Source organism: Aythya ferina (assembly GCF_964211825.1).
Source record: "Aythya ferina genome assembly, chromosome: 3".
NCBI lineage: Eukaryota > Metazoa > Chordata > Aves > Anseriformes > Anatidae > Aythya > Aythya ferina.
The window spans coordinates 58355000-58643357 of record NC_140298.1 but is presented as its reverse complement, the minus strand read 5'-3'; the positions used below and the strand labels follow the sequence as shown (position 1 = coordinate 58643357).

At 39.4% G+C, this 288358-nt stretch overlaps 1 protein-coding gene, 1 long non-coding RNA gene and 1 pseudogene across 3 annotated transcripts; 1 reads left to right on the top strand and 2 right to left on the bottom strand.

Moving 5' to 3' along the window:
* The first annotated feature begins 48857 nt into the window (after positions 1–48857).
* Positions 48858–51633, top strand: LOC311434403. Its single transcript, XR_014691453.1, has 4 exons — positions 48858–49026; positions 49395–49478; positions 49589–49655; positions 50374–51633. It is a non-coding gene; the product is annotated as an uncharacterized lncRNA (long non-coding RNA).
* A 79046-nt stretch (positions 51634–130679) lies between these two features.
* Positions 130680–253679, bottom strand: BCKDHB (branched chain keto acid dehydrogenase E1 subunit beta). The gene is made up of 11 exons (XM_084514529.1): positions 253473–253679; positions 250977–251054; positions 249386–249454; positions 232854–232987; positions 232038–232193; positions 227580–227688; positions 219433–219530; positions 215715–215825; positions 184389–184475; positions 136260–136412; positions 130680–131035 (listed from the first exon to the last, which is right to left on the bottom strand). The coding sequence occupies exons 1-10, from the start codon at positions 253627–253629 to the stop codon at positions 136272–136274; spliced, it is 1140 nt and encodes a 379-aa protein (XP_084370655.1). The 5' UTR covers positions 253630–253679; the 3' UTR covers positions 130680–131035; positions 136260–136271.
* Positions 253680–269295: 15616 nt separating this feature from the next.
* Positions 269296–285332, bottom strand: LOC311434194 (nuclear receptor subfamily 0 group B member 2-like; annotated as a pseudogene). Its single transcript, XR_014698891.1, has 4 exons — positions 285113–285332; positions 276974–277136; positions 273925–275086; positions 269296–270187 (listed from the first exon to the last, which is right to left on the bottom strand). The product of XR_014698891.1 is annotated as a nuclear receptor subfamily 0 group B member 2-like (transcript).
* Between the last annotated feature and the right edge of the window lie 3026 nt (positions 285333–288358).

The following is a 288358-nucleotide window of genomic DNA, read 5'->3' as shown; positions in this document are numbered from 1 at the left end:
GCCAGTCACTAGTGGGGTACTACAGGGTTCCATGTTAGGGCCAGTTCTCTTCAGTGTTTTTATAAATGATCTGGGTGCAGGACTCAAATGCATACTAAGCTTGCAGATAATACTAAATTAAGAGGAGCTGTTGACTCCCTCGTTTGTAGAGTGGCCTTGCAGGTAGACCTAGGGGGCTGGGCAATCATCAATGATATGAAATTTAACAAGAGCAATAGCCTAATTGTGCACTTAGTGTGATGCACCTAATGCGCACCTAGTGTGCACCTAATTGGGGATACACATATCAATTAGGGAATGAGAGGCTGGAGAGAAGACACATTGAAAGGGATCTGGGGGTTCTGGTCAATAGCAAAATTAATATGAGCCACCAGTGTGTCCTGACAGACAAAAGGGCCAACTGTACCCTGGGATGCATCAAGTATGTCATTGCTAGCTGGTCAGGGGAAGAGATTGTCCCACTCTGCTCTATGCTGGTGCGGACTCACCTCAAGTACTGTGTGCAGTTTGGCATGCCACAGTATAAGAAGGACATGAAACTATTAGAGTCCAAAAGAGTGCTATAGAGATAGTGAAGGGTCTATATGGAAAGACATATAAGAGCAGCTAAGGTCCCTTGGTTTATTCAGTCCCAAGAAGAGGAGGCTGAGGGGAGGCCTCATGGTGGCCTGCAGCTTCGTCTCAAGGGGAGCAAAGGGGCAGGCGCTGAGCTCTGCTCTCTGGGGACAGCAACAGGACCCTAGGGAACACCATGAAACAGCTGGGACAGGGGAGGGTCAGGCTGGGGGTTAGGGAAAGGGTCTGCACCCAGAGGGTGGTTGGGCACTGGGACAGGCTCCCCAGGGCAGTAGTCACAGCACCAAGCCTGATGGAGTTCAAGAAGCACTTGGACAATGCTCTCAGACACATGCTCTGATTTTCGGGTGGTCCTGTATGAAGCCAGGACTTGGACTTGATGATCCTTGTGGGTCCCTTCCAACTGAGGATATTCTATGATTATATGGTAATTTTTTGTCCACCTTAACCATGCTATTACTAACTCAAAATCTGCAGAGCTTCACAGATTTATGTCTGCTGAGGATTGAGCAGATTGTTTTGTTTGAGCATCCTGACAGATGGCCTAAAATCTTTTTAATAAATACACTACTTCCATTTCTGCCCAGAACTAATTTATTTTTCTCATGAACTAAATCTGATTTTCTGATTTAGCTGATGCTTGCTCATAGGCTTAACTTTATTTCACAAACATTCATACAAATATTTTTATGAATGTTCTTCAAAAGCAGAAATATTTATATCAAAGAATGGCCAAAGTGGAAATTTCCTTAGAAGCTTTTCAGCCAACCACAAGTACCATTATTGTACACAAATTTCAGCTCCCTCTGCACTCAGCTGGAGCCATTCCATGGACTTTAGGGGAATTAAACTGGATTATATCAGTCTAGCTCCAATGGTCACTGTAAAACCCCAGGAGATCATGCATGTTTTTCTTTGGGGTTTTTCTCTAAGCTTTACCTCCTTGGTTTCTACGCTTTCACATCCCATGTATATTCATTCAGTGACAGCATGGAGAAGGTAGCAGCTCACCTGCAGGCAGCTGTTGCTCCCTTGAGTTAGATACTTGCATATCCAGAAATTAAAATCTGAATTTGCTCAGTTTTAGCCACTCTGACAGAGTTGGCTCCTTCCTCCTATTCCTGAAGGATCTAAGGTGAGGATCTCCAGGAGAGCTCTGCAGCATCATCTTCCTGGGAGCCAGCAGCAGTGCTGTCACAGCACCCTCCCAGTGCTTTCTTTACACAGTGTCTCCAGGCTTCCCGTAGGTGCTCTCCTGCCTGCCATTTCTCAGGATCCCAGTCATGGATAATGACTCCAAAGTGTTTTTCCTGTTCCATGCTATGGCTCCTTACTGACATCACAGACAAATGCAGGTGTCTGAAACATGGGTCCTGTAGGTGATACCATGCATGCCCCCAGGTGCAAAGCTGTAGCTATGAACCTCTGACACAGGCAATAAACAACATTTTACTATAAGTGCATGTCCCTTCCCTTGTGTGGGTGACAACAAAGAAGCTGGCCTGAACCCAGATTCTTCTTGTAAGAATGCCTTTTTTTTTTTTGAAAGATTGAATTCTCACCTTTAAACTGTGATCTGTGGTAGCTCTTGTCTTGTTCAATAAAGCAGGAGCTTCATCCCATCCAGCTGAATGATGTACACTGACATGTTTTTAACATCCATCTGCTCCCCATTAAATATTAAGAAAGGTGTAAAACTGGAAGGAACAAATGAAGACAACAAGGCACTGTGCTTCTGGGACTTACTATGTCTGCTTAATTGAGCAAAGTATGCAAAATGACATAGTTTTACTGTCACAACTTAATTATTTACACTTATTTAGACAGGCTAACTGTATTAAAATATGTCTGTTTTGAAATAAATCTTCATTTCTTTTCTTTAGTAGGCCTTAATTCAGTTTAATGCTATGTGTTAATTTAAAATTGCTTTAATGTAATAGAAAACAAGTTGAGATGACAAATAAAGGGCTAACATACAGATATGATTCATTTACACACAAATCAGTTAATCTTTTTTAATGGAACTCCTTTAAATAATGCCATTTTTTATCAGCTGTAATTCTGTTCTTTATATTCCTGTTGTTAAGGAACCAGCATTTTCCCAATGACGCACCAACGCTGGCAGGAAGCACATCCTAAGTGTATTTTGTGACTCATTTCAATTTGCTCTTTAGTGCATTCACAGTTTGCTCATTAACATCAGCATTGGTGGCTAATGGATACTCAGTAGGAAGTCATTTTTTTCATGAATCTTTCATGGAGCAGCAGAAACGAAGGTAAGGAAAGAGTTCACCGGTGACAAAGCAGCTCATGGCAGACAGCAGAGCAGCAGCGTGTGTGATGGTGGCCACAGCCCATGCCGAACAACCCCACTCCCCACCCCTCGCATGAACACAGCTCGTGTGCACCTGCATCAAAGAAGGGGAATGATCTCCGTGCTACAAGAAAATGATGTCTTTATACGGTGATCCTTGCTATTGCTCCATAATTGAGGTTTCTGAATATGACAGTTGCTGTAAGCCTGAATACAGGGCAGACTTGGCTGAGTGATCTTGTTGTATTTTGCCTGGTTCATTTTTTTTCTTAAATTTCATCTTTTTTCCCCTCTTTTCTAAAGATGACAGCAGAAGAGATACCACTTATTGTGATTTCCATTCAAACAGAAACCACTATCCATTTTTCACAGACAGAACCAGGAAAAAATAATAATTCCCTTCTCCTATACACCAAAAAAATAAAATCTGTAATTGTTGTTCATTTTTTGTTAGAAATTCAAGTTATGTGGATTAGCCGAGCTGGTTATAGTGTTCAGGTGTGAAAGTGTCAGGTTTCTGACAGGTGCAGTCCCTTGAAAAGCCCACGAAAAGCAGACTTCTTCTTTCCACGTTTGTTTTTGGTTGAAGTCTCACAGACTCGAGAGTGGCAGCCAGAACCTTCTTGCATGAACTGGACTGATGCTGTGTGCACTCTATCTCTGTGGCTTCTCTATCTCAGAACACACCATCAGAACACTCCATCATTCCAGTAACACAAATATATGTCTGTGGATTCAGGCTGATGCAGAGCATGCAATACATGTAAATCACACACACACACACACACAAGTCATAAGAGAAAGACACTCCAGAATGAGTGGAAGATTTTAAAGACAAGCTCAAGAAACCCTTGAAGTGCCCTCTGTGCACACCTGGAACCATACGTAACTGGTTCAGCAAAATTGCAAACATTCTCAAAAAAAAAAAAAAAAAAAGATGTTTATATTAATGTTACCCTGACTTATTTTGTCATACCAGTGATAATAACAATGTCAGTATACTCTTCAAGGTGCACAGCAGCTTTATTATGTTTTCATAAGATTTTCCTAGGCTCAAGTTGGTTCTTCAGCTTTACATCTATAACGTCACCACACTGAGGGAAAAGGAGTGCATTACATTAGGTAACAGGAGTAAAAAGAAAGACAGAAAAAAAAAAAAAAAAGGAAGAAGGCAGAGAATAGGAATACTCCACAGTCTGATAAGCATGTATTATACTGGTTTGAAACCACTTGCCAGGTCACTTAAAAACAAAAAGCAGATGCTGAAACAAATGGGAAGACATGCTCACGTGCCACTGATAAAGTCAAAATAATCCATATCCTGTTTGATTCATTCCTTACACACACACATACATGAAAAGATACTTTTGACCATATGTGTAGTGTAAATAACCTGGCACAGAGAAAGAAACACAGGAAAAATAGGGACACAAGCTCAAAGAATATTTACATAAACTAGCATCATGACCTGATAAAATTTACCCTGAAGTACTTAAGGTTTAAAGAACAAAATTAAGTAATTATTAAACTGTTGGGTATTATGATAAGGTCATGTATCACAAATGGCATCCCAAAAACTGGATAGGAATAAATGCAGTATCTTCTCTTACAGGGAAAAGGAGAATGTAGGGAAGTAAGTGTGGTCAGTTCAACTCTGTAAGGAGGGACATAGTAGAAGCTCTTTGAAAGCCCAAAGGGAGTGACAAAGCAAAGAAATAGCCACCACTGTTTAACAGGAACAAGTTGAACCAACCTTATTCTACTTTGACAGGATAAAGCCAGGATGCCAACTAGGATAAGTTATATCTCAACTGCAATAAAGTGTGGATGTGACATATAAATAGTACAGGTAATGTCAGCTAAATAAAATCACTATAAAGGAGGGTAGAGCTTGTCATAAGTCAAGCTCAAAAAACATCTGTCAGTAATGTGTTGTAAAATTGGCAGGACAGATCAAGTAGTGTCCTAGAGGAGGCTATTATAAATCCACTATTAAGTGATCTTTTCAGTTTGATGCTGGAACAGAAGTTGTTTATGCAATTAATACAAAATGTGCAGACCAAAGCAACCTGTGAGGGCCTGCATGTATTTCCGCAGACAAGACTGGAATTCAAAGTGCTCCTCACCATCTGGACAAAGCACATGTCTTCTGTGGGATGGACGATAAAAGTCAGTGCAAGAAACCTGAGGATGAAGGTTGAATGCCTGTGTACAAAGGAAGGGATAATGGCTACAAGGGAGACTTAGGTTAGATGTTACAGAAGCAGGACAGAGAAAGAAGAAAGCAAACATTTTATTTCAAGGGTAGAAAGCAACTGGAACTAGATTATGTTCAAGGGTTGAAAAAATCCCTTGCCTTTTTTGACTTGTAAGAAAATGTTAGACAAATACCTGTTGGGGGGTGATCTAAGTGGATCTGGTTCTACCCTAAGCTGGCAAGTCAGGCACTGCCTCCAGAAGTGCTATATTAGCAGCCCCCAGGCTGCAGGTGTCAGGTATTCCTTGTTCAGCCAGGACACTTCACTGCTCACTTTCACCTCTTGTCTTTTCCGGATTGTCTGCCCTGTGGGACAACTTGGCATAAGAGTGGACAGTTTAGAAACTGAGAAGCACATTCACATATTGTTCCCTTTTGCCAAATCGTAACACAGGAAAAAAAAAAAAAAAAAAAAAAAAAAACCTCAGTGCATAAATACAGCTTTTGCACAACATCACCCATGTTTTTCCCCATTTTTGCTTCAGTTCCACAGGTTATGTTACAACACATTTTCCACTGCTTTTGTTTCCCCCTCAGCTTGCTTTACTATGTTCAGCTTTGTATACACGTGACTGGGTAACACATGTCTAAAGTAGAAGCAGGGGATCGATCTGTGAGGCATCGGAAAAAGTCCTTCTGGGGCCAAGGATTTCTCCTAAAAGTTAGGGAATAAAAGGGGGAATAATGAATTTGGGGAAGATATCCCCAAAACTGTGACTTCAGGGGTTAAAAGAGGCCAATTAAAGTCCCAGGCATTGTGGAGAAGCAGCCTGAGCAGTTACATACGTTATTGTTCTCACTTCCCCTGTCACTAGCACTCTCATTCCCTCTGTGTCTCCCTCTAATCAACATTAGCTCACAGAAAACAAACAAGAAAAAGATAGATCATTGTTGAAATAAACCATGCAAAATGGAGATTTCAAAGTGGAAAGCATTCTGGATGCAGTGTCTGCCACCTTAGTTTATATATCTGTAGCACTATCGACTTTCCAACAGCCCTCTGGCTTGGCTTCTGTGTCAAATGCAGTCATGACAAAACTAGGTGTCTGCCAGTAAATTCTTGGATTTGGACTGAAGAAACAAAGGTGTCATAGAAATATTTTTGAAGGTTGGGCACTGGATTTGTATGTGGACCAAACAGTTGGACCCAGCCACATGAAGGTACCATTTTTTGTAGTTTCAGTTCATCCCTATTTCAATTTACATTTGTCAGGAAACAAAGTATGATTTTATTATACAGATTTTCATTAAGGACATATATTCACGTATTTTAAAAGTGCATAACACTTATTTGGTTCATTTTGTTTGTTTTCTACTATCAGTGAAATTATCTTTGGCAATGGAGAAGGAAATTTTATGTGTGTGAATTGCAATACAATTTGCATACAACTTTCTAGGTTTTTCAGTAGGCAGTGGAGAAATAAAAAGGCAAGCTGTGTAACTCAGCAGGCTGGAGAACTAGGCAGAGGGGAATCTCATGAAGTTCAACAAGGGAATATGTGAAGTCATATCTGGAGAGGAATAACCCCAGGCACAAGTGCACACAGGTTGGAAAGCAGCTCTGTAGAGCAGGACTTTGGAAATTCAGTGTGAGCACAAGACAACTCTTTACTCTGCAATATACATCACCAAATCCCACATGTCCCAAGGATTTCCAAAAACCCTGCTCCTATCTTGTTTCAAAGAAAAGAGACTGATATACTTGGGCCACACCCGGAGAGCCAGACCATGCTTTTTTTTCCAGGTGACAGCTAACTGTAAATCCAAGCTGCATTTCCAGAACATGGGTCAGAATAGATTTCAGGTACATGTGAATACGGATGGTCTGGAAAGAAAGACTGACCTCTTACTAGACAGCAGTATCAACAGCAACAGAGCATTCTATAGCTATTGAAAAACAGAAAAAAAAAAAAAAAAGGCTTGGAATGGGAACCTATTATTTGTTTGACAACTCAGTCTGCTTCTTTATCAGCCTCTGCAGGAATTGCTACACTCACCCTAATAGCTGCAACAGATCCATGTGTAATCATTACAAGCAAACTGCTTCTTCATGTGACTCAGTCAATCCTCAACACAGTTGATGTGCCATCTGTTGTTACAAAACCATCATCATCCTTATACAGTAGCTGATGCTAATCACAGGAAAATGACACTGGGAAAATTCTGGGTTAATTTTACACAAGAACAGCTTAGAATGGTATACTGAGCCCTCTTCACACTACCAGAGTCCCATTACCTCATTTTGGCAACTCCATACACACGTGAGGAATGATAAAATAAAAATAAAAATAAAAATAAAAATAAAAATAAAAATAAAAAACATTGAAATTTGACAGTAAGATGCAGGAATTGTTGTTAAAATCCTGAACTTCTAGTTTTCTCTTCAAAAGGTTCATCTTAAATCCATTTTAAATGAATATTTTGAATTATAATTGATTTTAAAAAAAGAGTTAATTTGACATTTACTATTTTTTTATATATATATATATTTTTTTTGGCTAGCAATGATAACATAATGAAGTGCTCAATACCTGTGGATATCAACTTGTAAATACTTCCTTATTAATCTGCTTTGGTGAAATGTCATTTCTGGAAGTATTGCCTACCTTGCATTCAGAGTAAAATTGTCCACTGCAGGTGCAAAAAAAAGCAGTGTTTTTCTTTTTTCCTCTGGTCTGACACATCTCTTTCATCATTCATTTCCTTATTAATTAATCACACAATAACATGTTCTTGTGGCACTGCTTTGAATCAGGCTTAGAATGGACAGGTGCTGTTTAAATATTCCCTGCCCACACATCATGACTGTCAATAAGTGATGATCCTTATCTTCTGCATCCCTCTGTTTTTACAGCTCAGACCAAAATCTGGAGTATAAATCATCAATCATACTTATGTGTATCACAGAATATTTTTAAAGTAGGGATTAACAGAGATTAGGGTGTCTGTTTTTTAGGCTGTCAGTCAAAGATTGCCATTAAACTTCTTCCTCTGCCATGTGTTTTTCACAGGACCTTGGAAATGTCACATTGGCATGAGCTGTCAGAAACAGTTTGATGCTTAGCACCCACACAGCTAATCCTCTTCAGGGCACTTTGGGGCTATGGACAAATAAACATTTCTAGAATGCAGATAATACCATCCTAAAGAAGACATCTAGAATGGATTGTGGTGGTTTAATGCCAGTGGGCTTCTAAACTGCACCATGCTGCTCTCTTACTCCCCCTCCTCAAAATGACAAGGAGAGAAAATATGATGAAAAAAGCTCAAAGGTTGAGATAAGAACAGGGAGACAACTCACCAGTTACTGGCATGGTCAAAACAGGCATGGTATAATAAAGATTAATTTATTTTCTACTAATAACAGGTTAGGGCAGTGAGAAAATATAAACAAACAAAAAACACCTTCTCCCCATCCACCCTCTTCCACCTCCTCCCCCCAGGCAGTGCAGGGGAATGGGGGCTGCAGGCAGTCCCCAACGCTTTGTCCTCACCACTCCCTCATGGTCATTCCCTGCCCCTGCTCCACGTGGGGTCCCTGCCACGGGATGCCATCCTTCCCGAACTGAGACTGTGGGGGCTGCCCACAGGCAGCAGCTCCTCAAGCACTGCTCCCACACGGCTCCGTCCCACGGGGTCCATCCCCCAGGAGCAAACTGCTCCAGCACAGGTCCCCCACGGGTGGGCGGCAGCTCCCCCCAGACCCCCTGCTCCTGCAGGGGCTCCTCTCCACAGGCTGCAGCTCCGGACCGGGGCCTGCTCCTGCAGGGGCTCTCCATGGGCTGCAGCCTCCTCCAGGCCACATCCACCTGCTCCACTGGGGGCTTCTCCACAGGCTGCAGCATGGAGATCTGCCCCATGTGGGACCCATGGGCTGCAGGGGGACAGTCTGCTCCAGCAGGGGCCTCTCCACAGGCCACAGGGGAACTGCTGCTGCATGCCTGGAGCACCTCCTGCTCTCATTCTGCACTGACCCTGGGGTCTGCAGGGCTGCTTCTCACTCCTCTCTCCCAGCTGCTGTCACACAGCAGGTTTTTTTATCCCTTCCTTCAATCTGCTCTCCTAGAGGCTCACCCAGCATCTCTCCCCAGCTCAGCTCCAGCCAGCAGCAGGTCCTTATGGAGCCAGCTGGAGCTGGCTCTGTTCTGACATGGGGCAGCTGCTGGGTACTTCTCACAGAAGCCACCACTGCAGCCTTCTGCTACCAAAACCTTGTCATAGAAGTCTGATACACAGACTGTCAAATTCCACCCTCAAAATGCCTACTTAGCTCTATTGTCTATTTCTCAGTGAAGGGGTTAGCTGCATTCCTCAGTGAAGGGGTTAGCTGCAGAGGTGATATCTTACAGGAGTTGGGTGGATTGACCCATTGTTGGGGGGATTTTCCTAACCTGTCACCATGTCTGCCTTCCTGTTTCTGATTTCTGAGCGTAGGCAGAGCAGACCTGAGATTCAGCAGAGCAGACTCAAACCAAGCTATTTGTAATGTCCGCAAACAAGGGGGCAATGCATTATTTTGTTTTCTGTTCTCTTTGTAATTGAACTCCTCATTCACAAAACTCCCATTAATTTCGTCTGCATCATTGCTTAAGGAAGAATTTCAATGGCAACCTTTTCTGCTATTGAAGAACCTTAATCCTAAACCTTCTCAAGCAAATGGAAAAAAAAAAAAAAAAAAACACTAACATAAACAAGCTTTGGATCAGTCCCTGTTTTGTGTATTTGTTACCTGAAATGGATATCAGAAAAATATTTCATGGAAGAATACTTTAACATCATGAAATTCATGAAAGACAGCAGAAGACCACAAGGATATATTTAGAAGAAATCTTGATAAAAGTACAGAACAGGTTAAGAAAAAGAAAAAGGAAAAGAAAAAGAAAAAGGAAAAGGAAAAGGAAAAGGAAAAGAAAAAGAAAAAGAAAAAGAAAAAGAAAAAGAAAAAGAAAAAGAAAAAGAAAAAGAAAAAGAAAAAGAAAAAGAAAAAGAAAAAGAAAAAGAAAAAGAAAAAGAAAAAGAAAGAAAGAAGGGAAAAGGAAAAGAAAAAGAAAAAAAAAAAAAGAAAAAATGAAAAGAAAAAAGGGAAAAAAAAAAAAAAGAGAAAAAGGAAAAAGTAAACAGCATGGAAGTAAGCAAATCTGTTCTGCAAAAGACAATGAGAATTTTGCCACAGATTTGAAGCTTATTTGTGTTTCACTGTTTCTGAAATCAAAGTGATATAAGAATTCCCTGTCTGCTTTCTATAATCATAACTTTAAAATTATGGAGAGGTTTTGGCAGGTTCAAGAACCCTTTACAAGATGTACGTGAACTGCACTCTCATTTCACTTTGATAATGGTCTGTTGTCTTATCCCAGAATGTGTAACAGAATAGGTCTGTTAAAGATGAATGTGTTTAATTTAAGCTCTTATGCCCTCATTTTCTATTTAGCTCTGATTGGGAGCTCTGTGACTTTCATATTTCAAGACCAGATCTAACCTTCTAGTATGCATAAAATTAAACCCATGATTCTTCTATTTTGTACCTTGCAAAGTCATAGAAATATTGCCCACATGTAAAGCTTACTTTCAGACACACACACATACACACACACACACACACACACACACAGACAAAAAGGTTTCTTGGACCTTGCAATTAAAGTCAGCTATCTGTGAGACTGATAAGGTCAGCTGAGCTGTCCCATTGCATGTAGCAGAGGCAGACTATAAAATTCAGTGACTGAAACCTTGCTAGTATGTCAGCAGCACAGCCTCCCTCTTCCAACACCTGCAGCACACTGCAGTCTCAACTGAAATAGGGACAGCCCTTTAAAAGCACAGGAATCTACTGCCAGCCTGCTACACAGATGCGTCAAATTATAAACATTTACTGTTCAACTCTGATATTTATTATGTTGACTGAAGAGGTGGACTAGCTTACGGAAATGATAAATAAAAAGTGAGGTAGACTTGTCTTCTGTGGAATTTTTTCCAGTTTAGTCAAATGGAGCTTCCTGACTCTTCTTGGCATCTGTCAGAAAATTACAAGCCAGGGTAAATTGGGACTCTGTTTTAGCACTTCATTGTGATGCATCATTTAAAAGGTATGACAGCTTTGCAGTTTTCCAGTAATACCAGGAAAAAATGGGGGAAGGTTATACTTAGGCTTAGTAAACAGGATTTTGGTTGACCATTTGTTCTTGAAACCAAAACAGGAAAAAAAAAAAAAAAAAAAAGAAGAAAGAAAAAAAAAAAAAAAAGGAATTTTGCAATTTTGCACAGTACTCCAATTTAAGAAGTTATTTAGTTGTTTAATTTCTACAGATGACTTTTAGGTGGTTCAACCCACAGTGTGTGAGTGGAGGGAGGAAACAGAGAAAAAGAAATGATTTACCATTGTGTGAGACACATATCACTGAAGAAAAACACAAAATGTAGGAAAAATGCAAGCACTTATGTACAGAGACACAAGTTCTCAGTAAAGCCTGTTACAGTAATGGTGCTCATGAAAGCAATTCTCACTCATGAGAGTTCGATACCATTTGAGAGGCAGGCAATAGTAACAGCCAAGCTATTCAAGTACACTTTTAATAAAGAAACTGAAAGGCAAAGCAGAAACCCTTCCCTCCACTCATGAGAGGACCTAGGGTGCTACTGAAAGGTAGTAGAGTTATCACCTTGCTTAGCCAGCACCACACCTCTATTACATGATGAGCACACATCCTGCAGGAGATGTGTCCTCAGTGTCATCTACCCACCTAGGCCCATCTCACAGTGAGAAACACAAGCCCACAAATGCTGGGTTAAGAAAACTTCAAGAGGCAGATTCTGTCAAGGATAAGCAGGGCAGGTGGAGCAGACTTGGAATGTATGTCTGAGACTTGCATGAAATGGCCTGGTTGACTGTATTTGTCACCGAGGTTAAAGTTTGCCACTGTTTCAGTGAACATCGCTGCACAATACATAATCTTACTAACAGGTCTACAGCATATATAGAACTCATGGAATCCTTGTTTCACAAAATCTTTTAATCCCACATTTGGGCAAATGGAAGATTATATTGCTTACATAGACCAATATTTCATTATAGCATAGAAAAACAGATTGCTAGATATAAACAGACTAATTACATGTGTAATCCTTATCAAGTCTGAGAAATAATCCCAGTGTTCATAGTTCTACTTACTGAATGATCAGTGTATACTTTCATTCTGACATTTACCCCACTCCATTATACCAGGAAAATTTGTTAAACCGTTAGACCATTCCTTCAAATAATTATATTTTTTAAGTAGAAGAACATAAACAATAAAGGTCATTTGAATCCCACTTCACTGCTGCATTGAATTTGAATTTCTTGTCTTCTTACTCAAGTTCCCACACAAATCCTTCCTTTTCTGTTTATCTAGCTCTGCTTCTTGTCATGATGCAGATATCTCTAATAAAATAAATGTCATGCTTGATATCCTGCTGTCTGCTTTCTAAAGCCATTGTTCTCCATCAACACACTCAGCAGATAATGTGCTTTTACTTTTGCCAAGACAATGTTCCTTCCTCATTATTATCCCTTCTTGAGATTCACTTCCATCATGAAGACTATGAGAAATGACTATTTTCACATATGCAAGCACCTTTAAAGAACGGAACTAAATACTAGAATCTTTATATATGATGCTAGAATCCTTATATTGCTGAATCAACATGAGCCGGCAAAGTGCGCTTGTATCCCAGAAAGCCAAACGTATCTTGGTCTGCATCAAAAGCATGACCATCAGGTCAAGGGAGGTGATTCTCCCCTTCTACTCTGTTCTTGTGAGACCACACCTGGAGTCCTGTGTTCAGCTCTGAGGTCCCCAATATAAAAAGGACATGGATCTATTAGAACCAGTCCAGAGGAGGACCATGAAGATGATCAAGGAGTTGGATCACCCTTCCTATGAAGACAGGCTGATAGAGGTGGGGTTTTTCAGCCTGGAGAAGACTCCATGGAGACATTACAGAGGCCTTCCAGTACCTAAAGGGGGCCTACAGGAAAGCTGGGGTGGGACACTTTGTCAGGGACAAAGATAGGACAGGGAGTAATGGCTTTAAACTAAAAGAGGGGATGTTTAGATAAGATATTCAGAAGAAATTCTTCACTATGAGGGTGATGAAGCACTGGAATAGGTTGCCCAGAGAAGCCATGGATGCAGCCTCTCTGGAAGTGTTAAGGCCAGGTTGGATGGGGCTTTGAGCAACCTGATCTGCTAGGTGTCCCTGCCCATGGCAGGGGGATTGGAATTAGATGATCTTTAAGGTCCCTTTCAACCAAAATCATTCTATGATTCTATGATATGTTTTAAAACCCTAGTATATAGAAAGAATTACCTAGAAAAAATATAAAATTAATTTAGAAACTGTAAAATTCTCTGCTGATCACTGAGCAATAAAGTACATTTCTAAGGTAGATGAGGTCTCCATACAAATTTTCAAACCTCTCTAGACCCATCTGAAAAATCTGGATATTGAATGAGGACGTCAGGAGATACTGCCTATACTTCTGCAATACCATTTTCATCTGTCCTCTCTTTGATCCAAATGCTTACCATTCATCTAACAGATGAAAAAGATTACTCATTACATGAGTAATCCATCAACAAAATCTACAGATCTGCATCTGTGATCCTATTCTCTTTCAAGTCCACTAGTGTCTTCCAGAAGATTTCAGTAAATAATGGATTCAGGCTGCAAAGTGGGACTACACCAATTAGAAATGTGCATATTTTGATTTGTTTATGAAGCAACAAAGCACATAGTGCATCTATAACATTTCTTATGGGCTAAAGCTTATTTATGAGATTAAAATCTATAGTGAACTGATGGGTTACTATAACTTGGTAAGCTTGAGCATGAATTTTTAAAATTGAATGCCAAAAGTTACTGTATGGGTGTTGCTTTCATACACATTGACCCTACAGCACCTACTGACTTTAGCAGTATTTTCAGGGCAGAACAGTTTTCAGATTAAACTGTGTGAGTTAGCATCCAGTGATACATAATTTCCTGTGTTGTTGTCAATAAGAATATAAATAAGGCATATTGTGAGTAAAAACAAGTATCTGTCTGTTCAACTACCCAGTGACCAAGTAACAAGTTTTTTGTTAAATATTGAGTTGGTCAAACATTGATGCTGTACTTGTTATGATGATCCTCTCACAAAACTGAAGTCTCAATGAGACAAGTGTTTTTATGTTGTCCATGCAGGGAATTATCACACTTGCCTTTCCCCAGTGAACCACAATGCCCAATTTACAGACTCTGCTTTACAACTGATTCATCATATTTAGGTCTTGGTTGTTCATTTTTTCTCCTGAGAATTGTGGAGAAGAAATATAGCTAATCTAAGGGCTTTCACGAAATACTTTATAAAGCTAATAATGCTGAACTGAATAAAAAATAGAAGGCAAGGATGCCAAAATATATTCTAAATATAATACAGTGGATTTAAAGGATATTTTGTTACATTAAAATGTGTCAATGTTATCTATAGGACAATATGTAAGTCTCTAGTTATCCTTTTTTTTTTTCTTTTTTAATCTAAATTTTCTGCATTGTATTTATTGTGCTGGTGAGAAGAATGTTAATACTTATTTAAAATGTTAATAATTATTAAAGCATTGAGCAGCCAGTAATTCCAAAAATGTAGATGGCATGCTATAGCATACATGGGGATTTAAGGCTTCCAGTAGGATTAGGCACTGAAAGGAAAAGTCAATGGAAACTAAACATCTTAATTCCCAAGAGCATGCCTACAGCATTGCAATGCTGTGTTAAACATCCCAAATGTATTTCCACGTGTGATGTTTTCACAAGACGTGGGTTATCAAGCATGATGGGCTCTACTGTTTTCACGCAACTATTCTGCAACCTGTTTTGCTTGTTGCTTCTCCAGTACTAACTCGTAAATTTCTGTATGATCAAAGCAGGCATACCCTAAAACATATACCTGTGCCTAACTCAAATCAGTGGTTTAATGCCATTACTCTCCAACATATTCGATATAAATTTGCTGCCTCTCATCCTCATTAGGAAATGCTCAAGTGACATAGCGGTGAAGAACTCTCCATGACACAAATAAGACAACAAGGCTGAGGTTTGTAAGACAAGACTGAGAAAAATATACATTTAGGAATTTCTCTCCTTGTATTTTACTCTATTGAAAACTTAGGGCAGATCATCCTTTTCCTTCTCTGTGGCTCCTTTATAACAGATATAGAAAGGTATTGCTGAAAGATATCTTTTGAATAACATTAAAAGAAAGTTTTCTTGAGTATCCAGATTTCTGACTAATGTTAATTTCTATTTCCTTTGTGTTCAGTTTAATATTTTGATGAACACTGCACTTTTAAAGATAACTGCAGTGTCCTCAAACAATGATAAATATCTGGGGAATATATTGATAAGTCTAATTCCAAATTATTTGTGGTTGCTGAGTTCAGGAAAGCAGACTAGCAACATTCATCTGAGCATGTACTAAGCACTGTTTTACTTAAACCTACAGAATAGGAGAGTAGCAACATTATTCTTTGTTAGGAAAAAAACAGAAGGTCCACACTGTACTTCAAAAATACCTCTATTCACTTTCTATTCTAAATTCATACTCTTCCTCACTCAATTTTTTTGGATAATTCACTTAGCTTACTGAATATAAGATCTGTAAGCAAGAGAATGCAGCAAAATTAAAACTTTAAAATGCCAAAATTAAAATTATTTTAATTGAAAACTTTTGAAAAGATTTTGTATATAACTGTGCCTGGCTACACAACATTTCTAAAGCATTCAGATGGAACAGAGAAAAAAAAATGGTATTTATTCACAGCAATGAGGGAAATAGAATCACACAGAATCACAGAATTTCTAGGTTGGAAGAGACCTCAAGGTCATCGAGTCCAACCTCTGACCTAACGCTAGCAGTCCCCACTAAACCATATCCCTAAGCTCTACATCTAAATGTCTTTTGAAGACTTCCAGGGATGGTGACTCCACCACTTCCCTGGGCAGCCTGTTCCAATGCCTCACAACCCTTTCAGTGAAGAAGTTCTTCCTAACATCCAACCTAAAACTCCCCTGGCTCAACTTAAGCCCATTCCCCCTCGTCCTGTCACCAGGCACGTGGGAGAACAGACCAACCCCCACCTCGCTACAGCCTCCCTTGAGGTACCTACAGAGAGCGATAAGGTCGCCCCTGAGCCTCCTCTTCTCCAGGCTGAACAAGCCCAGCTCCCTCAGCCGCTCCTCGTAGGACTTGTTCTCCAGGCCCCTCACCAGCTTCTCTGTTTGTGAAGAGAAGGTCTAGTGGGGCACCACCCCTGGTAGGTTCACTAACCAGCTGCGTCAGGAAGCTATCTTCCACGTTCTCCAGAAACCTCCTAGACTGCTTTCTCAGGGCTGTGTTGTGCTTCCAGGATATGTCAGGGAAGTTGAAGTCCCCCACGAGTACAAGAGCTGACGATTTTGCAACTTCTGTCAGCTGCCTGTAGAGTTCCTCATTCGTCTCCTCATCCTGGTTCAGCGGTCTATAGCAGACCCCGACCAGGACACTAGCCTTGTTGTCCCTGCCGATCCTAACCCAAAGGGACTCAACCTTGTCATTCCCAGCCTCGAGTTCTACAACCTCAAAAGACTCTCTAATATAGAGAGCCACACCACCACCCCTTCTGTGCTGCCTGTCCCTTCTAAAGAGCTTATAGCCAGGCATTGCAGCACTCCAGTCATGAGACTGGTCCCACCACGTCTCCGTGATGGCAACGAAGTCGTAGCCTGCCTGCCGCACGATGGCTTCCAGCTCCTCCTGTTTGTTACCCATGCTGCGTGCATTGGTGTAGATGCACTTCAGCTGGGCCATTGCCTTATCCTTCGGCCTTGCCATCGTTCCCCCTGGCACAGCCCCAACAATCCTAGCTTCAGCCCCATCCCCCTTTCTACCTAGTTTAAAGCCCTCTCAATGAGCCCTGCCGGCTCCTGGCCCAGGATCCTTTTTCCCCTAAAAGATAGGGACCCGTCTGCGGCCATCAGGCCAGGTGCTGAGTAAAGTGCCCCATGATCAAAAAACCCAAGATTTCTGCATTGGCACCAGCCCCGGAGCCACGTGTTTAACAGGTGGGCTTTCCGTGTCCTCTCTGAACCCCTCCCTGCCACCGTAGGGATGGACGAAAACACCACCTGCACTCCCGCTCCATCCACTAACCGACCCAGTCCCCTAAAGTCTCTTTTGATAGCCTTCAGGCTTCTCTCTTCGATGTTATCACTGCCCGCCTGGACTATCAAAAGAGGGTAATAGTCAGAGGGGCGTACCAGGTTGGGAAGCTTCCTGGCAACGTCCCTGACCCTGGCCCCAGGGAGACAGCAGACTTCCCTACGGGTAGGGTCAGGCCGAAAAATAGGGCCCTCTGTTCCCCTAAGAATCGAGTCTCCAACAACAATAACCCTCCTGTCTTTCTTGGTGGAGGCAGTCCTGAGGCGTGGAGTTGACCTCCTCGCCCTAGGCATCCTCCTGGGAACACTTGCTACCTCTTCCTCACGCACCGGTCTCTCGAGCTCCAGGGCCTCAAACCTGTTGTGTAAGGGCACCTGGGAATGCGGGGCCGGAAGGGGAGGGCATTGCCTGCGATGTCGAGCAGGGACCTGTTTCCATTCCTCCTCAACTCCCAGATCCCCTCCCTCTGCCCGACGGTGACAGGGCAGGAGGTCCACTCCCATTTGGTGTGTCTCACCCTGGTACCCCTCCTTGAGGCCCTGCAGGGAGTAGCTCCACCAGTCTATCTCCCGCTCACACTCCCTGATATCCCTCAACCTCTCCACCTCCTCCTTGAGCTCCGCCACCATGCGGACCAGGTCATGCACCTGCTCCACACCTCACGCATGCCGTATCTCTGCCTCCCGCCGATGGCAGCAACAGGCTCAGACACTCCTTGCATCCGGTGACCTGAACTGCTGCATTTTTTAACGGGTAGTCGGTCTGCGTGTGTACCGACTTCCTGGAGAGCGCACCATGCCTGGTGGAGACCATTATCACCTAGCTAACGGCTGTCATTAAGGAGGTGTTCGTATTAGCCCTGCCTGGCCCGATCCCCCGCTCCGCTGCAGAATGCGTCTGCCCCGGAGCCGATCATCGGGTCCACCCCCCCTGCCAAAGCAGGTTCCTCAGAGGGCAGGCAGCACAGCCCCAGCCAGACCCCAGCACGCTCGCACAGCTGCCTGGCACGGCCCCGCAGCCCTGCCCAAACACCTGGGCACCTTTTCCACCGCCCGGCCTGGGCCTGGGCTCCGCATCACCTGCTGCCACCCCCCGCGGGTGGGGATGGGGATGGGGATGCAGCGCCCATGGCACAGTGGGCAGGGGGTGCCCCATGTCACAAAGGGGCGGGGACAGCCTTGGCCCCAGAACGCTGGCCCCAGCGGCCATGCAGCCCTGCCATGGCTGCCCGTGCTGACGGGGAGGCTGCTCAGCTGCCTGCTCCTGCTTCAGCCTCAGCTCTGGACACAAACTCCACCAGAGGAACTCAGCTCCTCTCTCCTCTCTCTTCAGGCCCTCACCTCAAATGGCTCTCAGCGCCCTACAGCACACGGACCCAACTAAACCGTGGCATGCTCCTGGCCGCTCCTTGCCAGCACTGGGCCAGACAATTCTCCACGCCCTACAGGACAGGTGAGATCGCCCCAACCCACACCCACCAGGCTCCAACAGCAAGCAGGAAGGTGACAGAATCGGGCCAGGACGGGAGTCAACCGTTGCATCAGGATGATGGGGCACGGACAGCCTTGGTGAGTCGCTAGAGACTCTTGGGCACAGAGGCAGGGGCTGCCCGTGGTCACAGGGGGATGCTGCCCCCTTTGGTGCTTCTTCTCTTTCAGCTGGAATCACACAGCAGTGCGACCAGACTACAACACAATCCTGGTCTCTCTCTCCTTAAGAACTCAGCTGGAAAATGTGTCAACGCTCTACAGGACAGATAAGCTAACCCCAACCTATTCCCCACCATGGTCTCAGCACCTGTGGAGTTGGTAAAACATGGGTAATTCTTGGCCAGCATAGAGCAGCTGGATGGACGGCACTGTTGTGAGGCTGAGAGAGTCTTAGGCTGGGAGGCAGGGGCCCCCATTGTTCCCCCGGCACAGCTCCAACAAGCCTTGAACGAACGAACGGCTGTGCGAACGGCTGTGTGGTGCTTAGCTGCCGGCTGGGGGAAACCACGACGACAGCAATGTAGTCATGTAACCAAATTAAAGCCAAAACTTTCAGCCCGGCCCTTGACCTGAATAGGGAGTGAGGATCCAGATCCTGGCATTTATACGTGATAGTTTATATGCAGCCAAAGTAAATACTGCAGTCGGAGGTCATGGTGCTAGATTTTAAAAAGTCCTGCATAAAGAAGAGATCTCAGAAAAGCAAATTTAAACAACATTATTGTCAAGTAAAGTCTTTCTGATTGCTATATTCTTTATCTGTTGTGACTAGACAGATGAAAATCTATGACACCAATTTTGCCTTTTAGGTCATTTCCTTTTTTCTTTTATTTATTTCTTTTATTTATATTTATTTTTCTTATTTTAACAGGCTCTGTACTACTTTTCCTCACAGAATGACTAGCAGAAATATGACCCTTACATGCCTTTTGTATTTAATTCATTAGGTCAACTCTAACCACTAAGCTCCTTGTCAGGTTCTTTCTGTTAGCAATAAGGAGCAATTGAACCTTAAACATTGAAACGAGGTTGATGAGCCTATTCCACAAGGTCTCATGACTCCACACATGTGAAGTGAAATCTGCCAGGTGGGGATCATTTGACCTTTGCTATATAGGAAGCATGAGGACTTATGGGAAGAATTGCCACTCTAGGGGAGTTTGAGGTTCAGGTTACTGAAAGTGCTTTTCCATGCACTGTCCTGATGAAATTGACTTGGTGTTCTGAAGTAGGCTGTTTTTTCTTTGTGTTTTCTACCATCTCTGTGAAATTGTTCTGAAGATGCTATAAGATATTACCATGGGTGGTGAAAAATCAGAACAGGAAAAAACTGGTGGTGTTACTTCCCTGTGAAATTGTTGGGCAGCTGGTCAAATTCAGAAGCTGGCAGGTGAGTGTTTGATTTGGGTTGGAAAGGTTAAGGACCCAGTCCCGGTCCCCAGTCGCATCCAAAACAAGCTGCTCCAATACCTTTCGATGGAAAGAGCTGAGGCTTACTTGTAGTATCCTGGATCTTTCTTCCTGCACTTCTTCAAGGCAGGGGTGATATTGGCTATCCTCCTGTTGTATTGTCCTTATTCTCCTTATGTGGAGAGTTATAGTAGACCCCCACCACCGTGTTTCCCATAGCAGCCCACCTTTTAATTTTTACTAACAATCTCTCCACCTGTCCATCGCCCTCCCCCAGCTGGGTCTGGGTAGAGTCTAATTGCTCCCTCACATAAAGGGCAATCCCACCCCCTTGCTTCCCCAGCCTGTCTTTCCTAAAGAGGACTCAGCCCTCAGTGACGGCATTCCAGTCATGTGAGCTGTCCCACTACGTCTCAATTCTGATTGCTATATTCTCTTTTATTTATTTATTTTAACAGGTCTTATAGACAAGTCTTTCTAGCCCCACCACGTCATCCTCTTCTCCTCTTTCCAAAACAAACACAAAGCAAAACATGGAAAGTCACAGTTTTTTGACAATATTGAATGTTTTTAGAACAGCTGATAGAAAACCCATAATTTTTTCTTCTGGTTCTTTGTCACCTTCAAGATGAAGAGAAACATTACCACGAGCAGAGCTAGATGCACGTTTTTTTTTTCCAAAACTAGCTGAGTCTAGACAGAAATTACTTCTGGGGTCTATTTACTCAGTTTCCTTGCTGCCACTGCAGAGAAGTTTAATAAAGCTCTGAATATAGGGAGACCAGAGAAGCAAAAGTGAATGCACCTCAGCAAAGACTTGAAGCTAAACATGGAACAAAAGTGGCCTTACTGTTCATTAAAAAGCATATCTTTAATCAGTCTCAGTCCATGGTCCTCTGATGCCCCTCTAGATGTTCTGTACGTGCTCCTGTGTGCTTTATTTTATGTGCTTTGCTATTTTGAAATTCTGCGTGTCATATCTCTGTCCCAACACCTGCCATCTTAGTTTTACCGAGACACAAATTAAGCATGTGGAGCAGCATTCAACTCTTGTAATGCTCAACATCTACACGACAGACAGCTGCACTGAAAACGGTCACCCTCTGCTCCCCTGACAGCCATTGGGCACAAGTGACAGTGGAGATTAACTACAATGAGAAGCCCAGCTACAGATGTCTACATTGCCAACATTTACATTTGTCCAGAGAAATCCTATCCCCAGGGTCTGACTTAAAAAGCCTCCTTTGATTCTGTTCTTGTTCTTCTTCATTTCCAACCCCATTTCTGTCCCCCTAGCTGTCAACAGAGGCTGTCTTCTCCAGCTACCTGCCCTGTACTCTCATACCTTCACAGAATCACAGAATTTCTAGGTTGGAAGAGACCTCAAGATCATCGAGTCCAACCTCTGACCTAACGCTAGCAGTCCCCACTAAACCATATTCCTAAGCTCTACATCTAAACGTCTTTTGAAGACTTCCAGGGATGGTGACTCCACCATTACCTGGGCAGCCTGTTCCAATGTCTAACAACCCTTTCGGTAAAGAAGTTCTTCCTAAGATCCAACCTAAAACTCCCCTGGCTCAACTTAAGCCCATTCCCCCTCGTCCTGTCACCAGGCACGTGGGAGAACAGACCAACCCCCACCTCGCTACAGCCTCCCTTGAGGTACCTATAGAGAGCGATAAGGTCGCCCCTGAGCCTCCTCTTCTCCAGGCTGAACAAGCCCAGCTCCCTCAGCCGCTCCTCGTAGGACTTGTTCTCCAGGCTCCTCACCAGCTTCGTCGCCCTTCTCTGCACCCGCTCAAGCACCTCGATGTCCTTCTTGTAGCGAGGGGCCCAAAACTGAACACAGTACTCGAGGTGCGGCCTCACCAGAGCTGAGTACAGGGGGACGATCACCTCCCTAGCCCTGCTGGCCAAACTGTTCCTGATACAAGCCAGGATGCCGTTGGTCTTCTTGGCCACCTGAGCACACTGCTGGCTCATATGCAGCCGACTATCCACCATCACTCCCAGGTCCTTCTCTGCCTGGCAGCTCTCCAACCATTCCTCTCCCAGTCTGTAGCTCTGCTTGGGGTTATTGCGCCCCAGGTGCAGGACCCGGCACTTGGCCTTGTTAAACTTCATGCAGTTGACCTCAGCCCATCGGTGCAGCCTATCCAGATCCTCCTGCAGAGCTTTCCTACCCTCCAGCAGATCGACACACGCACCTAACTTGGTGTCATCTGCAAACTTACTGAGGGTGCACTCGATGCCCTCGTCCAGATCATCGATGAAGATATTAAAGAGGACCGGCCCCAGCACCGAGCCCTGGGGGACGCCACTAGTGACTGGCCTCCAACTGGACTTGGCTCCATTCACCACGACTCTTTGGGCCCGGCTATCCAGCCAGTTTCTAACCCAACGAAGCGTGCGCCACTCCAAGCCTAGGGCAGCCAGTTTCTTGAGGAGAATGCTGTGGAAACGGTGTCAAAAGCCTTGCTGAAGTCAAGGTAGACCACATCCACAGCCTTTCCCTCATCCACCCAGCGCGTCACTTTGTCATAGAAGGAGACCAGGTTCGTCAAGCAGGACCTGCCTTTCATAAACCCATGCTGACTGGGCCTGATCGCCTGCTTGCCCTGCAAGTGCTGCGTGATGTCTCTCAGGAGGATCTGCTCCATGAGCTTCCCTGGCACTGAGGTCAAACTGACAGGCCTGTAGTTCCCCGGGTCTGCCCTCCAGCCCTTCTTGTAGATGGGCGTCACATTTGCTAGCCGCCAGTCAACTGGGACCTCCCCCGATAGCCAGGACTGCTGATAAATGATGGAAAGTGGCTTGGCCAGCTCCTCTGCCAGTTCCCTCAGTACCCTTGGGTGGATCCCATCCGGCCCCATTGACTTGTGCACATCTAAGTGCCGTAGCAGGTCACCAACCAGTTCTTCATGGATAATGAGGGCCACATCCTGCTCCCCATCCCCTTCCACCAGCTCAGGGTACTGAGTATCCAGAGAACAACCGGTATTGCCGCTAAAGACTGAGGCAAAGAAGGCATTGAGCACCTCCGCCTTTTCCTCATCTCTTGTAACTAAGTTTCCCCCCGCATCCAGTAAAGGATGGAGATTCTCCTTAGTCCTCCTTTTTGTGTTGATGTATTTATAGAAACGTTTTTTGTTATCTTTAACGGCAGTAGCCAGATTGAGCTCCAGATGAGCTTTGGCCTTCCTAATTTTGTCCCTGCACAGCCTCGCTACATCCTTAAAGTCCTCCCTAGTGGCCTGCCCACTTTTCCAAAGCTTATAAACCCTCTTTTTTCTCCTAAGATCAAGCCACAATTCTCTGTTCAGCCAGGCTGGTCTTCTTCCCCGCCAGCTCGTCTTTGGGCACGTGGGGACAGACCGTTCCTGCGTCATTAAGATTTCCCTCTTGAAGAGCGCCCAGCCTTCCTGGACCCCTCTGCCCTTCAGAACCACCTCCCAAGGGACTCCACCAACTAGTGTCCTCAGCAGCTCAAAGTCAGCCCTCCAAAAGTCCAATACAGCGGTTTTACTGGTCCCCTTCCTGGCCTCGCCAAGAATAGTGAACTCCACCATTTCGTGGCAGAGTGTGAAGTGCCTCAGTTCTCCCTGTGCAACTCAACAAAAAATCACAGCTCCTACTACAATTACCTTGAAGAGAGGAGCAGAAAATGATACAGGGTTCATAAAAAAAAAAAAAAAAAAAAAAAAAAAAAAAAAAAAAAAAAAACCTGCCAGAGTACAACAGGTTTATTGTTCTTAATTTTACTAGGCCTATAAAATATTTAATTGTTTGAAATTAATATATATACATATATACTATATTTTTTCAGCTAACATAAAAATGAGAGAAATTGTGTTTGGCTAGGACAATCAGTATTCGGATATAGATCTTTTGTTATTTTTGTCCACATTCAAAGCTGGCTCAATCTGCCAGAGACTTGCTACTGTTTGGCATTTTTTTTGCAGTTCATCTGGAAAGAAATTGTGGTCTCAGTCTGGATCCTGGTGGGCAATTGTCCCCACCATAGGAACCATAGCCACAGTTAGAATTAACTGAGTTAGTTTCAGACAGTTTCTGAGGGCCCATAGCACTCTGAACAGACACTGAAATTAAAGTCTCCTTGTGCTTGTTATGATAGTCCCTCCATACCTCTTCTGTATATTTGGACAAGGTAGATCAAATTACTAATTCTCACTAAGGACATCATCATCATCATCAAATAGTAGGGGGTATGCTGGTGGGATAATAAAAAAGTTTAATTGCAGATAACATTATTTTCTAAATATGCTGGAGTCTGTCTTTTTCCACCTACTATAGGCAATGAACAGAATAATACACTAGAAGTATTTTATTTAATTATTTGTCTATTTTAATTCAGTGCTGCTGTATGCAGTCAGACAATCACAGAACCACAGTGGTTTGGGTTGGAAAAGAACATCATCCACCCTGATCCTCTTGCCACAGACAGGGACGCCTTCTAATAGATCAGGTTGATAAAAGCTGCATCCAACCTGGCCTTAAACACTTCCAGAGGTGGGGCATCCACAACCTGTTCTGGTATCTAACCACTCTCATATTAAGTTCTTCTTAATATATAATATAAATCTCCCCTGTTTTAGTTTAAAACCATTAGCCCTTGTCCTGTCACTGCATTCCCTGAAAAAAAGTCTCTCCAAAATTGCCCAGGAGTGTCAGTATTAATTTTTGGTTTTGTTTTTTGTCATTATGAGCACCTGGAAGATTGTTCTTTTGCCAGTCTGTCTGCCACATCTTTTACGACAGCCAATCCAAAATTTCTTTTGTGTTATTCTGGTTTCATAGCTTTGAAAGAAGGAACACCTCCATTAATTCAATGGGAACTCTCCTGGAAAAGCCAGCAGGATCTGTTCTTGTGTGTCCATAGTTCAATTAGACATTCCAAGATTATGTAAAAATTCTTCCTTATCTGAAGTTATAAGATCAAACGTATAAAAATTACGGTGTTCCTGAAATACCACTTTTTCTCAGGAACACCAAACAAAGGGTCTGTGAAATGAAAAATAACTATCTTAAACTGTCTGAGCATGGGCCTGTTGTCATGTCCTTAAAGGAACAATTGATAAAGAACATGTAGAATAAAAAATAAATAAATAAATAAATAAAAAATTAAGGCACATATTAGAACTATGGTAGCCAAAAGTTACATATATATATATGCTGTTTCCCAATCTATTTGCAAAAGTGAAAAATTTGGCACAGTCATACAAATTCTCTCTAGTTTATGTTTAGTCAGTAATTGTAATAACAATTCTGACAACATCGAAGAGAACCTGGGATCTACACTTTAATAATCAGAACAAATCCCAGAACAGGGTACAAAACACCTGTCTACCAATTTATACATCCCCACCTTAGCCTGAAGCGCTATGCTCCCTTCACAGTTGGTACTGTGTTTCTGCTTTAGGATGACTTACACTGTTCCCTACACTAAATGATCAAATTGACTCCCTTATAATAAAGAGATACAGAGCTTTCAGTGCACTGGGAGAAGAATTTGGCAACTGGGAGGGATAAAACCTCATAATTTACAGGAAAATATATTAGGAGTCACATAAAAGGTGAATGAAAAAAAAGTATGAGTATACATGTATGTTAGCTGAACATTTAGGTCTCCGTCCTTTTTTCCTTCATTAGCTATTAACAGATCACTTTAATTCATGTTTATCACTTATTCCTTGAACATTGATTCCTGCTTCCTGCTTTCTTTAATACCAAATGTAACAAATTTAGACAGTAAGTGTTCTTTTTTTAGTGTGTCACATGTCTCTAGCTCTTTCCAAACTAAATCATATAAAAGTATGCATTTCTGGAGGTGGGCAAATGCTGACTAGCTCACATAATCAAGCCATGTTATTTTTTCTCTTGCTGTTATCATGTTTCCTCCAAATGTAATTAAAAATGAATATAAGCATGTAATCCTAGCAGACTGTTTCCTCAAACAGAACTGCAGACAGTTTGAGGGAAGAGCATTCAGATTAATTAATAAAGCAAATGCTTTTAGCTTCTCATAGGATGTTTTCATTTCATTATAAATGGCTTGCCTGTCAAGTCAAGAAATACTATATTTTCCCTCCACCATAAAGGATTTGGTACAAATTGCTCACAAGTGCATTGGTGGGAATAAAATCCACCATATCTGAACAAGGAATATATATTATTTAACATACAAAAGACATGAGGTGGTATTAGCTTGTAATACGAATAATAATTATATTTACTGTTATTATGAAAACAATTCATTTTCCTTTGCAACAAAGCATGAATTTTATAGACTGGTAGCTTGGAAAGCACAATGGTAGTGTGTCTGGTTGGATTCATTCAATCTAGTTTGGATGGGCTGAAGTTATATACATAAAAATACAGCTCTTTTTCATTGGGATTCTGGGCCTAAAGTTTGGTTAAATAGACCAATTTCTTCCCAAGCCTAAAAAAGCCAAGTAGTCCAAGGTTCTTGGGAAGATCCTGGACAAAATCAGCTGTAGAATAGGCAGTATTATAATTTTGACTCCATGGATAAGTTATTTACATGATAACTGCAGGGCAGAATCACATAGCTCCCACATAAATATTTCCTACTTTGCAAGTAGCTCAGAAACATTTCTAGCTGAGGGCAACATGCAGTCTTTGATTAGACCACCCAACAAAAGAAGAGAAAGGCATATTTACTAAGTTTGGGTGTTGATCTAAATAGTAACAGTGGTCATCAGTCATTGGCTGAGAAAGAACAGTGATCTACAGTCATTGTGATATAAGGGGGATTTAAGAAAATATTTAAATCAGATAAAAAATATGCACTTTTTTGATTGAGAGCTCTTCCCAAATATAGGAAACAGACAGTTACAACACATCTGGCCATTGTAGCTTTGACAACAAGGAATGGGCTAAACCAAAGCAACTCAGGTGCATTGGTTAAATATCTTCCCTTCTTCCTGTGCTACTGTCAACAATATCAGGGCAAAATGCAGTAAAACTATTGAAAACCTACTATGAAAAGCACATCCTAAACCTGTGAAATGTTCTGTCTTTAGCTGCCTTAATATTGCCTCAGCTTAGTATATCTAGCACAGCCACTGATGTATTCCCCAAATGCAAAACGTTACGATGGACAAGTATATTTAGGAAATAAATATGCAGTAAAGTAACATTTTTTTCCTCCTTTCAATGTAGCTCCTATAGAGGGCTTGAAAATACACACACAAAATAAAAGAAAATCTGACCAGACTTCTTCATCCCCATTGCCTGATGGCACATTCACATTGGGTCACCCATAGGTACCGGCAGGCAGAAAAAATATCTGAAAGATTGACTAGCTGGAAAGAGTGATGCAGTCTAGAAATTCTGGTGCTTCCAAAAAGTCCACGTTTTGTTACATTTTTTTCAGATTTTTTTTTCTTGTTTCTAAGTATTTTTATTCCCCTTGACCTTTTAATGAGAGAAGACAGTGGTTAAACCCACAGCTTAATCAAATCTTCATAGTTCCAAAACGCCTTTTGGTCTTGCAACATGAGAAGATGTTAGCTGATATTCTTTGGAAACTCCCAGGAGTTTCTCATATTTTTCTGATCTTTTATGGGAATGACTCCAAAAATATTTCATCTGGTCTTTTTATTTATTGATTATTCTGCCTAGTACAATATTGCTCTGTTTCCTCTAATCCATTAATTTTTAAAATCTTAGTTCTGAGGGATGTTCTGGACAATGGATTAAACCCAAATTTTAATTACTTTTTAAACATAAATATTTTACTTCATTCACTAAGTTAAAAAAAATGGTTTCTATTTTGTATCATCTTTTCCCTTAAAATGTGAGGCAAAATGAACTTTAAAGTTTATTGACACCCATAAATTGTCTCATTTCTTCATTAAAAATCATGCACAATGACCTGGTAGTACTGTTTCTCCATTCATAGCTCAGCAACAGCCTAAGCTCTAAAGGGTCTTCTGGGTCAGATGGTCTAGTCAGGCTCTCAAGGTACATCTAAATCATGCAAGTGTTAAATACTCCCAGCTCTAAAGTCCATGACGTATAGATATTAGATATGACATACAGATATTAGACTTATAGATGGTATCATATTAGATACTGACTTTAGTTCAGGACAAGATCTGAGTGGATCCTCTTGCTTTGGTGCACTCTGGATTCCATCAGAAGGCTAGACTCATAGTGAGGAGGGCAGCAGAGTACGCTGACAAACCCCAACATCTGGATGCAACATTGCTAGGCTCCTTTTTGTTTCACAAAAGCTTACAAAAATGTTGGAGATGTAGTTGTACTCTAATTGCCACATGAAGTACTGAAATTTAAGTATTTTCCTCTACTTATTTTTAGTTAGGAACACCATTTAAGACCAATTTCAGATAAAATAAAATAAAATAAAATAAAATAAAATAAAATAAAATAAAATAAAATAAAATTAAATTAAATTAAATTAAATTAAAAAAAATAAAAAATAAAATAAAATAATAAAATAAAAAAAAAAAAATGAAAGCTTTCAAAAGAAATCCAAACAGTCCTTCAGCATTGCTGAGGAACAATTAACTATTTTATGAAATATCCTGTCTCATTTTCCTTTATGAAAGGCCTGTAAAAACAGTGCATCCTTATCCATGATAGCCTGGCAACTGTGGTTACATTCTCCCACATTTACCTCATTAACAATCAGTAGCAGTTTACAACGCTGTTATTTACAACGAATATTTCCAACAGGACGTGAAGGAAACCACAAGATCTGACAGACTTCTGTGTCTTCATGCTTTTTACTGGAGCTGGCTGAGCAAACTGGAGGGTTTTGGAGTGTCCAATAAAGTTTATAAATAGCTCCCCAAAATCCTAGCTGCTGCAGATATTTGAAAAAAAAAAAAAAAAAAAAAAAAAAAAAAAAAAAGTAGACCAAATTAGGTTGGAAGAAAACTTATCAAATAAAATCAATAGGATTTTTCAATTTAAAAATCTAAACCATCACTGATTCCTTGAGTTGAAAAAGGTAACCAGCTTTGATTTCAGCATCATTGACCCAAAGATCAAACAAGTAGTTCCAGTGTTTGATACCAGTTTATTCTGCTTCAGATGAACCAAGGTGTATCACAACACCACAAGTAAAGCAAACACATAATTCAGGTACTTCCATGCTCTTATGCATTCTGACCTTTCCTACCCCCAACACCACCATTGAAGTAATTTTGCTCAAGATCTTTTGTTTGTTTGTTTGTTTGTTTTTGTTTTGTTTTGGTTTGCTTTGTTTTCTTTGAGTGAATAATTAGCACATTTATTTGGGGAAATGCATTTTTGAGTGTAGGGCATGGAGGAATAGCAGTTGTAGTTGTGAGCACAGCATGTCAGCTGGAATATTTCCCAAGAAAAAGAGCAGCCCACATAAATAAGACACCAAGCAAGCACATCAGCTCCAGCCTGAATCACTGTTCACTGAGTTCTGGAAGGAGGGGAGTTGTTAGGTTTGGTCGGTTTGGTTTTCCAGAAACTAAGCACAACGGGCTAAATTCAATCCTTCATTCAATACAATACAAGCTGATATGTTCTGCAGCTGAGTTTCCTTAAGCTTCATTTAGTGTTTTTGTTTCTCTTTTTTTTTCCCCAAAAAACAGAAAAGTATAGCTTTGGAACTTATCCCAGCAGTTAGACTGCGGTATGGTATGGAAAGGGCACCATTTTTGCTCAGTGTGTTTTTCAATAATAAAAGCATCAACAGGATAAATCTAACTCTGCTATTATGTCTCTATTTAAAGAGAAAACTTAGGTAACCAGGACTATAGGAATAGAAAGGAGAGGTGGAATCAGTGAGATAAGTCCATAGTAAAAAGCAAAGCAGTATCTCATGAAAGGTGGGATGATATCCCTATTTATTTGCTTTAGAGTTCTTGCAGAACTATCTGTTGCTAACAAAGGAGAAAATCACTGGAAATTTGAACTAAATACTTCATTTTTATCTGTGCCTGCACTAACTCACAACTAAAATATCTTGAGTAGTGAAACTAGAGCAAAACTGACTTCATGTGTTTTGTCAATTTAATATCAGATTTATTTTTTAAGTCAATTTAATAACAGAAATTTAAAAAATAAATGTGATTAAGTGAATAGAAAATGAGAACCTCCCTAAAAGTTCAAGCTAAGACTTCAGATCCTTTCTAACAATTTGTGTAGTTCTGTTTATGAGAGGGAAAGGTATGCCAGAGTTTTGAACCAAAAACTCCTGGTTTCAAGGTGTGGTAAAGCTCACTTTAGTGAAAGACAAAACCTACCTTTATATTCCTTTCATTTTGAATATATATTGCTCCAGGGAGGTTTGCAGTGGCAGGGAAAAACTGAGAGGCCTTGCAGACCACTCACAGTGGTAGTTTTCTGTCATCTGCTGATCTCTGATCAAATAGGTGCGAGGATGGAGAGGCTGGAGATGCTCTGGTGACCCTCTTCCCCCCTCCCCCCAGGGACAGATATGCCTCTAATCCCTTTGAGTGGCAATGGTGAAGCCCTGAAGAGGACTGGAGTGGCTGGAGCCAGAAGGCTCTGGGGGACCCCAAAACATGTCATTGAGGGACCCATCACAGCTTCTGTCCTCACCCACCTCCCTCTAGTGGGGACATGAGCTGACCAATGGGTGGGGGCTGGAGCTGCTTCTCACATTTTCCTTTTCATACCCATATGGGCCTCCAGTGAAACCCAACTGTGGTGATTTACCACCATAGTAAATAGCAAAGTCCAAATTAATACCTCATAAAGAAAGGCAGCATTGTTTTTTAATGAAGGAAGCATTTTGGCTACATCACTGGTAGTTTTAACAGCTAGGTTTATTCTTCTAAAAGTGCTCAGTGGAGTATCAATTCATCCATTTCCCTTCAGTTTTCAACAACAAGCCAAGCTTGTTGGGAGAAGCAATATCTTCTGATGGAAAGAATATATAAAAACTCAGCTGGTCTTCTGGGAGATATTATCCCTGAAGGCCTTGTTTCCCTCATACCTGTTGGTATTCCCATTTACAGATCCCAATCATACTACAACTCTTTGTGTTAGGCATTTCTGTGCTTCCTCACTTCCAATTCTGGTGCAGGGGAGAAGGGCATTAGTCATTACAGGTTAAAATCTTTACATATTTAAATGTACCATTTCTTGCTTTTGATTATGACTGAGGCATAATTAAAAATCACAATAAAAATGGTAAGAGCAAGAAGTGTTTCTTCATTTTTTGCAAAGAATTCTTGCAGTAGTCTTTTCCACACAGAAGCCACTTACCTATTTGAGCACTAAAGGAGAGGAGAGATAGAAATAGTCAAAACTGAATGAAGGAAAATGAAATGAGTGGTCTGACAGTACCACCTTATTTTTTAATGTCTTTAAAATCTTTAATTACCTTTGTCATTTGGTGCCTATCAGTGTAAAGTGGAAGAGTTACATTCCCACAGAACAGACTTTCTTAACCCAGCCCTCTGTACGTGTGCATACAGATGTGTTCCTCTCCCTTACACTTGCCTTTTATTGCAGATTATGCACATGTATTAGATAGATGTTGACTGAATGCTGAAACAATCTTCTAGTCCTTGAGTTATATATTTATCAAGGATTGTGGAGCCTGAACTGGAATTAGAAGTAATTACTAAGTCACAGACTGAGTGAATTCACAAGACAAATTGTTGCTGACAATCCCATGATTCAGACAATATTTTATAATTATTGATTTAAGATAGCTTTTAACTTGTTTTTAAAAGATAATGGTTTGAGTATGAAATAAATGGAATTATATTATATTTATTAAGTCCAGAAGTCTCTTGATTAAAATGTCATTTCTTCTTTTGTCTATGGCCAATAAAACACTCTCTTTATTCAATTGCTGGTGGTAAGCATCAGTGAGTATAAAGGAAAACAGTTGTGGCTTTCTGTTTCATTTTCCAAGTCCTGGGCTCACATGAGATTAATGTAGGCTACAGACCAGTGTGTTTTGCACTCATGCTTGTTCTTTAAACATTTTCCTCCACACCGCAAGGCCATTCTGGGCTTTTGAAGCAGCCTGTTCAACAGCCAGCATGATACATCTTCCTCTGCCTGACCTTCACGTAAGAGGAAACAGGGACAGTTTGAGGAAATGAAAAAGACAGTTTACAGGCATATTTGGCTTTATTTGTACATTATGACACTGGAAGTGGATAATTGTGGAGTAGACACTATTTTTTTTGAGGCCATTTCAACTCCCTAAAAAATGCTACTCTATTTGGTTCTATTCCAGTAGAGTTCTTTTCTAACCAGTTGTGATATACAGAGAGAGAGAAAAAAAATAGTCTTTTTATCATCTGAGATTAGTTTTTTGTTGCTGTTGTTTGTTTTGTTTTTTGACTGGGATTTGGAAAACACAAATTGCATCCTATCTGGAGAGGGTTAGCACTTTAGGCCCAAAGCTCAGGGGTAGCTTTCTTCATTTGCAATAAACAGGGGAAAGCTTGAGATGTAATGTCAGAAGTGAACAGAATAAAATCATAGTAGGAAGGATAATGGTTTGTTTTGTTTTCAGAAGGTGCAGAAGGTGATGCCAGAATTCTTTGCCTGCTGCAAAGAATTCTTAACTCATGAAATAAACTGAGTTCTGACATGAGTGAATGTAGCACACACTGGAGTCAATAGGATGTCTGCCATTTATACCAGAACTTCACTGATGACTTATGGTTGTTATCATTTACATTTTTCCCCTGTAGTAGATTGAAATAGGACAAAAAGAAAGGAAAAATGTGGGAAAATGTGAGGAAAATCATGAGAAAAACACAAAATTATATATATTTTTTAAAAAAATTAGACAAATACAACAAAAATTTTTTGAACCTGAGAATTCAGGATAAAGCTGAAATGATCTAACTATTTTGATTTTTAAAATGCACATTTCCCAAACAATTTCAGACAGGAATCTATGGACTCTACCTGTTTACTTCTTAATTACTACTAATAAATCATCTTTCCATTTGCTAAAGCCCATTCAGTTTACACTGGACTCCTACAGTGTACAAGAATTTCCTGAATATCATGATCAGCTCTTATTCCCTTTTTATGCAAGACTACACTCAGCTTGGCTGTAGTTCTTTATCACATAATGGTCAAATTAAAAAGTAAAAAAACAAGCAGAAAAAATGTAAAACTTTATTTGCAGATCTATCCTTTACCAGAGAAACACAGGAGTTTGGTTATTTTCATTTTATTTCCATTACCAACTAATTTGCAATTTGTTTATTCCTTTGAGAAATTCTGAGTACAAATATTATGCAAATCAAATTTGGTTTTGGATATACTTTTGTATGTTTGCCAGCAAATGGGAGTAGGGAATTCCTTAACCTTGAGCACTTCTTGCCACAGGAATTCTCATCTGTTTATGGTTTTGAAGTCCATTCTAAAATCTAATTAAAAAAAAAAAAAAAAGTACTCTACTAATATTAAACTCCAAGAAAACTTTTAAAACAGAGAAAAAAAATAATTATATAGTACATGTTCATACTGAGACCACTATTTCACATCTTGGGAAGGCCTTCCTGTCAGCAGGGTGTACATGTTTCACGTGTAGAAACAACACTTATGAACCACAAAAAGAAAAAAAAAAGAAAAACAACAACAACAACAAAAAGTACAGAGAAGGTAAGAGTAGTTTTCTAGCCCCTATGAACTCATGGCAGAGCACAGGGGTCACCCAAACATCTCCATCTTTTCTCCCACCTCCCACTCCTCTTTGTCTGTCATGAGGCCAAAATTAGCTCCAGCTACCTTCAGTTCCCTTGCATAGTTCATCTATAATACTCCTCCAGGGATCAGGATGCTCTATAGTAAAGAATAAATGAATAAATAAATACTCAAAAAGCAAGTCTACAAAAACTAACTTGGCTGGATCCTGTAAGTATGGCAAAATCTGCATGTAATGTTCATAGAGGTAAATCAAACACAATAGGCGCATAATTTGGCTCTGGTTTTTATGTCTGAATATAAGTCGAAAATCTTGTTTCTTTTGTTTTGCAGGTACATGATACTTCCGTTTGTCATGGCATACTGACACTGTTGCAGATTTAGACCCCAGCTGACTTTATCTGAACTGGAGATTTGAACACTCCACCCCTGCTAGTTTAGTCTGTTTTGCTCCACAAGTGCAAATATTCATGCAAATATGGCATGAAAGTTTTCAGAAAAGAAAAACAAATCTGATAATGGCTGATTCCAGAGGCTGATCCTTGCTCTTGCTTACTCATAGACTTTTAAGTTCTGTTTCTTTACCAACTAAAAGACGGTGCATTGCTAGAGTTTCAGTAAAAGTAGATACAACTACATAACATATAGTCCATCTCACAATGTATTATTTTTTTGACTACTCCCAGAGAGAAGGAAGAATAGTTAGTGAAGAAGCAAAGTTATTTTTTCTTTCAGGATAGAAATAAAAATATCTTTCCACTGTCACCAAGCTTATAAAAAATATTTTGCAAAAGAAAGCTTAGCCAAAATAACATACAAGAGAAGGTTTTACAATGATGGTATCTAATTAACTCCTAACCATAAAAAGAGTGCAAAAGTCTCCCACAGTCCATCGTGTTCCAGTAGGAACCCATTCTGGTCCAGAAATGCACTCATGACAATTTCATTCACTGAAAGGTTAAGAGGTACTTGGTTTTGTGACTCTTGGTTACTGATAAACTTGAGGTTCCAAGCATGTGTTACTTAGTTTTTTAAAACCACTGTGTTCAGCCAAGCTCTATGCTCTCCACCCAGGGTGGATCTCCCTGGGTGCAGTTGAGAGCATGCTATATAATACAGGATAATGCTATATTATTACAATCCTTGCTATATACAGCCAGACAAATCAAATTAGAAATGTATTTATCCATACCACATTTTCTAGTAAGCCATGTAACCAATTCCTTATATGTTTAAGGTTTGAAGGGAAAGAGTGGGAGAACTTGGTGTACAGCAGACTACCACTTTGCACCACATATTGAGCCAAATTTTCAGGGGGCTCAAATCTCCTGAAGACTGATTTTTTCCACCTTTCCAGACCATTGCAGGTATGTCTGGATGCCAGATGGGTTCATAGAGATGAAACATAGGCATCCATCTGGGGGAGATTTTCTCATAGTTTTGCCAGAACACAAAATAGTAAAACATCCAGATTCAACAACATTTGTAACTGACTGTTCCTCCCAAATATTCTCTAGAGCTGTAGAGACTACTAAAGCTGGAAAAAAAAATAATAAAAAATAAAATAAAATAAAATAAAATAAAATAAAATAAAATAAAATAAAATAAAATAAAATAAAATAAAATAAAATAAATAAAATAAAAATGTCTTAAGCTTCATTGTGCAAGATGCTAGACATACCCAAGAAAGAAATTTGACTATAACATTGACTATAACATGCCTGGGAGGAAAAACGACAGAGAAGAATGAGCCTGCACAGCACTCTGGCTGTTTTATGTTCCTAAAATGCATACAGTCTCAGGGAACGTAGATTTTAAGCACATGTTCCATTCTTGATGAAAGGATTTTTCTGATACTAAACAGTAACTGTGCTTCTGGACAGATAGTTATTGAAGCTCATATTCATAACTTTTAACATCTACAAACAGAATCTCACAGTCCTGGTCTGGAGCTTCGCTAGTCTCAGCTGTTAAGTTATGGATCTTGATTCCAATATTAATATTACTTATTTACTTGGGTCAGATGTCTAAGTTGTGAATGTCCCAAGTTCTCTGTGAAACACTGTAAACACTCCCCCTTACAGAGACTCCTAAGAGTAAGTGGTGTTTGTCCCTAGTTGCATGCAATAGAGTATTTGGTTCTCAGTTTGCTTGCTCTGGTCATTTCCAGGGTGGGTGACTTGAGGGGCATGTTGTTTTTTTTTGTTTGTTTGTTTGTTTGTTTGTTACTTTATATTATTTTTAATTACATTATTTTATTTTGTTTCATACATCCTGGGAAGTCAGTGTGACGCTACCCTCTAGTTTTGCCAAATTTCCTGTCTGTTTTGCTGTCTCTTCTGTTCCACAGTTTTATATGTCAGCAGTTTATACGTCCACTGTTCATATATTTACAAGCCAGCCTTACGGGTTACGTGGTAGTCCTTCTGCTCAAAACCTTAGATACAGAACATGTTCTTTCTCACCTTTTGTCTGTCTTAGCAATAATGAACTTCAAATGGGTCTGTCCAGTTAATGAAGCATAGCCTCCTTTTCCTGAAAATTAAGTTGTCAGAGCCACCACAGGCACTGCTTTACAGATGTTTCTTCATTTGACCTCTTTAAAATACTTCTTTACACTTCTCTTATACGTGATATCAGCTAGTCCCTGAACTATTAGCTATATTTCTATGCTCTATATTTCTATGTTCTTTCCTAGATTTCTATGTTCTATGTCTGTTCTTGTGACCAGTCCCCAGGAATGTCTCCTGAACTGAGTGAACTCATGAAAATATCTGTGAAAACTTCTCCTCTTTCTGTATCCATTTCCTTGAGATCTTGGAAATATTTTCTCTGGACAGAATGCCATGTCAAATTTACAATCTTACAATGTTCATAAGTATTTTTGCTTTTGCCCACACAATTTTGAAACCCTCATCCCAGAAAAAACACAGGCAGGAAAATATTTAGTACTCTTCCCTGCAAAGTCAGGTGCTAAATTATTTTTGCTGTGACTTTTTTTTCATTAAAATCTCTGTTTCTCTAAAGTAGCATATTTTAAAACTGCATATATTATTTAACAGCTGAGTTACTTAAAATTAATCTAAATATATCAAAGACTGTTCAGTTTGCACTTGTCATTTTTCACCTTCTGTTTCTTAGTAATCTCCTCATTCATGTGTGCAAAACTCTTTATACCTTTAAATCATATCACTGTTTACATTTGATCCCCAATAATAGGATGTTGTGATTTTTCTGTTACCATTTTTCTATTAAAAAGTATGCAGAAGAAAATAACACCTATTGGTTCAAGTGAAAGCAAAAATTTCCTGATTATTCCATCAAGTTAAAAATTACTTTCATCGTTAAGGACTAAAAGAAACAAAGCAATTATAATCCAATATGATCTCTCATCTGAAAAAGAACAAAGAAACTAGATCAACTATTTCTACAAAGACCCTAATTACCCCTTCAAATCCATCATTTTTCAAGATATTATTTTTCATTATTTAATCACCTTCACTTCCAAGTTTACCTTCAGTCTCTAGCCTAAGGAGCATGATATGCCTTCTGCAATGGAATTAAATAATCTATTTTCAGAAAATACTTCCCTTTGTAGCTTTTTCTAAATTGTGATCATATTATCTCTCACGGTATTTTAGAAAAAAAAAAAAAAAAAAAAAAAAAAAAAAAAAAAAAACAGCTTCTTCAGAGCTTTAATATTCAAGCATCTTTTTCAAACTCAGGATAACTCAAGGTCTATACTCTATGCCTTGCTTAATGTCTCTATATCTTCTGTGAAGGGCAGACAATAGAACAACACATAACAGGTAAGTGGTAAGTGTGTACTATCATTTTGGTTCAGTCCATTTCATTGTGGAGCACTCATTGGTTGGTTCTGAACACATTTTAGTTCATTTCTGCCCTACAGTCTACAGAGAACCACAAATTTCTGTCCTCAGGGAATTTAGAATAAAGAAAAAGACATGTTTTTCATATGTCACCGTATTTAGTGAAATTGCAGACTTCACTACATTTTGCTTCTTCTGTTCAAGACTGTCCTCCAGCAAAACCCCAGTGGGACATGTAGCATAGCATTTACTAAAACATCACACTGGACTGCTGTGCAACAAAAATTCACTCCCAGCTGTACACTAGCAAAGCAAAAGCCATTTGGGCTGTGAAGATGTCTTTTCTTTAATTTGCCTCAAATTCTAAGGTGGGGGGAGAATAACAGTTCTGCAGATCTGGAAGTGACAACATGAGGCACAACAGAAATTATCGTTCTGGCCATTGTGAGGGAAACGAGCCCACAACCATCATCCTTCTCCCTGAAAGGCATCCTGTAAACAACACTAAGGAGATAAAGGCCTGAGGCAGATTTTTATAAAGCTGTATTTGCATATATAGCCCAGTAGGTCACCCTTGTATGGGTTAAATAGTATGTCACCACTGTCAAAACAGCACCAGATACCCAAGGAACACACAGTGTCACTGCACATTCACCGAAACAACAGCTTGTAGGGCTGTATCTTATCTCCTGCCTCTGCTCTCTGCAATTCCCTTGTATTCCCTTGAGACACAGCTCTCAGTATGCTCACAGCAAGCTGTAAAGATGTTTCACAAAAACACCACTGTTGTGGTACACAGAAGTCATTTTCCTCTATTTTCCAGCTGTTCTGCACACCAGCAGAATTGTCCTCCTCCTGTGAGCTCCTGCAGGGGTTATCAGATCATAAGCATGCCACCATGATGCTGTATCGTAATATTTGAGGCATTTCCAGTAGTAGGTGTGCTCTGAGCTACCATCTGGGAATATAGTCCTCCATCAGTGAGGTTAGCCCAGGTGCCTTCACATCAAACTCAGCCTTGGGATTCAGTCAAGCAACACCAGAGAATATTACCTTCTTCATACATCACCATCCAGTGATATGCTTGGTAACTCAGCCCCCAGACATACCCCTGAGGAACGGCAAATATCTTTGTACCCACCAGTCAGCCACGTGGCTGCAGAAGATGCTGGAGGCAGTTCTGGACTGCCGGCCCTGCAGCCATTTACCTGGGAAAGGAGCTGAGATGCTATTGTGAGGGCAGCTCCACAGGGCGTTTCAGAGCAGGGAGCACAGAGCTCTTACTGCTATGGTCACAAGACTGCTGCCACCATCCATCTGCCACCCAGTGCTGCAGCTCTCACCTTCTCTCTGAGACATCTGCCTCAGCGTGCTTTGCCACTGCCAAAATACATATTGTTCAGAGGAGCCCACGAGATGCAAACCTCTAACGAAACAAAAGCCACCTTTGTGATTCCTTGTTGAACAGCCTTTAATTCATTTGATGTGTTGCTAAGCTTTTGGGAAGAATATCATTTGTGGTTGAATTAAACCTCTTACAGGAGCAACTTGTTAGGGACAAGTGCTTGACTGTGACTGAATACAGTTTAAGTGTTAACACCCATAAGCTTAACTGCATAACCGCTTCACACTTTACATACCCTTTCCACTCTTGTAAAGTTCTCTCAAGTATCCTAAACTTTAAGCTGAGATGCTTTACGTCAAAACTGGAATAGACAGAGACCACAAATCTTCCCAGCAGCAAAACAATCACCCAAGTTAATAAAGGAAAATTATGAGCTTATATTTTAAGCACATTTTATCTGCTACTTTTTCAATCACCTCATAAAACTTTTATCTCAAAAAAAAATCAGAAATTAATTATCCATGCTGTGACTCTTTATATTTTGTTTTTATTGCTTTATTCTGTAACTGCCTTTCTATAAGTCTGTCAAGGGTAAATTTAAAGTTGTCCATTCTCTGTTTATATGGTGATATCATATATCTACCTTACATAAGGACATATTATTAACTTTTTTTCCTAATTTTTCAAAACTCCCACAATATCCTATGGTAAGTTAATGGAGAGCTTCCATCTCTGTTCTTCCATAAATTTTAAAAGTAATTTGTCTACTCCTAGACACAGATATAAAATATTTTATATATTTAACTTATCTACATATTCATATTCAGCTCTTTTTCATGTCTCTGGAGTTGTCCATGTTATTTTGTCACTTGGTGATCCACAGCTTTTTAATCCTTTACCTCAACATATTGACTTCCTGGCTCTAATTCCAATTTGATTTATACCAAAGTCAAAGCAGTCTAAGTACATTAGCCCCTTTGGTTTTGTCCCTATCTGAACATATATGCACTAGAGGAAAAATTCTCTTTCGTATTCATGTTTGCTTTCACCCAGACCATCTTACTTTTACAGATAAAAACAATTTTTATCACTGTTAATAATGCAAATCCAATATACTTAGGAAAGAGCAATTGGTATGTTATTCTGCCTCATATATTATTGAAAAAATTGTCAGTCAAAGTTCTCATTACAGGTTATTTATCATCACCAGTGCAGATAATAAGAAGTAGCTCATATGTTTTCATCCCATTTCCTAAATGGGCTTTGCAGTTCTGGTAGCTGGAAAAATATTAAATTTTAATTTGTGAATTCAGCACAAGTTAGAAACTTGATTCTTGACAGCTTTGTACAGCTCAAAATGGATGTAAAGTTGGCATCATGATGGTTTATTGGTGTTCTGCATTCTCTTCGCATGCAGATCACAAGTTATATAAGGGCAGAGTATATCTGAAATACAAACAGAATATATTTGTGTGTATATATATATGTAAGTATATTTATGTATAGGTGTCTTACTTGATTTGTGATACCTGTCAGTACAAGGCCAGTTGAAATAGATATTTTTCCCTAAATTTTCATATCATCTGAGAATCAATCTAGGTCTTCTATGGTAATATATAAACATCTGTGTTACAATGTTTTAAAATTTTAGCAATTTTATCAACAGGAAAAATTCAAACAATTTCTCTCCTTCTGACCCTTCTCCCTAGCTTTTTAATTCTTCCCCTTTGTGAAAGCCTAGAACTTCTTTAGACTACACTTATATTCTACTGAGCAACAGTTTAAGCAAATATACAGCTGTCAAATACTTTCTTGATCTTGTCAAAATTAGCATTTTATGAGGTTGCAAGACAGATGTGTTTCTTGTAATTTTCTTTGAAAAATTTAAAAAAAACACAGTGTTTTTTTAGGACAAGCTAAGAGGCTGATTTCCCATGCTAGCAAATGGCTTTACATTTATACTTTTGTTAAGCTAGTGTGAAGTGAATGTAAAATGTCACCATTAAATAAAAAAAAAAAAAAAAAAAAAAAAAAAAAAGCTTTTGTGCAAGGTTATTGATGAAAAAAAAAAAAAATCAAAAATATATAAGACATTGGCAGCTGTTTCTATCACTCCATCAGCTGGAAGTATTGTGTAAATTCATTGTCTTCCCTCCAAAAAGTATATATATTTTAATCTGTTCAAATAAAGCAGCTGTAAGTCCATAACCTGTCTGTACAAAACAGAAAAACAGAGAACTATTTCTATTTATTTACTGAAGAACATGTTGGTGCCATGTGTGATTCGAAGTTGTATATCCTTGTGAACTGGGAGAAAGAGATTTGCAGGTGAATAATACCTTTCTCCTCGTCTTTATCTTTTTCTTCTTAATTGTAAAGAAGACAACTAAAGAATTTAAAGTCTTCAGCCTTGTCCAGGTAAGTCTTGTTCAAGCTATTACAGAGATGCTTTCAGTTAAGTCCTTTGAATAAAAGTTTCATGACATTACTTGAAGTGGCTTGTATATAATTCTTACATGACTTATAGCAAGCTTATTCCTCTGCCCCGGGTGTATCTTCTGGAGAGAATCATAGAATCATAGAATATCCTGAGTTGGAAGGGACCCTTAAGGATCATCAAGTCCAACTCTTGACACCGCACAGGTCTACCCAAAAGTTCAGACCATGTGACTAAGTGCACAGTCCAATCTCTTCTTAAATTCAGATAGGCTCGGTGCAGTGACCACTTCCCTGGGGAGCCTGTTCCAGTGTGCAACCACCCTCTCTGTGAAGAACCCCCTCCTGATGCCAAGCCTAAATTTCCCCTGCCTCAGCTTAACCCCGTTCCCGCGGGTCCTGTCACTGGTGTTAATGGAGAAAAGGTCTCCTGCCTCTCGACACCCCCTTACGAGGAAATAAATTATCGAGGAAATAAATTAACGAGGAAATATCCCCCTTACGAGAGATAAATTTTTGCCCAAAATCTGTGGTCAGTCACCTAAACTCAAAGAATATTTAAAAACAGTTCATGAGGCTACAAAATGGCATATTCAAGGGGGCCAGTCTGATTCTACCATGTTTGTCTTGCACCCTTCTTCATTAACGTCATTAATGCCACTGGATCTTACTGCTAACAATAGTGACTAATAATAATATTAATAACTCTAGTCAGTTCTTCAAGGAAACGTCCAAATTGAGTTACAAAGACTAAAGAATCACTGTATACCTTGCTTTTTCTACATTTCACTAGCTACTGAGTATTGGCCATTGTCAGAAAGAGGACTCTAAATTTGCTAGAGCTCTTTTGTTCTGAGTTTTAACCGGACATTCAAACTCATTATTACTCCCAGTGTCCTGAGTAACACATCATCTTACTACAGAATCTAGCAAACCACCATCTCCACCACACACTGCCACTTTATTTGACCCCACTTCTTTTGAAATGAAGTCTGAGGATACTCTCCCAGTTCACAGGAACAGACATCAGAAGAGAAGTGGCTTCTGCTGGTACCTCTGCTTGTGATCTAATCTAAGTCTTTTCTAATCTAACTTTCTGACTGAACTTCATTTTAGTATAAAAGATTACTTGTTCTACATGTCTGAACGGTGCAGTGACTGAAGAGCCAGTGAAGGAAGCTACGTGTTGGTTAGTCAAAGGCTATTGGCACAAGGCAGGAGGGTGGATGATTGCATTGCTCCTAATTTAACATATATTGTTGCTGAATTGGAAAAGGATAAGCATGTTCCTGTCTCCAGACAAAGATGCAGCCCACAAGCAGACATTAGGAGTGCCAGAGAATGTGCTTAGAAACTAGAGGTTGAATGCTACTTGATACATGGACAGAAAAAAAATAAAATAAAATAAAAAAATAAATGATATTTCAACTCGAACCTCTTTGGGAGAGCATGATGGATGTTTCTGGCTCCCTTTAGCCCTGTGGGGGGATGTCACTCAGCAAGCCCCAGCAGCTGCCTGCCACAAGCTGCCAAGAGGTCCCTGCAAAGTGTTTCAGGACATGGAACAGGCATGGTGTGTATGAGGCTTGGAGACAACATGTGCATAGTGCTGGGTTTCCCGCTGCTCCTGTACAGACTGTTCTGGTGCTATTGCGATGTCTCATAGCTCCAGGTTAATTCAGTCCAATGACAGGCAGCCTTATCACCACCTCACTCATACAGCAGCTTTTTCCCATTTTTTTGGAGCCTGAACTATTACCAGAATTCAGTTGTGCCTGGAGTTATATAAACAGATAAGAAAAAATGACATCAGAAGGTTTTACCAATAATCAGAGGAGAAAGATAGATATCTCTAGAGGATCATTCATTTCATCTTAAAACAGGGAGAATTAGTCACCCTGTGAAATGTTGTTTTCATTCACCTTGCCATTGGACACTGTGCTGAAGTTCTGCCATCTACAGGAGGCCATGATCCACTTCCAGCTACAAGTGGAATAAAATAAACTATAATAACAGGGTTTGATTTTAGAGTGATATGCAAACAACTTACATGGCCTCTGTTTCCAGATTTTTTCCTACACTGTTCTTCTACCTAAAAAGCAACCTCTGCAGTTCTTTCTTTAGCTCCCTCCAGCAGTTAAAATGCAACCTGTCCTCCAGAAAATTATCCTTCAATTTAAATCTACACTGCAGTTTTACCATATGTTCTGAGATATGAAGTAGTCAGCTTCACTTCATTCCATATGAATCAAAAATACTATAGCCTAATAATCTGTTTTACATTAATTGCTATTAATCACTAAGTTACAAATTGTGCAAAGCAGTTGTTTAATGTCTGTATTAGGTTATTTAAATGGATGTTGCAGCACTGTGCATAGTCTGTAGTTTGCTATGACTTTACAAATACATGCAAAGTTCTTACTCTTGTGAAAACAACTGCTTTAGAAGCCACTGTCTTTAAATGCATGTGAAACTACTTCAGGATTTTGCTGCTCATATTCTGTAACATCTATTTGTCAGGTTGTTTAGCTTGAGGGTTTACAGGAATCTGTAGATGAGGTAACTTCACAAAACAAAACTCAAAATCTAGTTTACTGTAGCAAACTTTATTCTGTAACTGAGGCAGGGTGAGCCATTGAAGCAGTGCTATGGAGGATATTCAGCAGTCTACAACATCAGAGGATGTTGTTTCATGTCTTTAGAAAATATTAAACAACATACATGTGTCAGAAAAGTATTTGTTATATTTATTACATCTTAGATTTAGGAAATTTGCATCTTCTCTCTCTCTTTTTTTTTTTTTTTTTTTTTTTTTGGTTATTATCAGGTGAACTGAGCTGTACAGGGCTGGCTGAATTAAAGCTGAACCAAAACAAACAATAAAAGTTGATAAGTGTCCATAAAGGTTATTTCAATGGAAAATTTTCATCCATTTTAAAATACTGAGATCCCTTTCATAGTTGAATAGCACTCTGAAATGTAACCAATCACACTGTCGAATGGGGGGCTGTTATTTGAGGAAGAGGCAGAGAAAAGGAGAACATTTCTTTTGCTGTGTTTGGCATTTCATAGTCCAGGCCATGTTTTCATTTAGGGTTGGATATTTTTTTCTTCACAAAGGTAAGATCAGAGAAAACAGAAGCTCCAAAACAAGACTTCTTGGGGTCAAGGTTCAGAAACAGCCATTTTTATGGTAACTTACTTGTCCTCTTTTCTTTTTTATTAAATACCACTACTTTGGGTAAAAAAGAGTGCAGATGAGTGACCTCACTGTTATCTGCCAAGACAGCTTGCAGGGGACCAAATTAATCTCTGCTACAGAAATCCTCTAACATGAAAGCACATTTTCTTTGCAATACAATGTGACAAAGTGATATGATTCAGTAAGTCTTCATGAGCAAGAGGTGAGTCCCATAGTCTTTCCTGATTATGGAGATATAAGGTCAAGGAAGAAATCTTACAGAAGTCCCAAGAGCTCATACAAAGTTGAACAAAATACATGACTGAAAACAACTTGTTCAAAGGCACCACAAAGGATGCAGACACTTTTTCAGTAACCTAATTCTGAAACGTATTTCTTAACTCATTCTTTGACCTAAGTGATGGTTTTATTTGAGTAAATGCTTCCAGTCCTATGTTTAATAAGTTAGGAGTACTAGCCAAAACCTGATCTTACTTGGATATAACTGAAAGATCAAATCGAAAAATAGCATTAAAACGTGGACACCTAAAGCTGGACAGCCTACAAGGCATGGATGACCTGGGTGTCATGGGCACTTCTCTCCTCTAGCTCTGTAAGAGAGCAGGGTCTGACACCTCCAGTAGTTGGATGGTCTGAGACACTCATCACCCAAAACTGTCTCTGCTTGGTCTGGTACCTACAGATACTTTGTGTATAGCCTTCCTCTTGCCAGCTCTACCTAGATAGCTTTTTCACTTGTCACGTGGCTAGTTTTTTAGGCAACTTCTGCCCAACAATTCTCACAGGAACAGGTTTTGAAGTTCAATCTTTTACATTGTTAAACTTCCAGGGACAAATGGATGAGCCAGAAAATTATAAAAAAAAAAAAAAAAAAAAAAAGTATATGGAGATCCAGACTGTTTTGTAAGCGACCCTATGTGGTTAAGTATATCACATGCATGTACCTATGCTGAAAGGAAATTTCTACTTTAAAGAAAATGTTTCAGGAATGCTCTGTTTAGGAGAAGAATTCAGTAAGACTACTTTATTGTAACTCTCCCAACCAGCCCAGTAGACCTGCTTACCATTGCAAACACTATTTCTTTGACATTGAAAGTTATTTTCCTCTTTTATTTTCAGTACAAAAGAGCAGTTCTGTGGTTTTCCTGAAATATATGAATGAGTTGAGTCATCTATGATTCTGATAAAGAATGAAGGTAATATGTGAAGAAGCAGCATACTGAGTAGATATTCATGCTAGCTATGAATGATGCATGAAGGTTCTCCTGTTCTAACTGAAACCAGGACATAGAAGAAAAATGTGAAGCTGCTGTCAAGTCTCTACTTAATACTAGAGTAAGTTCAAGCATTTTTCTAAAGGCCTCTTTATCTTTTCTTTCATTATTAACAGTTAAGATATTTATTCACCCCCTCAAAAAAAAAAAAAAAAAAAAAAACATGTCATTATGGATAAAGCATAATATTTTTATTTCTCTTCAGTGATCTCAGAAAAAGAAATATTCCAAACCAAAATAAAAAATAATTATTTTTATTTTCATCAGAAACTGGTTAGTATCTCAAAATCACTGTTATGTATGGGTCATCAGTGAAGTAATTTCCAACACTACAAATAGTTTATCTCTCTGATAACATAAAACTCACACCCTAATAAGAAAGTAATACAAGATCCAAACACTCCCAATTTCTGTATTTCTTCATTTAATATCTAAAACCATTTTAAGAGAATCCTAGATGTCAAAGCAAATAAACACTGGTCTCTTACTTTGGGCCTCTTCCACTAGCCATGTTGATTAATTTAAAAATCAACCAAAAAAATGTCTGCAGCTGGCACTTTTGCAGTAGCAAGGATGATTTACAAATGTAACCAGACTTCCTGCTTCCAGACATAAAGCAGTCACCAACATGTTTCCTTACACACACAACATGAGGATTAATATCCAGACAAAATAAATAGGCCAGACTAGGATGTTTCACCCCCTGCAATGAGAGGTGATAGAAAACAGGGCTAGAACAACCATGTGAGATGTTCTACTTCTAGGACAGACTGCCCTTGCTCCTAGTCATCCTTAACAAGCTCTTTTCCTTATGCAAAATTGTGTATTCTGCTGGTAAGTAGCAGATTCATCAATATTCATGCTAAACATTTACTGTGTTTATGATACAGGAGAAGCCCCCTGGAAACTGCCTTTTTTAGAACTAAACCCCTGTTCTGAACATGGCTTATAAACATGAACTTATAAACATAAACTTATAGGAACTTTCTATCAAATAAATCTTTCATTAAATAAATATATGATAGAGATATATTTTTCCAAAATCAATAGGAAATGTCTTGCTAAAGCCATTCCAATTTTGAAATGAAGTTTCAAGCAACAGAAGTGAGGAGAAAACCCTGCTGTAAGCTTTGCTCTTTTCTTTCAACAGGACTAGAAAGCCCTGCAGGACTGCTCAGGTTCCCTTGCAGCACAAAGTGACAAAGCCTCATGAGTTATGTCACACAATGCTTAATCTTCTGCCAGGTCACTAAATTATCATGCCTCTCATGAAAAGGATGTTAGCACAATTCCAGGCAATCCCAGAAGTATCCAGAGTATAGTAGATGTTATCAGGTCAGAAATATTCTCCCTCTCAGTTCCCTGACCCAAAAAAACACGGAGCAGTCACTTTCTGCCAGAAATAAATCTTAATGCCCTCCTGGGTTCAGCCTCTCCTGTAAATCAAGGTCAAGCTGTCTAGAGCAGCTTCTGCTAGAGCAGCCCCGCACCATGCTGTAAGGCAGTCTTCAGTGGGAGGCAATGGCAGTAGGAGTGAGTTAGGGCTCTAGTTGGAGGGAGAACCCTGTAAGCATCACATTAACATTTATATCAAAGACCTGTGGGCAAGACAGACTCCATCTGAAATAATAGGCTTTTTGCAGTGATTGCTCCTCATCACTTAGGAACACATCAATCCTGCGCATTAATCCCACCTTCTGCTACCGTAGGCTGTCATGTCGTATATTGCTTCATGGGCTCTGTTCTGCAAGAAATAGTTAATGTCTACTTCTCCTACCAGCAGGCTTTTCCAGAGCCTCACTGTGATAGTGAGAAAATTGTTTCTGGCTTCCAGTTTCAATTTATTCATGTCCAGTTTATAACCATTTCCTTCTGAGCCAATATTGTCCTTTAGCTTAACTAGCTTTTTTCCCTTCCTGATGTTTATCCTCCTGATATATTTACACAGGACTGACGTATTCCCTGTTAGCCTTTGCTGAACAAGGTAAGCTCTGGCAGTTCCACTCATGGGATTAGCTGGATCACTTCTCCTGCTGCCCAGCACTCAGCTTTCTTAAATACATCTATTTGCTGTTCTGTATTTGCTTTTCTTCAGGCATGTCACACCACCCTTGTCTTGACAGTTATTGCAATCTGGGTACTAGGTGATCCCCATCTGATTATATCTTCTTCCAGTTCTTCCAAAACACAGTTTTTCTGTGCTACTGATTGATTGATTTGGGAATCTGTGCATGGTACAGAACGTATGAGCCCAGATGCTCATGTCATTATATCTGTTAACCCCAGGAAAAGCAGAAATCCAGAGTCTGGATGAATTTAATTGCCCTGAAGTTCTCTTTGTCCTTCTAATCTGACCACAGCCTGTAATATCTGAATCACTCTCCTCTGTGTGAATAATAAAAAATAAAAACAAAATAAAAATAAATAAATAAAAATGAGTTTCTTAGTCAAGAAATGTAGTGACATTATGAATTTAAGAATGGGGATCCTCACCCTCCTTTATGCCTATATCCTACAAGGATGCTTCAAATACAGCTTGTCCTACTGAAACATGAAGACACCTGTACTTACTGGGATTCTGGCTGAACCAAGCCAGAACTATTCAACAAATATAACAATTTTCAGTTAAATGAAAACCCAAGTCATGCTATACTTGCAAGCTGCTACTTGAGGGTCTTTGAAGCTCAACATATCAATCAGAAAATCCTGAGCTGCCAGGACCAACAGGTGACTCGGGATGTTAATTACTGCTGCCCAGGTGGATGAGCTGATTAATATTCTTACAAGTGGGATGAAGGACCCTTCCCTGTGCTCCTCTGCAGCTGCTTGGCTAATGCTGCAGTTTCCTCCTGCTGGCCAGCATTCACTGGCATGGGCTATGCCCACAGAAGCCCAGGAGGCAGATTTGTGACTCTGCTTCTCCCACTCCCAGCTACCGTCCATGAGGCATGCCAGAGCTGCAGCACTGGAAAAGGTGCAGCGTTCCACTTGCTTATTCTGGCTGGTTTGGGAAAATGATGGTAGTAAGGAGCTACTGCTTTCCAGGAGGCCCCTGGGAGAGACTAATCCAGCCCTCTACATCCAGACTTCCCACGTTTCCCACGGAAGAATTGGTTGGCAGTCAGGGCAACTACTGTGCAGGGGGACCAGGCTCTGCCTGGATAACTCGCTGTTCAGATCCTCTGCTACAAATTGTCCAAAGGAAAGGCAATGCAATGTTAACATCCTGTCTGGAAGAATAAAAATAGAGGATAAAATGTCTGTTTTGGATGAGAAATGTTTCACAAAGCGTTTGTCTGCTACTCACAATGCTTTGCCACCATACCATTATTAAATCCACAGCCAAAGCATGTCAGTATCAGAAGTAGGAGCCAGAGGACTGCCAAACTGAGGCACTCGGTCCTTTCCTGACCACTGTGGTTTCAGGTACCTCAGTCCTTTCATTAGCTGTTTAATTGTCCTGCAAAGGTCTTGAGTCAATATTTTTATTTCCTGACTCTACCTGCCAGTGGTGAACAATCTGCTCCCCTTTTCAGAGCATCTGACTAAATTTAACAGGCAGGACAAGGAGGACACGCCTATGCTTGCTGGACTGGAAAAATTGTAAGTATATTTAACAATTTAAAGTATGCATGCAGACTTTGAAAACAGCTACTTTGTTCTGAATAGGACTACTGTTCTGCTGACTTTTTTTTTTCTATGTTGTGGAAATAAAAGGGTTCAGATTATATTGGAAATATGTAAAAAAAAAAAAAAAAAAAAAAAAAAAAGAATGTTATAGCTCCATAAATAGATTGAAGTATCAAAATGAATATTTGGAGGGTCTCATATTTTATATTTTCTGATGTGGGAAATCAAATTGGTTCTTCGTTGCTGAGCAATGACAACTGGAAATGAATGATTTATTCTTACTTCTATCTTTCACCCTTTTCTGCATAACCTACACAAAGTTGATGTGAACTAGCAATTCATCTGAAAAATCCTGAGTGACTTCAAAAGGCCCATCAGCTCTGCTGAGCTTTCTCAGGAGAACACAAATCAGTTCCTCAAAACTTCATAATACAAAAAAATACAGTATAGCAGCAGAACCGTATTGTAACTAGCACATACTCCATGTGATGTCAGGTAATCATCCTTGTCTTTCTGACAAAATTTTTGAAAATGTAAGATAATAATCTGGTTTGTAACAGCAAACTTCAGGTATAGAGTTTGCCCTGTTGGATGCAAAATTGTACTAAACTTTTCCTTATAACTCCCTGTCTTAAGTATTAATGCACTTTTTTTTTTTTTTTTTTTTTTGGTCATTTGGCATTGTTATTAGTGAAGAAAGGGAAAGAAGAGGCTTGTAAGCATTGCTCTACTGCACTGATTCAACACTTGCATCAACAAAATTGATCCATTGTTCTTTTTTGGTGGAAACCAAGGCTTTTAGAAAGCAGTGTTGAAGAAAACAGCTGGATTTATACTCAAAGGAAAAAGAAAAGATGATTTACTGTATCTTTGTTTTGGAGGGTTTAGAGGAATTCAGTGGGCAGGCTCTGTGGTTCCATAGGGACAAGCCAGTCCTGCCAGTTCTGAATTAAACCCAACAAAAATGGGAGCTGCACATATTAGTGAGACAGCCATCATATAAAAATATGGATCGGATGGGTTTCCCTTGTTGTACATCCAATTTTAACAATCCAAGCTTTTTATTATTGTTATTTTAAAAATCCCAGCTGCACTGTGTTTTCAGGAAAAGAGGAACAGAAACAGCAGCAGCAGGTATGGCTGGGGCCTTTGCCTTTTAAATCTTGCCTATGGTATGTCGGCACCTCCACACTGTGCAGCCACTGACATTAATATCTGCTGAAGCTGCTGGAATCTCCCTTTTATAATCCAAGGAAGCCAGAGAGGATGCTGTTGACCTACAGATATGATAGTAGTGGACAAAGTCTGGACCTTGGATGTTTGAACATGTAAGTGGGCTCTCAGGAACAGAGCCCTGCATTCGATCAGTGGCACACACTACAAATGTCTATGAACAGTGCTTGTCTGACTGCTGTTTTTCGCCGAGCCAAGCAAAACACTATTGGTGAACTACAAAACAGATGAACATGCTCCTATTTTTTGGCACGTGAAAGGAAACCTGCTTTACCCAGCCACATCTGTTTCTTTGATTTAACTCCATGCTCATTCCTGTTAGCTTTGGATGACTGATTTGGCAAATACACTGCAGCCTGCTTCACTGAAAAAAAAAAGGGCTTCCTGGGGAAATAAACCCCTGTATGAGACTTTGATGTGAATATATTTAACAAATTATTTGATTAACCCCTCCTCCTCACCAGTGACTGCATTCTGGGGTGGAGCACAAACCTTACATTAAGGAATCTGGTTCTTCACAAATAAATTGAAGAGGAGATCTTTCCAGTCACCCTAGATGCTCTCACAGCAGGATCATGATTGTTCACAAGATGCTTGCAGAGAAGTAGCAAATATATCCTGCTGGTTTGTAATGTAATTCCAGTGCAAGAGGTAAGACTCAAATGTAGCACAATTCATTAATCTCTAAACCGTGCAATTGCACAAGCTGCAGGAGAATTATAACTTGTGGAGAGAGCACTCAAAAAAAGTGAAAAGAGAGAAGCAGAGAGAAAATTAGAGTTTCAGAACACAGAGGCTACTAACTTAGAGCAGAAAACCAAAACTAAAAGTAGAACTGGACACAGCATGCGCATACCACACACACTTTTTAAAGATAGTTTGAGGAGATCATAAGAGATGCTCATAAAATCTGCATTTGTCCTGTGCTCACAAGCTGGAACTAGTCAAACAATCAGCTACCAGCTAAAGATATGCAGCACTGCTCATATCACTTTGATGCTAAATGAACCCTGGATAGAGACCATCTAATGCACAAATTGCTGGGTGTGTCTGAAGTCACAACAACAGACATTTGAAAAATCACTTTAAGAACACCCAGCATCAAGCTGGGATCTGGGGAGAGGATTTTTCCATGATTAAAAAAAGTGACTACAATTACTCTGTCAGCAAATATTTAGCCCAATGTTTTCCCTGAGAGCCAGCGGCCAGACCCCACAGCACTGCACTTGTACACCAGAACTGAGCTGAACTGTGGGAAAATAAAGCATGCCAAGAAGGGGCAGGCAGTTATCTTGAATTCACACTGATCTGGGTTGACAAGAGAACCGTCCCTTCTGTACACGGCCCGTAAACACCCATGGGAATGCAGTTTTGGTGACAGAAACAGAGAATCCCGCAAATGTGACTATAAATATGATGTGGGTCAGGGAACTCATTTAAACATACTTTATGGCTTGAGGTGTCATCCAGACAGAAAGCACAAACAAGCTGCAAATAGCAGGCCCCTGAGCCTGAAGACGTGCGAATGAGCAAAGTCTTCAAAACAGGGTTTAAGCATAATTTCAATTACATGCAGGCCTCGAACTAGAGATCTGAATGAGGGTAAATTCTACAATTTCCTCAAAAACTAATGCCCAAAGGCCAATCTCTGGGTAACAGTCTATGCCTGATGCAAACTCCTTTAGATGGATGATAGATAGATAGACAGATAAAAAGAGTGGCCAACAAGTAAACACTGGAGATGACAGTATCTATAATGTGAGCTTGAAACATCATTTCATTGGGCTCACATTTCATTGGGCTCACATTTACTCCTTAGTCATCCTTTGTGTTTATTCCCTGAATACATTCTTCTGTCTACAACCACCCCCTGCAGCCAAAATGCATCAGGATGGACCTTCAGCACTGCACAGTCCTTCAGACATCATCATTCCTTGAACCCATTCCCTGCCTGTCTGCCACCAAGGGCATGACACTGTCATCCCCCTGCTCCTTTGTCTTATTTGAGTCTGGTGACTTTCTACTCCCTTTCTTCTTTAGAAAGTGCCTTCTCTCACTGGCAACCTCACCCTCTTTTCTGCTTTCCATTACATTTGAATACCCTTCCTTTTACTCATCTGACAAATGCTCCCTCTGCCTTCAGGTTCCTCTCTAAAGTCTTTGAAGGCTCCCTGTTTTCAGCTACTTGGTGGTGCTTAGCAGGAGTATAGTTGGAGTATGAGCTTACTGGGATAGTGGCTTCCCTTATCTGTGTAGTTTATAGGCATCATGTTAAACTGCAGGGCAAATAAATACTGTTGGAAAATGGGTCTGATAGAAAAACTTACCTTTCTTTTTTCTTAAGCCAACAGGTACTCTGAGTCTTCCGTATGCTGATACTCCTCTATTTTTCCCCTTTTTAAACTGAGTGTATTCATGAAAATTTCATGAAAATAAAGGAAATTAAAATAATAATATAGCAAAATTTTACTTAAAAATATTAATTTTCAGGTCACCATTAGATCCAGCATCCATTCCGTATGATCTCATCTTCATTGTCTAACTACTTATACAGCAAATGTGCTGATTTTTCAAGCTAATATTAGAATTGTATTTTTCCAAGTACCCACCCACTGATACTCTCCACCTTGACTTAATGAGATCACTTTTCTTTCCCCTACTATAATTTGTAATAAAATATTGACAACCAGACCCCAGGTCTCTACCTTTGTTGAGGGATTTGGAAAGGTGTCAGTATAGATATTCTGGGATTTTTTTTATTTTGTTTTTCATTAATGAACCGATGCTGTCAGCATCTTCTATGACGTTGTACCATCTAAATTAAAAAAAAAATAAAAATAAAAATAAAAATAAAAATAAAAGACACACAAAGCCTGGTTTCTCTGAAGACAGCAAAAAGCAGAGGAGGCAATCACTATTTCCATCTACAGTTCTTCCTCCAACATGCATATTGGTCTGAGTGTTTTCTCTTTCTCTCACACAGATGCCTGGTTTTCTGTTTGCTTCTCTTTTTCTCCCTGTTCCCTGTCTGCTTCTGCTCTTAACATACATGCACGTACACAGGTTCTCCTTTCCCCAGACAGGAGAATCCTAGTGTGGCTTTGTATTACTTTCCCTACAAATGCTGTCTGACCCTATCTAATTAGTCTTGGATGACCCCTGCTCTTCTGAAAGACTCTCTTCTCATTTCAGCTAAGGGAAGCTCTGAACATTTGTTTCTTTTTTCATCTATCCTGAAGGACAGGGGGCTCCTTCTCTGTCCCACTGTCAGGCAGTGCTGCATCCTTGCCCCTGGTTTCCTGCAGCCATTCTCCACCTTCCAGGCACCCAAGAGCCAAACTTACTAGGTCCAGGGACAGCCCTCTGCCATAAGCCCAGGTCCTTATGTCTGCTCTGCACCAGACCAACAAAAACAGCTACCTATTTTCCAGGCAGACAGAGAGAAATAAGGAGTTTTGTAGCAAAAAACACTGTCCATCAGTGGTGATTTGGGCATCATGGAAGCAGACGAGTCAGTGCACTGGGCTGGGTCTCCCACCAGCTCACAGCCGATCTCACCATCCCCAGCAGGAAAAAAGACTGGGTAGCAAGTTTGGCCTCTACCACTGAGCTGGCTTCAAATTTATTTTTCTCAAAATCTAGAAGCTTGTCTTCATCCTTCGGTCTTTTACTGCCCCTTCCACTTTTCACAGTTTCGAACTTTTCTCATAAACACATTATTTAATTGCTTCATGTTCACAGGGATTTCTCTGTTCCTCAAATGCAGTTTTGTATCTCCCCTCCTCAGACTTTTCAGAAGTCTCTGAATTTTTCTCTGCTGAGAAAAATTAATCAGCAATCCCAGTTTTTTTCTTTGACACTATCTACCAGTTTCAGTGTTTACAGTTAGTCAATGTATTTGGGCCACCACTAATTTTCTTCTAATGTGAGTGTGCTGTTTGCGAGCTGTTTATATATAACTTCTAAACATTTTTCAACTTCTATATCTTTTTCCATTTTACTCACTGTTTTCATTTAACTTAGTTTAAGTCAATCTATTCGTTTCTCTATTTTTAATTTCTTTTTAAATTCAGAGTATTTTCTTTGTTCAGTTTGTTTGCAGAAATATACTGCTATAAGTTTCCCTCAAAGGCAGGGACAGGGAGGGGAAGCTGTGCAAGCAATACCAGTTGCTCTTTTGAAGATGACATCTAGGCTAGAATAGTACTGGTCTCCTTCAAAATCTCATCTTTAGGGGTAGTTTTTGTGATATTTCTGTTCAAGATTAAGTCTTTATCATAGTGGCCAATTATTGACTAAATTCCAATTGTTCAGAGTCGAGGCAAGATTTTACTTCTAAATCTTTGCAATACTATTTGAAGTATTAAAAATACCATAAGGAAAGTCAACAATATTAAGTTAAGCTAAGTGTAAAACAAAACCTAGGTTTTACTGGTCTCTTTTCTCACAGAAAAGGAGAACCGATGTACAAGGGGACACGACTCACATGTTGCAGCAAATCCCCTGCATGTCTAGGAACTGAATCTAGACCTCTGAGTCCTTTTCCAGTTCCTTGAAAACAAACTTCCATGATTCATGTATGGAAAAATGTTCCTAGTGTTCATTTCTAACTTACACAACTGAAGTGGCAATAATGACCTCATTTAACTTTGCCATCACCAGTATTCAAGTTGTAAAGACTGTTTTTATTAAAAAGAATATGCCTCTGAGCAATCGCCCAGGTGCTTTCACTGGGAAAGCTTACTGTGTAGCTTTATCCAGTAAATCATTTCTGTGTCCTTGTCTACCAGGTCAGAAACTACCAACAGAAACACCAGCCAATGGCATGGTGTGGAAGCTCCTCTGTGCCTCTCGAGCTTTCTCCTTGCTGGCCAGTGCTCACTTTTATCTCTGTTTATGTGGCTCAGGGGACATGGGACTGGCTAAAGACTGTCTCACGAGGCTGAGCTCTGTGTTTTCTGAGCTGGCAATGAGTCAAGCATGAAGCTGGCTGACAACCCATGCTGTCCTCATGTATGCAGCCATGGATCATTACACAGCAATGAAGTAGAGTATCTTGTTCAAAACCTGTCCTGTTTTATCCGAATCCCTGCTGACTCTGCTGGCCCTGAGCCACACTGGTGTTTACTGACCTTTTGGAGCAGCAATGTTCACTGGAGGAACAAAAATAGCTTATTTCCAAGCCTGTGTGCAGACACAGAAGCTGTGGGGTGCACAGTGGCCTTCAGACCCATTGTCAGACCATCAGGATGGTCTGGGACAGCCAGCCAGCACTGTCCCTGCTGCAGCAGCTGCTTGGCTTTTAGCACCCTGAACATCTGTGTGCTGATAACGCGCCGGCTGGTCCCACGCTGCAACGTGCAAAGTCTGCGTGACTTCCAGGCAACAGCACTTCCAGGCTGTGCCTGTGCTAAAAAGCAGAGATGATCCCACAGTGCTCCCTGCAGACCTGGCCCAAAAAGAGCCGGGGGCAATATACAGGATCCCACTACACCTGCATTCTGGGACGTGCATATGGGTAGACAGAAAGAAGGAGCTCACAGTGCCAGACTGTTCCCGGGGTGCCTGGGTGGATGTGGAAATCATCCCTGCTACGTGAAGCAGCTCTGTGATACAACACAGCCTACAAGCTTCTTCCTTAGCTGCCCATGGATATAGGCTGGTGCTGCAATAAGGGTGACATAAAACACACTCTGGGTCATCACAGTGACCACTAGTTTGAAAAATGTAGATGCCAGTTAACCAAAGTCCCATGGCAAAGGGTATCGGGATCTCTCCAATGAGGAACCCTGAAGTTCTTCTTTTTTCTTCTTTTTTTCATTCAGTCTGTGGGTTAGGAAGGTTTTGCTGTGCCCCCAAATGGAAGATGGCTTTGGCTACACCAAGGGTGTTCCTCAAGCTGGCTTAGATGAGACATGTAAAAGTAGAGGGACCCCAACTCAGTCAATATATTAAGACCACTGTTAATTATCTTTCAATGTGGTGTGTCTTTTATAAATTCATTTTTTAAAGTGAGCATTTTTCAAGTAATAGCAAGATTTCTACCTGTCTGTGGCATGCCTGCACAGGGGCTTGCCGATGGTCTCTTCAGAGACACAGCTAGATTTAACTAAAACAAAACAAAGTAATCCCTGCACTTTGATGTGAGAACACAACTATTTCCTTCAGCAATTTGTGATCGTCCTTCTATCTCAGAGAAGGAGCTGCAGTATCTGAGCCACGTTTGCTGATTTGTGCTGAAAGGCTGGGCTAACGGGGGATTAGCAGGAAGACAGTTCCAGGATGGATTATCTCTGTGCATAATGGTAAAGAAATGTCACTTATTGCAACACGTACTGACACCAGGCCTGGAAGGCTGCCTCTGGCAGCAGTTCTTCGGGTGAGCACTGTGGTGTCCTTCCAGGCGTGTGAAAATACATGAGGTTTTGTCCCAGGCATCAGATGTCTTGTCTGATGCTCTGGTGTCCTTTCAGCCCCAGAAAAAACTCCCATACTGTCATTATTTCCTCTTGAAAACCCACAGCATGAGGAGGCTTCAATTCCCACCTCATAAGATTTGGTTAGCTCACAGTACTCCCACTCTAGGACACTTCTCACAAGCATTGAACTGATACTGTCAGACAGAAGAGCAAGACAGATAGCAAGAATGACCAAGATAAATCTAATTGTTTGAGACATCTGAGACGTGTGTTGTTTAATTTGTCCATACCATAGAACATGACAAAATAAATTAGTAGCAGAGGAAAATATCGCATAGTGCCATTACGGAGTGAAGATTTTTGTGTTTAGTCAAAGCTCTGCCTAAGAAGCTATTTGAGTGTCAGGGAATATCCATTTCATCTATGCACTTAATTCCCCATATTCTGCATACCAGGAATTCAAATGTCTTCATTCAAATTCTTTTAACACTTTCAGCATTGTAACTGTTCCTGTTTGTTTTTCTCATTTTTTAAAGAACACAGAACTTGCTAGAAATGCATCGCTGAGACTTATTTTGTTTTTCCTCCTTGAGGATATAAGTTGTATTAATGTCTCCATAATAACCAGAATAAAGTCAAGACTCAAGAACCCAAGATTTGTACTCCTTTGTCAGTTAAATATCCCACTAGAAAAAATGAGAAAATAAAGAAAGTAAACAACAGTACGACCACAAAATCCTATTATTTATTCCTACATCAAGCAACCTATATACAGTAGGAGAAATTCCTGTTTTGATTCAAAAAATGAGCTTTGCATATTTGGTGACCAAATGTTATGAAGTAAGTTATATGTTGTTCAGCTGGTTGTAAGCAAGTGAATGAGTGAATGAGAAGCGGTTAGAGGAGGAACTGACTGTTACGCAACCTGTTTTCATTGTAGTTGTGTCATATGGAGTGTTTCTCTCACCTCAGTCTGTGAATGAACAAGAAGGTTTTGTAATATTTGTGCATTAGGTTCATTAGAGGCATCTACACTCATGTCCCACCAGAGAATGCCCTTGTAGAAGCCATCCTGCTTTGACTGTTACAGACACCTGAAGTCTGGAGGAACTACATTTTGGCCTCTTAAGTGAAAGAACTTTATTTTTGCTCCCCAAGTGACAGCACAGAAAGTGTTATCCATGACTGTGCTCCTTCCCTCACATCACAGGCTGTGCTGCCTCATTCACCTTGTGTACCTGACTGAGAAATGTAAATGACAAGATCTTTATGTGCTCAGAGAAAAATGATCTGAGCTGTAAGAGACATGAACAGGATGTCAAATAGCACTCATTTCCAGCAATGACATATCTGTTGGAAACACTAAGCATCTGTGTTGTACTAATTCCTCTGACAGTAACTTATCGAGGTAGCTGAGAAAGAGCGAGAGCAAGAAAACATGAGACAAGTACACAGAAGTATTTTAAGTTGGACTTGTAGGATATATGTAATTGCCCTTTGAGAGAAACCACTTGACAGTATGTAAAGAGAAGAACTTTACAATTGTGGAGCAGGTGTGTGCAAGGCTGCTTTCTGTAGCACACGTGCTCCCCAAATCTCAGTCAGACCCAAAGGCATTTCATGAAGTGACTCCATGCCTGTAAACAAAACTGTGCATTGAAATTGCAGAAGGTGTTCTGAAAGCTGGGGCAAAAGGGACAAGGGATATAAACGCATCTCATGTGCTTCCTATGTTGATCTTTCTCAGGAAAGCATTTAGGAACTGCTCAAAAGGCACACAGTGAGCTCTGTAGAGGCTGTAGCTTAAGGGGAGATGATTGCTCTAAAAGTAGCCAGTGCCCATGACTCTGCACAAGGAAGTCTTAATTCTACCCATCCATGAGAAGTCTCCACACAGATGCAGGCCTAGACAAAGCACTCCAAGCTCATTGCCCATCACATAGTTGTCCTGTGCAAGCTAGGAATTTTAATCCTTCATAAAAACAGTCTCCTTGGATTCCACAAATGATATAAAAATATTTCTGCAGATGAGAAAAAAAAAGAGAGGTAAGCTTTGAAGAAGTCAGGCATGAAAAAGATCCACCTATTGCAGCAATTTGCTGCAGTAAGAGATATTGAAAGTTGGTCACTTCTTTAAAAAGCACCTATACCCAGCAAATCCATGGCAGATTTTGCTATTCAGTGTAAGCATGTGGAGATGGTAAGACCTCCCTGAGGAAGAAAATAATTTCTCTTAAAACACTGACATAGCACATAGGCCAGACATTTCTATTAATATTAGTCAAAAGGACAAAGAGAGATTTAGAAACCCAGTCTGTGATAGTAGAAGCAAAGGAAAAAAAAAGAAAAAAAAAAAAAAAAAAAAAAGGCAGGACAAAAAAAAAGGGAAGAAAAAGAAAAAAAGAAACACTGAAAAAACGGTTCCATTGAGATCCTGGGCTTCAGGCCATACCCAGCGCAGCTGCAGCAACGAAACCAAGATACCACAGAAACAGAAAAGACAGTCTACTTCTCCAGAAACAGGGAGAGGAAAAACAAGTCCCTAGGAAGCTGGGGAAGCAGCAGGGGAAACATCTTGAAGCAGAGAGCTGCTTTGATCCTGAAGATAAATCAACATTGCCAAAATGGATGAGCCATTTGGACCAATTCCCTGCTGTTTAAGGATTTGTCCTTGAAGTGATGAGTGCATGTGAAAACCCACATATGCACCGAGGAAGGGAAGGCAGATGACATCAGGCCTGAATCCAGATTAGAAAAATGTGCATGAAAGAGCAAGGGAAAAAAAAAAAAAGAAGAAAAAAAAAAAAAACCTTACATTGCACCATAGGAAAGTTTGGTGTTTCCTTCCATCCCTCCGACAGACGTTTTTTTTGGCCCCAGATGATGAACACCACATGTTATGGACCATCTGCCTCTCTATGTGCCCAGGCTGTCTTAGATCTGTCTATCAGGAAGGCTGAAAACAATTGGTAGCACTGGTGCTCCACACAGGACTGGTGCTCCACAGTGCTTCGGCTGGCACCAGCTACCCAGCTGTCTGGGCTGACAAAGGCTCTCTTTGTCTCATCTGCTTCTCTATCTCTATAACATGGACCACAGTGGTCATTTCCTAGGTATTCAGGACAGCTGGGCAAAACAAGCCTTAGGGGAAAAATAAATAAATAAATAAATAAATAAATAAATGAATGAATGAATAAATAAATAAATAAATAATAAGACCTCCAAGCCATGTAAATGCTCTCAAAAGACCAAGTTTCTTCAGAATATTTGTCCTCAGAGATTAATGTTTGTATTTCACCTTAGTTTTGCTTCTCTACAAAGGGCCATCTTCACCCAAACAGGAATTTAAAAAATTGTACAAAAAGATGTACAAAACCGTTAATTTACAATGTCAGACCCTGACATTTTCCAGCACCTGATGGATGCTACTGTAACGATCACATTAATTTCTAAAATTGACATCCTAATGGTTCACATAGGCTTTTTTAAAATATTTCACCCCTTTCAAATGATCCATTGAAAATTATTTTCAAGACAAGATACTTCATTTTTATGCTGATGCCATCACCATACAACATACATAACAGGTTTTTACACAGTTGTTTTTTGTTTTGTTTTGTTTCTAATATAAAAACACACCTTAGAATAGCTGATTTTGCAGCTCATGTTGGATTGTTTGGTGCTTCCAATTATTAAAAACAAACTGTGAGAGCAACACTGCATGTGTTTTAGATAGGTAGAAGTTAGGGGAAAAAATGCTGAGAATGTAGACTGTATGCATCCAAATCTCCCTACATTCAGGAAAATAAAAATACATCTAAGTGAAAATGTTATCACCTCTTTGTCATCATTTCATTACCAAAGTCAATGGGTAGTGATATCGGAGTACATGCAACATGATGTTTTGAATGTTGCAGTACTGTTAAATAAACATAGGGATAATATTCATTTTCAGGGATAATAATAATGTTTTCAGCAACTCAAACAAGTTCATTTTTCTAAAGCTCGAACACACCCAACTACCAAAAATCCACACCAGCAAGGATAAGTGTGTTCATAGGGGTATTTTGTAGCCTTTATCTGAAGCATCCCCTCTCTGGTTGGTTTGATTGAAGTCCTTTTAACTGGAATTTAAGTTAGAGAGAAATGCTAGGGAGTTACCAGCCAGTCCTTCCTGTCCCACATTTCAGATAAAAAGTGTAGAGCATGTGTGGATCCAAGAGCTCTCTGCAGCCACTGAACATTAAGAGGAGGCTTGAGCATGCCCCACCTGACTCCATGGACTGCTACACCTCTGCCAGACCAAGCATAGATGACAGCTGCTTCAGGCCCATAGGTTCTCTGCAAAACCTGGACACACAAAAATATGCTTTGATTGCTTACTAAACATAATGCTTTACTTTTTTAAAAAGAGTGGCCTCTTGATTGGTTTGCATTTCAGTGTTTATACCTCACCGGTTCCCATAGGAAATCTGCCATAAGAATTTGAAACTGAAGCAGACTTGATTGTATACTGCTGAAGATTACAGAAATGTGGGTTGAAACTGATATAAATAAAGAAAGATGTCACTTTTTTCATTTTTTTTCTCTAAAGCTTTGTGTCTATATAAATTAAAACATGGAAAATGGTTTAAAGATGTGTCTATTTAATGCTAACATAATTAATATTCTGTAAAACTCATCTGTCTTTATAGAGCATGACCTTTAATGTTATGTTTTCATTATCTTAATCACCGTGAAGACAGGCTGCCTAGAAAGTGAAGAGTGGCCATGGCAAAAAAAATATCTTAATGAGATCTTGAAGATCTGCACAGTAGAGTAAATTAGAGAAGTTTCATGTATGATTTCATTATATACATCTCAATAATGGCAGCAAAGAAATATGGCTTATTTTGCATATGACATTTTTCAATTATCCCGGAACACTGTGCAACCAGATATCCATGCTTTTATAAAAACATATATAAAGCAAGAACTCAAACTTACCCACTGTGGATTCTGCTGTGGTGACCTACTGCATAGATTTACATTGGCAATGCCATAGAAATCATGCACATTGAAATAATTAATTTGAGTCTAATTTTTCTCCCTGGATTTTGCCATCTGATTACCATTTTTTCTTTATCTTTTTACAGGCTCTTTGAAGGTGGTATAAATTGCATCTAGCTCTGATTAATGGGGGGAAAATGCTAGAAAATAAAACCTTCACTCCAGCTGGAATGTAAATGAAGTATTTCAAAATAGCGCAGTTTTTAATAGAAACAAAATGAATTAACTTAACCTAGAATCTTACATATGCAGACAAAAAATCGGTTACCTAAATAATCTCAGTTTGTCTCTGCTACGGTCCTTGATAGAAGGCAATGGCTATATCAAATACAGTTTGTTGTGCTGCCAAGATAATAATCTTGTTTTTCAAAGATACATGTAAAATAGATAGCACCAGCAGTGTGTCAGTACTGTGCAATCTGAAGGCTCAAGCTGGCAGCAATTACTGCCAAGTGTATACCACGTGAGGGCAATTTTCAAATCCGTAAATGGAAATCAGATGCCTGGCCATTGCTGGCTGCCTGGAGGGGCTGGGTGCTGAACAGCCCCTTACCCTAATGAAAAACCCTTTGCTCCCCCACTTTTGGCTAGCTGAATCCCCATTTAGAATCACACCAACTGCAGCAGAGGTTGGATTCCTGACATAAGCACAGTCATTAATGTGACTATTTGGGGTGCCAGAGCAAGAGAAACAGGTGTAGCATATGGAAGTTGAGTCACCATCAAAAAGTTTAGGAATCATTCTTCTAATCATTTTGGGTTGGTACTAAATAATTTGGGAGCAAGGAAAATCTTGTCTCTAAGGTCAATCCCTCTTTGCAGAATGAGTAAGGCTAGGAGAGAAGATGCTTTCCGGGCCATATTATAAACAAATATCAGGTAACTGCTGAATAATCCTAGAACATGAAACTGGTAATTAGCTCCCAAAATCTCTCTTTCAACAAAAGAGAAACTTGTCCAGAACAAGTTGAAAATGTGTAAGTTGCTTCTGCAAAGCAAAGAATGAGCGGGGAGAGAAGGAATACAGGGAGCATGCCCACCTCTTCCCTGTGCACACCAGGAGAACAAAAGCTGTGCCAAGTTTGACTTTTCTCAAAGGTGCCTGAAGTCAAAGTTGGGTGGTAAATATGAGAAAACTCACATTTCAGAATCCCATTTCCCACATAAGGAAGTGTCTTGCATCTGTTCATCTGGTATCTCTCACTAGGACTGAAGAGCAGGAAGGACCTTTGTTTTCATTTCTGAGGTCGATCCCACTCCAACAAAATGAGGCAATGTCCAAGTAAGAGTAACCTACCTATCAAAACATTTTATCGAGTTGTAGAGTCCCCCACTTTAGCTGGGCTGATTTTTTTTTTTCATGATAGCTTATTTGTCATGAGAAACCCTCATGTGTGAGACCCCTGTCCTTTATCATTTCAACACATCCACCTACATGTTATTACACTGAGGACACGGACTTCTCTTTGACCATCCTAGAAATGCAAGAGTGGGAAGTGCACATGTTTGCACACATGATCAGGGTATGAGAGGCAGTATAATAAGCACAATTACCTTATCTCGTGCCTTCCTCCATGCTCTGCAAAAGCCTTTACTTCGAGCGCACATAGGAGGGTACGATGGAACCGGACACACCTGAAGAGAAACAGATGGCAGAATGAGGATACTGCACACTCCTGCCCATGTAGCTGGTAGAACAGGGCTTAAGGGTATGATTCCCAGGACATAGGCATGTCTTTGCACATCAAAGCTCAAGTTCAGTACATTGCACAGAAAACAGAAATTAAATTTAGCTTTGGATGTCAAAGAATTGCTGTTGTAATGAGCCAGATTAATTTCTGGCATGAACAGACACAATTGTCATTGATTTTGATGATTTATGAGAGCAATTTATCCTCAGTGTAACACCACTGACTTTGCTGCAGTTACATCACAGCTTAATTTAGCCTGATATTTTTATCAAAGGAAGGAACAGAATTAAAAGACCACGTGTCTCAGTTCAGGCATTTGTTTTCTACTTTCACATTTTACATGGAATGCACTTCTTTAAGCTATATATCCCTCCAGCTGTCTGTTCTCCTATACTGTGATAGCATTCTCCTTTCATTTTTCTTTGCCAACCGTTTGCATCAGAGCTTATTGAAAATATTGTAACCTGTGATGTGTTAGCTGTCTTACAAGATTACAGATGACTACTGCCTTGCACTGCTTCTCTTCTCCCTGTATCTCTTACATACTGACTAGGTTGTTTTCTGGACAGCAAACACCAGATAATCTATATAAAATGTTTTTTATTCTTTCCTCAACCTCACACTGCTCTTTTTCTTTTAATGACTTTATAGATATTGTCCTGAACAAGTGCAGGGTAAAGATCTTCATGTAAATTGTTGACAACTCTAAAATACATAGACTCCACACATGCTATGCAATTTGTAATAAAATCTCTCTTCTTTTCTTCTTTCACACACACTTCATTCTTGGGCCATTTGTAAAATTATCATTACAGTGAAGAACAAACACAATACTCAAAATGGATGCCATGTACAAGGACACAAGTATCTATTCCCTCTGTAAACCAGATTCTTGGAAAATGCACAGTTGCCAAATCCAACAGCTTGAACTATTTTATCCTGTCTGCTTAATTCATATTCTGGGCATACAATGGCATGAGTGTTTAACAAAAACTGATATTCTGTTTCATTGCAATCTCTCGCACCAGGGGTATGGGTACCCCTGGGAAACTCTGGTTTCTCCCTGGTTGGGCACAGATTCACTGAAGAAACCAAGCTATCAAAAGTACTTGCATGTAATATAGCTGGACTGCTATAGACCAACAGACAAGTGAAGGCCTCTTAAAATCTCTCTGAAACCCACCCCTTAAGCTTGCAGGAGCAATTTGAAAAACTGTTAAGATGCAACTACGTATCAAGGTATCTCCAGAGAAGTCTGTGATGAGGTTGCCACAGACCCTGGACCATAGCACACAGCCCTGAGGAGAAGAAAAAAGAAGGAGGCTCCAAGGCAATCAAAGGCATCCTCCTGGCATCAGAAATCAACCTGCAACCCCACCAGCTCCTCACCAGCTCGTCTATCCCCACACCTGAGCACATTGACGCTGAAGGGAATTAGCTACAGCACACAGAAGGAAGTTTTTGCTGTAGAAAAATAGAGACAGCATTTAATTGGTAGGTTTACATGTGTGCTCTGCTGTTTCTATTCTCTGTGCACATTCAATTCCTGTCAGAGATGTCCTATCACAGTAATTAGCTGAGGTTATTAGTTGATGATATGTTGATATTTTCATACACAAACAACGTAATGTGCCTTCTTAAGTTTTCCTCCAAGCTGGGTGATGAGACCTTGCACAAAGAGGCTGAGGCCCTCTCCGACGGGAGGCCTTTGAGGTGCATGGCCTGATCCTTTTTGTCTGCTTGCTCGTTGCCTCTTTGCTCCTTCAGCTCCACAGCAGAGGATTTTCAGGCACTTCTAATTATATTTGCATGTAGCAACCTTCTGCTGAGCTACTGTTCAAAACAACAGCCATAACGAATAAACAAACAAACTCAGGGCTGCCAGTTCAGGCAGCCAGCATGCTCACTCTGAGGATATCTGCCCTTCCCTAGCACCAAGATCACCAACTGTCTGCAGTGGCCTTTCAATTCACAGTAGTCTTTGAACATTAGGCTAACATGTCCATGGACCCCCAAAACCAAAAGTCCTCAGAGACTTTTTTTAACTTTTTGTCTTATTTTACTTTATTATTATAATTTTTATTTTTTTCTTCCATTTTCTTTATTGGGCTTTCCACAGCCCTGGAAAAATGTCTGCAATATCTTTCATAAACATCATCATTTATTAATGTACTGCAAGCCTGAAACAGCCCAGTTGTTTGGGTGCTTGGTAACGTCTGAGGTTAGCTCATTTATAAAGAGGAGCAACATTGGAAAGTGTTTCTCTTCAGAGAACCATGATGATGAAAAGTTTTTTAGAGCTCATCCAAAATTCTGTCTCACACCGGACCTTTAATATAGTTTATTTTGGATGAATTTACAGTATGTTTTTTATTCTCCTTAATAACCACCAGTATATTTGTATGCATTATATTAATGCAGAGGTGTTGTTTTTTTTTTGATGTTATGTGAGAGGTGGAGAAACTGCACCTGGGAAATTTGGCTGGTGTATCTATAGAAGTGTAACAATAGTGTGACAGCTTAACCAAGTGGGTATTGGTATTTAACTTGCTTTTCTTTACATTTAGCAGTTTCAAATATAATTTGAATATTCATAAGATAGCAAACCAGTGACTCATTAAAAAGACATATCATCTATAGAGTGAAACACTGCAGAAATAATCCAGCAAGTCTGCAGGTTGAGCAGATCAAATACAGCAGAGGCCAGAAGGGAAGGACCCACAAAACTTTTTTCTTTTCTAAACGTGTGTGCATAAGGGAAGGGTTAGGATCATCATGTAATATTCAGGAGTTACACGGGAAATACATTTCCCATAGCAACAGCTGTTTTAGACATTAGAGACAGATTAAAGAGAATTTATTTCATCTATCTTTTGTTTTAAATGAATGGTTATCTGCCAAACCAGCAGGTCAAAACAGGCACTTTTGTGAAGACAAACATCTCTTCACAAAAATTATATTATTTTTGTGGTTTTGTTTTTCTTATCTGATGATGGGCAATCATGTGCCATACTGCAAGTTTCTGTGTGATTACTAATTCACCATTTCAGTTCTACATGGTTAGCCAAAAAGGCCGTTAAGTAAGTAAAAAGGAATGCAAAAATATTAATAAATTCAAGATGCTAAACTCTGATTTGTACCTAATTTTGTTAATACATGCAGTCCAAATTAAAATGTAACATCAGACTTTCTGGATTTGTTGGCTTTAAAAGATCCAATAAAAAACAAGTTTGTATTATAAAATATTATAACCCAGTTTTGTTCTTAGCCCTAGCTCTGTTAAAAGAAAACTAGAGGCAAGTAATAATCTCTAGAAACGAGTCATTATCAGAGATTATTATTTTTAAATAGCATCCAAAATTTGTCAGGAAAAAAGAGGAAAGGTTTGACTTCTCTCTTTGTACAAAGAGATTAGGCTCAAATCCTCAAAAGCTTAGATACTTAAGTCCTTCAAAGGGTCCAGACTCATCTCATTTTACTAAAGGATCCTAAGTTAGGAGTCAACACAGATTCCCTTTGAAAGTTCTTTGGAAGAAATGAGGAATACCAGACAATGGCCCAGCTTTCTTAAAGACTAAATAAACTTCTGAAGGTGTATGCCTCTTGCTATTGGGGTGCTGGGAGGGGGATGCTCTTTCCAAAAGAAACTTGGGAAAACAAAATTTAAGCTTCTTACTTGATGGTCAGTGGCTCTCCAGGAGTTTGGTGCTTGTGTGAAGCAGGACGTTTGCTGCATGGGATGCGCTGGGTGTCACTGATAAACAAGGGGAGGGGCAGAGAGAAAATGGGAAAAAAATATGTCAAAGGACGATGTACTCATGAATTTTTATATAGGCTTGTCCTGATGGTACTTGCAAATTTATTAACTGATTTATTTTACTTATGTTAATGAGATCACGTACTGCAGGCAGCATGGAAGAAGCATTTGTTTTCAAAGTAACTTAAATATAGAGCAGATGGTGGCCTAGTGATCAGGGCCTGGATTTGTTCTCAGTTCCAGGTTTGCAGTCACAATCTATTTATTAGACTCTAAATCAGATTATATCATAGTTGAGCCAAAATTCACAAAAATCTACATGGAAAAGCTTACATTTGATAGCTGAGAGTCAGGGTGTTGATTAATATAATTTTCAATAGAAGGGACTTAAATGTCCTGGCTACTTGGGCTCTGGTATATCTGATTTATATCTGTGGAAAAATAAGTCAGTTATGGGGCCCTATGGAGACAGATCAAAGACCTTGATTGCCCACCAGCAAAGGCTTCTACTGGGATGTGGGAGACTCAGGTTTAGGTCCCCATTTCAAATATTTCACGGCCTACCTCTCCACAAGAAGAGTTTGAAAGCACCAACCTTTCAGAAAAGGTAGCAGCAGGATATTTGAGATATCTGCTTGTATTGCAGGATAGAAAATTTTCCAGATCTGTACCTAAATCAGGAGGGGACAAGGTCTGAAACTGCATCATTCATATCTCAGGGGACTTCCCTAACCACTGAGTTCCTGGACTCTCATTCTGGCACATTTGCTACTTGGTCCTATGGAAGCATAGGGGGATCTGCAGGACAGAAATGTTCCACAAAAGAGCAGCAAAGCCTGCTGTAGAGAAATCACATGTACAAACATTACAGTGTATGGCAGGTCCTTATCTCAGACATCTTGCACAGTTTTTTTGTGCTTACAGCTTTTAAGCAAACTCTCTTCAGCTCTTTTGGTGCCCATCAGTCCCTCTGATGGTGGCCATGGATGAAGCTGACATTTGCTGTCTTATCAGACATGCCTGAGTCACCCTTCTCTCTTACATTTGGTTTTGGTGATGTAGGTCATACACACTGATATCTTCAGAGCACCAAAGGAATGGCACAACTTCAGTCAGGTACACCTCATCTGAGGAAAGCATCTGGCACTGCATGCCTCTTGCTGTTAGCATGCAAAGTCCTCTCTCACTTACCCACCATCTTACTAAAAGCTGAGCTCAGGACCAGAGGCAGGCCTAGCCTGAGGCACATGGGAAGCCTAAAAGAGAATTAAACTCCTTTGGAAAGATCCTCTGTACAGCACATCCTGATGAATAGGCCAGGACTTCCTGACTGGTTATTTTTCAGTGGCACAGGGGTATGTCATGTGTTCGCACCAGTCCAGGGAGGGCATTTATGTATTCCCCACTAAAAGGGCTGAATTCCTCAGGCAGAGGAAGCTTCTCAGTCTGTCTGCCTGGCTTGCCAAACCTCTCCTCTCTAGGGAGAGTTTTGTTACAAAGAGGGTTTCCCCCTTCTTTCTCAGAGCACTTTCAGTCATTTAAATGTGAGCTCTCTCTTTGGATCTTATTATTGCTAAAAATGCGTACCTTTCTTGGAGCTAACATGGCCATTGTTAAAAACAAAAACAAAACATCTGCATGTGTGGGAAAGTAGGAGCTAGCACAAATAGTCATGACTGCAAATGGACACCGCTTTGCTTTCCAAATGAATATGACCCCAGATGGTAGGACATGACTGTATGCTGGCAGTCGCTGAAATACTAAAATAAAGCCCCACTTCAAATATATTTGCCTCTAGAAATAGAAAAGTATCCTCTATATTTATGTTATATTAGTGGTTGGTTTTGGAAGTTTTGCCAGAAGTCATGCAGAAAAAAAAAAAAAAAAAAAAAAAAAAAAAAGAGTTTTGCATGAATCACCCATGTTATGGTCTTTATAAACCTACATCATTACCAAAGTATGTCCCAAATTGCTGCATGAATACCATACTTGAAACACTGGTGGGAAAAGGAGGGTATGAAGTTATGTCACAGTACAACTGGTACTAATATGATGGCAAAACAATATCATTCTGTTAGTCTACGAAATTTCTGCGGTGATACTCTAACTTTAACACATATGACTTTGATACAAAAACAGATGTGATAATACTCTATTTTACATACGATGCAATGCCTCCATCAATCTGTGGCAATGTAACCTCAAACCGTAAGAGTAAAATAAGGCTGAACTTATAACTTTCTTAATACTTATTATACAGCATTGCAAAGGCAATACTCACTATAGATCTGATTGGGGGAACCTCTTAAAAGAAGCCACTGACACAGAGATTCTTCTGATGGCATCTTTAAATGAAGAAGGATAATATATTGAAGACAGTTGTCTTTCAACAGCTATCTCATGAAATGGGTTTTGCATGAGCTCTTAGTTATAAAAAAAGAGGTTTATGAGCACTTGCTGGTGGACTTATTAAATTGTCACCCCCAAAAAGAAGATAAGCATACCCGTTCCTTCTTCTGCTTTGTCTGTTTGTTTTGGTTGTTTGGTATTAACCTTAAGAAAGTGAGGACAATCAAGCACAGGTACAGATAGTCCAGTGAAGTTGTGCAGTCTCAGTGGAGTTTCAAAACCTGAACAACCTGGTCTGATCTCATAGCTGCCATTCTTTTGAGATGGAGGTGGACTTCCTGAGGCCTCTTTGCACCTGAATTATGCTATGATCCTAAGTTCATATCAATACAATTTTATATCTGAGATAATCTACACTAGAGTCTCATAATTCATCATTGTATTTCCACTGTAACAATATTTCAACCATGCAAAAGTCTGTGGATCACAGACTCTGAATCCCAAGGAGAACTGTAATGTCCTCACAGCTGCTGGAATGGCAACATGGTGGGACACAGGCAGTCAAGGGGATTTGTGGAAGAGGATAACTTCTTGGCTCAGGTGTAGGATGGCCAGCTACTGTTGGATATACTATTCACTAAAAAGGAAGAGTTAGTTGGGTATGTGGCAATCAATGGCAATGTTGGCTGCAGTGACCATGAAACAGTAGAGCTGGAGATCCAGAGATGAGTAAGGAAGGAGGTAGCAGAGTACAGGAGAGAAGACCTCAGATTATTCAGGGAACTGGTAGGTGGCAACACCAGAGCTCTGAAGAGTGAAGGAGCTCAGGGAAGCTCACAGGTCTTTAAAGAGGGGTTCATCACAATACTCAGAAAACCAAGCAGAGTTATCAGGACACTTATTTGCTTGAGCAGAAAAGCCATGACAGAGCTCCAGTGGGGAAAAAAAAAAAAAAAAAAAAAAAAAAAGTGGAAGCAGGGCCAGACCATAAAGGAGGAATTTAGAAACATTGCCAGGAAATGCAGAGATGGTGTCGCAAAAACTAAAGGTCAGCTTAAATGAAGACATTCCAGGGATATCAAGGGCACCAAGAAGAGCTTCTAAGACTAAACTATCAGTAAAAGGCTGAGAAATTAATATATGGGACTGTCAATAAATGGGACAGTGATTTAGTGATAGCAGACAGACTGATACATTCCATGCCTGTCTTTACCAACAAGTTCTTCCAGGCCCCTACAGTAAACAAAAGGGTTCAAAGAAGACAGAGTAGCAAATAGAAGTGGATGAAAACTGAGTCAGAGATTACAGGTAAAATCTTGACCCAAAGAAAAACTTGGCCCTTGCCAAATGGAGGAGCAAAACCTGACTGCCAGCATGGATTTACAAGTGGTAAATCATACCTGACAACATATCCTTATCTGATAAATTGCATGGGTTTCTAGATGAGTGGAGGGTAGTGGCTGCCATTTACTGTGCTTTAACAAGGCTTTCAACTTTGCCTTCCACAAGTTAAGTAAGAGCTATTTAAGTTAACCCAGGTTAAAACATTAAGGTATGGATGGGTGGAAAAACAAATGAATAAAAGATCAGTTGGATAACTGGGCTCACAGGTTAGTGGGTAATGGGTTGTACCCTACCTGCAGGTCAATGACAATGGAACACCAAAGGGGTCTATACTTGAACCTTTCCCGTTTAACACCCCTATGTTACTTCCTCCTGTTACCTGGAGGAGGTAACAGATCATGCTCATCAAGTTTGCATTTCACACTGAACTGGGAGAACCAGTCGATATGCACACCTGCCATCCAGAGGGAGCAGGACAGGCTGGAGGGATGGACCAATTTATGAAATTCATTGAAGAATAGCTAGACTCACTGAAAGAGGATAGCTGTGCTCCACGCTGCAGCTGCAGAGCTTCTGAATTTCAATGCTGGCTCCTTCCCTCCTCATTAGGGGAAATACCTCTGTATTGAGCCTTTCCACATGCATGCAATGAGAACCAAGGTCAGATCCCCACACCCAACCTGTGTGTGAATGCTGCTGAAAACCTGCCATTGAGTTCTTACTGCACAACTTCATTACAATTCACTCCTTAAACATTGCTTAGTCTTTCCACACACAAGTGGGTCTGATCCAAAACTCATTGACTTTGCAGCAAATCTTTCAGCAGAATGCAACAGACTTTGGATGAAGACCTCTGCAAGTTACTCTTCTCCTTCGTGCCAATATATTAATATTTTATGTTATATATGTTTCATGACTTGCCCTATTTATGGTCTTGCATTTGTTGGTGGTGGTGGCTTTTGGGTTTTGTTTTTGTGTTTCTGTTTTCTCTTGTTTTTAACTTCGATCATTTTATCTGAATGTCTATAATCAACTCAGTTGTTTCAGCCTTGACCCTTTTATCATTGCCCTTCAGAACTTTGTAGCTGACCCTGCTTTGATCAGGAATTTTGAGTAGAGACCTCCTGAAGTCCCTTCATACCTGCATCTTCATATACTCCTGTGAACTGCTTTTCTCTGGTAGCACTGGGGATGAGGAATTTCATTTTTAGGCTGTTTTAAGGAAGAAATCAAATGCAGCTGCAACACTAACTGGCCTCCTTTTCTCCCACCTTCATCTTTCTCCACACTCTGCTAAGTCCATTAAGCTTCTTTATGAAATTTTCAGCTGATTGACTATTTATGGAAGCTTTCATGACATAATTGTAGCAAATACCTTGAAAGCAAACAAACAGGCAAATAGACAAAGAGTTTGGCTCTACTACTAAGAACTAGACCATGTCTTTGTTCCAAGACCCAAGACCCATGCCTGGAGGGGTACTCAACTGTGCTGTGCTCAGCAGTAGCAAAAATAAAAATAAAAAAGAGTTATCCTCTTGAAAGATTCACATTCAGCATGCTGCTACTGTGGGAGAAAGAGGAAGAGAGGGGAAATGGAAACAGAAGCACATGAAAATTGTTACTGTCCTATGCCAGCATCCACTGATGTTGTACATGTACACACACCCTTAGATTCCCAGCCAATTCCTTTTACAATTTTTGTTTTTTTGCATGCTTTGAGGAGGCTGGGGGGGGGGGAGGGGAGGTGAGGGGGAGCATCACATATGGATGAATTAAATTTATCTTGTTCCTGAGCCAAGATATTGTACTAGGAATTTCAGTCTTCAGTGATCTAGCCAAAGAGAGCCTAGCAGCTTTCTTAAGCATCCTTAGTCACACACATTCTTCATACCAGGAGCTAAAAATATTAAACTCGCTGGCACAGCAAACTGACAGAACAGCTAAACCTTTGGTCTGCTAAATACATTAACATGGGGAAAACCTACCCTACAGATATTGTCAGTATATTTGAGCACTTCTAGCAGAGTCTAGAGAAGGAAATTTAACACAAGAAAGATGCAAAAAATATTTTGAGTTCCTCAAATATAAAAGATGCTTTACTAACCAAAATAAGGAGCAAGAAGGAGAAGAGTGGAGAAATTTGACAAGACTCCTCATAAAAAATCTCTGAGACGTAAATAACCGTGTGGTAGGAATCTCACAGTTAGGAACTCACAGGAAATACCCATGGTCAGATTTCCAAGGGTACTAAGATGTCTGTGAGCCAGGCCTGAGGCTCTATGGAAAAAATAAATAAAAAATAATACTAATAATAATAAAAAAAAATGAATAGGGACAAAAAGGACTTAAGGAGACCTATGACCTGACTTACCATGTTAGATGTCCATGCTAAAAGTATCAAACCACAAAAGAATTGCGCAGCATCTTCCAGTTCTGGTAAATATATATTTATCTGTTTCTTTGATACCAGAATATGTTGGGCATTTCAAGTCACATCCTGTGTATCTCCAGAATTGCCTCAGGCCTGGCAATAGCAAGCAAATCTTCAGGTTGAGGCAATGCAAGGCAGCTTCACAAACCAATATTGCTCCTGCCCGCCTCATGTCTGGCAGCAGACCTCATCTGGCAGCAGCCCCAGAGCTCACCAACACATAAGGGGGAGGAGGAAGGCTATGTTTTTAATCTTTAATCTTGGAGCTGGGAGATAATCTGGATCTAACACCTAAACCACATCTCAATCCTTCATGAGCATGTGGATTACAGAGCCAGAGGGTATGCTACCAAGACAGAGAAGAGAAGGGAGATGGCAGGAGGTGCTACTATTCCTGTCAGTTGAATCTGTTTGACTTTTCATCCTGAGTGTAGGAGAGAAATTTCCTGACATCTTGGATAAGGTGCCCAAGGCAGGGGCAGAATATAAAAATCATATAATCTCTTCAGAGATACTCACTGTATCCCCACCCCAGCCAGCACTACAAATGGTCTTGGAATACAGAGGAGACTCCAAATTCTCCTGGAGTGGGAGTTGCAGACAAAGCCAGCATACCTAGCTGAGACTGTATGAATCCCAGCAGCTGAAAAGATTTGCCTAAATCCACTTGGCAAATCCAGCCTGAGGAACAACTCTGACCCCAGAAACTTTTCACAATGCTGTTATTTTCACCTAACATAATGAGGAAACCACTGAAGATAAACAAAATTATCTATTGAAAGAGAAGGTTTTAGACTTCTCAATAAAGTATGTGGGTAAAACCTGTTTTTGCTGCAAATAAGGACAAAATTCCAATCTCAGTATTATTTTAAAAAGCAAAGCTGATATTGGTTACACTGCAGGTCAGACAGATGTTCTATCCAAGGAGCCAAATCATTACTATTATAGTTGTGTTTTGTTTTATTGCAGAGCCTCAGAACTACAGTGACAGGCCCCACTGTAACGGATGACATACAAAAACAGAGCTAAAGTCCTTCCTGAGAGAAACCCACTGGCTTCAGTGTGATTATTCACACCACAAAGAGGCAGCTAATTTGCCCTAATGAATAAACCACCTATATATTTTTACAAAAATACACATGCACACACCAAACAGTAAAAAAAAATAAAAATAAATAAATAATAATAATAATAAAAAAAAAAACAGGCAAACTTAGGTCCACCATGAAAATGAGCATATACATCTGAATAAACAGCAATTTGTCTTTCTTTCTTGGAAACAAAGGGATCCATTTTTTCTTTTTTTTTTTTCTTTTTTTTTGTTGTTGTCGTTGGTGGTGGTGGTGGTGGTAATTTCCAAAGAGACAGAATGGTCCCATACCTAGAATGGCAAATTTAAGCAGCATAAAAGTTGATTTTAAAATTATTTTAATTCAATGTTGCCATTTCTTACTTCCAAATATGATTGAATAGTAAATAAAAACCTGCTAGTAAGTCCTAGAATGTGACTGTGATTACAGCAAAGTATTTTAATCTGTAGGCAAGTTCTATTAACCATACCCCCTAACTTATTTTGCTCATGGACATGATCAGCCTTTACCAAGAAGCTAGCCAAAACATGCCACAGAATTGGAGATGTCCTAGAAGTTGCATGAGAAAACTACTTTCTTGCCTTCTTTCAATCTTAAATAAATAGCAGGGTACTGTGTGTGCTGAAAGGAAATCGTTTATGTTGGACTAAAACAGAGAAGGAAAAAAATATGCAAAGGCCAGAATAAAAGTAGGCTGGATGCCTGGAAATAAATATGAATATATTAGAAAAAAATATTTCAAACTAAGGATGTGAAAAATGGAAAGCCCAAACCAAAACTAGGAAAGGAACTTAATATAATTTGGTTTTATGGCTAAGAAGTACCATAATACCAGTCCAAAGAAGGGCAAGACTGCTTCTGAGATCTGGAAAAACAGGATACATTTCTACTTCTTAGCTGATGTGGTGTGAGTCTTGAACAACTGCTTTGGTTTCTGCAGATTTACTCTAGAATTAAGCAAAAATATTTTGCCTTAAATTCCTGCTGATGTCGGGTGATCATGATGTAGGTCCTTGTGGATGCGCTGAGACTGTCTGCCAATTGACTTGCAGGATCACAGGTTTTATCTGACTGAAATGATGAAAGCAGAATCTGGGCCCAGAAAAATGTGCATTCACCATATCTTTCTTTGGCAACAGTATAAGTGTTTTCCACTTTAGCTGGAAGAATATTCTTGATCTGCCTGGGTGTGCCAGACAAACACCACTACACTCTGGGGCAAAGACACAGAGAGTGAGATGACAGCATACACCCGAGGACGATTGATAAAAAGCTCTCCTTATTTGCTTCCTACCGCAGAATCTGGTAAGATGTTTTCTTCTAGTGCTTTCTATAGCTTTACCATTGCAAAAATGGAGAAATAGCAGGCTAAAGCTACCAGTTGTTACATGGCCAGCTGGTGATAGAAGGCTGAAAATTGCCATGAAAACATGACTGAAATGAGGATTTTTCTGACATTCTGCTTCTGTTTTTTAATACATACTATAAGCTATTTTTTTTTGTTGTTTTTTTGCTGTTTCATGATCAGCAATCTCTCTTTTTGTGACTGCAAAATAAAGAACTAGGTTATCATGTCTATAACAATGCACCAGAAAAATAGGGGTCTCTTTAATATAATGGAATCTGAAAATGTTAGCAACAGAAGGACCAAGAGGCTTTATTTAGAAATTTCTGTAAAGGCAACGATAAAGTGACTGCAGAAAAAAAAAAAAGATCAAAGGAAAGAGCAAGGACAAGGAACACAGGAAGGCCCAGGGAAATGTACTGAACAGTAAATACTGAATTAAGGGAAAGAAAATTATCTACAAATGGAAGAGGTAAGAGTGGAGAGAGCTGGCACAGAAGATATTATAAGTAACATATTTTCAAAAGATGATATTTAAAAATGTTATATAAAAAGGCTTTTCAGAAAAAAAAAAAAAAAAAAAAAAAAAAAAAAAAAAAGCCTTAAAAAAAATGAATGGGCGAGAAAACCCATCAAATTGAACCAGACAGAGATAGAGAAATAGGCACGTCTGAAGCAATGAATGATGAGATAGGATAACAGAGAGAGAGAAAATAGGATTTTAGACAAATACTGGAAGAGTTGTACTGTATATAGGGCAAATTACATGACAGGCAAAGGAGCAATTAGTAGAAAAGACTGTCATTTAATCCTAGGAGCTGGTTAGGACCCAACCGGATGAGAAATGTGGTTTAAGTGGTTTTTCTAAGATCAGCATCCCAGAAGCCCAGCTAAAGAACATAAACAGAAAGATGGTGTCAATCACACTTGTTGGAAGCAAAATGACACAGAAATGGTTTAACTTCATCCCTGAGGGTTAAATGTTGGTTCCAACTTTGTTTTCAGTTTTCAGCCTACATTTAAGAAAACCCCTGTGTTCCATTTTTTGCCCAGAGCCTCTGACATTCCATTTCTTAACTTTCTTCCTTTTCTCATAACTAAAAAAATCACTGATCAAACCCAATTCAACAAATGTCAAAGGCATTCAGTCAAAGCCAGTATGTGGTCTCAAAACATCTCACTTCTTGGCAGTGACAAAGAGCAAGATGACTGGGTCTAAGACAAGATGATCTTATTATTTTTAAAGAAAGGTATTCATATTTAGTCATACATTCCATCTAAGACATAGTATTCAAAGGTTGTTTGTAATTCTAGCAGTCTTGCGCTTCACTAGTTCCCACGGGACCCTTGGGGTTTAACTGTCATGTTTAGTCACTGGAAAACTCTATTCCACACAGACATCTGTTGGCCTGTGCAACTAAACACAGGCATAACCTCTTACTTTTGGGGGAGATTGCACCAGAGCTTCAGGCTACAGAGTATGTCAGAATCCTCCAGGCTCACGTTGGTAAGGATCACCAAAGACAGAGGGCAGGAATGCCTTGATGCCAGCTGCAGCCCTGTAAACTCCAACTATTCATCATAAAGGCAATTATAATTATTGAGTTATAAATTAAAAATAAACAGGAAGAGTTTATCAGAAATTATAATCATAATATAATCAGTGTGCATGTAAGTGCACATATATGCACTGAGTTTTATGTACACCTAGATGTCTTTCATAGATACATAGATACATTGCAGCATCAATCAGCACAGCCGTGTCACCATACAGGATTAGCAATTCTACAGTGCTCAGAGCTGTTTATAACAAGTTGTAATCTTCAGGATCAAGACATTTAGAGGTACACCTCAGAGGCGGGGCTGGTATAATATAGCTGCATACTGCACTTTATGCTGATTTAGTAGTGTGTGCAAGTCTAGGCCAACAAAAACTTCAATGGGACACAGGTAAACTCTCAAAGTGATCTTTCCTCCCGTCACTTAAGAAAAGTGCTTGCTCTCTACAGATACCTTAAAGGAGGCTGTAGAGAGGTGGGGGTTGGTCTGTTCTCCCACGTGCCTGGTGACAGGACAAGGGGGAATGGGCTTAAGTTGCACCAGGGGAGTTTTAGGTTGGATCTTAGGAAAAACTTCTTTACCGAAAGAGTTGTTAGACATTGGAACAGGCTGCCCAGGGAAGTGGTGGAGTCACCATCCCTGGAAGTCTTTAAAAGACATTTAGATGTAGAGCTTAGGGATATGGTTTAGTGGGGACTGCTAGCGTTAGGTCAGAGGTTGGACTCGATGATCTTGAGGTCTCTTCCAACCTAGAAATTCTGTGATTCTGTGATTCTGTGAAAACACTTGGCTAACGTAAGGCTGAAAGAAGAAAAAGAAGACAGAAACCGTCTGAAGTTATGTTGGATCAGGCATGGTCAAGAACTTTTGGATGCCTCTGTTACTGCCATCTGACCCTAACTGCTTCATTACAGAGCTTTGGCCAACACTGTCCACTGTTGCAACTGCCTTCTTTGGTTTGCAAGAAATTTATTTGTACACCCTTCATATATATGAATCTTTACACTTCCAGGCAAAATTCAAAAGCCTAACTGAATCTACTGCCACATGCTATTTTCCATATGTGCAGCAGTGCATCCTGGTTAGATGAGACCTTCTACATGAACACCTGGGGCTTGCAGTGAGCCCCAAGCGCCCAGAGCACCCCCATTCACTGCACACTGGCATGCAGCAACATACTGGATCTCGGCATATCCAGGAAGGCAGGTGGGCTGGTGTCTGCTCCCAAAGCCAAAAGAAGGAGGACTGGTTGTGCTGGCAGACTCCTATCTACATCTCAACTAATTCAAAGGAGTGATTTCGAGGTGTTGTATCTCGTAATTAACAAGATTGCCAGTGCAACTAAAACTGAGCCACTTTTTCTTTTTTCGTTGTCTTTTCTTATTTCTAGATTTCTATGTGCTATTACTAGTTTGGGGGCTATATATAGTGATTGCTGTGCACAAACAGCACCATAAAATCTGTTCCAATGTGCATTTGTTTCTATAGGCTCACTGGACTATTTTTGTACACATCACTAATAAATACAATTTACACAATGCTTTCCAGTGTTTTGGTTTTGTTTGCATTATTTATTTCTGAATTACTGAATCGTAATTATCTGTACCGCCTTAATAACACTCTTCTGAGGCTGATGTAGGAAGAGACTGGCACAAGTACTACTCTTACCACAGAACTTTATTGAACTTTCTGCATCAACTGTGATTCTTGGCAACCCATGCCAGCCTTTCCCAGCCTAGGTTGATGAAGTCATACCCACAATATCAACAAAGAGAGATTCAACTTCTGCTCACTCACATTAGGTGGGCTCCTCAATGTGCTCCTAAGAGAAGAGAAGGTGATGCCTCCAGATGCCCCATGAGAAACAGCTTCAGTTTTATTTCTGCTGTCATTGCTAGCATTTACATGCCACACACTCTTTGAAAAGAACACAAAGCAGTGCTTGGAAACTTAGGGTCCCGAGAGTAGATATGTTTTGCATTTCTGTAGTTCACTGAATGCCACATGCCTGATGCTGACGGCTGGCCTTCCTGGGTGATTATGGGAAGCAGAGCTCAGTGCCTTTGACATCTCCATCTGCTTTCCTAGAAATGCCAGGGAGATGGCTGGGATTTCTCTGTTGTAACTTTATATCTTAAGACTTGTAGTGCTTCAGTAAGTTCAGTAGGACAGTTGACAGTCAGTGACTGTGACAGTCATTGAAATGTAGCAAATTAATGATGATGATGATGATAATAATAATAAATCATGAAGTGTTCTTCCCAGTGTTTGTTTTACACTGTTTGCATGTACTGTGTGCATGTATGCATGCCTGTCTGCTCATGCACCCCCCAACCCATTCTTGCCCAGTCCATTAGCTTTTGAAGCTGCTGGATCTTCTCAGTTAAATTTGACAAAAGCTGAAGCTCTCAGTGGCTCCCCTTACTGTGTTTCCACAACACATAAGATAAATTCTTGTCCCTTGAGCAATTACAGAGTAACCTGCATCTGCTCTTACTACAGAGCATAGTCCTCAAGTCCACTTCCCCAGACCCACATCTTGATTTCTCCCACTCTGTTTGCCCTGGACTGGAGGTAGGGTGGATGTAGCACTTTCAAGGTCAGGTGGACACTTCATTCTTCAGTTCCTGTCAGTTTCCCTGGATATAGGTGGAGAGACACAGTTGGTGTTCTCAAGTAAAGAAAGGTTGCTGCAGGTGATGACACTTCAGGCACACCAGGGCACTTCACTCTGCTAGCTCCAAGCCATTTGCTTTAGAGTTTGTTGCTTCTGCCAGGTTCTTCTTACTTTCACTGATGGCCTCTGTCACCATAAAATATTCATATGCACTCATCTCCCCTTCCCCTAGGAAACACAGAAAAAAAAAAAAAAGAAAAAAGAAAAAAAAAAAAAGAGTCCTCTCTTAATGTTTTGGTTTTTTTGTGTGTTTTTTTTTTTTTTTGGGGGGGGGGGCGGTTGTTTTGTTGTTGTTGTTCTTTTGTTTTGTTTTTTGTAATGCTGCTGAAACTTTCACAGATCACAGCAGATCAGATTTACGCTGTCACAGGTACAAGCTTTCAATGGTATTCAAAAAGAAAAATGTTCACTCTTCCATCAAAAAAATGCATTTTTATCAAGTATGAAACATTTGGGAGTAAATTTTGACAGCTTACAATGGAAGATAATAAAAATTAATAGTGCCAAATCTTCCTGTCTTTTTGTGTCAACAAAATTTATTTTATTATAGTGAAATTTTGCATTTCAACAGTTTTTCCATTATTTCATTTTAACTTCTAGATTATATTTTAGTATTATATTCCTATACATATTTCATTTTTTATATTGCAGTTTTGATGTCATCCAAGTGAAATATTGCAATGGCTCTAAATGCAATTTTTGCTGGAACAACAGACCCATAACTCACTTATATTCTCTTTATAAACTACATTTTGTAGATCTCAGCAAATAATAGAGTTTGTAGGCTGGTAGACAACCAAAAAAAAAGTTAAAAGAGAAATTTAGTTCAAACCACATCAAAACAGAAACTGACATTACAAAAATGAATGAAAAATGGTCTAGGTTATTAGCAAAAATGAGATTTTCATTTTCTTTTAAAGATGTTAATGTCTCTGCCCTGATACGTCTTATTGGTCGTTGATTTTCCATGCTCGGCACAGCATCATAAATGCTTTTTGTCCATTTCAAACCTCATTTTTGGTGAACACAATGGGAAAAGATCTTCATGACTCAGACTTTCTTCTCCAGGAGAGGATTTGTCCTGTGCCTTCCTTGCTAAGGAAGGCCTCTGATCTCTGGAGATACCCAAGTATGGGCTAGTCTTACTCATGCTCATTTCCTAATTTTCCTAATGTTTAAAATGTTCTGGAAGCACTGAAGAGCACTCATTTCATGTGAGCTTCTGGCTAGATGACACCTTCATTGCTGTTACCATCCTTGGCCAGAAGAGCCACATAAGTTTAACCTGAAATTTGACAAATCTTGGTGAGTGGGGAGCTAAGGAGTAGTTGCAAGCAATCAGATCCTCTGAAAAAGTAGGTTTAGGAGCTCCCCACCTCCTAAAGGGACTTACCCATCACCAGAAATCCTTTTGGTCTCTGTAGTGACCACAATGGCAGCTTGCTCCCATTACTAACATTGCTCTGCCCAACTGAAGAGTGAAAGAATTATGGGACTTGCCTGAGAAGGAAGTTCTCGAGGCAAAAATAACAAGAAAAAGCAAAAAATTAAAATACAAAAGATTCACCCTCACCGGAAGAGGGTTCCAATAAAATAAAAACAAGCAATTCCCTGGATAGTCATGTTCACAGACCCAAATGTCCTACAGTGTCTTGTCTTGGAACTGAATTCTCTGGTGTCCCCCAGATTTTAAATGCCTCATTAAAACACTGTCCTGTTTGGGGTAGTTGTAATGCTTCTTTCTTGTGTGGGCCTCTGGTGTCTAATAAAAATAGATTGGCAGGACCTTTGGAGGGGTCTTGCTCTTTCCTCCACATAGCTGCTTATCTTTGGGAAGATCACAAGAGTCTTTCAGTTTCCACTAAATTTTATGAAATTAGCCAGGGAACAGCAGTCAGATGCCAGAATTCCTAAGGCTGTTCTTTCCCATGTTTTTGTTGTTGCTTAGGCTGCAACACAATATCAAGCAGCAAGAAAGATCTTGAATAATGTCTGTCTGATTCAGGCAGTCCTCTTCTTGGTGGGTATAAAATCTAACCCCCTTTGGTTGGATTATCTCTATTTCTGGCTTTTCTTCCATTCTTTTCTTCCATTAATCTTTCTTCCATTGACCTGCTGGCTGAGCTCCTCATAATTATGAAGACAGGATTTCACATTTACCATTTTCTTATCTGAGACTTTTTCTAAAACTAAGTGTAATTTGGTCCTTACTGGGATGTTGAACTCATGGGTTAGACCCTGTCTTCTGCAATATAGGCAGAATCAATTCAAATTATTTAGAAAGCTCTCCTTTCTCCTGAGACTTGCACATTGTTCTGAAAAGTACCTGCTTTGAATGGTCCTTAAAGTGAAAAAAAGTTGCCCTCTAGCAAGCAGCTTCCATTTCCACCAAAATTATTGCAACTTTTAATTGCTTATTTAACAATGCCCAGCAGGGTGCAAGGTACTTCAAAATATGTATGAGAAAAATAAAAAAATAAATAATAATAATAATAATAATAATAATAATAATAATAAAGATTACTGCCTGCTGAAGCTTACAAAATCTGATGTGGTAATAATCATAGAATCACAGAATTGTAGGGGTTGGAAGGGATCTCAAAAGATCATCGGGTCTAACCCCCCTGCCAAAGCAGGCTCCTTAGAGCAGGCTGCCCAGGTAGGCATCCAGACGGGCCTTAAATATCTCCAGAGAAGGACACTCCACAGCCTCCCTGGGCAGCCTGTTCCAGTGCTCCGTCACCTCACTGTGAAGAAGTTCTTTCACATGGTGTGGAACTTCCTGTGCTGTGTCTTGTGACCATTAACTGAAAAAAGGTTGACCAAATCCTTCTGTCTCCCACACCTCAGGTATTTATACACATTGATGAGATCCCTTCTCCAGGCTGAACAGACCCAGGTCTCTCAGCCTTTCCTCATAGGGAAGATGTTCCAGGCCCCGTATCATCTTTGTGGCCCTGCACTGGACTCTTTCCAGGGGATCCCTGTCTTTTTTGTACCGGGGAGCACAGAACTGGACACAGTACTCCAGGTGAGGCCTGACCAGGACAGAGTAGAGGGGGAAGATCACCTCCCTTGACCTGCTGGCCATGCTTCTTTTAATGCACACCATAAATGATTGTAATATAAGGCTGACAATAGAATAAAGTAAGTCAATGGGAAGGAAAAATCAAGTATTAACTGTAAGGTTGCACTAATGTTGATTTATTGCACAGAGTAAAAGAGTAGAAAATCAAGAATTTCTAATCATCTAGAAAATATAGTGACTTTTGTTTTTGGTTTTGTTTGTTTTTGTTTTGTGTTTTTTTTTTCAAAGCATCATCATAGAAGTTCAGAGCTTTTAAAGATGAATTTACATAGAAAGAATGCAGAGCTCTTGTCACCAGCTCAGTATTCTACTTTAGCAGTGACTTCAATGGTAGCTCGATCACACTAACTTACTTTTTTGCCAGAATGGCAACAGGCATGGAATAAAGTCTGAGTCAATGATTACTCTGGAAATATTGGCATAAAAAAATGTTTTATTTCTCAAACATTTTGACATTTTGAAATTTATTGACAGCACTGCATTTATAGAATACTAATTAATTAGTGAGTTGTTTGTTTTGTTTTGTTTTGTTTTCCCAATTATTTTTTCTAAAGATAACTTTCAAATGGAGCTGCTGTTTTTGTTTGGTACATTGTGGGCAGAACAAAATAAGAGCATCCTTTTGAAGTAAAATATTGTCATTTTAATAGATTTTAACATTATTCTACAAACAAAAGAAGTGTTTGACTGCAGAAGTTACTTTAGGCTGGTCAAACCCCAAGCCTGGCTTGGGAAAAAAAATGTAGGAAGCTCTTTATTTTCATTTATTTTTCTAAGTGAAAACTGTACCATTGATTCCACAAGATTTAAAACTTGCTGTGGTGTGAGCCACAAGATTTTATATGGCTAGTGTTATTTCAGTCTGAGACATCACCAAAAATAACTAGTATAAGCTCATTAGTTTTAAAGAACTTTTAAACTTACTTTTGCACTTTTGCAGAAATGCAGAATGCTTCTTTTTTTTTTTTTTTTTTTTTTTTTTTTTATGGACATGTAATATCAGTTAAAGGTTAAAGACAGTACTAAAAATGAAATATCCTTTAAAATTATATGCCTCATTCCTGTAAAGAACTTGATGAATCCATGCAGCAAGCTAGTTTAGATTTCTCCAAAGAATGGCATTCTAATTGTGATTATTCATATAGCAGGAGCATCTAAATATACTTCAATGATTTTCAAACCTCAGGGCTTTAAGCAGTGTTCAAGATTTAACAAAAGACAGACACTGCTCCAAAGCACTCAACAAAAGACACAGGGAGGAGTGACCACACAAGGTGTGCCTTGTCCACACAAATATATTTTCTGTATTGTAATTACATAATAGCATGGATGAAATTCTTCCCAGTTTCAGACAAAGAATTAAAAAGAATTTAAAGGAATTTGAAGACTATGACACTTCATACATCCAAGTCATCAGTGAGGTTCCCATTGACTGAGTGACGAATGCCTTATATTTCAACCTGATGCAGATTGTGCCTGCTCCCAGCACTTGCTTAATGCGCCTTTTTTGCAGTTTTCTACTGTGGGATTATTGAAGAACTTTTATCAATATTCAGTCATTCTTTCTATACAGTCAAGTTTTCTGCATTTGGAATTACTGGAAGTTTCAAGGACACTGAGCTAAATCTTTTAAGAAGTATGTTTAACAGTCTTTAATAAATACCGAATTCTTGTGAATTCACCTTCTCCTTCATTTGTTACATGCTTTAACACATGTACAATTGTGTTTTTGATATCCTAAACTATTTCCTACATTCTGATGTCTATGAGACATATTCTGAACACACTGACACACATTTTTTTTTTTTTTCAGTACTCCATTTTTTTGTGAATAAAATATAGCAAAATCTAAACACAATTTAAAAATCTTTTGGCAGATTCCATATTCAGAAGGATGGAGAATCCAGCAGAGTGAAAACCCTGTTGTAACCAGAAGTACTTTAAATTTGAACTGATTAAATTACTTGTCTGAAATAATATGATTACATATATAATTATTTTGTTTCACGGTGACCAGCTTATGGACTAAGAGACCAACTCATTATTAAACTGTTTTTTACCCATAAATATTCATAGAATAATCAGAATCATCTGCAGATTCAGGATGTTCACCAGCTGTTCACTCTGACCACTTTGTTGTTGTTATTTGTGCTGTGTGATTGGCCACTCATACCATATGGCATTGTTTCTAATCGCTGAATCAGTGACAAAGGTTTAAATCTGGATACTGATGAAAAAGTAAAGTTCACTTCCATTATGAATCTTCAAATGAAAAAATCATGTCCAAAAAATCTTTCCTCTTTCATGAATTGTGAACGTTTTCACCCATTCCATGTGGACATCCAAATAATGATGAATAACATATAAAATTAATCCACAGTACTGCTTTTTCCTCACAGTTTGCACAAATCAGTCTTTTCTCATTTGATGAGCTCTAACTTTTCCCTAGGATCTAAATTTTAATGACAGCTACATTGTTTTGGAATTTATTATCATCATCATAATAGTTATTAACCTTTGAACTTGTTATTTCTTCAATGAATTTAATGTATTGATTCAATCAACATATTTACTTTTCAAAATGGGCTTTCAAATAAATATGTCTGGACAAGGCAGACATAATGGCTCTTTTCTTTAAGAAAATAAATACCATTGTAGGAATATTAGGAAAAAAAAAAAAAAAAAAGACATAAATTGGCACTTTTCTTAAAGATTTCTGCACATAACAGCACATTTTTTCACAGTTATATAAAAGTCAACTTTTCTTGAACATTTCTGAGAAAACTAACACTTTTCTTCAATATCTGGAAATGATTCCTACATAAAATAGTGCATGTCTTAAACTTCCAAAGTTTAAGAATATTAAAAACAATGTCCATATGGCATATTTCATAATACTATTTTATTCATACCCTTATATCAGTCAGCACCTTGGTATCTGAATGCACCAAGAGAAAAAGGAAAAAATAAAAACAGCTTCCCAGAGATCACAGAAAGTAACTCCAGATAATGAGCAAGAATTTGTTCTAGTCTTAGCATTAATCTCTATCTTTCCACATGAACTGATATATATATATGTACAGTTGGTAAAATGACAAATAATCGGGGGGGGCGGGGGGGGGGAGCAGGGGGGCAAAACAGTTAGACCAGTTTGGATGGAAACACACTTTAATCCCACCAAATCTAAGGTGACAAGCATAGGAAGAATGAACTCAAATCAAAGTAATGAAATGAGTGGGTTTTTTTTGTTTGTTTGTTTGTTTGTTTGTTTGTTTTTTTCCCTGAAAATCAGTGACAAACAGGGTCTTAGGATATATGATGTAGTAGAACTAACCTGATGGTCACTGTTGTACCTTGTTTATATAAAATCCTGTGAAGCTGCAAAATGTAGAACCAGTCTTGGGACCAAAAAAAAAAAACACAAAATCTGCTATGTTTTTTCATGAATATTAAACCCATTTTGGAACACCATGATAATTATCAAGGTTTCCATTATATTACTTAGCAGTGCATTTGGGTAACACATATGCACAGACAGTGTGGTATCTGTCACCATCACTGTATTTACCGTACATGAACAATTCATGACCTACACATGCATTATGATCCTAAAGTTAGTTTCTGCCTCTAACCTATAGTTAGTTTCTGCCTGTATAGAAGCCTAGCTGGAGCTACCCAACATTCACAATAGCATCCAACCTGCTAGAAGCTAACAAACTTCCAGAGGATCCCAGGCAAGAGTAAAGTAAGTAAATTTACTCAGAACTGAGCGGGAGAAATAAAACATGATTCAAGCTCCCTTTCTTTCCCTGCTTGTTGGAACAACACTTTAATCAGGCATTAGGTAAAGTGTGGAAACAACCCTGGTCAGAGATGCCCTGGTCCAGGTGATGGCCCTAGTGGTTTACAGCTGTGCTCCCACCAGAGATCCCTTTCATTAAAGAGCACAGTGACACAACTTGCACAGCAAAATGAGCTGCCCTTCAGCAGCTCACAAGAGTCAATAACTGGAGGGATACTATAAGAGAAATGAACAAGAAGTACCTGAGGCAACAAGGGAAATTACTGGACTCTGGGCAAGTTGCTGTCAGCTAAGTCTTGAGAAGAAAGGTACAGAAGAAGATCTGGGGTGGCACTCCTAGGCAAGTGGAGGTACTTCCTTAAAGCATTGGTTTGGAAGCTCAGCTCTTTCATCAGTTTCGGATAGTTCTTCCCTGGTTAGGAACAGTTGTAAACTCAGCCATGGTCATTCCCTTCATGACTTCTTGTTTTTCCCCAGATACTGAACAGGGAGTCTAGATTCTTCACTGACAGTCCTGAATTTTGCTTCAAGGATCCCATGAGTTTGGCAAAGAGAATACTGTCTCTGCATTCTTTCTACATTTCCCCCATAATAACATTACAAATATGTAGAAGACTTGTTCTGAGCTTTCAGAAAGCGTCTGCTAAAAAAAAAGGGGAAAGAGAGAAGGGGAAGGGGAAGAGGAAAAGGGGGAAGGGAAAAAATGAAAAGAAAAAAAAAAAAGAAAAAAAAAAGAAAAATGGATAAAAAAAGAAAAGGGAAAAAAATAGAAGGAGAAAAAGAAGAGAAGAGAAGAGAAGAGAAGAGAAGAGAAGAGAAGAGAAGAGAAGAGAAGAGAAGAGAAGAGAAGAGAAGAGAAGAGAAGAGAAGAGAAGAGAAGAGAAGAGAAGAGAAGAGAAGAGAAGAGAAAAGAAAAGAAAAGAAAAGAAAAGAAAAGAAAAGAAAAGAAAAGAAAAGAAAAGAAAAGAAAAGAAAAGAAAAGAAAAGAAAAGAAAAGAAAAGAAAAGAAAAGAAAAGAAATTCTAGTTGTGCACCATAGAACAGATCTTTTCAGGATGGGTTAAAATTGATGATGACATTGCTCATTTAGAAGAACTGTTTCTCATTAGATCCTAGAGCATTTCTCCTACAATTTCTAATGCTGATTCAACTTGATCACTTCACTCTCTGAAGAGAACCATCTGTTTCTGATAAAAATCCACAGTGGTCTTACTGTGTTTTTTTTCACCACTTCTGCAGTACTCCAATCATTTGTTTGTGTTCTTATTTAACTGGCTTCATTCTTCTAGGCCACTGAGTGTCATCATAACTTTTGTTGCTTTTAAAATGTATTTGGAATACTTTCAACAGATGAAGAAACTGAGATGAGGCAGTCTGACCTGTCAATAGTATGAAGTAAACTCTTTGGTCCCTTTTTTGGTTTTCTGTTTGTCTTCTATCTCTTCCAGCCTTTGAGTGGGATATTAATCACATACCACCTGCCTGATCACCATCCAGTTTCAGCCCTTGTGGAAACTCAAGTTTTTATTAAATGACACCAGAGGATGAAGCTGGCCTAGTGTGCAGAGAATGTAGAATGACTGAAGCCAAGGAAAAACAGTAAGGAAGTCTAATGTGATGTAAGACAAAAATCCTTTGTGTATATGACAACTTCTATAACTTCATTTCCTATTAGAGTTATGGACATATACATAATACAGAAGGATGGTTATTCATCATTTCTCTTGACAGCAATTTTCATGTTACTCCATTAGCCGTGGCACCAGATGTTCTTACACTGTCCGTCAGGAGGAAGAGCTAGGGAATGTGCACATATATGAATCTGCAAGAGTAAACTATAAGAGAGAATTGTGCAGAAGTCTGTAGCCTAGATTCCTTATTAGAAATACTAGATTTAATTACTCTGCTGAAAAGGAAAGGTGATATTTTTTCTTCCAAACCCAGAAGATGTGTCCTAAAAACACATCTCATTCTTCAGAAGAAACCAGAAAGCTCCCACATAGGGCTTGCATTTCATCCACAGAATCTGATATAAACTAGGGGAGCTGAAGACAAATATTTTTTTAATGTTATGTGTGCCTCTAAACCAAGCTTTACTGGGAAAACAGAAAGAAAATGATCTTAAATAAATAACTAATATATTCAAATCTGTGGTGTATCATACAATATTTTTTTTAGGAACCATTTTTCCAGTGAGAGATTGTGGCAGGATATTTTGATTTCCAAGACAGGCAACTTCCTGGACCAAGGTAACCTACATTTCAGGTTTTAAGGGGGAAAGGAGTTGTGTCTTCACCCATTATAAAGTTATTTAATTTGTATGAAGGCCTTTAAACAATACTCTATGAAGTACTGCTGTTATTTAAAGTTTGGGATGTTGCTTTTTCATTTTATTTTAATGGAAATCATCTATTAATTGGTTTTATTTTCTGCAGGGCACCATGCCAATTGCTTGACACCACAAAAGAAATCTACTGTCATAGCCACACAAATTTCAAGCAGTTAGCTAAAAATTCCTTAAAACCATTTCAGAGGTTTGATTTCAAACATGTCCTTTGGGATTCTCAACTACAGTTGTACCTTTTGATAAATGAAACTAAGAACTGGAACCCAGATCTTCTATCTCTGTTTACACACTTTAAAAAACAAGGGCAGCAAAATTTGAAAAGGATGGAAAAGGAAAGGGGAAATAACATAAATGAGACTGAAAAGAATAACAAAACAAAATCAAACAAATCAAAAAGAAAAAAGAGCAGCAGGCCAAGGTTATGTATCCAGCTTTGCAAAGTATTATTTCCTGATGCATATTTTCCCACAGAAGTGATTCTGTAAAGTAAGAATACCCAGGGCAGTCATTCAGTTCCTTAAAGAAATATCAGAAAGCCACCATGTATTGCTATCCTTGCAAGATAAACAATTTTCTATTTGTTGAAGACACAAACCAAGAGATTTGAAACTCGGAAAAGACATTAAATGTTCAGCTATTAAAGATGAAGTACAGCCTTGTCAACTTCATCTTACTTGAATATATATATATGCCTTATAATTTGGGATTGCACATTGTGACTGCACATGTTCATTGTGACCTCCCTTAGATAAAATTTTAGATAAAGTCTTCAAAGGGGGCTCACTGAAGCCTGTCTTGTCTTGAGAAATCCATCACAGTATGTGTCCCAATGCTGCCTTTTGATCAAAACATCAGCATGTTAAATGATGTTCATACTTCCAAGCCAGATCACTATTTGAGGAAGGTGAAATATATGTCTTCAAGTCAAAAACCTGTAATTTTGACTGAAGCTGACAATATTCCAAAAAAAATTATCTTTGGAAAGACATTTTTTTCAAAGCCTTTCAGTTTTGCAGTTGAACTTTCTCAGACTGTTTTAGTATACACTCCCAAATATATTCCTGCTGCTGCTAGCCCTTCTCAGTCCCCTTTCTCCATCCCTTCTTTTCTCTTGAGCTGCCTTTTGTTCAGTTTTCATCTCCTTTCTTGGTCATTCTGCTTTCTGTTCTCCATTGGATTGCTTCTGCAGCTTCATCAGTTTTTGTTCCTGCCTTTCTCTTCTCTTGCTTTCACAAAAACCCTCTGTTCATGAGGACTGAACTCAGCTTCAACAGCCTGAGCCACTGGTTGCTTGTTGCTTTACCCTCTGCACTTCATTTTACCTACAGTCCCAGCTCACTCCTACTTAAAAATGAAGGTTTATTCCACTTGTCCAATTACAAAAATACCTTTCCTGTCTGACCTCTTTGCTGCTATGTTTCCCTATTGTGACATCTCAAATCTCTCTGCTCTTCTTTCCTTTCTGTCTGATTTACCGACTTTTAGTTTATCAGCATTTAGTCTCCCAGCCTACCCACACCAACCATCTCCATTTCAGTTCCCCACAAGTAACACATATTGTTCACAGAAGTGAAATGTGAGGTGTCCTCCACCTTGTTTTCTTAAACTTCATCCTTTACATAGAATAAAGAATGGTTTGTGTTGGAATGGACCTTAAAGGTCATCCATTTCCAACCCCCTACCACACCTCACATCAGAGCAGGTTGCCCAAAGCCCCATCCAACCTGTCCTTGGGATCTCCAGGGATGGGGCATCCACAGCTTCTCTGGGCAACCTATTCCAGTGTCCTGTCCCACTGCTGTCATAGTAAAGGATTTCTTCTTTATATCTAATCTAAATCTTCTGTGATGTTAGCTGCTCCATACCAACAACACTGCAACAGAAGCAAGACTTTTGGCTGGCAAGAGCAAGGAATATGAAAACAAGCTAAAATCTCCCTCCACCCATACATTGTCCCAGTGGTGCAGGCTCAGGAAGAATCACAGAAGAACAACGAGACCCACTAGGTCTGTCAGTCAGGAGGCAAATCAGCTTTGAGCATAAGGCAAGACTGCTAATCCAGCAACTCTGAGATTATAAAATTTCTTGTCATCAAGGAAAACAGGTGTGTTCCTCCTATGCACTTACATTGTGCAGGACAAAACTGTACTGACTCTGCTCTGGAGTGGTTTCTGTTCAGAATGAAAGCCCATGTAGCATCCAAACCAAGGCAATATCCACAGTCTCACAACTTGCCATTTCTTAAAAAATAATGTCCCTACAATATTTGCAGAAGTTAAAAATAAGTTTTCCTTCTTAAAAAATGAACTAATGGAATATCTGTATTCAACAGCTGTACAAATGTACCAGACATAGACCAGCGGTCTCATATCTGTAGCATTGTGTCTGGTACCCAACAATGTTTGTTGCAGGGCACTGTTACTGTTTCCACTAAATAGCCAAGGCACAATTAGTTTTGAAACAGCTTGTTAGACTTAGTGATGTGGGATATTTAGGCAGGATTTGGAGTTTGCTGTTGGACGATTCATACTGTGGTGCTATTATTGGCATATTTGGTGTTTAGACATTTTTTTTACTGTCTTCTGTAAACCCATAACTCTAAATAATCTAATTTTTCTGCTGTTTTTCTACTGGAATATTATTTCCAGTGAAACTGACCCATGTGCACTCCATCTGATTAAAAAAAAAAAAAAAAAAAAAAAAAAAGAATTGAAATGGAAAAACAAATCCTGGCAATTTTCCTGTTTTGAGATCTTGTCAAAGGCAAACGCCTTTTCTTCCCCAAGACTTTTGCCTTCTCCACCAAAAAAAAATAGATTTGGACATGGATTTTTTTTCTTGGATTTCTTAATTTCAATTTTTAATGAAATTATGAAAGAAAACTGGTGGTTAATCAATGGAAAACTATACTGAGAAATAGACTGCTTTATGTCCCTACTTACATTTTACAGCACATACATGTAAATGAGCACACACTCAGTGTGTTCTTGGGAGACAGAGCAGAGCTTAGGGTCTAACCCCAATTCATTGGAATCAGCAGGCTTTGAGTCATGTTGAAAAATGTGAATTACTACAGAATCAGTCACCAACTGCTTAAACAAAAGAAAAAACAGTTTTTATCACAAACCTGCCTTCTTATGTCAGGAATCTCTCAGTTGAAACACCAAGTAGCTAACGACAATGTCTGGAATACAGTCTCTTATCTTAGGAAAGCTCTGGACAAAACAAATACGTTTATCTTCCAGTCACTGGACAACCCAAACCACTAGAATGAAACAGTACTGTGGTTTCATGCTGAATGCCTGTAATTAGAGCACAGATTGATAGTTACTTCCTTATCATCCTTCAAATTCTTCCTTAAGCTGTTTTTTGCTAACACAAAAAAGAAGTGGCAATGCTATTATGACTGCTTATAAAGCTAAGGTATATCATCTCTTTGTATTCCTGGGCAGTCTGTATCCATCTATTGTTTCATACATAGAAGTTTTTTATTCTATATTTATAAAGTGGCTATTAAAATGGGTTCCAGATCCATGACTGAGAGTTCAGAGCATCACAACAAGATGAAGACAAGTCGACATCAGGCCTTCAGACTTTCCAAGTTCAGAAGGTTTACAATCTGAATCCACTGTAAGCTTGAGAAATAATTCACCTAAGCTTATAAAATGAGTGGTTTTACATTTTCATGGAATAAAGAAAAAAAAAAAAAAAAAAAGCACGATCCTCTGGTTTTAGTGTATTCAACAAACCAGATAGATTATCTCAAGTGCATGATATGACATCATCATTCATGTTGGGGATATCTCTGTTAACAGATCTTGCCATATGCAAGCATTCCCTTCCTCTTCTCTTGGCTACTACCACCGAACCCGTGGTGAAAGGAGGTAGTTAGAGTACCTCAGGTGGCCACCAGTTGGGGACAAGATTATGGCATACTCACTTGAACAACAATTACAAACTCAGACCTGCAACATGAGTGTCCTATTCCAGATAGAGAACAACCATCTCTCTTTCAGCAGCATTTTACCCACTCTGGGAGAAGGAGGAAAAGCCTGAGCCTAGGTTTTGCCCAGATAATTATAGGGAAAAAAAAAAAAAAAAAAAAAAAAAAAAAAAAAAAAGACAACTTTCTAATGAAGGATTTAACATTCAAGCAATGTGAAGGAAGCTTAAGGAATACACTTCTGTTACTTTTGTTAACAAGAAAAAGCTTATTGGTAGCACTATTAGGAGCCGGAGAGACTACCCAAAGCTGCTGGTAGCCATGTTGAGCTTGTTCTTCACTCACTAGAGGGAAAAGACGATTCTCCGGACCCAGTACTGTTGATACATACTTATCAGTCCTTCCCAGGGGAAGCATATGACGTTATAGCACTGTTAGCAGTGGCTGACAATGGGAACACTCTGCTTTATTATATCATTCTTCCCTATCAAAGATACTGCTCTCGGTAATTAATTTTCCTCAGTCTGCAGGACTTACTTCTCCCTGGGAGGTGTGGGCTTGCAACTAGCCACAGGAGAAACTATCACAGTGGGTGGAATGCCATGTTCCCAATGTCTGCTCAAGCACAACCCAGTGAAAAACAATGCAGCATCTGCGAAGGGTCTTTCTCTCTCTTCCAGTGCTGGCTTTTCATTTCATTTGATTCTTTTTTGGAAACTACAGTCTCTCGTATATTTTTAAGTCCCAAGGAAAACCAATCCAGCTTGTTCCTGAAATAGCTCCAGCTCTGTTATGACAAGGCAAGAAGTCAGGGATTTGTTTTTCTTTCTTTCCTGGTTTGGTGTTTAGTGCTTTTTATGAGACATGCAAGTGGCAAACATCAAATTAAAATACAATCAGTCTCGCACTATATTGACAGTGAAGACAATGCTTTCCTTCATACTCATTTGAAAAGTGTTTATGTCTGTAACAATATATGTCTGTCACCTCACTGCATGCAGAACTCAGTGCACCACCTTTTCAAATGCACAGGAAAAAGAATAAAACACTTTAAATTAAATTTTATTTCCTCCAAAACTGAAAACCAACATTGGAACAGATATAACTATACGTATCCAGATGCAGATGTATACAATTAAGCAGAAAAAGAATATTTGATGAAAAAGCTGTGGATGAATCCAACAAGAAAGATCTGGAAAACACCAGAGATCACTCATAATAGATGTGTTGGAAATGGTATCTATACTTGAATTACTCTGTGAAAATTTACTCTTGTGTTAAAAAGTCTTGCCCCTCATCCTCATATCAAAGGCATTAAATTTGGCAGAAAGGCTGTACTATATCATAAAACTGGCTACAGTTCTAAACAAACAAACAAAAAAAAAAAAAAAAAAAAGATAGATAGATAGATACATGTAGATAGATAGATAGATAGATAGATAGATTAGATAGATAGATAGATAGATGAAAATCAGATACACTTTTTAGTGTTTGGCAGCAAAATTATCCTGTTTATTATAATGTTTCACTTAGCATGCTCCATCTTGTATTGATGAGATTTAATCAGTACTTTACACGTAATTGCTCTTACTCTTGCTGGAGCCACCCGTAGGAGCAGACACAAGAAATGATAAGAGGCAGTTGCTCCCTCCTGTTCTCTCTCCTGAATTTCCTACAATCATCAGAGAGAACATAAAAACAGTTGTCTCAGAGGCTGAGGAAGGTGACCCAGATGGATAAGACTGTCACAACAGCTATGCAGAGTGGACAGAAGACAGCAAAAAAGACTGCAGAAGGAAGGTCGCCAAGGAGATGCCATGGGGAGAAGAACCAGAGCGAGTTATGGGGAGGGGAGACTCATGCATAAACTTCATAGTTATTTTGAAAAGTAAACACAGTTTGCTTCCAGAGCCTTGCAGGCATTGCACAATCTCTACCTTCCCTTTTCCAAAAGGAAAGATGAAGCCAGCTCTTTTGCCCAAAGTCACAACTGTGGTATTTAAACAGATGTAGGCTGGAGCTCTGAATTCAGGTTTTAGAAAAATTTGGCCAGCACACAGGGGTGTATCTATCTGTGTGGGAAAGACAGGCTTTCCACTATTTCCATCTCTTTTTGTCCCCTGCCTGTATCAAGGGCAGCAAAGAGCAGCAGCGTGCCCCACAGCTCATTAGGTGGGATGAGGTGGCATGGTGGGGCTCGTTGGGTGGACATTGGTGTGCTGTTCACCACAGGGCTCTGCGCTGTCATTGCCACTGATATTCACCACCCCTCTCTTGCTGCCTCCATCTTCTGTGGTGTTTCTGCTTACAGTTCCTTTCTTCCAACTTCTTTAATCTTCATCTTTTATATTTGGCATTCTGGACACATATTTTTGTCCTTATCATGCCTTTCAGATTTGCTCAGAAACATTAAAAATAACAAAATAACCTGAATCCTGCTCTAACCTACCAAAGCCTCAGCTTTCCAGCAAACAAATGAAACTCCCATTTGGCCTTATTCTGGTAGGAAAGCTGTTGCAAGTAACCTAACCTCAAATTACAGTGGATATTACCTCTACAACACATATTCAGACAGAAAATTTAATCACAGTAAAACCCTCCTGATTTACAAAAGACATTCCTGAAGTAAGTACATCATTTTGCTCTCCTTCAAACACAAAACATGGGTCTGAGGGAGCTTTTGGCAAGGCAGCAAAGGTTAAAAAATATTGTGGAATCAAAATCAAAATTCAATGTCAAAGTCAAATATAAAATTTGACTTTGACATAAAAGACTGACAAGATGATTTGCACAAACTATTTTACCTTTAATCTAAATACTCTTTTAAAATGGGAAGGTGTTTTTGTCTTTTTATTTATTTGTTTATTTATTTTAGAAGAAGAACCATCTGATGTTAATTAATTAAAACTTTCACTGGGCAAACAAAAAGATACATATTTCTTTTACATCACAAAATAGCTGGGTGGGTATTTATTTTCTGAAGACAGCAGTTCAGCTGAGGAATGACATTTTCTCAGAGCTGATCTGAGAACATCAGAAATCTGCTTCAGTCCAATTCAAGGAAGGCTGTAACTGGAATAGGGGCAAATGTGTCTGCAAGAGTTTTTTTCAAGTTTTCTTAGTAAGAACAAGATAATTCCTTTAATTTCAATTAACTATTATAAAAGTTCTTTAATTTTTCAAAATTCTATAGCAATGTCAACTTACCCATGAGAACTGGAATAATATCGATTAGGGGATGAAGAAGAATGTATGTCAAAGAGCAAAGAGCAGAAACTTACATGAGTAGTGCCGGGTCACACTTCTTTTTAGTGACTAGATCAATAAAATTGCATGTCTTCCTAAAATTTTTCTGGTTCTACAAATAAATTACCTATAAACTGTTTGTCTAATGGACATCATATGTGACAACCCAAAGGCATATTCATTTTCTGCAATTAAGAGCTCAACAATTTCTAAAAGCAAGCCTTTTGTAACTAACTTCTCAACGCGTTTCCAAAACATCACACCCCAAGCCTCTGGTCCTTTCTTCATGTTTTGAAATCTCTGTGTTAAGAAAAATAAGCCCAGATTTGATGTATGAAAATGTAGGGTGCATTTCTGCACATCATTGTGGCCAAATTCCAGATAGGGGAAGAACTTTGCATTTGCAGGTCTACCTCTGCAACTGGTGTCCGCAACTGGAAATTTCATCAGGGCTCCAGTCAGAAAAATGGCAAGAAGAAACATGAGGCCATATGAAGAAACATATCCCAGAACAAATCTCCATGGTCAATGGCTAGAAGTTAAAAACTGACGAATTCATATGAAAGTAAAATCCATAGTCTAGCAATGAAAACACAGTTGCAAGAGAGTGGGAGATTCTCCATCTCTACAGGGCTAACAATGAGGCTGATGTTTCTGTAGAGAACTGTTTAGCTGAGTAAAAGTTACTGGGCTCAATACTGCATTCATTTAATGAAAATGTATGCCCAGTGTAATAGACTCAGCCCTTCCCATTTTGTAGCATACATAGGAGATTGAAAGTGGCAAGTATAAGCTTATTTTCTGACAGACAGCAGAGGTTATGGATATGCTGTCAAACTACCACGGGGAACAAGATGACGAGCATAAGCTGGTCCACACTTATTTTCCCTAGTAAAAAAATAAAATAAAAAAAAAAAATAATTTTATATTAAAGTATGCAGAGGTGCTACAGAAAAGGTGACATAAAAAGCCCCATATTGTCACACTCTGGATTAATACATGAATATTCACAAAATGTCCATTTGTGTACCACCTCTTGAGCTGTGTGGATTGCTGCTGTTCAGGGAAAGCAATAGTTGAGAAAGAATACATTTCTGTCCCATCCTCTTCACTGTTACTGAATTTAGGAACCCACTTGCTTTCCTTGCCCCAGGGACCTACATTTCCCTAAACTGGCTGCCCTTGATGACAGGCAGTACTCCACAGGACAATGCTAAAGAATAAGCATTCCCCCTACCAACTGATGAAAACTTCTGCATAAGAAGTTAAACCAGAATAGTAGAAGCACACTCTGTATTAAATCTGAAGTGCCCCCATCCTTGGATTTCTTAAGACACTGCCAAACACAGCAGGACTGTATTTATTAGCTGATGACTAGACAGTGCAGCTTCAGATGGCTTCTAAAGCAAAATTGATTGTCTTAATTATTTATCTAACCAAACAGTACCTATCAATATTTATGAGTGGCAGGAAAGTAATGCAGACTTACTTTCAAACAAATTTGAGAAGCACTGGAGTAGCTATATAATAGAGAAATAACCAGTGTAACCTTTATTTACTTTTCCCAAACCACTTACCCAGAGTGAGTGGTATGTGCAAAGAAAGAAATGTGGGAGGTTCTGTAAGAAACTTTGTACTACAAAAGATAGGATGCAGTTTCCCATTATATGTAAGTAATATAATATAAAATAACAGTTAAAACCGAACAAAATTGTGTAGTCCACATGAGCTCATGGTCATTTCACATCATTAATTTCAGTCCAAAATGCGATCTGCTTTGCTGTATTCTATATCTCTTTTGCAAACAGTGCAAACAGTGCATTTCAGCAGGAGATTTGATGAAGCAGGAGGAAGGAACCAAGCCACAGGCCAGCTTTCTGCTTTCAGGCCCCTAGCACATAAGAACATTAAGGTTCAATAGGAACCGACTCTAAGCCAAATAGCCCAGATGTGTGTGCATGATGGAAGAGTTTATGAGCATTTTTAAGATGTGTTCGTGCTTCTGGGAATGTTGCTGAAACTGATATTGTTATAAAAAATTGAGTAGAACTGAATGTTAACAACTCTTTTATGTTTAAAACTTCTGAACAGTTGCTAATTATTATTTCTACACTTGATGAAATTTTCACCATCTCTTCCAATAAGTGAACTGAGGAACATCGACTGAGACTAGGAAGGAACAGACTGAAAGTAAATAAAATATTTCTTTGCACAACAGGACATTCAGCTGCAGAAGACCCCTGTGCAATATGCTGGGCATGCTAAAGCATACCTGCGCTTGACCATGGATCTGCATGTTCACAGAATCACAGAATCACAGAATTGTCTAGGTTGGAAGAAACCTCAAGATCATCAAGTCCAACCTCTGACCTAACACTAACAAGTCCTCCACTAAGCCACATCGCTAAGTTCAACATCTAAATGTCTTTTAAAGACCTCCAGGGATGGTGACTCCACCACTTCCCTGGGCAGCCTGTTCCAATGCCTCACAACCCTCTCAGTAAAGACGTTCTTCCTAATCTCCAACCTAAAACTCCCCTGGCACAACTTTAGCCAGTTCCCCCTCGTTCTGTCACCAGGCACGTGGGAGAATAGACCAACCCCCACCTCGCTACAGCCTCCTTTAAGGTACTTATAAAAAGCAATAAGGGCACCCCTGAATCTCCTTTTCTCCAGGCTGAACAATCCCAGCTCCCTCAGCCGCTCCTCACAGGACTTGTTCTCCAGGCCCCTCACCAGCTTCATCGCCCTTCCCTGGACTCGCTTGAGCACCTCAATGTACTTCTTGCCCAAAACTGAACACAGTACTCAAGGTGCGGCCTCACCAGAGCCGAGTACAGGGGAACAATCACTTCCCTAGCCCTGCTGGCCACACTGTTTCTTACACAAGCCAGGATGCCGTTGGCCTTCTTGACCACCTGAGCACACTGCTGGCTCATATTCAGCCAACTATCAATCATCACTCCCAGGTCCTTCTCTGCCTGGCAGCTTTCCAAGCATTCCTCTCCCAGCCTGTAGCTCTGCTTGGGGTTATTGCACCCCAAGTGCAGGACCTGGCACTTGGCCTTACTGAACTTCATACAGTTGACCTCAGCCCATCAGTGCAGCCTATCCAGATCCTCCTGCAGAGCCTTCCTACCCTCAAGCAGATCGACACACGCACCTAACTTGGTGTCATCTGCGAACTTACTGAGGGTGCACTCGATGCCCTCATCCAGATCATTGATGAAGATATTAAAGAGGACCGGCCCCAGTTTCCCTGGGGAACGCCACTAGTGATCGGCCTCCAACTGGATTTGACCCCATTCACCACAACTCTTTGGGCCCGGATATCCAGCCAGTTTTTAATCCAATGAAGCGTACACCAGTCTAAGCCACGAGCAGACAGTTTCTTGAGGAGAATGTTGTGGGAAATGGTGTCAAAAGCCTTGCTGAAGTCAAGGTAGACCACATCCACAGCCTTTCCCTCATCCACCAAGTTGCTCTGTAAGTGCTGCATGATGACACTCAAGAGGATCTGCTCCATGAGTTTTCCTGCCACTGAGGTCAAACTGACAAGCCTATAGTTTCCAGGGTCTACCCTCCGGCCCTTCTTGTAAATGGGCATCACGTTTGCTAGCCGCCAGTCGACTGGGACCTCCACCAATAGCCAGGACTGTTGATAAATGATGGAAAGTGGCTTGGCCAGCTCCTCCGCCAGTTCTCTCAGTATCCTCAGGTGGATCCAATCTGGCCCCATTGACTTGCATACATCCAAGTGCCATAGCAGGTCACCAACCATTTCCTCACAGACAATGAGGGCCACATTCTGCTCCCCATACCCTTCTGCCAGTTCAGAGTACTGGGTATCCAGAGAGCAACTGGTTTTGCCACTAAAGACTGAGGCAAAGAAGGCATTAAGCACCTCAGTCTTTTCCTCATCTTTTGTAACTAAGTTCCCCCCCTCATCCAGTCCTCCGTTTTGTGTTGATGTATTTGTAAAAACATTTTTTGTTGTCTTTGACGGCAGTAGCCAGATTGAGCTCCAGATGAGCTTTGGCCCTTCTAATTTCATCCCTGCACTGCCTCACAACATCCTTATAGTCCTCCCAAGTGGCCCACCCTCTTTTCCAAAGATTGTAAACCGTCTTCTTCCTCCTAAGCTCAAGTCACAATTCTCTGTTCAGCCAGGCTGGTCTTCTTCCCCACCGGCTCAGCTTTGGGCACGTGGGGACAGACCGCTCCTGCGCCATTAAGATTTCCTTCCTGAAGAGCGCCCAGCCTTCCTGGACTCCTCTGCCCTTCAGAACTGCCTCCCAAGGGACTCTGCCAACCAGTGTCCTGAACAGTTCAAAGTCGGTCCTCCGGAAGTCCAATACAGCTGTTTTACTGGTCCCCTTTCTGGCTTCTCCAAGAATGGAGAACTCCACCATTTCATGGTCACTCTGCCCAAGATAGTTTCCAACCACCACATCTCCCACCAGCCCTTCTCTGTTTGTGAAGAGAAGGTCTAGCGGGGCACCTCCCCTGGTAGGCTCACTAACCAGATGCATCACATAGCTATCTTCCACGCTCTCCAGAAACTTCCTGGACTGCTTTCTCTGGGCTGTGTTGTGCTTCCAGCTCCTCCTGTTTGTTACCCCTGCTGCGTGCATTAGTGCAGATGCACTTCAGTTGGACCATACCCTTCTCTCCCAGCCTTGCCATTGTTCCCCCTGGCACAGTTCTAACAAGCCTTGTTTCAGCCCTGTCCTCCTTCTTACCTAGTTTAAAGCCCTCTCAATGAGCACCGTCAGCTCCTGGCCTAGGATCTGTTTTCTCCTTAGAGATAGAGACCTGTCTGTAGTCATCAGGCCGGGTGCTGTGTAAAGTGCCCCATGGTCAAAAAAAAAAAATATCTGTGTTGGCACCAGCCTCTGAGCCACGTGTTTATCAGATTGGCTTTCTGTGTCCTCTCTGTACCCCTCCCTGCCACCGTAGGGATGGACAAAAGCATCACCTGTACTCCCGCTCCATCCACTAACCGTCCCAGTCCCCTAAAGTCCTGTTTGATGGTCTTCAGGCTTCCCTCTTCAAAGTCATCGCTGCCAGCCTGGACTATTAAAAGAGCATAATAGTCAGAGGGGTGAACCAGGCTGGGAAGCTTTCTGGCAACGTCCCTGACCCTGGCCCCAGGGAGGCAGCAGACTTCCCTACGTGTAGGGTCAGGCCGACAAATAGGTCCCTCTGTTCCCCTGAAAAGGGAGTTGCCCACAACAATCACCCTTCTTTCTGTCTTGGTGGAGGCAGTCCTGAGGCATGGAGTCGACTTCCTCGCCCTAGGCATCCTCCGGGGTAGACTTTCTTCCTCTTCCTCAGCTACCAGTCTCTCAAGCTCCAGGGCCTCAAACCTGTTGTGTAAGGGCAGCTGGGAAGGTGGGGCTGGTGGGGGGGCATCTCCTGTGATGTCAAGCAGGGACCTGTTTCCATTCCTCCTCAACTCCTAGGTCCCCTCCCTCTGCCTGACAGCAGCAGGGCAGGGGGTCCATTTGGGGTGTCTCACCCTGGTACCTGTCCTTCAGACCGTGCAGAGAATTGCTCCACAAGTCTATCTTCTGCTCACACTCCCTGATAACCCTCAACCTCTTGACCTCCTCCTTGAGTTCTGCCATGAGGCGGACCAGGTCGTCCACCTGCTCGCACCTCATGCACACAGTCTCTTTGCCCCCCGCAGGTGGTAGCAACAGACTCAGGCACTCCCTGCACCCGGAGACCTGAACTGCCACAGTTTTGAGTGGGCAGTCGGTCTGGGTGTGTACAGACTTCCTGGAGAGTGCACTGTGCCTGCTGTACACCATTGCAGCTGAGCTAGCGGTAGACCGCTGTTAGAGGAGGTGTTAGTATGGGCAGGGGGGAGCGCTCTGCCCTTCCTGCTTGCCCTGCCTGTGCAAACTTCTGAGCCACTCCCTTCTGACATGCCATGCCCTGTTTGCCTGTCCTGTTCACCGCGCTCCCTAGAGGTAGCTTTTGAACGGCCGGGGAGGGGGCACTGCTGGCTCTGCCTACACCTTGTATTCACCTCATTCACCTTCCTCGCGAGGGTTGCTGGGCACTGGCAGCTCCCTCAAGTGGGCTCGATGCTGGAAAAATTAGCCCTGCCTGTCCAACGCTGATACACAAGCCCTCTACATTGGCAAAATTATATGTGTGTGTGTGTGTGTGTGTTGTGTATATATATATATCACAGAAAATCTCAGATTGTTCCACAAAATGAATTAGACCTCAAGCTACTGAGGTTACTGAGTAAGCAGGTATATATATCACATCAAAATCCCTGTTATTCTGCTGAAGATAAAGGCAGCAGAGAAGATGGCCTCTCAACTTCAGGTGATGAGAAAATGGAGACACATAGGTCAGGCAACAAAGCCAACAGGATTTGCCACACACACAGTCTCAAAGGGTTCATGAATCCTGTCTAGCATCCAGCTGTTGGTGCTCTGGAGACACATAAAATAGAAATAATAATAATAATAATGATAAAACCAACAAAGAGAGAACATGTCAACACAGCTGGGGCTTCTTGGAGAATAGCTCTTCCTTAACCTGCTTAAGAAAACCTGCAACTACTCTTTTGATCATCAGCACTGTTAAAGCTTGCCCCATAAGACAGTTATTGCTTGCCCACCAGAGATAAACGGTTGCAAAAAATATGAATGCAGGCATGTCAGATTTCTGAAACCACTAACAAACTCTCTCACACCGTGGATTACATGCCCAAGGCTCATTATCATTCTCCAGCCACAGCCAGCACAACAGATTTTTTTAATAACATTTGTCTGATTTAAACTTTGCACAGCATATGTTCAATCTTTCAGTCCAGAGAAGGGTAGGAAAGGATTATTCCAGATGGTTTAGCCCCTTTGCACTGAGAGAAAGTAATTTCTTATTTATTTTGGGGGACCTGGCTTGAAACCTCGCCTATGTTAAATCAAAGAAAACACTTCCCTTGGCTTGAGAGAGGTTACCATCTATGAATATGCTATTCAAATGTGGGGTTGGAAAGAAAAGGCTGTAAAGCTCAGGCAGCAAGCAGCTCTGCAGTATAACTGGACTTGATCTTCCTAGAAGAAAGCACATGTTCCTTGGCCCCCTAGGTTTGCCAAGGTGCCTTGACCTTGCTCCATACCAGAGCCCAGATGCCTCCATGGCATGCAGGATTAAGGGAACCAGAATATGTGCAGGAAAGGAGGCAGGGATTATGGCATCTCTGGATGTGAAACTGCTGTCAGGTTAAGGTTGCAAAAACCCAGCCACAACACAACAACATGTGCCACAACTTGCCACAAGTTTGGGACATGCCTGGAGCTGGGCTCAGAGACTCCTTCAGGAAACAACGGGAATATCAGCTGCCACAAGGATCATGGGCTTGGATAAAACTTTTATTAACTACACTTTGAAATCTGCTGATGAGATTTAGAGAGACTGCTGCATGGATTCACCCCTGGCCAACAGGAGCATGACACCCTCTGGTCCCGCAGCCACTCTTGGCTCGTGCGCCCAGTGGTGTTTTGGCAGGATTTGGGAGGCAGCTGGGGTCTGTAGAGAGATCTGGGCAGTTTTCATACCTGCTATGTGTGATAAATGATGGCTTTGCTCCATTTCCCTTTTACCTTCACATACAGAGTACTCTGTCTGTTTCACCTGACTGTCTTTTATGCTGGTATTTGCAGTATAAAATAATTCAGGTGAAATAAAAAATGCAAAGCCTACAGGAGAGACTACAGTATACATCTCCTTTGTAATGGATGTGTGCAGACTGCATAAAATGTCTGCCACTGAACCCTGTCAGTGTCCTGAGAAATTTAGTAAATGCCCTTTGCTGGCTCAAGACCAGAGTCAGTGGCTGAGATCCCAGTTTGGGAGCCCACTTTCCTGGCAGTCCTGAGAGTGGTGAGGGTGTAAAGAACTCCAGAACACACCAACAGCCCCTCTTGGTCATGATTTGCTCAGATCAGCCAGGTGTGCAACCACATTTAATACACAAATGGCTCCTCTGATGCAATCACTTGTGCCACCTGAGGTCTCAGTTACAACCAAGGCCCAGGTCTGCTTGAGCACTTTGCTTTCCCCAGCTATCCTCACCTTCCTCCCCCATCTCTGGGTGCCGAAACTTGTCTTGTGGGAAGCAGGGAGCAGGAATGGAGAGGGAGAGGAGCAGTAGGGCCCCCAGCCACAGCCAGAGCTGGAAAGGCAACTCTGCGAGCTCCACACCCAAAGGGACAAACCTGGCCTGAGAGGGGCAGGGAGGCACAGTTTGCTGTCACGCAAAAGTGGGTGAGAGAGGCCACAAACACTGCCCAGGAGTGTTTTAATTTTCTGTCAGAGAGCACCAGGCTGGCATGAGAGCTGCGGCTGGGGGTAGGACGTCAGCCACTTGGAAAGACTGAGCGTGCAGCCTGGGCCGAGGTTTGGATGCAAACCTGCGGTGCCAGAGCCAGCGCCAAGGCAGAGCCAGGGCCCGACGGGACATAGGCATGTCCGCGTGGACAGAGCCGTGGTTGGTGAAGTGGTGGCAGTCCCCATGGCCCGGTGTTTTCCTAGCTAATATTTAGCTGAGAAGCCTCCAAGGAAAACCCACAGGGCACTGGTGCTGGTGATTCAATAAGTGTCATTCTTCCCTCTGAGTCAGTGCGCAGCCATTTCCCATAAACGGGGTTAAGTGCTCGACGGCTGGGGAGAGACATCTTCTAGGCCAGACGCGAAAAACAGAAGTCCTGAACAGTAGTGTGAAAAGCATTTGTAACTACAGCAAAGTAAAGGGATTTTCCTAGTTCAGTATAAACAAATGGGTTCGCTTCTGCACATTTGGTGAGAGCAGTATCAGGCCCATTTTCCATGGAGAGCACGCCAGCTTTAGAGCAAAGCTAGCCCTGGTTTAGGGTGAAAATGACTTTTTTATTATGTACGAACAAGGTGATATTTTTGTCTGGGTTTTGTCCTGCTTTGAGGGATCCGAGGTCAGGCAGTGAAGGCGAGCATTTCCACCGCAGGCATGCAGGAGGCCACAGTGAGGGAGAGGCACCTCCACATGAGACACTGCCGCAGGGTACAATCCCCTGCTTGAGACGATGCCTCAGTAAATGCCACTGAGCCAGCATGCCGAGGTCCCCAGCACGCATGGCCACCCTGGGCTCCCCATTTCACCCGCCTGCAGTTGGGCTGGGGAGGAAGGGTTGTGCTGGAGTTGCCAGCAGTCCCTGGGAGAGGTTGATGAGCAAAAGCTACAGCACAGCCCTTGGTTGAAGCTGTCCTTAGAGATTCCTCCCAATGGGAAAATTAATAATTTTAGGGTGGGGTTTAGGAAAAAAAAAAAAAAAAAAAAAAAAAGTATAAATAATAATAGTGAAAAAATTTCATGCTGCACACCAAGCTGGGGTGAACCCCTGGAGGGCTCTGGGCTGTTTGCGATTGGTGGCTTTGGAAAAACAAGCCAAAGAGCACTGCCTGTCACACCCAGGAGCCATAGGCTGGTTTTACAGGATAAGGTTTCCTGAACTTTGTTCAGCTGGCTTAACACAGTCCAAGCAGTCTTGAGCCCTTTGCTGCCAGATCACTCCACCCATGCTTGGACAAGTCTTCTCCGTCCTTCCCTTGTCCAACCATCTGCAGGTTTTTGTTTGACCCATGTTCTCCCAGCTTGCCCTGTGCGTCCTTACAGTATCCTGACTGCCTGTTTCCAGACTGCTCTGTGGTGCTTCACACACCTCAGAGGCTTCCTCTGCTGCCTCCAGGGTCCCCACAAAGGTGATGGACCAGCAGAGACTGGTTCACCATTATCTTCTGGACTTCAGCTGGCATAGGATCTGCAGTCCTGCAGAGATTCAAACTCTCCAGCCACGAGCTCCAATCAAAATTAGCACAGGTTCTCAGCCCCTCTGGAAATCAGGTACTTTGCTTTCTCCCTGCAGCCCAAATGCCACAGTTCCCTTCTTTTCATCTCACATTAAACAGAAGCTTAGACACCCTCATTGACATTTTTCAAAAAGTTTTAAGGTTTAAGGTTTGAAGGTTTACATTTAGTGAGAATTTCTGCTCTCATTTCCTGCAAAGGAAGTCTTGGACAGCCACACTGGAGAGCTTGAAAGAAACTGGTTTGCTTAGAGAGCCTGATTGTTCGGTTGCAGGCGGTCATTAGAACTCATTGTTCATCAGATTATTTCTTCCTGTTGGGCTTTATTTAATTGCTATTTGGTTTCACCCCTGAGTGTGCTTAAAGGAGTTTTTAAAAGAGCAGGAAAAAAGTCTCAATTGCACAAAGTTGTTGTTTCTCCCAGCGGGCATGCTTCAGCCAGGATGCAGTTCAGGGTTAAGACTCCTCAATCGAAGTGCCTGCATGTGAAGTAGGTGCCTGGATTCCCATCAGAGCTGTAGCTCGGAGGCTGACTCAGCTTACTGTAAACATCTTTGGGCTGCTCAGCCAAAGCACCACGCAAGCTCCGCTCATGCTGAGGGTAGGGTCCAGAGCAGGCATTTTTGGTGCTTTGGGGTATCCCCTTGCTGCGTCTGAGCATGGAGCTGATTGCCTGCCCTGCATGCTGAGCGCAGCTGGTGGGACTCTGTGGGGTGAGCAGGGGGACAGCCCCAGACACCCACGCCTCCCCCTGTTCCCGGCCCAACTGCCATAAAACTGCCTTCACCGTGCAACAGCAGTAACATGCTTGGCACACTTGGGGTTTGGAGAGCTGAATTCACCCTCTGACATTGTATGAGCAATCATCTGCCACTGTGATTTATTATTTTCAGATGTGATGCCTCTACCATTTTGTCAAGAAAACTCACCCTCTGACAAGTTTTGTTTCTCTTTCTTTCCCTGGTTGTGCTGTGACACAGCTGTGTCTTTTCTCTGTGATCTGTTTACGTTGCACTGCAGTGCTGACAGGATGGGGTACTGGGGAACAGCACGTTTGTGATTTGCTTGCCACTTGCAAAAGGGAGCTCATTTCTTACACATGTTTTGAGGAAAGGTAGAGTTTTGTTGAAGTCATGAGTCCTTTACCAGGTAACAGAAATTGCTTCTGAACAGAGAGGTACTAAGGAGGAGCTGCTGATGGGTCTTGGTCTCCCCCTTCCACACTTCCAACAAGAAGAGAGCTATCAAAGGCAAATGCCTAATTACTCTGTGAAGTATTAAACAACTACCCACATCCAAACATTTACACTAATGAGCACATTCTCAAAATTTCTTGATTAAAACATCTTTTCCCCAATTACAAGCTCAAAATTCTCCAAGCTGAACTTGAAAATATAACATGGGTTCAGATGAGAGAGATGGGAGACTAAGGAGACACTTCTAAAAGAAATAATTCTTGATGGAGAGATGCTGAGAGCCATCCTCTGCCTGCCCTTCCCTTTTGCTCTGATCCACCTTTCCCATTACAGCACAGGGATGTTTCTTTGAGGAGAAATTGCACACCTCTGCAGCATGTGGCCCAGGTGGCTCTAGGGATGTGAATGCAATCAGCACATCAGGTGACTGTTGGGATCATGCTTATAAATGCATATTCATACATCCAAAACCATTGCATTTCATTTCAGGTTTCGTAGACCTAGAATTACAGCTTAGATTAATAGGTTTGTTTGGGGGGGGGGGGGGGGGGGAGTTGGTGGTGTTTTTTTGTTTGTTTGTTTTGTTTTGTTTTGTTTGTTATACGTTTGACTAAGCAGCAATGGTACCTTTGGGAAGAGGTGCAAGCAATCAGAAAATACTTGTACAGTTTAAGACAGCTCGTGAAATCAGAAGCGCTGGCAAGAAGCACAAACACAGTGAATTCACTGGGGGAAAGAAAGGACGTTTCTGGAGCATCACTCCGACAGCAGTAAAATCCCCATAAATGCAACCAAAGTTTCATAGCCTGTTGTTTCCAAGATCAATGCTACCAAAGCCCACGGGCAGCAGCTAGACACTGTATGCATCTGTCATGGCTGTGGCAGGACAGTGCCCCAGAAACCGGCTTCCCATAAAGTAGCTGCACAAACACTGCACTCTGGGGTCCCTTTCAGCCAGCCTCATGAACAGCAGGCGGAGGAACGTGTTTACGAGCAAAAACGTGTTACAGCAGCTGAGTGTGTATATATGAAACAGTGACACAAACAGGTAAATAGCCATTACCTTTGACATTTGGCTCCATAAAGACCTTTCTAAACAGCCCATAGCTCCCTTTGAATAAAAAATAAACTATTATTAAAAAAAAAAAAAAAAAAAGGAGCAAACAAGGCTGAGTGCTGATGATATCTGCCCTTTATAAAAGATATTTATTTAGTTCATGCCTCAGGTAAATTGCACAACATCCCTCATTGTTTTATAGTAAATAAGTCATCATGGTTATGACATTTCCATTTTGCAACACCACAGAAGTGATTGTTTAATAGGAAGTAATGGGATATTTCACTTCCATTTGCAGCACAATGTGCCATCACTGATTTTACAACACACTGACTTCAGGTATATTTTCCTTGTTTAGAAGGGGGGAAAAAAGAACTCAACTTGGCTCAAAATCTGCATTGGCTCCTTGATTTGGAAAAAATGCCTAAGGGGGACTTGGCTGAGATTACCAGTCCTTTTCCATTTGTGACATTGCACAAACCTGGATCTTGATCCAGAGCTGAAATCCTCATAGTTATCAGCAACGTGCTGACTGTCTCTGCTAGAGCCAGGCTTTCTGCCACAGGTGATGGCAGTGGTAAATGACTCTACAATGCTTTGTTGTGTTCTCTATCATTCCTTTCTGTCCTGGAAATACTCGGTCTTGCAGCAGGTCCTCAGGGCACCAGGCCAGCAAGACTTGATTTAACCTTCAGTGTCTAAAACAACGCAAACTTCACAAAACATCTACTTATACTAACACGATCCTTCACTTAAAAAAAAAAAAAAAAAAAAAAAGTGAGAAAAAAAAAAAAAGTGATGGGGTCTTAGTTACCTACCAGAATTTCTTTAGCAAAATTAAACACAATAAAGAGTCCAGGGGATAGGGAAGGAAATGTGCTCCACTTCCATCATACTGGCAGAATTTATACAATTTATACTCTCACAGACATCTCCCACAGCAAACCTACCTTGCACTGATGCTGAATTTTATCAGGCAGTTCATCTCTGATGCTACATAAGACAGCTTTTGCTTCTGCTCTTTTTAGTAGAAGTTACTGTTGTGCACCTCCATCCTCCATTTGGCCACCAGTGAGGAGGAACCTTTATGAGTAAATTCTCACAACTGCTTTTTCTGACTCTAAATTTTAGTACCATAAAGTAAGCCTTAAGCAAACTGTCCTAAGGATGGCCATGGGCACTCAGGTCCCTTTGCCCAGGAGGCATAGCCATGCAAGCTGTATGATGCCATGCTGTGGATAACAGAGATGGAGCCAAGTGTCCTCTCCTAAGCCTGATCTGATAGATAGGATTAGAAAAATCAGTGAGTATGTTAATAAGATAACAGATTTCTCCCATGGCAATGCATTAAACTTTGAGGCACTCATCAGAGCTTGTCTGACAGCTCAGCATATATTGGAACCAGAATAAACTTCATTAAACCATCATGCATCCAAGCTCTGGTGCTGAGTTTCCTGTTGATGTAGAAGTCACAAGTTTCTCCTGCTACTGTAATTGCAATTTTCTCCTTTAAATATGCAAAAAAGAGTCATAACTCCCTTGTGTAATCACCTGTTACAACGTTTACACTGCTGCTACAACCATCAGTGTAATTTATGAAACATCATCACTAGGTCTGACAAAGATAGATTGGTAGATAGTGGATGACTTTGGAAAAGCAAAGGTAACACGGATACATGACATGTTTAAAACATACACTTGACATTTCTTCAACAACATGAACCTGGGGCTAAAAATCATAAATGTGTCATATGAGACTTCAGCTCTGTATTATTTTCTGATGATATCTGTAAATGAAAGATAAAGTATGTTTTATTACCATGTGAGTACAACCTTCTAAAATGCCCCAGTTCAATAACAAACTAGGAACCATTTTTGTAGGTGAAAAATTGCATGAACATGTAGAAGTCTCAGTAAAAACATGTTTCCAGAATAAATATTGTTGTGCAACTCTTTATTTAGTTATAAAATGTTTTCAATTTTTTAATTAAGTTCTTATCTAAACTACATTTTTAGACAACAGTTATACACTACAGAGTTTATTCTAAAATGCAAATTTTATGGATTTACCTGCACAAAACCTGCATGAAATAAAAATAGACCAAAGATTTTGATTGCTTAGACTTTTTGAAGGGGTTCAGAAGGTGAAACTGTACTTATAATATGAACAAAGTGATTATGATATTTTTCTATTGGGAAGACAATTAGGACAAAGTCAGTTTCTGAATCATTAAAATCTCACAGAGGGAACTTCAAGCTATTTTACAAGCTACTTTCCAAAAGAAAAACTGAGTAAGTTTTTCAGTATAAGCTGCTTGAGACATATGCAATACCTTGCATCCCCAGTTCTAAAGTCCTTCCCCATACAAAGTAATTTACTATATGCGTAAGACCCCTGAAATCAGGTCATGACCAAAGGGTGTTTCACTGAATACGAATTTTCAGCAGCTTCATTTCCAGAGGGGATAGGTGGGCACTGGCGGTGCATGGAAACATGGGTGGCTGCCCAGGGATGAAGGCCTGGGAACGGTATTGTTTTGCTTTCAGCAGAACTGTTTGGGCCTCGTGACTCACCAAAGGACTATTTTATGGCTCAATGTCTGTCCACATTTCTTAAATATATTCTACATTCAGCACGAACTAGAATAGGCACAGAAGCAACTTACCATAGAAATGATGAGTGCTGCAAGCTCAAAGTAGAAGAAAAGTATTTTTAATCATGCCAAATCCTGCCTACAGCTCCAGAGTTTACCTAAGTTCAAGCTAAAATGAGGCTCTCAAACCCTTGATGAGGAATAAAATAACCTGCAGGAAAAAAAGCCTTCCACAGGCAACTTTTTAACTAGTTAATTCAGAGGCTTGGAAGGGACAAGAGCAATAGCCCCTTGCAGATGACATCATGGGCAGGATTTTGATAGGTACCAAAAATTTTGGGGAAGGAGTTGGGAGTGCAGGAACATTGGTGAGAAGATGTCCATGAGAAGAGGAAAGCGAGGAGCAGCCAGCAGCAGGGGAAGGTGGGCTGGCTTCTCGAGTGAGGGCACTATTGACTATCAAGTCAGATGGTGATTAAATGACATTTAATCAACAGTTGCTGGTTGCTGAACAGAGAACAATTACCCTAGAAATCTATAGTTTTATTTAAGCATGCATCAGGAGGTGAAGTTAATTCTTCTTATAGAGAAAATCAGTGCAGTTTTTTTTTAAACAGCTCAGGAAAAGCAAGATAGCATGGTGTCCAGAAATGTGACAGGGGAAAGTCACTGAAGAACTAGCTCATTAAACATGTTTTATATAAGCACACACATGTATATAAATGTACATACATATAGTTCTGGTTTTACACCTTCTTGAAGCATTTCTGCATCACACTAATCGTTGTGTTGCAGTACCCTCTATTGCAAAAATGATCTCCAACATTACAATGACATGTCAACCACATTATAGAATACAGTTATAATTTAGCCTTGGGTTTCATGATTAATTAAAAATAATTAATCAGACACTGCAAAATTAAAAAGCAAGGAAAGCAACATAATAATAGTAATAGTAATAATAAATGTTATTCCTGCCATCCAGTTCAGGGGGGTCCCAAAAGCTTGGGAAGGGAATGAAGTAACACCTACTATTTTTTTTCCCCAACACATCAGTCCAGAGAGTCCTCAAAACAAAACCAAAAGGTTTCATGCTATTGAATGCCTTGGGAGATAACAAAGCTTGAGCTACCTGACAGCAGCTTGTACCATTGGCAGAAAACCTGCAGCTACTCCGTGTGACTTGCTTTCTGGGTATTCATAAACTGCTCATTTTATGGAGTCTTATTGAAATACGAGGCTGTAGCTCATTGAGGAAACCCATTGTTTTGCTGTTTCTGAGGCTCTATAATGAATGAAACATGCCTGGTGGTCTCCATCACTCCAGACCGTGTGTCCATGTAGCATCTCCACACAGTGGAGTTGTGGGGTCTGAGTTAAGTCCCTGGGAGAGGTAGGGAGAGAGGGGGCAGCTCTCGTATTTCCCAGCAGGTAACCAGGGTCTGTAGGGAAACATGGCAATGCGTTCCTCTATTTGAAAGCCCTCAGCAGGGAGCAACTGTTTAGGGCTGACGGTGTGCGAACAAATACACAACTCACGCTGTTGTTGTGAACTCAGGAAATGAGAGAAAGGGAGTTCTGAAGCTAATGCATCCTTTCCTCATGTCCAAGACAGAGTGAATGGGAATTTAATCTACATGTGTTCACTCAGAAGTGATCACAGAAGTAATTGAATTAAGCAGACAAACAGCAATGACAGCCCCCTGAGCCTAAACATGTCTTGTTCAAAGAACAAGTGCTGGCAATGCATGAGCTGTGATAAAACTGATTAGGCTGCTGTCTGGGAGAAAATTGGTCTTTTTTTGTTGATGTTATATTGACCAGATCCTCTGAGTCTATTAATTCCTTAGAGTTGTGCTTGGGTAACACTTAGAGCACTGCAGGACGTATTCTTTGAGGAATAACCTAAGTGAAGCCACAGATGCAACACATGCGGAGATAAATGAAACAGAAATTGGAGTCACACAGATAGGTTCTGTTCCTTCTATCATAAATCAGGTGAAAATCATTAACTAGTTCTCAGAGCAAAACAAAAGCAGAAAGCCCAAGGATGTGGGTGGGGGAAGAGGTGATTTTTGTAAGCTCTTTTGTTTTGCACCCTGGGGGCTGGGCAGGAGAGCTGCAGCATAGTGCTGCATGCTTTGGCTGGCAAAAGACTCTGCAGCTAGTTTGTTCCACTTTTCATTTGGGATCAATTAAGTTTCGATTATTTGCTTTCATTTCCTGAAAGCTCCAAACAGCCACCAAAGATGAGTTATAATGAGTGTAACCTCCAAATAGGTGTCTGAGAGAAGCATAGCAGGGACATCCTGAAGACTGTCACCAGATTGAAAAGATCACGGTCCTCCTCCTGTCTGTCTGCAGTGTTTTTGTAGTCCTCAGGAGCCTTGCAAGCAGTATCCAAACTACACAAACGCTGTGTCACTTTTCCTTCCTGTTTACATGGAAGTATACATTTGTACAGATAAACTTAGAGCAGCTGATTATTGTTTTACTGACCTCCAGTGAGAGGGAGGGAACATCTGGACAACTATAATGTTAACCTTAGCTGCCATTGCTGAGAAAGCAGAGAGGTTTTAAAACAATCTTCAGAAAGCCAGAGGACAGAAACTGGCTTTGTCTTGCAGGCAGCAGCTTTCCAAGCAGTGTGTGCTACAAGCAGCTCTGTGAGACCGCAAATGAAAAACCAAGCAGAGCTTGTTGCATGCTAGAGGGCAGAGCGAGGCTCTGGAGGACACAGAAGATGTGCACAGAGGTTCAGGAGAAGCACCCAGAGCACACCAACCTCAGGCCAAGCAGTACATCCATCCCCTGCTTTCTTCTTCCCAGTAACCCTTCAGAGGAGCAGATGCAAGAAAACAAGATTTCTTTGCCATCAGAGCGAAGCCAGATCTGGATTTTCAAACACAGCTCAGTGATACAGGAATAAAGGTGCCTCTGTTTTTCAACAGGGCTTGTTCAAAGTTACCTGGGAGCTTTGGAAATCCCAGCCCACTTGCCTCAACTACTCGTATGGCCTTCATGACTGCACCATCTGAGCACAACACTGCTGTTATCGCATTAATCTTCCCAGCACCTCTGCTGAGCAGCACAGCTGTAACAGCTCTGCTTTATAGCAAGCAGTGAACAGCAACAGAGACCAAAGGCTAGAGCCACAAAAAGACTTAGGCGTTTTGTTGCCCATATGAAAAGTAACACAGATCTGGCAGCATGTACAGCATGAGTGTATATACTCACCCCCTGCTTTTACAGTATGTGGGTATGTATTTTTGTTCTCCTCCTGACATCATTTCACCATAATGATTCTTTTATTTCTCCCTATTATTTCACACCATTTATTTTTCCAGGAAGGTCCTTCTTTCTTCATTTTGTTAAGCTAAGCAAGTCACTTGCTCTCATTCCCCATGTGGATGATAGAGTTCCCATTCCCTTTATCACCCTTAGAGCCTTTCACCACATCTGTTCCAGTTTATCTTTTTTCACAGCTGATCAGAGCTGGAAGCAATTTTCTAAACAAAAATGTACATAAAGCCTTGCACAGCAGTGCTAATGCTTCCCATCTCTACTGAGAAGATATTGTCTGTCTCATCTTAAAGCCTGACTAGATCTTTTTAGTCCACGTTTTGTCTGCAGCTGGAAGCTCTCCTGCAGCTGGGCTCAGCTGCTTTGACTGCTTGAGAGGCAAAAAGATGCAAACCTGTCTTGTGCCTCACTTCTTGATTTACTTGTAGCAGTCCCATGATGAGTACTTACTTCATACTTACCTTTTGGGGCTTTGCCCACTGAGGTCTTTTGTGAAATATGTCTGTGGGCACCATGGGAAGGAAAGGGAGGGCAAAGTAGCTGCTGTTGCCTTTTGCAGGACACTCCCCCCCACCCCCAGATGTGATTATGACCTACCTCATTTTTTCTGTTGAATTCAGGCCAAGGAAACCTATCTTACAAATCACCAGGAGCCCAAAATAGCAAAGAGGTTCAAAGCTGTTTTCCCGAGGTCCGAAACTTTTGCTTGTAGCCATCTGTTCTGGAGGCACAGGAGATTTTCTGAGGGTGCAGAGACATAACAGTTCCTTTGATGCTCTGTGAGGCCCCATCCCCTCTCCCCTGTCCTCCATGTGCTCCAAGGAGTATGACTGAGTGTGGTAAGAAACAGCTCCCTGGAGTTCCTTGTTGTCTTCTTCATCCATCTGCCTGGGCAGTGAGTCTCCTTTCTTCATTAATGCAGTTCTCTGTGGTGAAATAATCCAGTGTTGAATAGGCCTCCCAGAATATGGACCCAAGTGCTTTATGAAATAAAAAGCTAAGAAAAAGACTGCATTACCTTAAGAAAAGGACAGGAATACCACAGATGTTATGGTGTTTGATACTGGCCTTCCTGTGCTTCCAAGGTTCAAAGAAAACAAACAAAAAAGGTAAAAACAGCAGAGAGAGCACAAAATAAAAAGTAATGAACATACCAAGGTACTGTTTGATAGAGGCATCAGATGAGCAAGCTGTAATTGTTCAGCTTAGCTCTTAATGTAAGAAACTTCTAACACCAAAAAGTGTCTTTGATGTTAACAAGGAAACAAGTATCTTTGATATGGAGAAAAATAAGTGTGTTTGGAGAGAGACGTATCTCACATAATTACAAGAATGTAATCAAAATGGAGCTCTTTGGTGAGCAACATGCAGCATTGATGGGATTTGTGCAAGGATGTGATTAGACAGAATCTGGGAAGCTGTGGGCCTAGACTTCACTGCACTTGTGAGGAGATGTATTGTGGTCTTTAATCTGCCATCAGCGGTTTGGAAAAAAAAGATCGAGGTCTAAGCAGAGATGATTATGCAGAAAATACATTTAGAACTTATTTTGAAGTTGGTCCAAGTTTTATTTCATAGCATTTGTTGACCACATTCCTAGCATTGCATTGGAATGATAATTAGAAAGGGAACTACCTTTTCTAGTGGAAAGCCAAGCTTGTGTTCAGCTAAACTATTTGAAATGACCTGGGGAGGAACCTGCCTTATACTTCTGGGACTGTGGTAAGCAAGAACATCCCATGGTTGATCACATCAAAATTTGGTTCAGGATAAAAACAGAGTCAAAGCCCTGAGACTTAACCTCTTTGTATGAGTTTTGACAAGGATCATAGAATCATTAAGGTTGGAAGAGACCTTCAGGAACATCTGCTCCAACAATCCCCCTACCACCAATGTCACCCACTAAACCATGTCCCTAAACACCACATCCAACCTTTCCTTGAACACCCCCAGGGATGGTGATGCAACTACCTCCCTGGGCAACATGTTCCAATGCCTGACTGCCCTCTCTGAAAAATAATCTGCTGGAGAATGCAGGCATCGATCCTGCTACCTCTCGCATGCTAAGCAAGCGCTCTACCATTTGAGCTAATTCCCCAGTTGACCACCCTTGTTTCTTCTCCCACTTTGTGTAAAATGGTCTTACTGTTTTGTTACAGGCAATGATAGTCACAAGTGCTATATGCTGCTTTCTGCACAAGCAGGGGGAGAACACTAGTACATCAGAGACCTCCCCGCTCAAGTCAATAGAAGTGATGGAAAACATCAGATCTGTCATGTTGATGTCCTCATCTGCCAGGCACCAGAAGTCTATTAGTGACTGAGAAACCATCGGTGTCACATACTTAAATTACTGTGTCGTGGTGGCCTGCAGTAACACCCCATAAAAGGTTCTCAGAAATTTTTCCCCAAACTCTCAGGAATGTGACATAACAGGCTTGTCCTCAGCCAGGCTCCAAGCAAGCCCAGCACATCATAAAAAGCACAGTTCATAACTTGCTGCATCCCATTCTGCTACAGACACACGTGCAGCCCTGCACACACATCTGGCCGTGAACGTGTGGCAGCTGTCACCTCTCCAGCTATTATGGCACTGGGACGGAAAGCTCTGCTCCACAACATGTAGGGCTCAGGACACACAGTGACTTCAGGGAAAGGAAAGTAGCTGGAGCTGAAATGCAGTGGCATCCAGCAAAAGCAACCTGGGTTTGTAATGTTCCAATGTCTCACCGTAAATGTAGTAAATAGATTAAATGAACACAAGAGAACAGCCTGAGTTTCCCATGTGCACTTAAAATCACTGGCAATCAGATTCACACCAAAAAAAAAAAAAAAAAAAAAAGCAATGCAAGTGGTATGACTTAAGCTTCCAAGCATTTTTTTTTCTTTTCTGGGTGTAAAAAGACCTATTTTTTAATTCAGAAATGGAGCGAATCAGCAATACAATACACGCACAATAAATTTGTGGTTCATCCCTGAACCAGCAGGCCATAACCGTGACTGCCCAGTTCTTCCTATCTGGTTTTAGTCTCTATGACACATAAACCCAACAGATGATTTCTCCCAAACCGCAGCCTCTGGCCCTCTCATCTAAGTCTTTGTAGCTGATCTTCAGCTCATTTAAGTCTTTGTTAATATTTTGTTGACACAATGCTCTTGGTCATCCACAGCCTCTCTTCCCAAACATTTTCCAAACTCATGTTGGCTGTAGGACCTTTCCACCTCACTATGTGCCTGACCTAACCAGCTTTTCTACCATAGCTTACTGGCTCTTGTCCAGTTCTCTCAACCATTTCCAGACCCATAATCTAGCATGTTCCTTCAGTTTTTAACCTCTGTCAACATTTTGAGATGAAGTGAACAGTTTTAACTCTCACCAACCATGTTTTCACCAGAAAGCACAGTGTTGGCATTTCATTCCTTTGCCTTGCTACCTATTACCACCTTTTCTCCTAGACTTTTGCTCTGGCCTGTCGTTGCCATACCTGTAACAGGGTCACCAAGGAAACAAAATTCCTCAGCGTTACTGACCTTTATTGCCTCTTGTTGAGCTGCATTGCTGTTCTCCTCCAGCAAAAGCAAACAAGACTTATTCAGGTTTCTCTCCTGTGTCGGACACTGCTTGGCACCTTTGCCTGCATGCCAGGAATAAGTGCCATGAGGCATCTGCTCTCCTGAAAACACCCAGCACCAGGACTGCTGTCTGAGGTATCCCTTAGCCCACCCAAAAAGCAGAGGCAATTGCCATCACCTTAGCCCAATTTCTGTCACTACCTTAAACCAACCTGTTAGTTTGGGGATGGGGCTTTACACCACATCCACTGCTGGTGTAGAATTGCAGTGCCTCTGTTTCTTCTGCCATTTTTCCCAGGTGCTATAACCTTCCTTGGGCTCTCTCCATGCTGCCACCATTGTGGGAAGACCACATCCAAGACAGTATGATTCGTGCATGGTCCTTGGCTCTCCAGCGCATTTCCTGGAACCCTTCCAGAATGTCTATTTACTCCATACATATCCACCTATCCCTGAAACCTGCCTGTCTACCCCTGAGAGCAGCTGCTGTCCCTTTCTATAGACAAGCTTCTTCTGCTGGTTGGAGATCTTGCTGGAATTAAGGATGAAACCATGAGATTCCCAGTTATTATAATTACTGCAGTTAGCATATGTGCCTCTGGCCTGGCCAAGCCACAGTGTTCTCCACTGTGGGATGCCCCCTGTGGACTGATTGTTGTTTTCTTGATAATCTGCACCACATCTTCACTAAAGTCATTTTGCTCAAAGGTGGTCTCAAGCAAAAGTTGGTATTTTTTCTTACAGGACAGCTCACCTCGGCAAACATTTGTGGTGAGAATCACGCCTGAAGCATCTGTTTTACCTTTCATTTAGGTAATGTCTAAATGCCTTTCTCAGTTTGTGTTAAAACGTAAAGTGGGATTTGGGAGAACAAAATGAAAAATAATACTTTAAGAAACTCCAGTTTGAAAAGGTTTCTGGCACAGAGATCTGAATTAGAAAACTTCAAATATGTAAACATCCCCAAAACGCTACAAAAGATCAGTCTGATCATATCTACCACATGACTGACTTTGTTATAACTGGAAGCCATACAGGTACTGAACTAGGATTTTTTTTTAATACTTGCAGATATTCTGCGAGCTTCAGAAGGAAATGCTTGGCATAAATATTGCTTGCAAAAGGGCTTTTCAGCAAATTTATTAATCTTATGGGATGTGCCAAAGTGAAAAATACGTCTATCTTTCCATGGATTTCCTGTATCTTTTGGCATGTTTGTACAATAGGAAAGCTTTTAGCTTTTTTAATTATTATTTTGGAACATCAATAGAGCTCTCAGGACTCTAATCCTGGTAACTGTACTCCCTTGTTGCAGTGAAACCACTGACCTGTGTACTAGTTGCAACCTAGGAAACCTACAAGGGACTTGATAAAAGTTATTTCTCTCTGTAAAGCCCTGAAGGCGCCAGGTAGGTCTGAGTCGTGGTGACCAGACCCAGCTTCCACTTGAGGACATGGAAAACAAGGCATCAGCTCTTATTTTCACACTGAGCTTGCCTATAAAAGTTCACAGGGACTATGGCCCTCTCAGCCAGCCTTGCTGAATTCAGTTGTAATAACATGTTTGCTGCAGGATGTAAAAATAGAAATATATGGATCTGATAATCCCTCCCTGAAAGCCCAGACGGTGTTGCTTAGGGAATGACTAAATATGTAAGCTAATGCCTATCGCACTTTCTTGCATGCTTTTCATCGTTTTTAGCTGTACCTATGCTGCAAGCTGAGGGCAGCCAAGTCAGAGAAGCAGTGATGAGAAAAAAAATAAATCAAGGGCTTTGTTTAGACAGATTTTTCTGTTAAAGAAATTGTGTCACTTTGGAAATTTTACATCTGTGTGAAAGTATTTTTAGCTATCATTGCTATGAGACCTGCCTTAAGTCTCTGGAGCTAAAAATGGATCCCAGAAAACAACCTAAAATATAACCCCTTTCTTCCAATGCATTTACCTGGTTGAATTCCAGCTTTTGGCACACTGGCAGAAACTTGGCACTTTTTTCTTCCCATATTTTGCACATTTTTTCAAAAGAAGAGAGCAACAAAAAAAAAAAAAAAGGCATAACAAAAAATGCTTGGTCAGGGATGCAGACTGATATTAGCAGAACTTAAAACTTCATTCTTTACAGTCAAGTCAACATCAAAGAGTTAATTTAGTACTTTGCTGGTCAGATTTTTAGGTGTTCTCAATACCAGAGAACACTCATGGTCACTGGAGAAGCCTCATGGTCATTTTTTTTTTTCCAGCAATGATATAATAAAAAAGAAAAGGAGAAGCAAGGAATTAAGCTGACCATTGGTAGTATGTACAGACTTCATCTCAATTAAAGAATAGTTGATCTGATAGTATATACACGACTGAGTATACATAATAGAGCTATGTATCAGTATATATCATGTATGCTGCTAATACCATGAAAAGCCTCAAGCAGAAATGGGAGTGATGATCATCCTGTGCCTTCCCCTGAGATAGATCTGTCACTTTGGATGTAGGCGAGGGTCTCATCCACCTCCATCCATGTCCTGCAACATTTCCAGCACACCAGCAGCATTGCACAGGTGACAGCAAGTAAACTCACCAAATGAGAGCCTTTTGTTTGCAGTTTCCTGGAAGAGCAGGACTGCTGTTTGCTGTCAGCAGCTCTGTGAGGATCCCAACATCCTCATGTGCAAGCAATGCTCCCAGCAAGCTGGTACTGCCTCGGTCACAGCCTTTGGTGGCTGTGGCCAGCACCTCGCCCTCCAATAGTCCCAGACACACTGACTGTGGGGCAGTTTGCAGTATTTTGTGGCTGGCAGCTCTTCCCAGGAACATATTAGGGCTGTGGCTGAGGATAAAAGGAGAGAAACAAGGAGGAAAAGTGAGCACTCTTGCAAATAGGAGTCCAGAAGGAAGACTTGGGAACTAGGGGGGTTTCAGCTTGTTCAGGGATCTACCTGCACGCCTGTGCATCTGGTGTGCTGTGGGTGTTTCTCTGCCCAGGGCTGGCTCCAACTGCAAGTAAATGGGCAACTGCGGGAATTGTGACTGGCGTTCGGGAACAGGATAATTACAATCTGTGCTCTGCAAGGGTGGGTTGGCTTTCACTGAAATAAACGACTCAAATCTATGATGAATATCAACATTGTAGGCACAAGGGGCAAGGCAGTAAATTGTAGTCGGATGAAATACCTACATTTAATTATGTCAAATTATATAGAATTTGAGAGTGTTTTTCTGATGCCTGCTATTTAAAGTTATGCCTAAGTGCACTTCCTTGCCTGAATAAAGCAGCTTTTGTTGCAAGATGTGGGCCTGCTTTGTAGTTTATGATTTATAGCTTTCACCACATCTTGTCACTTTCTTGTGTCTTGACTGAGATGTTTCTGAACACCTAGTTGCAGACAATGGGGCACAGCTGGACAGCATGACTATATACAGACTCTTGAACAAGTGGGAGCAATGTTTTGTTGTTTTTCTTTTTTTCTCCATGATATTTGGGTGTCTTGAGCATGCTGTATGCTGAAATATATATACATAGCACACGCACGTGCTGTCAGTAGTTGTTGCGCCATCTGCCTAAAATTCATGGATTTCTACCTCAGCCAGATGGGGCCAATACCACAAATCTTCATTTATGATAATTTTTGATCCAGCCCCTCGGGAGCACACAAAGAACCCTGGCTGGCCCAGCCGTGCACCAGTGTGGGAGACCTCCTGGGGAACAGCCATGAGCCGTGGGTCAGGCTCAGCCTGCTCCAGCCTGGTAGAGCTGACAAAAAAACAAGGCTCCACCTCCAGGCTGGGGACACCTCAGCCCTTCCACCATGAGCAGAGGAGACATAAGGCTGGTGAGGGTGAAGAGTGGCCACCCACACAACTCATCTGCCCTGGGAAGGAAACATGGGCAATTAGGAGCCTGAAATGCTCCTGGCCTGATGGGGTGGGTGTGTGAGGATTGTGTGGAGACTGAGTGTGCTGCAGCATGGTGGTGGTGGCCCATGCCCCAACCACTTATTCCCAGGGAAAAACAAGGGAACATTTCCAAGCTGGACCTCCCTCCACCACCTGCCCCTGCCAGAGGGACACATGGTGGGGTGGCAGGACCTGCACCAGCCCAGCCAGCATCTCAGATGGCTGTCAGGCACGGCAACTGGGCTGGAAGCACCGAGGTTCTCCAGGCATACTGTGAACAGTACAGTACAGCCATCACTTTATTTATCAGATATTTAAGGTTTCTGTGTTCCCTGGTAATGCACCAGGAGCATCCACACCCACTGCTCACCTCACTGCAAGGGACTGCAGAGAGACCTGCCTAGCAGATTGCTAGCACAACACCAGTTAGCAAAGGGACTCAAGAGCTCCATAAATAGGTAATAAAAGAACAATTTAATTTAACTGTTCCTGCTGGTTGAAAAATAAGCAAATAAATCCAAAGAACCCACTCAGGAAATGACCCCATTTTTCATACCTTGATGAATGACTGTAAGGTTTCGTCTATGGGTACAGACAGATGTTACAAACACAGCAGACGGAAATAACTAAAACCTGAGGATTGTTTTTCCTTAAAAATAAAAATAATCAAACTTGTTTGGGAAAACATTTTGAACTTCAGCCTTGGGGAGACAGATTCATTCAAGAGCAGTGTCACGCACTTCAGAGAGCATGGGTGGATATACACACATAAAAATATACACACACAGCAGTTTGCTTTAGCATGTATGCTCCACAGAGATTATTTTAACTATATCAACAGCTTGAGCAATCCCCTCCCTAAAACAGCAGACTGAGCACAGGTAATCCTTGCAATGATGAGATGAACCACTCGTTCCCAAGGGGCTGGGACCAGGACCAGCAGCCCCACTGTAGAGCAGCAAAGTTTTGCCCATGCCACAGGAAGCCATGGGTTGGTTGTGGTGTGGGACAAAGCCAGCAAGGAAAGGACCAAGGGATAGTTGAAGAAAGTAACGGCTTCAGATAATCTCTGCTTTGCAGGGCTAGTCTCTGACATTTCAACATCCACGTGCCATTGCTGCAGCCACCTCTGACTCAAGCAGAGCAAACACCAAATGAGGAACAACTCAATAACTGAAGCAAAATCTCAAAATGGTTTAGGTTGGAAGGGCCCTCTGGAGATCATTTAGACCAACCTCCCTGCAAAGCAGAGTCACCTAGAGCATGTTGCACAGATGATATCCAGGAGGATTTTGAATATCTCCAGAGAAGGTGACACCACAAACTCTCTGGGCAACCTGTGCCAGTGCTCTGTAACCCTCACAGTAAAGAAGGTTTTCCTCATAATCAGCTGGAATTTCCTGTGTTTCAGTTTGTGCCCATTGCCTCTTGTTCTGTCACTGGGCACCACTAACGAGTCCAGCCCCATCCTGTTGACACCTCCCTTTGGATATTTATGCACACTAATGAGAGCCCCTCTCAGTCTTCTCTAAGCTAAGCAGACCCGGCTGTCTCAGCCTTGTTGGTTTTCTTATGGGAAAATGAGGTAAAGTCACTTTAAAAGCTTAAAAGTGTTGTAGTAGAAAAAGTAGCTAGGTTGTAGGCAAAAAGGGAGGGAAAAACCTAACTGAAGAGATGGGTGGAGGGACAAGAAAAGATCTCTGGAAAGGAATAACAACTACGGTTACTCTAACCACGTCCATATTCCTTTTTGTTCTGCAGATATCAACACTTGAATGACAACCTGCCCACTCTCCTTCGCAAGTTAAATTGTGTTTTGTGAATAAAGCACAGGAACAGAGGGTTACAACAAGAGATGCCATAAAGCAGTTCAAGGTGCACTTGAACAAGGTTGTGCTTTGTTCTTCCACCGCCTCACTGCTCTCTCAAGAAGTATCTTTGGACACCCCGTAGGTCAAGAAGTAAGCTTTTGCGTCACAGCAGGCACAATCTTACTGCTGCTTTTTTTACAGGATTAAAAAAAAAAAAAAAAAAAAGAAAAAAAGAGCTGAAACCACACTAATATGTGATACATATCTCTCAAGTGTCTTCGTGTCTTCTACTTTGTCCTGAGGCACAGCCCTGCACCAGGCTGGGTGAGCAAGGGAGCCTACAATGCTAGACTGCAGCTGTAGGTCCTCCTGGGGGCATCCTGCCTATCTTTTCTGCACAAGCGGTTCAAAAAAAAAAAGCAAGCAAAACTATTTTGCTGTTTTTCTGCAAACCCCTGGTTAGAAAATAGAGAGTGTGAGCTAGCTGAGCTATCCAAGCACATGAAAAGCTGCAGTGCTGCACTGCAAATGCATGCAGGTGTTGAGTAATTCAGTGCCCATTGCTGCTGAACAGCAAACTCTCCCTAACGCCTCCTCTGTGCAATCGCATCACACCTGCCATTGAGACCTACCACCTGGATGTGCTGCTCAAGGCCAGCCAAGCACCGTCTCCACGCTTGCAGAGATGAGCTGGCTCCTCTATTTGTCTCCCGTCACGGCTTATTTCCTGCCTGCCAAGCACCAGGCTGCTCTGACTCAGCTGCAGGAGGAAGGCACCGTGCGGCTGCTGCCTGCGTTGCCATAGCGTGCCCTTGTGCAGATTGCCTCTGTCACCCACTGAAGGTCACCATCCCTGCGTCACCAAGCAGTATCACTGCCGCAGCGCAGGTGGAGGAACAGTTTGTATGAGTGCTCCTTACCTGACCTGGGGTGAAACTAAAGGGACTTGGGATACTGATGTCGCTCTACAGACTGACGTTGTCCTTCACCAGTCAGACCTCAGCAAGGTCTGAGACACTGAGGGAAGGGAGCAATGGCTTTACTATCCACTTGGCTTACTCCAGAGCTCTGGCAAGCCAAACTGCCTTTGTATAGAGGAGGCTCCCCTTGACACCCATGGGTAGAAGCAGAAGACGGGACTGTTGTCCCCACCAGCTCCCTCGGGCAGAGCCCAGTGCCTCAGTCATGTTCCTCTACCACCACCCAGGTTCACTGCTGGGAGAGACAGGGCCAGTCCTGGCCAGGCATGAGCTGCCTCTCCTGCTTCACAGCCCAAGTTAACCCAAGAGGTTCGGCCTGGAGGGGAACCCCCATGCTTGCCTGCACCCAGGCAAGTCGGGAGGCTGGTAAGGGCTGCGGTGGAATGGCTGAAAAGAAATCATCCATCCACAGCCCAGGACACTTAACTCAAAATTGCTTGGGACTGCACAAAACTGGAGCTAAGGTGGCCCAGATACCACAGAGCTGTTAAAAGCAGCGCAACTGCTGGCGTAATAAATTCAGACAATTTCTGTTTTCAGCAAGTACTCAGCTGCGAGCAAATGGAGTGCAAGTAAGCAAGAATGATTTAATTATCATATAAAATTAATTAATTAGACACAGGAATCAACAGGGAATCCTTTTCAAACACTGGTGGCACATTACTGTCAGTTGTAGCATACTTATCTGCTGACCTACATGAGCAAGAACAGATTGAAGTTTCTGCCCTTAATGTACTATAATTATTTTGGCTTATTCTTCCCCCCAAGACAGGCAAAAATGAAGTTAAGAAGGGTGACCAAAGAACATACAACCATTTCAAAGCAAGTAACGTAAACCCAAAGCTGGGTTGATTCAGTGTTGCACTGGCAATGTGAAAACAGGCTAATGACCAAATCCATCAGTTGTTCCTTCTGGTACAGGGCTGGGGACAACTAACAGAACATGACATACAGGTTAGGTCACCATGGTGGTAGCAGTAGACTGAAGGACAGGCAGTCTTCTCCCGGACTCTTGCACCAGTTTCTCCATGGCCCCAGAATCCACCTTCATGTGCTGCTTCTCTGCTCCCTTGTCCTGCCAAAAGCATGGAATGGGAAATTTTGTTTGAAGTTAAATATCTAACACCATCCACGTTTGGGCTGTGACCCTATTACAGCCTCTGAGAATTGGACCCTGTTGCCCACGAGCATATAACAATGATGGTTGAGATGTCTGAGACTCGAGAAGCATCTGAGCTAGCAGGTGTGACTGAGGACCTATGGAAAATCCAAACCCTTCTAATGTACCAGCTGAAGGCCAGGCAGGATGCCTTACAGCATCTAATTTGGCACTCGTTTTGGCATGGACAACCCGAGGCAGTCAATACAATCATTTCAGCCTACAGAGTGAGTCAGACTGCCCTATAAACACTTACCAGCTAGCTCAACTGCTCCGCTCAGCCAAACACACATATATCTGACACTTAAATATAGGTGGCTTAACGCTGAGCTGAATCCCACGCACAGCTCCTGCAGGAAGCAACGGGGCTGCAGTGCCCTCATCTCCCATTGAGTCACCACCGTTGCTCGTGGCTGTGCTGAACTTGAACCAGGTCCATCCTGAATGCTATCTTCAGATATTCAGCAGAAGCATGAAGAGCTGCAGCCATTGACGGCAGCCAGGGGACATTTGCAGGGCTGGAATTTTGCTCTAAACTATTCTCCTACGGGAAATAACTTCCCAATTCAGCAACAGCCCATCACCCCGAGGACAATCCTTTCTTTCACATGCACAACGTCCCGTATCCCACCTTATGTACTTGCTGGGGATTTGAGCAATTTATTTTGAAAATTGAGGCACGCACCAATCTCGGTGCTAGCATTTTATGCAAGCTCACAGAAAAATAGTCAGACATCAGCTATCCAAGCCCCAGAAAACAAAGGGCTCCATTTATATGCCTGAACACAGGCATCTAGTGCCATTTGAGATACCCTAAGGCACCCAAGATACACATGGGGTTGGCAGAAATCACATAAGACCTATGGAAGCAGCAGTTGGAGACCTGGAGGTCCCACAGGATACCCTAGGGTGTCTCAAATGGTAATTGACGCCAAAGCATAAGCAACTGAATTAAGTTCTAAAAATCTTGTTTATACTGAAGTCAGATGTACGTCTCCTGTATCTAACACACACGTATCTTGCAGAGCTGCTAGGCAGCAAAAGAGCTACAAAAGAATTGCATCCTTATTTCGGGTCTACTGAAATCTGGCAGAGCTTACAGACTGTGTCAGCTTATTTTGTTATGAGCGTATAATGCTCACTGAACCCCATGAGCTGCTGTGATAACAATCTCTGCCAGCTTGCTGAATGGGTGCCTTTCAGTTGCTGCCTCTGAAGTTATGTGGCTAGAACAGAGCTTCAGCAATACGCCAGAGCACTGTGAACACCATTTTTTAGGTACAGAAGCAGTAGAGCTGTCTGAAAAGATTCATGAGCTCGGAATTGATTATCAGACCATAGGAAGGGAAGGTCATTGTGTTAAGACCCACGGCTACCACAGTGAAAATATGCTACTGTGCAATCCTCTCCTAAAAAATGCACAGTTCCACGAGGGAGAACACCTCACATGATTTATTTATTTATACTATTAATTGGTGCACTGTTTATTACAGCAAAGTTTTTATGGCACTAAAGTCTCAGCTATATGAAAGGAGACAAGTATATAAGCCTTATCCACAGTTAATAAATCTGTGATCCCATGAAGGCTACGTATGTCTGCCTTGAATTTCAGTCTGCTGTCTCAGGACCCAGCATTGAACTGCGTTCATTAATTATTTCCAGCAATTTGTATTAAATGAGCATGACTAGATAGATTACTAATTTTCTGGACTAACAGCAAGGAGTGATGACACAATTTTTGCTTTAAAATGAGTTACTAATAGTGAAACAACCACCGTCCAGGGTAAATCAGACAATATTCCCCGTCAAATCTTATGCATAATATAATTAAGCTCATTAAAAGACTTCAGTCATTAAAAAACATAAAATATGACTTGTCTTTGGATTTTATTATTGAGGAATTTAATTAGATAGTTATTTGTATGTAACAGCACACACCTTCCTTTCCGATTAAAGTTATATTATTTTTCCACACCACTCTTTCAACAGCCACCACCCCGGACAGGTTACATGAGTGCATACTGCCATCTAGGCAGGTTTGTGGGAACAGCACGTCTTTTATAATATCGATCATCTTGGCGAGGGGAAAAAAAAAAATATATATATATATATATATATATATATATATATATATATATATATATATTTATATATTCTATTATCCAATGTGGAGGAGAAAGGAACAGTTTTTACACTATTAAAAAATGACACATCACTACTCACTGAAAACACAAAAACTAGCCCCAAGCACATTGTAGTAGTTTACTTAAGAGCAAATATTTTCTACATGTTTATTGAGAAATATATTATTTGGATTTAAACTTAAATTTATAAGCTGCAATAAATTAGAAAATGCTTGTATCTATGAAAACCACAAATACAAGTTATATAGTATTAAGGCTATTAAGACAGCACTTTGTGAGTACTGTATCAACTTTTAATGCTTTGAAATATAGTAATAGCACATTTTTAAAGACAGTTAATAAAAAATCTCTTGATTTTCTACAAGGTTTAAAGTCACTTTTCTTCATAGAAAACAAAACTTTCCATCAAGCAGAAAAAAATATAAAATACATAATGCACCTATTGTATTTAAAACAATTAACAAACTCTATACACAATATTTACAGACATATACAGGCAGAACATATTTACAGAAGACCCGACTAATGTCATTTTTACAAGAAACATTAATAAGTAGCTTCATTTTCAACTGTGTTACCACAAAATGTCTTCCTCCTCCTTTCATTCCAGCAAGATAATGTGGGATTCTGCAGGGAACGCATGAAATACCAATGCCGAATCTTACACAATATGGCAGGAGAACCTGAAAAAATTGTAATTTAGCACTTTCCATCTCTACATGTCCTTTGAAGATGGACCTTTGGATCGAATTCTGCTGGAGAGCAAGCATTGCACCATCTTACAACAACAAACTACACTACAAGGATTGCTCCTGAGGTTTGGGAGAGTGAGATGAGAGTGGCCTAGTAGCCCTGAGAAGCCACTCAGAGATGTGGGCACACACACATTGGCACCCATAATCAAAAGTGTTGCCCCAAAGGTCCAGTTTCCTCTGACATCTTTGAGTGGATCTGCCTGATTAACAACCCTCAAATTCATCAGAATGGATGATGGACAGCCAAGGAGACGGAATATCTACTGACAATCAGAGTGATGTCACCCTCCTGAGTTTCCTCTCTGCAGCGTTCCATCCATCATTTTGGGAATTGTCCTGAACAGTTTTGAGTACGAAGGTACTCTTCTTTCTCCCTGCTAAATCCCCCTGAATAAGAGTAGAAATGTCTTTTTTTGACTACTGGCATACTTCTTCCCACCCTTCCGTTCCTTCCCCCGTAAAATAAGAATCAACATGTTATTGGATTGATTTAAACTCACAGCAAAAGCAACCAAAAAGTCTAGGAAATGCTGAATTCTCAGTTTAGGTGGTGGAAAAGTGAGTAAAGCTGATACCAAAGGAATTCAGGAACAAACTTTGAAACTACTGTGCTAGAAGTTCTCCTGCCCTTTGAGCAGTCCTGGAATGAAGGACAAGGGAGGACAACTTCCATAGCAAGCATCTTTCCTCTGTCCTTAACTTGTTATATGGAAGAGAAGGACATTATTAAAAATTAAGCAAACCTCCATTGACTTCAGGAGCTCTCAAACGGAAAGGCTGGAATTCTTTTTGCAACATTCATGTCTAATTTTATTGTAGAGTCTTTTTGACAATTGTGTAGTCCTGTGTCCTCACCAACAGAAAATGCCTCTCTTCCCGCCACCAGCATGAATTTGGTAGTGTACCATTACTTTTCCTGGACAAGTTAGCACATTTTAAAAAATCACTTACCTGCAGACACATTCCACATTGAGATGAAAAATAATAAAAACAGATATTACATTAAGGTGGAGCAATGGAACTTTAACAACAAAGCAACAAAATCTCTTCTCCCTTCTCAAGAAAAAAAATGTAGTTTTCATTTCCCTTTCAGAAATGATAATAAGTATTTGGGACCGCTTTACATGAAGCCAACTCTACTGAAAAGCAGCTAATGGCACAGGTTAAAGGAGGTCTCAGTCAGACCAAATGCACAAGTGGGTCTGGCTGTCCAAGATTTATTTTGTTGCAAATACAATTGCATTCAAATAACTTCTTTGGGTTTTCCCAAAACAATAACAAAACCAAGAGACAACGTGTGCATAATATGTTTTATTGAATAAAATCCCACTTCTAATATTTACACAATTAAATTTTAACCTAGTGAAGTATTGCAATGTCTAACATTCATAGAACATCTGGAGTTATCTTTAAATACATCTGACACCACTTATTATAGCAATCACCTGTCCATCACTGATTTCTTAATTAATGAGGATTTGAACTTACTGAAAATTAACCTAGATAAATATTAAGAACAGTTGAGTTCAGAAAAAAATAGTTTGCTATGTGAATTCCAAAACCTTAGTGTTTTGGAATTAGTAGTTCTTAGTAGTTCTTAGTGTCAAGAGTTATGAAGAAGACTTCAGTATTTTCCCATCTTCTTCTTGTCTCTGCAGAAGAAGATAAAAGAAATTACAGATCTTAAGGCTGAACATAATATCCACAATTTAAAGACACAACACTCTCCAAGCAAGGTAATCTTACTTTTAAAATTTATTATGTCCTCCCTGGTATATTTAAAATTAAAAAATAAAAACAAAACAAACAAACAAAAAAGATGTTTTGCTCCAGTGTGGCTAACTATGCAGATGTGATGTGAACACCATCCTTGTCCACTTAATTCAAGATAAAAATAGTAAGCTAATTTAACAAGATGTTTACTTATTATGTATTAAAATTGTTATCAAAAGTTAAAGCTGCCAAAGTAGATAGAAATTAAAAATGCTGCAACTGATGTCTAGTGTCACGACAATACTAATTACTACCATTTATACAAAAACTTTATGATGAATTATCTTCCATTCTGCTCTAGTATGTTAAACAGAGTCATGTGTTGTTTGTTAAAGCTCTAAGAGATATTCTATCCATCTGCTATTACAGTCATGAGGGGTCTTGTAGTCAACTGTAGTCAATATTCTTATTTTTTTGTTGTTGTTTAAAAAAACAACAATATTAATTATTCCTGATCTTGCATGGATTCTTAGGAAGACTAAGACTTAGCAAGACTAAAATCCCTAAGTATAGTCTTGCAACAGCTATCTTAACAGATAGCACTAGTAAGACTGTTATCTTTTATCTGGATTGCTCCCTAGCTGTGAATAAGATATGATTTACTGGCCATTTTCATGCTTTTTGCCATCCAGCAGGAAAACATTATAAACCAGGAATGCTGTGTTCTATTCAAGCCTCTGGAGGTTGTTTATTCTATGGGTTGCAGATGGTGCAGCATGAAAGGCAGGCTGCCTAGCCTGCAACATTTAGGATTCTGTGTTGAAAAAAACACGGTAGTTAGTCTCAGGTTAAAAAGAAATGATCTTCCATAGTCTCTCATTTTATTCATCAAACAGGGAGGAGTGATATTTTTCCTGTGCCTCAAAGTTAATATTTATGAGGCACAGCCTAAAACATGAAGAGTAACTGCCTTCAAAGAACAGCTACAAACCTAAGTATCTAACAGGTCCCTTCCTGATTCCCAGGACAACTTACTGGCAGAGAAAGGGCAAGCCTTGCTGTCATTTGCAAGCCTCTCCCAACTGCAGCACTGGTTCTGAGCAAAATATGTTGGATGTTGACAATATAGGCTTCCCAGAGATGTAGTCACAGCACCAAGCCTGTCAGACTTTAAGAAGCATTTGGACTGTGCACTTAGTCATATGGTCTGAATTTTGGGGTAGACCTGTGTTGAACTCAATGATCTTTATAGGTCCCTTCCAACTCGGGATATTCTGTGATTCTATGATTGACAACACCTCAAATACATGCTTGAAAATAAAAATAAATTCAAATCTATCCCTTTCATTCCCTAACATCATTTAACCTTTAAGCACCATGCTTAAACTTTCCATAAAAAATAGTTCCACAATGAAGTTAACAGTGTGGTAATGTGATAATTTTAGAGGCTGAATTTGTAACAGCAATGTTGTCTCTACACACACCTCACACACACACAAACTCATAGGCAGGTGAACTGTTAACAGCTTAAAAATTAATAATTTGACAATAAACAAGAATATGCAGATGTGGTCAAAAAAGCTGCAAAGGTAACAGAAAACCCCTTGGCTATTTGCTACAGCCGCACCTTAATATGTTTGTGTACCATGAGAGTGTATCTTATAACATTGTTTGTTACGTTCTTTCTGTTCCTTCTTTTTCTCTCTCTTTTTTTTTTCTTCCTCCTCAAATGAGCACAGACACCATTCCAGCTATCCAGGAAATGTGTATCCATCTTAATCTCGCTTTTTTTTTTCTCTTTATCTTTTCTTCCAACTACAAAGAGTTGTCTGGAATACAGCTGCCTACCTGGAAGCTATTTCTCTTATAACTAACATAGCTATAAATTTTAATAACTAAGAAGCTGCTGAAAGATACAGATTTTGCTCTTGCCTGTCATTGGCAAGCTCTACAGTACACACTGTCAAACTGTCTTTGAGCAGGAAAATGATCTGTACTGTCAACCTCAAGATAAGCAACTATGTGTGTGTGTGAGACATTGTCAGCACAGGTTGAATAAAACCAAGTATACATTAAGATAATAAGGCTATGTTCAAAAATGACTGACTGTAGCATCCAGCTTGAGACCCTGCATTAGCCCCAGTCACAACGTAGTGAGTGAATTCTCTATCACTTCAAGCGAAACTTCTGTATCAAACTAAAGAGATGTCAGGCCATCTGAGAAAGGACAATCCGATATATGCCACAGATGTATTTGACAGCTTGTTTATTACTTGCTTTTTTTCCCCTACATCCTGCCTGAAAGCAATGGATGAAGCAAGTTCTAGTAAAATGCCGATTAAGAGGAATAAAGAAGAAAACAGCCGGACATGCCACCACATTGCATTCACAGGAATGACTTGAAACATAAGCAAAGCAACAACGTTTCCAGCTTTGCCATTTCTGTAACTCAAAAGCCAGCCCTGTATCTCTCTCCACCACAGGGAACTACTAGCTCCTCTTTCTCTCCAGCAGTATAACAAGAAGGGGCCCAACTTCTCCAACATGCAGAAGAATTATGGTCATCTTCAAGTCCACACAAACTGTAGCACCACTTCTGAGAAGATATGCCCATCTTCCTGTATATGACGTGATTTGTAAAACACATTAACCTCATCAGTCCAGACTGATATCAAGTAACCTCACTATTTAACGTTACACTCAGTACAAGAAGCAGCAAATGCTCGAACAATGCTTTCATTCTTCAAAGACATAAAGGTACTACCCTACATGCAAACTCTGAGGAGCAGATGGTGGAATGGAGATCAACTGAAATGCTGTGTTGGACAAGCACGTAAGACCAAGTACATAGCAGAGCACACAAACAAATAATGCAGGTGACTTTTCCAAGTTTTAGTCAATATTACCTTCACAGGAAGGTTTAGCATAAACTTCAAGTGTAGAAATTGGACTGTGTGCAAATTCACTGCAATCACACTTCTTTCTTCTCATACATCCCTCACATTAGCATCCAACGTAGGGGGGTAAATTAAGTCTCTGAACCACCCATTTTTCCTTGTTTTGTCTGCCTCTGTTTACATAGCACTAAGAATATCTGGTCTTTTGGGTTTGCTTTGGAATGGAAAAGATTAGAGGCTAACTAGCATGGCCCAGTAACTTGCCTGAAAGAGTACAGACATCTCATTCTCTTTAGGACAGCTTCACTGACTGCAGTGCAGAGGTGCAAAATGAAAAAGAAAATAACTCTCTAACATGTTCAACTCAGATAAAAGGCAAGGGGAATTGTGAAAAAGACAGCATTTACCTCTACAAAAGAGTTTACAACATTCTTCAGTTTTAAGCCTGAAATGCTGCAGCATGTCAATAATGTGTGATTTTGGAGAAATATTCTAAGTGAAATGACATTATTTTTTTGGAGATGCTGTCTCATTGGTAGCTTTCCCATGTCACAAACAGGAACTCAACTTTCAGCTACCATGGGAAACAAAAATAGTGAATGCAAAAAGTCATCCTGAAACGAAATATGTGTACAAATGGGATTAACATTAAGGTATTGACCATCTTCTCTGCCGGGTTCTAATTTAATTCACAGCTTTACGTATAGATAGAGTGGACACAAGAGGGCGCCCCTAATATAGGGCCTACCTTGGACCGCGGTCTTCAGTGTCAACAGCTACAAATCCCCTTTACATATTACAAGATCTCCTTACTCCAGATGCAAACTGGCCAGTTGGTTTTTCGTGTGTTTTTGGTTTTGTTTCTCTTTTGGGTTTAGAATTACAAGACCCATTGAGTCTCAATGTCAAAAACTATGCTATTTGATCTTTTTAATTAAAGGAAGTTCAGAAGACAATGGATATATTTCCTGATGATTAAACTTGGGTCTTTAAACACAAACTTTTATGAGAACAACACCCAATACTTTCTGAAGTCATGGTTGGCCAATGCACAGCTGAATACTTCTTAGTATTATATTAGAATGAAATCAAAGACTAAGACAATACAGACTGTGATTAATGAACACGTAATATAAATAAATTACTTCACAGACTAGATGCCTGGAGGGCTCTGCAAAGAGAAATATCTGTATGTGATCAGATTACCTAAAAGTTATACAGAAGAATGTTTTTTAGATTAAATATTAAATATAAGCCTTATAACCATATTTGAATAGAACTGCAAAACATTGTAAATGCTTCACACATCTTCAGTGCTCTGTGTATCCTTGTAATGCAGTGCATATATTCAGTGTAGATCAAGACTTACTAGTACCTCACAGGATTACAAGACAACCCTGAAGAATGAAAAATCATACAGTTTAACAATATGCTTTGCCTACGAAATAACTGTCTTTAAATATACTTGATCTTACTTTTCAGGATATAAGACATTTAATTTTCTGATCAATTAAGGAAGGTAATTCATTTCAAACGCTGACTTCCATGGCACTACTAAAAAATATTTAGACACTTTTCAGACTGAAGGCCCAAAGTCACGTCCCACTCTACTCTGCCCTCTTGAGGCCCCACTTGGAGCCCTGCATCCAGGTCTGGGGCCCCCCAGCATAACAAGGATGTGGACCTGTTAGAGCGGGTCCAGAGTAGGGCCACAAGGATGATGAGGGCTGGAGCACCTCTCCTATGAAGACAGGCTGAGAGAGCTGGGGACTTTCAGTCTGGAGAAGAAGAAAGGTCCAAGGACCTTTCACTGTGGCCTCTCAGACCTTAAACAGGGCTTATAATAAAAGATGGAGAGCAACTTTTTACATGAGCAGATAGTGTTAGGACAAGGGGAAATGGTTTTAAACTAAAAGAGGGGAGATTTAGATTAGATGGTAGGAGGAAATTCATCCCTCAGAAGTTGAGGGACTGGAACAGGCTGCCCAGAGAAGCTGTGGATGCCCCATCCCTGGGGGTGTTCAAGGCCAGGCTGGATGGGAGCCCGGGGCAACCTCGTCTGGTGGAAGGTGTCCCTGCCCGTGGCAGGGGGGTTGGAACTAGATGATCTTTAAGGTCCCTTCCAACCCAAACTATTCTGTGATTATATCTGTGATTCTTGTTAAAGAAAAATAAAGGAGCAGTACCTTATCCCCAGACCTTGCAATCACCCTGTTGGAACATTTTACAGGTAAAGTGTCAATGTAAGACATCGTTCATTTCTCACCTGTATTACTGATCAGTAGTTAATCATTTTTCGAAGAGCATCATAGCATTTCCATTTGTCTGGGATGTAGAAAGGCTCGAAGATGTGAGGGAAAGGAGTGTCATAGCCACAGACTCTTGAAATAGGAGCCTCCAAATTCAGAAAGCATTCCTCCTATTAACAGAAACATAGAATAAATGTTAGTGAGGCCATTATTTGCAGGAGTCTTGCATCACAAATTGAGGTCAAATGAACTTTGCCAGACTGACAGTCCTGGAAACTGAAACCTTCTATTTATATCACAGCATAAGTATTCCAGACCAGAACATTACTTCCTTTTGCCCACAGGTCCATATTAAAATAACAATTTTCTATTAATGTTATTTTCATTTTCTACATGTGTGCCGCATTAAACTGTACGCAGGTTATATTTAGTACATCTGCTATACATCCAGAAAAATGCTGCCAAGAAAAAAATATTTTAGGAACAAAGGAATAAAGAGTTTCTTTCCTGTGCCACTTTTAAACAAACAGAAGAATTATGTAACCTAAGAGTGCACGTTATTTGTTGGATACACAAGTATCATATTTAAACTTCTTTGAACCCTTAGGTAATTAAGGCTCTGTCTGAGAAGTGCTAAGCAGTCGTGGAAATTATGAATTTGAACTTGAATGTATTTCCACATCTCCAACTCTTGAGTCAAATCTATGCTCTACACAAATAAACACAACTTGTGTTCTGTTCAGAAATCAGATTTGGCAATTGGGAGAGTTTCTTTACTCATCCTACTAAGGCACAAACTTTGCATCACATTAATCTGAAAATAACCTGTGGAAATACGTGTAAAGTGTTACCAGCTTTAATAACCAAACATACAGGGGGGTCTCAAATAGAAGAGCGAAGACATGGACCATGACAACTGGCAAAACGTGGACGCAGTAATACTTCCGTGAGATCAAATCAATGTCAATGCTGATTATCATCTCATTTTCCCCCACATCTTTAACATGTGTGTCTACTTTCCAGAGCAGACAAATGAAGAGACAAAACACATCTTTTCCTGGACTCTCCCTTACAGATCACAGCAACTGAGACATCCTGGCCAACTTCCTCTGTATTTGGCTCAACAAAATAGAAGGTAAAGTATTATCTACCAGTCCTTTTCTACCACGTACACAAAGAAAACAGTCAGTTATGCTTTTCAGCAGCAAAGTGCTAAGTACGTTCTCAAACTGATGAACTGTTTTGAATGTATGTTGCCTTGCAATCAATGGTAGCCTAACTCTTAACATACTATTCTTTCTGTACATCGTGATACATGGCAGCACAGAAGGCACTCATAACACATCATGAATGGTTTATCTCCAGCTACCATTTCTGTGCAGTGTGAATGGATGTATTTATTTGAAGTTGATGGAAGCAAAATATTCAGGAGGTTGTGAGATTGCATACAGCATTGTCACATTTAATAGCAAACTAACCCACCTAGAAAGCTTCAGAGTCTGAATGTGTCTGAGGTAAAGATATATGCAACCAGTAACAAGATTTTTTGAGATCCATTTTCAGGCTCACCCTTGCTTTTACTTGTAAAGTGAAAGATCCATGTTAGTACAAAATACTGGGAAGAAGAGTATATTAAATCCTTTACCTGTCCATGAGTCCTATAACAATGTACCACCCCAACCTGCTGGCAAGGGTATTTTTGATAGTAATCAGCCTTTACTTCTCATGCTGTGACTGACAAATAAGATAAAGCAATAGCTTTGGGAAAATTTGCCAACCCAGACCATCCATGAGACTACACCAAACCATACAGGTGTATTCTAGACCCACAGCTTCCCAGTTCCACACCCAACTGTGAGACTTTCACTGGATCACTACACAGGACAGATCTTTGTTTAATGTCACAACCAGCTCTGCGGTAATGGCCCATCCCAAATAAAGTACAGAAAGTTCACTACAGCGCACTGAAAATATTCACTGCAATATTACCCATACACTGGGCATCCATGCAGAGACCAGCCCTGTACCTCCAGTAGCCCAACCAGTCAACAGAGAGATACTGTCTGCAACTGGCGAGGTGCTATCCTCTCCTGAATCAACCCCCAGGCTTGGCTATAAGTATTAATCTCATCTTGCAAAGCCAAGTCACGTAAAATATTTGCAAGTATTTCTTTTTATGGAAGTTATCTGTATTTTATTTAATACAGAATAACAATGAAGTCATAAGACTTTTCAGAACTCCACTTCTTGTTCTTTTTCTTTATGGAGAACCCATAACTGCTGTTACAAACAATTTCATGTGGTTTTAAAGCTCAGCAATTCCTTTCAGTTTGAATATATACAAAAGTTTTGAAACTTTTACAGCTGCCAGAGCTATGTGGATTGCTTTGCCTCCGCAAAGTCAGAGAGAGTAGCTGAGATGAGCAGACTGATGTATTGCCTGATACCATCAAAAACAAAAATAAAGGTGGAAGAAATCTACAAGTCTGTCTGAGCTATTGTCTGTGTGTTGACATGTATGCACAATTCTCTTGCATTGTTTTTCTGGAGGTAATAGTGTGTGTTTGTAGAAGTTCATCTAAGGGATTCCACTGTACGAGTTAAGTATTTCAGAGGCAGAAAAAAACAGGCCCAAACTCCCAGCCAAACCTATAAAGGAATGAACTTGCACCTCACCTGACAGATGTCAACACATTTTCAAGAAGCTTCACACCCAAGTGACTTTGATTATAACAGCATCACACAAAGAATGTCACTTCGTAATAAAGTAATTTTCCTAGAAAAGTAATTTCCCTAAAAGATTGGTAAAATTTGCATTAACAATATCCTGAATAAACTGCTTACAGTTTTCAGAGTACCATCAGTCTTAAAATGTATTTTTTTCCTTACCTTGCATGCCTAATGTCATAACGTAAATCCTATAGACATATTTCACAGAGGATTGTTAGATTATTGATGCATATATTTTATGAATACAGTGTCTGAGTCAGATGATGTGTTGGTTATGGAGCTTCCTGGAATAAACCCCACAAAGGCAATGATGAGAAACAGAAATGCTGCAGACCTAGCAAAAGGAAAATGATTCAATTGACATTACTTGATCTACAGATTTACTGACAATATTTGCAAGAATATTGGTAAGAGCAAATTGCAAAGAAATGCTTCTAAGTTTTTGCTTGCTTGTTTTTAAGGCTGTAAATAAATTTGTAATCCAGAAGGTGGAGCATAAAGTTATTAGAAGAAGGTACCTGAAACCGATCAAGAAAATGCAGATTACAGCACTCTTACTTTACAATGTAGAAGTATTGTAAAGAGGCAAGAGTCTTGCTCTTGCTAGGAGTTTGGAAAATACTTGACTTCAGCATCATGGTTCTCATTCAAAACATAATGAGGTTAATGTTTTTACAATTTTCAATGTGCTTATTTTAGGATAGCCAGATTTACATACAGAATCACAGATCTTCCTGCCATATGCTAAGTATTTGGTCCCCGTCCCCCAAAAAAAGTCAGAAATCCACACATTTTGCATTTGAACAGTCACAGAAAACAGGCTTAGGAAAAGTTCATCATAAACTGACTTAGAGGGATAAAGGTTTTCGTTTGTTTTTTTTTTTTTCCCCGAAACATATAGGCTAGTTTGATAGAAGATGCTACGTCTTTATCAGCAGTGCTTTAGATACATTTAGATATGCAACAAGTCTTCTGTAGAACTGGGGCCTTTGATTATTTTGGTCTATAATTAGGTTTGGTGCCAGTTTTGCTTGAAATATAACTAACACAATTTATCAGGTCATGGGGTCAGTTCTAATCTCTGGAACAATATATTCAGACGAGTCCTTTAAATTTAAAGCAAAGGAAACTTTTTCACGTAGTTACAGATTATGAAACTGGCAGCTTGATGGCATTCATTTAACAACTGCAATCTAAGCAAATGAGATGATGCTCTTCATTAGATGGCATTATCTGGATGCTAATACAAAAAATAGTCTGTGGACATATTTCTAACTCATCTTCCCTTTGATCAGCCCATCAAAACGCCTATTTTATATGGACTCTTGTTCACAGCTGCTGTTGAAAGTTAAACTGCATGAGAAACAACGGGTCACCTGATGAAGAATATGATACTGCCTCATCTGCTGTACAGATTGTCGTGCCAGATTTTTTGCACCTGTGCAACCACACTGTAGAGAAATATAACTGACTATATTAAATATAAAACATCCAGCTCTTTTTAGGGAGTAATTAGAAGACATACATTATACAAGCCTTCCAGTACAAGTATGCTGTAGTGTTTAAAAGAATGATAGAAGATCAAAATTTTATATTTTAAACAGATTTACTCAATACCACTTGGGCGTACAAGAGCTGGTACTGCCTGGAGTGTTCTTGCACTGTAAAGGAATGCAAGGTTAAAGGCTTCAATAAGGCTCTGCTTATTCAAGAAAGACTATTAAAAATCTTAAAGGGAAATGTTTTTGAAGTAAAGTAGATATGGGGTTTCTGATTCAGTGTAAAATGCTTTAAAGTTCAGTTTTTAAAAGCAGTATGAAAGAGTCATACTCATTAAGTAGAGCATCTATTAGATTCCAAAATTCAACAGAATTATTACAACTGAAATATTTTTTTTTAGAGAAAAATGCTTAGAAGGGAACATATATGGTTATTAACAAGGATTAAAAGTAGGATTTTTATATATATATATATATATAAATGTTATATATATTATATATATATGTTATATATATATATAAATGTTATATATATATAAATATATATATATGTATATATATATACATATATATATATATATATATGTATATATATATATATAAATGTATATATATATATATGTTCCAGGAGTCTCTCCCATGCTATTCTTATTTTGCAACACTGCAGATACTCAGCAAAGATGAAGAGAGCTTAAACATTATCACATGACTACAGAGCTGCTATATGACAACACTGATTTTACAACTCCTTTTTTCACTACAGGTGTTCAGTTTCTGTAAGACAACAAACAAAAAAAAAAATCAATTTTAAAGACTAACATGAATACATGAATAGACCAAGCTGGACGGAGTTTTAATATTTCTTTTGGTGTTACAGCTGTTATAAAAAAATAAGACTCAACATAAGATTAAAGTCAATTATATAAGACAAACTGTAGGAAAATTCTGAGGCAAGATTATTTATTTTTCTGCAGACAATAACTGCGAAATTTAGACCCAAGAACTAAGCAAAAGTTTAGTTCAATTGTGAATTTTCTGTCAACAAGAATTTTGAATTTTGTCATCTGTAGAATATTAAATGATTTATCTTTTTAACTATTTATTCAAATAATATTTCAGAAGGAAAATATTAAATTTTTTCAGCTGTGTATTATCTACACATAAGAATGAAACGAATCCTACTCTAGGCTAGTAATTAGCAAGATGAGCTCATTTATTTAGTTATTTATATTGAAATCTAGATAAAGATTTTCAAAGAGGCAGTTGATAAAAGCCAGTTCCATAAAAGGTGGATTTCATGCAACAACATCAATGCTAAGTACAGATTAAGTCTTTCTTCGGTTTCTGCTTATGAAAATACACTAATTTGAACAGTTTACTTTCAAGATCAGAAAAGTTCCCCAGCTTTCATATGTCTCAATTATAGCACCGGTACTTTCCCTGACAGCTACAAGCACCAGATTCTGAAGGTTGTTAAACAGTATATGCTTTGACAACATGTGTGTGTTACATACTTCTGAACAGTCACTTCTATGAGCTGTGTAAGTGCTATACACCCGTGAGACATTTTGAAGTGAAGATATGTTTGTTTTGGTTAGGTTTTTAGAGAGCATTTTTTTCCAATGGCTTAGTCATATTTGACTTAAAATAACTATATAAATCTCCTCCAGTTAGTTGCAATAGAAATACATTTTTTTTCCTCAAAGAACAGTTATATTTTTTAATGCTTAATTCTATCAAAAAGCTTTTTGCTTTTTATGAGATCATGCTAAAAGAATTATTTTTTAACTTAGCATGGCTTGTAATGTTTATTTCTTACCAGTTCTTTGAATTTACATAATTAATATCCCATCAAATACAAATAAATAGTTTGCTGCTAAAATTATGTATTTCATTATTTCCAAATAGATAACACTTTTACTCTGAAGTAGATCAACAATTAAAACAGAAAGATCAACAATTAAAACAGAAAGAAGCACCGGTGTGTGCGTGTGTCTGTTTCATATAACTCATTGGCTTGTTACCATAAAAAAAAAAAAAAAAAAAAAAAAAACTAATGGTAAATATTGCCTCTGTGGAACTGAATCACATAAAACAATATTTATAGATGAAGTCCAATATAAAAGATAAAGTATTATAATATCAAATGAACAAGCTTATTTCCAATTAATTCATATCCCTCTTACATCCATCATGCTAAAATAAAAAATTCACTTCATCTATTTCTAATGAGCATTGAATCTATTTACAGTGAATATATTATTATTGAACACAGTACTTTTAGAATCCAGACATAAAAAACACAATGCAGCATTTTAACAGGAAAGCTTAATCCAGCCTGTTTTAAATCATCTATGAGATGTTGCATTATCATACTCATCAAAAGTTAAAATAAATAAATAAAGTAAAAAAGGAAGCTTGGTATATGACTTATTTATATTAAGATCTTTACCAGAAAGAAAAGGGCCAGCATGCAGCATGTCTGCTTTAAATATTGTCTTCATCAAAAGAAATACATACAGTGATTTGGGAGGGTACAGTGGACAAGGATACAGGTACTGAGTAATATCTAGTTCTTTTATTTAAAACACAGACACATTTAGGAAACAAATTTCTACCATATACCACATAATTAAAAGTTTTCCCAATAAATGCTGAATTAATTTGAACAAAAAGATGTTTAAAAGATGTTTAAATCGCAAGCAATGTAAAATGAAGATGATATAAGTGGAAGTAACTCTGACAATATGAAATGGAGGAACAAAAACATCTGTATGTAGTAAATCAAGTATTTTCAAAACTGTTCCCATCAGGCAGGATGCAACATTTGGTACCATGGCCATAACTGCAGTCCCGTAAAATGATGTTAGATCACTACAGCCACTATGGGGTGGCTCCATACCAACAAGCCAATGCTGTTAATACAGGCTCTTTTTCTACCATGCAGAAGTAAAAATAAATAAATAAATATATTTCAATCTTTATTTTTTAAAATTTTATTTTAAATTAACATTTTCTGGAAAGTTGCTATCTACAAAGAATCCAATATTACTTTTCCGTAATCCTTGATACGTTGCAGATACATATTTCCATGTTTTGCTCTTGGCACATCATTAGCTGATGAAACTAATGACATTGAAAGGATGTTTAAATTCCTTTAAGTCACTGAAACATGTTTATGTTGCATATTTTTCCAGACCATTTGCAATTGCTTTATATTAAAAAACAACCAATTTACTCTGTCGAGCTCATTACTTCCATTTCACAGAAAAGAATGTGCATAATTAGACAGGGAAAACAAATGAGAATAGTATTGTCTTCATTGCCACTTGTACCTCTGGGACCTGTAAATATACTGATAGAAGATTTGACCAGAAATTCAGGACTGAGTCCTTCCTATGAGCTGAATTTAATTTTTGAAATCCATATGCATTATTTTTGTAAAGTCATACCTTTTGTAGCTCACACACTGAAATGAACTGCTCACAGGCAAACAGCATTAAATTCACAGTGAATATTTCATAAGCAGTAAAGAGTTCTGTAATTTCAGGAAGGGAGAACTAAAATTAACTTCTCTAGCTTCAATAGTTTATGGATGACAGGAGACACTAAATGGCAAGTTTGTCTACCTTAGATTTTACACAGGGTCTCATCTCTATTCATTTATGCAACATAGCCCTGTTACACATGGAGAAAGTTTATATGAACTCAAGAATATCTTATTTCTTATTTTACATCTTTTGAGGCTTCATTATTTGCGTTAAGACAACACCAGTTATCTTAGCAATGTGTCTGATGGAGCTGGGTTCTCATTCATACACTGTTTTGAAGATTACCTTCAAATTTAGTTTCAGCTAGCTTCACAAATGAACGGTAATAATCTTAACAAACAACATCAGTCTTGCATTGGGTTATTAAAGTTCTCCTTGTCAAGTTTACAACACAATCACTCCAACAAACACTCATGGCAGCAGTATTAACTTGAAGCTGCTGGGACTACAGGCTTTGTCAGTGGCTTAGTAGTCCTGGTAGCAGAGCTCCACAAAAACCTTACCTAAGGTCTTTCAAATTATGTATGCTATACTTCATATATTCCATATATAGCTCTTTATAAGAGTTACAGAGTTATAATCCCATATATAACTCTTCAAATGGAAGTTACTAATTCTGTACAGTAGCAAATAACCTCACAGCACGTCCACTAGACATTATGTTATTCTATAGTAAATCCCAAGATTATTTTGCAGTTTCTTCAGACCAGTAGCAATTATGATTATTTTACACCAGGACCACATATTTTCTAAAAGCCTGCCCTAAGCCCCACAGACTCGTTACTATGCTCCAACAGTATCTGAAGATACTTACTTTATTTAATTAGCGGTATTGTTAACTCATCTGTTCAGTCCATGATCTTGAAAACCACTATACATACGTTAATACGGGTGAAAAATCCAAGTGAAATCAACAGAGCTAAAGTGCCTGCATAAAATTATGTATATGTAAAAACATTTGTAGATTGTCATTTTCCCTCATGAACAAGCAATATAATCATTTGTTAAGATTTTTCAGTGAGGATCATCTGACTTCTACTTATATCCAACAGCATTTAATCACAAAGCTTGAAATACCCTATCATTATAATCACATTTTGTACTTCTAGATCATCTGTGATCTAAATCTAAATTGTGATTCTAATCACGATTAAATACTTTGCAAGCACATCTCTTAGTTAAGCTCAACGTGCCAGAAGTGACTGGAAGGATTTACTACTGAGAGTTTTAACAACCAGTGAGTGGTATTTTTATTTTTACAGCTGTTTAGGCAGCTCAGAGATCCTTGCAAAGACAGCTTTGTCAATCTGCACATTTGGCCCAGTAGAATAGTAAAACAGAAGTACTTCACTCAACAAACTCTAATGAAATTATAAGGAAATGTAATTTCAGCTTCTGGTATTAAATAATTTAAGATATTTTATACCAAAGCATTTGCATTTGTTTTTGTTTTTTTTTTTTTTTGAAAGCATAAAATAAAAACTACTGCCATTTTGATTGACCATTGTTAAACATTCCACTATTGCAAACCAAATCAGTCAGGGAGAAGCAAGTACAAAGGAAATGATCCCTTCCGCGCATGAAGAGGTGGGACCTAGTGTTTTCCACTGCATTATTTAAAATACCATCTTTGTAAAATGATCTTGAATATGGGGAGATGGACAGGGGGGGGGAGAGGGAAGGGAGGGGGAAATATTATATTACTTGAAACAGATGTATAAGGAATTTTATAGCATATTCTTTAAAGCAAGCTGGTGTTTTTAATTTAATTTATAGATTTTATAGAACCTGCTTGATGATTCAAACCCACAGACAAAAGTATTCTACAGCAAAGTTTAAATTAGTATGTTAAATATCCTGTTATGTAATGGTAAAAATAAGTGACTTGTAAGTATAGAGAGACAATTTTTATTTTACAAAAATAAAAAAAAATATATGGAAAGAAATGCAACAAGCTTTTACAAAACGTAAAAAAAGGATTACTTTAGAAAAATATTCTAACAGTGAATGATACACTAGGGATTGAGCAAACTGAATACAGGCTGGTTTAAAAAGCATGAAAGAATTATTTTATGAAAAAACTTCAAAATTTTATAAGAAATTATGCACAACTTCCTTACAATAATTAGCTTTTCTTCTTTCCCCAAGATGTGTACTTGTTTGATAGCTTTAATTATTTTTCACTACATTGCCTAAATTGCACTGTAAAGAAAGAATGGTATTACTCTCCTTAGTCAAGACAACAAAATAATAAAAAAAGCTTTAAGGAAACAAGAAAATAATACTTTATTAATTTTTCCATCTAGAAAAAGTAAATGCAACTGTTATAATAGAACAAGAGATGTGCTGTAAATTAAATACTTTCATTTTAAGATGAAAGTATTTAATGCAACTATCAAAAAAAGCTAACATTTCATCTATTCATTTAAGAACTGCTCTAAAAATGAAGACCATGAACAATATATTTCAAAGGCTCTGAAATTTTAGTTTACTTTTATCCCAGAATTAAAAACTCAAAACTATTGACCTGATTGACCTGTCATCTGGCAATAAATTCCAGGTATAAAAACAAATGGATGGAAACTGTGAAGTACCCAGCAGCAACATTTAAGAACACAAATAGGTGCAATAGAATTAGTTATGTTTAAACACTAAAGAGACGTAAAAGTAGAAGGTAACTGTAGAGGTTAACAGTATATTCTGAAAGTCTCACTGCAGTTTTCATTGGATCGAGACCAAGTATTTAACTTGGTGCATGTTTTAGAACTGGCCGTTTTAAAAATACACATACACACACATATATACGTACAATGATGATGTGAACTTTACTTTTACATTAAATCAATTATGAAGTTCTAATTTTCACTCCAGTAATGAACTTCCTGCTGTATATGTAGAACTGTAAATCTTTTATGTAACCTAGCCCATCTCTTCCAATGTTATCTATTGCATAGAGATTTCTTAATAAAGATATAGAGTAAAAAGTGAAATGTCTACACTGCTGCCTTAGTTAACCTGAAGAAACTAGCAGAGTTTTCTTCTTTTCAGTTACACAAAGTGTCACTTAAACTACAGTTGCCATGAAAAAAATAAGCTATTGGTAATATAACAAAAAAAAGGAAATTGCAACCCATCACAGCTGAAATTTTCTCTTCCCCCAGGTGACTGTTAAATAGAAAAAATCAAAACATTTCCCTCATCTAAGTTAGGAAGTTATTTCTCTATTTATTCAGTAGGTAAATTTTTGCTGAGATTAATCTATCAACACAAACTGCATTCCAGAGGAATGGAGACACAGACAAACGGCTTTTGATATCACAAATATAAAACAGAACTATGGTATGAATGGGGATTGTTTCAAAGTTTAGAAGGACTGATTCTTAGAATTTAATCAGAAAACATCAGTCAATCTCCCTCCTCTGGAGAGAAGAAAAAAAAAAAAAAAGCCACATTATTAGATTAAAGCAGGATCCTTTAAGAATTAGGGTCTCTATGTCAATTGATTTTTTCAATATTTAAAATACTTTTGGAAAAACATTGGGCTTCTTGTTTCACCTCATATCCAGTACTGTAATTACATGGTAGCATAAACTCTAGCTACTTGCAGTCACAGAGGCTGGGATATATGACATATAATAGGGGGCATAAAGAAGAAGAAACCAAAATGCAGAGCTCTGTAGAAGTCTGAGTTTTCTTTAGGTTCTTTTCCTTTGCTGGTGGCCAAACCCACTGTTTGGCCAATTCCTGTCCCATAACATCACTTCTGGTGGCAGAAGTAAGGGATGAAGTGCAGTGATATTGATGTTCTCTTCCAGCTGTGCAACCACAAGACCAAAACACATTTTTAAACACTGATTATCCATTCAGGGAAATTCCTGCTTCCACCATCCCACGTGTCTTAATTTCTTTTACTAATTCAGACCACACCAGGCCATGTCCAACTGAGCAGCTTTTCTTTTCAGAACTTCTGAGAAAGCATAAGGACATAGGTCTTGACAAGGTCTCAGAACAGAAAGTTCAGTCTCTGCTATCACAGATGGTATCATAAATAGATCACATTTGACTGCATTGTACCATACTGCAGTGATACTGTAGTTACCGTTCTTTTAATCACAGCTCCTGCTGTATGACAAGCAATCTTAAAACATTTTTTTCTAATTTCAAGCCTAAAGTCATTCATTTGTTCCCAGTATTCCAAGTAAAAGAAGCTGTGATGGCTACCTTTAGTTACTTCCCATTAAATTTTTGAACAGGACTTGCATTCTGGTAGCCTTCATTCCCATTTGGCACTGTGAAGGTGCTCATAAAGCAGGCTCTCCATGGCACCCACCTACCCTCACAGCTCACACAGTCTGGTTTCAATGCCTTTTTTTTTTTTTTTAATACTAATCAACCACACTTCTATACAATGCTCTGCATGAAAACAGTACCTTCCACAACAAAATAAATACTTACTATTTCTACTGTAAGCATCTCTCCAAATGCTCTTGCCCTTTTATCAAAGTGCATGGTGTCGGTGGCACGTAACTAAGCAAAATGGATTTTTTGTTTTGCTCAGCTAATAAGCTATGTGGTTATGTCAAATATATATATATATTATATATATATTATTATATTATTATATATATTATTATATTATATATATATTATATATATATTTATATATATACATTTATATATATTATTATATTATTATATATATAATATATATGTTTATATATTTATATTTATATATATATTATTATATTATATATATTATTATATTATATATAAATATATATATTTGACATAATATATTATATATTATTATATTATTATATATATTATTATATATATTATATATATTTATATATATACATTTATATATATTATTATATTATTATATATATATAATATATATGTTTATATATTTATATTTATATATATATTATTATATTATAATATATATATTATTATATTATATATAAATATATATATATATTTGACATAACCACATAGCTTATTAGCTGAGCAAAACAAAAAATCCATTTTTATATATATATATATATATATAATCAGTCCCTAGCTATGTAAGCTTGTAGTTTACATTATTAGACTGCATCTTGTTTCTGCTTCTGAAAAATCTCAACATCATCCATGTTCATTACAAGATTTGAGTTTTCACTCTATTAACAGTAGGCCACCTGTGATTGAGAAATTCTATTTTTTTGTATCTAAGAAACTAAATCGATTATTAAGATCTAACTAAGTATTTAAAAAGTCTGCTAGAAGCTTCTTAGAAGTTAATTTTTTTTTCAGACCTCTATCTACTACAATTTCATCCTAAAAGTGCATCATATTTCATCATATACCTTATAGTTCTTGTACTGTCAAGATTTTATTATGTTAGGATTTGTGAGGTTGATTCTGGCACAACAGAGACTTTCTTTATAGAAAGCCTTGCAAATTCAGTAACAAATTAAGTTTAAGAAAACATCAGCCTGACAAAAAATTGTATCAGAATACAATAACTGAAGAAAACAAGTACTTTGTGTGTTTAGGATGAATTTTAGATGATGAAGAAGGAAAACCAAGGTTGGGAAAAAAAAAAAAAAAAAAAAAAAAAGAAAACAGCAGGTACAAAAGATTTTCTCATTGTGCTTGTTCTTGTTGACCTTGTATTTTGTTTTGCTTTTTTCCTTGTGTCAGCTGGTAGAAATACAGCCCACCAATTCTGCTAACAACTATAAGAAGGATTCCGTCAGACACTGTGGGCATGAGTTTACATTACTGAAGATCCAGCTTTAAATGCTTGACATTGTCCTTTGTCTTGATCAAGACAAGAAACATGTTTTGAATATCTTCTTGGTGGTTGGTTAAAAAAGAAAAAGAAAAAAAAAAGCCACAGAAGTAAAACTCACATGTAACACATTATTTTCATGGTTTGTATCCTCTGTGAATCCAGCGATACTCCAGAAATTATGGGTTTTGTCGGCTGCATATTTTCCTATCCATAGTAAAAATTAATATTATATCATTTTGAATGCTTTACAATAATAAGAGGGTAAAGTAGCTTTCTCTGAACAGTATATGATTGTTCAAGATATTTCTACTTGTTTTAGTGGTCACCACAAATTATGCACAGAGAGAAAATCTTAACTTTTAGTGGTTAATAAACAACTTCAGCCTAGAAGACCCTCTGACCAAGGAAAGCAATAGCTGAGGTTTGCTGCAGTGTGGTGAGCAAGGCATCCTGAAACTCAAGTTGCTGCTTTGCAGTTTTCTTATTGCATATAATGGTTTCCAATAACCAATTATCTTTTGAAGGATTTCTTTCTTATTTGCTATAACTTTTCTAAATAACTACTATTTGCTGTGTTAAAAACGGATGTTTTCAAGGCTTCTTTTTTCCTGCTTTTTTCCCCCCAAAATAGAAATACGATGTATGTATTTGAATTTCTTGTTTCTAATCAACCAGTCTCTAAATACTCCTCATTCTGTGCTGTTCCATGACACATTAAGTTAGTCAGCTTCTTTGAAGAAAAAAAAAGAAAAAAAAAAAAAAAAAAAAAGCAAATCAAATCTTTAATACTATTCTTAAAAATTACATAAAAGCTATGGTGGTTCAGAACAGACTGCAGAATGGTATGGAATCTACCTAGCAGACAGCCTGCCAACACTGCAAAGCAGCTAAGCATCTTTAATTCTCAGTGTCACGCGCTGCCCTCCGAAGATGTTTGCTCTTACTGACTTGACTGCGAAGCAGGCCCAGAGTGACTAAATTATGTTAGATTAATCTCACCTGAGTAACTATGTAGAATAATTCAAATCCATACCATCTCCCTGCAGTGAGCATCTTTACACAAGATCAGAGATAAAACAGTTAAACTGAATTTTAGTGGAAGTCACTAACACCAAACTGGACCAACATCAAACTTACAGTACCTTGTGCGAGTGTCCATTGGTAACAGTAAAAGGCACAATATCACTTTAAAAATCTTTTGTATTTTTCTCTCTATTCTGACCTTGTCAACTCGTAAAGGAAATAAATTTATATGGACATAATATAAAGGACAACATTTTCATATGCTGCCAGTACACAGATGGTGGAATATCTTTGGATCTTTCAAGTTTCTTGATTACATACTGGAATTCAAAGTTGGTGTAATATTCAGCTTCTGTAATGAACTTGTATAAACTGGTAAGGAAAACGTCTAACAATACACTTTTCCATGCTCGTAACACTGCACACCTCTAAACTCGTAGGTAACGTAACATTCAGAAACTGGTGGTTCCCTTCAGTAGCTCAAACACCCATACAAAAGAGAATGTCAACTCTCCCTACTCAACAATAAATTAGAGAACTTCTATCATATAGAGAATGGTAGGAGATTCTTTGTAACTTTTGAAACTATAGAATTTAATAATTTTCTTCATATTTTCTTCACTTAATGCTGTCATGCTTATTTATATGAGAAAGCCTTTTCTTAGTATTCTGAATATAGACAGTGATTAAATACATAAAGATTAGAGGATTTTGCCTCAAAGGAAATTAGGTTTCTCAATTTTAGTTTAACCAAGCAGAATTCCTCTAAAGGGAAGTTGTTAAAATGGTCTTTGAAATGCAACATTGATTAAGTAATCTTAGAATAAAAGTGGATTGCTTATTCTGTATTAGTTACTAGCTTCTTTGCTCATCTGAAGCATTCTCAAAACATGCTCACAACAAATTGCTTCTCTGAAGCATTCTAAATAAATGGGAACAATTTGCTTACTCAACTAACAGCAATATATAGTGTTACAAATGGTATTTTCAGAGGCATTTTCTGTTTTTTCACTTCTGCTCTGAGGGATTGAACACAGTATAATGCCATCAATATATCTATTAGCATATAATTGCATAAATTCTACCAACATCAATATGGTGCTTAGGGACATGGTTTAGTTGAACCAGATGATCTTGGAGGTCTTTTCTAACCTTAATGATTCTATGATTCTAAAATTCTATATGCTGTGTTTAACTCAGACGTGTGCTGCAGACTTGACACCTATCACATACATAAGAATATTTAATGTTAGTTTATATATATATATTTGGTATTTTTCTCAGCAAACTAGCATTTATAAATGTGTTTCTTAACTGGAAGAAATAAAAATTAAAAAAAAATAATTAAAAAATAAAAAAAGAGGAAGAAAATAGTTCATAACAACATTTGGCCGCTGCACAAAATGTACCTGGTCACTTTTTTCATGATTCTTGCTAAGATAACACTGAAATCTTGCACCACTCTTCACCAAGATTTTTGTTTAACTTTTTGTTGGTAGTAATTTCACATACAGACTTGGTGACTTATACTACTGATTTTTTTTATTATTATTTTTTTTGTCAATCTGTTGCAAGGGAAAAATTCCATAATCAATATGTTTTTTCAGATAATTCTGTTTTGCTGTGCAAGGGATACTTCTCTCATTATAAAAACAAAAACAGACAATTCACAGTTTTCTAGACATTCATAAGGACCTAAACCTAGCATCACCAACTTTTATACATAGTTAGAAATGCTCATAACTCCAAGGTATGACAGCTATGGAAACTACTTGCTACTACAAATGCTTTATGTCAGATATATTTGCAGTGTGTTCTAACCTAAGTATATTTATTTCAATGGTTATTTCTTTTTTAAAGAATACAAAACTTTTAATGAAACTTGAGAAAAATTGGAAAAGGGATCTTAAGCCCTGCAAAACTCTAAAAACACACAAAATGCCACTTTAGAATGACATTTTACAGAAATGGCAAGTCACCTTTATTTTAAGGGAGAAGCAAAACCAAAATTAAAAAATATTCACTATATTACCAGTCTCTTCTAGGCAGTTTGGTACATACATCAAGCAAGTTGATACAAATTTTATAATTTTTTCAGCCTCGCAATATTTACACTGTAATCTCAAAGCTTTTTCACTCTGTCCCACAAATAATGAATATACTTCATTCTCTCTGTGACCAGTTGCTATTATTTGAAATAAGGCCAACAGCCTCATATGAACTGATAGCTCAAGAAGGTCATAGCACTATCTGTAAAAATCTGTATTCTTGAGGATTGCTTTTATTACCACTTTGGGTAACCAGCCCTATGAGATAAATGCTGTCGCTGAGAACTAGTGAACCTTGCAGGCCCCAGCACCCGAAGTAACACTAGGGTTTGAATGGCTTAAAAACTACCCAATATCTTTGGAAGCCAGTGAAAAATAACTCTCAGGACAGACCTCACTCAGTTTTTCAGATGGTCATTCCTGACACATCAAATAATAGTGCCTCAGCCACATATGACTACATCTAAGCTTCTGCATTCCAATCTGTTTCAGCTCAGGTATACCTCCATTTCAGCTCAATTTATTTTTCTCTCCAAATTTTATCAATACACATCACAAGACTTGGAGTAGATCTCCACTGATAATTAGCTGCTGAAGAATTTTGACTGCACCTAACCATATGTGAAGGCATGCACTCACGCGTGCTTTCCCAGCACTAATACTGCTTCTCCAGAAGGAATACACACACTCCAGATGACCTCCCTGCACTGTCATACTCCAGATACTTTGGCAAGCTGTGTAATTTCCAATCCCCTCCCTATGCATCTTCTCTCACTCTCTGAGTAAATCAGAAAAAAATCTGCCTCTAGGAATCCCTGCAGATACAGTACACCCACTTTATCAGGTGTTGCATCCAGGCTCTTCACACATACAAAAAAAAAAAAAAAAAAAACACTTTCCTGTCTGCAGTTGTTTAAAAATGTTTTACAACTTTTTTTTTTTTTTTCCTGTAGATTTTTTTGGGAAATTACAATGGTTGCACCTTATGTAATAAGACACACTCTAAGCTAATATAGGCTCTGCAGAAGCTTCTAAAAACTTTTTATGGATTTTGTCTTAATACATCAAATGAGATATTTTAAAGACAGTGTAAAGTCACACTGAAAGGTATGCTAAAATCCTAATACATTTGGTAGTTAAGCCATACTAAAAATCTAACTACATTCATCTGACAAATTACCCTTTGGCAAAAGCAGGCTTATCCACAAAGATGTAGTTATGTCTATATTATAAAAACGAATATATAAATGCATCAACTTCTTTCTATTAAGTTGTCTATATGCTGCTACATCAGTAGGATAACCCATACAGAGCATTCACCCATTCTTGCTTCCAAACCATAAGATAATATAATTGCCTCAGAAATGAGTTTTGACATCTTAGTAAATAAATAAATAAATAAACTAGGAAATAAACTAAGGTTATGCTTTAAACAAAAGGCAGACCGCAAAGCTTTATAACCAGCTTCACCTGGCCACACGGGAGAAAACAAACTGCTTACTTTTTTTCAGATTAAAAGGCTTTGAACTAATTAACCATCGCCCTCCCCCTCCCCCCCAAAAAAAGAAAAAAAAAAATACTACCATTGTTGTGTCTGTCCTACACACCAGCATAAATCACAGGGTTCAAGAACTTATATGCACTTGTCCAGCCTATTTTTTTTTTCATGTCAGTTGGGCAAAAAATCTTGCTCCCTTTCACTAGTTTCTTATTAGTTGAAGGAATCATAGAATCATAACAGTTGGAAAAGACCTTTAAGATCATCTGGTCTAATCATCACCCTACTACCAATGTCACCCACTAAACCATGACCTGATCAGTCCTGATGATCTGAAAATCAAGTGGAGTTCTCTGAACTCTGCCCTTCCAAGAAATAGGTGGTGCTAGGAAAACAAAGACCTATGCATACCCTATGTGGTATGCAAAAAGTACAGCTTGCATTTCTCACCCTGGCTGGCAGCAGATAAGTAGGTATATGTTGGGAAGGGAAATCAGTGGGATTCTGAAGGTGAATTTTCAAAATCTCAGGCAGAAGCCTATTTGCTACCTACATCCTGTACAGGCTGGTTAAATGACATGTCCCAAGTCCCGACATGAATTTAAAAAGCAACAACAACAACAAAGCTAACAATTGGGTATTATTGGAAAGAACAGCATTCTCCCCAAGACACCCCAAAAGAAGCAGTGCCACTGAACTAGGAAACAAGTGTGAGTATGGCACCTCTGCTCCATGGCTCATCTTACAGACCAGAGCTCCTGAAGCAGAGTTCCTCCGCTTACATACATTTTATCCAATGGCTGTGAACGCAAAATAGAGAAACAGACCAGGAAAGAGATACAGATTTTCAATCAAGAATGTCACTTTTGTCAGAAATTCCATCTGGAAAGATAGAACTGCTGCCTGACAGACTACTAAAACTGAAAAAAGATGTGATGCCAGCATTTTCTAACAGAATATCTTGTCGAAGAATCTATAGCCAGCCCAAATACAGAGGCATTTTTTCTTTTTTGCTAAAGGATGAAAAGGTTGCATGTAATTAGCTTCCTGCCTGACTGCAATAATAGTTCTGCAGGGACTATCTACGAGCAGCCCCAAAACAATGGAACAGGATGGTCTTTCATCCTCCAGGTCCCAAGTGATTTCCATCTGTCATCTTCTTTCCCTACCATTATTTCCTTGGAAATAGCTACAACTTATAGATGCATTCGATTATAAGAGTCTGCATATCTTTCCCAGTTCATTTTAAAGAAAATAATGAAACTATATTAGGTAAATAGAGAGATAGTTTATATTCCTACTTGAGTATTTCATAAACGAAATGTGATGCTTGTTTCTCTTGAATAACACCAGTCAATGCTAGCCACCCAAGGGGCCTTCCAGGATTTAATTACAGAAACTTGGGCTTGCAGATAACTTATTTTCTGTGACAATGCTGCACAGTATAAGTTTAACTGTACTCAGAGCAGCAGCCAATCTTAAAATACTTTAGGATTCATCCATTTCAGCTGTCCAACAAAAGCATGGAGCTTTCACATTATAATGTGGGAGTTAAGCAGTGGGTTTTTGTTCTTTTTTTTTTTCCCTTAAGTTTTTACAGGAACACCACGTGAGTTGTCTTTGGACTCATAAACCCAAAAGCTGTTTCTTGTATGTTTTTTAGATTACACTGTTACTAGCATTTCTGCCTCCCTGATGGAATATCTTAGGTCTGAGGTTTCATGATTCAATGCGATTATATCATAAAAACTGAAAGTTAAAACAATTCATTTACACATGCATTTATGTTACTCCAAAGATTTTGTAAGCTGAGATCAGATTATAAAGCACGTGGAACTAGACCTGTGTGTTTCAGCTTCAGCTGACAGATGATTCACATTCAGTAAACTGCTTCAAAATAAGATGACTGAACTCCATTTTATAGTATGTGTTTTTTTATAATCATGAGATTATTCCCTGATCTATTTTTTACACTTAATTAATTAAATTTGGCAAAAGTACAAATGTAGCCCATGAAGTTTCCTTTGTATTATTCAAAACTGTTCTTGACTGCAGAAACCTATGAACAGCCATATAGAGGAAAAATTTTACTTTAATTAAAAAAAAAAAAATAGCATATAGAGTTTCAGATACAATATTACAACTAATGCCATAAGTTTTACATATGGAAAACTTAGGTTTCAGATTTACAATGTATTGCTCAGTATTTTTAAAAATAAAAAAAAAATGTTTTTCTGAGCAGATAGTGTCGTTTCTAATATGTCCTTTTTTTATCTATAGAATTATTTTTAACCATAGAAAATTATAAATGATAAACAGGTCAATTTAGTGAAGAAAGACTATATTTTAGATTACTGTTCTGAATTTCAGTTCTGCATTTATATTCTGTAATCTACCGTAAAAAGAAAATCTCATGCTATGAAATAGGCATGAGAATAGCTTTCAATATTTAAAGCTGTAGAGCTACTGCAAGCTACAGCACATGCAAGCAATTAGCTCAAATTGCAATCATCTTAGGCTGTGTTTATAGAAAATAAAGCTTTAAAAATACTGATTTGAAATGGTGATACTTTGCAAATATGCTTGTATACATGAAGAGAATTAGAGGTAATTTACTGTTTTACTATCAAGCTATGTAATGAAAAGGAATATACTATGATGTAATAGCAAAAACATTTTTTCTGTTGAGTATATTTTTGTAATTGTTACTAATATTTACCTAGAAAGACACCCTAAATTCTTTAATTAAATTCTTTCAATACATTCATTAATTACCATTCTGAATCCTTTCTATTATACAAATAAAAAGGTTGGCTCTAAAATGTCAGAAGATCAGAAGAAGGTTAATGTTGTGTAGAGATTAGAAACACCAGTACCTTGAGCTGTGAAATGCTATCAATGTTCTCTTAAAACTCTCACACCTCAGTGACAGATGATAGCAACAAACACCACAGAGAATTGTATTTTCAAAGGTTACAGTACCTGGAAATTGCAGAAAGTCTATCAGAGGTTGGTACTTAAAATTTCATAAGGAATTGATCCCCTTTGGACTACAGCATGGATAATATTATTGGATACAACTTTTGTCAAAGTCTGAAACTGTAAACATAGGCAACGGGGTTTTTTGTTTGTTTGTTTCTTTGTTTGTTGTTTTTTGTTTTATGAAAGAAACAGTACCACGCAAATTAAACAACACACTGAACTTCCTTAGTTGCATTTATTTTACTGATCAAACATCTTACAGTCCACTAAACTGTGGGCTTAAACCAAAGAACATGTCATTTGTAGAACACTTCCCCAGTTTGTTTTTGGGGGATTCAACCCTACTGCACTAAGGTAGGACTCTGTTTTAGCTCAACAGGTATTTTGGCAATACAAAAAAGACAAGCATCCACATTATCAAATGTTACCGTTTCAGTTATATCAGGTCCAAAATTGTAAAAGGCACCTGATTTAGCTTTATACTTACAGTAACTCAACTTGTTGGAATACAGTGACCAGTCCACTTGGACTGTTTGTCTGGAAAGCAGCACCTGAAAAAGTGACCTGAAAACTTGCTCCATTCATCACAAGTTTGTTTTGATAAAATCAATTCGGTGTGCACTCTTCCATATTTACTTTTAATTTCAAGTAGCAAACACATTCTACACACTCTCAACACAAGACTTACAACTCCACTTTGTCCAGAATATATTTCAAGACAATGTGCACCTCAGTGGCTAGCAAAGCTCCTCAGTTTGGCTTCTAGATTTATGTTTGTGTTTTATTTGTACTTCACTGCTGTACGAAGTAAGAAGAAAAACATTCAACTTGCAAAGTGACCCATGATAGCATATGGGTGGCTTCTGACGAGGCTCACTCAGTGTGCCACAGCTGTGGGTACCTTACCACTGTGGTGCACTGAGGACCACTTTTTTTAAGGTAAGCAAGAGGCCAGATGGACCCAGTTTAACTTCAGGCTTTGGTGCTGGAGCTCAGGGAGGGCCTGTGCAAGTACTTGGCCTGGCCTCGCTGAGGTGGCATCACTGTGGGCATCGATGGTCCCCTCAGCAACTGAGTACCGTACAGGGGCCACCCATCAATGTCAGTGGCCCTGAGGTCACAAAAGGCCCTGAGGTCACAAAACAGGAACTTCAACCCCACTTTGGCAGTTTTAGAAACCTAAAAGCAGCTTCTGTTACTCAGAAGCCACTGTGTAAGTTTGCACTGCTGGGAACATTACCCAGAGGGGAACGGCAGCCACTGAAAGTTACCTGACAGAATTTCAGGATGTACTTCGGACAGTGAAATATTTCATTTAAAACAGTTTCAACAAAGTGCCCAAAAACAGTCCATCGGGGTGGGAAGTCTGATGGTCAGCAACCAGTTTAAGCCATGTGTTGGAGATTTCCTCACACCGTGTGGGAGCAGGGGCCCACCTGCACAGGTGGCTCAGGCCCCTAAGACCTGGCACCACCAAGATTTCTGCTTTTCAACTGGAGAGGCAACTTAAAGCAGCAAAACTGCTTGGTTTCAGCAAAACTTCATTTAAACTGACCCAGGCAGTTGTCACGTCAAGAAATAATTAAATCAAAAATTCAGTGTTATTTAGAAAAATATAAATATATCAACTCCAAACGTCAGCTATTCAAGCCATAACGAATATTAGTAAGCTGGAAAATTAGGAGGGTTGTTTTTTCTTATCATTATTATTTTTTCCTATGTACAGCCCCAGCTATCCCAACAGCTCCTTACTTAATGAAGTGATATCTTTATTTTTCATACAGTGCGATAAATCAATACATGCTGGAAGATATAATTTCAGAGCATGTCTTAAATCGAAAGAGCTGCTTCAGAACAGGAAAAAAAAACTATCCGGCCAAAAGACTGCAAACCACCAGTACTAAAAATTCCCATATGCCTATAGTGAAAACAAAGTATAAAAATACTTATGTGGTATTGAAATGTTCACGAGTTTATACCACTGTCACATACATCTCTATCAGCATGCTTATCTGCACAACCACATCTTTAACAGATTTGATTTATACCGAAGATCACATTTTTTCCCAGTTCTCTAGTGTCAGGTTCTGGCTCCAGCACTTTACTATTTCATGACCTTGCTCTGTGCCTGGATGAAGTGAATCTTAGATTAACAGCATCACTCAGTTTAAAACTAACTTAAACATCCAATTTTTACATCTGAAAATCCTAGTTCCATAAATATGTAGCACTCCTGAGCTGACAAGAAATTTCCTTTCCTTTAATATGCCAGGGTGAAGAATTGCACAAGAGACGTGAGTAATTGGTAGCTCACCATTTCCCAGCTACAGAATGAAAACTTCAGTGGTTCCAACCAGCTCGGGTGTTTTGCTCTGCAAAGTCTGAATCAGCTTTTCCAAAAAAAATGAGTCTTTAGAAGTTACGGTACATAAACAAATCAAATCACCAAAAGCAAATGCAGAGCAGATTATTTCACATACATTGATTTTCAAAAATTCAGACACAAAATATCATTCTCAAAAGTCTGCTGAATATTGCTCACACTTAGCAGTTCAGATTTTATGAGCAACAATTGCAAAGAAAAAAAACAGTAACAGCATTTATATTTACCTCTGTCTTATTTTCCAGGATAATACATTTTTACATTCAGGGAAAATATGTATTAAAATATGATGGAGAATTCAGATTCCCAATGAAGAAAAAAATTAAAAGTCCAGAAAAGTGTCTACATAATTAAAGAATTATAAGCATATTGAATAACTTTCTATAACAAACTATTTCTGTGAAAAAGCCCAACAGATGTGAAAGAATACCCCTGTACAACAGAATATATATTTTGCTGATGTAGTCCTGTTCCAATTTTAATTACAATCATGAATATTTCTGTGCACACAATATAGATAGTCTGTATATGCAATTACCAAAGCTAGTAAATCAAAGGCAGAGACAGTTTTATATCATAGTTTCAATGGCATTTATTTATTCAATACCCTATTTTGTTGCTCTTTATATGTTTGTCACCCAGAATTAATTTTATCTGTCATTTACAGTACTATCAATTTGATTCTGTCCCTTTTTTTCTTTTAATTAATTCTAAAATTTGCAAACATTTCCGAGTTCTGCTGAACTCAGTTCTTCTGTTGGACTCTGTTCTCAATTCCAATACTATTTTTTTCCAGTAATATCGGTGATAGAATCTTAAATATTGAACTAACACCTTTTTTTTCCCCCTGAAACTGACACTGTACTTAAAAGTAATTGGATTGCACAGAAATTCAGATTTCTGAGTCATTGGTTCAGGATATCTGAAAACTCCTGCAACTGCCGAATGTACCAGACTGACTGAGCTTGCATTTTTAATGTATTCCTTACTGACAGGTAAAGAATTCAAGTAGTAGCTTCTTAATTTCATTTAGTAACGTGTCATTACAGCTATAGCATTACACTAAACCAGCAAGATTTTTGACAGACCTATTTCAGTTGTCTCAGGAATTAAAACACAAGAAATTATCATTTAATTCATTTTCAGAACTTTTAATCCCTACATTTCCCAGTTTCATTCTGCAAAAAAAATGCATATTCCTCCCGAATGATTTCAAAGCCTGTCATTCATCAAGAGTAATGTTTAAAAAGGTATGCTATTGCTTCTGTGGGAATAATTTAAGGATGGAATTTGGAAATTTACTTTGGTTTAGTTTACACTAACTTCCTACTGAACATTTGCTATTAAAGAATAAGGGGCTGCTTTTGGAGTCATCTTCAGAAAAAAAAATGTTTAATATAAACCTTTAATTTCTCCTTTTCCACTGACCCACTGACACCCTTGCAAGGTGCTCCTACAAGCCAATGAGCAGTAAAACTAAGACTTCTGGATACTAGGAATCTACATCTTGCTTGATCAAGTAGAATGCAGCTTTTCTGAAGATGCTACGGTACACTAAAAACTAAACAAACAAAAACCTTTGACTGGGTTTTGGTCTCATAAATACCTATTCACACACTAACATGTGAGAGCATTTTCCCCCACAGAGAGCTGTGAATCCATATTTTATAACAATCTAGAGGTACACAGATATATTCAAAGGTGTGTGTATATGTATATACATATACATATATATATTCAAAGGGTAGCTGCTCCTGTTTCATTTTCTCTAACATCTTATTAAAATTTTTCTTATTACACTGCCATTAGTTATTGCACTCAGTGCAAAATTCTTAATCACTTCCACAGTTTAAAACTGATTTTCTCCATATCTAGCCCTTCAGAGGCAGACATGTTAATCTCACTTCTAAATGCTTTCCTTACTTTATTCAAAATATTGACAGTATCCAAAGTATAAAACTGTCCTTTGGAATAACCCAATAGTCCTCCTTTATTTGGCACTTAATGCCTACTCTGATAATGATTTGTTTGACTCTAAATTGACAAATGAATGTTTCCAAAACAAGCGCTAATTACAAGGAGTTTACTGCTAACATGCTTCCTTTCACCAATAAAACTGAGAAAAATACTTCTGAAAACACTGTGCTGTCTTTTAAATGTTTATGAATTGTCTGAGCCAATGATATTATCACTTCTTACAGAAAATAAGATTTTCAGCATGTAATTGTTAGCAGGCACAGAATTTATAGGTCATCCTTTATGCATGATGTGACTAGTTTTGTGCTGCCTGTTACTCATCATCTCTACAAGTGGAACTTCTCTCTTTACTTTAGTCTAAGTCAGGCATCTTCAGGAACTTAGCAAAAATTTTTGGGTAGGAAATAAGATACAGGAGAGATTATATACCCTCTGTGTGTGCCAGTCTACCTATTTTAGAAAAGGGTCAGCTATTCTTTGAAAAGCTTTGGTTTGTTTGTTTGTTTCTTTTACATATAATAGAGAAAATGAGACAAATCTTACCTTAATTGACTAAATCTCTGACAACGTGGTATGTATTAAGAAACTGTTCACTGTACAACTTTAAACTATCATTTCCCTTTAAAGAACATTCATATACAAGCACATATGTTGCATATGAATATTAAATATTCACAAATGTAATCAATTCAACATTGCTTTGGATGTTATTAAACAAATTTATTTCCATTTTCTAAAGTAATGCACAATAAGCAAATACACCAAACACATCCACACATCTCTGATCTGAATTATAAAGGTCACATGCCGTTATAATTATATATTATATATATAAGTGAACTTAGCGAGCTTTGTACAACTTTGAAAGTTTAAAAAAATTATTTTCAGTTGTTGACATAGTTATTGATTACATCGATGCAGAGTCAGTGGCAGTGGAGCTCTGTTATACAGTAATTCAACACAACTACACGGCCACTGTTGATGAGCACCCACCTAAAGCAGCAGTCTCAGCAGGATCAGTTATCTGCTTGCCGATACTGCCAAGGTTGGCAGATTTATTCTGCATTCTAAATCACAGCACCTTTGTGACTGGAAGAAGCACTTTGTGCTGCATTCTGCAAAACCCCTTACAGACCGCACTTGCTTGCTCTGCTATTCGTCTGAAGACAATAGCAAGTTTATTTGCAATTTTGCAACACTTCTCTAATTATTTTTATAGCCCCGAGTTAAAAACAAATCAGTTTACCATTAACAGTTTTCCTTAGACCACTTTAAATATTTTCTTTTAAATATGACCATATGATTGCTTTCCTTCCAAAGAACATGTGAAAAAGCTGCTGAAATTAGTGAATAGTGCGATAACAAAAATAAGCAAGGTACGTTCAAAATAAATAGTAAGAAAATGAAGTCAAGCAAATTTTTAATTCTGTAATATGACCACATATCTTGATAATGTGGAGATCTGAAAGGTTCTTCATCTAGTCCGTTGTCCCATAAATGCTTATGAACTGTCTGAGCAGATAACATGTCCCATAAAGACTGACAAACAGATTCAAATACTAAAACCCTATAGAAACTGTTCAAGTCGGAAAAGCAGGAGATGAAGTGAAAGCCATTCGTCAACAGCTTCCAAGGCTTATCCAGCAGCAGGGAACTGATCAGGAGGGGTATGTACTAGTTATCCCCGATAACAGATGAACACCCAGGCTGCAACACTGCACTTCTGATGCTAATTATCCCCACACAAACACACTGCGGGCTTCCAAGCTTTCCAAACTGAAGTCCAGTTTTCTCTAAATCTGCCAACAATATACAAAACAGAAACCTAGGAGAGAAAATTTTCCAAATTTTCCTCAGTGAACTGTTCCATTTGTCCCTTTTCTAAGGCCAATTCTAGATGCTGCGAAGGAACACATCGCCAAAAACCTGCAGAGAAATTTGATGCTGAAGACGATGCACCCCTTTGGGATACAAAGCTTACCAGGCTTCCAAAATAAATATCTTCCTTCTCTCAAAAATAATACATTGTTCACTTAGCTTATCTTTTCCAAATATCTAAAACTGTCATTGATACGTACATCAGGTGAATGTTTGAATAAAAACTCAATTGACCTGTTTAACAAGACCAGATGAGAGGAAATTTGGGCACTAAGAAATGTTAACACTACTTGGAGCAAAACCATCCCAGGCTCAAACAGTCACTGCCGCTTTTCAAGTTTACACAATAACTTTTTGCAGAAATCCTATTGTTAGTTTTCCTTTCTGTCCATTGTAAAATTCTAAATTAATTAGGAAAATTAATTAGGTAAGAACAGACCTAAGCTACTACACTTGTGCCAGCCATTCAGGTCACTGCGTACTGCATAAACAAAATGCAGCCTGACCTTCAAGCTAAATCAGATGGCTGATCAGATACAAGGTTGATTTTTTTTTATTTTGTTTTCTTAGACGGACTCTCTGGTAGAAGAGGAAGATTTATAATAGCTGACTTCTTCCTCAGACCTACTACGATTGAAAGAACAAGACAAAATATGGACAGGAGCTGTACAAAATATATTTAATTCATGGTTTTAGGAAGGACATGAAAGAGCATCCACCAAATCATAAAGCAGTTGGCATAATTTCAAATTCCTACGTGGACAATGGAGGAAGCCATCCTAGATGCCATGTCCAAGAACATCATGGACCACAAGTTGGTTGAGAATGGCCAACACGAATTTAATAAGGGTAAAACTTGGCTGAACAGCTTGCATGCCAGGCAGCAGCAGAGGCAGATGATGGCAAACTGGGCTATATTTGCAAGGCCAAAAGCAGTCTGATTTTAAAGACTGCTTCAATGTCTTTTGTGGTTTCACATATCATATTCCTTACAGGACTTGAATGTAATAGTTGTGGATTAGTTTTCAGCTAATGATTTTTCCTCAGTTCTCACTGTTCTTTCTTTCATACATTTAAACTTTACTTAGATTTTCATTAAAAAATAATTTAAAAAGCAGGAAAAGAAAATGTGTACACCAAAGCCTGACAGTTACATTTGTCTAATTTATTATTTTTTGCTTTGAAAGGAGGTGTTAAAGAATGCTAACAGATAAGCCCCATTCATACTATATTAGTTCAGAAGAATAAAAGCCAAAAATAATTAGCATCAGCAAAGATTTCAGATTTTAAAAGAGTGAGCACAATGCATTCCTTGTGTTATTCCTCTGTACTGTACTAGGAACTCTGTAATATTCCATCATTACAAAGTGTGCTTGTGAAAGAATATAAAAATAGGCAAACAAAATAAAGACCAAAACACTCAAGCTCAGAACACACAGTGCACAAAGTACATTCCCATTGTATTTACCCAGTCATTAGCTATCTGTTTGCATTGTATATGGGGAAGTGCAAAGTAAACTAGAAAGCTTGCTTGCGTAGTCACTGACATCAGTATTGTAGGGTTATTAGACACTGGACAGCCTTCTGCAAAAAGCTTTTACGATTTGAAACCTTTCGAAAATAACAGACCTGGATTTACTGTGAGAACTGAGACAGCTCCAGCCCCCTTTGTCCCATTGTCCCGTTTTCCCTAATTAACACTGCTAAGCATGGCAGGCACAGTCCCAGATGCTGCATGCCAGAGGGAACAAACACTCATGCCTTCTGCTAATGTAACATTCTTGAATTTCATTGTATGATTATTTAAAACCCATAAACACGGAGCACAGGATGATATAGTTTTCTGTTAATAAAGAGCCATTATTTGCCTCCTCAGTGCATCCCCAAACCCTACAAAAATGGAAGAAAAAGTGGCCGTGGCTGCAAAAATATCACCTAGATCTGTTAATGATCTTCTAGAGAGCCACAGCTCATGTTGCAAGGTGCAGATGAGAAAGTGGGGAAAAAGATTCAATAGGACCAGAAGAAATGGTAGCACATTTCTTTTGGGCCCCAAGAAGCCATATAGGAATAATTTACTATCATCCTTAGCACAGAACACAGACATCACTGTAGTAGCATGGCTACACTAAACCTTGCTTTTTGCAAGCGTGATAATAAGAGAATAGTGTGAAGGCAGCATGCTTGCACATGTCCTCCAAAAATTAGTTTTTCCTATTATTTCTCATCTAAAAAATGTTCAAAGGGTATAGGGAAAAAAAAAATCACTTATATATGAAATTTAATGCAATGACTGCCATGATTTTCCATGATCAAAGGATATAACTCACATAACTTAATCCAGCTTGAAATCTTGGGAAGAACAAAACCTCACCTTCAAAAAAAAAAAAAAATCTTTTTAGAGTTAAAAAAAAAATCTTTCATTTTGGAAGTACATCAAAAATATTTATTTCACTGCTTATTTTCAAACTTCAAAATTGCCAGTTAGATCTGCAGCCATGTTTCTCCATTGTTTTTCCTTCCGATTTATGTATCCTAAGGTTCCAGAAAGCACACATGTTGCCACTTCATTCAGAGGAGGAAAAAAAGGCATGTTGCAATATGATTGCTTTTAATCACTTCAGCTATAAAGCCAACATTAATAACAACTTTGAAAACTCTTTATATCGGCCATCTTCCTCAAATCCTTTGCTTTTTAAATACACTTACTGCTAAAAATTCTGGCAAAATAAAAAGTGAACACAGATTAGAAAACTTTGCAACTGTCTGGGGAAATCGATGATGAATGTGTAAACTCCTAAGTGATAAGGCTGCCCAGAATGCAGCCAGGAATTTGCCTTTATGCCTTTGCATAAACTGTCCGAGTTGTAGGGAATAAAGATATTGCACAACGCAGCCATGTGCAAGCAAATTCTTAAGGCTCCAGCATTTGAAGAGGGTGTAAATGACAGCTCTTACAGAAAACTAAGGGTTTTCCTTCTAGCACTCAGTAGATATCAAAAGGGGGGTGGTTGGTGGAAAGTGTCTTTAATTCCTGTCCAAAATGATGCCTGTGTTATACTCTCTCTATTCAAGTTAACATGTAAGCTTAAAGTCCAAAATGACTCCATTCAAGTTAATTGACTTATACCAGGGGTGACTTTAGTTTTAACATAAAAAGGGGTTTTATTGTCTTCTGTTGTTGTTCTGGGGGGAGTATCAAGTGAGTGTTTGATACTTTGAACAACCTTTCCTGTTCTGTCATGTGCTGCTGGTAAAGTTATGCTTTCCTTCTCATGAAGCAGATGCTTCCTATGATTCTCTATGGACAGATTACACTTGCACTGAATAAACTTTGAGCAATTTGAAAACGCTTTCTTCCCTTTGCTTGTGAGAAGTGTGAAAGTCAAGAAAATGTGTGTACGTTTAACACAGCCACCACAACTGAATGGCTTGCCACCAGCAAAACAATCTGCATGTCCAGCACACAACGAAACAGCAGCCTTCCCTAAAGCTGCTCCCAAGCTTTTAGGGTTTTTCAGCATTTTTTTCCCTGATTGTCCCAGAGCTGAATTTTAAGTGCTTGATTTCACTGTGCTCCTGGCTGTGATACCGGAGTCGTTAGTCAAGTACAGAACTAACCTAAACGTTGGCCCTTCCATATTTCACAATTCCTTTCAGCCCTGTTTTGAAACACTTCACTCACTGGCACTATTTATATATATGTACACCCATGCTACTCAATATCTGTGCTATAAATACCTGTCTGAGCTACTCAACTATTGCAGAACCAGGACTGGATTAAGACTCGCATTGCGCAAACCCTGAAAATGGGCACTTACCTCTGATTTCTCACAATGACAAACAACTGGCAAGGCAGCGAGCACCGGGCTACCACCAACCAAGGTCAGCACATAAACAGAGGACTGGGACCTCAGGGTTGCAATGAATTTTTAATACCACAAAAGGTTTTTCAAGTCTGATAAAATTGAATTACTTCCATGGGTGTAAGATCTATGATGATCTTTGCCACATTTTCATCAGGACTCCAGGCTGATGATTCAGAGTAGGATTAACAGTATGCAGAACCAAAGCCCACAGTAAAACACTTGAACATTTGCAGAGAAGCAGCCTTTTTTTTCCAGAACATATTTTAAAATGTCAGTGAGGTCTTATTTTTAGTAGTATGAAAGACAGACATAATTATTAATATTTTAAATGCTAATTAAAGCAAAGCAACAGGAAACCAAAACTTCATTTTATGTAACACTAAAACTGTCTTAAGACATTCTGCAATTTTATTTAACTACTCAGCAGCAGTCAGATGAGTAAATAGACCTTCTTTTGCAATACATGCTTTGTACAGTTAGAAATACACTTCACTCTGACCGTAGGGTCAGTTACTGACAGTGGCCTCCAAATTTCAATAGCAGCTTTCCCCTCCTCCTTTCATTCAGACAATAGCGTGTACAACCACAGCTCACACCAGAAATTCATTTTTGCAGTGTCAAGCCATCTGTCTGTAAATGCTTCTACAGTTATCATAATACAATTCTAGTTTGTATCACTATAATTCTGGATGGGATGTTAAAACAGAATTACTATTTTCATTGAAATTATTAGCAGCTGATTTTATTAAGCCACCTAGAGTGCATTTAGCTGAGAAGAAGCAACAATGAGTAATTATCCCCACCTTGGGATCAGAGTGGAGCTTTAATTATTTCAGCTTGCTTTTTATTAGACTGTTTGCATACACTAAATAGAAAATATTTTATAAATTTAACAAACAAACAAAAACATTATTATACTATACGAAAGCATGATTTTATCTCAGTAGTTATTCCACCGTCCAATGAAGGTTATGTGCATGGTAGAGAATACCACTTCTTCATCTTTTAACTAAATCAATTCCTGAAAAAGTGATGTTTCTAATCACAGGAGGCCAACATTATATACTCATATAATCACAGAAGTCAAATAACTTTCTACAAGTCATTAAAAGGTGCACATCCTTGACATATGAAAAACTGAATTTAGTAGAAAGACGCCTGAAGCACAGTTTGGGCTAATTCTCAGCTATCCTTTCTAGCAAGGCATCTCATCCATTAATAAGTCTTGCTCTGGGGCAAGTTCAGTCCACAGAAGGGGAAAAAAAAAAAGTCAGAGAGAAGGAAAAGAAAAATAATTTTTATTCCACATGCTAATTTTATTCTTATTTCAAAAGATATCCTCAATGTATTAAGTTAATGGATTTTTGTACATACTCGTATAATACCCTTGCAAGCCAAGTATCAATCTCTGTCCCTGGAAAGTCAAATTTGACCATTTAATTTGTAAGCCATGAAACACACCACAGTTAACCAATAAAATACTGCTACCACAGAAGAAATAAAATACTCTGAATCCATATTAAGAGAACCTTTTAAACAACTTTTTTTTTTTTTTCCACAGCACTCTAAATTTAAAAAATATTCTCATGCCAATAAATAAAGGGACATATGTGCACACAAAAACTAATTCATTTTCAATCACACAGTTATGAGTGCAGGGCTGCTGAAGGACCTCTGCTTAAAAGCCTGCTCTCTCTCACTTTCAAAAGGTGCCTTGCAGATGCTTTCAGTTAGCCTGGGACAGCTTCTTTAAAGAATTTAGAAATGCTCGTCCTGCCGAAGTTAACTAAATGGCTTGCTGCTCTCAGTGGTTCAATTACCCTTGAGCAGGAAACTTCAATATAGATAAAAACCAGTTACTAATGTCACTGGCATTAAGCCATGATGCTTCTTTCCTTTTTCTTTCAACACTTTCCTGTGACAAGGTATCACTGTGATTAAGTACTTTCTCTCTTATTTCCTCAACAGATGATTTATTGAATAGGAACACTAAAAGGAAAACCTGGAAGATGCTTCAATTACCTTTTTCAAGTACCTGATAATCACTGTTTTTCAGGAATTAAAAGTTTGAAGAGAAAGAAGCTAGCAGTAATACTTCAGTAAGTTTCATTATAGAGGAAGATTTCTGTAATTCAGAATACATACTAAGGTAACCAAATACAGACCTTTTGCCATAACTACTTGTATATGTTATTTAAAAAAAAAAAAAAAAAAAGACCCTTTTTAAAAGAAAACTCTATAGGAGAAGGACTGAAAAAAGGAAAACAGCATAGTCATACAAATGACATTTAAGATCAAAGGTTAAAAAAAATAAAATGACCTTTTCTAATCCTCTACCACAGACCCACCACAACCATGGTATATTTTTCTGAAGGTTCTGTAATGTCTCTAAATGGGTTACTTTTAATAAATTCCACCAAGGCAAGACACATACTAATTAATTTGCATTTTTGAAAGACTAATGGACAGTGAACATCCCACTTTCTGCCTGTAATTCAAAAAAAAAAAAAAGTATTCCTTCTTTACGGAGCTTTTATCTTTTGATGTGGTGTGAGTGTAACTTTGAAACGAATCATACTGAAGAAATTTGAGTCCTCTAAAAAAAAATCACTACATTAGGACATTTATCTTGAGATACATTAGTCAAAGTTACATGTTTACTCTAATAGCTGGCTGCTAAATAACTTCATTTATCTCTCCTATTATATAATAAGCTCTTGTTATTTTTGTAATATAAAATGCAAAGCCATACAAGATTCTGATATAACATTGCTGAATTCAATGCAACTAGAGAAAGTATAATATATATATAATTTATGTTATATATAAAATTTAATATACATATCATATATTATTATATATTATAATATATAAAATCACCATTCTAAAAGACCTAGCAACATTCCTTTTTTTTTTTTTTTTTTTTAATAATGTTATTCATAATATTCTAATAGTAGAGCACATTCTTGGCATTTTCTTTGCCCAAAGCCATTCTATGTTTCAGGGATTTATTTATCGTGTAGTTATTTGCTGGTATCCAGCACAACTGATGTTACTGCTTAAACAGAAGAAGGTGCAGGAATACAAACTACTGTAGATTTTGCTGCAAAGACCTCTAGCTTTCCAATGCTACACATGTGCAATCAATTAAAGAAAAAATGAACAGGTGACACCTAAGGCCAACCCTCCCCTTCGTGCACTGACTTGTAAAAGCAATGAAATACTCAAAAGAGGCATTCAGAATGAAACCTTAGTTCCACTGACTTCACCGCCTGGGGCTAGGTTTTCACCCTGGGTGAACTGGAGCCAAGTGTGCAGTGCCAGAGACACAACGGGGTGGGAAAGGATGCAGCGTCCACACGACAGCTCTGAAGTCTCAGCAATCTACCACCTCCCTGCCTAAAAGCTAGGCATTTTTGAACGCTACCTCTCATTGGGAACCACATTTTATCTCTATTCATATCTCCTCTGCAATTCTCCTAATCTAGGACAGCCATTTCTACACAAGGTAAGGGAGAAATGGTACTTTTTCCACCAAACGATTGGAGAGAGGGAAACACTTCTGCCCCCCTGCTTCTGACCAAGAAGATACTTACGCTCCACAGACGTCAAAGTGACTGCACTGCCAGTCATTTGCTCACACTTTGTGCTTCACCAGAAGGCAGTCGGGTGATCAGACCTCCACTTGCCGTAGCACGGACAAAAGGCACTTACTCAGTGATCACAGTGAGCAAAGTACTATTTTCAAGCCAATGTATCTTAGGAACAATTCCAGTTGCACAGATCAACTTTTCCAGAGTCAGAAACTTCCATATATAAAGAAAAGATGTGCTTGGCTCTCTGCAGAGAAACTTTTTTTTTTTTCTAAGTTTCGAAGGGTGTTTCACTTCATGTGTTTTATAAAATGCACACTTCAGTGTTTGGTACAGTGGAAGCAAACCTTCCTTCCTGACTCAGTCACGTCTAACCCCATCAAGTTTTGCTTCTTGTGAGAATACTGCAGGTAAAATGACTCGTGGTGTATGTGCCTACCACCTCATTTCCCGCTTAGTTGTCCCCTATTAAACCTGGTAACAGGAACAAACATTTCCAGCAGACTGCGGACAGACACCTGCACTGCTACTGCTCCTCCAGTAAAGCTGCCTTTCAAAATCCCACCTCCGCAGCAAACAGCACAGCTACAGAAAGCATCCCAGGTACTGTCTATACAGAACCCATGAAATGTACTTACAACTAGGACAGTAACTCTTGTTCATTCATTTCTGCTGGCGGTACGGGACATAACATACCTCTCGCCAGCAGCCTACAGCATTGCTGCAGGTAAGATCAGAGAACAGAGGGGCATGGAAAGCTCTTTCCCTGTTGTTTTTCTTCCCATGCAACTGGAATTGGCAAATTTATTTTTCTCAGGAACTAATTCTTGGCTTACATCTGCTCCTCACTAATTTTTAATTGCTTTGGTAGGTTTTTAATTGCTGTGTTCATCACTGTAACACAGTGCCATGTGTCCACTTAATTCACAAAGCCTATTGGACAAAAAAGAGGATTTCTTCCACTGGGCCTTTTTAAGCTCTTACATGAAAACTGAGCACTGTCACAACTTATCCTACAATCGTACGTCCAGATCTGAGACTTGGGTAACTAATGGCACTGACAGCCACTAACTAATTGGGCAGTAATTCAGGCTGTCTATGCACAGGACAGCAGGCGGTTGCCTTCTCAAGGATGCAGCAGAAGCTGCTAGCCTAGGTTTTAAAGGCAGCAAAACTGCAGCCTTCATTTTCCTCTCTACCTTAAAGAACTTAAATGTAGCCAACAGCAACAGTATAAAATTTGCAGCACTCTGGAAGGGCACTGAAGTGCCAAAGAGTTCAAGAGGCTCTTTTTACATCATCTCTTATGAATACATTCAGTACGGAACTGAAATAACTCGATCTTGTGTGCGTACATGAAGTGCCAATACATACATGCTGTTTTACAGGCCTGTTATATATTAATTAGAGTAAGACCCTAGAAAACTAAAAATCAATGTCCTTTTGTTCCTTTCAATTAAAAGTATTAAAAATCCTTCAGTGAGACATGAATGTGAAAGCATAGATTTCTCTTCATTTTGTAGTGTATTTTTCCTCCCTGTTCGGCACAGATTTTTATATGCCACTGACCACTCTGCTCCAGTCATGCTGCTCTGAACTACACCCGTTGCTGTGAGCTCATCGTCATCTAACCAGGTCATTTCTAATGACCATATGAAAGGCCAAGAAAACACAAAGCAATATGCTTCTATGAATCAACATTTTAAAACCCTAAACCTACCCACTGAAGTAAATTTTTTGATCAAGAAAGACAACCTGCTGAGTATTAGCACCAAAGAAAATCTGACATGTGCCACAACTACTAAATTTCACTTTATTCTTTACTATTGCTTGCCCTTAGGATTTAAGTTTTGATACCTGTGGCCAGTAAAGAGTTCTAGCATCCATTAAAGTGTCTTGAGAAAGGATGCCAAAGGCAAGCAACTTCAAGCACCCCAGAAGTCTTGTATAGCTGTAATGCACTGGAAACTGGAAGAGAGCTCACTGCTGTGCTGTTACTGGGACTGCTGGGCATGACATCATAAACTGCTGCTCAACAGCGACTCATAACTCATTCTGAATAAAAGATAATGCCAAACAAAATAAAGCAAGTAAAACACAGTATTGCTAGGTTTTCAAGCAGAGAGGTTAAATAACCTCTGAATTATTAATTACTTTGTAGGCTGGCCTCACTCCAGAGTCGTGCCATGGAATGTCTTTATCAGACTAGAGTCAGAGTTTCCAAGCACTGCAAAGCCATTAAAATGAAAGTGTTTTGTTTGTTTGTTTGTTTTAACTAATTTGCATTAAGCAACAAGTTGGCAATTTGACATGGTAAAATATGAAGGTCCGCTCAGTATCAGCTTTAACATTTACCTAAAATTACTACAGTTTAGCTCATCGCTTTGATGTGCTCCTAAAACATCATTAGTTATGTTTACATACCAGTTAAAACTGCTGATGCTACTGAAGTCTAATATGCTATTAGCGGGGGAAAAAAAAAAAAAAAAAAAAAAAAAAAAAAAGAAAAAAAACATGTAAAAATACCACCACATCCACATCACAGAGAAGAAAACACAAGACACACAGTCATGGAAGGGATTTTTGCTGTGTTTTTTTTTTGCCCTCCCTCTCTGTCTGGAGAGAAACCTTCTCATTTCTATCAGCTCTGTGGGTTATCTGAAACGTATGGTTAGCATCACAACATGGTTCTAATCAAAGCAGTCTGAATTAAGATTATATTTCTCTAAGTGCAAACTAAACTGTACATTAGAGTAGAAACACAAAATATTTCCTTTCCCTAGAAGAACAATGTCTAACAGCTCAAGAGATGGACATGCAAAAAGCAGGGAGTGCACAGCAAAGAGAATTTTTCATTCTGCCTCGGTGGCCAGAGTTTTGGCCCCTCTCAGTATTAGCATATGGAAGGCCAAACACATTGTTTAAATTTATAAATCACACTGAGTGAACACAGATCCATCAGCAAGATGATGCTGGAGTTCAGCCTCAGACATATGGACATTTGCATGCCAAATTAAATAGCAGAACATGGGAAAAGTGTCCTCAATGAATACACTAAGAGGGTACTTAACATTATACACTCTACTGATTAAGGAGAATCCAGCACTGAACTTGTTCAGCAGTCAAAACTGAACTTTCAATTTAATTTCCCTGCACAGCTACCACTCCCAATATATTCTGCCACTTTACCACTACACATTGTCCTGAGATAAACTGCCTCTGCCTGTCCAAAAATTTGCATAAGAGATGGAAAAGTGTGCAGCTGCACACTTGCATATCCATCCAATGCAGGGAAACCAGCTCAGAAGACGTCAAATAGGTTTTTGATGCATCTGGAAGAAATGCTGCCCCCTGCCTAACAGCCAGCACAGCAGGAAATGGGACAGCAGCAACCATGTGTCAGGAGGGGGCTAATCGGCATTGGTGGCAAAAGCACTGATTTGAAAATAATTTAATTTTATATTGTTTGAAACTAAATAACTCTACAGAAAGCGTACAAGTTAATGCCAAAGTTTGAAAACATTCTTCTCGCAATTTAATGCTTTCCTAAAAAGTGACCGATCTTGCTGGGTACTGTGTACCGTGAACGTTTGCCTGGACAGACAGGCAGGAGGTCTAAATTAGCATGCGCCTGTCATCGCTAGCCACTGCTTCACTCCATGAACTGTGATCACATATCAGCAAAGTCATGTTCTCCCTGGAGAGTGCTTCATTTAAAAATACAGTAATGGTTTCTCTATGGATTTCCTGCAAAATGCTACAATGCTCAGACAAGCATTTTGAAAGCTTAGGAAAGGATGTTACTATTTTTACTCAGAGATAAATAAAAGCATCAGTGGAAAATATGAGATTTAAATAGCTATTAAAATAGCTCAAATATTTTCAGCTATTTCAGTGTTAAGAACTGATTTAACAAGATTTCTCTATTATCTCTACAATACAAATTCAAGCATAATTGATAAACTTTAATTATTTTTTCTCTTTTCCAGCATTAAATGCTGCTAACTGCACAATTTTACTGATATTTACTAATGAATCCCATACTGCAACACACTTCATTAAACTGTAATGATACTAAATAAAAATGCCTTAACAAGAAGTGCATACGGCACTAAAGTAAATGACAAATCTATCCTCACTTCTAAATCTGTACTTCAACTGGAAGATGTAGAAACTTAAGGATGGACATCTAACCTCACTAATAGACCAATATTTACCTGGAATTAGTTTCATCTGTAAAACACAGCGTGCACATTTATGTATTTGATTAGCTTGTAATAACTGATAACACTCATACGTTAATGTCCATGTGCTTTTGTTTTCGGAGTGAAAAAACAGCAGCAGCAGAACACAACTCTTGCTGGTGTGTATGCTCTACAAAGGCAGATAGATGTATTCACAGACACTAGGAAGAACCACCCAAAGCTTCACTGATGGCTTTGCTCTCTCACTTATTAAATACTCATAATGAGGCAGTGCTTATCATCTCTCTCAGCACCTATGGAAACTTCCAAGCAACTGTCTCATCCTTGCCTCCACCTCTCTAGAGAAAAAAATGGAACTGCTTTAACTCCCACCAGCAGTTGGGAAAAGCTTACTCCAATGCATAGTTTTTAGACAGCAAGGACCCAAAAACAAGGTAGACAGTGCACACTTTACCTGGTTGGGAACCCTTGTCTGAACAAGCATGAGACGGATTCAAGCCTGGATTACTCATTTGCCAGCAGTGCACATAGGTGGTGGGGTTGTTTTGTGTTGTCTCATACAGTAAATGAGACTATCCCCTAAAAAGAGGAACACATCTTAATACACTTGCTCACTCTTGCATGGATGTTTTTATGAAATTTTTCACATAAGTCTAAGAAACTTTGAGTCGAGCTGCAGACAAATAAGATTGTATTGTGATTTTTGTTGTGCCTACAACTAATAGCAGATACCTACCCTGCATTTACAATTATAAAGAGTGTGTTTGAGGGTACATTTTATAAGAATCCTGCCACAGTATCTGAGTACTTCATTTTGCACGTTATTTAAGGAGTTGGGGTTTGTTTGGGTTTATGTGCTTGGGAGTTTTACACAATACAAATAAATACTGTGTGTGCAGTCAAATATTTGGCTGCATTCAATTCATTAAACCACTTTTCTTCTGCAGTATTGAATTTATCCAGCTTAGAACAGAACACTCCCTCATAGCCTGAGCAGGTAACGGATACTACTGTTACTATGAGCTTTTCTGCTTGCATTTTAGAGAAATGTGTCTTTCCTTATGCCACCCAGAAGTAAACATGTATGGAGTCTCATAAGCAAAATGTCCATTAGGATATAACAATCACAGAATGGTTTGGGTTGGAAGGGACTTTACTTTAAAGATCACCTAATTCCAACCCCCTGCCATGAGCAGGTACACCACCCACTAGCCCAGGTTGCCCAAAGCCCCATCCACTAGAACTTTTTCAGAAGTCCAATCATCTTGTGATGCATTTCTTACCAAAGAAGATGTTAGTATTGATTTAAGGTATCAGAGGATGAAACCAGATTAAAATTGGGACAATTCTGCACTATGAGTTAAGCTATCATGAGAGACTTTGGAAAAAGATCCAGAACAATTCTAACCTCAAATTAGTGTGGAGAAAGTGCAGGCACTACCCTGTGAACGTGCATTCTTGTCAGATCATGGTTTCCTTTTGAGAGTGACCCAGGCTGAGAAAGCTACCACCCCTGCCAGACAAACACAGCCAAACCCATACAGCTGGGTTCATGAACCACTAACCCCATGCAGGTACTGCATTAGGGGATCTCACATGCTAGGGGGGAAGGTCCAGAAAGGGGAACACAGTGGAGTGAGACAAAAAAAATAGTTCTTCTGATTAGAAAAGAAAACAGAGCAGCTCCAATGTTTATTGCTGTATTCAAGCTCTTCAAAATACACAATAATTCTTATTTTCATAATTAGTATGAAAGATTCTAATTAAATTCATAAGTCAAATTCATATTATGAAAGGCCACTTTTTCATATTCGTTTTACTGAGCTTTACAGTGAATCTCAACTTCTCTCTTTGTAGTATATCAGCTTCAACTTTTTTGATTAAAAGCAGTTTTGTTTCCTTTTAGAAATCTTGGTTTTGTAACATTTCTTCACTTACTTTCAATATTTCTTATCAAATATGCTGACATACAAGACTGAATGCTGAATAAGACAGTCAATATTATCCACAAATTTAGACTTGCAAAACTAAAACTGCTTCTAGTTCACGCTGCATCAGAAACTGGGGGTTCACATAACTGTCTACATTCATATTTTACAAACACGATGAGCATCTTCATGCACCCGTCATAAACACTTTTGACTCAAGTCACTGAATGAGATTTTTATTTAGGTGACATGATGACATTTCCCTTATTACTCCCAACTCCTTACTTAGGAAATAACATTTTTTTTTCCATTATTCTGGATTAATTTCTGTATGTTCTGATTTTCTTTTCCTTCAGATCAGTTGTTTTTTTTTTTTTCCACTGCATTATTAAATATTTTCGCCCATCTTCAATTTGCTTTGCTGTGTTCATTCCAGCTTTTATTTATATTTTATGCCAATATTTCCTAGATCATTCTCCTAGTGACAGAATCTGATGTTGCACATTCTATAAAACCAGGCTTTTATGGATTGTGATTCCTACTACAATGACTAAAAGCATGGAAGTGGCAAACAAAACTATGTAGGATAGTAAATGAAGCACTAGACTGCCTATTTCAGTTCTTTCAGTTTTACTGCCTATTGTGATTGTGTCAAAGCAAAGTTAAAAAAGATTCAGATTTAGTAATTTTTCTATGGGAACTGAACAACCGTACTCCCATACCTACATGTTTCAGCATGCTGTTTTATTGAGTGCCCATGCTATATTTAGTGCAGAACCTCTCTATTTAGCTACTCCCTGAAATTATCCTCAACAGTGAAAGAAGTCTGTCTCTTATGAAAAGCTGTCCAGGCTGGTCTGTCCTGAATTGTCTTTCTAGTCAACTTGGAAAAATGTGTTTTTATGTTTTTATGTGTTTTAAGTCCTAGACTTTTATGATTCCTCAAACTGCACAGAGAATTCTTCCATAATTCCCTCATAAGTAGGGCTAACTCTTCGTACCTCAAATTCCTCCAAATTCTTAAGGCTTATACATTCCATTATATCTCAATGCTCAATTCAAAAGTCAATTTGTTTCAACACATGTTGTGAGAATAAAATGATTTAAATATAAATGAACGACAAGTACACCATAAGAATTGCTTCCAGTGAAGACAGACTTTAAGAGAAGTTTGCACCCTGTTCATTTAAACTAATTTTAAGTGGCACTAGCACAAGATTTTATGTTATTCACCATAATTATAAAATAAACTCTACAGAGCACTCCAAGTTATTATTTAATTCCTGTTGCAATAAGTAAACTCCTAATGCAGACACAGATGCACGGTTTGAAACTCCATCTTTCTCTCAAATATTTTGGAATACTACATTGCAGTCACCGGTTCTAAGAACTACAGAAAGCTATGGAAGATGTCACAGCTTCATTGGGAAAAACCACCTTAACTTCAGTTTATGGGAAAAACGAAGTAATGGAACTGTACGGAGTATCTAAATCACCCAAATTCAGAAGACAAGTCGTATGAAAATTGATTCAATTCAAATATTCTGGAAATGCAATGTTGGGAAGGTGATTTCTTTTTATTTTTTGCTATGATTCTGTAAAAAACACTGAAAAAAAAAGGCAGTTCCCATCCAATTTGGCTATTTTATTTCAAATATTCATATTGATGAAGTTAATGAACTGTTCTTTACTCTTGTTGTTCAAGCTTTTTTGTTTTCACAAGCTCTTCCTACGGTAACTTGCTAGAATAAAATTGCCCTGAAGCTGTTACAGCTTTGAAAGGCATTCCTAGACATATCAACTTTTTCCTGAAATACATCTCACAGAAATAGCTCATCTAATAGTTTCTTCTAATGTTACACAGTAGCAGGAAATTACCCCGCTTAGAGCAGATTAGGCCTTATTTTGCAGCAGCAGAAGGAAATCTAAATCCCCACCAATCCAAACAGACAAAGATTATTCTATCCAATTTTACATACAGAACTGAAGAACTGAAAAAACAAGATCACATAACTCAGTCCTCTGATATGGGTTATTTCATTGGATTTGCTGGGACCTTTCCCCTGATTAACGTTAATCTTTTGTGAGACAAAGATTGGTGCAACTTTGACAAGCTCATGATTTCTTCTGGAAGAAATCTCTGGTAGCTGACCTAACATCTCCCATTCCCCAGATCCTCCCCAGACATAATCAGATGCCCCAGGTCAAAATAGCTGCCAGGCAATAAGAAAAGAAACTGCATTACAAAGACAGAAACTCACCCTTAAACCAGCACTGCTCTATTCTTGCAAGAATGAAGGAAATATGTGTCTTGTTACATCTGTGCAAAGCTTGTGCAAGTAACAGTGTGCCATCCTGTTATTTCATAGATGGCAATGAGCTCACACCCTTCTCGAGCCATGTATGTTTTTTGTGAGTCAATAAGTAAGGCACATTTTCATGGTGGATTCTGCTATCAAGTTTCTAATGTGCACAATCCAATTTCATAAATTAAACTTCAAAAACCTTAAATAAAACATTCAACATTAGTAAAGCATCTTCTATTTTTTTAGTAACTTAAATATTATTTGTAGATAGTGGGGGAGAAACCACCAAGACTGTTTTGTGACACAGATTTTCTATATTTGCAAGATCAATGCGAGATGGTTTGTGCATGTTTATTTACATTTATTTTCAGTCCTAAAAGAAAATAGTTACTACCATATTGTTGTAGGCATAATACAGCATTCCCACATCTAGTCCCATAGAAAGCAGGAAGCTACACATTTGATGTAGAAGCCCTAAAAGACAGGAAAAGAAGAATCAAGCCACTAGTCAGCACTCATGTCATGATCCTTTCTCAGGTACATTTCCTAGACTACTCTACCTATAAATTCCCCCAGCAATTTTAACTCCATTCTCCTCAACTTTCCAATTTCTCAATACATTCTGTATAAAATTACCATCACTTCTCAGAAGCGTAGTACAGTTTTTGTAAAAGAGTTTGCATAAAGAAAGAGAAGAAAAGTGACTTGAGTAACAAGAAAGGAAATTACATGCTGTACTATGCCAATTCAAGTGTTGATGAAGTCCCGCAGGTAAGTAGTTCATATGTATTGGATCAAAATGGACCAGAAATTAAGCAGAATAGGCTCTAAGGTTCAAACTAGCAAGCACATTCCATCATACACAGAACTTATATAAATATAGCAAATTGCAACAACTGCCTATTATACTAGTGTCAATTTAAAACCTCATTTTAAAAACAAAAGCTACTTGTTTCAGATTTACATTTCCCTCAAAACTGTATAATTCAAAATGTTTTTAAAGAAATACCAAACAGCTTCTTCAGATTGCCATGAAATTTTCAGGCCCACCCAAGTTTCAAATAATCTCTTCTAATACACCATGAACTAACAAAAATAAGTGTTTGACACTTCATACTAAAATGCCACCTGCTAATAGAGGAGGTAAAAAATATAAGTCCTCCACAGAATTCTCTTCAAATCTGATATGTTACATTGACCACAACAAGACCTATAAGACCTTCAACATAAACTTAGCTTTCTAATGTATTACATTCCAGAGTGAAAGATAATTTTGAAATGAAACGAAGAGATTATGTGTTATGCTGGGACAGAGTAAATTTTCTTTGTAGAGACTCATATGATTACTGTGTTTTGAATTTTTGATGAAAGTAGTGGTGATAACAGACCAACAGTTGTGGCAGAGCAGTGCTTGCACTAAGTCAAGGCCTTTCCTGCTCTTTGTGCTGCCCTGCCAACGAGGAGACTGGGGGTGCACCAGGAGGTAGGAGGGGACACAGCCAGGGCAGCTGGCATCTTTCTACAAAGCAATCAGTACAGCTATGCTCAGAGGCTCATCCCGGTACAAGCAACCTGGAATAATAATCCCTTCATTTGCAAGGAAAAGAAAAACATTACTTAAATTGGAACACTGATGGCAGCTACTAATAAGGAGATCTGATAAAATGGTTATTAACCACCGAAATCATGAAAGACTTCTAAAATGAAGGATTAGTTCTTTATCTCAGAGCTCATCATAGAGTTCTTTACCACTTTATTCTTTATGTAACTGAGTTTATTTTCCCCTTCTACAGTTCTCTGTTTATAGCTCCCTATTAAGTTTCCATTTCTTTCTGAAAGCATATCACACGATCATCTTTATTTTGTCAGTATGGCAGCAACGACAAAAAGGGAGCAGGACTGCAAGCTGCTTCTCTGCAAGGCAGCTTTCAGAAGGTTCGCTGATTACTTCAATTAGAGAAACAACATGCTTCGAGGTTGGCCAACCTCACCTATAAGTAGCTCTGGACAGTAGATACATTAGAAGGTGAAACATTACAAGTTAATTAAAATACAGCGATGACGAGATTAACAGAAGGGAATAGGCAAAATAGTACAGCAGGCACTTGCATTACCCTGACATAAATTCCTCCTCTTGTCAATTTAACATGCTCAAAGGCTGCTAAGCAAGTAGCTGGCTTGGACCTCTTGGTCCCTCCAGTGGTCAGCTCCTCCAGTTGGCTCTCCCAGAGATAGATACCCACACGTACACCTGCCTCCCAAGTCGCTCAGCCTGCTATCCAGCTTGACGTTGGCTGGTGACAGACACTGACACGCTCCTGCTGTTGGCACTTAGACCATACACTCCCTCAAACACAAGACAGTGTTCCACATGGGAAAAGGGTTAGAAACGGGGTATGATGAGAAGACCGGACACATAGTGCTGATCGGGCACAGTGCACAGCCGGGCAGTCATACCAACCAGCCTGAGGGCAAGCAGCCAGTCCTTCTTCTCCCCCTTTTACCCAAAATCTGCCCTGACAGTTATTGCTGGCTGTCTCCTCTCAGCCCACAGGGACAGCCTCAGGAGGAGCCAGGTCAGGGGCTCCATCTCCCAGGCTAGGCTATTGGGGTTCCTTTGCCCTTGGCTGTGCCTTCTCACAAGGGAGCCTCCCCCCTTAGCCCCTCTTTGAAAACACTATTTCTCTCATTTTCTTCTTCAACAGGGGTGCAAACACTGGATTCGCATTCTTTTACATTGCAAGTTAATAATGTGCTGATGATTTCCACACCCAATTTTGGAGATGACATCTCAGTGGGCCTTTCTCCAAGGCTCCTCCAAATATGCTCCAATGTGTCCCTTAAGGAAAAGTTTAGGGCCCTCCCTGCTGAACACTTTTGCAAGCTTTTATACACAATATAATCAACAAGCAGTATTAACTGTACCTGTATTGAATTTATCCTACCATCTGTTGCTCACTTCATAATACCCATTGAGAACATGTAAAAACATCAGTACTAAGGGCAAAGTCTTATCACATGGAGTTTTAACCACACCACCTCATCCTGTTCTTAGTTTTATATGTTTAAGAAATCAGAGTGAATGACTACTTAATGCAATAATGTGCCCCCTTTTAAATATTCTGTACTTGACACAGAAGAGTTCTGATTTAATATGCTCTCCAAATGCTTTTATCTTTCAAATAATGAAAAGGAAACCTTCCATATAGTTTTCTCATGAGTGAAAGCCATCATTTCCAATCACACTCATTTCCTTGATATCTACGTTACCATGAAATGTTTATGACAGTTAACTGTTTTGAAGTAACCTGTGTATTTTTATTCACCTTATTTCTATGATGAGAGACCTCATGGCAAGGATGGAATAACAATATGGAAACTAACCATCTAATCCAACTGGACACAATTGATTGAAGTCTTATTATTTCCATGTGTAAGAGGAAACTAAAGCCAACTGCAATCCACAGTTTTTGGCATTCTCAGTATGCTTCGCATCCAGTAAAAATGAATTTCACTTTTCATTTTTATTTTTACTGCACACTGATATCAGACATATAGACTTTACTTGATTGTTTAAGGAACGTGTTTAAATGAATTTAAAAAGCAAGGTCTTTATTATGCCTACTGCTCTTGAAAAAGCTGTTACGTTTTGCAAATGATGTTCTGCTCTCTTTTGCAGAATGGATATTCTTAAAAATAACTGGTATCGAAACTTTCATAAAGGATGCTGAAATCTTCAAGAACAGATATAACGAGTAACAACAGTATAGTTATAAAACAGATTCAAGTCAGCCAAAAGAAACTCACGATGGATAAATTCAATGCCAAAGAGTTATATTTCAATTTATTCTGAAGTAGCATGTGTGATAAATTAACTAATATTTCTCAAGAAACAAATCCTCATTTCCTAAAAAATTTAAATGCAAGATTATTAGTTACCATCATGAAACAAATATATGCTTTCAGTATGAACCAAAAGAAACAGTCCTTTATTAAAGGTTTTTAAAGTTCATTTGCTAAATATGTCATATTTGTCAATATATATATCCCTGATATGAAACACAAACCAAGATGGATCAACCACATGAGTCCCTTTCTTAGTGGAGGTCTGAGGAGATTAAAAACTCATTTTTTAGTTTCAGCAATATATTGATCATACCATGAAATGAATCTTCCAGTAATATTTACTGATAAGCTTTTCTTCATCTTTTTCTCTCCAACAAACATATTTTTTATGCCACTAAATCATGAGATTGCTGCCTTACTTTAAAAAAAGTTCTCTCTTCAGGTGTTAATTAATAGTAACACACAACACTAAAAGACAGGTACCACTGATTAACTTTTGACATTTTCCTGAAGAAAAATCATCACTTTCAAGACACAAGGTTGGCAGTGCCAAATGGCTACTAGATTACAAGGTCACCTTTAGAAAGGGAGAAATGGAAGAGGGATCAAACACTGCTTAGATGATAAATATTTGCTTCTTCATGAAGACAATTTTCATACACAAAGTGAATTATCTTCACAGTAACATTAAAATTAATACAACTACTCTTAAAAAAAAATGTTTCACAAATACTAAGAAACTTAGTTTTCTGACTCGTTATGCATATTTAACTCAAAATTACATTCCCAGAACAATTAACTCCATTATTTTCTAGAAGAAAAAAGGCTAATTTCCAAGTTTAACTGTCTGTATAGCTTTTTTGTGTGAGAATTTTAGAATCAACTTTATCTGTTCAGATAAAGTAATGCAAGCATGCAGAAATCTGAAATTAAACCAAAACAAATAAAAAAATATGAAAACCCCAATTTTGAATATAGTGATAACCATTATTTTATAGATAAACACACTCAGGCATGCAGAATGCTTAAATACAAACAGTCTGTGTACCTGAACTGTAGAACTGATTTCCGATGCAAACCCTCCTGTTAAAGGAGCCTCGTGGCTAATCAGCAATCGCCCAGTCTTCACCACAGACTGAAAAGGAAAAACAAATATAAAAATGTAATAAATTACAGCTCTTGTCATTTCTTACCTGTATTACTTAAGAAATATATGAATTGTATGGTATTAGCAGTACTTAAGTGTAGCTGCATTTTCCCTCTAGCATTTTCACTGAAATGAGAAATCATCCCATAAATCTAAATTGGGTAATTATTAGAATGTTTTTTTACTAGAGAATTTCCTAGAGAACTGTTTATACCTTCCATTCCTTTCTAAGCAAATAGTAAGAATAAAAATAGATTCTACTGGATTATCCTATCAATTGAAATTGTAACATTTCTGAAAAAGAAAAGATTTTTAAAAGTCATCAACTTGGATCCTGTGAAAAATAAAGAGCACACATGCAAATAAATCCTTCAATGATAAACCTTCCTGACCAGACCCTAGGTAAAATTCATGAATAACAACTATTCAAAACTATTTAGCAAGAAGACAATTGTATGGATTAATGTTTCTTATTCAGGTTTTACACAGCGATTGCAAACATTTTCTAATTCTAAATCTCAAAGTTTGTGAAGTTGATATGGAATTCACTTCTAGAAATAATTCCATAGCACGATACATGCAGAATGTAACATAAGCTAGTTTTAATCAAAAACAGACTGTGTTTATATTAAAAGACAATGATGAAAGCAAAATAGTTTAATCTGATGAGAGTATAAAGCTTCAATACAACCAAATATCTCAAAGTTTATTGTAACTACATGCTAAATTGCCTAGATTTCAAAAATATCAGATGCCTCTGGTTAGAAATATTGCAGCCAAGCTTTACTTTTCATAATAAACATTTTACCATTTTATAAGGTGGATAAAAAAGTTCCATGAACTTCTAGATTTACATATTGGGGGGGGGGGGGGGACGACGACATCAAAAGGTTGTTGTATAGTAATCTTTCAATGACAGGACAGTTAGAGACATATTTTTAAATATAATTCCACAGTGTACTGTTAGCATACCAGTAGTCATCACGAAGGAAAGCCCAAGATACTGGTAGCTATCAACTCAACTTTTCTTAAAGATATGAACTTCTCCAGTGGGGCAGCTCCAGGCTATCTACTTTATAGAATATATAAAGGCTATGTCTTAATAATTCCATTTTTGTTATGAACCCAGTATTTTCCTAATCCTTTCTCTTTTCTAATGCAGCTCATAGGCTTTAAGTAGCTTGTCCACAAAAGTACTGGCAGGTCACAGGCCAATAAGCAATATGAACCATATACTATACTATGGAGGAGCCTGACAACACTCAGATCTAAGCAAGACAGGAAAAGGCATTCCAACAGTTGGAAAGCGAGGTAGGATATTTCCCGTATGTATTATGCCTGCACTGGAAACTCATAGCTAGAGAGCAGAGACATTAAATGCACTACAAATCTGTCAAAGACACCAAAACAACAGCTCAAAAAAATAAACACTCCAGTTTAAGTTTGTTATGATAAAACTGATACGACTAATCAATTTACAAGTTTAGTGGTTTTTTTATTGTGTGCTTTTTGCTTGTTTGTTTTGAGAATCCTCTTATTTTAAATGAAGATATTTATTCTTTTGCATATATCTATTCTGAGAAATACATACTTTGAAACATTACAAGCTATCATTAAAATCACCATGTCAGGTAAAATAAAAAGTACCTGTCAGGCAACCATGCTAGCAAAGCTTGGAGGCCCTTGGTACCAAACCCAGCTTGTTCAGTGCCAGCATGGATACCTGCAGCTCATTGTGCCATATAGAAATACCTTTAAAATCCTTCTATATGTTAAAACAGAATCAAAATGAGCAGATGTTAATCATTACACTGTATTACATTATTGTATCAATCTGGATTTTAAGGAAAGATCCAAGTATTCCAATTCCCAAATATTACAGGCTCTGCTGTATTAATTTTTGTTTGAAGTTTCACACTTGTTCCTAAAACACTGTGCATCTTTCAGAAAGACATGCAATGTTAATTGTGGCATTTCAAGTGTTTGCAAACGCATCACAGCTATTGCTAAGCTGTTCCAATGTTTAACTGCTTTCCCTGGTAAAATCTTGCACCTTATTTCTAAACCAGTTTGGCTGAGTTCAACTTCAAGCTGCTGATTCTTATTTTCCTTCTGTTTGCTATCTATCATCTTCTAGGAGAAGCTATCTATTATCACATTTCTACTCCCCACGCAAACATGTTAAGATTGTGATCAAATCATCTCCTACCCACAATTTTGCTAAACTAAGCAGACTGAGCTTTAAATCTTTCATCATATAGCACACTTCCAGTTCCTTCATCATTCTGACAGCCCTTCCCTAAATCATCTCCAGTTTTCAGTGTCCTACGCCCATCTCAAACCAGCATTCCAGCCTTTTACAGAGCAACACCAAACACAGAGGCAATGTAACCTCGGCACTGCGGTTCTTGGATGCATAAGGCCTTTTGGCCAAAGCATAACCCCATGAGTCCAGTTTCAACTGACAACTGTGATTCCCCATTCTTGGGAAACGATATTTTTTGCCTTTAACAAATAAGTGCTTTCTGGAATAAAGAGGGAATAATAGTCTGCATTCATTATTTCAAGATGCAAAATTATATTTGGATATGCTGAAAAACATAACATGAGCCTGAACCCAGCCCAGTCAATGAATCCAACTTCTCTTTATCAGTGATCGAGTGTCTATTTCTCCAACGGCTTCCTACCTCCAACATTTTTCTTTTTAACCAGTAATGGTTTTAAATGTTTTCCATATCTTTGATAAAAATACTAAACAGGTTAAAAAACAAGCAAAAAAATCACACTATGCAGGATCTCAGTGACTTTATTATGACCATTCATTAACATTGCCCTTCAAAACAATACAGTTTAAGTCAGGGCAGCCCTACTGCCTTACTTCTCAGCTATGTTAATTTGTTTTGTGAGCACCTACTAAAGTTCTCAAGCAACTTCTCATTGTTGATCATGTATTTCTAAGTTATTTCTCCCTACTTGTTTTTTCTAAGCTATTTTTTTCATGGTTTTGTAGATCATTCCTCCTAATTGTTTTGGTACACAATTTGGAGAGTGGAGTTGTTTGTTGTTGTTGTTGTTTTATTTTGTTTGTTTGTTTTTGTTTTAAAAGAAAAACAGCTCTGTAATGCATCAGATAATTAATGAATTACTGGTCAAAAAATACTTTAGTTCAGCAAAGGTCTCTGTCCTCTTCATTTTAATTATATTGTTTTCTCTACCAAAGACTACAGTACCATACAGCAATAACTGCAAACAGTTGCAACAGATGTTAATATTTTTTTATAAAGCAAAAATTTTATATGCATGTATATACTTTTTCTACATTGGCAGTGTTCTAGAATGGTTAAGTTATAAAATTCCATATGAAGATGCAGAAATTAAAATCTTATTTCCTGGAAATAAAGAAGTTAATGAGTTAAAACAGAAAATCTCACAAGTACCTGCTCTACAAGCTATAGAGCACAGAGGACATGAATTGTTAATGATTGTTTGCAGATATCAAAGCTCTTCTATAAAGCATTAATTTCATTTTTAAATTAAGCTACAAAGCATTACTCCTTGTCAGATCAAACGAGTCAGGCACTCAACCTCCAGGGTAACCAAAATCCAACATTCAGAAGAGCATTTTGCAGTCCAAATATTTTATCAAACAACTTTGTCTACAGTGCAGTAGACATCAGCTAATGGGGTCCTCACCTTTCAAACCAAATTGGAAATACCACTGGCATAAAAGCTGAAGAAAGCAGTGGATAAATCAGCACGGTGTACCAAACTGGCCATCACAGAATTCTACTGGTTTGTCACCTTTTAAGAAGGCAGAAAGTTGGAGTGTATTTTTCATTTGGATTAGCTAGAGAAACAGGCTGTCTTTCAAGAAATTAAGTATTTTGTCCCCTCATACCAATACCTTTTACATTCCTAGAAGGGCTCAACACTTCTCCATTTCCCCAATAGCTCACTGTCTTTTGAAATACGAGTCTTTACACTTAGTCCTACATCACTGAGGGATTCAAAGGTTTAAATGCATGCACATAATGCAGCTCACACAGAGTACTTTAAAAATGCATCTTCAAAGAATACAGTGAGGCTTAGGAGACTGGCACTGATATAAAACGTTTCTTCTTTACACCCATAACCAGAAGTTGTTGCTAGCTGATCTTTAAATTCCAGAGAGACTTTTGAGGATGCTAAGTGTAATTTTAGGTATCTCCTGTCTCAAATTAAATGAAAACTGAAAGTTTTGTTTGTTAGCTTTAGGAATGATCCACAGAGGAAAGTCAGAAGAAGTATCCAGGGATTCAAGAGAGCAGGGGTCTCAGTCATTCTGTGTTTTCTTCAGAGCTGAGTCCAGCTGATGTCACCCTGGTTGCTCCCAAAAGGGAGGGCTCCTGTCCTACCCAACACCTCGGCTTCCTATCCTGGCATCTCCTCAAGCACTTATGGGGCTGTGGGGAGAGCCAGTTTCAGGAGATAAATTGGTTTGTCCTGCAGTATTTTACAGTTAGCAGCCAGCACCACCGGAGAGATGGGGAATCAGGGTCACCTCTTTCAGAAGCAGCCCAGCACACCCCTGCAGTGCTCCCACTGAGGCCCAGTCAGTGACACTCCATGCACAGGCCCTCACACCACTGTCACCTGTGCTGCAGCTCGGCATTGGAGAAAAGATGCTAGGGCTTTCAACTACTACATTAACCCTAAAACAAGAACAAACAGACATACTGAATATAGATTTTCACCTCAGTTTCCTTGTCAGAACTGCTTTACATCAGTTTAACACAACAGCAACAGTTCGGGTTTCTCCAGAGCACGAGGCTAGAGGCATGATCCCCCCAACCACCCTCTAGCACCTTTGCCAGACTGAATCTTTCAGGTTGCATACTGAAGGTTTTCTGAACTGCCGCCCAATGTTTTTGCAGTGAAGCAGCTTAGCAAATTATTTTCAACCTCCCTCACCGCACTCTTTATCCAAGAGTTTCCATAATCACTTTTCTATTCAATTCTCAGTTCGTCATCTTGGCTGCTTTCTCCTCTCCTACAGGCACTGATGACAGAATAAAATAATACACGCCTGGTGCTTCCAAGCGCTTTGAAATCTAAGTGCAGACATTACCAGTAACATGCTGTGCCCTTACTCATGGGAAAGCTGACTTAAACCAAAACGAGCTTGATGGTCAACTGTATTTTACACTATTACTCTATGCCCACGGTAACAGTGCTATTTCCACTGTCACCAGCTGCTTCACTAACACAGCAATTGCCTTTAAAGAAATGATCAAAGCCAGTATTAGATTATATATGTCTGTTATTTTATCACACTGGCAAGCTGTCTATTTCTGTAAACTTGTTCTCGGAAAAAGATTTTCCATCTCTTATAGAAATTTTTTTGATGTTCACTCTCCCGTTTAAAGTTCTGCATACTTTTGATCTTGTTCTTTATAGACTGTACAAATTTTCTGCATAATTTAAAAACTAGCTTTCCAAAATAATTTCAATGAAGCTGGCAGAAGCACGGAAATATTATATCTCATTTTCAATGAACATGTATGCAAACAATTATAAAATTACACATAAATCAACATTAGTAGATATGTGTCTTTACTGAAAACCAGCCAGGATACAGAAGCTTAAATAAAAGAAAAAACACCCTTGGTAAAATTTCAATAAATGCCTTGAAAAACTTTGTTCCTTTTACATTTTTAGGTCAGCTTTAACAAATTTGTTCTTAGAAACGGTAAAACCTGATGGAGACTACTTTCCCCAGATCCCCTAATTTCTACTTTTCTTTCAATGTTTCAATAACAAACGAAATTGCATTGCTATATTCATTGTACTGAATATCATAAGCACAGGGATAGAAATAAGATCTCAGATTTCTATTCAGCATTTCCCGGAGAGAAATGTACAACATATCCTGCCAGATGAAACACTGAAGATTATGTTTACTATGTACATGAAGAGATCAACACCATGACACTAAGTCCAGTGCATCCCAGATATAAAGAACTATTATTGGTGCATGTGGTATATCAACAATCTTAACAAATGCAATAATTATGTCCCCAATTTCCAGACACCCTAGAGCCATGCTGGAGCTGTAGGATCTCTGGAAAGTCAAACAAATAGATCCTCAAGCACTCTTTTACCATAGTACAGGAAGAAGGAATGAAAAAGAATAGGAACAGGATGTGTCCCAAGAAGCCTGGAGGTACAAAACCCTCAAACTTACTAATGGTCAAGATCCAGTTTGCAAATTATAGGTATCAGTTCCACAGAACTACCTTCTCCAAGAAGTAGTTAAAGCAAAAAATTTTATGCGCTCTTTAAAGCTTCAAAAATAATTCTTGAAGAAAAAAATATGAAATTAATCCAAATTAAAAGAAGATATCATATAGTCTGATTTTCAACAGCACTAAATTCCCAGATGAAAAGCGAAAGCAAGCCTTCAGATCTACTGTATTATACCTACACTACACTCCCAAGTTAACTGAAACTTATTCATCAGTAAAATCAAGATGCAAAGATGAACAAATGACATGCAATAAATATTTTATTTCATCACATACAGCTCAACAGCCCAAAGTATGAATAAGATTTCTCAACTACTGGTAATCAGGGAATCATAGAACAGTTTGGGTTGGAAGAGGAACTTAAAGATAATCTAATTTCAACCCCCAAGCCATGAGACAGTCTGGCTTACACACATTTTGTATAGATTCATAAGGCTAGTGTAAGTAAAATCAACACACATGTCCGAGTAGAGCAATAATATAGCAGACAATCCTAGCTGTACATTGGCAGAAATGTAAGTAGATCAAGGGATAAAACCACTTGGAAAAGCGAAAATGTCATTCTTATTCCATCATTCAGGAAGGCTATAAGAGAGAAATCTTTAACAAAGTCTTTCCAAACAATTAAATGAAAAAACGTGAAGCTCTGTAATAGGCGAGACTGCTGATTAACAAACAGCAGGGAACAAAAAAGAAAATCCAATTTCTTTTTAACTTCACTTCAATAGCTGAAGCATTGCCAGTCATTTTAACTGGTCTACATTAGCAGAGCGCAAATCCTTATCTTCCTGCTAGTAGTTAAACAAAACAGAGGCTTTTAATCCATTACTGCCTGCTTGTTGAGCTCACGCAGCAGAGAGCTGTGCTTTCTGACCAAGAGGCCGGCATCCATGCTTTGCAGGTGGCACAGCAGCTGCTGCTGGCACCGGCTGGGGTCTGGGCAGAGCTCAGAGCTACCACCAGCTGCTGCAACACAGAATAAGTTCCCCCAAAATGGAAGGAACTGCAGTAGGAAATTTACATGGCAAGGAAAACCAGGTCCAATTTGCAATTTACACGGTGAGGACAATCCGGTCCATTAGCGTCCCAGACTGCAAAGAGCATGAATATGAATGGACAAGAATTCTGATTTCTAACAAAGAAACAGAACATGGTCCTTAGAAGCACGTGGCATTTACAGAAAACAAGTGGGGATTTGAAGGAAGGAACTGAGAACAGCCCTGTATTATGTTAAACACAGCAGGCATCTTTATCACACTGGGGCAAAGAGGCTGTCCTGCTGCACAGCCCTCCTGTGACATAATTATTATACCCTCACCTGCCTCGTGTGAAATGAAAGATGAAAATAAACCCCCAAAAAATTAAAACTAAAAAAAAAAGTTTGTAGTCTCTCGCCAATTTGTTTCAAATGAGAGTAAAAGATCAGCTACTACAGAAAATAGACAAAGATCTAAAATCATAATGCATTACAACTCCACATATCATAATGAGCTGTTTTATCTAAAACCAAATGATTAGTGCTACATGGAAGAATTATCAAAACATGTACTAGATGTTGTAGACAGCTGTCATACTGTCTGTTGAGGTCTTTCAGAAGTTATTACTGTGCATTCTAATATTGACTTCTAATAAGGAATAAAGCTCCCAGAATGAATTTAAATTAATTTTACAGGACCAATTTCAATCTGTTCTCCCTAACAAGTCAGTCTTGCTGTACTTCAGCCTGGAATCTACTTCCACCATCTCAGTGGTATCAGCACAATATACTCAGATTAAAATCCTAATGACAGCTCAAAGGCAGGGAAAGAAACAAGCAATTTGGATTGCTGGAAAAGGTTGGAATGCATTTTTGACAACAGCAAAGGCAGAAGCAGGAGGGAGCATTAACAGCAAGATGGGGAAAGTAAGAAAAACTCAAACCTACTTTTATTTGTAGCCACCTGTCCATCACAACTCTGATCTTTGACCTTCCCTTAGCACTACATTTAAGAATAAGCTTAAGTATCAAGAAAGACTTTATATTACAAATACTGTTCTCTGGAAAAAAAAAAAAAAAAGTTCTGATGATACAGTAAAACAACGTTATTAATATGGATCTGTGTCCACAGGAATGTGGATTTTAAATGATTTCAAATGAAATCATACAGATATGCTAAACAAAGAAGAGACGTAATAGTAATAATTACAGGTCTGTAAGGCTTACCATTTGATAAAATTCCATATAAATAGAGGTATACACACACACACACACACACACAACACACACTTATCCATAACTCCACTGCCCCAAAGAAAGTAAAACTTTTTCTTTTTTTCCTTCAAATGTTCTTAATATACATTCTTCTCATACATTTGCATCATTTGCCGGAGCCCTCTTTCAATTGTGAGGAAGGTTATGAATACAATCACTTCCAAGGTTTCCAGCTGGTGCTCAAGAAATCTAGCTGTACATTCAGTACAGGAATTCTATATTATATTCAACAACCTGGAAGAAACAAGTTAATAGGCTTGCAATTATTCTTGAAACCTATTTTCAGACAATTCTCTAAAACCTCTGATTCTGAGTAGAGAGAAAAAAATGACCCTAATAGGTAGAATGCTGATGTTTTGATTCTTTTTTCTACAGTGAACAATGAATGCAAACTGAATGAAAAGTGGTCCTGTTAATACAAATACTGCTAGATGGCCGACCAAGCTTTCAAAAAAAAGTTACTTAAAGACTCCTCTGCACTTTGTCAGTTTTTATAAGCATATCTAGCTATCTGCATGCAGATGCATATGTCTATATATTTTCTTTGTTCCCAACTGAAATGAAAGTATTACATTGATCTCTGAGACAAGACTAAAAGAAGTAACAAATTGTTTGAAGCCCAAGATGAATAGCTCAAATTCAGCGTGTCAAAGCAACAAAAACAGTTTGCTCAGGAGTCATCATTCACAATTTGTTCTGACATTCAGCATAAATATCTTCTGAGTTGTCTAAAAATAAATGATGTCCAATGACTAATTCCCAGTTCTCTTACCAGCTTTACTTAAACAACTGTGTTCCTCTTGAAATCTACATAGTCTCTTATGGCAGAATAAAAACAATTCCCAGGAAGTATGATGCTATGAACCCCAGAATGTCCTTACCTCAAATAGCAGTGCATTAAGCTGTTGAAGTTTTTACTGCCTCTAACCTCAAGTGAGGTCCTTGCAACGACTTAAATTGCTGTCCCAGCATGTGGAAGTACATTCCCTTCCTGTGTGGAAGTACATTTTCCAAGCAGTGGATCTTACTGTCTCCTTTTAATAAGAACATTTACAAATGGAATCAGTATGGATATAAAAGTTTGACCCATTTAGTTACGTAACCATTTATACCCTTTAAATTGTGCCCGTTCACCTAAGACGCAATGATTTTGTTACTTCTGACACGCCATACAAATAAACAACAAATAGGAAAGGCAAAGTTGGTACTAAAACTAAATTTATAAAAGAAAAAATGCCCTTATCTAACACAGAGGTGAGAGATAAGCTGTGTTATATAGAACACACTGTACCTCTGCTATGAGGAAAGGCTGAGAGAGCTGGGACTGTTCAGCCTGCAGAAGAGGAAGCTCGGGGAGATTTTATCAGTGTGTAGAAACACCTGAAGGGAGGGTGCAAACAGGATGGAGCCAGGCTTTTTCAGTGTCCCAAGGACAAGATTCGGCATACCCAGGACTGCAGAGTTCACAGTATTATGCTGAAGTTGCAAAATGCCCTGGTTAAACCTCACCACTTTGAAATCCACATCAGGGTAGATCTTTTTCCCCAGTTTAAAATGTATGCACGCAGGAACAGTGCATAAAGAACTAATGTGACCACAGCTGGATGCACATAGGAAACATCTTGGAGAGAAATGTTAGTGCAATCATAGAGCTTACTGCCTCAACACAGCAGGGCTTTATTGTTCCAATAGGTATCATTTTACACTATAAATGCCAAAAACAATCCTGAAAGACTAACGTGGCTTTTTCCTGCATAGCACTGAATACATAACATGATAGTGTGAAGATAGTAATGTAGAGATAACACAGAATGGAAACAGGCACAGCAGTAAGGCAAAGTAACCTGGAAAATTAAATGGCAACCAAAATCAAAAGAGTTGGCTACATAGCTGGGCTGAACATCCACAGAAGCGATGAAAAGAGTGGATAATAAAATAATTAAGTTTACTTTATGACCTTTCTATCACACAGATATTGTCAGGGTGTGGTTGATCTGTTCAACATAAATATTTATAAGCTTCCTGCAAAGCTAACAGCCTATGACAGATTCCCAATGTGTTAGACACCACAAAAATACAGAGTAGCAGAGAATTCATATCCAAAACAACTTGCAATTTGAGTAGCTAAGACCGTGAAAACAGAAAAAAAAGATATGACACTCAGCATGGTGCACCCCAACATGGTTTGAAATGGTTATTTTTTTTAACAGAAGAGTGCTAAGCTAAATTAAAAGAACTCTGTCACTGACTAACTTTCTAATGCCTTTCAGTAAGTTTAGACTCTTGTAAAACAACCCTGCTAGAAGCACTCTTGTAACACTTTCATACCACCATTCTATGTGCTCTAAAGCAGTTAATGGTCATGGGTGTGGAGACAATACAGAAAAGTTGCATTTTGTGCCGACAGGTTCTTCTGCTTAATCTAAAAAAAGATTCAGGAAGATATTAACCAAATTCAGTGTGAGCTAAGCAAAGAAAAATTACCTCTAGGATTCTAGTGTGACTTCTTGATATCCTTACGATCAATTCTTACGTACACATTGGAATCAATTAATTAGGAAATAAAAATGATTTTGTATTTTCAAAGTTGCTTTTGACTTCTAACCCACCTCATCCCTGTCACTTTATATAAGATATATTGATTTAACTCATTCTTGTCCTTCAGTTCTTCACATCTCATTTGTTTTCTCATTCCTATATTTCTTGTAGCTTTCCTTAATAGTGGCAATTAGTAGTTTCATATAAATTAGGTGTAAAGAGCCCCTGATGAGTTTTGGGGACCCCATAAAAAAAAAAAAAAAAAAAAAAAAAAAAAATCAAATGTCTCTAAATCACCCAGTCATTGTCTTCTGGGTAATAAGTATGAACAGAATGCTTATATGCTTACATAGTCTTTTTAAGTATGAAGTCAACTAAACTAACAGAAAGTATTCGTGAATCCAGTGAACTGGTAACTCATAATTCCTTAACACTTTGAGCTGTACTTGCCTACTTAACCACAATTAGACACATCTATTCAAACAGTCTTTCTGACTGTGTAACCTAAAACATAAGACTAATAGTAAAAGTTTCAAAAAATAAGGACTTCAGCAGCAGCCTCCAAATTTCACCAGTCCTTGACCAATTGTTAATAATGCACTGTGGACAAATTTGTCCTTCCCTTTGCCCGCTGGCCTACTTTTTATATCATTTCATGGAAGCAAAATTAGGAAGTCTCAGAAGCAAATGCAGATGGAAAATGTTGCAATAAAGAGATCCTTTCCACTAAAGAGGTCCTGTTCATCCAAGAAACCTTCGCGGGCATGTTATAAAACTCCTTCAAGTTTGAGACATCACCACATTTTTTCAAGGTTTCATGAACAGAAATCTTTTCCTGTGTTGCTTTTTTTTTTCCTCCTTATCATTTTGAGCACACTGTTAAACATACAAAATAGTCTTGATAAATTAACTTGCTTCTTCAGTTTTTCTATCCTCATAATTATTTTTAGTGTTAGAAGTAATAAGGCTATTAAAAATAATATTTAAATAGATTAGATAGCCCTCCTTTTGTCTTTCAGAAGTGACGTGAATATTATTTATTAACAGTCTCAAATTTTGAAAATTTCAGCTGTCCCACAAACTCCTGAAATAATCAGGCTGTACTATTATACATGCTTTTCACCACAATACATTTTTAAAAAACATTTGAATTACACAGAACAGTAAGGCAACTAAGCTGCTAATTATCAGGATGACTAGTGGCTCAACAATTTATTATTTAATAGTTTAATATTATTTTAACAACTTATTATTTTAATATTTTATTTTTTCAATTAATTATATTAACAATGCCTCAGTGCAATTTATTATTTTATTCTTGAAAATCAGATGAAATTTTGGCCAGTTCTGAAAGAGCTGCCATGGACAATCCAGCTCTTTGCAAGATTCACACATCTCCTGTTAGGACATATCTAATGCTACAGCTTCTGTGCAGAACATCCAATAAACAACCTCTCAAAGTATTTCTCTGGAACGCAAGTGCACAAACTGTTCCTTCCCTGAGAATATGATCATTACTAAGCAGCAACCGATGACTGTTGAACACCACACTGAATTCCCTAATGAATTTTGATACTATTTTGGAGGATCCAAGAATGAACCGACCAATTCACTGTTTTTCCCATGCCCCAGAACACACACAATATCTATTTGAAACAAATTTTGAGTGGTATTCCTCAAGCAGCAAAAGTACTATACATGTAGTTTAAATAGAGTGCTGCTGGGAATGACCCACAGAACAGGCCTCTTCAGAATATTTGAATATTTTTGTTGACATTAACTAGATCTTTGGAGATTTAAAAAAAAAAAAAAAAAAAAAAGCAAACAGTTTTTCTTTACAGAGAAAGATCATCAGTCTACCAAGAAAGTAAGTGTAACAGACAAATTTTATTGCTGAGCCCATCATAATAGTTTAATTCCCCTCCACCTCCACCCCCCCACCCCCAAAAAAAAAAAAAATTAGTAATTTCTAACCTGATTGAAATAACCATGTAGGACAAGCAATAGTGAGAGTATTCCCAGCAAAAATAAAGAGCTTTGACTTTACATTAGAAAAAGATTTTTAAAGTGCCAAAGCTATCTGAACCAGCTTCTTTCATCTTCTTTCATCTTTACAATTACATTAAAAATGTAATGAAAAAATTAACAAAATATATGGCAATTTACTTACAGCTCATAATACAAAGGCTGTCAGTCAATAACAAGGTGCAGCATGTGAGTAAAAGCTACTAGGTAGAACAAAAGCAGATGCATATCCTCTGATATTCATTACGGCTCGCTCTCTATTTTCCAGATAGAAAGATTAAAACAAAACTGATGTTTCTTACAGCTGCAGAGAAAGACTGACAGAAGACGAACCAAAGAATGAGAACATCTTTTGACGCTGTCCCCCATGATATCCTTGTCTTTAAATGGGAGAGACATGGATTTGATGGATGGACCATTCTGGTAAGCAATTGGCTGAACTGCCTCACTCAGAGTTGCTGTCAACAGATGAATGTCCAGGTGGAGATCAGTAATGAGTGGTGTTCCTCAGGGGTCAGTATTGGGACCAGTACTGGTTAACATTGTTGGAACCAGATGATCTTTAAGGACCCTCCCAAACTAAACCATTCTGTGATTCTATTATTCCAAGAAAATTAACAAAGTAAAATATATCTGTAAGTTAATCACACTACTCAGAACAACTGATAGCCCAACCCATTGAGTGCGAGGTTTCAGAACTAGGCAAAGGGTTTTTGTTTTTCCACCACAACCAGAACAGGGAAGTACTGCTCCACTTCTCACCAGGAACTTAGCATCCCATGAAAATAAGTCTCCTTCATCAAGGAAGACATTCAGTGCTTGAAAAGACTTTTCTTCCAAGTCAGAAATCATTTAAAACTATTACCAGGAAGACACACTATGAAACTGATTCCTATCCCCAGAACCTACTTATCTAGTCAAGGCTTCTAAGGTTCTCACAAATAACATTAACTACCCTTATGATGGAAATAAATAGCAACTGAAAGTTAAAATGAGATTTCTGAACCCAAGACTAAGGATGTGTATATATATATATATTTTTTTTTTCTATATCTTCAGATATTCAAAACATTCATAGATCTAGAGTTAGTCTTAAATAATGAGCCCAGCCCTAAGTCAGAGTTCTGTAGTTGCAATATCTTCACGAAACATCTTAGATGCAGAAAAACAGATCAGTAAGTTTCTAGCCAGCAACAAACATTGTGAAGATGTCTTTCAAGTGGGGAAAGAAGAAAACTTCTGATATTCCTCAGATCAGCAACTGTGTCTTTCAAGTAATTTTGAAAGACTCACATCAAGGAAAAACAGAATATGTATGCTAAATCTGAAGGCTAGCGCCTTTTATAATCTGAACAGCCATTCTGGAAAACTCCACCACACTTCTAAAATAATGTTTTATTAAAACTCCAAGAGAAGCAGAAGCTTCAGCATGTAGGAATCCATTATCTGCCTCATCTCCAGCTCCTGAACTTAACCCCAATTCTGATAGCCTAAATTCACACAGCTCATCACAGGACAGATGAATTGGTTTCACTGCACATGTTGAACCCATTCACAGCTAGGATTCACAGGGCTTAGCATCTGAATTATTAACACAGGTTACATGGGAAACACAAGGTAATACAATAGAAAGACCCAAGCACAATAATCACAAAATAATTTAGAAAAATATGAATTTGATGAAGATAGTCAAAAATGCCACCTGCACCATCTTTGACCTTTTTCAAAAATAATAGTTATCAATGGTAGAATGATACATTGTCTACACAATGTTCTGCCAAATACCTTGCAAAACTGTTTTAAAAATTACTGTACCTTTTTTAACATTCTTCTGAATACCCTTTTTTCCTTTATTTCTTCCCCTTTAAATTTATTTTTCTAAAGCAACTTGTTCCTCTATTTTCATTCTTGCAGTGCTGTTTCCTACTATTCTCTTTTCTATTCTTTGTGCCCTCTTAATCAAAACCATCTAACAGTCTGTATTTCTTCTATCTCCACTCTTTATCAGTTACAAACTCTCTCTATCTGACCTAGTTCAACTAATGGCAAAATGAATAGTCATTTTCAGGGTACAGCTATATTCATTTTCAGCCTGTTAGCCAAGGAAATGAGGGTTCTGTGACCTGGTCTTATTTTTCTGTCTTTTTGTCAGTCTCCTGATAGCCACTTTGCAGCCAAATGCAAGTCTTAATCATTAAAGATAAGGTCTTAGAGTTCCTGCAAGCTTGGTAAAAATCAGTCTAGGTAAGGGAGATCAGTACTGCTACTAAATTGGCACCCCAATAAAAGAAAAGCTGCACTTAGCACCAACTTTCCCACTGATTTTTCAGCAACCAATAGGCACCAACAAACTTTATTGCTGCTTTTTGTCTAGCCAGCCATTAAAAAAGGAGCTGAGTATCCTAATGGGGTAAGTGGGGAATAAGGAATGGCAGAAGGTAGGAAATACGGAACATAAATCTGTACCAAAACAGGCGTCATTACAATATTTTCCATTCTTTATGATAATGTTATCCAAAGCAAAGAAGGAAATCCAGTTCTATACATTCATAGCATTGCATGGAAAGAAGACTGATGGTAAGGCCAAAGTCCATTAAGCATATCTTAGAGAATTGATTTTTTTTCTTCAGGCTTCCATTTCAGAGAATTTTTCTACTTTTTTTTTTTCCTAATTCATTAACACAATTGCTGTTCAGTAATGTGAAGCAATTTTTAAATTCAAATTTCTATTAAAATACCATAACATACAAAACAATTTGACAGAAGCTCATGAATTACTGCTCCATAACAAATATGCGCTCTCTGGTGCTGTTTTGGACGAAAGCTTTTCATGTGCAAGTTTATCAGTTTCTAAGTTTCTCAGGTATGGCCTCTGCATAATATGCAATTGCTTTAGAGAGCTACAGTTGCTTAGACTTTGTGGAAAGGAAAATTGGTAAAGCAGGTATTGAACAGCTAGCATGCAGAATTGAGAAAAAAAAGCATTAGTTTGAGGGACCATATAGTTATATTGTAGTAACTTGAAGAAAATTAGACTATCCAAATCTTCAAAAGCTACTTGAAGTCCACAGCTATGAGCTTGCATTTACATTAGATGACATGGGGAAAAAGGTCATATTGATTTGCATTAGTCAAGTGCCTTAGTCACAAGTCTTTTCTGACACAAATTTAGGATTTGGCAAGTTACTGGATTTGTTTCCTGGTCTTACTATTAATAAAATATGTATCAATCTCTTCCTCTATAGTCCTGCATTTTTAATGATGTTAAGTTACAAAAGCTTTGAGTCTTTCAATGTATATAATTTTAGATTGTTCAAAATGTTTTCTTTATTTAAAGATCATCATTTTGGCATTACCACTACGTATTTCATTACTTTATAAGCTTGCAGATGTACACAAGATTCACAGTACTTTAAGAACGCACATTGTGAAAGCTTCAACACTCCACCACAACCATTTCCTCACTCGGTACTTTGCTGAATAATCAGTTTGTGCAACCATATTGGTTCTGACATTAATTTAGGTGATAATGAAATAAAGATGAAAGTAATAAGGAATACAGGAGAGAGACTCACAGGAATGTGAGTCCTGACTTCTACTTTACAGTGAGCTTTACTTTGATCTTTCCCAAATACTAAACAAAACAAAAAAAAAAGAATGGTATCTTATTATAGTGCATTACAAATACAGGTCAGAAAGCTACTTAACTCTATGATGCTTTAAGAAAAAACAAAGTTACAATCATTAAAAAGAATTAGCACTGGTTGACGTAACAAAAAAATCAAGCATGCATGTAAATTTATCTTTTGCAATAAGCAAATCCCAGCATGATACTAAGATAGTGTCTGAAATGACAAAGATTCCATATATTATCTGTTCAATTACTTTCCTGAAATAAATTTCAATTACCAAGTAATTACCCTTAGAAAACCTCTACATTTTGTAGCATTTCATTAGTGCAAACAAATGTTATTAAATAAAACAACGAAGTTCTTTAAAGTTCTACTGCAAAAAACTAAACCGATAATGAGGATGCTCTTCAAATCTGGACTTACACATACCCTTTAACACATACATTAACCACTTTATATCCATTTTGATTTTTCAGTAGAAAGAATAATTTACACATGACTAGATAGATTACTTTGATAGATTTATTTTCTTTCATTGGAAAATAAAATTAGAACTATACAAACACAAACTGCCAACAGTACTTTTAAGATCTCAAATCACATTTTCCTCTAGTCAATCCACTATTTAAAATATAATTAAGCTCTATGCCAAAAAAAAATAAAAAATAAAAGAAGAAAAAAAAAAGGATAGAAGGATAGCATAAAGAGATATCTCTAATGTCACCAAAACACTAGCTGGTACTAAAAGACAAGTCTTCCCTGCTTGATCACCTAAATATAAAATAAAATAAAATAAAAATAAAATAAAAATAAAATAAAAATAAAATAAAATAAAATAAAATAAAATAAAATAAATAAAATAAAATAAATAAAATAAAATAAAATAAAATAAAATAAATAAAATAAATAAAATAAATAAAATAAAATAAAATAAAATAAAATAAATAAAATAAAATAAAATAAAATAGTTGAAAAAAATAATAGCTTCTGCTTTTAGTCTTAAAATAATAAACTATCTTACTGGTAAAAAGAAAGCCACTTACTCCACCACTTACTCTTTAAATTCATAGTATTTTCCCATTTGCAATAAAGCCACTTAAACCCTTTTCCTCCCATTTGCAATAAAGTCCTTTTTCCTTAAGGAAGTTTGCAATCTCTCAAACACATCACTTTTGTGAACTTTAGAGTCTAGGTGACATGTCAGTAAGCACACCACAAATGTCAGAGAAGATAATATACCACAGATTAGCACTTTGCGGTAGCCCTTGACCACATGCCAAAAGAGTGGTTTTACAGTTTTGTCATTTGTAGACCAAATAACTTAATAAAAAGGCCTTTTCTTTTTTTTTTTTTTAAACATGGGATGGAGAAATCATAATGCACACTTCCAGCAAGAGCATTATATATACTGTAACCAAGTGGTTATAAATTACAATTTACTGTTTTTCTCAACCAGAAAGCTTAGCATAAACAACTTTTAAGCTACAAGACCTTAACCAATGTACTATTGAAACTCACAGCACGCTGCATTACTGGCCTAAGCAACGTGACTTCGATTTAAACGGGGCATTGTTTAGGCAAGTGCCTCAAATATGGTTCATGTGGAACAAAAACTCAATCACACAATCTCAAAATGACATCACTGTAAGTATGTTGTAACACCGGCACTCTTCTCTCTTGATGATTTTAGGCCAAATGAATGAATCCCCTACTTAACACCTGATTTTAAAAAGCAATAAAGATTATTCTAGTGCTTAACATGGTTATTTTTAGATTGCATCAGATTAAGATGTTCCAGTACTTCACTAATTCAGTCTCCCACTGCTTTTTCTTCTTATACATTATCTTTCATATTCTATCGTACTCAAAAAGCAGAGAAAGTGACCTGGACTAATTCCTCCTGAAGACTTTGCTGCAATTATATTTTATAAATAAAAAATAACTTTTTTTTTTTTTAAACTAATTAGGCTTGCAAAACAACTAGATAACACTGGAACTGTGTGCTTTTTTAGTTCACAAGCTAGAATCTTGATTCATGGCAAAAGCACGCGCAAGGGTAATCACACTGGTAGAGAGGTAGGGGGGAAAGAAGAGTCTCAATGAGGGAATGCAGGAAATGTATTTTGTACTAACATTTACCAAAAGCAAAGAGCACCTGTTCTCCCTCCATGCTTAGCAGTGTGGTGACATTCACTAGGCAATACGTAAAATCCCAACACTTCCAGAACAGTTAGACGATTCTTGGTAAAGGCATAAGCCTGCTATTCATATCAGGGGATACGAATCAAAATTGCGACAACATCCTAGCACTGCTTATTGAATGTCCTCCTTTTTCACAGATGCCACTGGTCCATCCTGCATATTACAGAATCACAGAATCACTAGGTTAGAAGAGACCTCAAGATCATCGAGTCCAACCTCTGACCCAACGCTAACAGTCCCCACTAAACCATATCCCTAAGCTCTACATCTAAACGTCTTTTAAAGACTTCCAGGGATGGTGACTCCACCACTTCCCTGGGCAGCCTGTTCCAATGTCTAACAACCCTTCGGATATTCTACCACTACAGTCCACTTCTTCCCTTCTCCTCATACTAACAGTAACAGATGCCATAGATCAGAATATTTCCTTTCATTTTCTTCCTTCTGGTCCAGCATTTATAGCTTTAGTTAGATAGTAATTCAAGTACAAGGGCTAGAAATTAATATAACACATCCTTGAAAACGGATAAGTGAAAGAAAAGAGCAACAAGAGCAATAACAGATGTTGCAACAGCAATTTCTCCTGCTGTATGTGTTTGGAAGAGACAGAGAACTACAGGAATCAAATACCATTATTCTCAATTGTTATATCTTTCAGTGCCTAGGAAAATTAAAAGGAAGAAGATAAAATTTTCCTCTTCTTAGGCCAAGAAAAGAGAATACACCAGGTGACAATAATGAACAGGTGCACAGATCTTCAGAGATATTAAATGGGTATCGGTACAGTAGCTGAGCGTCTTCTGAAAGATGAAAATCTGATTTGGCAATCAACCATGCAGAGAATGGTGATGGGACCACAGCATCACTAATAAACATCACTGATCAACTGCTTTATCTACTTTCTTCAATTTAAAGCAGCAGCAACCTTATCCCAAAATATTTAAGACATTAAATAGAAAAAGATGAAAATTATTAAGTATATATATATGTTCAAGTACTCTTTAATACAAGAATAAAAGACTATTTTAAACTTTACCCACCTTAAATCACAATTAACAATAAAGTAAATTATACCAAATCTTCTCATTTCCAACAGTATCACAGAAACTCATGGTTCCTTTCAGATAAGATTTCTCTGTTACCTTTCCAGTCAGTTGAAATCTAAGAACTAAATTTAAATAAACTAGTTGATCATCAAGTTTGCAAAGAATAGTCAAGAGTGAAGCAGTTCTCCAAGCAATTCATTTTTGCTCTTCTGACACAACTCATTATGACTGGAAGGGGCAAGGAAACAAACAGCTCAGGCAGCAGATTAGACCATGCTTTGAGATACAGATGAATAATTTTAGCAGATGTAAACCCCCAAACAATCCTCTCAAAAAAAAAAAAAAAAAAAAAAAAACAGCCAAAGATTGACACCAAGCATGGGGAAACCTCAGCAATTCAAGTCTAGGCAATTTACATCAAACTACATTTTTATAGGACTTTAGACAGTTTAAAGTACAGAGAGAGCTACTACATTCAATTTAATTAAAAACCGTATATTCACTTTAATTAAAAATATATATGCAATTGAGCTGGGAGCAAAATTTCAAGCAGAAAAGATTAAGCCCTTCAGGTAAGAAGTGTCTTGAAATTCTGTCTGTCCTGTAAAAGGATATTCTGAACAAGAGACACCTTCTTGGTTCTGTAGGGTTAGTTATATATCATAGTTGAATTTAAATCATACACCGGGGGAAAAAAAAAAAAGCTCAGCTGCTCTGCTGGAATGTGATACCAAACACATAGAAGGTATAATTCATGTTTCTGATTTATGTATTTATTTTGCCATAAAAGCAGAAGTCTTCAGGAAGCTCTGAAATATACATATCAGTTTAAAGTAACTTAACAAATACTCAAAAACCACACATCAAATGAAACAATTCCTGAATAATAGTAGCAACAAGTCTAAATATCAGAAAAATTATATTCCAAACACAGAGCTAGAAAAAACTTTGGTCAGATTTGTTTCAGCAAAAAGAAAATATTTCTAGACCCATCTTTTCCACGTGTTAAACCACTACATAGTCATACCGTAATTGAAATCCACACCCCTCATTCTACAACACCTTTCATGACCAGACAGGTTTTTTTTATTTTTATAAATTCACATGTAATTCAAAAATTCAGTTGTACACCAAAGCCCATGCATATTCTGTCCTACTCCAACATATTATTGAGTGAAATATTATAAAGGAGATTTCAGGACAATGAGGGTTACATGTGAAGGAAGAAGCAAACCACGAGGCTTTCAGATTAGTTCAGTCCCCATCTGTATAAAAGTAGCAACAAAAAACTTACTAACATACCCAAGAAGTCAAACATTTAAACATAGTAAAGCTCCTAATGCTTATCAGAGCCTTCGAAAGATCCATAACAAGACAACAGGAAAACACAAGAGACAATGATTGCTTTCTATCGTAACATGAAAGTTTGGTAGCCAAACATTCAGGATTTGATGTATTAATTCAGTTCACCAGATTTGCAGGGGACAGTAGTCATACAAGCTAAAAGAATTACAAAAGACTACCGAGATTTTAGTAATACTTCATAGCAGCTTAAAAGAAAAAGCTGCTGTGGAATATATTGAGACTGAGCATAGATTTTCTTGAGTATATATGACAACAGGTATGTTAAATGGGCATTTTACAGAGACCTGAACTGTTCTTCTCTACTGACAAGCCGACTTACAATAGTGTGAAATGTTCATTAAAACATGCCTTAAGACTTGGGGAGTTTTACCAGTAGTGATTTCGTAGAAAAGTTACTGAAAAATAGATTTTATTTAGAATAAACCCTTTGATTTTGATGGGTGATGTTGAGTGGCACACCAAAATTAAAAGCAGTCCATAAGTGCAGGCTCTTCAGCACAAAACAAAGACAGGAGAGAAGGTAAAAGGTTTGTCCAATCCCAAATAAGCAGCAGTGGAAAATGGAATGGTGTAATGAAAAGTGTAATCAATACATCTATCAGATTAGCATTTAGCCTGTCATCCTACCAGATACAACTCTAAGAGCTTTGGTAAATATCTTAATGATTAAATATCCTAATGAAAAACAAAGATCTTGTTATAAAAATCAAAGACTATTTACATTCGGAAATCTCTGCAGTCTATCTAGTACAATTACAAACAGTTCAGATTGCCTTCACAGAAAGCTAATCAATACTGGCTGTTGAAAGAAAAATACTTACAGTAAGCCAAATATAATGCATTATGCTATTACACAACAGTTTGGTAAAAAGCAGACTAAATCTTGATATCATAAACATCAAAGTTAACTTAAAAGCTACAGAAGTATTGCAGAAATACTTAACACTAAAATCTCTGGGGTAAAGCTTAATAATGCACACAGAGTAAGAATCCCGAAAAAACTAGTTTAGAAAAAGTAGCTGGCTCAACTAAGTGATAATAACAGGATAAATAGCTACAGACATTTAAAGGAAGGCGATACTGTAGCGAAGTAATAATTATCTCCATGGAAGAATGATTCATATATTATTACCACTGTGGAACTTCATCCCAACTTCCATTAGAATTCAATCAGCAGCAGTTACAATGGAAAAAAATAAAAATAAAAACACACATTGGAGCTATAAAATACCTTCTAACTATAGACTACGCACCACTACTCATTTACTTGCATAAATGCCTTTAAGTTTGAAGCCCATAACATCGAACATGGGCAAAAGGGAAAATATTTTATGAGGAATTCATAGACCATATTATTAACACAATGCTCAGTGTTAACAGAAACAACATGCAAATGCCTCTTTCCTACTTAATGAAGGTGCTTTATTGTTTGTTTTTAAACAATCTGATTCTTTCTGTAGTAACACTTGTCAATACATATGTGAAAGTGAATTCAAAGGATTGAGAGCTACTTTTAAACTGGAAGGGAGAAAGGAGAAGGCAGAATTATATACATAAATGCCTCAGCTTTGAGGTACCTGCCCAAAACAATGACTACAAGCTTTCCATTCAAAGTTTTATTGAAATATAGAAGAGCAAAAGATGTGAATAATCACTTTATAAAATGGTTCTATATATTCTCATAACTCAGAGATGACTACTTGAAAGCATGGTTCCAGAGCTCTGCTTCTTCAAGCCAAGCAATAGCCCATGGCATGCTCTAAAAATCTGAAACTACACGACCAAAAGACACAAGTTTCTCATGGAAACAGTGACAGAGTTAACTGTCATCATGTAAGTAGTATAATTTTAATCACATTTTATAGGTATGAGCATCCACTTAGTAAGAAATCCAAGGAGCAACAAGTAAAATGGCAAGAGATCAAGAACAGACAGCCAAGAAACATAAATCTGATCCCAGGATACCTGCATTGCAATTGTACAGTTCAATGCCTGGAGCATGCAGTTAAAGAATAAAGAAAAACACATCAAGCTTGCTGATTTTGATTTTCCTTTATTCACAAGCCAATTAGATGAAGTAAACTTAAAGGAATGGGAAGAACAAGCTGGTAGACCACTAGGTCTTCCAGGACATACTGCCCGTTAAATATAGGACACCAAGTATCTACTGCTTATAATTATTCATTCACTTTGATGACAATGGCCAACAAAAATGCTACCTGTGCATTAAGGAGAAGGCTCTAATGCACACCATAGAAAACCGCTCTCATCAAATACTGTTGATGGAAAACATGCACGTGGTTTGCTCTAAGCCACTCTGGGGTGCTGTGTTATCTGCAAGCTCCCACTCTTGCTCCTTTCTCTTCCACTCAGATTTGCTCTTTCCAACGAGTGCAGATGGTTTCCAGACTGCTGAGCATTTATCTTGACCTGTTGGGAGGTCTGCAAAGCCTCTTCAAGAAAAGAGCAAAGCAACCCAAGTGCACAGAAGAACATATGCCCCTTTACTTTTCTGTATTAAACTGTATTACATTATATTGGTTCTTTAAATCAAGTTCACAGTTGCTATCATTGATAACATCAATCTATAAACTGCATTTCTGCAAAGACACCCATATTTTTCTGAAAAAAAAAAGTCATATCCAAGTTACACAAGCTCACACTAACCCACAGGCCTTTAAAACTGCAATTCAGTTTATAGTGCCTTCATTACTAAATCATAAAGGAACGATTTGCAGCATTTCTTTGCATTACAGGAGGAACAGTTCAGAAACAAGATGACTAATTAGGTAATAAATGCAAATCTTCATCAATATGCATGGAAAATATTTGCCTTCTAAATAATACATAAGAAAAAAAAGTCCATTTGCAAATTTTCACTTGCAAATGTGAAATCTACTGAACAATTTGATTGTAATTAATTTAAAGTGTAAATAGCACCCTTGATTCAATATAGGATGAATAAAATAGAATAACACGTACAGTCCTTTAGGAGTACTTAATCCTGAGCTACATTTCCCACTTCCAATAACACTGGCTTTTCAATACAAAATAATAATACAGCCACCAAATTTTACCCCCCAGTGTGACCAGAGAATCACTGGGAGGTGTGCTATTGGCTTTTTAATCAGTACCACACCATCCAACAGTTCAGAGACAGGAAAATCCACACCATCTAATCTCTCCAAACCTTCAAAGCAAATCTGTTAAGCATAATGACGGAGAAGAAAAAAATCATCTGAAAGTATAATTTCTGGAAGGAAGAAAAGCATCTTTAAACAGTTTTGTGGGTTAAAATGAAACAATTTTTAATATATATTAGATACACAACTCATATTTCAGTTTCTGGAACAGCACCCTTCATGACAGATTGCTATGCCAATAAGAATGCAGCTGATCAGTCAAGTACTAGATCATTACCAATCTGTACAGTAATCAACATCTTTGCTGTGGCTGCACTAAACGTGTTAGTCTGCAGACACCTGCACCAGCTGGTGAGTCAGCAGAGCATGGTCAAGGCAGAGGTTTGGTTATCTGTCTCTTATATTGAGAAGCACGTTAGTTTCATGTGTTTTCATTTCCAGTTGAATGGGAGAGATCACTCCTGATCCCAGCTCCTGTGTACATGAACTAAGACATCAGAATAAGATGCTGATGTTAGAACAAGCACAGGAAATGCATCCTTCTCTCTCTCAAAAAAAGTAACCCACTCAAAGGAGAAGTAACTGTTCTCTTTCAATCATAACCACTGTATCACTCATATACCAGCCTTGGAAATAAAGCAAGACCCTCAGTCAGAAATCAATGAAGATTTTCAGAATACACCGGAATCTTACCAAATTTTTCACTGAACCTTGAAATTACATAGTGTTTTGAGAATGTATGTATAGACAAGGGGATCGGTAATTTAAAAGACAGCTTTCACTGTAACATTTCCTAAATAAGCAGCAAAGGCTGCACATACACTTTAAAGAAGCCTGTTTACATTTGCAAGAGCTCAGAGAATCTTACAAGCATGCTTAAAATCTGCTAACACTGAACTCACAGCCCTGAGTTTGCCCTGAGGACAAATGCATGTGAGCTACTCAGCTCTTCACCTAGAGATGGTGATAAAGGCACAAGTTCCAGAGGGGCAAGACCTGGTTTCAATGCCTTGTCAGTTCCCAATCTACCATCTCTCTGAGGTGTGACCATGTTAATAAACTTAATGTTAATAAAGCAGGGAGATCAGCTTGCTCGTATTCTCATGATGTTATTCCCCTAAATTGCACAGAATTAGCACACAGTCAGAGAAAACAAGAGGGAATGTGACCATTCATGTAAGGAGGGCACCATAAAAAAGAAAAGGTCCTGGGTTCTTGTCTTCATCTTCAGGATATTGTGTTTTATTAAAAGCCTCTACAGTGCAAAGACACCAAAATTTATCTGGTAGACTCAACTAGTGACACTTTCACCATGATGTGAATCTCATGAGAAGCTAAATCCATGTTTATGGGATCATGACATCCACACTAGCTCTAACTTAATCATAAAACCAGAAATTAAAAGCAATATATTTAAAAACATTTCTTGTCATCTCCAAAAGAAAATAAAATGTCAGTATCTTCAAAAAAGATTCTCCGGGAAAAAAAAAAAAAAAAAAAAAAAACACTTCATGAAATTCAGAAAAATATCACTTCAGAAATTAGTTTTCTAAGCACATGAATACCTAGATATGAAGTTCAGAAGAGATCTTACATCAACCTTTCATAGCATTGAACGTATCAAACAAAATATCCACAGAAATCAGCATTTCAACTGTTTGAATTTTGTACAAAATGACAATTCTTGATTAAATATAGACAATTAAGGAATATACTAGATTTTATGCAGTTTGATTTTTCTTTTTTACCTGTTTGAACTCCTGTGTAAAGCAACAGAGTTGAGTAACTCAAGAGATTAGAATTATTTCCTGCTTCTCTTTTTTAGTTTTCAACATGTAAATCAATTACTCCTCTTGATCCAGAGTAAGTATGCCATTCTTTAAGAATGCTAGGGAATCTTGGAACAGGCTTGATAAATTTTCAGGGGCAAGGAACTCCATCCTTTTCCTACAAGTAAAGAAGCACCTCACATTTCACAAGAAGCTTTCCCAAGTTAAACAGCAGTGAAGCCTACATAAAGAAATTGACTCTATATGCATATATACATAGACACACACTCACACAGATTCTTTGTTTCTGTTCTAGCAAAGAGATGTCTGATAATTTTTAACAGGGCAACTCCCTGATTCCTTTGTCACCCAGCTAAACAATGATAGTGGGATCTATATCACTTGACTTTACACTACACTCACCAATCAGGGCTCCCTTGATTTTTTATTTTTTTTTATTTTTTTTTAACCCAAGACATTTCTGGAGACCACTATTTCAACCCACAAACAGGCTGAAGAAACAGCTGAGATGAATGAGCCTCAGGAGATATCCATCTCTAGAATAACTCATGAGATAGTGTCACTAGCTCAAACTTTAATACCCTTATCTCCTCCTTGTGCAGATGACAAATGTTAACCTATTTCAAAGCTGAACATAATATCAGAATCTTGAAAAATTCTTCACAAATTCTTATGTTTCACCATATTTATTATCCACATTTATTTTATTTACGTCTCACTCAGAGCCATACGGTCATAAACACGCTGACAGGAGCAGTACAAAGTCAAAGCAGCTGCTTAACTTGGCTAAAAAGAGGCCTCTGGTGGCAGTAGCTAAGTATAACTTCTCAAAGTTTTATGGAATATGTATTTTGATGACAACTTCATATATCTAAAAGTATCTATAGAAAGCAGACTAGGCAGTTATATTTGCAGTGAAAATTGACAAATTACTGCTCATCTCCCAAGCAGTAACTATGTCAAGTTCATTCATCTTCATGCCTATACCACCCTTCTCAAATCAGTCTTAATGTTGCATATATTTTCAGTTATGTAAAGTAGTTCATTTTTAAACAGCAACGTTGCAAATTTCAGTGTTACAGTTATCTCAATACTGCAGATAGTAAAAATTAGTAAATTAAGGTTCAGGCCTGCTTATTCCCTGAGATCAACCATGAAGGCACCTGGATTTTCTTTAAAAAAAATTACACAGATAAGTAAAATTCAGTGAAATATTTCCTTATAAAAATGTAATATTTCTTGGGTAAGTATAAGAATAAAATAAACCTGCAGATTAAAACATATCAGATAGGCAAATGTATACAACTTGATAAAATTCAGTTCCTTTATTACAGCTTAATGACTTTAACCCACAGGCAACACTAGTCCTTTAAAGTCCGTGCCAAACTTCTGGCATATGATTAGGAACAAGAAGATAGCCTACAAGAAGTCAGATAAGGCTTCCTGCCTTCTATAAAGAGCCAACAGACAGAAGAATCATGATAATGTAAAGAACTGGAACGGAAATGTTAAGGTCAGTATGAACGAAATGTGAGTGGAAGTGTATGTGCGCAGGAATTGAAAGCAGCAGCAGAACTAAAAACAGCCTGTACTGAGAACAAAGGACACCACTCCCAGCAGTCAAACAGAGGGATGTGTGAGTAAAACACAAAGTTCTTCCTGCTCTCTGATAAGACCACAGCACAGACCACTCATCGATGGAAGACCCTGCATCCCAGCACCAGTAGAACAGCAGAAAGACTGCAGCTTGTATCACATACACAACACCCTTACCTCCTTCTCCTGTCAGATGCAAAGGAAAGACATAACAAACACATGTAATGTAATGAAAAACATAAAAACTGACTAAGATTACAAAGGCTGACATAAGTCAGACTCTGAGGCAAAGTGCTGCCCTGTCACAACAGATAATTTTCTTATTGGTTGCTCTAAGACCAATCCCATTACCTATTAAAAGCCCACACACAGACCCATGGACAGCCAAGGACTCTCTGGTATGGTCACCTTTTCTATCACACTTTCTTGGTCCCTGATGATGGAAACTCAGGAAGAGAATAAGTGAAGTACAGCAAGTCCTGTTGCTGAAACCGATTCTGAAAGCCACTGCCATTTTCACCAACTTCATCAAGAAGTTCCTCTTGGTTCCTCTTGGCCTGCGGTTACAGCAAGAAGCTACAACTATCATTTCCACCTTTCTACTTATGTTAGAGATTATATAATCATAGAACCATTAAGGCTGGAAAAGACCTCCAAGATCATCTGGTCTAACCACCCACCTGCCACCAGTATCACCCACCAAAACATGTTCTTAAGCAGCACATACAACCTTTCCCTAAACACCCCGAGAGACGGTGACTGCACCACCTCCCTGGGCAACCCGTTCCAATGCCTGACTGCTCTTTCTGAGAAGAAATGTCACCTCATTTCCAACCTGAACCTCCCTGGGCACAACTTGATGCCATTCCCTCTAGTCCTATCACTAGTTACCTGCAAGAAGAGGCCGACCCCCAGCTCCCCACACCTTCCTTTTAGGTAGCTGTAGAGAGCAATGAGGTCTCCCCTGAGCCTCCTCTTCTCCAGACTAAACAACCCCTCAACAGTACCCTCAGCCATTCCTCATAGGACTTGTGCTCCAGACCCTTCACCAGCTTCATAGCCCTTCTCTGGACACCCTCCAGGGCCTCGATGTCCTTCTTGTAATGAGGGGTCCAAAACTGAACACCATACTCAAGGTGTGGCCTCACCAGAGCAGAGTACAGGGGGACCACCTCCCTGGTCCTGCTGGCCACACTATTCCTGATACAAGCCAGGATGCTGTTGGCCTACCTGGCCACCTGGGTACACTGTTGGCTCATGTTCAGGTGAGCATCGACCAGCATCCACTGATCATTTTCCTCTACACAGCTTTCGAGCCACTCTCCCCCAAGCCTGTAGCACTGCATGGGGTTGTTGTGGCCAAAGTGCAGGTCCTGGCACTTAGCCATGTTGAACCTCATCCCGTTGGCCTCTGCCCATCGACCCAACCTGTCCAGGTCCCTCTGCAGGGCCTTTGTACCTTCCAGCAGACCGACACTTCCCCCCAGCTTGGTGTTATCTGCACACTTAGTGAGGGTGCACTCAATACCCTCATCCAAGTCATCAATAAAGATATTAAAGAGGATGGGCCCCAACACCGACCCCTGGGGAACACCACTGGTGAACGGTCACCAGCTGGATTTCACTCCTTTCACCACCACTCGATGGTCCCAGCCATCCACCCTGTTTTTAACACAGCAAAGAGTGTGCCTGTACAAGCCATGGGCTGCCAGCTTCTCCAGGAGAATCCTGGGGAAGACTGTGTCAAAGGCATTGTTGAAGTCTAGGTAGACTACGTCAACAGCCTTTCTCTCATCAACTAGGTGGGTCACCCATTAGGAGGAGGTGAGGTTGGTCAAACAGGACTTGTCTTTCATGAACCCAGGCTGACTGGGCGTGATCCCGCACATGCTGTGTGACTGCTCTCAAGATGACCTGTTCCACCACCTTTTCTGGCACCAAGGTCAGGCTGACAGGCCTGTAGCTCCCCGGTTCCTCCTTACGACCCTTCTTACAGATGGGCGTCACATTAGCAAGTCTCCAGTCATCTGAGACATCTCTGGATGACCATGACCGCTGACAGATGATGGAAAGTGACCCAGCAATCACATCTGCCAACTCCCTCCCTGCACCCTTGGGTAGATCCCATCTGGCCTCATGGTGGGGCAGCAGGTCTCTAACCATTTCCACCTGAATTGTGGGGGGGTTTCTTCTGCTCCCCATCCAAGACTTCAAGGTAGGGAGGGTGAGTACCCCACAGTGTTGGTCCAACTATTAAAGACTGATATAAATAACGCATTGAGAATCTCAGCATTATCTTTATTCTTAGTAGTCATGTTCACTGCCTCCAGTAAAGGATGGAGATTCTCCTTGGTCCTTCTCTTAATGTTAATATATTTGTAAAAACATTTTTGTCGTCTTTAACCTACCTTAAAAGCTGCTTAGGATACAAGTGTTGCATAGTACCAACTGCAAACTACTGATTATTTCCAGTTCAACAAAACAGACAAGTTCTATAGAAAAAGATAATTTACCATTTCTCCGACCAGACTGGGCAGCCTGCATACATACTGATGTCAAAGCAACACTAAAAACATTAACTATTTGACATTTATTATAATAAATATATGAACTGCATAGCCAATGTTCACTATACTTCTCTAGAAATACTTCTCTTTTAATTCCTAATTAAAAAATAATAATAATAATAGATCTAAAGCAACAGGTCTATCTGTTCCATCTTTTTATTTATACCACAATTGCTTTCAAAGATGTTCAGGATAGAAAACATGCTCAAAATCTTCAGAGGATATCTATTTTTAAAGTTCATATTTGCAAAATATTGTACAAATACAGCTCCGCATTTCCTGTGCACAGCTGCATTTCTTTCCTCGTTGCATTTCAATGCAGATCCAATCCAATGAAACAGACTTAACTGTTCTTTCAGAGAGATACTTTGTCTTCATTGCATGACAGCTCTAATCTTTAAAGAAGGGGGAAAAAAATACCTAAAATTTTGATTAATTTTAGTTGTCCAGAAGTGCTTATAAAGGATTTAGGAGAAATAATTGAAATAGTGCAAAAAAATTACCAGTTGCTGCCAAAGTTCATATTGATTCATTTCTTTATATTGATGGCTACAGCTCAACGCATTTCATTCTTTACAGATAGAAAGTACATCCAAGTAACATGATGTACATCGGAAACAAACAATGAAAACACTTTAACTGCAGATCAAACTTACATAAATCAACACAAAAATTTAGATCATTAAAAAAAAAAAAATAAAATACAATGTCATAATTATTTGCATTTCAATTGTTGTTACCAGGAGGTTTTTGTTTTGTTTCAATATTAACACTCATCGATTTCTTACCTTGCAAACGGTCTCTGTATCCCAGGGTAAGATAGTCCTCAGATCAATTACTTCACAGGACACGCCAAGCTTTTCTTGAGCCATTGCTGCCACTTCTTTGATCACATGTACCTGAAAAAGCAACCTGTTATCACCAAGCTAACATTTAAGTTCTTTTTAAGATGTTCTAAATTAACACATACGGAATATACACAGTGATTTAACATATTACCTGCGTGTTTACCAGAAGACTTTTTATTTAGTAATACAGTAAGTATTTATTACTCAGTTCAATATACTAACTTACTACTTATTTGCAGTAGTTTAGCACTACTTTAAAAAAAAAACTTCAATGAAGGATCACTGAAAACAAAACTGTTACTTTCTAGAGAAGTATTTCAGTTAGCAGTATTGGATCTTACTATTTTATAGTTATAGTCTGATTGGGTTTTAGAATAAGCTTTTCTGAGAACAACAACTACAAAATCCAAATATAAGAATGATGTATTTTAACACAGAGCAATCACATGAAATCCTGCAAAATGCATTACATACAAAAATAGTCCTAGTAACTGCATTTACTACAATCTACTGAAAATGCAATAGATTACCAAACGACCATCTCCTTTCAAAAGCATTATCTTATGAACAGTTAGGAAAGATAGCAAATACCACATAAATACCTAGTCCTGACCCCCTACAGACAAAGCGTACTGGCACTAATATAACCATATGACCACTCACTGGTCTTCCAATGCAATTTAATACCAACATTCCAAACATTGCATTATCTAATTATTATAATTAACATTTTAATACAACAGAAAAGGATTCCCTTCTAGCAGAAGGTTTGCACTGAATTAGAATACACATCATTCACTATCCACCAGCCAAGGGGTCTATTTAGCAGCACATGTATGAGCTTCTTAAAATAGATGTAAAACAGCCCATGTCTATTAGAACCTTCTCATAAAGTATGTTATAACATGAACAAAAAAGCAAGCAATACTGCATGCGTTCAAAATTGTTGTATAATATGATGTTATACAACTTTCTTTTTAAAAAGCAAAATGAGTTGTAAGCATTGAAACAAGCACTAGTGAGCAAATGCTCCAACCCTAAACATCAGCATAGACCCTTATAACAGCTCAGATTATTCTCCAGAAATATCTAATTGAGAAGTATTTTCTCGTAAGAGGCTAAAACAGTTTCCTGATATGACATTATCAATAGATTCTGATATTGTCCTTATTGTCAGAGGGTTGGGACACTTCCTAACACAGGTTTGGACTGAGGCAGCTGAGCTCCCTCAAGCAACCGCTAGGCCCAGTTCAGTGGTGAGAGTCCAAGGACCATCCCTGACGAGCAGTTTGGATGAGGTCACCTTGGTCGGAAGGCAACAGCATTTAACAATATGGACATGGTGAGATGGTGTCAGCTGCCTGGGGATCAAAGGGCAGCATTACATTTCACATGGAATAAAAATCTACTGTAAAACAAGCTGATTAAGGATTTAAACATGAATCTACATGAAACAAATATGAACACCAAAGGACTATTTGGGGCACTTAGGGACATGGTTTAGTGGGTAGTATTGGTGGTTGGGGGATGGCTGGACCTGATGATCTTGGAGGTCTTTTCCAACTTTAATGATGCTATGATTTTAAAGATAAATCACAGTACAAGTATTATAACAATAAAAAGAATTAGCTTGCATTGCTTTGGTTTAGACTTGTAATACATCAGTTGCTGTACAAGGTTTGAGGTTTTTCAACCTGACCCATGGGAAGGATGTTTTTGCCGTTTCTACGATACATAAACGAAAATGTTTATCTAGTTCACAGGGGATAAGGATTAGTTAATGACCGTAAAACACTGGGCACAACTGGAGAGGAACTAAAAGCCTTTACTGCCCTCCATTAGTACCGCTCAGGAAAGCAAGCATAAGGTAACCCCGCCAGAGCAGCAGCTGCCAAGCAACTACTTAGCATGCAAGAATCATATAAGTAACCACTGTGTGCATGCAATCACTCTCTGCTTATTGAAAATGAACTCTGGATTTGTTGGACCTACTGCATGTGCGGTAATCAAGTTCCAAGTTTATGCACAGAGCCTACAAACACTCTCAGCACAAACTTACTGAATATATTTGATCTGCAGAAGTCTGACATGTCCAAAACATGCTGGATTTTATGTTTATGGGATAAGCATCTGTATAGAGGTATGCTCAACAGTTGTGTAAACCAGCACAGTACGCACCTTCCATGTGATGTATGTACATGCTCATACGTCTGCCCAACAACTCCTGAATAGAGGCAGGAGCACTAAGTAGCTGCATTATTTGGCCACAGACATGGTTTGGTCAGATCCTAAATTTGGATTAGGGCTGCACATCTGTCCTACAACTATTCACATCAAAAGAACTGCCTGTCTTAGTACTTGGCTTATATTTTGCAAGCTCCAAAGCACATTGTATTTTGAAAGTACGTCATTCTGAGCCTTCTCCATTCTACTGGGTAAACTCAGGACATTAATATCTATACATAGCTTTCAAGCCATTACTTAAGTGACCTTCAAAGTGTGACATCTTTATGGTTATTTATCATTACAGTTTTGGGGACTATGACAAACACTAAGATTTCATCCAAATGGAGCATGAAGTATCTAGGAAAAATGAGCATGTACTTTCAAAAAAAGAGCAAGGATAAAAGTAGAAACCAGTTTCTGCTAGAGAAATAGACACAAGTAAAGATATTGAAGGAGTCTATAATTTACTACCAGTGCAAATTATCAAAGATTAGTAGGAATAACCACAGATATAAAGGAGTTTCTCTGTCCTCTGACTACTTGATCCATCACAGAAAATCAATGAAGATTACAGATTTCAAAGAAAGAGCAAAAATCAAAAAGACAACCCCACAGATTAACACTATGGTGATATATAGTGTTATAACACTCTCTCCTCTAACAGCTTCCCAGACATAAATAAGCTAGGAAAATAGCCATTTTCTAAATTACAGGTTAAAGGCAATAAAAAGATTTTTTTGGTAATTCCAATGTTGACTAAAATTTCTTTTATACAATTCTTGAACAAGAATGTGTATTTTGTTGTTTTGTTGTTTTTGTTTTTTGTTTTGTCTTTTTCTTTTCTCTCTTTTTTTAAACTTTTTTTCAGTATTTGCACATCTTAATTGGAGCAGGGGGAGGTGAACCATATTCTTGAGCAGCTTTGAAAACAAACTGTCAAAAATCAAAACTACCCCTATTAGTATTAAAAATTTGAAATTATCTAAATTTTCAGATTTTCTTTTTAACTGTCTGCATGAAGGCAACCCCAGACTGATTGCACTACTTTTTAAATCTTGCAGTAAAAATCCATGCTTTTCTTCCAGCATACTACTTTCAACTGTCCTTTCCTTTCCTCAGTCATATCCCACTGCCACACTCTTAAACATGTAACTTGCATAACTGTAGATAAATCATTAACCTGCAGTAGAGGAGGTAACTTTTCCATATTTCCAGAGTCACCTTCAACCAAAAACGGGTAAAAACTCACTCATTAAAAAGCAGGTTTCATGTAAGTAGAAACAAAGGGAATCATTTATTCAAGCATATAGCAATGGAAGATGCACATAGTTTATTGTCTGGCACTTGAGTCCAATACAACACTGTTTAAACAGCTCCTAACCCTTAACCTAACCTTTGGTGGATGACAAATAACTTAAAGAACCTTACTGACCTGAGTGCCCCAAGCAACCATTGTCACATCACTGCCCTGCTGCAGCACCTCAGCTTGAGACAGTGGAATGTTGTAGGGCTCCACAGGAACTTGTTCCACTGAATAAATAAAAGCAAAGGGAAAAAAATAAGCATTAGATTCCTTTATTATTCAGTATTATGCCATAGAAATATGCACTATTTTTTTTTTAAATAGCAATACAATTTAAAACAGTAAACCAAAATCACCTTATTATCCCTTATTTCAAATGTTTAGCTGTAATTAAAAATATTTTTATTTATACTGTACACTGAAAGCATTCAGTGCAATGTTTCATTTCTCTTGTGAAGTATACCAAAAAGATACACATACACTACTGTAGTAATAAATCCTGCTGTTTCCCAAGTAAAAGATATTAGCATCAGATTTGGAGATGGAAACTGCTATCATTGATTAAAATCCCAAGCACAGACTGCAGTTGATGCAGTGAAACAAGCATCAGAGCCTTGAAATCATACTTTAATACTCAGACAGGAAAAAAAATTGTCAGTGCTCTCCTGATATTTACCAAGAATAATGCTCCACAGTTTCATGCTAAAGTGGTAGGAAAAACAATTTTCAGAACCTACACAAAGACTGCCACCAGGAACTTGTGATTATAGCAGTTTTAACTCAAATATAGTTTGGAAAAAAAAATGTTATTAGTTGACAAAAATGTATCACAATTAGAGTAACTAGAAAAAAAACTAGGCATCATGCTTTTCCTGACCACTACTGAAGGTGGTTCCACTCAACTTAAGATCCATTTAATAGTTGTCAGATGGAAATAACTTAGGTCAGTTTTTACTATTTAGAATCAATGATGACCTAATTTGCTTCTTGAAGTTATGATAAAGAATCCTACTGAGTGACTCCAGCAGGAAAAATTAAGCATCTTGTATTTTCCCTAATTGGTACAGCAGATCCAATACAAGTAAAATGACTTCAGTTCTTTCCTGGCTTACATATTAGGACATAAGTTTGTAATAAATCAAGTGGTGAATAGTTTTCTAAATTAAAATTACAGCATTTAGTATTTTTTCTGCAGAGATGGCAAACAAGCACTACAAATATTACAGAATCACAGGATGGTTGAGGTAGGAAGCAAGTTCTGGGGTTCACTTAGGCCAAGCTCACAGCAAGGTCATCGAGAACCAGTTGCTCAGAGCCATGGACAGTCAGGTTTTCAGCACTTCCATGGTTAGAAGACTCCACAACCTCTCTTGGCAACCTGTTCCTATGTTTTACACTGAGTAAAACAGGTTTTTTCTTATGTTTACATTAGATACATCTCACTTTACCTGAACAGGCAGAGAGCAGGCATAGATATTAATTAAACCATTATTACTAATAACAGAATAGGAACCTTCTTCCATGTAATTCGTAATGTTTCCATTCAGCCGAGGAAAGAAAAAAAAATATCAAATTGTTGTGTTCTTTAACAGCACAAAAATCACACGTATTTGCTGACAATTATTCTGAACGTATTAAATGATCTGTGCCTTCCTAGAACAATTCCTTTGAATAACAAATGGGGAAAAGAATCCGTGGTGGGGAAAGACAGAAAGGAAAGGCACAGCCAGCCCTTGCTCACTGCACATCACTGGTCGACAGCAAAGCAGACAAGGCTGCTCCAGATTTTGCACGGTATAAAACCCTCAGGCAAAAGAACAGGCAAGATTTTGAAATATAATGAAACCAATTTGCATAACATAACTGTCTTTTTCATGGGATTGTCAAGAAACCTGGAGAACAAGAACCCTATAAAGATACCACAGGGCCTTCAGGTGGAAACCCAGGCAACTGACATGAATATGAAGGTTTGGAAGGGAGTCGGATGCACCGGTGGAAGACCTGGAATGTGCAAGTCATACAAAAAGAGCTCCTTCTCTGTGTAATAGTTTTATCCATTTAGGTAAATTAAATGTAACATACAATTACAAAAATTAAACTATTATTATAGCTAAATCATTCTGAAAAAAAAAAAATCCTTTCAATGAGCTCAGCTCATGCCTTTACAAAACTCCTCCCTCCACTAACAGTGAGGAAAAATAGCACTGAAAATATTCTGTGCATTTTCTTCCCTACTAATTAACCAAAACACAGTGATGTCTGTATACAAAGCAGCCTACTCATCTATTATTGAGCATAAAAATATTTTAAATCAAAAATTTAAAAAGCAGATTTCAAATAAAGCAAATAACAAAGTTGAAATCAGAGAAAGAGGGCCATCACTAGTTAATTTTAAGAGGCTGCACCATCTGTTGCTCCTTCTAAAAGAGCAGTCTGAACAGCATAAGGAAAACATGTGTTCTCTCATCTTACCTGTCTTGTCTCTATAACAACCACCGATGCAAGTCATATTTATTTCTACACCACCAATGTCATATATAGTACAATTAAATGAAACTGAAAAGGTCAAAAAACATCAGAGTAGGTTCTCCACAAGATGTCTAAACCTGATAATGTCAAGGTGACTCATCTTCTCCTTTGGTTCATAATGATTATGTGCTCTTGACACTGCACAGGTTGTTAACTACTTTTTATAAATCAAAGCCTCCTTTTTCTTTTTTTAATTCAGGTATTTTCTTTGCATCTCTGACATTTAGGGGGACGTCACCATGGCACTTCCAGTAACATTATAATCTCGTAAGTTAACCAGCAACAGAATTCTCTCGGTGTGTGTACTTTTGTACTTAACTCTGGACTTTTTCTCAGAAAGGCTTGCATCTCCTTGCCGCTTTCTAATTTTATACAAGGCATATGAATATACGCAAAAGCTTCTGATGACTGCTGTAATGATAGGTGGAAGGACACCCTTTAAGGTGCACCTTTCCAATGCAAAAGGACACAGCTTCTTCCACTTTTCTTGTTCTAAGTGCAAACGTCCACAGACATAAATCTGGCCAACGAAGGATAAGGGAGGCAGCCACAGGAACCAACGCTGCCCAGCCATTTACTGATAAGGCTATGGGGAACGGGACAATGTTTATTTCTGTAAGTGTATCTGATGGAGGACCCTGTCCAATAGCAAGATACGAAAATGGAGGAAGCCATAAGCAAAATATACAGAGACGCAAATATTAACAGATCAGAAACCAAGGTGGTCAGCCACACCAACTCATGGGCTACCAAGAAACTACAAACACACTGGGAGCTTGAAAGCCTGAAGGCGCAGGACATTGGAGCAGGGTGGGTGGAACCCTGCCAGACGGGGAGGGAATGTGCAAGGGAAGGGGACTGGGGAAGAACAAGGGGGGACTAAACAGAAAGGAATGTGACAGGAGCCAGATACATGTAAAACCGAGCACCAGTCTGTCCTATCTTGTTAAAGCCTTTCTTAAACATCTGTGTAACCTCACTCTCCGCCCAGCATGGGGTGGGTGCTGCAAGGATTCAGCACCAGGCCCAGAGAGACGAGGGTGAGCAGGCAAGATGCTGGGCCAGGGACAGGAGCCAGACAGGAGCTGCAGGTGCCCCTGCTCCACAGGGTCAGCTACTGGAGCAAGTGGGGGTCTTGGCCCCAGCCACTGGTGTGTCCCCCCAAAATCAGGTACTGGCAGGGGGACAGCAGCAAGGGAGCAAGCGAGGTGCTCAGTGCCAGGAGTGGCAGTAACAGGTATTTTACAGGGCCCAGAGCGAATAAAACAAACCTGCAAGTATACAGAAGTTCCTAAGTAAGCATTCACAAAAGAGCTTCTGAGATTTTCTTAGAAGGATTTTCAATTTCAGACCTAAGGTTGCTTAAACTTAGGACCAACATTTAGCCCTCAGCTGCTGGTACTGCTGCTTCTCAGATGCTTGGAACATTAAGATGAAGTGCACGTACTTGGCCATAACACGTGCTTTTCTTGGACTATCCATGGTTACAGCCTTTAGACTCAGTTACTGCTTTATGTTGTTTTTCATACATTTGTTATACAAACACACACACACACATGCACACATAGAAAATGTGTGTTTGTGTGTGTATATATATTTAGGAACTTATTCAGAGTAGTCGCACGGTGCTAATGCAGCACATGTAATGCATCAGCTGTATTTCATTCAAACAAAACTACAGTTCTCATCTGTAACTTCTTATACTCACTATTAACAGCAACCAAAGTTTAAGATGTTAGCTTTAACTCCATCCTGCTCCTTCCTCTTTGTGTTACTAGAGCTCTTGGATATCAGAAGTGTAAGTTAACATGTCACTTTTCAAATGCACTGGAAAATGTTTTCAAGGCGTTCTTACAAAGTTTTTCTTCACATTGAAAATTGCCTTTTCCCCTTGGTTCATTACAGTTGCAATGTGGTGACCCTACTGCAACACTGCTTTGGCATCTACCTTTCTCCCATGGCTGATTAAGTTGAAGACTTCAGGCCTATTCTTGTATCTCCTGTGGGCAAAGCCATGTTTGGATAAAAAATACTCATATAGAAATGAATGGTTATTTTGTAAACATGATTAGTTTTACCTCATGTCTGAATAAGCCCACAAAATATCTGAACAAAAAAATCCATGTTCATTTAGGAAGACATCCAGTTAAGTCCATTATTCCAAAAAATATTTTGAAGTGTCTTTGATAATATTCATTCACAACGCCCATGTGATACTCACAGTGAAATATTTTGTGCTACAATTCTGCTTTACCTTGGAGATGAGACATATGTTTCATAACACCTAAAGAGTATTTATTTTTGTAGAACATCTTTACTGTTATAAAAATATGCACTTGAACATCAAGGAAAACAAACAAACAAACAACTTTGTTATCCACAACCCCCAAACCATACATTATAAGTGGACCTGAAAATACAGTTTGACAGCAATTGGTGGGCGGCTGTTATAGATCACTGGATCAAGTATGCATCAAATGCAACATCACAAGCTTGATTCTGCACAAGAACTTCTGTAAGACACCAAATGACCTGGCACACTGCTCAGAAAGCAACTTCATTTTACACATCCTAAGCTAGATATGTATTCATATCTTCCAGCACTAGTATCCAACAGCAAATTTCAACAACAGCAACAGCATTTTATGTTATTATATGTTTCAGCAACATATTTTGCTTTGTTGATTTATTTTTAAACAAATCATTAGTAACTTCCACAGATGTGAACAAGAGTAGGTACCTTGTGTTTTAAAGACTACCCAACCTTACAGCCTATTTTCAGCTGAAATGTCAAAGATATTAAGCAAAATAACATCTATAGCTATTTAGAGGCCTCATGGGGAGAGAAAAAAATCCATTAGAGTAGAATGATAAAGCTTAAATATCTACATTAATTGTACAGGTAGCAACTACTACTTCACATTATCCCCTGACACCCTATTTCTTTCTAACACAATCCCTACAAACCCAATGTAACATTGGTCATGAAGTCCTCTGCATCAAGTATGTCTACTCACAGGAAGCTAGAAAAAAAAATATTTCATTATTCAATATCTTAACCATCATTATGGAAATAAAATCTGTATATCCACAGATATACAGTCTCTAGTTACTGAAACGATCAAGTCTCAGTCTTGAGCGGGACATATTATACTATTTATACCCTGTCTTTCTGCTGAAAGTATACTAACAAAGTGGAAGTTTAAGTAAAGTCAGTAACTTCAAAAAAAAAAAAAAAAAAAAAAAAAAAAAAGAAAAGATTAATAAAGCAGCAGAGCACATCTTATATATTTTTGTCTTCCTTGCTTTGGAATGCTTGTATGTTCCCAACTTTGGGAAGACCCAGTATTTTGAGACAATAATGGAAACATGGAGAATTTAGAAAATAATAGAAAAATATAAAATTTTGAGACAATAATAGAAAGAGACAAGAAATACACAGGTAGCTCAAGCTTACTCTGTGAACACATTTCTGAATCTATACCGTCTTCTTTCTCTAACTAGAAAGAACACGGTCATATGGAAAAAAAAATATTTCTACTCAAAACACAAGACAGTTGCATTTTTAAAATCCTTCCTTCCACCATTTATCCTGTTCTTGTTTATCAGGCTTGTGTTTTACTGCTGCTGCATCTGGACCAAATAATCAAGAAAACCCAGGTCCATTTTGAATTAACCAGGCCACTTCATTTCTGTAGTGAAATTACAAGAAACCCTGACCATGGCCAGCAGCACAGAAAGGAATACTCTAAGAGGTTAATTATCTAGGACAAACTCTGGTTCATGCTGATCAAACCTACAACAACAGCTGAACAACCAGGACAATGAATTGATGATGCCAGAAGGAAAGGTTTGGGAGTAGGAGTAGAAGGGGACAGGAGGAAAGGGACACAACATCAGAACCCTTCCACATAATACAGTAATCCTGATTTATGTTGTACAAAAACTATCACAAATTGTCTTAAAGTGAAAGAATAGAAGCTAGTCACAATTTTAACTGTCACATGGTGGCACAAAAGTACTATAAATTTCAGTCTAGATCATTAAACTGAAGTTCTTGGAAAGCTTAAGACAAAAATATAGGTAATGTCTCTGAAAAACAGGCCATGAGAATACAGGGGAAAGTCACCACCTTCCAGATATTGCTAAGATCATCTTGCAGCAATGCTGTGGTTGGTTATGGACCAGCATGTAAACCACAATAACCACTAGAAGCACATCTTCATTCAAGATTTCAATCACCTGAGTCATTTATATTCACTAGAAGACCCAGCAACTGTTTTATAGGTCAACCCTTCATACATAAAAACCTCACTATATTCTCAATAGCTGTGATATTTTTGATGAAAGTCATTCATTCCACTACGAAAGCTAATATTTTAACTTTGCAGTCTGTGACTGTGACTTCTAAGTACCAAAACCAAAGAACAACAGGGATGTTTGAAGATTCTTTTTTGTTCGTTTGTTTGTTTAACTGGACTCTAATAGTGGAGTTCGTTTTACAAACAACTTCACCTACATGAGGAGTCAGAGGCATTTATTGCTGAATTACTCTAAGCTTTCGAAACACACTGATCTTAATGTGACACACTTCGGGCTCATCATGTCACTCTAAATATAGTTACACTTTTAAAAATACATTGCTAACTGGAATCCAAGGTCTGTTTCGAAAGCGTAAAAGCAAAGCAGCAGTCTCCCCAGCAAATACTGTATTTGCTCCCAAGTTACCCTGTTCTTTTTTGGTGGCTTTAATGCCTATTTTTTAAATGCTTCCCTTCTTTTTCTTTGGTTTTCTTCTTTACAAAGAGGATAAATTTCCTAAAAATTGTATGCAGTAATGGAAAAGTGTTTAACATTTGGACTTTCACCCAACTTCAGTTCACTCAAAGAGTTAATTTATAAATTGTACTGAAAGATTTAAGAATAGTTGATATACAGAACTATATGACATTAGGAACGACAAAAGTAAATGAAGGCTTGGGTTCTATTTCATTAGTTGCTTCCACAGACACTGCCTATCTCCACTTGCAAATTATTATTTTTTTTTCACTCTACACTCTGTTGTCAGTACAGCTTCTCCAGTCCCAAGGAAGTAACAAATGTACCGTTACAATAAACACATGCACTATAATCTTCAAATTGTTCTTATATGTTATGCATAACGATACGTATAGTGAATAAAACTTCATTCAACCAAAAAGATCGCATGACTGAAACAAAGGAAAAAAGTAACGGCAATCACACTTCCTTCCAAATAACATAAGAAGTTAAGGGGCAGATTTTCTAGACTTTTAGAAACAAAGCACTTCAAAGAAGTTCTAACTTTGTAATAATGGTGATGATGTTTAGCTATTTTGGAAAAATAAAAACAAATCTGGCAATTTATTTTAATATCTAGAGTCACGAAAACAAAAGCAGTTTAACTGTTTCCACAACTCAATATGATATGGGATAATACCTTTTAGTTTTATTTCTCCTTTTTTTAAATACAAGAAAGTACAAAGCATTCTACTTCCAAAGTTCACTAAATATAAATCAGACTAAATATTCATCTTTGTATTCACACTTAGAAATCTTAGCTGGTTTTCATATTTCCTCTCAAAACACAACCCCCCAAACACAGCTAAAGGCGAAACAAGTGCAAATCAAGATTTCTGCTACATTATCAATTTAGATGTGACTATGGAAATACATGTGCAAAATATAAGTGTTGCTTTATAGGAAAACACAGCAATATAAATCTTTACCTGCAGCTCTGTAAAGTATTTTAGGTTCAAAGAATATGCATGGATTTTTGTCCTCTATGCATGAAAGCAGTAGTCCTTTGGCCTGAAGAGGACTCCTTGGAATAACAACCTGCAAAAATATTTTTAAAACAGTTTGTTTAAAGTACAAGTCTCCTACAATCTTTCTCAATATTATACTGAATGTCAGAAAAAAAAATGTAATTACTCGTTTTAAGTAAAACTACGCAACTATTGCACAGCTGTTACAAAGTACATTAACATCGGTACTACCTTACTAACACAACACTTCAAGTTTTCACAGAATCACAGAATTGTAGGGGTTGGAAGGGACCTCAAGAGATCATTGGGTCCAACCCCCCGACAAAGCAAGTTACCTAGAGAATTTTATTTCATTTATTAATGAGGCTTGAATAGTTCCCCTCTACACAGTGATTTAAATACTAATTTATTCCACTCAAATAAGGTAGAACTAATTATTAACCATAGCATTTTGAGGTTGAAGGAACAGAAGAAAGCCAGATTCAAAAAAAACCTATTATTTTTATAAACTACTGTTTTAATGTGGATGGATGACAAAAAAAGAAAAAAAAAAAAAATCAGTTGAGTGATCCTAAGTTGTTTAGGTAAAGGCTCTTTGGAGCAGGCTGTGAAGGTCTTCAGACTTGGTCCAATAAATTTAAAAAAAATTTTGAAAAGAAAAAAAAAAACACACTGAAACTACTGTCAAACAAGCAAAACTGTAAGCAAGGACTCTAGATGTAATCTGAATACTTGGAAGGAAAAAATATATTTGTTTTTCCAACAGAAGAGTTAATTATGGATAATATAAGGAAAAGTTGATTATAATAATGATCAGAAAATCACCAAAATGTCAGTTTAAATGAAAATAAAAGCCAAGAGGGCTTAACTCCCTCAAATCAAAAGGGCCAGCTAAATTACACCTCAGAAATCTCTAAAAGCACGCTCAGGGTCAAGACTACGAGTGAACGTTTTATAACTGTGAAGTATGAAGTGGCAACGTCTGATTGAAAGCATTAGAAAAAAAAACAGCACACACACACAACATGTAACTACAGTTATGTTAACTTAGCACCTAACAAGGAGTTTGCAAGGCTTTAAGAAACTTTGAGAGTAAGAACATTTAAGGATATAAATATAACATAGAAGAGTCAAAACACAAGCCAGATCAGCTATCACCTCAAATTACGTTGATAAGTGATTTTTCTAAGCAAGTGAGAAGCAATCAATTTGAACACTCAAAAAAATATTTGACGTGGGAAATTGTCAGACTTACGGATGTCTCCAGCACAGCTCCTTCAGGATCATTTTTAGGACAGACTTTATTTACTGTATTCATTTGTGAAATTAAGTCAGAGCATGGAAATGAAATCTATTCGAACGCACTGTCACCACCAATACAGAAAATGATGTCAAAATGAACCAGTTCACATAATGATAAGACGCACATCTACGGACTAAATTTTTTGTTATAAATTTAGAACTCAGCAGTAGAAATTCAGAGAAGGATCTGAATGTATTATTTGCTCAAAGGATAACTAGGATACTATGCAGTACAGTCTTAAAAGACAATCTTGTAGTCAAGAAAGTGTTAGTGCTATTGCAAAAATTGCTGCTAGAAAGTCAGTTGGAATACTTCATGACTACATCAACAGTTTTGAAAGAAAATGAATCAAAACAGATGCCAAAAAACCTTCGGAAATTGTTTAACGTCTCTTTGATAGTGTGATTTGTTTAGTCTAAAAAGAAACAATGACTAAAGAGAAAACAATTGCTCTTAGCACATGAAAGAGAAGATGAAGGACAGATAAGTTAAGGCTACAAGTTAAGAAGAAATTTAGGCTGGAACCAAAAAAGAAAGCTTCTAGCTGTGATGGCAAAGATCCTGGTGCAGTCTTCCAATGGAAAAGAAAGTCATTACAATAATTTAAGACAGTTGTATGCATTAAGACATACCTCCTTACAACAGCAGACAAGATAAAATGATCTAACAATGTCCTCCTCACTTCAACAAGCCTTGTTGTAAGCACTAATGATTACAGTCCTTCTCTTGAACAGCCCAAGACATACAAACCCTCTTTTGCTTAGGAAAACTAAACCTCAGCTTTCACTTAAGAAAAACAGAGTAGAAAAATCTTCAGTCAGTAATCAACCGCTGAGCTTAGTAAGTGGGTAGTTTTGGAAACCATCCTCCCCATAGGTATCTCCTACCCTCCTCAGCTTGTAATACGTGGCCTTTCTTCTTGTAATTTTGACAAAATATGCACAGACACAGGACTTCTGCAAGTACATCTGAACCAAAGTTTCGTTTGCTTTGCTGGATTTATACATTAAGGGCTGGATTTTTGTTCATTAAAAAAAAAAAAAAATGCCTGAACCTTTGATGCTAAAAGCTTTCACTGAGTAATATTGATATTATACTAGCACATTTATATGAAATAGAGATAGGTTTCAATTTCAGCAAAGAAGCTGTACTCATTTCAAACATTATTAACTGCATTAATGAACAGCTTTACAAAAAAAAATTAAAGGAGCAACATTGTTTTCACAAAGATACAAAATTCAAGAGTCTAGTACACTTCTGTGTGCATCCAAAATTCATATATTGTTCCACCAATTCCACAGAATTTAGTACGCCCTTTAACTGAGATGGCCACAATGTATTTTAGCACATTACCCAAGGAACTTCTGCCCTGGGCTCCTTCAGGCTCTTCAACAACTCCGAATTCCCCTCATTCCCTGTGGCTACTTCCCAACCCCACTTCCCATCACTTCTTCTCAGTAGTATTTGCAAAACACACAGCAGCATATTTACATGAATTTACTTCATCCTTGGTATAGCTATACAGTTTATGATGTTGATCTGGAAGGGTATTTTCCTTACATACATTTACACTTAAAGAAGAAAATGAAGAAAAGAAAAAGAAGGAAGATCAAAGATGAGAGAAGAGAATGAAATTATTATTCAGAAGACTAAACACAGTAGTATTAGATTGCACTGAACTTGAAAGGGGTTTTAATCAACAGACTACAAAACCTAAGCACTTTGTTCAATATGAAGATTTGAGATCAACCAACAAAGACCACCATATATTAGACACTTTCTAAGATTAAGATACTGATGCCAGGTCTACATTCTTCTTCTATGCCATAATAAACTACTCTAGTTTTTGAACAAGCTCGAGAAACCCTTTGATTCAATTACCTGGAAAGAGACTTTGTAGTTTACTTTTGTCTATATAGGGAAAAATTTTCAAGTTTAGTATACAAACACCTCAAAGAAAAAAGATGTATTCCTTTTCCCAAATATCATGAAACAAAACGTGAATAACATGCCATAAAGTGTGAATAATACAAGCTCTTATTTAATTAAAGAGAAGCAAGTAGAAATGGCCTCCCTATTAAAAAAAAAAAAAAAAAAAAAAGTCATATCTGACATTTTGGAACACAGAAATAATATTAAGGCAAAAGTTTAAACAAAATATAAACAATGAATATGTGTTTCCAGCATACAAATACAAATACTTTGCTTAAGACCTTCACATTAATCAAGCTGTGAGTCATTTCTTAATGGACTGGATACCAGTTAATCCAAAAGTACAAGTCCATAGACACCAAATTTACTCAGAAAAAAATGAGAACTGGCAAACAGTACTTGATTAATCAGAGATTAACAGACCCGTCCCCTCTATCTTCACCAGGAAACTTATCTATCAAAATGCTAGAAGAAATCAACATTCAAGATACACCACTTTCTTATGTTGAAAGCTTGCCCCAATTTATCATCCGCAGAGTCATAGAATGTCTGAGGTGGGCAGGGCCCTCTCGAGGCCATCTGCTCCAACCCCTGCTCCAGCAGGACCACCCAGAGCAGGCTGCCCAGGACCAAGTGGCTTTTGAATGTCCCCAAGCAGGGAGACTCTACCACCTCTCTGAGCAACCTAAGCCAGTGCTCAGTCACCCACCCACACAGTGAAGTGTTTCCTGACACTCAGAGGGAACCTCCTGTGTTTCAATTTGCACTAAATATCTCTTGTCCTGTCACTGTCATTCATATGAATCAACTTTATAATGCGCTTCAATGACAGATGCAGAGAGAGGGAAAAAAAAAAAAAGGAAAGCCCTATTTGTTAGTTTTTAATTTCTGTACAATGCTAGACACCAAACAAATGCAGAATATATGCTTTTGGTGCAAAAAGCACACACACAAAATGCTACTTCTGCTGAAGTTTGTTTCTATTATGGTTACAAATTCTTAAACTCTTAATACAGTTTAAGCTTTATAAATAGCAGACTTCTAACAGTATTTAATTAGCATATTCAGATTTTTTGCTGTGTCTTCTTACTTCCATCCTCCTTTGCCTGCCTGCACTCAGACTCATTAGTCTGGTTACTCTGATTCATTCAAAATCAATCTTTGTCAAATGTGAATTACCGTACCTTTATTCCTGGACAATGAGCAAAAAAAGCTTCTGGACTCTGAGAGTGATACAGTGCACCGTGACCCACACAACCCCAGGGGGCTCTGATGGTGAGGCTGCCACAATTAAACAGATCTCCCGAGCGGTAACGGTATTTTGCTGCTTCGTTAACAATCTGGAAAGGAAAACAAAACAAAATCCTTTCCATTTACAAAAGTAGCATCCAATACCCTTAGTTGCATATTGTTAAACATCTACAATGCAGGATATGTAAATACATCATCATCTCCATGCTCCAATTCACAGAACCAAATTAGAAGCAAAAGATTCCTCTAAGTCAGTAGAAAGGCAAACATTTTCCAAGGCAAGCAATCCAGTAATTTAGCGTGTTCAAGCCCAGGCCTCAAGGGTAGCCATATAGCCCCATTATTTCCCCATTCCCAGACAGTCCATCAGCCCCATTTAAACTTGTGGTTTATCATGTGATCACGCTGCAATCACACAGAGAAGTGAGAGATGGTGTGGGGAAGACACAGCTGGGGAATTTAAAAGCTGCTTAAGTCAACATGGCTACAAAACCAATAATAAAATCAAAGACAGACATTTGCTTCAAACCACATCTTTAATTTACATTAGTTAATCAGGACTTCAACCTGGCCCTGGTATCTTCCTGTTTATTTAAAGTATGCATAAATATTAGTAATACATCTGTGGATATTTTTGCAAATATATATATATATATATATTTAAAACAATATAAATGTGAACAGAAGAATAATTTAAACATAAAGCCACAACATTTCATTTTACTTCATTCAAATCTCTAAATACTAACCTGATCAAATGCTGGAAAAATATAATCTGCAAACTGAATTTCTGCGATGGCCGTAGCACCTGCAACAGCAACTCCAATACCAAATCCAACAATTCCTTGCTCACACAAGGGCGTATTGAAAACTCTATCTTTACCTATAAAACAAGAACAATTTCTTTAATACACTGGTTCTAAGTGGAAAACCTAGCCCCAGAAATACTCAAGTTATAAACAAATCCTCTTCAATTAAGCACATGGCTCTTTAGATGGGCTTTTTAAGTGTAGCAATCATAAACATCCATTACAGATAAGAATACTTTAATTTGTAACTGCTCAGAGGAAGACAGGGAGAAACAAAATGCAAGATAAAAACAGTTTAAGTAATTTACAATATTCTTATTAGCACTTCAAGGAAAATAATTTGTTCTGATGTAGATACAGATAAATGTGCATAGCCATGTTTATACAGGAGGTATAAAAAATACTTACAAGCATTAAGAAAGCTTACAGTACAGAAGTGTTCCGTCAAATGTTTGTTTTTTAATCCAGGCAGTCAAAATGATCTGTCCATACTCAAATGTACATGGCTGTACAAAGGCATTTATCGAGAGTATACTCCCAACAATCCCCACAAGCAGAGCCCAGTCTAACCAGCCTTTTGTAAGATAAGACCACATTTCCTAAATAATTTGGTTCATCTCCAAGGCAAGAGGAAAAAAAAAAAAAAAAAAGGCTGTTTCTGCTGTTGAAGGCATAAGACAAAATCAATATTCTGTTTTGTATCCACCCTGTAAGAGTGCAAAAAGTCATTTTAACTCTGATGTATTTCTGTGCTATGCCAGTTTCAGATTCCAAATATGCATCAACTAATGGGTAAATATGAAATTGTTCATTTCATTAAATTAAAAACAAGGAGGAGGAGAGACGAAACACCATTAAAATTTCTTCTATGAGATATATGTAAAAGTATTTGCTAGAAGTACCATACTCTCTCAGATGACCAACAAGAGAACCTAGTGATGCTATTAGATTTTCCTTTTAGAGCACTGGGAGATGGACAGCAGGTTTCCACAAGAGCGCATTGTGCATGAATATGCCAAGACTTCAAACTGGATGGAAAAAAAATTGAGCAAGGAGAACATCAGTGGCTATGGAGTAAATTAAACAGTAGCTTGCTAACCACTAAACAAGTAACTAATAAAAGAAAGATTAATGAATTAATAGTTAGGAAATATTATTACTCTGAAAACTCCTAGTTTCAATAGCTGTAACTTAATAAACTGGAGAAAGGGAAGCTAACAGGAGGTTCGGAAACGGATGATAGAAGCAGAACCACTACCCACAACTGTATTTATGATACAGGAAGGCATGTTTAACAAATCTTTCATGTATGTGTTTTTCATCTTCACACATCACCCAGCATAGCACTGTCACTGCTCATGCATTGTCCGTGTGCTCTACATGGTGAGTTTCATACTTCAAGGGTTACTTTGCTTTGGTGTTTGACAGATGAGGAATTAGTTTTTGGCTCTCCCTCTGCATTTCTCTCTCTCTCACCCCAACAGGAACATTAAAAGGTAATTAAGGTAAGGTTTTTTTGTTGTTGTTGTTGTTTTTTTTTTAAATGCCATCTAATGCATATTAGAACATTGGCAGTGTCAGTGAGGCTATGCAAGTCATCATCACATGTACAAAGGGCTATCACAATTTCAGGACACTCCACAATTTTCTAAACAAGACAGAAGAAACTTTGAAGCACCTTAAAAATTGTCTTTTTTGAGGGAAAGTGCTTTTTCTGAAATTAGTGATTTTGAACTTCCATGACTTTGACTTATTTCTTACAAATCTGTGTTTGAAACAGATCCCTGTGATCTTTTAAGACACATGTACTGCTTCTTGTTTATAAATTAATTTCCTAGAAGTTTCTAGCTTTCATTTCTTGGGACTTGTATGGACTTTCTTAGTATTGCCATTCCTACAGAAGATGGGAAGAATGTTACCACAGCTAGCTCGGCGATTAAAATTTCATTCCAAATATTTCAAAAGCTATGCTATAATTTTGTTAAAGTTATTTTTGCTGTCTGGATGCCAAACACCCATCCAGTATTATCCCAATCAACTCTGAATCAGAGCAGAGTGCCCTGCAGATCTCAGAACATTTCACAAGTGGGAAGACCAACTAGCTCTCATATCCAAGATTTATGAGCAAGCTGATCTAAGTAATTTCCAGATGTGGGTCATCTGTACTTCATTTCACAGCTCCTGGAAAAAACAGTAATAAATGATCGCTGCAGGTAATAATCTCAAAAGTTGTTCAGCCTGAAAATAGCATAGGAAGTCTGAATGGCAGTACCTCCATAGCACTGCCATTTATTGTTGCTGGGCATTTATTTTACTAGTGTGCCTCAGTAACATGACTAGCCTGCCTATTTTTATTCTTCCTTTACTAGAACTACCAATTTGTCTGTCGATATCACTACATAAAAACATCTCCGGCCCAAAAAGGTTCCCAGAGAAAAAGAGAATATTCTGGGAAATCCAGAAGTGGGGAAGATTCTCATAGAAGACGTAGCTTGTTTTTATTATCTTCAATTATATTCATTTCCCATAGACGTCAATCATTTCTTGGCTTTACTGCTGAAAAATTTAACAAAAAGAAAAAAAAAAGTTCCAAATTCAAACAGGAATTGTGTCTTCCTTTAAAAGCTGACAAAAGGGGAAAGTTTCAGTCACATCAGTCCTTTCCTCTTCCTATATAGAATAAGGGCTTCCAGGGCTATTTAGCCCCATTTCTGCAGAACACAAAAATAATCCATAGGGCAGAGAAGGAAAATAGTGCCATGAGAAGAAATTCTGTAACTAGAACATAAGATGATTTTTGAAACTAGGGTGACCACACACTGTACAAGTTGTCCTCGATTCCTCCCCTGACAGGCATCGCGGCCTTTGCCTTGCTCAGATATGCCATAGATATCAATATCACCTGTAGCGGCCTTGGCAATCCAGGCTGCCATTTAACATCAACATTTTTATTTTTCAGGACCTGTAGAACCCAATGATCAGCCAGCTTTCTTTAGCCTAAGTAATTTTTAGCCAGGAAAAAGGAACATAAAGCACCTATACAAATGCATATTTGCCCCCAGGCCTCATCACTGCAAGGAAGCCCTGCTTCACATGCAGCCTCCAGAGCTGTCCCCGGACCCACATCCATCTGCAATAGCTGACAAACATCTCTCCCCCTCTTCCGTATTCAGTCTAGCATGCCTTGAATTTGACATTTTATTTCCCTTCTTTCACTGATGCGTTCAATGGTGTTTTGTTTGTTTAATTTAAAACAACTCATATTTTACCAAGCTAGGAATGCATGAACATTACCAAGACATAATTATACTTCCCTCCTTCATAGAAGTCTATTGGCAGCTAAATGCATTTCACTTTTATTCACTCACATGGCATTTTGATCATATACAGACAAACGGAAATCTCCAAAATGTTGTAGGTTTTGTTTGTTTGTTTGTTTTGTTTTAATTCACTGCATTTCATGGGAGCCTGAAAACCAGTATAACAGTAAGTAGCTGGGGAAGGGATGGTTAGGACATAGTTTGCATTTCAACTTCTTGTTCTTCTGGAGTATACTATTCCATTTGGTCATGATTCCTCTCTCAAACACCACGCTGAAAGACAAGTCATGGACACAGCACAGATCGGAGGATAACACAGGCTGGCAATGTGTACAGTCACATAAGAAAGTTAACAGACTGCTGAGAATTGCCCTGGAAAAGTCAAATCATGCAAAGCTTACCTAACCTTATTACTTAAGAATGGATTTTTCAAAGTACACTGAAATAGCCTCATGTATTGGTTCTATTAAAAAAATATATATCGCCCTCAAATTTAAATGGATTTGAACAACCTTGTAAAATTAGTTTTCAAGTAGTACTTTATAAGAACTTCAAAAATAATTGTTTAATATCAATTTTGGGGAGATGAATGAATTTAAAAGCATTTTAGGTCTACCACACTAATATTCCTTTCTGTGATTCTGAATATAAAAGACATCCCAATAAAACTGCTGAAAATATTTTGAGATACTAAATTAGAGGCAGTATGCTGCTATCAACAGAGTACAATAAATCAAGTGAGAATCAGTGAAAGCAAATATGAAATATACCATGACAGTTATAACATGGGTAGCCTGAACCACCTCGTCTGGGCTTTCAGAACTAAAGGCACTATAGTACCCTGAGGTACTATAGCTTAAAGCAGTAAAGACAGAGTCAGGTAATTCTCAATGAATAAGATTCATTACTCAGTAATGTTTTCTATTTAAGATGTAAAACAATAATACTGACCCCTTCTTACAAGCAAAGCCTAAAAAACTCCTTTTCATTAGATGGGAAAACAAGCCTTGGATAGGGTTTCAGTAAGTATTTCTTTTACATAAAAGCTAGCGTTTTAAGATTAAAGATATACACATGGTTAGGATAAAACAAATTTACTAATTTCCCTGAACACTAAAACTTTTATGGTATGGCTTTAGCCTCTTGTTTGTATATATGCAATAAGAAAATCATTAATAAAAGTAATACAAAAAAATTAAACACTGAAAATTTAAACCCTATGTATTTTTACCTATTTTTCAAATGTGAAAAGGACATCATTTTGATGAAGTCATTCTTATCAACCTTGGCAAACCATTCACTCAGCTGAAATCTAACTCAAACAAATAAGCCAGAGATACTTTGTCATTCCATATTTCATTTCTATATCTATGAAGAAACATTTCCTAAATGTACCATTCCCCTATTACTTGCGTCAGCCAAGTAGCTCAAAACAAATGAGCGCAGACTCAGCAAGCTGGCTTTTCACTACAGGTGGCAGTAATACCTCTGCATTATCTGAACTCACGTGCGTCAGCCTCTGCAGACAGACGTTATGCCTTTGTCCACTTTAATCAACCTGCCCAGATTGATCAGCAACCCGACTTTCAGCCATCCGAACATGTTGGTGCCCTTATTCGTGCAGTTAAACAAGATGGCACACGGGACTATGCGAAAAATGGATGCTTCTCCTCATGTCTCCATCCCAACAACTCAGAAAGATTGCATGTGTGTTAAGAAAGTGAATAAATACACAGTAGGTAAATCTGAAAAGATTAAATACTGAGGAAAAAAAAAAGCAGTAGCTGACTAAAAGCCATTTTTTATAAACGATTCCTTCTTCCCCCTCTGAACTATTTTTATTTGAATAAAAACAAGACTGGTCTGTGTGATTTTTGGAACAAAGAGTTAAGCACCTCACAAATGTTCAAATTACCACTGATCCTCTGCCTAAGGGGCAACAGCTTTAACTCAGTTTTACAGTCATCTTCTCCTCCAAGAGGGAAGTTTCATAGCAACCTAACAGAACACATGTTTACAGGCATATGTAGTCGATTATTATGCATTAATGTTTTGGCCTGCTTCTTCTTTATTTATTCCAAGCTGTCAGGAAAAAAGTATTTCAGCTTTCAGTATCTGCAATGAAACATGTTCCGGTCTTAATTTATCTCCAAAAATGAGTTGTTCAAACAGTATAAAATCTTCTATATACTAACACATCACCCAAGGCTCCAGCTCTCTGCAGCCTTTTGCTCTGTAAGAGCTTATGTTGGAAGATTTGGGTGGGTTGGTTAGCACTGTTGATTTACTTAAAGGCATTTGTTTATTAAGATACTTGTACATCACTTTTGTTTAAAGAAAAGCATCTTAAAATAAATAAATAAATCAGCAATCTATACAGGCACCATTTCATTTTTCCCTGTGATCTCTCTCAGTAACTTCCATTAAAAATACCCATTAGAAGTCAAATAAAAGAATACAACAAGCTAAATATATTCTGTCTTTAAGTGCAACAATCTTAGATGCACAAGGGAAAATAAAGGGCTGGAAAGACAAGGAAATCCCAGCAGACTAGCTTCTTGGCAGTTATTCACTGGGGAGATTGTGTAGAAAATTCAGGTAGAAAGAATCGACTTCCAATCAATTGTGCCCTTGGAGAACTATTATAATCCTAGAATATCTAGGACTCCTTGTAGATGTACATCTACTAAATCTATTCTTTACTGTAATTTAACACAATCTGTCCAACCTTTAGATTTTCCTAGTCCCAAGACTCAGGTGAAAGAAAAATTCATTTGAATTTTGACTAATTAGCAGCTAATTCCATGGCGATTTTCCATCCCTTTCCTTAAATAATCCAAGAAGTCATGTTTTGGCAATCAGACACAGCTCAGACCAAAAAAAAAGACATTTCACAAAACTGTGAGCGACAGAAGAATGGGTCAGAAAGGAAATTTGCACGCAGTAAAATACATTATCTGCTCCTTCCTCTGGCGTTGCAAAATCTGCTATAGCACTCTACTTTGCAATGACAGCCCAACTTCCTCCATACAAAAGTTTTACTATTTACTACTGCCAAGTGAGAAATAAGTCTTCATACATGGTTTCACGTTTACAGGAATTTCAGTTAAGCTTCACTTGGGAAAAAAAAAAATCACTTAGTTTAAAAAAAAAAAAAAAATCTTTTTCTGAAGCAGTAATGACCACAGTGCTGCCCAAAGAAAAGGATACCCATCTTCACAGGTAGCTGCGAAGAACGAACGAACTAAGGGATTCCTATTCCAGGTCAATCCAGATTTCTTTTGCCCCACTGAATAACCAACACCTCTGAAAAGTACTTCAAGTAACAGCTGAAGAGTAAGATTTTCCTTTCAAGTCCTCTCTGATTTCTATTTCCAAGGCATTCATACACGTGAATAGACCTGAATATTGGAAGTAGCAGCTCTAGTTCAAATTGTTCTCAACATGATGTTTTCTCACTCAAGATGGTACATTTTTCTTCCAAGTGCTCCATACACACAAACTGTATTTTCATCTCCTCTCCCCAAGACTCCCTTACAAGAAAAGCATGTTTATTGTATATTCTTTTAATCCTCAAAGAACCTAAACAATATCAGACTTGGGAGAACTACTGGAGCGTAAAGAAAATGTTACTACGGATGGGGAACAGCCTCCTCAGTCATATTATTATAATCTTATACTATTCTTACCAAGTCTTATCATCTGCCCAGTAACTAAACTGAAAGTGCAATGAAAAGAAACTTTCTAGTAAAACTTTGTAAATTTTAAAGTTGTTCCTAACACGAACATAACATTAACCATTAAGTTAATTGTCAGGTTTACAGCTCTCTGGATGAGGGAAGACCCAGAAAAATTTATTTATTAACAGCTCTACCTACCCAAAGCACACAGGGTAAACTTGTTTTTCTGTCCCTCTCCCCCGCATCAGATTTCCTGCCATTTGTGACAAACTAGCATCCCACCAACAGCTAAGGAGTAAAGGAAAAATGACAAAATATATTATCTAATTATCAGCAGGCAAGTGGGAAAAGGAGAGGTCAGGGAGGTTAATGCAAAGCTTTTGCATCAACTTCAAATGGCCAGCAAATTTATATGCCACTTAATCCTTCCATAATAGAAAAGCAGCCAAGCTTTTCAGAAGGGGGGGCAAGATTGGACTCTTTTCAGGTACACAGTGATAAGTGAAACAAAGATGCAAAAAGGGAAAATGATTATATATGTGGGGAAAAAAAAAAAATCACTCTGAAAATCACTCTGATGGTAGCCAAATGCTGGAACAGGCTGCCCAGAGTGATCATATAAGCTCCTTCCTGGGCCATATCCCAATCTCACCTGAACAAGACCAGCAGCAACCTACACTGACTCTACTTTGATTATCTGTTTGGAGCAGATGACCTTCAAGGACTCTTCCTTCCAACCCTTATTATTCTATGGTTCATTAGTGGCCCCAAGCAGGGCTACATGCTGACTGCCCAAACTTATGTCTGCACCTGCCCTGCTGATGGAAGCACTTCATGATGCTGATAAAATAGCACTGATTCAGCTCCACGCTGTTCGAAAAATGTTCTATCAGCAGCTCACATCAAGGCAGCAGATTTACTCATCAGAACTGATGTTTGTTGATGACTGTGCAGGTAGCCAATTCCTGATCCCACATTCTGCTCGTCTGGCTCATACACCAAGTTATACCAGCCTAAAGAAAAAAGCACTGTGCCTAACCACACCGCGGCATTTGTCTGCTCCACCAGCAGTAACAATCCTTGCTCACCCACCAAAAATTTTTGCTGTGAGAAGCACGCTTGCAGAAAAGCATAACTGACTTGAGAGACTTGCAAAGCTATACCAGATGACAGAATACTCACTTGCAAAAAATAAGCTCTAAAATCAACATCTACCAAACATTTATATATAGGTGTAACCTATTGTGTATCAGCTTTATTTGAGAAGTCCCATGCATTTTCAGAGGACCTGCAACATTACCTGACATGACAAGTTATCCAATAGGAAAAAGCTAAGAATTAAAATATGGTAATGAAAACTCTGCTGTAACAAGCTGGGTAAACTATCTAGATGACAAACCAAGGAAGAAGCAAAACTGTAATAAATACAAGGCAGCCTCTCCCACACTCATTAGTATCAGTAGCGTAGAAATATTTTATGAAAGTTTGAAAGCATGTTGCCTCTACCCTAGGTTGTGATGCAACTGTTCTCAACCCAACAGCAGAGATTTAATGCTGATAAATAGTAATCAGGAGTACTGAATGACCAGTCATCTGCAGTAACGAAAAACAGGTTATCTCACAGGTAATGCAAAGCATGTGCATGAGAAATATCAATGAACTGATCTATAACTGGTGCTTCCATATGAGAGTGAAAAATCCTTGCCAGACAAGGATTCAATGTTTCTACAAATTAACAGAAAGATTTTTCTAGATTTTCTATAATGAATTGGCAGTGTGTTATGTCAGTCTAGTCACTAGAAGATGAGATCAAATCAAGTTAAATTAAGTTTAACCTGCTCCTCAAAGTGCTTCTGTCACAAAGGTGCTTAGACATTTGACTGGACTCACAGGCAGTGGTCTTGAGCAGTTTGACCCTTCCATGCTTCTAACAAATTACATGAAAGAAAACTCAAAGTGTTGCACCCCCAGTAATAAAGGCTGCAGCACCTTCTTAAACTGAAGCGGTGATAATTACCGCACTCTCATCACCAACCACAGAGGCAGAAAAAACAGTAAATCAGTCCCACGTGATGAGTACAAATGAAACAGAAGTCGGACTGATCACAGGACCAACCAAGGAAACCGAGAATCACGTAACTCCACTTAAGGAATAGTAAAGGCATCAGGACTGACACCTGAGACATGGCCAAAAAAATATGCAGGAAGAGCTGGTATCGATACAGACTGCAAATACTAGTTACGTCCATAAAATCCATCTTGCATTGTTGACGAGTGAAGTTTCATCCTCCTTGACACGGTATTGCTCCAATATGATTTTTAAACATTTCAGTGCAAGTATTCTATGAAGTGGAAAATTCCATCTTGATGGAGTTCAGCAGCAGTGCGTACTTTTTGCCCAGAAACGTATCTTGAGATATCTTAAAAATGTGTTAGAATAGCTTTCTTACAACTTGATATTGAGCCCAGAGCTCTTATTAAAAAGTATATCCTTATCTCTCCCTCGGATTTACAACATATAAAGCGAATCACAATAAAAATTAGCGAGTCTCTGACAAAACATTCATTGTTTTCACAATCTGAACGCTATCAGAACAATTTAAAAAATTAAAAGCAAAGCTAAAAACAAAATATTCAGCTCTGACCTTTATTTCTTTATATCAATATCCCATCGATATACAGTGTAAAAGTACATACTACACCGTACCAAATTCTCAAATATATTTTCTTTTCCTAGTTGTAAATCTTAAGAAAAGAATTGGCTATTTAAGATGAAAATGAACAAAATGTACTATTGTGTAATGAGTCTGGAACACGTTCTCCAGATGTTACTGTTCAAAGACATTGTTATAAATCAGAACAAAATCCCAAATTTGCCAAACTGCTCTGGACGAACCAGGCAAAAAAAAAAAAAAAAAAAAAAAAAAAAAAGCTGCAGAATTATCTGCTTAAATCTATCCACAATGATACAAGGATAACCAAACTCCAGACTTCCTAGATTTTACTCAATCTATGTATACCAACCAGTCATTTTTAACTCTGAATAAAATTTTCCACCCTCAGCTTAAGTCTGACACATCAAAAATACCCAACTGCTTCATTCAGCCACATGCACTATGTCAGTAAGGACAAGAACTAACATAAAAGAGGTAGCAGAGTGCTTCTTCAATAACCTTGCAGTCTGCTTCTGAGGCAAAAAAAAAATAAAAAAAAAAAAAATTCAATATCCATCTCTTTATACAATAACCCCCAACCACATTTCTCATGCTACTTTAGCTTGAGTTTTTCTCTTCACTGTAACAGCTTATTGCTATGTTCTTACAGGATGCAGAAGGCCCCATGATTATTGATTAAAAGAAACTCACAGAAAAAAAAAAATAGAGCACCTCCCCACCAGCTACAAGAATATCCAACCAGTAGCAGCTTGCAGGAGGCATTAATGCACCACGCTACTTGCCATAACCAGCCTATTCCTGCTGTTTTCAGCTACTTTCTGACCATGCAATGCAACGCCTGGCACCATGAGCACAGACCCAGAACCTCCACTGACAGATCTCCACTCCCTGGGCAGTAACATGCTGTGATGTCTCCACAATAACCAACTGCCTGAAATGACTAACAAAAAAAAATCAGTCACAATAAAAACATTTCATTTTATGGATTTTGGAGGCACACTACAAGAATTTAAAATAAATAAATTTATATCTACCTCTATTTGCTCAGCTTCAGGAGCATGAAATAGTGGAAGAACCTTCTAAAAGCTGTCAGGACATTAAACAATTTCTAAAGCATATTCTATCCTTAGCCAAGAAACTTCAGCAAATACCATAAGAACCTGGGGTCGGCTTTATCTTCTCATCCAGATTTTCCCCATAGGTATTTCATTTAAACACAGTTTGCCTTCAGTGTGTTTTTGCAGCTCATAAGCTCATAAAAATATTTTGTGTCTAAGTAAAAGCTTTTCTCCTAAGAATGACTACCACAATTTTAGAAATGCTGGCATGTCTTGGGCATGGTGCGGTACAGCCATCTCCAGGGCCAGATAAACAAAACCTCCTGAAATATTTTGCTGGACTATAAACAAACCATTCATTTACTGAGAATGAAGTGTTCCCTGAAAACTCACCCAGAAGCTTACACCTTAGACACCAGATCTGCAGAATAACATCCCGGGATTACAGTGGGTCAGACACTGGAAACAAACAGCAGTGCTGCAGGACAAGCTAGCATTATCACGAGATGTATCAACAGAAAGCTGTAAGCAATCCTGTTTTTCTCGGTAAGACCCAAGCAGAGTAAGGTATTCAGTTTTGGATGGTCCGTATCATTCAGTGGCAGCAACCAGAATGCAGAGAAGATCTACCAATAAGAAAAAGCTTTGAACTGTAAGAATAATCCTGCACTGGGACAGTGTGTGTAGGGAAGCCACAGAATCTCCATCACTGAAGGCTAAAACCAGCCTTGGCACTTAGATCGTCCCAAAGCATACCCTGTCCTTCAGGGATCCAATTCTGTAAGGCAGGCAGAAAGTAGAGGAAAACAAATATGGAAGTGATAAATAAAATCACTTTTAAAGCATCCAGCCGATTACGAATGATGTGGCTAGGTCATCCTCACATAAGGATGTTATTTTCTTTCTATAACTGTGGTTTCATATGCAGTTAAGTCACTTGCTGTTTGATGTGTCTGAAATTTTCCACAGGGGAAATCTTTGATTCAACTCCCCCTGTGCCCATGGGATTCAATACAAGTACTATTCCTTTGCTTGATTTTATTTTTCTTCTGCAATTTTCCAATTTGCAAGAAAATACCCTGGACAAATTGAAAAGACACAAATCACTGTTTACAATCTTTTCTCCTATTCATTTCACAATATTTTATTTTTTAAGTCTGGTTTGGATGAAAAAAATCTACAAACTTTATTTTCACTTATAGATGCATCAGTATAATAAAACATAAAAGGGTAATTTATAAAACAAGCCTATATGCTCTAATAGATCAATGAAATAATTACATTTCAACACTATACTGTGTCTGGTTACATGAACTTCCCAAAAATCTTCATTTTGAGCCACATTAGGCTATGTGGACCTTTCTTTGGAGTTTCCATTTAGACTGTTCTGGCGTTCTTATGAGTAGCATGTCTTCTCAATCTCTATTTCTGCTATTCTTGCTTATCAGTCTTTACTTCTGTCCACTTTCTCCATTTTTTCCTCTCATTTCTTTACTTTTGATCTGTTCTGTATTGTTGTAATGTGGAATGAACAAGGGAAAGAGTTAACATACTGATCTTTACATGCTGCAATTCTATTTCACACTTCAAACAGAGCAACCAGGCACATCTATTTACACTCTAAGAATCATTATTTCAAATCCATCTGCAGACTCAAAGACAAATGTACAGCTATTTCGTTCAGATAACATTTTATTCAAAAGAACAAATGTACATCCCTTTAAAGAAACAATTTTAAAAGTTTGCACACATTACCGACGCTACAAAAATACAGTGGGAAAGGGAACCAGCTATGAATCATACAGTTTACATCTTTCCTCTAGAGACAGGAAACAACCCCAAACAGCAGGAGTATGGAGCAGCAGACATTTGTTACTTTTTCAATAAAGCTATTCTGCAGGTTAGAGTGTGCAACCTCTGCAAAATGCTGACAATCAAAAACCTGGCAGGAGGTGATTGGGAAGGGAAAAAGAAATCAGAGTATGCCATCCAGCATGCAAGAACTAAGGGAAAGGCCAAAGAAAAAAACTGTACAAGATTATTTCGTTTCCCTTTTCCAAAATGTACTTTCCACATTAATAAATAAATAAATAAATCAGATGTCTACTCATTTTCAGGAAGGAGGATTACACAGCAACTGACTTCTAAGCATTCAGTTCATGTAAAAACATACTAAAAATCCATAGAAGAATAATGAGTTGCAAACAATGCCAGAAAGCCGGAATCGGCGTATTTCAGATGTTGGCATAAGAGGTACGGGAAAAAACACAGTATCCTAGGTTACAGCTATTGCAGAAAAGAAACTTCTGCTCGCTGACTTGTTTGCATATGATTCCTCAATTAAACCATTTCAAACAAAATTATTTTTAGCATGTTAAAAAGTCATCGGATCAAAAACTAGGATTTACTTCCTTACAAAGTCAATGAGCTGCGCTTCTTTTGCTTGGTAGCACAGGCCTCTAGCTGTGCTGGTATTAACACTACATGCAGAGCTTAAATGGCTTTTCTGGAGGAAAAAAAAGTTTCAGATTTAACGATGATTTATTCTAAAAGCAGTGTTTTCCTCTTCTTTACCTATCCAGAGATACTTGAGTAACAGTCTGGATAGGAAGCACCACCTGTATAGTACTAAAACGGAGTATTAATACACTAAATTCTCCCTACTGTAATATAAGCTGATAATTAGACATTCATGTCTATAATATGTTTTAAAATGAACTATTAATTTGTATGAAAGTCTACGTATTTATAGTCATAGACTGCCACCTAGTGATTTTGATTATCTACAGAGATGCAAAAAGCACTCTGAAAAAGAAAACATTACCTCCATCATATTTTATATCAACATATAGACACAACCTCATATTGTGCCACTTGTGTCTCCTATTATTATGCCGATGATAAATGCAGGAGGTAGGTGGGGAAAGAAAAGCCAGAAGTATGTAAAACTGCATTGTACAGGCAAGATCCATGAGGTTGCTTGTTCATCAATTGTCTGGAATTCCTCCTAGTTTTACTCAGACTAGCTTCTGCATAAAACAAGCACTGCATCTGGAACTTACTTCATCTCCAAGAGAAAGCTGACAGGGAGCCACGCTCCTGCTGAAGTTTTAGATTCCTTCAGTTTTTGTGCTTTCAGTCCTTCCTGGCTCTCCTAAGCATTGTAACTAGATTTTCAGTATGTCCTGTAGTTCATCTTTGCCATTTCCTCTCCAGCCATTGCCTGTTTTCCAGAGGATTTCATTATTAGAGAAAAAGTCAAAAGTTCTTGTGCCATCTTACCTGCCTCACAAAAAGTTGTATTATCATTACGTGGACAATTCTTAAGTTCACCTCTTATCTTCAGACTTCTCTCTCTATCCAAATTTGTAGTTCAGACACTGCCACCATGTACTTAGGGGTACCTCATCAGAAGAATTATAAAGAACTGATTTATTTCTCCTGTCATGCTTTCTCCACTACCTTCTGTCTCAATCACTATCGACATCTTCAGTTCATTTCTCAGCAAGACCTAAATCTTAGAATCTGCAAGACAGAAAGGGATCTTAAGAAGATCTTTTCATAATGTGTAAAAGAAACCTTTTTTTTTAAGATAGAAACATATTAAAAAGCTTTTAAAGTTTCTCTCTTCTAGCAAAGACACTTTTCCTCTAGGAAATACAATCTTGGCAATGGTCTGAATGAATCTGAAGAGACAGATTCAACTTGTCAATTCACTTTACATACCCACCCATTTTATTGTACAATCACATGGAACATAAGCTTAGTTCTTCTATATTGAAGAGGGCAGCACCCTTTCTGATCAAACACCAATATTAGCTTTCATTGGCCCTTTTTGAATGCTGATATAAATACTTCTACCATTTCTCATGTTGTCTCCCATGCTTTAAAGGAGTTCCATTCAAAAATGCCCTAAGTATCAAATGTCTTTCACAAAAATTTCACTACAAATCCTCGCTGTACACCCACAGAACAAATTTGACTCTACCTAGGCTGCTGCTGCGCTGAGACTATTGTAACACCCTTTATAAAGGGTTCTCTGCATTCCCTCAGCAGCACCCACTTCAACAGCGCACCTGCACTCTGGGGCAGGGGCTGTCACAGCCTGTGAACAGCACTGGCACATCTGAACACATGGAAAACATCTACATAGTAAATGAAGCAGAGAAACAAGAAGACAAAATATGGCTATGGCGCTAAAATTTCTCAAAAATAGTCTTCCTCCTCTCCCTTTTTCAGTCTGCTGTTTTCTTGTGATCTCCAACATAGCAGTAATTCATCTTCAGCAGATGAAAAAGCTAAAATAGATGTAATCACTTGCTGCTAGTCATTTTTGTGCCTCAAAGAAGCTATACTGCCAAACATTAACATTTTTATAACATCCTTCAAACTGTTTGAAAGCCCGGGGGGAAGACAATTCCCATATTAAAAGCCAGCGGGTTACTCTAGCCACAACCAGATTCCAAGACCTGTAAATCACTATGCATCACCTCGCATGCCTTATGTGGAACACCGGTTCTTTTTAGGGGCAGTAACAGTTCTTCTTGTAGAGAAATGAGTACTTAGAAACCACACCAAAGGGAAGAACAGTACTTTGAAAATTCCTCCAGACTGAGGACTAGGTGGCTAACTCTATCCAAAAAGAACTGGGCTCACAACACTTAATTTTTTTCAGAACATGTATTGTAACAGAAGCATAACTTTTTTTTCCTCCCATGTCTTTCTTATGAAGCACTGATGCTCTTCTGTAGGAGAATGTCCCCCAGAAACAGAAGAAGGTTCTTCCCAAATGAACACAATATAAGGATTAATTTACATCACAGATCATGCAAGCAATTATTGAAAATTCCTGCAAGTTTTTAAAATTCAATTGGACTAGATGACCTCTGAAGATCCTTTCCAACTGAACTATTCTATTCTAAGAAGTTTCTTAATTAAGACTTGTTTAGAAAATAAGCTTTTATACAACAAAAAAGTTCTTGCAAGTAACTACTTTTTTTCTTCCACTGAATTCACCTCAACTGTTTGTGGTCTGAGATAATTAACTATCATAATTCAGTTAATTATCACAACTGAGATAATTAACTATCACTAAGAATTTTCATATACTTTTGCAAATCTTTTTTTCCCTACTTAGTGGACACACAAAGGTTACTTCTTTGAGGCAAAGGCTGAATGCCTTCTCACAGGTTCCCAAATATGTAAACCAACTGCATTCTGGATAAAGAACAAGCATAGAACACGTTTCTATACTGTGTTGTATTTCTGCATTTCCAAGGCATATTAGACAATGCTATATTTAACAAAGAGTTAAATCAATTAACACTTAAAATCCATTAAAATCCGTTAACCTTAAAATCCATTTTCAGGTAATCCCTTCCTGGTTCTTGACTGACAGGACTGAAAAACACCACTGTGTATTGCTGTTCAGAGGCTTTAATTTGATGATGGTAATTAAATCGTGCCAAAATGATGAATATTTAAAAATGTGAAGTTATACTGATGAAATTATTTGAAGAAATGGAAAACAAATTAATTTACATCAGCCAGTTCAGCAACTTTGAAAGCTTACATAAACAATAATACATTCAAAACATATTTTCAAGGGCAAATAGTAACAAAAGTCCACTTACAAGACTTCTACGCCACATATTCATCACTTATCCCGTAAACCATACAGGGTAGAAAAGGAAAGAGATGTTAATATGACAATATTGTCAGATTTAAATGCTAGCTTACCATACTTGTCTCTCAATCCAACCGTACACCTGAAGACTCCACCGAAGGCCACATCTTCACCAAATATTACTGAAAAATAAGAACAGTGGAGGAAAGTTAACGTGACTCCAATGCATCTTACTTTTAATCAAAGTGTTTCAAAGGTTTTTATGTGAAATACCTAACACTTCATTTTACTTCAAGATTTTATGTTGACGTCTAAGATGTCCTCATGCACAGCCTAACCGTAACAAGAAGAGAACAAAGGCTAATGAGGAATTAGTAAAGCAAGACAGCTATGTCTCAAAACAGAATTAATGTGATTGATTCAGCCATGGTTTCATTTAAACCATCTATTTATTTTTCTGAAATATTCTATAATATCACAGCATCTAAATTAATATAAGCAATTCCAAGAAGCGCTCAACCACGAAAAAGTGTCCAAAGTTACGTGATCCGCTTCAACTGGCAAACACACACATTCTTCATCCACAGATTTCAGTAAATAGTGTTTTGAAAAATGTCAAATTTTGAAAAAAGTCATACTGAAGTTTTCTTCAAAATACAAATCAAGCCAGCTGGTACTAAAAAAAAATAAAAAAAGAAATACCATTTCATGTAGCTATCAGCATACTTCCATGGACTTATCATTCTCTTCATCCACTGAAATATTTTCCTGGACAGATTACACGAGCACGAGGATTTCCACTACTTAGACAAGAGTTGCTCAATTCCCATACAACTAGAACCATATGAAGGACATGCTTTCTACTGCAAGAAGCACTAATTAATTTAGTAAGTAGGATGATACTTGACAGCTCATAGATCTGGCCTGCAGAATTCCAGTATGGTCTGGCAAAAGGGCTTTACACAGATCCAGCCCTGCAATGCTGAGGAGCAAGACTGGGGCCTTAAAGCAGCTAAAAGGCTGAAGTTTAGGCTTCTGCTGGAGTAACATTCTACCTACTTTTATATAGTTGATACCACAGAAATGGCACTAAAATGTGTTCCTGGCACCCCTACTGTAGTTCCCCTACAGTTGTCTAAGTCCAATTAAATAAAGCTGACGTATAGAATACAGCTCTAAACTGAGAAGGAACGTATACAGGCACAGACTGGATACAAAAGATGGGATTTGTCCTAACAGATTAGACAATTAGTCAGACTTCAAAGCGAACAGTGGATAAGCAGTGCCAAAAAGTGTTACTAATGCACTAGAGGAGAAAAACAAACTCACAGAACAAGATCATACTGCTTTTGCAGCTGGGTTTGTGGCATTAAAAAACTCTTTTAAATATCTGGCTATAATCACACCTTTGTTGATGACAACAGAAGCAACAGACCTCCTGTTATCTCTAAGAATCAAGAGTAAATAGTTTTGCATAAAAAAATAAAAAGATGAGGGGTTTAGAATAACCTTTTTTAATCAGGCCACAATGAGCTACCTTCTTTAAAGTTATAGGTTACCCAGACTGTCAAAGGCTGGAAAATATTACATTGCTTATGTGCAATGATGAACCAAGATCAGTAAAGCTGGAAAGGAATTTTGGACAAACAGGCAAAACAAAATGCCATCTATACGAAGCAAAACACACTAACAAGTACACCATACCTGCAGTCGGATCTTTGGCTAAAGCGTTATCCAAGGCACTTGTTATGGACTGGAAGAGGTTCATCTTCTGCGTTTCCCCTGTGTAAAAGGAATTATTTAGATATTTAAGTGGTTCAAAGCACAAAATGTGTTAGAAGACACTGGTACGAAACTTTACTAAAAATTTAGTCAAGAGTCACAAACAAGATCCCTGTGAGGAGAACCTCAAAGACTCACTGGCTGAGTAAACTTAAATTATGGGGTAGATGGGATTGAGCACAGCATACTTTGCAATCCCAAGAACTAAAATTCTACTCAGCCTTTTTTCAAACACTATGTTCATAGCTGCAGATGCAGCTTTGCAATGCTTATTCAAACACAGAATCATAAAGGTTGGAAGAGACCTCCAAGATCATTGGGTCCAACCACCCTCCTACCACCAATATCACCCACTAAACGCTGTCCCCAAGCACCACGTCCAACCTCTGCTTGAACACCACCAGGGATGGCGACTCCACCACCTCCCTGGGCAACCTGTCCCAGTGCCTGACTGCTCTTTCTAAGAAAAAATGTCTCCTCATTTCCAACCTGAACCTCCCCAGCACAACTTGAGGCCATTCCCTCTAGTCCTGTCACTGGTTATCTGTGAGAAGACGCCGACCCCCAGCTCCCCACACCATCCTTCCAGGTAGCTGTAGAGAGCAATGAGGTCTCCCCTGAGCCTCCTCTCCTCCAGGCTAAGCACTACAAAGAAATATTAATACAATGATTTTTCAAAAGGGAAAAAAACAACATAGGCATTATTGTTTTGAGGATAGGCATACTTTCTCCTGAGGTTCATCAGCGCTGATTGAACTTTCTTTATCACTTAGATGTATTTGTTTTTAAGCTCCAGCCTTTACTATTTACAGATACCTATTACTATCATAACTTTTCTACACCTCCTGCCTCTCTCTGGCCTGCAGCTAGAAAGCGTCAGGTCAAACTCCACGTAAGGAGGAAAACTGGATGCTAAACAGCTATACAGCTATATATAAGGGTGAAAGGAAAGCACTTGTCCACTGTATTGAGATCTACTGCACATCTCCTTCTTCACTGCAATGTTGCAAGAAAAGAAAGGGCCTGAAAACAAAGATCAAAGCGATAGCCCAGTCCCTGCTACTGTGACCAACTCAGTTTCTCCAATAAAATAAGATAAAATGATGCCTTATCAGAAACTGAGTGAAGAAGGAATTCCCTGGCTGATGTTTGGTAGCTGTTTCGCTCACAAAACCTCTGTCCACCTCATGATTACAAGCCACAGCCCAGGAGAGGATTGCCTACAGGGAGGTTTAAGGTGAGGAGAGAGTAAAAACCCCAAAGAAATGTAAAACCAGGAGTAAGAAATCACAAAGTAGAAACGGTCTGTTTCCAACAGGTACAGTATCTCATGGTCATCATTCAGTTTCCCCTGCTTTTAATTTAAGTAACATTAGATTTTTTTGTTTAAGAGCTGGGTCACGGCACAGTGGAGCTGGGGAGCTGCCTTCCTATGTTTGATAGCTTCACTTGTTACACACGGCCCTTTAAGAGGTGGAAACTGTAAAATTATGGGAACCATTCAAATTATGAGATAGCTACAAGCGATCACCATTCACAAATTCAGCAGAGGGAGAGCTGTGAACAGCAATTGTTTGTCTCTTGTCCCCATCACCCACACAAGCATTGAGGTTATCCTCTTACCAAGGCACAATCACTCCAGCATTTGATGCAAGTAAATGCTGGTTAGTCCAACCACTGTCAGCACCTGCTGGCACTGACTGCTGTGACCTGCTGATCTTGTTTACAACAAAGGCTTCTGGATCAGCCCTTGGGGGAGAAGGAGACAGTAACTGTGCACGGTGGAGCTGGAGAAGCACTGATGTCCAGACCAGTATTGGCATTGCTTTATTTCATTTTCAGTGTTGGTCACGGGATTTCAGAGCATGTTTTCTCTCCGCAAACAGCACCGGCACCAGGCCTGCCCCACAAGGGCTTCAGCAGAAGCTGGCAGCGTGCAGGCAGCACTGCGACATCTGGCACGGCTGTGCCTGCTAACGAGGCACAGCTGAGAGCTTCCCTGGAAACATTTGCTGAGTGGTAACAGCGAGGAAGGGGCCCGCAAGGACCACTGAGTCACACAGGACCACCCCAAAATCAGACCACATGGCTGAGGGCATTGCCCAAGCGCTTCTTGAACTCTGGCAGGCTCAGTGCTGTGCCCACTGCCCTGGGGAGCCTGTCCCAGTGCCCAACCCCCCTCTGGGTGCAGACCCTTTCCCTAACCCCCATCCTGACCCTCCCCTGTCCCAGCTCCATGCCGTCCCCTCGGGTCCTGTCGCTGTCCCCAGAGAGCAGAGCTCAGCGCCTGCCCCTCCGCTCCCCTCCTGAGGGAGCCGCAGGCCGCCATGAGGCCTCCCCTCAGCCTCCTCCCCCCGGGGCCGGCCCAGCTGCGGAGCCCTGCCCGCGGGGAGGACCCGGGCCCGGCCCCGCTCTCACCGTAGGCGCTGGGCGCCGGGTCGGGCTGGAAGGCGAAGTGCGCGGCGGGCCGGCGGGGCGCGGCCGGCAGCGGGCGGCTCCAGGGCGGGCCTCGAACCCGCGGCCCCGCCACCGCCCCGGCCCCGCGCAGCGCCCGCGCCAGCCCCGCCGCCGCCATCGCCGCCGCCGCCGCCGCTACCGGGAGGGGTTGGGGGGGGGGGTGCCGCCACCGGCGCTGCGCGTTCTAAAGAGGCGGGGACCCCGGCGGGCGTCCCGATTGGACAGCGGAGTGTGGGGGAGGGCCAATCAGAGCCCGCCGTGCGGTGGGTGGGGAGGGGGGAGTGGCGTGCGCGGGAGGTCTGACGGGAGGGGGCGGGGCGGGGGCGGTGCCCGCCGTGGGGGCGGTTCCCGGCCGCCATCTTGCTGCCGGGGGTGGAAGGGGGTCCGGGCACAGCCCGGGGGGTGGCCCGTGAGGGTAAGGGGAGTAAAGGGGGAGAGCAGCTGCTGGCTGTGGGGCAGGTGCTGCCTCAGCCCGTCTTAATTGGGGTTAATTCCTCATCGTGTCCCAGAGCTGCCTTTTCCAGAGCCCCTTGGGGAATACCCTGTGCTACATATACACACGTTCCAATATATATATACATATATATAAATTCCAAGTGCTAAATATATATGTAATTAATATACATACCGAATTGCAGAATCACAGCTTGGAAAACGCCTCCAAGATCATCTGGTCCAACCATCCCCCTACCACCAATGTCACCCACTAACCCATGTCCCCAAGCACCACGTCCAACCTTTCCTTGAACACCCCCAAGGGATGGTGACTCCACCACCTCCCTGGGCAACCCGTCCCAGTGCCTGACTGTTCTTTCTGAGAAGAAATATCTCCTCATTGCCAACCTGAACCTCCCCTGGTACAACTCGAGGCCATTCTCTCCAGTCCTAGCACTAGTTATCTGCCAGAAGAGGCCAACCCCCAGCTCCCCACCCCTTCCTTTCAGGCAGCTGTAGAGATCCATGAGGTCTCCCCTGAGCCTCCTCTTCCCCAGACCAAACACCCCCACCTCCCTCAGCCGCTCCTCACAGGACTTGTGCTCCAGGCCCCTCACCAGCTTCACAGCCCTGCTCTGGACACATTCCAGCACCTCGATGTCCTTCTTGTAGGCCCTAAGCTGAACACAGTATTCAAGATAATTTATTTACCAATTGAAGTTAATTTATCTTTGGTCTTTCCTACACATATATTTTTCTTGCCATCTGTTGTAAAGCATCTTCCTGATTTTTCCTTAACAAAGCAACTGCCCTGGTTCCCACTCAGGGTGAGGTTTAACACCTGCTATGACATGTATGTCACTTGGCTTTAGATAGTGGCTTTTTCCAGCTCACTGCCAACCCATTGCTGACTATCCTTGGTAATGACCTCTGCACCATTTGTAAAGACCTTTGTTGCACTAGGGGCCATGTGAAAAAATATTTCTGTTTATCCTGAATTTCTTAATTGCTGGGGTTTATGCAAGATGAAAGGCAAAATCTTATTCCTAGTTGAGGAGCCCAGTGGCTTGCTCTTTAACATGCCCTTTATCCTTGGAGACGGTTGACAAAGCCCTTGAGATCATGGGGTCAAACAAGCGCCAACATATCCCAGTACATCCCATGAAGGCATAATACCAATGAATATCTAAAGAAAATGAGAATTTTAAAAGACAATAGAAAAAAAAATCCAATAAAAGCAGAGTAAACGTCAGATGTTGCAATTGCTTCTCACTCCATGGAGAGGCAAAAAAATATCTGAAAGTTTAATACATGAAAAGCGTAATAGGTGTCAAATGTTATATAACCATTTATTTCTATGGCTGATAATAGAATAGGAAATTATGAATAGCCCAGTTTATTATTCAAAGAATTGCCTATGTTTCTTTCAGCAATGTATTCTAATAGGGGGGATTTAGCTGTATTTACACATTGTTGTGCCTAAAACTGCAAAAACTTCCAAATGGAGAACAAACAGTACAGAAAAACCCTTTACTTGTAAGTCTAACATCTATTATTAATACATCAATCGCTAGACCTGTGAATTGCTAAATTCAGACTATAAACTATGGGGTTTATTAGGTATATGCACAATGACTGTTTCTCATGATGTATTATTTATAAAACATATTAATAACCTTGGTCAAATATTTCAGGAGATGCCTCAGTTTTCACCACAGACAGCTAAAGGATACTCCTTGCTGCTGCCTTAGTTCAGTGACTGTGTCCTACATTGGTTAGTACAGGGATCTCGAAAAAAAAAAGGAACGGTTTTGCAGCCCAGAGGAAAGCCTGTCGTCTGCAATGGAAGGATGGAAACAAGAAATACTCACCTACGTAAGACCTGTTTACCTGCTGTTCAGACCTAGATGAAAGAGGAAAAAGTGTCCAGAGATGAGACTCTGAATTACAACACTCTGAGATGATTGCTACCTGAATTATCACTGCCTTTTGAGTACAAAAGGTAGTTAGTCCACACACAGACTTGAGAAGCTGCACTGGTACTGAAAATGGAAATGGGCAATCAAAGGGTTTTATCCCAATGTACTCTGGCTGACCGATATGTTAGTAGAGATGAGTCCTAGCATTCATGGCTTTCCAGCTCTGATAGAGTGATAATAATATCCACATTGTTTCTGATCTATTCCAGCAACTTGAATTACATTTTGAAGAGAGCTCTCTCATTTGGAAGTCGTTCACTCAATTAGGGCCACTTCTGTTAAATCTATACAAAGGATTATAAGAGCTGAAATCAGCTACCTTCCCCATCTGTGCCTATTAGTCATTATGTGCATCCTTCGTGTTGTTGACAGCCATTAAAAAACCCTTGGCAGCCATTACTATTATTTCTGGGTAATTATATAAAGCAATTAATGAGGATCTGATGGGGACTGCAGACCCTACTGACATGGACCAGATTATGCCCACATTTATGCCAGCATTATCCAGATGTAATGCCTTTGAAGTCCATGGTGATATTTAGGGTTGACATGGATCTAATTGTGAACTAATTGCAAGTATTGGACTCTGACATGAGCATATGGCCCTGTGTCTATCATTCTACTGCAAAATCTCCCCAGATTTGAACATAGCTGGTAGCTGAATCTCAGACTCCTTCTGAGCTTCTTATATTTCCCTGTGTGTATTGTTTTACTTGCCTTACTTACATCTGCAGGTCATGTAGATGAAATCCAGGTGATTTCTCCCGCATTTCTTTGAGTATAGTTTCACTGTTTTTATCTTGTAAATTCTGACTCTCATGCTATAGTCTTGCTGCCAGTTTTCCTCACTGCTTTGTGGTTCATCAAAAGAATTTTGTAGCATCTTGTCCACCACAACAGTCAATGAGCTGATCCACCTCCTCCATTAGGAGGTGATAATGACCAGTTTTGTCTCGCTGATGCTGTGTCTTGGCATAACTCCTGTTTTATCCTTTGCTGTTTTCTCTCTTCTTTCTACCCTAATTATAATCAGCTTCATCATTCCTTTTCTGTAATTTGTTGGTCCTTTGGAGCTGTTTTCTCCCCTCACCCTGGTCCCTCACTCACAGAAAGAGGGTATTTTGCTGGTTAGTGAGTCCTCTCTCTTGGGGACATAAAACAGGAACTCTTTTCTAACATATACCTTTGAAAGGACCAACTGTAGATTTTGGCCTGTCTGTTTTTGTTGTTAGGCCTGTACAGACCACAGTTGCTTTTTAGAAATTTAGAATTCACCGGAATGGTCACAGCTGAGTTAAAGACAATTCCATTTTTAATTGATGTGAGTAATTCCTAATGCTAAGTGAAACAATGCTAGAAGAAGCAGGGACTATCTGCAGAGACATCATTCAACATTTTTTATAAAAGATTTTGGTGTTCATAATCATGAGGAGAGAATTCCACTCTCTCCCATTTAATTCAATCAGTTTTAATTGTTTTGAAACCACAGAATGTATTTAGCTCTTTGTGCTACTGCAGCTCAATCTAGAAATACCTGTATAGGGAAAGTTTTCCTAATAGTTGACACTTCATAATTCTAGTACAGGAAAAAAAAAATCATAAAATCCAACTTGTATGAAAAATAAGGAGCACGTTTTTATCTCAAGGATAATTAAAAGTAGGAACAATTTACCTGAGAGCATGCTGGATTGTTGTCGCTTCTGTTCTTCAAATAAAATACAGGTTTCTTTGTAGAAGGCACTGAACATATGTAAAACATGCTAGAATGCCTCTTTGATATTTGTGACCTGCTTGCTTATAGTATGGTCATGTTCAGTGGAAGTTAAAAAGGGGAGAATAAAAGTACAACAGATCAACTTATGCACGAACTCACTGAGCTAAAGCCGCCTTGTTTCTCCGTCATCATTTCCCTAGAGCATGGTGCAGGTCCCGTGTCTGTTTAAATGTCCTGCTTTTATGAAGCATTTCTCCTCTATAGAGAAGTCTTAAACATAATTCTTTATTTTTGCTGCTATTGTTTTTATTAGAGGACTAATTGCTTATTTCATTCTGTCTAATAGTGTTGGTTCTGATTTGAATAATAATAATTAATAGTAAGCCCTATCTCATCACTTGTAAAGATGAAAGTGTGCTACAAAATGAAATAGAAAAGAAAATCCACAGCCCTTTTGTCAGAAGATAGGGTTTTATTCGGTTTAGGTGGCTTTAAATAATGGCCATGTGGTCAAAAGTCACCTTTGGATCACATGAGTTTCCTACGGTTTTCCCCTGTACTGCTGTCTGCCACCAGCAGATACTGCACTGGAGATAACAGCGTACAGAGCAGCACGTTCCACAAGGCTTAAATATGTGCTTGAGGTTTGGTTCACCTTGCCACAGACTGACCTTGCACTGTTAATAGTAACTTCTGCAAACTGAACGTACAGAATTGGTGCTCTGTCAGCAACCAAACTAGTAAAAGTCTTACTCCTGCCATACAGTTAAAAATTTTTGACTTTTAAGTGTGAAGACATCCATTTCTAGGTATCGGTTGTCCACTCATTGTATCAATGGCCAGATAGGCTATATTGCACAATCCAGGCCCACACTTTGTTGCTCTCAAACATGAGAAGATGGCAAAGAACTGTATTTGGAGTGTGAGGAATCAAAGCTACCCAAAACAACAGATCATACTCTAGGGACACCTGCTCTACTGACTTTATGAAAGCAAAATCCCATACTGAGCTCTCAGTTCTCCTACGTTCAGCCTTTTCTTTGTACCTACCCCATCTTGCTTGACCAGCTTTGCAGTTACATGACAATCTAGGCATTTTTTTTTCCTAGGTTAATTTACAAAGGTTTGTGGTGCTGGATAGTATTCAGGTTCACTCTTGCAGTCAGTGTCACACTGGTGTCTGCATCAATGCAGTCACCTGCATGCAGCCAGGAAGTTAGTTGTGGTACTAAGTCTTTCCCTTTGCACTCAATCCATTTTCTTCATCCCAGCAAAAACCTCTAGATGCACTTTTATTTTTACCATTTTGCCATTTATTTTTACCATTTTATTTTTACCATTTACCATATCTTCCTACATGCTTTTTTGACTTGTGCAATTCATATGGTTCTGGTTAAATCTAAGTTTGGTTCAACATTTTTGCGCCTCATTCAGAATAAATACATTAATTATTTTTAACTTTTAAATAAAGGCTTGCTTAAGTAGGTATATTTCACAGAATTTCTAGGTTGGAAGAGACCTCAAGATCATCGAGTCCAACCTCTGACCTAACGCTAACAGTCCCCACTAAACCATATCCCTAAGCTCTACATCTAAACGTCTTTTGAAGACTTCCAGGGATGGTGACTCCACCTCTTCCCTGGGCAGCCTGTTCCAATGTCTAAAATATGTTTTGCTTAAGTTTTGTTTTGCCTAAGCTTGTGTTAGATTAACAGAATCTCCCTTAGCAAGCACCCTGGCCTCTGTCCATGAACCCGCAGGCAGTGCAGGCATTTAATTTAGAAGCACAGCTTCACTCACACACAGTATTTAGGCTATACCAGGCAGCCTGGACCTCCCTGAAGAACTGTAGTAGTTCACATTTTTATCCACAACCTTGGTCTTTCTTTATATTTAAATAAATTTACTAAAGTCTATTAGAAATGGCACAACTTGAGAGTTGTCCTACTGATTTGTAATTTTTCACAAGCACCATTATGTGGCAGAGAACAATAAAGTTTTACTTGATGAAATTTAATACATATGTTGAAATGCGGTTCTGTCAGACCGTTCTCTCCACCCTTTTTGAATCACAATTATTCCCTGCTGTGAACTGTCAAGAGCTCCGTCTAGTTAATTATTAAATTGCTTACAAACAGGGCTCACTGCTTTCATCAAGGCTGTTTCATAGTTAATTTCTGTGCCTTTTGTCAAGTGAGAAAAAACGAGGCGCGCTCATCCTAATGGGAGTTCTCTAGAAGTGGTATCTCATCATAGCTTTATCTCTACTTCCAATCTCCACTTCTACACCTAGCCAGGCTAAATCTGAGTGCTGGAGGTAGCCCCTAGGCCAGGATAATTCCATCAGCAGCCATTAGTGAGAGGCAAGAAAATTAATTTCACTTTTGGGAGCCGTGTTTCTAAACTGTTTGAAAGGAATAGGCTTTTGTGGGGGTCCAGGTAGAAATAAAGGATTTTTACATAGCGTAGATAGAGCAGGATTGGAGTGATAGGGTTTAGATACCCAGGCTGACAGACAGATGGGTGGATGTAAGATGGGAATTCATACTGCCAGCAGCTTCTGTTTCTCTAAATCTAGATGGCTGCTGATTTTGTAATCCCTGTGTGAGAATCCCGAGTGGCTTCCAGTTTAGGTTTCAAGGGTGAGAGGGTAGGTGGCAGGAATCACTGAGCAGAGCTTTGCTGCTTAGTATCTCACTTGCTCCCTGATTTGTAGGAGGCCAATTCTGCTATTAGTGGTATCATGGAAGTCTGTGGTCAGCATTTCCCAAAGATGCAGATTTAACCTCCTGGCAGGAGCAGTCCCTGAGAGATTTATCTCTATTCCCTAAAACTCCCTGCTTGTGCTCTTGGTAGGAACGGTGCCACAGATTGTCACATGTGCTTAACTGAGAAGTCCCAGTGCAGGTTTTTCCATATGCTCGTATTTCAAATTGATTGCCAAAGTAAGAAGCAACAATTCCAGAAAATACAATACAGATGTGGTTTACTGTACCTGCCTGTTAAGCTTACACTGGAAAAGAGGAAAAGCACACGAGAGGCATTTTGTTGACGTGCTATTGACTCATCTGATCTGCAGAGGAATTAAGATCAATGCAGTTTTAACCCAACTAAGTAAGAGGCAGTACAGACTAAAACCCTTTATTCACAGAAAAATGTGTGCTGGCAATGCACAGGGCTCCTGCGCGTGTCTCTTTTGACCCAGGCAACCATGTTGGGAAGCCAGGACTTCTTTGTTGCCTCAGTTCAGCCCCAGAGTTGCCTACAAAAACTGGCAGGTAGCACACAAGCTGTAATCTCAGTGTTTGTGAAGTCTACAATGTGTCTGCTTCAATTTGCGTTTAGTATTTTTTACCTTAGTGCCTGAGTATTTCGGCAAGAGGAGTTTCAGGCACTACACATCTGCCCAGGCCAGACACAGGCAGTCCTGTGGGAAACTGTGCATCTGAACGGGAATCTTCAGTAGTTAAAACCCCTAAGCCCAATAATAATGCTGATACTCCGAGGTGACTCAGGCAACAGATTGTATGAATGTGGAGTGCAGAAAATCAGCTTCCCCTCGCACAGAAATACTGCCTGTGCACATCGCAGTCACCAGGCCACCGGCACGAGAAGTGGGTCACCTTCAACAACCAGTCCTTTGCTTCTCAAGTAACTCTCACAGATACAGATTTCAGAAAGCTGTCAGACAGGATTCAGCCTAATTCAGCATGCTGTCAGCCTCAGCATCTGGCAGCAGTCTTGGTACTCAACAGGATTAGGCTTAGAGTCAATCCGTAGATCGCCCTATTCTCTAGACTGTGGGTATCCCAGGAAAGATGCAGCTTTTCCTTTAGACCATTCACTAGGCCAAAAAATCACCATCTTTGGAAGACTTCATGAAAACAAGGAAACTAAGCAAATGTATTTCTCTGGGGAGGTTGTGTTCAGTGGGGTTATCCAGGCTCTGGAGAACAGGTAGGCCACACAGTTCAAGGTACAGTGCGAGCTGCGAGCACATCATAATAACTTGACTGGCCCCTGGAGTCAGCATCACGTTGTGACCCCTGACTTGGATTGACTCTGCGTGGAAAAGGAGGAGCAACCATAAAAATCAAGCTGATCACGCCGTATGTTTTTAAAACTGTGGAATAAGTAGTGCCATATACATGGATCTCCAGACAGTCTTTACAATCTGCACGATCCATAGTGGGTTACCACATGCCTGAAGCTAGGAAGACTGTTTATCTCTTACAAGGCTGTTTTCCTTATGATACTCTTCACAATCATATCAGAAATGTCAAGAGCTGCTTACTCAGCTGGATCCAAATCTTGAAGATCTTCAGGTTGTGCCTTTGCTCCTTTCATTGTTTTACAATCAGATGTGAAAGCCTGCCCCAGGAGAGGATAAATACGTTCTGAGATACTGTCATATTTTGAAATGTAACAACGTGAGCACAATTCAGTCTCACTGAGTTCTCCTTTTAAGTCACAGTTGTTTGCAAGAGTTGTCACAAACACTTTTTTGATTTCTCCTGAGCTGTGTCCAAGAGGCCAAAGTGCAGCAACCTTTGCATGATTTTGTATCTTCCATCTGCTCTCTGAGGGGGGTGCAATAAAGGCAAGAACATGACCAATTATCTGCTTCAGATGCAAAGAACACAGCATTATTACTTTTATTTTTACTTTCTGCTATTCTGCCTCATCTCCTTTAACAGACAATGTCAAACATTTTGCTTGATTATTTGTTTGCTTTCCCTGAACTGTCCAGGCAATAACCTATAAATATGTACTTTGCAGTACTATCTTAATGAAACCTCCAGGTCTTTCTTTTGAGGAGCCCCCCGTCAACTTAAAGAAATATTTCAGAATGCAAAGAAGGGATAATATTTCACTGTTAGGTAGAAGGAGAACCCTTGGCCTGAAATGATTCAAATCAATAGAAAGAGAAAAAAAAAAAAAAAAGTCTTTTGGGGACTCATGGGGACCTCAGGCACAACAGTAGAGGCAGGTTTTCTGTTGAAGTCAAAAACAAAATCAGGAGATCAGCGAGACCAAAGTGTATTTCCCAGGCATGTGATGGTTCCACGAAGTCTCCTGATCTATATGATATTGCCTCGTCTCCTCTGCTGAGCTTCTCGCATCACCCAGAAATGAGATTAGCTGGAAGAAAAATGTATCCTATTTTAATATGCTTTTTCTTAGCATGCTGAAAAGATAGCTGATGACAACAAGCAGGATGAGATAGAAAATGGGAGGAGCAGTTTTGTTGGGTATTGCCAGATCTGCAAGATCCTGGGCTGATTTACATTACAGTAGGTGAATGCTTAGGGTTGTTTTCCTTCAGGTGTGCCAGGAGGTGGTACAAGACCTACTGATGGTTTCATGGGTACCATCAAAGCTACTGCTTAGCGACTGCGTACATTCAGCTTCTTGTGAAAGACTGTTACAGGCAAGACCAAGGGAAAAACTACTCTTGCAAGCAATACTGTACCTGCCCAAAACAAACAACAGCAAGGGTGGTTGCCTAGCAGTTTGTAGGAAGAGGTCTAAGGATTTTCGTCCTTTCTATAAGGCTGGGATCTAGGAAAAGAAGCTGAAGGGGAAGAGAGGAAAAAGGAGGAAGAAGGATGAAATTACCAAAAAAAAAAAAAAGGACTGCTAAGAGGTGGAGCCTAAGACAGAGCAATGATGCTCTACATAAGGCTATGACATTGAAAAGGAAACAAAATGACCTCCAGGTAAAGGAAACAACAGAAAATCTGAGAACTGGAAAGTTCCTAACCATCAGATCAGAAGGCTCTGGCTGCTGTTCCATTAGGAACAGTGCATGCAGATAGCTCCTAGAAATTTTCCTGTGGAGTTTGATAAATTTGAGGATGTAATTGTGTATAAAATTGATATCCACAATAAGAGAAACCTGGACTGGATATTGTAGGAGGACCTTCCTAATCCCCGCCCTAATCTTATTTTCCTAATAATGATGCTGTTGACTCTCATGTATTGACCAGGACAGGTGCAGACAGACGCGTATTTGCCTCGCTTTCCAAGCCAACTGGATGCCACCCACCTCTGGAATCTGTGTAGCTGGAGTGGCCCAGGGCTGTGCCCAAGCTGCTAAATCTGTGCAAATGCATGACTTTCAGATCTGAATCAGTCTGCTTTTGCCTAACATGGGGTGTGGGTGAGGGAATCCACACCTATCCACACCGCTGTGCCCTTGGAGGGCTGTGCAGGGCTCACGTTTGGTGCCTTAGAGGAGTGTGAAAAGTACTTAAATGGAGAGTGCAGGGACTGTACAAGCTGGATGTAGCAAAAAAGACTGTACAAGCTGGATGTGAAGAGACTGGAGATCCAAGAAGTGCAGTAGCAATGTTCACTAATCCAGACTATCGTAGCTTCATGCTCAGGAGCAAGGTGCAACACCTCTCTGGTCACTTCTGCATGCAGGTGTGAAGCTCTGTGGCATATTCTGTTGGTTTGATCCACCAACATCATGTATGACATATCGCCAGTAAAAAACGACTTAAATCTCTGAGAGCTTTCTCAGTTGTGCTGGTTCCTAGACAACGTCGTACAATGAGATAATGCCATTGTTCCTCCTCAGCAGAGCATCCCTTCCTTGTCTGTCATCATACTTCACATCGTGCTCCCAGAAGTTACATTTCTCCTCCACAAAAGTTCAATCCCTGTTCAATCCCTGCAGTGACCACAGCCTTCTACCACATCAAGTTCTGTTGCAGTGCGTTGACTGATATTTGTATATTTGGAAGCAAATATTTGCATAGTATCGGCAAGTGATGGATTATTTCTAATTGCCAGGAAGATCCCAATGGGAAAAGATTGTTAGGTCCTTCACTGCATAAGAAAAAACTTTCTTCTGGAAATTCCCCTTCTGCCATCCTGGCTGCTGTTTCAGCCACACTGAATTTCTGATCTGCCCTCCTAGTAAACATCTATCTTTGCGTGAGTGTGCGTGGCTCGCACCATTTCCTCTGTGACTGAAGCGGGACCTTTCCCATGCTATATGAAACCTTGTGTTTTCTTGGCTCCCCAATACTACCTGCTAGCAGATAGCTGTGACCGTGCCTCCCTTTAGTGGAGAAGCTCTTATCTGAGATGAGATGAGGAGTGCTGCATCTTGCAACATTCCTGCTACTGCCCCAGGCAATGTGTGTGGATGTTTGTGGAAGAGGGGCGAGCAGGAAGGGTGACAACTTGTACTTTCAAAATCACAACCTCACCTGGGACAACAGCTGATAACAAGCCCAAGCAAAACCAAACTACTGCCTCACCCTCGCCTGTCCTGGCCCACTGGAAGAGAGTGAGGATTTCTGTACAATTAGTAACACTGTCTTCAGTGAGATCCTTTTTGTCATTAAAAGAGTAGAGGTTTCTTTATGCTATACCATTATTATAGAAACTCATGTCCAATTTTTTTCTCCGAGTTCGGCTATTTTATCAGTAGATCTATGATGGAAATATGTGGTGTATGCTTCCTTGTGTGACATTAATAAGTACAGCACCACGTCTGTCACATAGCCATACCCTACCACAGCTGGCTTGGGTGCAAATAAAATGATATTTACGACTGAGATTGAGTATGACTCATAACTGCTTTCTAGCAAAAGTGAAATTTTAGTCTTTGAATGAAGTACTTTCATTCCTACAAAAGAGGTACTGAAGGCATTTCACAGAAAAACGTAACAATATTGAGAGAGGTAAGAATAAAGATATATGAGTGAGATACCCCATGTGACTTTGAAGTCTGGTATTACTTAAAATAAATTACTTTTCATAGAGAATAGTGTGTCTTCTTAGTCCTGTCTGGTCAGGTGAAGACAATCACTGAGTTATCTCTGTTTCCAAGCCCATATCAGATATCTGTTCTTTATTACAAATACACCTTTAGCTGGAAACATAAACCTAAAACCTACTATTTAAAGAAGATCAGGACCGCAGGGCCAAGCACACCAGCAATAAAAGTCTTTAAAGTTAATTGTGTATACAAACCAAATCCAGATCACTTCTGCATTTATCATTACAGTGGGATTAATCTCACTTTTTGCCATCTAAAAGTTAAGCAGTGAAGCCCTGATGGTCAGGTAGGCTCCACAGCTGAATCAATAGGCAGAGGTAAAGCACTTCAGGGTGTGATTCACCCTAAGCTAGGACAGCTGTCTCAGACAGGTGATGCACAACACACTCTGAGCATGCTTTTCTTTCTTTCCATGCTCAAGAGAGAGTGCAAGGGACTCATTTGTAAGATGGATATAATATTTGGCATGTTATTTCTGCCTCTCTCAGCACTTCTTAAAAACATCTTCTTTAGTATATCCTCTTTTCATCCTTTCCCTGAAGTATGTAGGCCTCTGCTTTGCTTTACTGTGCACTATGGAGTATGCCACAGATTATTCACTTTCTGTGGGACTTTTTAAGGTGCTCAGGTGTAGCATTCACTACTTCATCACAGACATTGATTAATAACTTTATAGATCTGTCACAAAAGGGGGCAATGTGCAATTACATTTGCCTTCAAAGGAGTAATAAAAGCGGTAAGATGAGAGCTGTTGAAAGCTTCCCCACATTTTGGCTGCATGGGGACTGACTTCTCAGTGCTTGCAACGCTATGTGGCATTTTGTAAGTAAACCTGGAAGAAACCAGTTTGTTTTGACCACTCTTGCAGCCGTAAGAGCCCACTGACTTCTGCAAATCACACCTCTAGGTCTCCTATTTGCCACTGTGAGAAACAAAAACCTTTCTTTCCACATGGCACTGTCAGTAGCAGCTCTAAGCTGGGACACTCACCATGCTGAAGTGACTGGAATAAAGCCACCTGAGCTCACGTGGTTGCCCCCACACTGCAAGATGTCATTCATGCCATTTAGCTGTCAGACCCTTGCTTGGCACTGCAGACCCATTGTAACCCAGGATCTGCAGTGTCGGTTCTGCAACAGCAGCTGAGGCTTAGCAGACGGCAGGCTCCCCCGTTGCACAGTCAAAACTAATTCCCACAACACAGGCCACTCTTTGCCCCAAATAAGGCAGGCGGCCCGGAGGGGAAACCATACAAGGCTGTAATCATGTCATTAAAAGAGCTTATGATAATATTCAGGAGGCTGGAGTAAGGTTTCACAAGCAAATTTAATTTACTTTTTCATTCCTGACTTTGCAAATGCGGGTTTCTTCTAACAAGTTAAAAATATTGTCATACAATGTTTTGAAAAAGTCAGCAACGGGAAGAGGAGAGGTGTCTCTGAGCAAAAGCTCCACCTGGCTCATCAGCAATGCTAAGTACTTCATTTGGCAGATCTCTAGCTGTCAGCTCACACACCAAGGGGTGGCAATATTGTCACCTCCTGGACACTAGAGGGGGATGGATGCACACGCTGCTGGTGAATGACAGGGCCACATAACCTGTGCTTCTGCTTCTGGTATCAATTCCAGAAGCTAAAGGTAGTGGTGGCAAACCTTTTTCTCCTCATCATCTTTTTCTCTTTTTTTGAGGGATTCATGGTGGGGGGATTGTCCTTTATCTTCCCACTGCCATCTATCCATTTCTGTCTTCCATTCTAGTGCATTATTTCCCTTGACTTCCAAAGCCTTGTGCTGTGCCTTCCCTTCTTTTAGAGAGCTCCTGCTTTTCCTCATAGCCTCTGCTCATGATCCTTTACCTCCTGTTCCTGCCTGCCTTCACATCTTCACAGCTTCCACCTTCATCTGCAGCAGTTTAAGTAGAGTATGTGCAGGTCCCTACTCTGTCCTCGGCAAGGCAAAGGTATCTCAGCCCCTTTGAACAGGATGTCAATCAAATGATTGTTAACATTCATGCTCTCTGCTCTCAGGCCTATGGACACGGGAATGTTTGGTTACATGGAACTTTAGCTCAAAGTTGTGTTTTTTAATTGTGCAGGTACTAAAGAAGATGTGTTTTATGTTAAAGACCTGCTGAAGGACTGAATCTTGTACTCAGAGCAGAATGAGGTGAGGTCCATCAGGTCTTGTGGGAGTCCCCGCAGTGGCTGAGGCCTAGCCTTTGTGGCATGGTGGATCATCATCCACACCACCTTGAAACCCAGGGCTGCTCCCGTGGAGCACGAGGTGCTCCTCTCAGGGTACACAGAGACCAGCCAGGCCTAGCGAGCAGTCAGCCAACACGGTGTCGCCTTCCAGCTGAGCCAAGCCATGGAAAGCTGTTGGCACCGTGCCCTCCAATTCAGTGCAAGTTGAGTTGAAGCCATGGCATACCTTGAAGATAAAGTCAAAGATCTTGAAGCTGATTTCGGCAAGAAGTAAAGCTAAAGCAGAGACTGTCTGATGTGCAGCCCTGCCCTGTGCTGCAATCACACATGGACATGGACCATTTGTGGTAACCAGAAGGTAGAAGCTGTCAGGACCTGGGAGGTTTTTGAGAGAGTCACTCTTCTGGTACTTCAACTACCATATGATATCATTGATACCAAAAGTACCAATACAGTTTCTGGAGATACATTGCTTGGATGAACATTTTTAAAATAATAGGCAAAAAACAAGTCTCTGGAACTAATGTTTCCATTCGCTAGCATGAACAGATAACCATGGAATACCCAGTTACCACCTACCACTTGATCTGTGGCAAGTACTGCTGAACCATTGTAACAAAAACTACTGAAAACTTCCAGAATGAAGGTTTCACACAGAGCATCAGCCCCCAAATCTTAATTTCCAAAATGTTTGGTTAGCTAGTAACATAAGATGGCAAGTTGTGTTTACTCCAGATGTTATCACTTCTGTTATCACTAGTACCCATGGGTTTAGTTGGTTTATCTTGGTTGGGGTTTGCTTTTTTCATTTATTTTACAATTTTTCCTTCAGTTACCAAACTGGGGAAAAAATGTGCAGTATATAGTCAAAACTGTGAGGTAGCAAGCTCTTCTTTTAGTTTCATCTTCTCTTTTTGATTGGTCTTCTTTTAGTCCCTTGAGCATCCATCTCTGCAAATATTTGTTGATACTGTGGATATATATATCTGTGAGATTTTCTTATAATTTTAGCTTTCTAAGAAAGCATGGATTGAGCTATCATACTGTTTGTCCTCCTGTCTGTCTACCTGCCTGTCATTTGGTGAACTTGAGCCCTCTTGCCAAGCAAAACTTGATTTGACACTCTACTGAAAAACTCAGAGAGAAACAAATTCCTCTAAGTTTCATGAAATCCATTGGAAGACAAATGGGAGAGGAAAGATACAAATTGCTTCCCTTTCTGCAGCTGAAGTATAATCTCGACAGGTTTTATCCTGATGGATGACCAGTCACATTTCTTGATGCCAACCCCAACACATGCTGCCTCTCCTCGAGCCAGCCAGATAGGAGACAGGGAGATGCTGTGGGGCATGCCGCAGCTCTCTTTGGGATGGAGACGTGGAGCCTGTGCAGAGGAACAGATTGTACACATCTGTAGAAAACCATGTTTCATCGTTTCTGCTGTCCAAGGAACAATGTCTGCCATCTGTTTGGAGGAAAGCCATGGTAATTACAGAAGGGTGCTGGGAGGGCTAAACGGGAAAGGTCTTAAATGTGTAGGAAACCAGGCTACATTAGTTCTGCAGCTCATCGCATGATACAGTAGCTGTCAGTCTTTGTTAGTCCCATCCTGGAAGCAATTCTGAACAATGGCTTTTGTCTGCTCATCAGATTTATGAATCATAAGATTCATTTTTTTTAGTCAGGGAAGGACTATGTGAATAATGTATGCCCACAGTTCAGTGCAAGACTTAGAAAAAGAACTTACAGGAAAGGAGTTAGTAAGGGGAAGCTCCAACAAGTAACGACAGACAATGACTAGAGTTTTCAGTGAAACAGAAAAGTAGGCTGGGGGAGATCAGGGAGTGACATCCCAGGAGAAGGAAGGTTTTATTCTGATTTTACCATTGTGCAGCCTTTTATGTATCTATCCATCTTTGATGGGTAATGTATTGAATGCAGTTTACTGCTGCTGCTTTTCCTAAAAGCAAAAACTTCTGGAAAGCCAAAAACATATAGGATATGTTAACTAGTTGTAAAAATGTTTACTGGAAATAATATGGCTGGACCTAGCACAACTGCAGAATTTGCTTGGAAAGACAGTCTTTGGATAAGTTAGACTAAAGATTTTTGAATACACACAGAATCACGAAATGTTTATATTTCTCTGCTTTTAGTTCTAAAATGTTACAAGATGACTTCATCATACAAAAAATAAATATGGCTTACAAAAATGCATCAATGATTTGTTTGAAATGTGTTTAACATTCAAAATGTTCTCATACCTTCAAAATTAGGTATTGTAGAGCACAGAGGTCACCTGTTTTCAAAGCCAGTCTGGCTTGATACATAGGTTCACTAGAAGCACTTCATTTAAGGTGGCCTCTCATAGGATAGACCTGAAGAAGCATCTGTATCAATGTCATGAAGAGAAGTGATTAGCTGAAGTATCCATGCAAACCTGCTTAGGTTTTTGTTGAACATCATTGATATAAACTCCATCAAAGCTTGCTGAGCTTCCTGCTGCAGTGTTTGTACATAGGGGAGACATTTTAGGACATGACGTCCTGCCAAAACAAAAAGTAAAACAATGAATCTTGAGTAAACATTTTAGTTCTGTACCCTTCATCATTGTTGTCTGGCTTTATAGTGCTACTCTCTCTAGAAAACAACAAGAACTTTCTAAATGTACCTTTTGGAAAAAGAATATATGTGTAGTTCAATAATTTGGATAAACATTGTGCAGCATTGTAAGCACACTGGAATCCAGCATTCCCTTGCACTAAATTCAGCTTTGAAATGGCAACACGAGGTAACTTTGACATGGAACAGATTGAGAAGCTTTATAGCACTATTTATCCACCAAGTTATTCTGAGACTGTAGTCTGGATAGGTAGAAATATTCCAGCTCTAACCTAAAATGAGTAGACAACATCAGCAAGGTGGAGGTGGTGGTTTGGAGTAGCAGGCAGGCTGGCAGTCCAGAGTCATAGGTTTTCATCTACCCAACCCAATCTTCATTCTGTTGTTGCCTCTAGACTAACCTGGGACCTTGTGGCTCTCCATGCTACCCAGATGCCTTCATACACGGCCTAAAAAGAGCACAAAGGCTTCCTGTGAGATGTAGCATGACCCACAGGAGTAGGAGAGAGAATTATATTCCCTGGTTTTGTACTCTCTTTCCTTAGCCATTTCTGAAGAGGGAAAGGTCTCTAGTGTTGCTCAGAGATCCCTGCGATCTCTGAAGACTTTTCTGCAGTGGCCCTCAGTGTGCTTTCAACCCACCTCCAGCACCAAACCACGCAGTGTCCCATGCTTACTTGCTAGAAGGCACCATCATAACTGTGTTTGATACTGCTGGACTCAGTATACACACAGAGCCAGATAAAACAGCTCTTCTGGTACCTTTGTATTCTGTTCTCCATCTGTATTTACTCTAAAGGGGTGAGGGAAAGAGGAAATCTCTGAGCCATGTTTCTGCTTCATTTAGTCCTGAACCATTTTTATGTATCCCACTGATTCCTGACTGCATAAAATCTTGAACGTGCTTTCTGCTTAGGAATCATCCATCACTTTCAACCATACCTGGTTTCTTTGCTAGGTCAAGGCTACATCACAGGCAATGACATCTTTAAAACACAGCAAGTACAAAGAGATACTGTCTCTATACAGGGGCATAACATTTGATGCTACCGTTGAATTTAGTAATTTCACGTACTGATTATTTTACCATTTGAGTAAATTACAGTAAGTATGTTTAACAACTTAAATTAGTGCACAGGGAGACTGGAGAGCCCCCTTGGCCCAGTCTATGCATTGTACTGATGCACAGGCTTAACTTTAAACACTCAATGACTTAGGATTCAGTGAATAATGTGCCTGTTGCCTTATAGAGTCGTGGCCTTGAGCCTTGAATCCCTGAGTGCTGACTTCTGCCTCCCACCTCTTGTTTTGACCTATCCCCAGGCCCACATAGCACCTCATACAGTGACTGACTCCACACCTGCCTGGGATAGGGTCCCAATGACTTAGTCTGGGACATGCAGGATCATTCAATTAAGTGTGGAAGGTTCTGCCTTCCTGCCCTGCAGTAGGGCACAAACCTGCTTTGTGTTTTTTTTTGTTTTGTTTTGTTTTTGTTTTGTTTTTGGTTTTCCCCCCCCCCCCATCTGTAGCTGGCTGCCCTTTTTCAGCAACTCTGTTCTTCCTAGACATTGCTGCCAGAGGAGAAGAAGCTTCCACAAAGCCTGCAAGCAGGCTACCCAGAAATAAAGGGTTTGGAAAAGTCCCCCAGGAGTACCACTAGCTGCAAGCAGTGAGGAGGGTGACAAGTGCTGGAGTTTTCATGGAAAGAAAGTTGACAGGATTTTGTGTATTCAGGATGAAATTCCAATTGCTATATCCCTTCAAATCTGCTCAGTTTTCCCATTTGGACTTCTTTTATACGTAATCAAACACTTTTTAAACTTGCAGATAATGAGAAACTTGTTCTGAGATCTCTTGTAATAATACTCAGTCAAGTGTGTTCCCAGCTGCACTGCAACATATCTTTTATGACAAAAGTCCTCCTGCAGCCCCGATGGAGTTACACAGCAGCAATATTTTTCACAGGTCCCACCTCCTCACAGTGCAGTTGCTTTTCAGACAGTTGTCAGAAGCAAGAAGAGCACTTCCACCTTGTGCCATGCTGTTGATGTCTCCTTCCTCTTCCCTGCATCCTAGAGAAGACCTCGCAGCTGGGCCCTTCACCTGAGCACACGCTGACCTTTCTGAAGCTACCGAGCTAAGGAAGGGCAATATCTTCTTTCCTGGATTGTTCCTCGCCACTCTCTCCAAGGCTCTGAGTCATTGCTACCTGTCTTGAAAGAGAAGGCGGGCTGGGATTATCTTTGCAACCTCGTGTTTCTGCTGCCTAATCATCCTGAGGAAATTGTGCTGTCTCAGGAGGGCCTACCCCCCGTGCTGCCTGCTACCTCTCCAAAGGGATTTCTTATGAAAGTAACCACAATCTCTGTGCCCCAAGAGATTGCGTAGGCACAGAGAAAGCCCTGCTGTGCTTGTTTTTCGTGTTTCTTGCCCAAACGCTAGCCTTGCTGTGCTGCTCCAGCCACATTTCTGGGCACCTTGTTGAACTCTAACTCACAACCCAGCTCTGCACTGCTCCATGCCTGGTCCTTTCCCTTTGACCTGTCTGCTTTCAGTCATCCTAGCAGGAAATAAACCACACAGAGCAGGAGTACACGAGGTACCCTGTGATCCAGAAAGGATTTAGCATTGTCGTTGCTCGCGACTGCCTGAAATCCTCTTGGAACCGAGGCCTGCAAAATATTAAGATTTGGACAAACATCACGCCAAAACTAAGAGGCCAGCTGAAAATGTGCTGCATGTATGCAGAAGACATTTTCTGAGCCTGGTGCAAAGTGTTCAAAAAACATTAAGTAACTGTGAAAGAACAGCTGTTCAAATCTACTTGCAGCAAAGCAGGTAGAAGAAGGGCAGTTTGGGCTGTGTTAAAGCCCCCGGCAGCTGCTTCAGCCCAGAGTCGTCCACCTGAGATCCAGGGCTTCTTCTTGAAGCTCTCGGCTGTCTCTGCAGACAGTCCTCTGAAGGACTGCTGGGCCTCCGGGGAATCAGCAGTCGGCAGAAGGCACAGATCCAGAGTGTAACACTGCTGCTGCCACTGCTTTCTCCTTCATTAAGTGAAAATTACATTTTATCCACAGAGATAATAAAAATGTCTGCTCGTTAAACTGCGTAAGCCTCTGCAGATGAGGGATTTATCCTCTTCTCATCACACTGGATAAAGCAGACTGATTTTATTGTGAAAATTTGAGAAAACAACTTGTGCTGAAACGAATTCCACTGGTTTGCTGCTGCAGCACAGGCGCTCAACACAGTACAAGCCATCTGGTTGACATTACACATGAAGCAACAGAATCCGAACCCTACTGGAAATAAATACAAAGCCACTACAGCCTCTGAGCGGCCTATAAGCTGTTCACCGCAAGAAATACCGTGGAGCAACTGAAGCCTTCAAGCATCCTTTTGGTGTAGCCAAAAGTACAGCACGCTGCTGAAAGCACAGCCAGCGGCAGGGATGGCTGTGGAGGGAGGCAGGGACCCAAGCCAGGGCGGGCTGGAGGCAAAAAGACTTTCCATTTACATTAGAGGACTCAGAGCTCAGCTTTGAATGAGTCCCCACCTCTGTGGTGCTGACCTGGGCAACCTCCCTTCCATTACAAATGAAAATGCCAAATGTCCTCCTAGGCACTTAACCAGCTGTGTAATTTCCAGGAGAACTTACAGGATGGAAAAGAATAATTCCTTTGAGATACGCGTATTCTCTTGTGCTTATGTCCAGGTCCCAGAATTTCCACAAGAAATTCTTAATCTTCTGAACTTCTGCTAAGGATGTCCTCGGGGATGAGCTGCCCGGTTCATTGCTAGCTGTCGAAGATTGATTGAGGAGAATTTTTTTCAATAAACTGGGGCCAGACACCTCTTGCAGGTCAAAACCCACCCTTTCTTGTGCCAGGCCCAGGACAAAAAGAGGGGCCCACTTCTGCAGTATGAGGACAGCCCGATCCTCTCACAGCACATGATAAAAAGAAGGCAAGTTCCTAACAAGAGTTAACATCTTCAGGAGCACTCCAGAACCTCTTCTGCACGTGGCTCCTGGCGTTTTCAGCCAACTCCTCTCATCCACACAAGAGCAAGGGCTTCTTGCTATGGAGTGGTGAGGTCCATGACACTGCTGGTGCCATTTATCCTCATTTTGATGTTCTTCATTAAGGATCTGGTACAGGATGCTCTCGACATGGCTCATCTCACACTGACACTCCCCAAATTTCTCAGCTGGACTCTCCCCCACCATGGAGCCAGCAGTGGGCTGCAGGTGTCCCTCCCATGGCAGTAAACAGCAGGCACAGGGCTATGCTCCCACAGCCCAGGAGAGCATTTCTGCCCAACAGCAAGGCTTCGTGCACTTTTTATACACAGAGAAGCAATGTGACCCGGTCTGTAAAGCCACCTTGAACTTGTTTGCCCCAGGCTGCTCCCGCCCGCAACCCAGGCAGGTGGGGCAGCATTGCACAGGCTGTCTCAACCCTGCGGCAGCAGCAGATTTTCCTCTCCGTGCACTCAAAGAGGATGCTTTTATTTATTGTTATAAGAAGCTACACGAAGACGCTGTGGATGTGCACAATTATTTTTCATCAGGCACTTAGCAGTCTCAGTACTTCACGCTGTAGTTTGCAGGATGTGATCCAACACCAAGGAGCTCACAGCTGAAAGTCCCAGGCATGTAAATCTCATACATCTGAATTACTTCATCTTCCTGGAGGTTTGAGAGGGACTTCAGAGAATTCAGGTGCTGTAGTTCATTGTATATGATAGCTCCAAACACTGAACATGGATACCTCTCCCTGACTTGCTGATTATTTTTCATACACGCTGTGGAAATAAAGCTGATGAAGAAAGAGAGCAAAACGGTAATTCACACTCTTGCATGTCTGAGCTTTTGTAGCAAAGCAAAAGCTGAACACTAGCATTGCACAGACTATTCAATCTACATCAGGGAGCATTAAACAGCAGGAACTCAGACTTGAAGAAATTCATCCCTCAAGTTTTTGCTACTTTGCACACTCTTGGCTGCTTTTATACAGGGAGAAGGTACCAAGGTTTTTCACCAAGCCTAGTGTTTGTGTATTGCTGCCATCTAAGCTCTTACTGTGCCTTCCAGGAAAGCAAACATGAAAGCCACAGCTCCGAGAGCTTGTCCAGCTCTCCGTCTGTTTGGTAGCTCTCTTCTGTTGGCCGCTGGTGTGCTATCAAAGAGCTCGCTAGCCCTTAGCTTAAATGGCATGGCAACAGAGGTCCCCAGGCTGTCCCGTCCTCATCCTCACTACAAAACTCCAGCCGGGCCGAGGTTCAGTTCAATGAACTCTAGTTGCAGGGTTAATGCAATCTTGGTCTCTGCAGGAGTTAAGGATTGGCTAGCGGCTGTACTAGAAACAGAGTGAGCTTGCTAAAATTGTTCTTGCACAGAGTTTGCTTGTGAAAAGTTCTCTCCGCTGATTGCCTGTGAATATTGTACTGTGTAAGTAATTGAGGTAGGAAAGCAAACTCTGATAAACCCCATTCCTTCTCTGAGTCCAAAGGAAAAATAAAATGACTCCATTTGAAAAGAGCATCATTTCACAGTTCACCCTCCTTTCACCATCATGGTTCACTTCATCACTTCACAGTTCCTATTAATTGTCCTTATTAAAATTCTACCCCAGATTAGATTAGATCCTTTCCTGCTTTTTTTTTCTTCTGAGATCTGCGTCAGTTATATTCAGAGCCCTGAAGTCCAGTAACACGTGGCATTGGATGGATACCTTTTCTATTTATCAATTTATCATAGTTGATTTCTTTTGATAGCATTTAGTTCTATGAGGCAGAAGCAAACAGGGTCTTTCTAACAGTGATTCCTGGTACATTTTAATAGCTTTATGATTTACCAAAAAAATACAGAGTATTCCTGTTACAGTAGCAATACTTCTTTCCTTTAACTCTTAAAAAGTATACTATTCATAAAACAGTTTTCTGATATCAGAAATCCCCATGTTTTTTGTTTTTTGTTTTTTTTTTTTTTTTATGTCTTTTACCTGTTTCTAGCATGATAGTTTGAGAATAATAAGACACACTCATACCAGTGTTATTTTTTCTGTTTAGCATTTATCAGTCTGCTTTTCAGTCAGTGAGATACACACAATTATGTGCTTCCACCAGATGCTCTCTGCAAACATCAGAACTGCTACTTGGGCACAAGTGCTGCTGTATGGGCAACAAAAAAATGCACCCTAAGTGCACACACAACATTGCTGCAGACAGCTCGTGGATATTCACATCATCACTGGGAACTGTCCTGCTCTGAGCCAGGCTGCCTCCTCTACCTGCCCCGTGATGAATGTTGCTTCGCACATCCGTACTTTGCTGTAGACAGGAATGAGTTTAATATAGCTCTTCACCTTCATTGGGTGATTCACAGGCAATGCAACCTTCTTCCTAAAATCCATGGATTTCTCCAATTATTTGCAATAATTACCTGCTGAGCCTGGCTTCCCATGGCAAGCAGGCTTTATGCTGTCTGAGCAGCATGGTCAGCAGGAGCTGAGGGATGTTTGTGGCTAGTAAATATCCAAAGACTTATTCACATTCTTAAAGACATTGTTGAACCCAAAAGTATAAGGCACGTAGTGTTTTTGGCCCTTAGCCCCTAGCTTTAATTTGCCTAATAGAATATCTAGAAGGCTGAAGAGACTTGGTCAAATACAGGAGCTTAAGGGCTACATTGTCCAGTATTTTACCTTGGCAGCTGCCAAACGTGAGTGCTTCGGGAAGAAAGTAAGACATGCATCACGTCTCTCAGGAGTACTCTCTTTGCTTTCAGTCTTTTGCAGCTGAACCAGAGCAGTTCTCATGCAGTCTGCCCTCGAAGCCACGGGCAGGCAGCAAGGGGCTCTGTGGATGCTGAACGTGAGACAAAACCTGATCAGATGACAGTCACTGGGTTTGGTGTCTTCTTGCTCTTGTTTGTAAATGTTAAAAAACAAATAAATCTCATCATCATGGCTCTGGCCCTATGCATGCCATAGAGCACTTGCTGCTATTGCAATATTTCTCCCCAGTTTAAAGGCAAGATTTTGTTTAAAGCAGCTCACAGAAAAGGGTATGAATCCGGAGATGTGACAGGCCTTAAGCTGTCCAACGTAAATCCTTTGCATTTTGCATGCTAGAAAAATTGGTTAACCTTTATAAGGGCACACCTGGCAGGGGTGGGGGAGAGAGATTATAAAATCCACCAGAAGTGACCTCACACCAGACAGTGCCAGACATTTTACTGCAGCTCCCCCAGCAAGGAGGCAGAGTTTGTGCAGTCACCCTTATCAGCACTGGGGCAGGCACCACCTGTCAGTTTAAATATAAGTAGATAGTCCGCTTATTACAGCTCAGCAAATGCAAAGTGAGGGAAAGCAAAGTAGAGAACGGGCACAGATATGAAAAAGCAAAGTTAGGAAATGCTCCTGGCTGGCAATGCCATCTTCAGCGGGACACTGAAAAGGTGACTTATCCGAGCAGCCCTCTCCCCTGCTGAACAGCAGGCTGAAAGCTGAAAACAGTTGTAGAGAAAAACATTTTTAACACAGTATGGAGCCCACTGTCTTATTAAACTGAAATCTATTTTATATCATTGAAGATATTTTTTTTTGCTGAGGCGATCGGCTCCGGGGCAGACGTGTTCTGCAGCGGAGCAGGGGACTGAGGCGGGCAGGGCTTTTTGTCCGGCATCGAGGCCACTCGGGGGAGCCGCCGGGACCCGGCTGTCCTCGCGAGGGAGGCTGACGAGGCGAGGGCGGAGCCAGCAGCGCCCCCTCCCAGGCTGTTTAAAAGTTGCCCCTAGGGAGCGCGAGCGACCAGGACGGGCAAACAGGGCGTGGCACGTAGAAGGGCGTGGCAGTTTGCGCGGCAGTTCGCACGGGCAGGGCGAGCGGGGGGCCCATCGTCGCTCTGTTGCAGCTGCCTCTCCCTTCGGTGCTTGTAACCTGCTTGCGTAGAACCTGACCATGGTATCGACCAGGCACAAAACCGTGGCCTCCGCATCTCGTGCGGCATCTCCAGCCACGGTCGCCAGTGTGGCTACTCAGACGGAGGGCTCGGGGAAACACGCAGCCATCCAGGTCCTGGGCTGCAGAGTGTGCCCCAGCCTTCTGTCGGTCTCCGACAGCAGTGGTGGGTATGCCTGTGGGAGGTGTGCCCAGGTTGAAGAACTGCTCAGCCAGGTAGCGGAGCTCCGGGAGGAGGTGAACAGGCTCAGGAGCATCAGGGAATCAGAGAGGGAAATTGACTGGTGGAGGTGCGCTCTACCCTCTCTGAGGCAGGCTGACGAGACTGCCACGGCACAGGCGTCTCCTGTTACGCAGAAGACGGAGGTTCCCTCTTCCTGCCAGGCAGCGGGAGGAGACCTAGATCAAGGGGGGGAATGGAGGCAGGTGCCTATTCGGGGTGGTAGGCGAGCCCTCTCTCTGCCCACCTCACCTTCTCATCTACCCTTAAATAATCGATATGAAGGACTAGAGCAAGACAATCTAAATGACAAAGTAGACAAAAACCCGTCCCAGTTGGAGGGGGCGCCTAAGACAATGCGACCTACACGTCGCATTGCCACATCATCCTTCAAAAAAGAAAGAAGGGCTATTGTTATGGGGGGCTCCCTCCTGAAAGGGACAGAGGGACCGATATGCCGACCGGACCCAACCCGCAGAGAAGTCTGTTGCCTCCCTGGGGCTCAGGTGAGAGACTTTGCCAAGCAAGTCAAGCGCCTGGTACGGCCCACTGACTACTACCCGCTACTGGTCTTTCAGGCTGGTAGCGATGAAGTAGCAACGAGAAGTCCGAAGGCGATCAAAAGAGACTTTAGGGATTTGGGGCGACTACTTAGAGGATCAGGGGCGCAGGTGGTGTTTGCCTCTGTCCTTCCGATAGGGGGGATCGAAGCTGAAAGGCGTGCTGTTCACATAAACTCGTGGCTTCGAGACTGGTGTGACCGGCAGAATTTCGGTTTCTTTGATCACGGGAAGGTCTACGCTACACCGGGCCTGATGGCACCGGATGGGATGCGCCTCTCTCGGAGAGGGGTAAGGATCTTTGGTCAGGAGTTGGCAGGGCTGATAGATAGGGCTTTAAACTAGAGTCGAAGGGGGAAGGGGCTAAAACCAGGCACACCGGTGAAGACCTAAGGGATGGTACGCTAGAATCAGAGGGGCTGTGTGCCAGTGAGGTCCTTCGGTCAGATCCACAAGGTGCTGAGTGTAAGGAGACACACTTGAAATGCTTTTACACAAACGCACGCAGTATGAGGAATAAAATAGATGAGCTAGAAGTCCTGGCCCAGTCCCGCAACTACGACATCATCGGCATAAGCGAAACCTGGTGGGATGAGTCCTGTGACTGGGGTGTTGCGATAGATGGTTACAGGCTCTTCAGGAGGGACAGGCAGGGTAGGTGAGGTGGTGGGGTGGTGATGTATGTGAAGCAGGGGCTGGACTGTGTGGAACTTCAGGTCGGCAATGGCAAAGTTGAGAGCCTCTGGGTAAGGATCAAGGGACGAACGAATAAAGGGGATGTCGTTGTGGGAGTCTATTACAGACCACCTGGCCAGGACGATAGCGCCGATAAATTATTCTTTACAGAACTAAGAGAGGCCTCGAGATTAACTCCCCTTGTCCTTATGGGGGACTTCAACTTGCCGGACGTTAACTGGGAGTGCCACACGGCTGACATGAGCAGGTCCAGGAGGTTCATGAAGCACCTAGATGGTAACTTCTTGGTGCAGGTGCTAACGGAGCCAACTAGGAAAGGTGCCCTCCTAGACCTGTTGCTAGAAAACAGAGAGGGTCTGGTGGGAGATGTGGTGATTGGTGGCCGCCTCGGTCATAGCGACCATGAAGTGGTTGAGTTCAAAATTTATGGTGACAGAAGGAAAAGTGCCACCAAAACCTCATCCCTAGATATGGGGAAAGCAGACTTCAGGCTGCTCAGGGAACTAGTCAGCAAGGTCCCCTGGGAAACTGCTCTTGAAGGCCTCGATGTCCACCAGTGCTGGTCACTCTTTAAGCGATGCCTCCTAGAAGCACAAGATCAGGCAATTCCAAAATATCGCAAGTCAGGCAGGCGGGGCAGGAGGCCAGCGTGGCTGACCAGGAATGTTCTAATGGAGATTAGGCGGAAACAGAGAGTGTTTCGCTACTGGAAGGAGGGCCAGGCATCATGGAAAGAATACAGGGATGCTGTTCATGTTTGTAGGGAGAAAGTTCGTGTGGCCAAAGCACAGCTAGAGTTGAAGCTGGCTGTGTCTGTGAGAGAAAATAAAAAGGGTTTTTTTTAGATATGTAAATGGAAAAAGGAGAACTAAAGAAAACATAGGGCCGCTCCTTGATAGGGAAGGTCTCCTCACAGACGATGACATAGGCAAAGCAGAGACGCTTAACGCCTTCTTTGCCTCTGTCTTCAATGCCGATGATGGGCTTCGGGACCCAGGGTGCCCTGAGCTGGAGGGCCGGGACGGTGGGGATGACAAACTCCCAACTGACCCTGAACATGTGCGGGATTTGCTACTCCACCTGGATCCCTACAAGTCCATGGGTCCGGATGGGATTCATCCCCGGGTGCTGAAAGAGCTGGCGGACGTCATCGCGGAACCTCTTTCAATTATTTTTCAACGATCCTGGGAATTTGGAGAGGTCCCGGTAGACTGGAAGCTGGCAAATGTTGTGCCAATTTTCAAGAAGGGTCAGAAAGAAGACCCTAGCAATTACAGGCCTGTCAGTCTCACGTCAGTGCCTGGTAAAATCATGGAGAAGTTGGTTCTCGGACTTATTGAGGCGCACCTGGGGGACAAAGCAGTCATTGGTCCCAGCCAGCATGGGTTTGTGAAGGGTAGGTCCTGCCTAACTAACCTGATTTCCTTTTATGATAAGATCACCCGTATGGTGGACCAAGGGAAACCAGCTGATGTGATTTTTTTGGACTTCAGCAAGGCTTTTGACACGGTTTCCCATAGGATCCTACTGGACAAAATGTCCACCATACAGCTAAATAAAAACATCATACGATGGGTGAGCAATTGGCTAACGGGCAGGGCCCAAAGGGTTATGGTAAATGGGGCTGCGTCAGGCTGGCGGGCGGTCACCAGTGGGGTCCCTCAAGGCTCCATTTTTTAGGGCCGGTACTTTTCAATATTTTTATAAACGATCTGGATGTAGGAATAGAGGGTATTTTGAGCAAGTTTGCTGATGACACCAAACTTGGAGGAGTTGTGGACTCAAATGAGGGCGTAAAGGCCTTGCAGAGGGATCTGGACAGGTTGGAGAGCTGGGCGATCACCAACCGCATGAAGTTCAATAAGAGCAAGTGCCGGGTCCTGCACCTGGGACAGGGAAACCCTGGCTGCATGTACAGACTGGGTGATGAGACGCTCGAGAGCAGCCTAGAAGAGAGGGATCTGGGGGTCATGGTAGACAGCAAGTTGAATATGAGCCAGCAGTGTGCCCTGGCAGCCAGGAGGGCCAACCGTGTCCTGGGGTGAATCAAGCACGGCATCGCTAGTAGGTCAAAGGAGGTGATTGTCCCGCTCTACTCTGCGCTGGTGCGGCCTCACCTCGAGTACTGTGTGCAGTTCTGGGCACCACAGTATAAAAAGGACATGAAGCTGTTGGAAAGTGTCCAGAGGAGGGCTATGAAGATGGTGAAAGGCCTTGAGGGGAAGACGTACGAGGAACGGCTGAGGTCACTGGGCCTGTTCAGCATGGAGAAGAGGAGGCTGAGGGGAGACCTCATCACAGTCTACAACTTCCTCGTAAGGGGGTGTCGAGAGGCAGGAGACCTTTTCTCCATTAACACTAGTGACAGGACCCGAGGGAACGGGGTTAAGCTGAGGCAGGGGAAATTTAGGCTGGACGTCAGGAGGGGGTTCTTCACAGAGAGGGTGGTTGCACACTGGAACAGGCTCCCCAGGGAAGTGGTCACTGCACCGAGCCTGTCTGAATTTAAGAAGAGATTGGACTGTGCACTTAGTCACATGGTCTGAACTTTTGGGTAGACCTGTGCGGTGTCAAGAGTTGGACTTGATGATCCTTAAGGGTCCCTTCCAACTCAGGATATTCTATGATTCTATGAAATATCTAACCTAGTGCTTAGCATCTCCATAAATACTACATATTAGTTAGAAAAGGTAAGATGGCAGATTAGATATGTGGTATAAATATTCAGACTTGTCTTTACACATTTTATTTATCTCACAATAAAATGAGAAGGGTCCTAACAAGTAATCTGTGATCCAACAAAATAAATCCTAAGTACTTTCATTTTATTTTGAAATAAACAAGGTGAGAGTAATTTCCACTGGGGTATAGGACTGATGCATTGAGTTTTCCCTGTGCCAAAAAAAAAAAAAAAAGAGCCCAAACTTCCCTGGTTGTTTGCTATAGGATAACTGCTACATCAATAACTCTTACATGAAATATCTATCTATTAATAGAGAAGAAAGAAAAAAACCATGATTTTCTGAGAGCCCGAACTACTTAAACTGATAGAAAATTCTGTTGTTTGGGTTTGATTCTTCAAAATCAGTCACCAATTATCTCACAGAGCCTGCATGTACAAACCTCCCACCCCAGACAGATTTTCCATCAGACACTTCCTAACCACAGTTTCCCCAGCAGAGCCCCATTTCTTCTCCCTGTCTTTGATCTCCCTGCCTTGCTTGCTGTGACTTTCTCCCACCACACCCCTGCCAAGGTGATACTTGCTCCTTTCTCTCACAGGAGTTTTCATCTAATTTGAAACACACCTGGGAACAGTCCTGACACTGCAGTGGAAGGATCTTATTGCAGATCTATTCCCTTACTATTTTCCCACTGTTTCCCAGAGGGGCAGGGACAGACCCACCACATCAGGGGACCAGTACATCTGGGGATCCCTGCAACTGAGAGCAGTACCAAAACCCAATCCAATTCTGGAGCTTAAACATTTTTGAAAAAGCTGCACATCTGACTCTAAGCACATCTTCAATGGTATGAGCTTGAATTAAGATTCTCTGATACTAAACACAACCAATATTCAGCCCTTTATACTTGTACCTAGGTGGCACCACAAAAGACCAATAAGGGTCTGCCAACCTTTTTTCAGGCCCTTTGAGTTGCCCTGACAAAAATGAGAAGGAAGAAAAGATGCAATGTGGCTGCATACATAAGCCTCTACTGGCAGCCTTCTGTAACCAGAATACTGAGACTAGGAAAATAAATTTCAAGAACTGAAATCCAGAGTAAGATTGTTACAGAAAAAAAATCTGCACCAGAAGTACAGTCGTGGCAGTAGTAATGATTTCTGTTGTTCTATAACTTGACAAATAACAACCTATGTTACTTTTCCAAATGCCAGAACCCGCAGAGGGAGGCTGGGAGTTACATCCTGCCCCAGCTCCCCCGCCTGCTCCATCCCACAGGCAGGTGACAGCACCACTTCCCGACTTGGGGCAGCTGCCGGTGATTTTGTTCCCCATGAAGTTACGCTGAGCATGGAAGCCGAGACTGCAACTCATTCAGTAGCAAAACCAATGTTTAGAAGGACAGCATTTGCATCTGCTCTGCTTGCTATCATACACACTAATTTTACTTTCCAATAAACTACAAACTATGGCAAAGTGTGGATTTCTTTCTCAACATAGGAATAAGACATCCAGTAGAAAAAAACCTGAAAAATTTAATTTCACACACATTTTCCTCTTCAGGAACAATCAGCGCAAGATGTCCAGTTTATTGTGACTTCAAATGTAATCTTTAATCTCCCAAATCTGGAGCAAATAATTTAAGTCAAAACAAATGGTTTTAAAAAAAGAAGTGTTTTTACTCAAAATGTCAAAGCAAGAAGTTCTCTTTAAAGTCTACTAAAGTTACAGCAAATAATTTAGAAAATATGAAGAGAGCCATGCGTATCAGCATTTATGTATTTTTGAAATATATAAATATTTTTGAAAAAACTTTTTTATAAATTCATGTATCCACAACAAACTATGGTTTGAAGAACACCAAGCAGAGGCTCAGCTGTTTTATTAGCCAGCCTTTCTCAGCTGCTGCTTGAATTTGTGTTTCAGTGTGTACAGAGGATTAGAAAATTGCTAATTTAGCATCAAAACTGTCCACAAACAAAAAGTTGTACAAAAAGTTGTTTCCAGGACAAATAGAACAAAAACGCAAGTAGAAGACAGGAAATGGCACCCCACAGAATAATAATAATAACAGGAGGGGAAGAGGTCTTTGGAAGACTCTGTTCTCAGAAGTATTACCAAGGGTGTTTTGACAGAAGAGTAAGTATGTGCACAAGTACTGATGTGATCAAAGTAAATGATTTCCACAGTGCAGTAGCAATGTAGTGTCACAGTTCCCTTTTAATTGCACTTCTGGCATTTGCAGTAAACACATGAAAATGATTAAGATGCCACATGGTCACACAGCCACTTTGGTAGCAAAAAGGATAACAGCAAGAGATTAAGAGTGACGTCTTCATGCACTCTGTTACACATTAAATCCCAACACCAAAATCTAAACACATGGAGAAGTTAAAAAAAACAAGGGAGCAAAATGAGCAAACAAATAAAGGAAAATTCTTAGAAAAAGATATCAATACTGATTGTTGTTGTTCATTATTAGAAATTATCACTTCACTGTCTGAGCAAAAAGTTGACTAAGAAAGTTCTAATCTGAAGGCCAAAATAGTTAAGAGCATGGGGGGATCCTTGTTTTGTTGGAGCTATCACAAAACAAATGAACATAAAAAGTGCTTGGAAGGGAGCTTAGAATCCACCTAAGTAATTTCACAGAGAACAGACAAGGTGAAGGAAGTACGCAAACTCCCCAACAGTAACAACCACAGAACTCAGGAACACTTACCTGCTGTCTTCTGAACTCGAGTTACTTCCAAAGTGCTTCGCAGTGAAACAGCGCCACCAGGGTTTTACTGAAGAAGGCACCACCAATGTAACTAGCTCATAGAGTCTCTAAAACTATTTCACAGAGAGGGTAGAAAACATGAAGGAAAAGCAGCCTAGTAGGGAACACTGAGCCTGATCCACCACGAGAGAAAAACACCCTAGGCTACCCAAGCCTCAGTCTCTCCTGGGGAGGCAATTCCCCCACATGTCCTCAGGCTTCCTATATAGCAAAGGTCAAATGACCCACACCTGGCAGGTTTCACTTAACAAGGGTGGAGCCAAGAGACGTTGTGGAATAAGCTCATCTACCTGGCTTCAAAGTTTTAAGGTCTATTGCTCCTTATCACTAGTAGAAATAACCTGACAAGGGGCTTAGTGGTTACAGTTGACCTAATGAATTAACTACAAAAGGTGCACAAGGGTCATATTTCTGTTAGTCATTCTGTGAGCAAAATTAGTACAGAGCCTGTTAAAAAAATAAATATAAATAAATAAATAAATAAAAAAGAAAATGACCTTAAAGGCAAACTTGCCATCGTAGATTTTCATCTGTCTAGTCATGACAGATAAAGAATTTAGCAATCAGAATTCCTTTTCTTGATATTAATGTTATTTACATTTTCTTCTCTGAGATCCCTTCTTTATGCAGGACTTTTCTAAATCTAGCCCCATGACCTCTGACTACACCATTTATAGAATCATAGAATATCCTGAGCTGGAAGGGACCCATAAGGATCATCAAGTCCAACTCCTGGCACCGCACAGGTCTACCCAAAAGTTTAGACCACGTGACTAAGTGCACAGTCCAATCGCTTCTTAAATTCAGACAGGCTTGGTGCAGTGACTAGTTCCCTGGGGAGCCTGTTCCGGTGTGCGACCACCCTCCTCTCAGTGAAGAACCTCTTGCTGATGTCCAGCCTAAACCTTCCCTGCCTCAGCTTAACACCGTTCCCGTGGGTCCTATCACTGGTGATTACAGAGAATAGGTCAGCACCTGCCTCTGCACTCCCCCATGTGAGGAAGTTGTACGCTGCAATGAGGTCCCCCCTCAGCCTCCCCTTCCCCAGGCTGAACAGGCCCAGTGACCTCAGCCGCTCCTCATACGGCTTCCCCTCTAGGCCCTTCACCATCTTCGTCGCCCTCCTCTCGACACTCTCCAGCAGTTTAATGTCTTTCTTGTACTGTGGTGCCCAGAACTTCATGCAGTACTCGAAGTGAGGCCGCACCAGCGCAGAGTAGAGCGGGACAATCACTTCCCTCGATCGACCAGCAATGCCGTGCTTGATGCACCCCAGGATATGGTTGGCCCTCCTGGCTGCCAGGGCACACTGCTGGCTCATGTTCAACTTGCTGTCAACCACCGCCCCCGGATCCCTCTCTGCGGGGCTGCTCTCCAGCATCTCGTCACCCAGTCGGTACGTATAGCCAGGGTTGCCCCGTCCCAGGTGCAGGACCCAGCACTTGCTCTTGTTAATCTTCATGCGGTTGGTGATCGCCCAGCTCTCCAGTCTGCCCAGATCTCTCTGCAAGGCCTTTCCACCCTCATCTGAGTCTACAACTCCTCCAAGTTTGGTGCCATCAGCAAATTTGCTCAAAACACCTTCTAGTCCTACATCTAAATCGTTTATAAAAACATTGAAGAGGACCGGCCCTAAAATGGAGCCTTGAGGGTCCCCACTAGTGACCATGCGCCAGCCTGATGTGGCCCCATTTACCACAAGCCCTTGAGCCCTGCCTGTCAGCCAATTGCTCACCCACCGTATGATGTGTTTGTTAAGTTGTATGCTGGACATTTTGTCCAGTAGGATCCCACAGGAAACCATGTCAAAAGCTTTGCTCAAGTCCAAAAAGATCACGTCAGCTGGTTTCCCTTGATCAACTAGATGGGTGATCTTATCATAAAAGGAATTCAGATTTGTTAGGCAGGACCTACCCCTCATGAACCCATGTTGGCTGGGACCAATGACTGCATTGTCCCCCAGGTGCACTTCAAGAACTTCAAGGATCATCTTCTCCAGAATTTTACCAGGCGCTGATGTGAGACGACTGACAGGCCTGTAGTTGCCATGGTCTATTTTCTTGCCCTTCTTGAAAATTGGTATGACATTTGCCAGCTTCCAGTCCACTGGGACCTCTCCAGATTCACAAGATCATTGAAAAATAATTGAGAGAGGTCCCGCGATGGCATCAGCCAGCTCCTCAAGCACCCTGGGATGAATCCCACCCGGTCCCACGGACTTGTATAGATCCAGGTGGAGCAGCAAATCCCGCACACGTTCAGGGTCAGTTGGGAGTTGATCATTCCCACCATCGTGGTCCTCCAGCTCAGGGCACCCAGGGTGTATTTACTTTGGCTGCGTAGAAGCTATCACGCATAAATGCCAGGCTCCGGATCCTCACTCACTATTCAGGTCAAGGACTGGGCTGCAAGTTTTGGCTTTAATTTCGTTACGTGCCTACATTGCTGTTTCCTGGCAGGTCATGGGAAGAAGGTTGGCTGGCTTGCGGCAGCTTACGTGCACGTGGCTTTTAGGCTGCAGCCAAAGCGTTCCTCTAGATCTGGAAGTTTGAAGATGGTTGGAAAAGCCATCTGAGTGGTTAGAAAGCTGCCTGGCAGAGAAGGACCTGGGAGTACTGGTGGCTAGTCGACTGAATATGAGCCAGCAGTGTGCTCAGGTGGCCAAGAAGGCCAACAGCATCCTGGCTTGTACAAGAAATGGCGTGGCCAGCAGGACTAAGGAAGCCATTGTGCCCCTGTACTCGGCTCTGGTGAGGCCACACCCCAAGTACTATGTTCAGTTCTGGGCCCCTCGCTACAAGAAGGATATTGAGGGGCTCCAGTGAGTCCAGGGAAGGGCAACAAAGCTGGTGAGGGATCTGGAGAACAAGTCTTATGAGGAGTGGCTGAGGGAGCTGGGATTGTTCGGTCTGGAGAAGAGGAGGCTCAGGGGTGACCTTATCGCACTCTACAGATACCTTAAAGGAGGCTGTAGCGAGGTGGGGGTTGGTCTGTTCTCACAGATCGTCCTGGTGATAGGACGAGGGGGAATGGGCTAACGTTGCACCAGGGGAGGTGTAGGCTGGATGTTAGGAAGAACTTCTTCACCGAAAGGGTCATTAGGCATTGGAACGGGCTGCCCAGGGGAGTGGTCGAGTCACCATCCCTGGAGGTCTTTAAAAGATGTTTAGGTGTGGAGCTTAGGGA

Excerpts from the sequence above, each read along its gene's own strand:
- BCKDHB (XM_084514529.1), bottom strand. The coding sequence starts at position 253,629 with ATGGCGGCGGCGGGGCTGGCGCGGGCGCTGCGCGGGGCCGGGGCGGTG. Across the intron at positions 232,988-249,385 it reads TGGATTGAGAGACAAGTATG|GTAAAGATAGAGTTTTCAAT; the intron begins GTAAGCTAGCAT and ends CTTGTTTTATAG. Across the intron at positions 136,413-184,388 it reads AAATCAGTTCTACAGTTCAG|GAGGAATGCTTTCTGAATTT; the intron begins GTACACAGACTG and ends TTCTGTTAATAG.